The sequence below is a fragment of the Amyelois transitella genome, chromosome 20 (assembly GCF_032362555.1).
Source record: "Amyelois transitella isolate CPQ chromosome 20, ilAmyTran1.1, whole genome shotgun sequence".
NCBI lineage: Eukaryota > Metazoa > Arthropoda > Insecta > Lepidoptera > Pyralidae > Amyelois > Amyelois transitella.
The window spans coordinates 7,316,017-7,545,809 of NC_083523.1; the positions used below are offsets into that span (position 1 = coordinate 7,316,017).

The window sequence follows — 229,793 nt, forward strand, 5'->3', positions numbered from 1 at the left end:
CATTTTAAAATGTTTTAATGCGCAACAACGGGATTTTTTCGAGAATTGTGTGATCTTTCCAGTATATTTTTATCGAGACAATAATGATTCGATGTAGATAAGGCCACGACTCAATGTTTTTGATGGCTTCGGGTTGAATTTTAGTTGAGATAGTTTAAATGCCGTGTGGTTCCCGGCACCAATACAAAAAAGAATAAGACCACTCCATCTCTTTCCCATGGATGTCGTAAAAGGCGACTAAGGGATAGGCTTACAAACTTGGGATTCTTTTTTAGGCGATGGGCTAGCAACCTGTCACTATTTGAATCTCAATTCTATCATTAAGCTAAATAGCTGAACGTGGCCATTCAGTCCTTTCAAGACTGTTTACCCCGCAAGGTATATAGACGTGAACATATGTATGTATGTAGTTTAAATGTATGACGGAGCGTCGTAGGTAGAATCAGTACTTAATGCGTGTGGCGCAACAAGGGCCAGGTTCGAATGCCACATCGGCCATGAGTACAAATGACTATTTTCGAAGTTATGTAAGTACATTAGTTTGAATACTAACCGATGCTCTAACGGTGAGGGAAAACATCCAATACGGGTTAGGTTCCCCTGCAAAGGTTGCGAAGGTCAAACGGGAGTCGCTTCGTATAAATAAATGATACTTGTATATATAAGAGACAAATTACACAGATTGAGTAAGCCTCGAAGTCAGTTCGAAACTTGTGTTATGAGATACTAACTCAACGATACTATATTTTATTATAAATACTTATATAGATAAACATCCAAGACCCAGGCCAATCAGAAAAAGTTCTTTTCTCATCATGCCCTGACCGGGATTCGAACCCGGGACCTCTGGTGTCACAGACCAGCGTACTACCGCTGCGCCACAGAGGCCCTCAAAATATTATAAAAATCTTACTTACCTAAACCAAGGTGACGAAGTTTTAATGCATGATGGTTATGGCCAGTCAACAATTGATGCTCTTACTTTGAGAGAAAACATCGTGAGGAAATCTGCGTACATTCAGGCAACTTGATATGTAACTCTAAATGATCCAGTTTAAGGTAGGTTTCCCTACAACGGTCAGATGGGAGTCGCTTCGTATAAAAACTGGACTTACCCCATCCAGAATTGGTCAAAGACGCATCGCGGGTCGCTTCTCCAGAGAGGTGAGGATGGAACCGGGACTAATGCCAGGAGGAAGAAGATGACGACTAAGCAAAACGTTTGAGATCTATCTATCCCTCATCTCTTTTTTGTATTGGTGCCGTGTGGTTCCCGGCACCAATAGAAAAAAGAATAGGACCACTCCATCTCTTTCTCATGGAGGTCGTAAAAGGCGACTAAGGGATAGGCTTACAAACTTGCAACAAATAGGCTAGCAACCCGTCACTATTTGAATCTCAATTTTATCATTAAGCCAAATAGCTGGACGTGGCCAATGGCCATTCAGTCTTTTTAAGACTGTTGGCTCTGTCTACCCCGCAAGGGATATAGACGTGACCATATAAACTCACAGGCCAACTCAAAGGCCAGCTGAATGGCTTAATGATGGAAGTGAGATTCGAAGATAGAAAAATTAAGTCGGATACTTTAACCACTCGACCACCGATGCGCATTTCTATAGAAATACAACACAATAAATAACGCAAATTGCATTGAAATCAATTTAACAATTCCAAAGAATTCTCGATCGTTTTACTTTTACAGCACTAAATACCTATGGGATTAATTCTAAAGCGTAGTGCACACCGCCGCAAGTTTATTACTAATATTACTAGTAATCCATCCGACCATCATTAAAAAGCGATCGCGTACAATGACATAAATAACGAGGGATTTATTCGTGTATTTATTTATTTATATGTTTCATTTATTTATTACGTCGTTGTGGACGTAGCTTTATGGATTTTTTTATGTCGGCAGGCGGCTGACGAATGGCCACACGGGTTAAGGCTTGCGGTCTTGTTACTTAAATAAAATGTCGTGTTTTAATTATTTTGTGTAACAGCGAAAGGTCAAGAATGAGGATAGGTAAACCATGTTTGCCCAGAGTAGAATGATTTTCTTTTTACTACATGATAATGATGTCGTATCTCTTGCATAGAACCTTCTCGAACACCCAAGAAGAAGAATGCTGGAATCCTCCTAGTGGTGCAATCTATCAGGGAGATTTGCGGAACTTGGACATTGCGCATGAGACAACCCAGATTCGTCCACTCTGGCGCATCTTATCAGGGAGTAACCTTACTCTACGTAGGAGGAGAGAGATGAGAGAGAGGAGAGGACAGAAGACTAGGTAATGTTGTTAGCCTACCCATTTATACGTCAGTGGCTGTTGTTGAATTTAGAACTGAATTATACTCGTACATACATACATAAAATCAGGCCTCTTTCCCGGTGGGGTAGGTAGAACTCAAACTTTCCTAAACTGGATATTGTTTACATATCAAGTTGCCTGAATGTACGCAGATTTTCTCACGATGTTTTCCCTCAAATTTAGAAATGAATTATACAACGTTAATTAAAATGAATTAATTGTAATATTACTGAAGTAGTGATCTGCTGCGGCTTTTCACGTGTTGCCTAATTATTTTCATACACACATACACCCCCATTTTAGTATTTTAGCGGTTGATATTTAAAAAAAACGTGTGTTTTAACAATAAACATACCAAATTTCATTCGAATCGGTCCAGCGGTTTAGCTGTGAAAGCGGAACAGACAGACAGACGTTTGCATTTATAATATTAATATGTAGTATACTCGTACGTACGAGAGATTACCTATCTTTCATTTTAAAAGCGGAGAGGCACAGATAAGGTAAATTTGTAATAGAATGTTGGAAAGCGGACCCCAGTTCCCGAAGCAAAATGGCAAAGAGAAAACTAGGAATACTCAAAGATGAGAAAGAGATTACGATTGGCTGACCTTGGTCATACAAGAAAAGTTGAATGTCCAAATCCATGTTAACGACCTTTGTGGCGCAGTGGTAGTGCGCTTGTCTGTGGCACAGTAGGTTCCAGGTTCAAATCCCGGGCAGGGCATGATGAGAAACGAACTTATTCGGATTGGAATCTTGAATGTTTATTTAGGAGTTATTTATTATAAAATATTGGTATCGTTGAGTCAGCATCTCGTAACAAAAGTTTCGAACTTACTTCGAAGCTAACTCAATCTGTGTAATTTGTCCCGTATAAATATTTATTTATAAATCTGTGCCAACTGCTATTATATTGAAATGTTAACACATGTTCAGTAGTTTTGTAAAACATATTTTAAAATATATTTTTACAATATATTTAATTATTTAAGGGATAAGCCCGCCTTTGTACTGTTTTACTGTTTCATATTTGTAATGTATACTCCTTTTTTGAACAATAAAGCATAAATTTACTTACCTACTTATTTACTTACTTAAGTTATACTATAATCTTAAAAATTACAGTCAGACTTCGCCACATACCAAATTCTCGAAGTTTTACAGTCCTGATTATTATGCCAATAACCTATTATTATACCAACAACACCCTTTTATTCAATTTCGACTTAACTGGGCAGATCATTAAAACACAGGTACTCACATCCGGCCAGTGTCTTATAAAAAAAAACATCACACTAATCATAAATTTAGCCGACTTCGTAACACCAATAAATTTTAAATTAATAACTCCATTCTAGGGACTTTGGTCTTCTTATACAAAATTAAGTTTTCAGTCACTTAGAACCTTAATTGTACGAAGATAAGGAAGATTTTTATATAACTTTTGATGTTTTAGATGGACGTGTTATAATCTCGTATAATAAAAAATCTGGCATTTATACCGGTAGCCGAAAAGGATTACTATAGGCTTTGTACAATGTAGCGCTGACGGATTGAAATTAGGGATGTGCAATACTTTGTTATCGTAAAATCGATATACCTAAATAGAGGGAAAGTTGAAGAAACAATAAATTTATACCTAGTCGTTACCAACTAGATATTTTATTATGTAAATTAACGCCAGGCAAATTTCTTTGTTCTTCAAAAATCCTAACTTTATTTCTTTACTTATTATTATCTTTTTCCAAATGCTAAATATTTTACTACCGTAAATAACATTTAGAAAGAAACTTGTCACCATTAACCCGGTGGTAAACCGCGGTGTCATATTCATGCTGTGCTGTTTTTTATATCTTGATATTTTGTTTTTAATAAAAATTAGGGTTGGACCTGTATTGCTCATAGCAGAAAAAAATTATAAAGGTACGGAAAATATATATATAAAAAGTCAATCTTCCAATGCAAATCATCAGTGTACATTAGAAAGGTCTTACTTTGAACATTAAAAATGTAACTGCAAGATTGCATAAATTGATTATAAAAAATAATAAACACTAATTGCATAATGTTATCGATAAAATTTATATATCGGCTACAACTCTACAAGTAATAAATGATACAAGCATCATTAGCTCCAAGACTTCAACACAAAAGATGTTTTGTCCTGCTCTTGTGTCAGTTATCTCTTTCACTCGATATCTGAGAATGTTTTTGTAACCTGAGAAAGCTAGAAGTCTAATGTTTCCGTCTAATTTTGTTTTGCATATACAGGATGTGTTTTTGTAAATTATTTTTTTTCATGTGATTATTCAATTGGTTAAAATTTTGAGATCTTTGGTTTTGATTTTGTTAAAATATTGGTAATAAACGGAAACAATTTATTCTCCGAAGGCAAGACTTGTTAACTTGGTAGCTATTAATACATTCATATCATCACGTCCATATTCCTTGCGGGGTAGACAGAGCCAGCAGCTTTGAAAGACTGATAGGCCACGTTCAGCTGTTAAGCTCAAGGATAGAATTTAAATAGTGACAGGTTGCTTGCTCATCGCATAAAAGGGGAATTCCAAGTTTATAAGCATATCCCTTAGTCGCCCTTTACGAGAAAGAGATGGAGTGGTCCTATTCTATTTTTATATTGGTGCCGGGAACCACACGGCACATGCATGTATAACCTCAGGAAAAATATATGTTTGTTCATAATTTCATTAAATTCAGACTTTCCAATCTTATTTATAATCGGATAGAAGTTATGGATATGTCTATCAAAACAATTTGGTATATTTTAACGTGCTATAAAATAATAAGTTTTCATTAATATTGTGATATATTTTAAAGGTTCAACCGTGTGGTTCCCGGTACTATAGAATAGAACCACTCGATTTCCCATGGAAGTTGTAAAAGGGCTTATAAACTTGGAATTCTTTTTTAGGCGATGAGCTAGCAACCCATCACTATTTAAAGCTCAATTCCATCTTCAAGCCATGCAGTGGAACGTGGTATTTCCGAGACTGTTGGTTCTGTCTAAGGGATAAAAATGTTACTATGTATATCTATGTATTTTAATAGGTTAAATTACGTATTTTTCTGCCCATAAGTATCACATCACCAAATCACACTGCCTTAAATGTATGTAAAAAATGCATTATAAATTTCCAGAAACTAATTAAATTACTCACAATAAACTACTACTCGAAAGCTGCCACAAGCGTCCCTTAAAAGGCCATTCATATTTTTTTCTACCCTATACCTGCACACTTCCTTCCTACACCTATCCATTACTTGAATGACATTCCTTATTTGACAGTCAAATGGATACCTTGACACCTCCCTGAGTTACATTTTTACAACAAAATAAAATTTAACTTTACTCGGTACCTATAAAGGCCAGAATGGAATGAAATTTGGTAATATTATTTTAAATTCGGAACACAATTTGTTATGCTGCTGTAAAAGTTGATCCATAATCGTATTACTAGTAACAATAAAGGCGGGAATTGGTTGTATTTATTTTTAAGGATGTTATTATTTTTGCTAAGTCTGAGTAAATGACATAAGACGTGCGTTTACGCATTGTGATCGGTGCCACGCTGTCTACGACGGATATTTTTTTTGTTATTTTTTTGTGTTATTTTTTCTCGTCTGGATAGTTTCCCCTAATGATGCTAAGGACGTCGTAATGAATGAAATTTGATGATATTGGTGACAAACATTTAACTATTAACAATTTTTTTGCAGTTTCATATTTTTTAGTCTTTTAACTAAAATATAATAACAAAGAGCGGATCGTAAAGTATCTTATACTAGCATGGGCTTGATTAAAATAAATTAAGAAACAAATGATTTTTATAAGTAGTAAATTAAATTATTAAAACATTGTAAATTAAATTACATATTTGAATACGCATGTACTATGCTACAATTAATAGATTAAGTTAATTTTATTTACGACATTTATTCCTACTGATTTGTTTTAACTATAACAAAACTTTATTTAAAACAACCATTAATAGGTACTTATATTTATCTATATCGTTAAATTGGGCATCATTTGGTAAGTAATATAGACCCTGATAAAATAAAAAAATCTTCCACGCGTACGAATCTAGTAATAAATAAACATACTTTAAAATCTACAAACGCACAATACAAATGACTGCAAATGACACCAATCGCCCTACACGTCTATAAAACCCAAATCTATAACAATTATTCAGTAAAAGTCCAAAAATCTTATTGACTATCCGACAACACACGTCGACTCATTTTATGCGACATTTAATCTTCAATGGACTTCCAAACTATTGAAATTGGATCTGAAAAAAAGGACCAAATATATGACATTTCGATCCATTCAGATTTTATTACTCGGCATATTTCCGGTTCAATTATTTGTACTTTTGTATGGAATTGGAGGAAACGATTTGAGTTGTCCTTTTTTTTCGTCTTTTTTTTGTAAATCATCAATCCATTGTCGGTAAATTAGATTTTGAGGATTAATTTTGAGTGATATAAAACTGACATTGAGAGTAATTGATATTCTTCTTATCTTCTGAAATTGTTGGTTTATCGGAAATAAAGTGTTTACCTAACGTGTTAGTTAGATGTCTAGTCGAATGTATAATCCGTACACATGTGTCACATCATCATCTTTACGGGGTATATGGAGCAAAAAGTTTCAAGACTCGAAGGCCTAGTTTATCTGGGTGGCATAATATATTGAGATCATTTAATTATGATTTCAGCATTGAGATAACAGATTGCTAAGCCAATGCCTAAAAGAATAATCTCATATTTAAATAAGGCTTTCCATAGTGAATCTTAAAAATAAAGTTACATCAATTATCCAGAGTCTGAACTGGTCCAGACTCATATCATTCTCCGACTGGGCAGACAGAGGCAAAACTTACTAGATCCTCCTATGCGCATGTCTTGTAGGTTTTTGAGATAAAATGCGGAAAATATCTGGATTTGTTAATTCAAAATGACGCCATTAAAAATGAGGTTCAAACACAGGACTCTCTTAACTTGTTAGTACTAGCTGCGGCCTGTGACTTCGCTACCGTACGAATTTTAAGTAAAAAGTACCCTTACGTTATTCGACGTTATATTCTACCCGTGTACTATTTCATTATAATCCGTTCATTAGATTATTCGTGAAAAATCTACAAACATTAATACCACCTTACAAACTTTCGCATTTAGTAGCCGCATACTACTAACACCGCCAAAGTGTCAAGCGCTCGTGACAAACCAAAGGTGTTCCGAAAAAAAAAACATAAATTACCTCAAAGTAACGGAAATCGATACCCTCAATGGAGGAGGTGTACAATGGCACCGTGTGTACTATCATAGTACGACAGTCACAAAGGCGGCGCAGCTATGGAGTGGCAAAAAACTTATGATCCTATCCATTGTCGGGCGGTATTATTTACACCGTAGTGTGTTGTATACCTAATCTCATTAAAATACGTTGTGTTTTTTTTGTGTAATTGAATTACGACTGCTATTTTGTTTTCTCTTAAGGTCAATATTAAAAAAAAGTATTTAATTTATTCGTAAACCTAGGATAATTTATTTGTTAAGGATAAAAAATGCAGGATATAAATTCTCATCGCCTGAAATATAATTAAATTGTGTATAATATTATAATAATGATGATAATTGTTTTATGTGGTAATTAAGTAAGTAAGTTATTTTGAAGTAAGTAACTTTGATGCAATTATTTTATAATGAAAATTTTATGCGGTGTGGTGTCCGGCACTTAAGAATAGAACAATTCCATGTCTTTCCCACGAATGTCGTAAAAGGCGACTAAGGAGTAGGCTTATAAACTTGAGATTACTCTTGTACGCAATAGGTTAGCAACCAGTCACTATTTGAAACTCAATTCCATCATGAAGCCGTACAGCTAAACGTGGACTTTCAGTCTTTTCAAGAGTGTTGGCTCTGTCAACCATACAAGCGATATAGACGTGACTATTTGTATGTATGCAACATGTCAAAATCTTACAAACTTTGTGAAAACTATTTTATGTTTTTTTTTATTCTTTATGTTACACTACGGTGTAACACGCAGCCGCAGATATCCGATGAACATAATGGCGGAATCGGAAAGCCAATTTACTGAACATAAACCGATTACGCTACGGAAAAAGGAGAGTGTCGCACGTTTGTTACAACTATTACTTTATATTGAGTAAGTACATTGAGTATATTTTTGAATTAGAATTTCAAACTTGCCTGAAATTCGTTAAAATATACGGGACAAGTTACACAGATTGTGTTAACCTCGAAGTAATTTTGGAACTTGTGTTACGAGATACTATATACCTCAATCATACTTTATCTCTATATTTATTTTTATATATATAAAACTCTTCCGTTACTGAGTGACTGACTGACAGACAACGCACAGTCGAAACTACTGGTCGTAGACAGCTGAAATTTGGAATGTAGGTTCCTTGGGATATGTAGGGGAGCACTAAGAAAGGATTTTTGGAAATTCAACCCCCAAGGGGGGGAAAAGGGGTAAAAACGTTTCTATGAAAAATCTTATTCCTTGGGTTTATAAACTTGAAACTTGGCATGAACACGTACGGTCGCGTTCATAATTGCAGTCATAGTTCGCAAAACTTTATAGCTTGCAGTCACCGCTGTCACTCACACATTCACACAAATAACACAATAAACAACAAGCGGTTAAGCGTTGGGTAACGCGCCATCAAGAAGAGGGTAGTGTAAAAAGTCGACCGCTCAGCGACCGTCGTCCGCTAATCAACACAGCGACACGCCACACAGCGGAGATCCATGGTGGAACAGTACGAAAATAATGGCTTCATACCGACCAGAACATTTGCGGAACAGTTCGACACATCAGTGGTTACTGTTCGTCGAGTTTGCACCGTGAGGGACCATTCCACAGACAGCCAGCAAGAAAGCCGTATTTATCCGAAATAAATAAGCAAAAACATTTAGAATTTGCTCGGCAGTATTTGGATTTTGACTGGAACACGGCGATATTTACGGACAAAAAGTTCGTTTACGTCATCGCAACACGGTAGGCTTCATTTATGGCGAAGAAATGCAACTCGGTATGAAGAAAAAAATATTGTGCCAAATATGGAGTCTGGACGCATATCTGTAAATATGTGGGGCTGGATGAGTGCTGCTGGACCTGGGGAACAGGTGTAGATAGCAGGATGCGCTACAGCTGCTCATTATGTGCAAGTGCTGCAAGAAACCATGTTACCAACTGTGCGGTGTATTTATCCGATTGATGATATGCAATATCATTTGTGCAAGACAACTACCCTGTGTATCGAGTCCATATAGTGCGTGAAAGGTTCTGCCAGTTTATATTAAAACTACTACTTAGATAGTATTTTAAGGACAGCTTCAATATCTTTTCTTTATGAAAACGAATAATTAAGCTGTAACCTTAATAACAGGAGATAGGTAAATTAGTGTAATATGCTGTATGTATACCTTTATATAATCATCAATATGTAAACAAAACTATAGGTAAACTGTTTCAATAAAATTTACTAATTTTAATTATTGAGTGTTTTATTTTGCTCCCTCTTGTTTAATATTTCTTGCTGATTTCCGTGTTTGAAGACACGGGTATCGTAATTCTTAGATATCAGTTAGTTAGTTAGTCAGTCAGTTACTTAGTTCAAATGGCACCTTGAAACATTAAAAATTGTCAGTAACAATATATATTTTTTTTAATAGACAGAAATTCCTTGAATAACTTCGGAATCCGCTAGTAACTAGAACAAGCGAGTGTGAGCAAGCGAGATTATCTAGTATATCTTAGATCTCACTTGCACAAACGAAGTAATAAAATTGCTACCCAATAACTTTCAAAGGAACCACTACCTATGTTAGGGTCGTGTGCAGACAAACTTTTAACTTTATTGAAATGACATAAGTCTGGCAGTCGCAGGCTTCCCTCTATAGGCAAATCTTATGCAAATCATGAGAGACGACGATATCTCGATCGACAATTATCGGGCCCAGTTCGGACATCGTTGATTACCGTCTCTTTCTGTTTTGTTATGTTATATGTCATAGAATAATAAACTGTTTTACTTAGTAATCATTGGTATTAAAGACCGTATTCATTTGAAGGAATATTTATTCTTTTTAAATATGCATGTGTGTGTGTATCTAGTGGAACCACAGTGCACGCTATTTTAACCCGTAAGAATTTTAAAACTATGACTGCAGATATGAACGCGATCGTACATAGGCAAGTAAATATGTTTGACATTATAAGTTTTTTCAAACTACCCTCCAATCGTGATTTAGGGGGTGCGATTGGGTGACTGATTTATTAACGCACAGCCGAAACCGCTCGGTATAGGAGTCTGAGATTTTGAACAGAGGTTCCTTTAGTAACATAAGTGAGCACTAAGAAGGGATTTTTGAAATGTCAACCCCCAAAGGGGGGAAACGGGATAAACTGAGCCGGGGCTGCGGGAAAGTTCTAACGAGATACCGTGGCCCCGGAACGCAAAGGGCAACTAAAGGAACGAGGTGGGTTTTAGTCAGTAAAAGTCTGACACTCCCTTCCGTTCCACCCAGAGCGGGAGAGGTCATTTGATAATTTCCCATCCTTAAAAAAAAGACTTTGTATGACAACTTTCTACTAATATTATAAAGAGGAACAATCTATTTTTTTATATGTTTGTTTGTTTACACATGTAATCGATAAACTCCGAAACTACTGAATCAATTTCAAACATTCACCATTAGAAAGCTACATCATCCCTGAGTAACACAGGCTATATTTAATTCCAGTTGTAACAAGATTTCAGCCTGTGGAAGAAAAAGCCCTGTCGAAATCATTAAAAAACGCTATATATAACCGAATTACACGTGGGCGAAGCCGCGGGCGGAAAGCTAGTTTTATAATAAATACTTACAAAGATAAACATCCAACCCTAGGCCAATCCAAGAAAGTTCGTATCTCACCATTCCCTTGCCGGGACTCGAATCAGGTACCTCCGGTATCACAGATAAGCGTACTACCGCTACGCCACAGAGGCCGTCGAACAGACAATAAAGTCAACCGTTTGCACCACGAAAATTAATAACTAAATAATCTGTCTGATTGATGTCATCGTAGGCGTCGACTAAAGAACGAAGCATACACACGCCGCTTCTTGCTTATGATCCGTATATCGACACGACAAAGTTTAGCCAGACTTGCTTAGTAATGGAAGAAAGATTTCAGAAATATGCCGGTTGCCAGACCTTCACCTACAAGAGAAATCCTAAATTAGGTAAATTACGTAATGTAAATGTTTTGCTTTATTTTTATTTTTTTAAGGTTTATAATTAGGTATAATTACTGTGCCGTGTGGTTCCAGGCACGAATAGAAAAAAGAATAGGACCACTCCAACGCTTTCCTCATTGCTCATTCGATTTCGTTAAAGGCGACTAAGAGATAGGCTTTGATTGGGATTCTTCTTTTAGGCGATGGGCTAGCAACCTGTCACTGTTTGAATCTCAATACTATCTTATAGCCAAATAGCTAAACGTGGCCATTCAGTCTTTTCAAGACTGTGGGCTCGGTCTGCCCCGCAAGGGATATAGACGTGATTTTATGTATATTTACTGTACGCACTTCTTTGAAGCATTTACTTAATAAATATTATAAAATGAATGATAAGTTGTCTATGCAAATCCATACATTGCCTATTAAACAGAAAAAGGAACACGATATTTTTATTTCGTAAAAAAAGGCGGAAATTTTGTCATTCCAAAATCCTATACAAACAAAAATAATAACACGCAACAGGCAATTAGTGGCAATATTAAGGTACAGTGGGCAGCAGAACAAACTCGTCCTTCCAACACATTTTATAATCCACATAGCGTCGATTTTAGGCGTCCCCAATACAAAAATGTCTTTCTTAAATGACAGATATGTCGTCGAAATGTCCTATAATAATACGGATGTAACAAATGACAAGACTGTTTGTCTATCATGGTGCTTATATCTCGGAAAAAAAATGTTATTTGTACACATGATACCTCCTGGAGATTGATGTGGAAATGTTTAATTTTAACATACGTTGTCTATAGAAAGTTGCTTGTTTGGGTAGAGTCGTGATAATATGTATGTAAGTACTTATCCTGCTAATATTATAAATGCGAAAGTTTGTGAGTATGTCAGGATATCAGTATGGATGTATGTTACTCTTTCACGCAAAAACTACTGAACCGATTACGATGAAATTTGGTATGTAGGTAGCTGAAGACCCAGAATAACATATAGACTATTTTTTATTCCGGAGTTACCACGGGATTGATTCTACGCGGACGAAGTCACGGGCGGCCTCTAGTGTAACATTGTTCTACTAAACCTGGCCTCTGTGGCCTATTAGAGAAATTATTTTGGCTACCATTTTTACTTTATCTTGAAATTCAAGCTTTAGTTTTCAACTCTAAATGCAATCGTGCCGTGTGGTTTCCGGCAATTTAGAATAGAACCACTCCATGTCTATGAATGTCGTAAATGACTACTAAGGGATATCTAGGATTCCTCTTGTAGCTCTTGATGGGGTAGCAACCTATCACTATTTGAATCTCAATTCCATCAATAAGCTGAACGTGGCCTTTCAGTTATTCAAGACTGTTGGCTCTGTCTACCCCGCAAGGGATACAGACGTGACTATGTACTGTTATAACTTCAAATCGTACTCATACGTTGTACAACATAAGTTGTTTCAAACTCGACACACCAAAATCTCACCAACTGCCTAATGACGTGATAAAAAACTTTTCATATGGGTGTCAATAAACCTTACATTCAACATTTAATACGGCGGACAAAGGCCACGGTAGCAGAATAAAGTAAGAACAGAAGTGTAATTCTTTGCATTAAAAAAGTAAAATTACAAGGCAAAATTACAAGTTGATCTGGTCTGGATTTCTGCTGGTAATGTTATCGTATAGAATCTTTTACCTAGGTAACTACTTGTCACACTTTTTTTTTGTTCCGTCTATATATTAATATATTTTATTTTTAATTTTAAGTCTGTATAATTTTCACATTTGCATTGAATTCACAAAAAATAATTATGATTATCTATATACATATAATAATTTGTAATCTAATTTAATTTTTTACTCGAATTATCAAGTCGCTTGCTGTGAATTGTAAATTAATTTGCAAAATTTATCTCAAAAACAGATATCAAAAAGATTTCTCTATATTTAAAGCACACTTATATTATATTTTAGACAAAAGTTAAGAATCTCTTAATTAATCCAATGAATGATCGGTCAATATCATTAGAAGAGGTGTTTTATCAATTTTTATATAGGTAGAAATGAATATCTGTACTAACTTTATTTTATAACCAAGCTCCTTTATTTTTCATACCCTCAGGGTCCAGTAGTCATGGGGAAGAAACCTTTGATCATTGTAAAAACATAACCATTGTTGAATGGTTTGAATCAAAGTTTATTTTGATTTGTCTGACGTTATCTTGTAAGATCAAACGAATTTAGGAGCAAAATATTATTGATATGAGAACCTACTTTATGTTTTTTGATATTTACTTTTATAGATAAAAAAGCTTTCGTTGTAAGACTTCCTTGACGTAGTTAACTTTCTTTTTTTTATCTTTATTACATATCATAAAGTACTTACATCAGTTGAATTACATTTACTGCTAATAAGTAGGTATACTGTGAACCCTGTTGGGCATCACAATTTTGACACATAGTAAATATAATCATATCTACTTCTCTTACGGGATAGACAGAGTCAACTGTCTTCAAATGATCGAACTGATATTGAAATAATGGTAGGTTGCCAAAACCATATCGATTAAAAGAATTATACTGATTCTTTTAGTTTATGTATTTTGTTACAAGCTGTTGGTCTTTGGAATATTTATAAAAAAATGATGTTAATTAACTAAAGTAGAAAACTAAAGTAGAAAATTTAGTACTTTTATACAGAACCAAATGCATTGGGAAAGTATATTTCGTCTCGGCTAAGACCGGTAGCTGACAATGGCTACTCATTTATCAGACTCCGGCTTTTGCTTCCTTTGCCGGGTTCGAACCCGCTACCTGTTCGTTAGCCGCCTCAATTTACCCAATAAATTAATGACCAGTCCATATTATGAATAGCGGTTTTAGATGATTATTGTTAGGTATATGAAAATGTTATTGATGATTTTGTTCTGTTATTATTATTTAGGTAAAGGGTCAGGTCAAAAGTACCCGAAACCGCCGAGCTTGCATGAAGAGAGTTATGAATGTGGATGAAGCGAATGAAATATGCAGAGATCGTGGCTAGTGGAAAGAGGTAGTCTCTGCCTGCCCCTCTGGGAAAGAGGCGTGATTTTATGTATGTATGTATGTATTATTATTTAGTTTTGAGGCTTTTATGAGAGTAGATCTAAATTTCTAGACTAGACTAGACTTTTGGTCAGGGCATGTTGTGAAAACAAAAGCGCTGAGCGTCGGTGGTGTAGTCGGTAAGGTGCCCGGTAAAATTGTGTATTGCGCAGAAAGGCACATGTTCGAATCCCACCTCGGCTATAGTACCAATGACTCTTACGGTGAGAGAAAAAATCGTGGCGAAACTTGGCAAATGAATGTGTTACCATGATCGATCCAATACGGGTTAGGTTAACCTGCAAAGGTTACGGAGATCAGATGGGAGACGTTTCTTGTAAAAATCTAACTCACCAACTCACCCAATAGAGGATCCAATGTTCAAAGACATAACCCGGTCTCCTCTCCAAGGTTTATATCTATAAGTGCTACCTGTATAAAGCCGGAGCAGGCAGTTAGTGTATAATATCAATGACGATACTAGAAATCTCTCCATATGTAATGTTGCGAAATATACCCGATAAATAAACATCATTGTATCAAATAAGCCGTTATTTGAAACTCAGGCATACAATCGGTTTCTTGGACCGAGTTTAATCTGCTTGCTGGGTTCACATGCCGCCGCAAGTTTGTAGGTGTACTATATAATAAAATTTATAAAATAAGGCTTACAAACATACATATAGTCACGTCTATATCTTAGTTATACAACATCCATGGGAAAGATATGGAATGATCCTATCCTATACGCGCGAATATAGCGCCACTTACAAAAGAATACAGCTTGTTAGCAAACACCACGGAAACTATGGTTTTTACCGTTATGAAACTACCCTTATATCCTTCTCCAGACTCTTAATTATATATAAGCGAAATTAAAAGAAGATTAGTTCAGTAAATAATGTGAAGAGACAACAAACAAACAAATTAACTTACTTTCGCATTTATAATATTGGTTGGAATTATCAAACTCCAATTATTATTATACATTTTTTATCAAGCGGGCTTACAACCTTTCACTATTTAAATCTCAATTCAACCATTAAATTACGTGAGAACAACTAGTAAATGACGCGATTATAAGTACCTATGTAATTTTAATGTAATTTTTTTTTGTAGAGTAAAGTATTGTTATTTTTTTTTTAATTTTGAATATATTTCTCAACTCCATGTGACCTCATCTAAATCTTAGCGCGCGTCCCGACGGTTGGCGTAAACAAATATATTTATTTAATAAGTTTTTATTGCCATAATCCGGGCATAATTTACGTTGATAAGCAGATCACTGAGATCTAATATATTATCGTTTGATACTCTCCATAGGTATTTGTTTTATTTGAATACTTAATCCTCACATAAGAAATCATTGGTATATTGAGTTGATAAGGTTGTGGGTGTATCGAAAGATGCTTATAGCTATTGGCTTAGGCAACAAGTTGAAGTAAATTTTAGACTTTGTTGATCAAGTAAGTGGAAATATCTTTTATAATGTTTGACATTGCGTTTTATTAATATTCAACTTATCAACTCATATATGTTTAGTATTTTTATAATAATGGTAGTACTCACTAATTTTTGTGGCAAAATATTAAATCTCTTTTTGCATACTTAATAGTCTTTCCGCATGCTTAACATACATAAAAAGTTATGCAAAACGATCCCAATAATTTTTTTCTAACCCAATACCTAAAGACCCGTTAACATCGTAACACCTCCAGCCTCTTTGACATTTGTGACTATCGGCTCTGTCTACCTCGTAAGGAACAATAACGCAATATGTCTATAGTACCAAAGTCAGCAACAACGCAATATAATTTGCTATACAACATCCGCCCGGCCCATTATTATAAATTGTCAGTTTTACGTGCGACTACACCACGGTAATCCTATTCAAAACTCACGTTCAAATAATCCGATTATTCGTAATACATCGCACCACTTTTCACACAATTTTGTCCCTAAATATTCAATATTTGGCAACTAAATTACTTATATTAAAATGTAAGAACCGTATTGCTGATGCAGAGAGGTCAATTTAAAGTTGATTGTGTGCTGTTAATAAGATTGTTTTGTGTTATGGTTAATCTATACAATGTAACTGATACGCATAAACCGATTTTTGGTTCGATTGACGTTCTTTTGACGTAACGAATATCGGTGAGTGACAGATCTTTATTGGCATCATCAGATCATACCGGCCAAATGTTGCTACTAATAAATGGTATTAAAAATACAATCAATTAATAACTAACATTCTTAGACAATGGAAAGTGGCCTTAAGTCTCGTGACTAAACTCTCTACGTACCTGTTAAGGGATATGCGTCAATAATTCGCATTATAGAAATCAATGAACCTTACGAATTGGAAACATTATTACCAATTTCATATTATATTAAATATTGAAATTGGTATACTTATACTAAAATTTTGTACCTAATAAAATGATAAAGTAAAATAACAATATTAGCAAAATCCCCTCTTCGTTTTTTTACAAATGTTTAAATTAGGAAACTGGTATAATAAATATTTTGAAACTCGAGGCCACCCGCGACTTCATCCGCGTGGAATCAATCCCGCGGGAACTCTGGAATAAAAAGTAGTAAATGTGTTATTCTAGGTCAGTGGTTCAGCTTCCTACATACCAAACATCGTAATTGGTTCCGTAGTATTTGCGTGATAGAGTAACAAACATCCATACATATATACTCACAAACTTTGGCATTAGCAGGGTCGAAAAAGGCTATATTTTTGTGAAAAGTGACTTCAAAGGAGATAAATTAGGCAAGAACCTTCTGGTAAAATTAAATCCTTCTCATTTAACAATAATTAATGAAAAATAATTTCCTGTAATTGACATACATATATAATCACGTATTTATCCTTTACGGAGTAAATTGAGCCAACAGTCATGAAAAGACTGAGTAGCTAAGTGTGGCTTTTTGATGGAATTGAGATTCAAATAATGACAAGTTGCTATTCCATAAGAGGAATCCCAAGTTTTCAAGCCTATCTCTTAGTCGCCTTTTACAACATCCATGGGAAAGATATGGAGTAGTTCTATTCTAAAGTATCGTAAACCACACGGTACTGACAGTCACCACACTGCACATCGCGTTATTAAATACATCAACAGCTGTAAATTTACAAAAACTATTAACAAAACAAACTTTTCATAGTTCAAGCGTAAAAGTGACTTTGATGGCAATTTGTCAATCCAAACATCTGCTGGTCGTGGGTTCAATTCCAGGCATCGATCGACAAATTCACTTATAATGAAATGTGCGAAATGATCCATTTAGTAATGTTTAGTGATGTGCATGTAGTGATGAAGATTAGTTTTATTTGAATAGCGATAGCGATAGCGATAACTAGTTACAAGGTAGTGAGGGACTCTTGTTAAAGTAATCTATGGATAATTGGATAATGGAGTTTTTTTTTTAAATTAATTATTATTTTTATTGGTTATAAATGTCACCCTTGACTCCTAGTTGACTGTGAGATCAACATTACTTTTAATCATGTTTTATTTATTAAAATTAATATTTTATATACGGCGTTGTAAACAAAATAACACCACATGAAAGCTTTAAAACGAAATAAAAATAATAATTTAATATATTCTCCTTAATAAAATAAAATAATTAAATTAAGTTATTTTTTTCATTATAATGTTACTTAATAAAAATTAGTTACAAAATTTGTAGGTATTTTGTAACAAACGTTATAACATATTTAGACTTAGCCGCACATCCCATCCCTATTCCCCTTAAGTAACACCATTTATAAATCGCAGTTCATTGTAAAGGTGACAGAATGGCCGGTATTGAAGTTATTAGTTTTATTGCTAACTAAACAGTTTGGTGACAATATGAAGGGTCCGTTGTTATTTATGTTAAACGAAATTAGGTCAAACGTTATAAAGTAAAAAAAAACGAAGTGCTTATACTTGGATGATACTTGGTTGGTAGGTAATTAATTTTCTAATTTATAGTTTCATTTTATGCTAGGGTTTTAGGTCGCTGAACCTAGTTTAGACACAAACAGCTAATAACATACATACATATAATCACGTCTATATCCGTTGCAGGGTAGACAGAGCAAACAGATAATTATTAATTTAATATCACGTTTTGTTCCAAACAGGGTAAGAGAAAATAATAGTAACAAGACGCAATTATTAAATCATCGAGTAAATTAAATTGACTACTTGCCAGCACTTTGCTTATAAAAACAATCCCAAATAATTATAGCCTTTCTCTTGATTGACTGTTGATGAATTTAGTTCTCAGTGACCACAACCTTTAATCACTTTCTACAACATCCTTAGGAAGTTATTAAGTGATCCTTTTCTAAGTTGCTTTATTTAAATACCAACTCGACAAAAATAAAATGAAATGAAATCAATTTCTCTACATTTTCATTGAAATAATCGTGAAATTGAATTTCTAAAAGTAATGAAATGATATTACAAGTCTACGTTTCAATAACGCCAGCGGTAATAACTGTTTAAGAAATGTTAAATAAATATGATGGTGTAGCGTCAGCAAGTGGAATATAATGTTTGTATAAACACGTCTATGTTCCTTGTGGGGTAGACAGAGCCAACAACCTCGGAATTATTGAAAGGCCGCGTTCACCTGTGTGGCTTTATGATGGAATTGAGATTCATATAGTGATAACTTATTTCCAAGAAGAATCCCAAGTTTATAAGCCTTTCCCTTAGTCGCCTTTAACGACATCTATGGGAAAATATGGAGTGGTCCTATCCTTAAATGCCGCGAAACAAAAAGCAATACTTATTTAATAAAACTAATTTAATAAATACCTAGTAACGTTGGATTACAATTACTTATCCCTTAACACAAGTCTCGAACTTATTTTGGAGCTAACGCAATCAATGTTATTTGTAGCTAATTATTTAATATGTTCCATTTTTTTTCAGATTCATAAAAATTATGACTTCAGCGAGAGAAAAGTTCCGTCTATAAATGAAATTCAAAATTGTTTAGTGTGTCAGAGTCGTTATCTTTTTAGTGGTAACGGAAGTTTATATATAACAAAAATAAAGAGGCGTAAAGAAATGATATTATTCTAGATAGAATTAGGAATAAGGCCTATAAACTTGAGATTTTTCTTGGAAGGCGATATGCAAGCAACCTGTCACTATCCGAATCATGTCTCAATATCATCATTACGACATTCAACTAACGTTTATTCCTTACGAGGTAAACAAAGCCTACAGTCTGGAAAAAACTGACAGGCCACGTTCAGCTGTTTGGCTTAATGATAGAATTGATATTCAAATAGTGAGAGGTTGCTAGCACATTGCCTAAAAGAAAAATCCCAAGCCTATCCCTAAGTCGCCTTTTACGACATCCATACTATTAATTTTTTTATTGGTGCCAGGAACCACACGGCACAGGGCAAATTCCAAGTTTATTATTTTTTCCTTGTTAGGTTTTTACCAATCTAAACGAGATGAGAAGCAGCTGTCATCCACTTCCTTTTTACATCGTTACTAGATTAACAACAAAAAAAAATAAAAAAAATTGTAATATTTTTTTCCTACTCCTGCTAACTGTACGAAAACAAAGATTTTTAAAAATTTAACAACCTGTCATTTGCGAAGATTCGCCAAGTCTGCGGGAGTGGGGGGAGCGAGGGAGGAGTGGGGGTTTCAGGCAGGTTGTGAAAGTAATCAACAATTTAAAATTGGGCCTAATCTGAACGGTTGTAATAGCTACGATCACTCTTCAAGTCGCATTTGAATTGTAGGGTGTCCATATTATGGATTGATATTTTTATAACCGAGTACAAAAAAGGAGGAGGTTCGACAAATCGACCGTATTTTTATATTATTATTTGTTTTTCTTTTCTGTGAATTTTTCCTAGCTTTTTTTTTCTTTTGGAAATAAAATACGTCTATGTGGGCTAAGAGATAAAACGAAATGTTTTTAATTATGACATCAATAGTTCAGGTAACATACGCAAAAAGCGGCGTGGTAGGATTTAAACCTGCGTATCTCCTATCCTACCGCGGCCATGACATCTGAACAGTGTGATTGAGACGAGATAAGAGTTACTGACACTTTTCGGAGTTACATACATTAGTTTGATGACTGAACAATGATCTTACGGTAATTAATACATTGTGCGCTTACAGTGTAAGGTTGCCCTGCAAAGGTCGCGCAGGTTACACTGAAGTCGCATCATCACCTCACTCCTGAAACAAAATTAAACCCTATTTACATACATATATACATATGGTCACGTCTATATCCCTTGCGGGGTAGACAAAGCCAACAGTCTTGAAAAGACTGAATGGCCACGCTCATCTATTTGGCTTAATGATAGAATTGAGACTATTTGGCTTAATGATTGAATTTAAACTTGGGATTCTTTTTTAGGCGATGGGCTAGCAACCTGTCACTGTTTGAATCTCAATTCCATCTACCCTATTTACTACAAATAAAAAGGTGGACCTTGGACTCCTCTCTAAAAGGTGAGCATGCAACCAAGGCAAAGGCCTAGTTACCATCAAAGCGGAGAGGAGGGGACCATTGTGGAGGGATCCATTTCCACCGAAACATAGCGGAGAGGTGATGTGGAAATAACGAAATCTCATTGGTTATTCCAAACACGTCTCATCTCGGCACCACTCTCTGCTTTGGTGAAAACAGGCCTAGCGCTAGGTGGATGATAATTTAAAAAGATATAACTTCGGAAACTTTCAAAACACCAAAATCATGGTCACTCTACTCAAGGTGTTTGTTTTTCCGGAAATTGTATAGGACAAATTGACGCGTCAGTGATTTGGCGTCCCCTTCGCACCCACATAAATATCACATCGCCGATACTGCCGTCTCTTTCGTTCTAAATAAGGAATAACAAATGTAATCCGGAGTTGATGTCGATCCTGGCTTATATCATTTGTTTTAAGATGTTTGAATATTTTTGCTAATTGATGCTAAACCCTACTCATAGCTAGATAAATGTAGGAAACATTTGCTAAAGAGACGTGAGGTTTGGGATTGACTATATTTATATCCATGCATTCGATTTTGTGCTATGTGATACCCAGCACATAAGTTAGGAACAATCCATCTCTTTCCCATGGACGTCGTAAAAGACGACAAAAGGATTCGTACATTCATTTAAATTTTGTATATGAGAAAAAAAATTGTAGTTTTCCCTCGTGAATTTTGGTTAAAAGCAAAAGATAACTCGTCATTATAATGTTGAACCGAATTATTTTACCCCACTAGAAAACTGTAAGTTATAGTGAAGAAGAGAGTTTATGTACTTTTGGTAACAAGAAGGCTGTTAAGCTAAAGTAAAATCGAATTGTGACTAATATTCAAAGAAGTTATTAAATTCCTTTCATAGCCAACCTTGAACTGTCGTCATTAGGCAAACAATCAAGATGACTGATCAATCAATCAATCGGATCGTAATCGTTGGGATTCTTGCGACTGAGTCCTCAAGGGCAATGTCGAAGAATTAAATCTGTTATCAATAGAGTTTTCAGTAACATTGAAATAACGAATAGATATAATTATAGCATTTAACAATGGAAAAAATCTCTTCACTGATTTACAGTGCTTTCGTGTTAGGAGCAGAAAACAATTTACCTTTTTTATATTTTATTTTTACTAGAATATAATTTAAAAATATTTCCATATACAAAATATACAGGTACAATGTTACAATCATAGTTAGATAGTGTCTATCATTAGCTGTATCGAGTCATAGGACTCAATGGTCTCTGTCTACCCTGTGATAAATAAAAACCTAATATGTTGTGTCTATAGACAACTTTTCAGCTTTTTGCTTTGAACTCTATACCTAGTTCAAAGTAAAAAGCTGAAAATGCAACTGGGAATGCGACACGTAAGTATCTGTAAGAATCTTGAATAGGTACCATATGTTTTTAATAAAATACTTATACGAATTATTATCATTATAATAGATGTTGAATAGCATAGCTATTATTTATTATCTTTGATAAAAAACAAATAAGAACTATTAATTACCTTGTTAAGTAAATCAATTCAGTAAAATACTCAATTCCTAAGTTAGAAAAAAATCTATCAAAGAATTTCAACGAAAAACATATACACGTACTGCCATCTGTGATACATACTGAAAACGTTTAATCATTCAAACTGGTTCCATCTTTACAATCTCCAGATATTAATGTGTTCATTCATAACATCATAGATGTCAGCATTATACCGAGTATACGTGTAGTACTATTTAGTATACGTGTTGAAACATAGATGGCGGTGTTTCTTATGTTGACTGAATGAATTTAATAGATGGCGTTTTATGTATATTTCTACAATGAACTAATGCAGAAACACGTGACTAATGAAACGATTTTCTCCGCCTACCCCACCGGAAAAGATATACAATAATCCCATTGTATACAAATGTATATAATAGATATCAACAAATATTGTTTTCATTTTATACTTATCAAAGTTTTTTTTAAACTTACTTACGTAAATAGGCAGTGCATGAGTGATTACAAGAGAGAAGAGTATTTATTTAATGTAAGTACCTATAATAAATTTTAAAATATTTTGTATTATAGCGTATTTGTAGATCCAGTCTATGACTTAAAATGTTTATAACTTACTTACGAGCAAGTTTAGTGAATGTTTTTCAAAGAAATTAAACGCCAGCTGGATGGGCTTTCGCCTTTTACATTATCCATGAAATAAAAGTGAAGTAACGTGGCTTTAAATTATATTTACAGGAACCACACGTCTGATATTGCTCTAAACACTTACTTAGGTACCTACCAACAATTTTAGCGTGTCAGATAAGATGACTCCAAAACTTCTTTGCTGGTCCGGTAATGGATATCTTGAATTAAAAATAAGACTATAATTAATGTCACTAAACTTGTCCTTCATGAGTTACAAGAAATTGGCTCTGTTTATGCCGTAAACTGACCATGGCCTTTCTGTCTTTTCGAGAATGTTGGTTCTGTCTACCCCGTAACGAATAAGAACGTGATATATGTTTGTATGTTCGCCGAAAGTGATAAACACGTGGTCTATGTGTGCGTTTAATTTGTAGGAACAGTAATAACATTGTTTCAATACTTTTCTGTTTACATTCAATGAGTTGCTGACATCGCGTTTAAATATAGACAGTACAGAAGTGACACTTCATTGGTTATCTGTTTGTTATATATACTACTAGCCCCGGCTTCGCACGGGTAACATTTTATACATATAAACCATCCTCTTTAATCACTCTATTTATTTAAAAAAACTGCATCAAAATCCGTTGTGAAGTTTTAAAGATCTAAGCATACATACATAGGGACAGACACGGGAAGCGACTTGGCTTTATACTACGTAGCGACACTTTCTTCTTTAGAGAATCGAATCAAAAAACGCAAGCTAACGTATATATTTTATTTCTGTGTAATGTTTGTACTTTATTCTTTTCATTATTGTACGATTTTGTGGATTATGTGTGAATCGAAAAACAAATCAACTCAACTTTATGTTGGTTGGTCCCGACATTAATGTATGGGAGTGAAAGTTGGGTATGGCAAAAGAAGCACGATTGCGAAACTACATAAAATAGCTCACAGCTTTTCGCTCAATATGTATAATTGGACAGTAATTTAAAATTTCACCAGCAGCTTCACCTAACTTATAACTAAGATGAAATAAGTTTAATAATTCGGTTCACAATTTGTAAAGATTAGCCCTTAAACAACCAAAGTTATATCAATATACTAAAGATTAATTTTCACTTTTAAATAAATAAATATAAGTATATGGGACAAACTATACAGATTAAGTTAGCCTCGAAGTAAGTTCGAAACTTGTGTAACGAGGTACTAACTCAACGATACTATAATTTATAATAAATACATTATATAGATAAACATCCAAGACCTAGACCAATCAGAGAAAGTTCCTCATCATGCCCTGACCGGGATTCGAACCCGGGACCTCCGGTGTCACAGACAAGCGTATTTAACCGCTGCGCCACAGAGACCGTTACTTTTGACACTGTGAATCCTGTTCTTTCGTTATTTTCTATCGGTGTCTCATTGCAAACCTTTTCACACGCCTTTACTACCGAGAAATCTTACTTGTGAATGTAAACCGTTAAGAAAATCTCATATAAAGCTTAGTCTAGTACGAATTCATACAAATACTTATGGAACTGTTTTTCAATAAAATAAGCGTTAAAAAAGTCATTCTCCGGTTACATCTGCAGGAGCGATCATTCGGCTCGACCGCCACCAAAGGGAAGACCTTCCGCCAGGCTAAGTGTGATGCCTGGGGAACCGCGGCGCCGACGATGTTGTGTCGGAGGTTGTATATATCCTCCAATCCGTGAAATCTTTGCTTGTGCGATTTAGGTTTTTCGCTGTTTTTGACTGATAGAGTCGTGTGATTTTATTTTTTATTGTTGTGACGTGTTGTCCCTGAAGAGGACTGCTTCCGTAGCATAGATTCCCAGCTAAAATGAAATTAAAAAAAAAAACATTTCTTCCAAAATATCTATTTAATTTATCATATAAATTTTCGAATTCTCACATTATGTTGTAATATAACTTTGGGAGAATTTTGTAAGACAAAAAAACCTTTACATACACATTTCTATATTAAGAAATTATAAATAAAATACTGAGCTATAAAATACTATTCAGGCCTATTTCTTAGGATGATTCATAAAAGCAATATACGTACTTATTTCTATAAGAGTAGAGTCGATTATTGCACAAACTGTAACACATTATCAATAAGCAAACCATAAAAATATTCGATATTATTCAGAAAGTAAAAAATGATCTGAGGCATTAAAGACGGTTATTTATGTAAGACTGATATGTACGTATGTAAAAATTACATATGTAATTTTTTTTAAGAAGAATTTTACAATCAAATTAAAAACGAAATTTTAGAGAAAAGTATTAGTTTTTCATCATATTGTTTTTAAAATAATATAATTATTATATTGAAAACAGAAAGTCACTACATTTTAAACATACGTACCTATAGTTTTATTGATTATTATTACACTATAAACATAATTTTGTTTGACTTTTCGCGTTCTCCTCATAAACTGTTGTAACACCAAATTATTTCTACAAAAAACGGCCTTATATTAGTGGATTTAGAACACAAATGGGCGGCTAATTTACTAAAAAAAAAAGCATATTTGCGAAATCGTACAAAACACATCCACACAAATAATCTAAATACTGAGTCTAATTCTATTACTGTACAATGAGCCAGTGACGCTAACAATTTGTTTAATTATTTTAATCTATATTTGATTTGTACTTTTTGCAGAGCTAAATTACTGGAATATACATTCAGTCAGAAAAGTATCGGGAATGGATTATTTATTTATGGTTCCAAATTCAAATTTTTGTTTTTTTTGTTGTTGTTAGATTGGCACAACTGTTGTCCATTTTGGCGCGGAGTTTGAGTTGCATCTGTTGTTTACATTAAATACAGTGCTATTTTTAGTTATATCATATCTAGTGTGTATTGCTAATTTCATAATGGATAAAAACATCGAACAAAGAGTTTGTCTTAAATTTTGCATTGCCAATGGAATATCGTGTTCGGAGTCACTGAAAATGTTACAGAAGGCTTACGGTGAATCGACTTTATCAAAAACTCGTGCTTATGAGTGGTACAAAGCGTTCAAAAGCGGTCGAGATGTGATGGAAGATTTGCCTCGCTCTGGTAGGCCATCAACGTCTGCAACTGAAGTTAACATCGCAAAAGTGAAGGAAATAGTGACTGAAAATCCTCATTCAACTTTGAGAGAGATAGCCACCGAACTTTCTGTATCTCACGAGTCGATCCGTACCATTTGAACTAATAATTTGGGTATGAAACATGTTGCCGCTCGGCTAGTCCCAAAAGACCTGAATTTTTTTCAAAACCTCAATCGCATGAGAGTCGCTGAGGACATGCTAGAACGAGTCAATTCCGACCCAACATTCATGAAACGCATTGTTACTGGTGACGAGACGTGGGTTTACGAGTTTGACATGCAAACTAGTCAACAAGCTTCGGAGTGGCGCCTTCCAACTGAACCGAAACCGAAAAAACCACGCCAAAGTCGTTCAAAAGTCAAAGTCATGTTAACTGTTTTCTTTGACTATCGCGGTGTTGTGCCCTCGGAATTCTTGCCGGAAGGTCAAACGGTAAATAAGGAATATTATTTGAGTGTTATGCGGCGTTTAAGAGAGCAAATCCGACGAAAAAGGCCAGATTTGTGGAAAGAAAATTCTTGGATTTTGCACCATGATAATGCACCTTCGCACAAGGCCATCATTGTGAACGAATTTTTAACCAAACACTCAACAAATACCATCGAGCAACCACCATATTCACCAGATATGGCTCCAGCCGACTTTTTTCTTTTTCCTAAACTCAAATTACCACTTCGTGGCACCCGTTTTCAATCGGTAGAAGACATAAAAGAGAATTCGCGGCGAGAACTGACCTCAATTCCGGAAACAGCGTTTAAAAAATGTTTTGATGATTGGATTATTCGTTGGCGTAAGTGTATCGTTTCTAAAGGAGCATATTTTGAAGGTGATAAAATAAATTTGGATGAATAACAAACAGTTTGTGTATTATTGATCTTTTCCTGCTACTTTCTTGACAGAGTAGTATAACTACTAACCATTTTTTCCACTTTGCTTTCTCATCCATAAATCAAATACCAATTACTTTTGAGACAAACAAAACCTCAAAACAAATAAATAATGTTAATCGAAACGATATCGAAAATTTTCAAGCAACTGAGATCATGCGTCACCGGCCCATAACCTAATTAACCTCTCACATTTCAACATCTCTACTAAGATTATCAAACTTCATTTCTTTCACTTCTTCAGGACTGAAGCTTTTCACAGAAACCTTCCCCGCTTCCCCCGACAAATCTGCATTTGAAAGTTTATTAGTTATTTTAGTAATTGAAATCCTACTCTCTATATCGTTAGCGTCGCAAATAGCTTCTAAAACTACCCCCTTTTCTACTTTCCTAGGTTTTTGAGTCAAATTTTGAGTTAAAACAGGTTTTGTACTTCTAAGTTTTTCGCTTAAAATTTTGTTACAATTCTTCTTAGACATGTCTAGTGCTAGAGGATCTTCTTTCACGTCTTCTTTCTTCTCCTCTACGGATTTGGTTTGATGCTTCAGTTCTGCTACTTCTGCGTTCGATATGTTGTCTTTTTTCTTCCATTTCGTTCTTCTGTTTTGAAACCATATTTTTACCTGTAACAAAAAAAAACATTTATGTAAATACATACTTTTCCATTATTTGTCACCTTAGTCGATACTGTTAGTAAAATATAACTTATAAAAATTATCTTCATTCTGTCCTGTGTAATGATAATTTCCATGAAAAGTAAATGATAAAAATATCTAATAATAAATTTTCTTTTTTTCTTCACGATTTCAATATATTTTCCATTAAAACACAACTTGTTTCACGGAAACATTTCACCAGCGATTCGGTTTTCAATCCAAATATTATATTTCCGAAAATTCCTGTCAGTTAAAATTGTAATTAAACATTTACACAGAAAACAGACAAAACACGATGAAATTTAATTGCGTCAGTGCAAGGATATCATATTATCGGGAACTATTAGCAACATCGCAGATCAGTTATACAACAGTTAATTACACACGATCAATGCCTAAATAGTGATGGGAATGTCCGATGTTATCGATATTTCACAATTAGAGTTTAAGTGCAATAGTCCTTTATCCGACAATTACTAACACGTCAAAAACTAGAAAGTCTTGATGTAAACATTGACTGGCTTAGTCAATGTTTACATCAAGACTTTCTAGTTTTTTTTCCCGGTTAAAGATTTTACCAGTACTGTTACCGTTACAAAAATGGTATCTAAACTATTACTTTATACAAAAATTTAACCACATCAACAACAACACATCAATACAAAAATTGAACAAGTCTATAGTTTACAGCCCTGAAATTATTTCAAATTCTGCATTTTATTCCATTCCAATAATACTACAATCTTTTTCGATATCGATATCGAGTTATTATAACCGGTATCATAAGAGTAAATTACTAAAATGTTATCTTATATTTCAATAAAATAATTAAAAACATGTATCTTCATAAAAAGTAAGTACCGTATATTATAATTTTTTTTTAGTTTTTTATGCAAAATCTGAAAGTACATATTTAGAAGGAAACTACTTAAAATTGAAATAAATTCAAAAAATCATATTACACATAAGCTTCTTTTCGGCTCTGAAAGCGAATACTTGAGCTATGAATCGCAACAGTGAATTGCGGATCGACTAACAAACAGTTAATTACCGGCTGATCGATGCGGACCCCGGGGAACGCGAGGGATGGGAATGTATCGATAAAAATAAAAGTCGATATTTTTTTACATATAATCACGTCTTTAAAGGAAAAAAATAGGACCACTCCATCTCTTTCCCATGGATGTCGTAAAAGGCGACCAAAGAATTGGCTTATAAACTTAAAATTCTTCTTTTAGGTGATGGGCTAGCAACCTGACACTATTTGGGTCTCAATTCAATCAGCTGAACGTGGCCTTTTTGTCTTTCTGAGACTGTTGGCTCTATTTACCCCACGAGGGATATAAACGTGATTACCTATATGTATATATGTATGTATACGTGTATACGTGTATCCTATTATTTCGTACCTACTTATAAATGAGAGAGTATGTCTTAGCTAAGATTTCGCAACCCAATCACTATTTTATGAAATTTGAAACGATTGAATTCCGAACGTCCAACAAAGACTATTTTTTTCTCAGTAAAGTTTACATAAAATCAAAGTCTGATTTAATGTTTAAGTACCTTATACTCCAGCTTAGAAGCAGTTAAGCCAAGGATACAACCGAGAACACATAAGGCAAGTTCTCACGTAGTTAAAAGCTAATCGAAAGTTAGAAACTTACTAATTAGTTTAATCAAGTTAATTAGCCGTACTGCATTTACTTAGTAAATAAATAAATATAAATATGTATATACGGGACCATAACACTGATTGAGTTAGCTCCGAAGTAAGTGCGAAACTTGTGTTACGAGATACTAACTCAACGATACTATATTTTATAATAAATACTTATACAGATAAACATTCAAGACCCAGGCTAATCAGAAAAAGTTCTTTTCTCATCATTCTTATAATAAATATTTGGGATTCCTCTTCTAGGTGATGAGCTAGCAACCAGCTACTATTTGAATCCCAATTCCATCAAAAAGTCATATAGCTGAACGTGGCGTTTCAGTCTTTTTCAAAGATAGCTCTGTTTACCCGCAAGCGATATAGAAATGTGTGTATGTAGCAAAAGTCAAATATAATAAAATTCAACTCTATTTAGACCAATTTACGTCTGTGAGTTAAGAAAGGAACAATGAAATTCATTAATTCAGCCAAAATGGAAAGCTGATAACACTGATTCATTCCCAGATTCCCAGACCTCCAACTGTAATAGGTCGGCCTAAAACAATACATTTGATATTCAATTATCTATTCTAGAAGAATCATCAAAACCTTTTCGGACTACTTGCATGTTAAGAAATAAAAAATAACTATTAATTTTTTCCTCTTTTTTTCTGTGTCCTTTCTCATTAGAACGTGGCCTATCAGTCTTTTCAAGACCGTTGGTCCTGTCTACCCCGCAAGGGATATAGACGTGATTATATGTACCTACCTATATATGTATGTTCACTGAACTGATTTTGATTCGTTTCGGTTTCGGAAAGTATTCATTACACTTAGGAGAAGTGTTAAGAAATTTGTCCGACTTCAAAAAAAGGAAGATATCAATTGTATGCGACACTCTTTTTAGAAAAGTTATAGTTAGTATTATAAAAAATAATTTAAGGTACCTAGTAGAAAGTGCGTGATAGAATTACCACTTACTCTCGTTATATTTCATAAAAATATTCAAATGAAGTATTTGAATAGGTTTTGTATATGTAAAGAGCTCATTTCTTCTGTACTTTAAAATGTTGCATAATATTAAGTTAAATGATTCTCAATATTGAAGCTTTTAATGTTTGAAATTACCTATTTTCATATCTTCTTTTCATCATACGCAAGTATAGAGAAATAAATACATATTCCGCTATAGACTTGATTTCGGATGCTGAGAACAATCCCTGAAGCCAACATAAATATTATTACAATAACACAAGTAAACTGATACACTACACGGCCTCATTAAATACCTACATACATCACTCCGACAATGCTCTCCAGTGTAATTGCCTCGCAAATTAATCCCGGTAACATGTGACATTTGACCTAAAGTGTACACTACACCTATACAATGCAATCCACTTGCAAACATGACGATAATTATTATTGATTGCGCATTAGTTCTCTAGAGAGGGACGGTTATATCGTTGTCGGTGTGTGGGAGTGGGATGGGTGCATTTTAGGGTTGGCCTGATACGTTGTTGTTATATCGAGGTTGTCAAAGCGCGCTAATTGCCTGCTCGCTCGCATGTCAACTGAGGACTGTAATAACGGCTTGCGATAATATCACTCTCGATTTTGGATCCAAGGGAATTATATACGGTAACAAACGTTTCTGTTTATTTAGTTAGTACATTTTGTTTTAATACCTGTCTTGAAATCGTGGCATGTAAATTAAAGTGGTAACTTAAAATTTAAGCGAAGGAAATGTTGATAAGACACAAAATATTACCACAAAATTGGATTAACAATTTTCGGTTCACAAGTAGTAAGTGCTTATTTTTTCCTTTTGTTACTTTGATATTCATTACACGATTACATACACACATACACATATTACATACATACACATATTAAAATCTGACATAGGTCGCAGAGCAGACTCAAAGGATTTTGCTATGAATATGGCATATAAACGGAGACATTAGACTAGTAAGAATACCCTTGGTCCAATGGTCTTGTAGGAAAATAAAAGAAGTAGGTATACATGCATCATGGTAAATGAATATAGTCTCTGCCGATCCCTAGGGGAAAAGGCATTATTATAATGTATGCAAATCAATTGTGAATCTATATAAAAAGCAATTTTAAAGAAACAATATATAATATCTATATCACAAATAGTCCCCCTAATACTGACAGTTTAACAAAAAATAAAGAGAGAACAGAGTTGAAACTTCACGCAGGCAGATTTACTTAGCTTTATGCAAATCCCTTTTACAATTACTTGTGTTTTTTATATTGAAAGTTCGGAACATTATAATTTCTAATATTAATATCACCTTGAGCGTTTTCTTTTTATGTAATAATTAACTTACATTATTTATAATTCGGTTAAAAAAATATTTACATCAGTCACCAACACCACAGACTATAATTTTATTTTATTATTCTATCTCAGAACTCTACAATGGAAAATTTTGGTTTCTTTGTATATTTACCGAAATTCTGATGGGAACAAAAAAAATTGAGTCTTGTTCTGAATACTTTATTATAATTGTTTACTCCACATTATTAAGTAACAAATGCTGCTTTAAAAAGTAAGATTTATATTATTTTAATAAAATAGTAAAATTATTTATTTTTGCAAGATACAATATTAATTAATAGAAAATAATGTTTTGAATGAGTTACTGTACTTATAATTAAAAATAAATTACTATTTTAAATTGATAGCTAACAAAGAGTTTGGTTTATTTTAACCTTTCCAAATAATTTATATTACAAGTTGTAATTATATACTCTCTATATTCTAGCCCAGCAGTTTATGCTAGATAGACAAACTACGGCGGTACAGGAGGCAATCAATATTACCGTCGCTTTGTTCGCGAGATCACTGTACACGACCCTATTAGTGCCGGCTTTTTGACCAGTGATGGGGCCGGTATCGATAAAACTTATATATCGAAACAATTAAACTTTTCGGTAATATTGCTTACTAGTTTTTTCCGCAGCTTCGCCTGCGTGTTTTTTCGCAAATCCCACAGGAGCTAGATATAAACAGTTATAAGTTGATTATTGGAAACAAGTTTATCCTGACAATATGCTTGAACAATCATTCTTAGATACATATAATCCCAGACGGTATATTGACGTGATACTTAAATATTAGTATCACGTCAATATCCCGTACTTTTCTTATGTAGGTATGTACGTACGTACGTCTTTTAGATCTTTATATCCTGTTTGGGATAAATATATCTAAAAGCCAAAATTCGACTGAGGCCCGTTTAGCTGGATGAAGTGTTGGAATTATGATTCTTAGATAGTAACAACTCGCCTAAAATTAATTTATCTGAAGATTATTTGCTATCAAACTTAAATCTTCTGGAAGAGGCTGCAGTAACTGTATCTTATTGTTAAGTTTGCGTTTGCGATGTTTTTATTATTTCTTCTTGCTAATCAAGTCGTAATTTGTTGATGCAATAAAATAAATTCTACCTTTAAGTTAACGAAAATGAAGCATAATAAGCTCGCTACTTAATACATTTTGTGTTTTATTAGAATATCAAGATTATAATATCGATATAACGTTCCCAACACTACTGCTATCTAAGCCGCCGGCGATCGAGGCCGATGACTAAGCCTGGTTAATCTAACAATTATTCATTGAAGATACTCGCCCTACGAAAAGCTGAATCAATGCCTATCTGTCCCTTTTACTCCCACGCTGATATGTAAGAGATAGAAAGAGATATGGCTTTAGCTTATACAGTGGATATTTGATCTATTGTTATAGTATTTTGTGAGTCATATAAATTGGAGCATTAATAAGTAATCATTAACTGATAATTCATTTATAATCGAAAAGCTTTTCGAGAAAATTACAAACATACATATAGTCACGTCTTTATCCCTTACGGGGTAGTCAGAGCCAACAATCTTGAAATGCCTTATGTACCTTAAAAGGACAGCAAATGACTAATTGACTAAAATACCACTAAACAGACCGCATCTCTGGGTTCAACCAATTGGATCAAAACTCTAGTGATTTAAAATTTGGCGTGTAGGGGTGCACTAAAGGTGGATTTTCTGGGAATTCCCGCAGGAATGGGAATTAAGGGGATTTCTCGCTTTACGCGGATCGAGCCGCGGGCGTACTCTAGTTTTTTTTTTTAAATATCAATAACCAGCTTTTAACCCCAGCTTCGTGCGCGAATTCAGCGCCTACTACGCGAGAGAATTTAGCCCCACCTACAAAAAAATACAGGTTTTTCGCAACTGCTGGGAACATTATTTTTTAACCGGGGTAAAAAGTGTCCTATATCCTTCTCCAGACTCTTAATTATATATATACCAAAAATGTCAAGTAACGCGTAAAGAGAAAACAAAGAAACTTACATTTGCATTTATAATATTAGTTGGAATTATCAATCTGTGTGTACAGACTGTGGATCTTATAAAAGAAAGTACTTAGTTGATGTATCGTGATGGAAAGTAAACGCGAATAGCGGGCTTAGTGATCAATATGTATAATCGATCAATATCGTGATTCGATCAATTAACATCGATTAAATATATGTTTCACTTTTAAGTTTTCAACCTTCAATATTTTTATACTATTGATTTAAATGCATACATAATGCCGTGTGGTTCTCGGCACTTAAAAATAGGACGATTCTCTTTCCAATGGATGTCGCAAAAGGCGACTAAGGGAATGGCTAATAAACTTGGAATTCTCATTGTATAGGCGATGAACCTGCAACCTGTCATTATCTGATTTTCAATTCCATCATTAAACCATAGGTACAGCTGAACGTCGCCAGAGCTTACGAAATTGTTGGCTCTGTTAACCCTGTAAGCGAGAAAAATGTAATAATATGTATGTATATGCATACATTTATAATTATAAATCTGTTGAAAATTTATTAAAATAATCCCAAATTAAGCGATCAAATGAACTATTCAGCCATATTGTGCTTAATGAGTGCAAATTGTAATTAATCCAACAGATAGACATCGCCCGAGTGAGCTTGTAATCAATGTATCGTGTAGGCCCCGTTAAGACTAAATTAAAATATTTTACCTATTTATTTAATAAAATTTTGTCATATCATCACGCCTCTTTCCCGGAGGAAACCCTCCGGACTTACTTAGTGACCGAAAATAAATCATTTTTCAAACTTATAAAATGAAAAATGATTTATTTTCTGCAACATACAATGAAGTACATAGATACATTTTGATAAAACTGTACACATATGTATATTGCAGAGAACACTTACAAACTAAAGAGACATAATGACTTCCTCACTAGGCAAGCCTGTATCGAGGAAGCCTAATTAACAGAAAAGATTATACATACATACATAAATATGGTCACGTCTATATCCCTTGCGGGGTAGACAGAGCCAACAGTCTTGAAAAGACTGCGAATGGCCACGTTCAGCTATTTGGCTTAATGATATAATTGAGATTCAAATAGTGACAGGTTGCTAGCCCATCGCCTAAAAAAGAATCCCAAGTTTGTAAGCCTATCCCTTAGCCGCCTTTTACGACATCCATGGGAAAGAGATGGAGTGGTCCTATTCTTTTTTCTATTGGTGCCGGGAACCACACGGTAGAAAAGATTATAACTAAGATTAAATTTTCATTCGTAGACATTAGTCTCGAATTATTACAAAAAGAGAAAACATCATATCACAATGTCTTAATTACCTAACTTTCTCTCTCTCACATCTCATCAACATCTACGAACGTCACATGCCACCGACCAATCACGGAGAGGTGCATAAATACAACCACAACATTGCGGTTTCCTAGGCACAGTACTAAGCCCGCTGGAAGATCTTACCTTTGTGCCGATCGAGCCCGAAACATCGCTCCCGCTACTACATCAGAAAAAACACTTTTATGCAATGCCAGGTATTACAAGAGAGTACAGGAATTAAGTTTCTCGCTTGTCGTAAAAGTAGTAGATCGCAAAGTAAAAGATCGCAATTAAACTAATAATTATATTATATAATATTATAATATGCATATAAATAATATATTAGCATGCATATTGCATGCTAATATTATAATGCTGCAGTGTAGTTTGTTCCGCCGCTTCTTCTACACATGCGCTTTGGAGGCGGTAGTAGTTATAATTAGATTTAAGTGATGTGACGTCAAAAAGTGATACCTTGTATCCAAATTTGAAAATAAATCTATTCTATTCTAATAGAAACCAGCCTTTGTGCGGATCTTGGCGGTTGTTGGAATTTACACAAAATAAATAGTCCGCCTCTGTGCCAAACATATTCAAAAGCGGTCCAGTAGTTTTGACATTATTCGGTACCAAAAAGAAATTTGATGCTAATTTTAAAGTTTGACCTCAATCGGCCCGTAAAAGCAGTATAACATCTAAGGTGGTGCACACAAGCTCAAATAGGTACCAATGTCTAATTCACTCTTATTTTAATCCGTAAAATTATATAGGTATCGTGGACCAGAGAGAAGTGATAGATAATTTTTAATCAAATATTCTCATATAAAAAAACATAAAAAATGAGGGGGCCAGTGACTATTTCCATTACTAAAAATAAAAGAAATACACTGAATAAGTAAGTACAGAATTGATCTGACATGTTTATCCCTTCACCACGATGTTGAAAATTGTCCTGAAATGCACAATTCATAACACACATACGATGGACAAATAATGTGCCATTTCCGACCTTATGTCTATTAGTATTAAAGTTAAATAATGCAGTACAATAAGGTTTAATTATTACAAATATTAATTAGGCATGAGTCCAACGGTAGCGCTGGATATGATTAAAACTGATTTCGGTGTACGGTTGAATAAATCAATGATTCAGAGCCGCTGACACATACATGTTTGATTATTTGTTGTGCAACTGATCGCGTTATTACTTTCGCAGATTTCACGAATATAGGTATTGTTAAAAGACTCCATCCGCGGAAAGCTAGGAAGAAAATAGGTACATCTTTCGACTAGCTTAGGCAAATCTTGTAGATTTTCAGATAAAGCCCTGAAAATCTATCAAATAACAATAAACATACATTACTAGGTATACCTCGTACTATGGTATATTGCATCGTTGAATTAGTATCTCATAACACAAGTCTCGAACTTACTTTGAGGCTAACTCAATCTGTGTAATTTGTTCCGTATATATTTATTTAAAATATGTCCTTTTCGAGAAAAACTTTCTCTTTTCACATGGGCGAACTAGCCAAAGCATGAAAGAAAGTATTATAAGTGAATGGTGTTATAGTAGAACCGCCTAAATGAGTCCTCGCCCGCGGAGTACAGGGGCGCGGGGGTATGACGACGAAGGGGAACGAAAGAGGTGCGGGCGGCGGTCGAGCGTAGCGTGTAATACAAGGGGCGAAATGTTACTGGACATTTCTTGAGATATGTGACGTCATAGTGGTTAGCGGCAAACAGGTGAAGATTTTTATTAAAAAAATAATAATGGCTATACAAAATTTGAATGAAACAACTGTAAACTATACAACGTGTTCCTTTTGTTATCCCATAACTCCATGGTATCAACGAGACCACGTACATGAATTAAATAGCATAAGCATTTTTCGATTATTGTTATTTTCAAATTTTTATTTTTCATACAAAACAATTCGATAAAAATGTGATTTTATGATATATAGGTATGATATGTAGGTAAAAAAAAGGTAATAAAGTTATGTATGTAATATTTATTTATGCAAAATTTATCAAAATTATAAATCAATCACTTATGTCCATAATATCACTATCACTGGAACTTGATTCTTCACTTTCACAACAGCCATCATCAGAATCATCAGAATCGTCTTGCACATTAATAATAAAATCAACAACTTCATCTAGGACTCCATCATGTTTGCAATATTCGTCTTCGATTTTAATCACGTGTTTAACACAATTCTCCCATTTCTCTTTGGGATATTCAGCAAATAATCTCTCTAATATTTCTTTTTTCTGGTCCAAATTAGAGTCGATACTTTTTTGTGCTAATTGTCCTTTGATATCACCCCAGACCAACTCAATTGGGTTCAGGTCTGGGTGATATGGAGGCAAACGCAATACTTCGTGTCCGTTTCTTTTCAATACCTCGTCAATTTTGTAAATATCTTCTGTGAAATTACTTTTAATTAATTTATATAAGTCATCCTTTCTAAGTTTTTCATCAAAAGGCACGTTATGTCGTCGTAGCCATTCTTGCATAGTTGGCTTGGTAGAAGCCATAGTTGGCTTTTTCTCTTCTCGAACCGAATGATAAGCTGCGTTGTCCATTACTATGACAGAATTTTGCGGTATATTAGGCATGAGCTTTTCATTTATCCATTTACTGAAATTTGCGAAATTCATAGAATCGTGATAATCACCTGTTTTACATTTGGATTTGAATATCACAAGGGCTCCGTCTACAAATCCAATTTGACCTCCACAATGTACGATGATCAAACGGTCCCCTTTACCAATATGAGATAGAACGCCAAGTTCATCCTTTGATTGCCAACATTTTGAAACGTTATGAGACGCGTTTACATAAGTTTCGTCAAGGTATAAAATATGTCTTCCTTCTCTACGATATTTTTTAATAGTATTTAGGTATTTCCACCTCCACGATGTGATATTTGGCTGTTCGATAAGGAGTTTCCTTTTAGATCCGCATTTCTTAAATTTAAAACCTAGATCATGTAATAATAGCCTTAAATATTCCCTGCCGCAGTGTAATATATTCTCTTCTCTAAGTACAGCGTTCAAAGTTTTCAGAGTAGGTATTTTTTTGAAAATTGTGTAAAACTGAGTGACTTTTCTTCTTACCACTCCTTTTGTGAAATCGTCTATTTCCACTCTTTTTCTACGAACCTGTTTTGGTTTTCTCGGTGATTTAAATCTCTCGTTGTCATTTAATGCTTTCCCTTGTTGTACAATTCTAGATACAGTCTTTTCTGATAGTCCAGTAACTTCTGCTACAGTTTTATTTAAAGGTATATCTTGTTTATATTCATCAGAATTTGGGTCGAGTTTCTTTTTTCTAAAATATTCATATACGTTAAACGCCATTTGTTTGCACTGACTATTAATTCTATGTCCGAAAATATTTCGACTCATCTTGAGAATGTAATCTCATGTATAATTTTCACAAGGCGTCCGCAACTGTCAACACGTGTGATCGCTAACCGCGTAGCGAGCGAACTGAGTTTTTACAAGAATGCGCCCGCCGCCCGCACCTCTCTCGGTCCCCTTCGTCGTCATACCCCCGCGCCCCTGTACTCCGCGGGCGAGGACTCATTTAGGCGGTTCTACTATAAAGTCATATGAGACCGATGAGGTGGTAAGGAATTTACGAGGAAGACGGCATGTATGTACGTACATATTTAAAATAACGGCTTTTTGCAAGGCATGAAGTATGTTTTTATCGTCGCAGACTCTTTGGTTATGACTCCATATTATTTATTATACCTACAATGATTATGACAAGTGGAAAACGTGTAGTCCTTGTCTACCCCTGCAGAAAGATACATTACAAAAGTAGGTAATTTTATAAATAAATATGTATTAACAAATGAATTCATTAATATTGGTAATAAACTTGGGATTCATCTGCTGCGGGCTAGCAACCTGTCACTATTTGAATCTTAACTCCATCCATCATCATAGAGGTGACTCTCAACGTGACTTTTCAATCTTTTCGAGACTATACTTATACCTCGTAAGGGGCAAAGATGTTGTTATGTATGTATATAATATGTGTCAGGTCAAAAGTACCCGAAACCGTGGAGCTTGCATGAAGAGAGTTATGAATGTGGATGAAGGAAAGGAAGTATGCAGAGATCGTGGCAAGTGGAAAGAGGTAGTCTCTGCCTACCCCTCCGGGAAAGAGGCGTGATTTTATGTATGTATATGAGCGACGAAGCTGCTGTCAATTCACATGCTAATTAGTTATATCTTTTGAGATTGTATATCAGTAAGATTGTATATATATGAACAACAAACACCGATCAATCAGCTATGCACATTCTGCTGTAATGATATAATCGCAAGCCGCAAACATTTGATTGATGCTGTGGTCTCTGTGTATCGGAATCATATGTGCTATGTCGGTTAACCAATTTGAAGATATGTTTAGTATATGTTTTCATCTAATGCGTGAGTATGTTGATCTTTAGATGTACATAGCTCTCAAAATAAGGATTTATATTTGGTGATAGATATGTCTGTTTATAATGTTTATTTATCTAATGCAGTATATTCTAGTAAATTTTGATAGATTTTCGAGTTACCTTGCCTAAGAGGATGAAATATTGTAGGAAAGCGATGATAAATGTTAAATTAAAAAAAAAAACAACAACTGTGTAATTTGTGCGTAGAAGTGAGCGAAGTCTGGTGGAATACCAAAATTTGCTACGAATAATACTTACAAATAGATTTTCTGAATATGTTTACGAAAAGGAAAAGAGACCAAATAGGATTCAATTAGTTATCTTTAATATAATTTCTAATTTGAAAATTGTTCTAAAGTAGTTCCATCCCGACAGATAATGGTAAGCTTTTGGATCGCTTTATTCAAAAATAGCACCCCAGAAGCGGATGGTAGTTGCAACAGTGAACAATTAAATCGCGAGCATAAAGTGCGCCGGTCTAATTGTCTCAGTCGTCGAGCTACGAGCTAACTCGAGTACAACCGAGTACTTAAGTCATAAATTAAAAGAAAATTGTGACGTAAGAAAACTTTTATACCAGAACCTTTGTTCTCGTGGAAAATCCCTTTGGATTTACTATATTACTAAAGATTCGAACCCTAAACCTTCTGTATCACAAACAAACGTACACCGCTGCGCAACACAGGCCGTAAATATATATTTATATAATATTTTAGTAAGTTAGTGAAACCGCGTGATACGAAAAATCTCGTTAAGTTTTGTTCCAGTCAGATTTTTAGAGCACTCCAAGACTGATCTTGGAAGCATTTGAATTTGGCATGAAGGTTTCATATCTGAATATGAAACCTTCATGCCAAATTATAATCTCGTAATACGTGGTTGTACGTGATATGACAGTCTGTCAAAAAAATAATTTCTTATTTTACAATTGGATCCCTGGCTTATTCTTTCGCTTCATCGACATTCATAACACTATTTATAAGTACAAGATCTTCTTTTTAATAAAATTTTAACCAGACCTGTCGCCATTAAACAGTATACTAGTATTAATTCATTTAACATACGCTCCGCTCCAAAACGCACAGCACTTTTGCTCTCACCTGTACAAAGAGCTTACAATCAATTAAGGCCGTGTCTGCGCATTTTTATGCTAATACCACGCTGGTGGTCTGGTGTAGACTCCGCCTTAAGCTATTTTCGGTTATCTTCGCTTTAATTGAAGCCTTAACTGCTGATATCGAGTTTGACAAACAGCTGAGTGGATTATTTTTATCGTGTATTAGCTTTTGCTCGATTTGAAATCCAAGTAATAAATAAAGCTATGTGATGCTTTTTTCAAAGTTGTGTATTCGGCTAGAAATCCACGAAATAAACTCCATAATCATCATCAGTCGTCATCTAAGTATTTCCCGGTTGTAAACCTACCCGAGTGCTTTAAATTCTATTAACAAGACCAGAACCAAGCTCAAAGAGTTTACTGTCAACCGTGAAAGGTTCACGAGTATACTAGTTTGTGTACTTTTTACCTAGCTCGCCTCCTACGACGTCCACGGTAACGGTACCAAAAACTGGTATGCGAGAGTAGAACAATACTAATAACCTACAATCACATTTGTGATAAAAGTAGGAGAAAGAAGACAGTAGGATATAATAAAAATACCTTGTTTCATTTGGTCACAGTATTTATTAATATTAAATCTGTGACCCATTACGTTGACTTCTAACAATGTCGTTCGCTTTACTGCCTTTCTTTTATCTATAAAGCTTGGAACACACTCGCGCCCGATTAGGCTTAATTAGCACCTTGCCACTGATTATCTTAAACAAGCTATTTAAAGCATCGAGTAATGCGAATCTCTCGTTTCTAAACCTTTTATTTGCGTCGATATAAGGGCAAGGGAATGCCAGTAATTAAAGTGCGAAACTGTGTGTATTTAGCTTTAGCTAATGGATATCTAATTAAAGGAGGCGTTGTATTTATATTAATGTATTTATTTTTATACTATAGGCTTACATAAATTTTGAAAATAAAGCGTAATGTATTAACGAATTAAATTCAAGATATAAAATAATCTTTGATGAATAAAAACCATGAAGATCCAATTAATATTTTAGTGTTTTAGATATGTATTTCCGAAGCTAATTCGAGACTAGGTTAAAAAAATAATAATGAAAGACTCCATCGATTAACAGCCAAATCTTTCTCGTCGTTTACATCGAAAACTGGATTACATTGCGTTGGGTGTCAATTCCAACTGACAATCCTGCCAGTCCGTACTTATGACAGGTCATTTGTTTCAAAATGCGTGTTTTTCATACAAACCACGCCCGCTTGAAATGTTGCCAAATAGTTAATGTGGTGACGTGCGACCAATCAGGGTCGAGATTGCGTTTGGCCTAGATTTGACCGCCCAATCAGAGCGCTGGGATGTTGCCCACGCGCATTTAGTAACTCAATGAGCTAATTATTGTTTTGTTTGGCACAGGTTGGATGTCAAACTAGTTTCATTGAGGTATTGGTGCTATGTTTTTCAATGGCTTCTTTCATGTTTTTATGAGATGTTTCGAAATAATTTAAGATTATGATCGATCAGTAAATAGCTCGGTTAAAGAGTGGAAGTATAATTTATATGCAAAATTCAAAAATTATCATTATTATAGTGAAACGAAGCGACTCCCGTCTGACCTCCCATATTGGATTATGGTTACACCATCCAGTTGCCTGAATGTGCAGGTTTCCTCACGATGTTTTCCCTCACCGCAAGAGCATCGGTTAGTTATCAAACTAATGTACATAACTTCGAAAATAGTCATTGATACATGGCCATAATTCAGTAATATATTATTTTCCTAGTAGCACTAAAAAAATAAACCAACAAATCAACAATTTCGCAAAGCAATGTCCAATATTATCTCGCTTGGAAACCTACAATACATTTTCATTCAATGAGTTACAACAATAGACCTCAGTGAATATAGATCTGACAAACTAGACTGCTAAAATGTCAGTAGAACAAAGATATAAAGTATCTGATATTTATGTACAGTCAACAATAGTTCACAAATAAATAAATTATATTAGCTACGTAATTGTCGTGTGGTTTCCGGCATTTTATAATAGAACCCCTCTATATGTTTTTCATGGATATCGTTAAAGGCGACTTAGGGATCACCTATAAACTTGGGATTTCCTTTGTAGGCGATGGGCTAGTAATCCGTCACTATTTGAATCTCAATTCCATCGTCAAGCCATACAGTGAACGTGGCCTTACAGTCCAGATAATTATATTATATTTCCAGATTATTGGCTGTGCCTACCCCGTAAGTATGTATTAGTTACCCATATGCTAATCCGTGCCATGTAGTGTAGAATATAGGACTCTATATATAGGACTCTCTCCACTCTATCTGTTTCCCAGAATGTCGTAAAAATCGACTAAGAGCACATTCATCTTGTGCAGTTTTTATCATGAATCAATATGGGTATTGCGGAGATCAGATGAGAGTCACTCCAGGTTAAAAACTTGATTTGCCCGAACCAGGAACAATTGTTAACAAGCGCTCATTACCAGAGAGAAATCATTCTTCCCGCTATAAGAGAGATCTTACTTCTATAAGTCCGTATAGATCGTAAATCAATCAAAATATAAGCTTATAATAAACTTGGTATCGTTGAATTAGTATCTCGTAACACAATCCTCGAACTTACTTCGAGGCTAACTCCATCTTATATTTATTTATATGTACTTAAAGCAATAGGCTAGTAACAATCTCCTTGTATGATTACATACATACATATAGTCACGTCTATATCCCTTGCGGGGTAGACAGAACCAACAGTCTTGAAAAGACTGATAAGCCACATTCAGCTGTTATACAGAATTATGATTGAAAAGTGTTATTTTAAATGAGTTAAAATGTATCTATTATCAACTATATGAAATGCTTAAATTTATTTATAAACCTGAGCGTGGCTGCGGCCCATCGCGCCGAATCGTTTAATCATCTCAAAAGCAATTTTATCAAAGTTACAAAGTGCAGTTTTATTAAATAGACCCCGCTTGGTTTGGTGCCAAGTGCCACTTGACGGTGCCGTGCCAAAAACTGCACTACGGCGCATACAGTTGCAGATATTGCGATAGAAGATCACAAGAATGTTACAACATTAGAAGTGGCATTGGTATTTAGAGCGTAGATAATAAATTAATTGCCTACCAATCAACTTGGGGCGTAAATTTATTGTTTGTATGTAAGTATGTTCGTAACGCGATAACTTTCGAATCGATGGTCTGATTTTGATGAAATTTAAACGGTATGTAAGATCTATTAATTTAATCCTTAATTTTGAAATTTGAAAAATACTGGGCACCTTACCGTTTCTACCATTGACGCTTCCAGAACTACCTTTACTCTACGTCTACGTTCAGTTCCCGTCGAAGCCTACATCCGGGCGTTTGTATCACTTAGCGCCGTAGCTCTGAGCTTGAGGAATATCGAACGTAGATCTTTGCTTACAACTGCGTCACTATAAAAGTGTTTTGTAACGTACAACAAAGACTTTTATTATAAACCGAACTTAAAGTGTAATGGTTTTGGCAAAGCAGGCTACTTAGTAAACTTTTATGTTTTTTTAATGTGTATGTGAATATAAAAAAGAGAAGGATATATTTTTGTCTAACATTTACAATCACATTTTTCAGAATCTAGTTATATCTTATAGTCTATTAGTTATGTTATCTAACGATACGTTTGTTACGAGTGACTACTATTAACATACTTATGTAAGTATTTAAAGTTACATATAAAATGACTAAGGGATAGGCTAATAAACTTGAGAATCTTCTTTTAGGCGATGCTGAAAGAAGAAGCCCAATAAGTTTATAAGCAGTTTTAATTGTTTTTATTTTTTTATTCCTTAGCCGCATTTTACGACGTCCATTGGAAAGAAATGGAGTGGGGTTCTATTCTTTTTTTCTATTGGTACCGAAAGCCATACGGCAATTCTCTGTACAACAAAGTCTTATATTGTTCAGATTTCCAGCTCAATCATCTCCTCAAATTTAAACATATCCTAGAAGTATTTGCAATCCGACCAGAAATAGCCGTGGCCACGTCAAAGATGGCAACACTTAGCATTGAGTGCTTTTGAAACTGGCAATCTTTGAAACGGGGAAAGGGATGTGATTCATAGTACCATGTGCGTGGGCAACAATGTATGGATTGGGAGATAATCGTATATTTTAGTAGCATATTAAGAGGAATTTGATAGAAAGAAAAGAGTATTTATTTATAATTCTTTTGTCTCAATTATATCAAACTAGCGGGTCGCCTCGGCTTCCCACGGGTAGTATTTAGACATAAACCTTCCTCTTAGTACGGGTGCACTAAGACCATATAAGAACTCTCTATGCTAAATTTTAAATCTAGACCCAGTAGATTGGCTTTGATAAATGTTAATTAACAATATGAAATGCAAAAAATAGAATTTGAGAATCAGTCAGTCAATGTAATATATGTATAACTACGTATTGATGGTAATATTAAGTAAACTAGTTATCAAAATTGACAAATCTGCTGTACAAATGCAATGCAAAGAATGTCACGTCGACATGACACCGAAGGGTTGGCATCCGTCTGGCTGGGGCGGCCCTTGTTGACTATTTTAATTAATATAATGACGACATCGTTGGAGGGTTAACGATGTCTCAATTATAGATGTTTCCAGAATCGTGGAATGTAAAGTTGATTTAGTCATGTGGGACAAGACAAATTGATAATTATAAAGATTATTATTTTTTTGGTCGAAAAATAAATTTATTTTTAAATTGCTCGGCCTGTTTGGCGTAATGGCTTTTCGCCTCTAAACCACAGGTTGTAGGTTCGAGCCCCGATTAAAACATGATGAAAACGAACTTTTCTTAACATTTAAAAGATCCGACATCCAGGCTAATTAATATTACTATATAAAATACTTTTGTCTATTTATCGTTGACTTAGCATTCCAAAAAATAATATATAAATAAGCATAGTTGGTTTCAAATCCATCATATCTCGTTTACAAAGTCATATACTGAATACAACTCGTTTATCACACCTCTTATTGATAAACATAACATCAAAACACCAAAAAAATGGCAGTAAATAGTCCAAAAAGTCGAGATTTACGGCGGGCAATACCTAGTCCTTCATACGTGTGTTATCACTCCGCCATCAACTGAGCGGATCAATTACGACATAGCATTTAGGGGAGAAATGGCCATTAAAAATTTAGCAACGTCGTCGGTAAAGTGTCGATTTGTCAGCAGTTTAATTGTTTGAATTGTTGCTAAGAGGGCACAGACTCCTCCTGTTGAATCGCCATTGGTTTGTGCCAATTTGTGGAGAACTAATTAATTTCATTCGGCTTTTCTCGCGATGACTCTCGGGTTGGTTCTAAAAATCGGTAATAATAAATTGAATGAACTTGTTTTGTTAGTTCCAAAAGTTTCAAATGTGGGTTACTCAAAAATATATTAGAATTTTTCTTGATACTTATATTTAAATTATATTTTAAATTTTTTTCTGGACCAGCCATTATTCAAGTCAAGTTACCAATCATAAAATAAAAACTATTTCGTAAAGGACTAAAGAGTCCTTCTCGGAACAGGAAAAAACAAGATTTTAGGTTTTTAAGCTAAAATATAAGTAGTAGATTAACAAATCTATCAAATATATGCATACATATAATCACGTCTATTTCCCTTGCGGGGTAGACAGAGCCAACAATCTTGAAAAGACTGATAGGCCACGTTCAACTGAAGACTGATTCAACTGTTTGGTTTAATGATAGAATTGAGATTCATATAGTGACAGTTTGCTAGCTCGTCGCTTAAAAGAATTCCAAGTTTAAAAGCCTACTATCCCCTATTCTTTTTTCTATTGGTGCCAGAAACCACATATCAAAATCAAAACAAAAAAAATATCACTATCCCTGCTTCTGACGCAGTCGAGCGAAAATAATCATTCGTCTAAATAGACATGTCATTTGAAAACGTAACAAATCCCTTACAAGTCGTTTCATCGAAAGCCGCTTTAATATTACGCGGAAAGCAGACTATTAGCGGGCGCTGTCAAATATACTGTTGATAGAATGCGCCGGCGCAGATCATTGTGTGGCCTGAGTTATAAGCGACCAGCGATTCCCCCACTTCTGTAATTATTAAAGCTACTAAATTCTACAAATGGAATGTAGAATTGTGTGATTTAAAAAGAGACAAGTGAACATCCTCAGAACCAATTTCTTTACATCAAGCGATTTGATTGATTGAACTAAAAACGCCATGATTAATGAGGACTTATTTCCACAAATGATCCAAATTCAGCCGAGTTATACTACACTTATACGACTAAAGCAATTCCTCTAACCGCCTGTGTCTTACGCTCCATCTTACGTAAGTCAAATAAAGAAGCGAAAAGAGGCGGGAAATTCTTGTAAAGTAATTTTTCAGCATCTGCCGCGACACGACGATGTCGCTACCGTCAACGCAGCTATCACGGTTCAACGAATTTTGTTTGGATATAAGGAATTTGTTTGGATTAGTCGCTTCTATGAAATATTTTTTAAGTTTTATTTTTAATTTGTAACATACATTGGGGATTATTGTTGTTTTAAATGTATAAATTGATTAAGATTAATACATTCATAGAGCTCGAAATTTCGTAACTATGCGGGCTGTACGGGTTAAGTTAAGGATAAATACAATATACTTATCTGTTCAAAGATTTTTATTAGAAAAGATGTGTCAGGCCATAGGTATAAGATGTATACATGGACGTAAATCAATTAAAAAAATACAGTCGTCTTTTGTTAATCATCATCAACCTTCTCAAGTTTGTCCCTACCTGGGAACGCCTCTTGGTCCCCTTATCACCAACATTTCTTTTTAAATTTATTTTATTTAAAATTATATTGATAAGATCCCTTGCAAAGGTCAGACGGAAGTCACTTCGTGCAAATAACTGACTTGGAAAGGTGCGAACGCAACCAAGACAACCTCTTAAAGTGTGATAATTTTATTAAAAAAACCAACGCCATTATGATGATTTTATAGATCTTTCAGTATGAAGAGCAAAGCGGCCATTCTCAATAAGGAAAATCAATTAAGACTCGAAGCGGATACGCCATATTTAGTTGTAATCTTTTTTTTTCTAAGACGAATACAGACTATATAGCGGCTCACTCATGTCGCGTGTCTGACCACTAATTGTCTTCATCCTGCGATCAGGTTACTAGTTCCATGATGGCGGCGCTTTATTTAGTTATGCGTTTAAGTAGAAATTTATAGATGGCAGGAGACCGCCTGCGACTGAGCCCGCGTAAATATTAACCATTGTAAGACAACTGATATTTCGTCAGTGTTACATACATACATACATATGGTCACGTCAATATCTCTTGCGGGGTAGACAGAGCCAACAGTCTTGAAAAGACTGAATGGCCACGTTCAGCTGCTCGGCTTGATGACAGAATTCAGATTCAAATAGTGATAGGTTGCTAGCCCATCGCCTAAAAAAGACTCCCAAGTTTGTAAGCCTATCCCTTAGTCGCCTTTTACGACTTCCATGGGAAAGAGATGGAGTGGTCCTATTCTTTTTTGTATTGGTGCCGGGAACCACACGGCACTTCAGTGTTACTATTCCCATTTGAGAACTGGGACAGAATCGTCTCAATTATATCACCATATGATAACTCAAGGGGACTTAGAGGAATAGACCGGTTAATTTCGCTTCCTCATAGTGGAAGTTTAGACAATGTATGAAATCTACACGCCAAATTTCTAACCTCTAAACCAAGCGCTTAAGGCTGTGCATTGATACGAGTATATCAGTCAATCAGTTACCTTTTAAAGACTCCTCCTGATTGATTTATGCTACTTTGTGGAGAACTAACTCATTTCATTCGGCTTTTCTAGCGATAACTTTGAGTTTGTTTTAACAATCGGTAATTATCATAAATAAACTTGTTTCATTAGTTCCAAAGTTTTGTTATAATTCATTTATTAAGATGTAGCCATCTTCCAAAAAGTATTTTAGAAATTTACATTAAAATTATTTATTGGAATTTTTCTGGACCAGCCATTATTCAAGTTACCAATCTCAACATAAAAACATTAGTCTTTCGTCCTTCTTGGAACAGGAAAAACGAGATGATATGTTTAGGACTGGAGTTAACTGGATGCAGATAGCTTTATTACTCTTAAAATTTATTCTATCTCATTATGACACATTAGTGCTGGGTTTGGGCCTAAAGTTGGTTAGTCCTATACTTCAGGACTAAACCTAAACCAGAACTTATTATCAATTAATCGTTAACCCAATCACGGAGGTTAGACGGAGTCCGCTCCGCCTTACTAATACCTGGTTAAATATAATATTTAATATAAAACCTTTAACCTATGCTTCCAAATTTTTCAAGTGGCAACCCTAACGGATAAGTTAGCGGGGAATGTAGGTGGGGTCGACTAATTAACCTTTGTGAGCGGAATTAAGGCTCATTCCAAACAAGGTGTTCAGTTACTTAATCATGTTCTATTTTAGAAAAAAATATAATAATTTACCACAAACTAAGGTTAATAGGATTTCAATAAGTTCCTGCCTACTTCATAATTAACACAATCTATGAACCATTTAATATATTATAATTAGATTATAAATTGATTAAACAAAAGCCGAACAACTCTTAGAAATTAGTACGGTTTATTATATTCCCTAAGATTTGATAAAAAAAAAACGGAGAAATATTCTGACGTCAAATCTCTATAATATATAACAAACTAGTGACCCGCCCCGGCTTCGCACGGGTGCAAAATTCGAAAAAAATCATAAAAACCTTCCTCTTGAATCACTCTACCTGTTACAAAAAACCGCATCAAAATCCGTTGCGTAATTTTAAAGATTTAAGCATACAGACAAACAGACTAAAATAGCGACTTTGTTTTATACTATGTAGTGATTAGGAACACATTAAAGGACGTGTATCCACTAAGGACGTAAAACACTTAATAAAACTCTTTCTAATTTCGAATCTTTTGTAGGCTTTTGCTATTAACATTTTGGTGCCATGACCTCACTTGCAAATTGCAATAGAGTGACGATCAGAAATCATTCTGTGGACCAACCAAATTGCTCACTCCGTAACAGCGTTAAATGATCTCCATAAACTGTACGGTAGCCGCTTTGTTAAGGTCAAGAACTGCACACTTAATAATGGAAAAAGTTATTAGTTCTATCTTGCTTCAGAGGCACGAGGTCATGATAAATACAAACTTTATTTTTTCGCTTTGTTTTCGATGTGTATATTTATTTTAATTTTAAATATTCAATATTTTGAATTATAAATACATTATTGATTTGAAATATATCAGCCACCTTTTCCTTTTATTTTTTAACAAAGGTTTTAAAATCGAATTGTTTCAAAAAACTTTATTGAAATGACTATTTAAAAAAAATATTGAAAGATAGACATCAAAAACTTAATAAAATAGCATTAAATTTCTACCATCGAAGACAAAGAGCTTCCCCTTAATTGGCATTTTCGAATATCGCCGTATTACTGTGGCGTTCGTCATATAACGACATACAACACAACACTTTGATCTAACGTGCATAGCATTTACGACTCAATTCACTAGAATTAAAGCTCACAATATAGCGATAACATTAATAGCCCGGTCTATTCCATTTCCATTTCTGTCGATGGTTAACCATGCTATAACAAACTTTCTTGCAATTAAAATAGAGATTGTTTTTGTTTGTTTGCCGTAGACGGACGGGTTAGTACCGTCTGCATTTGACACAAGGTATAATTGGCGAGAAATGGACCGCTTCCTATAAAGTGTATTTGGAACTTTATGGAATATCTTAAGAGTTACAGTCGGGAATAAAACTGGCTACAAAGCGACTGACTTTCAGTGAATTTATACCTACACAAAATCATATTATTGTATAAACATACTTAAAAGACAAGAAAATTTTAAAATAAAAGTTCAACGAAAAGACCATTTACTAATTCATAAACGATAAATATGTACATAAACCACATATTTTATCAATAGCACATTACTGTAAGGTACTTAATAAATTCAAAAATAACATTCCAAATTTAAAATTGTCTCGACTTTATTTAACCTTGCACATAAAGTGTAATGTAACAAATCAAAAAAGTAACCTTCCAAATCCAAAAAAGTCGTAGTGATGTATCGAATGAAAAAAAGTTACGTTCACACAATCTACTCGTAAAATGTTCCCGTTAAAATATATCGATATTATTTGTCATTTGCGCACTCATCGCCGGTAATTACTAGGGCTGACGATCCGGACAGATTTCAAGTCGACGAGAGCGAGGGGTGAAAGATTAGAGGATATTAATGGGCTTTTCTTTCCCTGTTATTACTGATCGCTTCAGGGAACAGAGTTTGTAAATCTAAATTGGGACTTTCGGAGGTTTTCTGACGAACTTCGTATTTGTGTTCAACGTAGTCGTTTAAAATGCTTTGTTTTTTGAGAAAAAAGGTTTTGATTTTAGTATTATGTATTTTTCCTTTAATTAGCTATCAATGAGCATGATAATGATTGTCTTTTTTTGTCTATTAACGATTTTAATGGAAAGGATTTGTAAAGACTTTTAAATACAGTCATCACAGTTGTAAAGGTTGATACGAAGTGATGAAAATTTCAGCTCAATTCTTCAAAATAGAAACCAAATACCAAATACATATAAGAAAACATTATTCCGATTTCTTGTCAACATTCCTTTGAACTTAAGTTATAATTACCTTCATAAAAATAAACTTTTCATTTGATTAATAAAGAAAAGATATTGATTTTGAAAATGTGAGTGTGTAAAAAATATCTACACAACAACTTTAATCTCAATAACAATCTAGAAACGTATGTATGACTAATTACCTCTCAAGACGTCAATATCCTACCTTAAAAAGGTACCTACAAACAAGTAATATATTTAATATCACCAGTTCAGGTTAAAATCATTTTACCATTCAGAACGAACAGTCTCGTAAACAATCGTCTCTCAAGTTGACAGTTTTATTCGAACGCTTTATGACATCAGCCGATGCTTATTAAAGGACCAATTTAACCCATTATAGTGTTCATAAAAGCGTACATCATCCTGTTTTGTTTTTGTCCCGCTCCGACACATCATATCTAGATAAGTTCGTCTCGTTTCGCGCAGCAGAATACGCTGAATATGGTTTACGAGATTCCGAAGTGAAGGGGAGGTGTATTTTCGAAATTGTTAGGGTTGTTAAGAGTGTACGTGCGTTTGTTTGTCGATATTTTAGTTTACTTATTTTTGTTCAATTTGCACCGTTAGAATAAATTATTATAATTGCGAAATATTATTTCATTACATAAATTTTAAATACATATACATTAAAATATGACCCCGCTCTATTCTCGATCAATTAATAAATCTGTGACCTGCGGGGCCAGGGGTCCGCTTTCTTACATTTATCTTTTCACTTTGTCCGGTCTGCGGTGTTTTCAGTTTTCAGACCATTATCATGTCTGAAAACTGAAGACATGCATGCATTTCATTCATAACGACGTCAAGCCAGGTTTTCGTCCGCCTCCCTCTTCTACCCGGGAAAGAAAATGGTATGATTTATTTAAATCTTAACATTTAAAAAGATGAAACCATGGCACCACTAAGAAAAAAATAAAAATAAACCTTAACTTTTAGATACGAAGTGTTAAAGGATTACTCGAATAACATTTATAGCTTAAGCATAATTAGTTTATATGATAACATCAATCACATAAACGATTCAATCAAAGACGCAATCCCAATTAAACCAATAAACGCAGACGAAGGCCAAGAAAATCCGCTAATAGAAATAACGATAGCACAAACATCGATAACGATCATCGTATTAGCCACATCACTAACCGGAATGAGTGCTTAGTGGTCCAAATAACATTTGCAGCTGACAAAGCAATAAACCTTCGACTCAAAACCCTATCTCGTTGATATAAGAGTTACAATTGATTTGTTGAATGCAGAAGCAATATTGTGATCGAATAAGTGCCTGATGAGTGGTTCTTGTGATTTTATTTCATTGTTTATTTGTGTGATTTGTATTCCATTCCCGTTCAAGTATAGGAAATTAAAGCTTATACGGCTTTATTAAGGCGCCCGGTGAAATATTCAAGTAAAGGGAATCGTTTTAATTAGTTTCGATGATTGGTATGTTCTTTATAAGTGTTTGGTGTATTTGTAACAGATTCAATGTATGGTTGTATGATAACACGTTTTAATGGGGCCCATATGAACGCCTCCCGTTAGAATTGGTAGTAGAAATAATTCTTTTCGTCAGTTTTCTTTTTTTATACTAATTAAATTTGGACTATAATTGTGTCAAATTACTAATTAAATCTTTGATTTGAGATTAAAGGTGAATTAATATAAAAATCGTACAAGCAAACATTCCGATAAAATATTTCACCATATATGTAATTCCGTTATCGGAATATTTGCTTGTTTTAACCAACTACCATGAACATAGGCTTTATTTTTTTATCATATTTAATGATATCGTAGGAGGCTAACATACACGAGGTATATGATATTAAGTTCAAACAATAGAAGAATCAGTACCTACTGTTAACATTTTTAATTTACTTTTTTTATGTTTAATTTTATCGATGCAAATTTATAATTTTCCGTTTTAATCTCAAATCTTAGACATAATTAGTTATTTAACACAATTAAAGCCCCAATTGAATTATTGTAATTTCTTATAGTCAAGCTTAAAACGAAATATAACCTAAAAAAATTAAAAAAAAAATATTTGACAATATCCCTTAAGAATAATGTAATGGATAATAAATATTTTTCCAGAATTCATTATCTTGCGGAATGATTCAACATTTCTTACTCATAAAAATAATACTTATTTACAAATGTTTATCTAAATTCTTATTTATGTATGTCTATAAATAAAACAATTGTGTCTTTTTTTGTATCTATCGATCTAAAATTGCCATCTGATTATATTAACTGTTTGTTATTTTCTTAAAGTTGACTTAAAGAGTTCACTTATTGTACCTAAGAAGTCTCAACAAAGTTTTAAATAAATAAATATTATTATTGATATAACAATTTTATGCACATTCATATCAACCGTTTGAAACATACTAAGTGCCACGTAGGCGCCATAAATGCCGGCACTAAGGACTTTAATAGCATTTTTAAATGTCAACGAAGGGCCTTAATGTGATAAGACACGCCTGGCTGACCGTGCTACGTTATAATTACATACATATAATCACGTCTTTATCCCTTACAGCGTAGACAGAGCGAACAGTCTCGTGAAGACTGAAAGGCCACGTTCAGATGTATGGTTTAATGATGGAATTAAGTTTCAATTAGTGATAGGTTGCTAGCCCATCGTCTAAAAAAATAATCTTAAAGTTTTTAGCCTAAGTCGCCTTTAACGACAAATATATGGAGGAGTTCTATTCTAAATTGCCGGAAACCACACGGCACTTAAAGGAGAATCTGGAGTTAATTAGCCTTTCCCTTGATAACATTTACAATCTTCACGACAAGAGAAGCAGGTGGCCCACACTATGTTTTTTCTTGAGTATCACACCAGCGTGGAAGCTGATGATATAGCTACAATTATAAGGCTCAAATCTGTTGATGGCATACAAATATGATGCACTAACTTTTACGCGGGCCGGGTAAATTTCCCACTAGCCCACGTTACTCCTGAAGATTTTGTCTATATTTTTGTCATCATCTAAATTTATGCAGTAATTATAAAATGTCAGCAAAGAGCCTTAATATGATAAGACACGCCTGCCTTTGTTATGTTATAATAACAAGATTATGGTCGAACTGAGTGGATATATTGAAGGATTATTATACGTACTTATCAAACTAGATCAAAATTAACATATGCATAGTAGAAGGTAAATTAAAATTACTATCGTAATATAACACAAATACAATCACGCCTCTTCTCCAAAGAGGTTTGCAACATTACATTTTTACGTCAATAAGTGATACCTTGTTTCCAATTTTGAAAATAAATCATAAAAATTTCTTTTGGTAGACATCATCTATGTATCTTCATGCAAGCTCGTCCTTTTGCCAAAAGATCCTCAATTAAGTCAAAGTACTTTTAAAAATTATTGCAGTACCTATGCCTTAAAGAATATCAATTGGTTTTATAAGATCTTTTAAACTTCCTGATAAACAAAATGTAACTTAATCCAAGGATATTATGTCAACATACATATATACCATTTGGAGACCCAACTAAGTCCTAATAAATTACAACGAAACGCTTATAAACCTCATAATCTTTATGTTTGCTCTATTAAAACATTATTTCTTAATACAGCCCCATAAATACACATCCCGTAGCGTTTAATCTCAAAAATAACAAATCAAAGACTTAAAAAGGTATTTGAGACAATAAAAGACCCAATCCAACCACTAAAATAATAGAGTTTAAATCAAAAAGAATTTATGGAGTCGAAAGAAACAGGATGACTTCAAAAAATTAAAATGTTGCCATGTTTTTTTCGTCGTGGACGATAATTTAAATTAATTATGTTTGGTTAATAGACGTGCGAGGGTCGGGTTAGGACCGAATGGGATGTTTTGGTTGAGTTAAGCGTTAAAAAGGCATACTCTTTTGTTGGTTTTTAAATTAAGAACACAAATAAGGATTCTATTGTATAATGTTAAGATAAGCCATGAATTTGTACCGTTTTAGTGTTCAGCGTTTAATATTTTTTGTATTCACCATCTTTAGTCATCTCTTGTCCATTCTTGGACATAGACGATTTCTCTCTTGTTTTTCCACTACTTTTAAATAAACATAATTCTCTCCCACATTTCTGCTGTCACTATCCTTCCTGTTCTAGGTCTGCTTAAAAAACATAATATTATTTTCAAGTAATCAAGAATTTACTTCCTTCCATTGTTTATAAACACAGATTTATTTTATTTATCAAGTAACTTGCCAATGAGTAGAAAGTATTATACATACAAAAAATACCTTAAAACTACTGAAACCCTGATAGGTAATGTTTTTGTAACCTCCCTATTTTTGTAGGTGAAATAGTAGGCGTAATAAAAAAAAAATCAAATATCGTACACCTAATCGGTACAAACCCTACAGTTGTTTTTGTAGCCTAATGAGCGTCGGTGATCGTTTGATGCGGTAGGGCTGTCTCGACGTGGTTAATGCGCCATCCATCAAAACCCAGCAGTGGACTGGTCGCGGAATTTAAACGCATCCCTAATTTGATAGACGTAGGCCATTATTGAGATTTATGAGGTCGATAATATGGAAGTTCGAATTTTGAATTCAATTACGTTATGTGTTCTTTTATTTAAACCCTCAGATATGTAGACTTTTTTCTAATGAGTGCGTTTTGTTTTAATCGTTTACTGTAATAAAAATAAGGACAGATGCATACCTATTTTATTTTTTGACAGAAGGGCGGTAAATAAGAAATTTAACTAGATATTACAAAAAAATAAAGACAACGAGAGTATGTAAAAAAGTAACGTAATAAGGACTTTCCAACAAACCCTACTTTCAAGTTTATTTTTATGTATAGATTTCACTTCATGTTTGAGAAGCAATCAAGAATTGCCTAGAAACGAGAAACATATCATATTCCGATTTATTTATGAAAATGTTATTATAACTTTTCCGTAAATCCATTTCAAAATCATATTTAAAATGGAAGGAATAAGGTTCAAATTCATTTAACGCGGTTCAATTAAATGCGCTCCGTTTTCGTCACAGATTTTAGTAGGCAATTTTCCGTAACCTGGCAACCCTGAATAGGGCTGTTGTGCTTGGGCGTACCTAGGTAAGGGCAGGGGAGTTATGTGAAATGTGTACACGTAAACTTGAAGTCTACATCTATATAAAACTCTTAACTGAGTCTCTGACTGACTGGTAGGAAAAGCACAGCCAAAACAGGTAGGTCTGGAGACTTCAAATTTGGTATGTAGGTTCATTATGTGGTGAATTGTGGTGTAGGGTGTACCAATAGAGGATTTCTCGAATTAACAGGATAAACAGGACATATATCATGTCTATAGTTATATCTTACGGGGTAGGTACAGACAATAATATCGAAAAGACTCTACGTTTATTAAGAAACATAGTTTAGTGATAGAATTGAGATTCAGATAGTGACAAGTTGCTAGCCTTTCGCCTTAGGGAAGAATATCAAATTCATTAACTCTTCCTTTTATTGACTTTTGCAATATACACGTAATGAGAAGGTGCAGTCTAGATTATTTTCGCAACTAGACAAGCATGGAAGCTTTTTATAACTGAAATCAGATGTATTAACTTAACTGACAAACCCCCCCGATAAACCTTGGTTACGGAGCTCCCTCTCTATATAAAATCCTGGCTACGTCCTCAGTTGTGCCCAGTCAGTCATATTACATTACGAATCCATTTCAATATTCACTGGAGCTTCGTGTTTGTAACATGAGTTTTATGTGTATTCAAATAAGGTTTATTTTCGTGTTTTCTCGCAAAGTTAATGGATATTATTTTCTAAGTGAATCGCTTTGAATCTATTTGTGTGGGGATTATGAACTCATGCCCATTATTATTGTTTTGATGTAACGTATGGTTAAAGGGTTGATACTTTATAAATATCATACATTTCATTCGAAAATTAATTTACCGTACCATCTTATATGTACAATTTTCGTGTCACAATGTTCGTTCCCGTACTCCTCCGAAACGGCTTGAACGATCCTCAATTCATGATATTTTGTGAGCATATTGAGTAGGTCTGAGAATCAGCCAACATCTATTTTTCATACCCATGTGTTACCCTGGTCCAAAAAGGATTTAATTATGCGAAGTAAGATGTGAATCGCTTCGTGTAAAAACCTGACTTATCCACTCCAGGCTTCTCTCCAGAGAGGTGAGGATGTAGCCGGGACTAACTCTAAGAAGATTATGATAATGAAAGCAGGTTGACTAAGCAGATATACAAGGAGAGTGTGGAGGGAAAGGTCGGAGTGGGAAGGCCTAGACGAACGTATCTTGATCAAATTAAGGACGTCCTGGTAAAGGGTCAGGTCAAGAGTACCCGAAACCGTAGGAAGTATGCAGAGATCGTGGCAAAGATGTAGTCTCTGCCTACCCCTCCGGGAAAGAGGCGTGATTTTATGTATGTATGTATATTGACTGGTAGAGAATGCTAAGTTCACCTATTGCTTTAAGGATCAATTAAGTTTCAAATTAATAAATAATAATAATAAAGTGCCGTGTGGTTCCCGGCACCAATAAAAAAAAGAATAGGACCACTCCGCCTCATTCCCATGGCTGTCGTAAAAAGCGACTAAGGGATAGGCTTTTAAATTTGGTATTCTTCTTTTAGGCGATGGACTAGCAATCTGTCACTATTTGAATCTCAATTCTATTACTAAGCCAAGCAGCTAAACGTGGCCTATCAATCTTTTCAAGACTAATGGCTCTGTCAACTCCGCAAGGGATATTCCTTGTCTTATTAACATACATATAATCACGTCTATATAGACGTGATTATATGTATGTTAATAAATATAACACACCAATGCCTGCAACAGCCCGTATGCTCATTAAACGATACATTTGTCATTTAACTTAAGCTATTAATACCCACGTATTGGCCTGCATTCAGTGGCTTTCAGTGACCTTTTATCAATACACGGTGTTTATAAAGGTCGCCAAGCTTTAGATCCATCAAAGAGGGTTTACACGGTTCTAATTACCGTGGTTCAATAAGTAATTAAGTCACTTAAGATGGCCGTTACAGGTTGGTTTTTAGCGGACTTCACTTAAGGGACCCGGTTTTTATAAATTCTTTTTTCATGTACTAGTCAATAGCGAAAATAGCACCGTGTATTTTTTTCCTCTCCACTAGTTGTCTGGAAGTAACGTTATATGGGCCATTATTCATCATGGCATCAGTTTAAAATATGGCCAATGTTATTAAGTGTTACAAGAAGAATTAATTCGTAGTTCCATTTACGAAATTCGAACTGTGCTGAATTCTACACACGGCCGCGCATGAGCATTCCTTAATGGCAGCTGTGAAACATCCAGACATTCCTGTTATCTTAGGAAAACCTGCGGGATCTTCAATATAAATTATGTTTTCTTAAGCTTCATAAGCGGCATTTAACAGGATTATGTTGTGACGTATTTGTATTTCGGCATTTGGGGCGTCGTAGATCTGAGTCATAATGTCCTAGGTTCAAACCGCGATCAAAAAGTCTCTAGACAAAATCAAAAACACATTCAAAATCTGATTACACAGACAACTCAGTATGCTCCTTTTGAAACTGGTTTTATAATAATAATTTACATATAGTCACGTCTATATCCCTTGCAGGGTAGACAGGGCCAACTGTCAAGACAGAAAGGCCACGTTCAACTGTATGATTTTATGATGGAATTGAGATTCAAATAGTAACAGGTTGCTAGCCCATCGCCTAAAGAAGAATTCCAAGTTTTTAAACCTATCATTGAGCCGCCATTTCGAACATTCATGGGGAAGATATAAAGTGGTTCAATTCTAAAGAGCCAAAAACCACACGGCATACAGACAAAAATTCTAAAAATCACATTTTTATCTTCTATTGGTCTTATATAGATAACCCATATAGATTTTTTCCAATTCATGGAGAGACATCGCTTAGTTACTTTTATATATGTAGATTACACGTTCGTCTATGACAGTCAATAGACCACACATGTAATGAGAAAAGCAACAACCGCATTTAATTGTATGTCTAATTAAAATGCATCTATTGTGGGCCTGCATTGAAAGTTATGACATTATCTCCCACATCGAAAAAAAAGCGTAATAAGTATAATAATAATGCACCGCAACGCAGATGCTTTGACGCTTCTGTGTAAAATCGTTTAGGGAGCCAAAGAATATTTTGGTATAGAAGTAAACGACAAAAAGTAAAAAAAAAAATACTTGAAAGTACTGTTATAATGTAGATATCAGTTAAGTATGCATAAATTTTTAAGCTTTTGAAAATCATTTATTGGTTAAAACATATTATTTGACATATCGTGCAACCCTACTTCTTATAGATCGTTTTTTGTTTTCACTTTTTTATAGCTTTTCTAGCCACATTTGCAACAGTTTATAATAAAACCCCAAGCTCCGCTCGGTCGCCCAGGTCTTATGTCAACAATTGAATTGATGAGAGCGATGGGGACAACAAACTTTTTTCTCAGTATATTCTCTTACACACACGTAGAGTAAACTTGGCATATAGTAAGGCTAATAAACTTGGAATGGGAACTTTTTAGGCGATGGGCTAGAAACCTGTCACAATTTGATTCTCAATCCCAACGTGGCCTTTCAGTCTTTCTATCAATCAGTTTCAGAGACTGATGGCGCTGTCAACCCCGTAAATGAGAGAAACGTAATTTTACCTATGTAAGTATATGTATGTAAGTAAGGTACCTACGTACGTAAGTACATATGAAAAAATTATACCCCCTTGAAAACAGTAGCCCTTCTGCGAAATTAATTTAACTTTCATCGCTAGCCAGCATGGTCGGCGGGGGAGTAGAAAAAAGGCCGCACTTAACAAATGACATATGGTGTGAATGAGCCAATACAGGGTGCTCCGCCATTGAATAATAATGTTAAATTAGTATTAATCGGTTCCCAAAAACGTGGTATTGTAACCTAACTTAATAACGATAAATTCTGTATTTAAAAAGCTTAAAGTTGTTTGTAAAAATTAGGTAAATCAATAGTAAGAACTGTTCAGACTGTAACCCTCAAATCTAAAATGATTAAAATGATGAGACTTGATAATTGTTGGAAACTATATTCCAGAGACAAAACTTATGATTATTTAATGAGTAGACGCGGTCCTCTTGACGACCTAATGCGAACTGAATATAAAACAAATATGAAGTAATAAATACTAAGTAAAATGCTGACCCAGTATGATGCTAGCTCGTACAAGGCATATAGTAAGAGTAATAAATGAAAAAAAATCAAGCAACGGATTTCGGTAAAAGATTGCAGAATAATAGTTTGAATACTTATAATAGTTACATAGTGTAAAAAATATTTTTAACTCGCTTTTGCTTTTCATATCTAAATTATACATTAGGTGTCGAAAAAAAAAAAAGTTGTGAAGACATAATTTTACTAAAATCTTTGCTCAGTTTCAATTCAAAGTTTTAAAACAGCCTGTATATATCCAATTCCCAGTGGGTCGCGTGATAGTTGCGTAAACAAAGAGATGAAAATTAACTTTACTACGTTTGTAATAAAACTGAAAATCGTATGTTAAGTGCGTTATTGTGTTTGGATCAATTAGTATCGCATTTTGGTGTCGGGTGTGATGTGTTAGGCTCGAAATAGATCAATATTGTGCTTTTTAAGTTGAACTGTGTAATGTCATTTAAGACCAATCAAGCGCAAGTGGTGACGTTATATTTGTACCGATTACATTCTAATTTGAAATAATCAACTTAGAATAGTGTCGTGTGGTTCCCGGTACTATAGAAAGGACCTCTCCATCTCTTTCACATGGATGTCGTAAAAGTTTACTGACGGATGGTTAATAAACTTGGGATTTTTGTTTTATTCCTAAATCAAGAATTGCTCAATCCATTTCATCTTTACAAATGCAGTTTCTTGCTTAAAAACTAAGAGTCTTCTTCCTCCTGGGGTAGTTCCTGGTTACATCCCCATCTCAATGATCTGATCGGATCCCGTGGTGCCTTTTTAGATCCTGGATAGGGACTCGAACTCTCGACCCATAATAAACTAAAATTATCCCGTTCTGATCTTACTGACTAAAAACAATTAAAACGGTCAACACGTATCTAAATTTAAAAAAAGTATTGGACTCAACTCTTGCAAGTGTGATCTTTACATGTATCTTAAGAAAGATCTGTCACATCGTTAATTTTTTGCCAACACGTTTTAAATAGAAATCTATCTTGACATAAGATCCTTTTAAAGCCATTTCACAAAAACAACATGGCGCTTTTTGTCTTATTTTTTTTCCACACTCGCTAACGACATTCTCTTGGGGATATTGGGGATAATTTGACTTCCTACCGTGGTGGAGAGATTGGGGACACGTGGCCTGCCCATTAACAAGAAGTGTTTGTTAGCGGCAAATTAATTACTTTCCAAAATGGCGCCCGCATTGGGCGTCATATTTTTGGAATTCTTAAAATCCTTTCATGTTCTCGGTGCTAATTTGTGTTTTGATTGTTTGATAAATACCTACTTTTAATTAGATGTTATAATTAGATGAATTTCGAGAAATCAGATTGTAGAAGCCTAAGAGATTTAGATGCACTGTTAGTGACTATGGCTAGTAGGTTGATTAGTAGACGTGCCAATTTAGACACACCATGTTTATGTACGCCACCGCGACCCACACTTATAGTTTTATTTATTTATTTAAAACTTTATGCACGTGAAATGTACTACAGGTGGCCTTAATGCCACAAGGCATTCTCTGCCAGTCGAACCTTTCGACCAAACTAAGATCAATATTGTGCTTTATATGGAATTTACATGGTTAATAGTTTTGCCTGATAATTTCCAAAATCGGCTGGGTATTTCTTGAATTAAGTTTACAAAGATATGCCAATTATTAAGTGATGTTTGAAATGTCCCTTTTTGAATTTGAATGTTTATGTAATTACCTGACGCCTTATCAAGAATCATAGACAAAGTTACTAACACTGAAACTCTGCTTCGGTCTCCGCCTCAGAAACGACGCATCAACCAGATGCACAATGAGTCAACACATGAAAATCCTACAGAGCAATAAACACAGTTGCTCCAGTCCATTTCCCTACACTGTGGCCACGTAACAGTCGTTGGGATAACTATAACTCTTCAAGCAACGTAGTTTTAATTAGTGACGCCATGTGCGACTCTTCACGTTGCGGGGGACCCCTCCCCCTCCCCCCGGCCAGTATGCCACCTTCGTGATAGTATAATTATCTCACTATACCGCGTTTCATGTTTGGCACAAGATATAGGAGGCAAATTATGATTTTTTTGAATATAGAACGAATGGGTCTCGTTAAAAGAGCGGGGGAAATCCACCAATCAGGTTATCGACGCAATTTCTTGATGCGCATCACTTTTACATTACTCCATAAATCATTTTTAAATTTAGATAATTTCATAAACAGCTATTAATTAAATACGTAAGTCTATCTATCACAAATAACTACTTTCGTATTTATTACGATCGTGTTTTAAAATTTGTCAACTCTACAAATAATTTCACTGAATCGGCAAAGAACAATCGGTTTTATGACGTGCGAGAGTTCAATTGACGTATGTTAATTAACAAATAGTACTTTTATAGATCACTTCTGTATGTCTGTTTTTTCCGTGCGTAGGTAATGCATGATTTCAATGTAGTTTGAAAAGTAGCAGATTAATTAAGGTACCTATATGATTTGTTACGTAAACAATTACGGCTCCTGAATTTATAATTTAACTCTAGAAAAATAAACGAATATTTTTAAAATACTAATTCAATATCATCACCATGTTTTACGAGGTATTTACTAGCCATGTCAAAATACTCGTATATTATATGTATTAAAAAAATTCACATCATTTATTGTTACGAATAGAAAGCCTTTTTAAAAAAAAAAATAAAAGCAGCAACCCGGGTATAAGCAAAGACGATAGATATATAGATATACTTATAACAGGAAAAGTAAACCTTGGCTAGTGAATTAATCTTGTATCCTTAACCGCTTACGCCCATGACTTGTGCCATGACATAAGTAAATGAAGAATAACACGGTCGTATGGGTTACAGTTTAAAACGTTTAATTTCGGCGGGTATTTCGGGGAAACAAGAGAGGTAACGCTTTGTCTTAATTATAAGAAGAGCTATTACAGACTTTTTAGATGTTATTGTTGTATAACGTTGTTGATAATTAATTAATAAGTCGTAGTTTAAGATGAGCCAATATGGCTCATTTATTTATGAAAGTACCATTTTTTTTTATATATTTAATTGATATTTGCGTGAACTAATGTACCACCTAAGTTTGGTAAATTTGTGTAGTTAAAAAGGTTAATCTCTGGTAATACGAATCATGAGTTTTGGAATGATAACATTTTCTGTTGTTTGTGTTCTCTACAGCTGTCATCAAATAATAAATCAAAGAGTAAATAAAAGCCCCCTTAAAAATAATGATACTCGAAACACTATGATATTAATATATAAAAGCAGGTAAGAATTGTAGCTATAGCTTAAAGAGTTTCGGTGGCCGAATCGGTAAGGTGCCCGGTTAAAATAAGTGATGCGCAGAAAGGCACAACTTCGGATCCCACCTCGGCTCGGTAATGTACATACATTAGTTTAATTACTAACCAACGCTCTTACCGTGAGGGAAAACGTCGTGAGGAAACCTGCACATTCAGGCAATTGAATGTGTAACCATGATCGACCTAATACGGGTTAGGATTACCTGAAAACGTTACAAAGGTCAGACGGGAGCCGCTCGATGTTAAAACCTGACCCACCCAATCCATCCATGGTCAAAGGCTTGCCCCGGACTCCTCTCCAGAGTGTTGAGGATGCCACCGAGACTAAAGCCAGGAGGAAGAAGAGGTAAGGATTGAGGCTGAAATTATTTTGTAGTGGGAACCAACCCTTATAGGAAGCGGGTTAATATAACATGTTAAACGGGCTTAAAGTATGTATGTATTTATGTGTAAAGTATGTATGTATGTTATAATAAAAAAATAGATTCTCTAACAATTACATACCTGAGTCTCCGTAACATTCAGCAGTTTGGCCATATCAGCTCTCTCGCCGGATGAAAGATACTTCTTCACCTCAAACAGCTTCTCCAGCTCGAAGATCTGTCTGCCAGTGAACGTGGTCCTAGCTTTCTTTCTTCTCCCTACCCCACTTTCCTCTCCCTCTTCGCTAGTAAGGGAACCTTCCCCTCCTAAAGGCGATCTCACGTCTTCAGTCGATTTCTTCCTCTTGATTAACTTAGATGGATCTGGAATGGAGGTGATTGGTTATTTAAAGAAAAATTGCATTTATTTTTGTTTGAAATCAAGTTGCTGAACTTGGGATTCTTATATTTAGTGTTATGCTAGCAACTTGAATCTCAATACATTAAGTTATCCACCTAAACGATGCCTAATCTTGTTGGTTCTGTCTTTTCCGTAAAGGTCAAAAACGTGAAATAAATGTTAGAATGAAAGAAAACGTTAAAAGTAGATAAAAGTATATCAAAGTTATATATAGGTATGTTTTAAATTCATTTAATAGATTTACAAACGAAACTTAATGTTAGCACATGCGCCAAAGATGCGATGAAATTTTGTGTGTAACACATCTTGAATGATAAAATAAATAAAAATTTAATTTTTTTTTCAACAAAATTTAGAAAACCACAAGGGTTTGAGCCAGGAGCAACGGTTAGTAATGATATTAAGCTACAAGTGGTATTAATAGTAATAATTATTTAATCCACAGCAATCAGCTACCAAATTGACAATTTAGATAAAGACACGACTGCGGTAAGATAATTAATCTAGTTTTTGTACTATCTATACTAATATTATAATCTATACTAATATTTTAAAGCTGAAGAGTTTGTTTGTTTAAACGCGCTAATCTCAGGAACTACTGGTTCGAATTGAAAAATTCTTTCTGTATTGAACTATTACACTATACCTATAACATCACGCTGAAACTAAAGAAATAATGGAAAATGTGAAAAAAAACGGGGAAAATTATTCATCCTTGAGGGCTTTAATGATGCCCAAAATAAATATTTCACGCGGACGAAGTCGCAGGCACAGCTAGTAATAGATATGTATAAAGTTCATTAAAAATGGTTATTCTACCGTCCACTAATTACTTTTGATAAAGTATGGATTAAAAACCGTAGTTACTTATATAAAAAATGTGACATTCTGTTTGTATGTTTCAGCTTTTCTCACGCTTAGGTATTAAAGTCAATCTTAAAAAAAACATTCCATTTACGCGTATTTAAGATACTGACAAATAAATAGAGTAACTTTAATCCCAGAATAGAAACTGTAGAAAACTATCTGGTTAAATTTGAATATATTTTTTGTAAATTATTTTAATTATCTTAAAAGACGACTAAGGGACAAGGCTGGGGATTCTTCTTGAGATGGGCTAACAAACTGTCATTATTTGAATTTCAATACCATCAATAGGCCATGTAGCTGAACGTCGCCTTTCTGTTTTTCAAGACTATAGGCCCTGTCTACTCCGCAAGGGATAAAGGCGTGATTTTAATGTATGTATGTTTCCTTTATTGAATTGATAATTACAACAACTACTACTACTTCTAGTACTACTGTTACTAGCTTGGGAATTATTGTACCATAATTTTAAACATTGTATTTTTAAGTTTTTTTATAAATCCACCTTTTTGCATTGTATATGTGTAGTTTGATGGCGGGTTGGCTGAAGGATAGATAATAGAAAGAAAGATAGAACCAACAGTGTAAATGTGTTTGTTTTTTTTTTGTTTTTTTGTTATGGTGTTTTATAAATAAATTATTTTTACTTTACTAAATTTGTTCATTGAAATGACTATAATTTGCAAATTATTTAGGTACCTTATCTTACGGATCTCTGTCGCTAATTCGTCGCCTTGTATAAAATATTAGTGGATCCCTATTTTTTTACATACAAAACAACAATAATGATAGCGCACACCTAAATCCCTAATTATCAGATAAATTGCCTAAAGTTTCTAGAATCAAAATAAATAACGCTAAAATGGGTTTATTATTAAGTTATTAATTAAATGGACATATACCTAAGGACAGATAAAATATTTGATGAATTTGTTATGGATTACCTTTATCGTCAAGGCTTAAAGAATAAAGAATGTGATATGTTTTGATGTTATTGTAAAGTGTATGTCCAAATGCATTAATCAAGGCCCATACACATCAAACGCAGATCAATAGCAGTGCAGTTTAAAAGCGGGCCCGCATCAAGATGTAATACATGAAAATGTTCATAGTCGTCACACTGCGGTGCGGCGGCAGGGCGGTTCAAGCGTGGGTTCGCGTTTCAATTGATGTGCCGTGTGGTCGCCGGCACCAATAGAAAAAAGAATAGGACTACTCCATCTCTTTCCCATGGATGTCGTAAAAGGCGACTTAGGGATTGGCTTATAAACTTGTGATTTTTCTTTTAGGCGCTAATTGAATCTCAATTATATCATTAAGCCAAACAGCTGAACGTGGCCTTTCAGTCTTTTCAAGACTGTTGGCTCTGTCTACCCCGCAAGGGATATAGACGCGATGATATGTATGTACTTTGGTGGGCCCGCTTTGAAACTGCGGGGTTTTTCGAAAAAAGTTCAAAAGGCATGTTTTGTCCTATATCCCGTTACTTTAATATTAATGCCCTTATCTACGTAAATTGCAGATTTAACTATCAAATTTTAACGATCGGCAAGCACTTTAGAATATAACTAATAAAACCATCGTTCTAAATATGAATGCTTAAAGCAAATTAGATCAAACTCCTTCATTTGACAGACATATGACAGCTCCTCGGTGTTGCCATCTCGCCAACTATTTTAATTGCGTGCTTGGTAGCAAATTAATTGCAATCGGGACCTATAACGTGGCCACACTGACTGATATATTAGGTGTTTACAATATAAATGGTATTACATGTTATAGCCGTTTGGTTATTTTTGGAACGGCTCCGTGAATTTCAAAGACGTTCTCGTATGAATGGGGTTTTGTATTGTAGAAAATTGACAATTAATTAATTTAATATGATATTATTTTAGGCGAGACTTTGAATTTAAATTAATTTTTGGTGAGGTTTTTATAGATTACAGCGTCATTCTCTGGTTTAGATAATTCCTGACACTAACTATCTACATAGAAATGGCAATAATATTATTATATAATATATAAGAAAAGAAAAGGACCACTTAATTTTTTCCCCATAGATGTCGTTAAAAGCGACTAAGGGCTTATAAACTTGGGATTCTGCTTTTACGCGATGGGCTAGCAACCTGTCACTATTTGAATATCAATTATATCATTAAGCCAAACAGCTGAAAGTGGCCTATCAGTTTTTTCATGTCTGTTGGCTCTGTATACCTCGCAAGGGATATAGACGTGACTGTATGTATGTACAACTTTTATGAAATGACATTTATGACAAAAGTTAATAACAATTAGTGTGTATAAATCATTAATTAGCGTTCCCAGCAAAAGCGTTTTGCAGTAACATTTTGTGTCTACGTAACTTGAACCATACAATTAACAACGTCAGTAAACCATTATTTAAATTAATTTTCACTAACGTCACCCTATATGAGAAGCGAAGTCGTTCAAATCAAAATCAATGTACTTATTTAAAACTTAGTGCCGTGTGGTTCCCGGCACCAATAGAAAAAAGAATAATACCACTCCATCACTTTCCCACGGATGTCGAAAAGGCGACTAAGGGATAGGCTTATAAACTTGGGATTCTTCTTTAAGGCGGTGGGCTAGCAATCTGTCACTATTTGAATCTCAATTCTATCATTAGGCTGAAACAGCTGAACGTGGCCTATCAGTCTTTTCAAGACTGTTGGCTCTGTCTATCCCGCAATGGATATAAACGTGATGATATATTTAAATAAATAAATAAAATAAAACTTATATACATACATAAAATCACGCCTCTTACCCGGGGGATAGGCATAGACTACATCTTTCCACTTGCCACGATTTCCTCATACATACTTCTTTCGCTTCATTCACATCACAAGTATCTACCTACATACATATATGCAAGCTCGTCAGTTTAGTGTACTCTTTATCTGACTTGATTTTTTAATAATCATGACAATAAAGTTGAATCCCTTGAAAAATCTAACTTTCCAAAATATCACTAAAAAGCCATGATCCAAAATTTTTTTTTTTTCAATTCATTTATTAATATCAGATTACAAAGATCCAGTTTGTTAGTAATACATAAAATTATAAATCTGCAAAATAATATAAAATAACATAAAAGGGTTAGTACTTAATTCTACTAGAAACTTTAAAGTTGACCATGTAGGGCCACCGGCATGGTACCCCGCACAAGATGCCTTATTATAGGCGAGTCGTATCTGTCTGCCACAGTTCTTAGAATGGTATTGCCACTCGACCTTATCCTCCTTATCAAAGACGCCATTTTTTTTCTAATAACAGCGTGAAACCCGTCTGTTCTTGTTTGAGCAAACATTTCAGAGGCGCTACAGAACTTGGGGAGTCGCAATAACATTCTAAAAATATTATTGTACTGGATACGGAGAGCATCCAGCGACCTTTTGGTGCCGCGGACCCACAGACCACCCGTGCAGAAGCCCTGGCAAAAAGCTTTAAATAAGGTTATTTTAACCTGGTCACTACAGCGGGCGAATCTCCGGGCCAGCATGTTACCTCTGACCGCCAACGCTCTCCGCTCCCTTTCTATGTCGTCATCATCTTTAAGGTCGTCGGCAAGTACATGGCCCAGATACTTAAAAGTTTTTACTATTTTTAGTTCCTTTCCAGATAGAAACATAGGAGGTGTATTTCTGGGACACTTTCCAACGACCCCAAAGACCATGCATACACACTTTTCCACATTGTAAACAAGCCCGTGCTCGGCCGCGAAACTTTCACATACCCTCAACATCTCATTTATTGATTTCGTAGTCGGACCCAACAGCACCATGTCGTCGGCATAGCTTATATTATTTATGACGACACCGTCTATACTACAGCCTACCCTCATACTGCTAAGTCCCACTATGAGATCATTTACATACAGGTTGAAGAGCTTGGGAGATGTAATGCCCCCCTGTCTCACCCCGCACTCCAACCTGTACGCTTCTGAAATGCCGTCGAACCATTTTACCACATTTATTTGGTTTTGGTACCAAAACTTAAATATATTACATATCTCAGCCGGCACATTTCTGGCCTCTAGCTTCCTCCACAGTACCTCATACGACACTCGGTCGAAGGCTCTGGAAAAATCCAGAAAACAACCATGTACCGGTGTTTTGCGACTTGTATAGTATTGAATAGTATTCTTGAGCACAGTAATTGCACTCTCCGTTGACAGGTGCGGTCTAAACCCAAATTGCGCGTCATGAAGGTTTAAGTATTGCTCCAATCGCGAGTCAAGAACACCATCCAGTACCTTAGCAATTATAGTTGCAAGGGAAATCGGCCGGTAGTTATTTTTATCAGAGATATCCCCTGTCCTGTTCTTCACGATGGGCACCACAATTGTCTTCATCAAGTCAGGTGGCAAATAAGAGTGACTTATGCACAACGAGAAGAACATGGACAGGACTCTCGGCAGGTGTACACCTGCGTGCCTCAGATGTTCGACACTTAGTCCATCATGGCCGGGCGACTTACCCCCTTTCATTCCCCCAATTGCCTGTTTTACTTCGGCAGCTGAAAAATGTAACTGAAGGATAGACTCCTTTTTACACATATTAAGAGCATGACCAACTGATGACGAGACTCTAAAATGCTCCCTAAACATACTGGCAATCTCGACTGAATCGCTCTTGCCGTCGACACTCGCCGGGCGGCCAGGCCCTACGTTTAACCTAGCTGTAGCCTTCCAGAAGTCCCTAAAATTATTCGAAGCTCTTTGTGAGGCTAAAAGATCCATTTTGATTTTTTCTTGGTTTTTTTGACACCAATTCAATCTACTTTTAAAAATCTTTCGTGCTTCACACATTTGCTCATAAACTGGTCCTAAAGTCGGTCTATTGTGCTGTACCCATACTTCAAACTTGAGCCTTGATCCAAAGCGATCATCCTGAAATCAACAAAAACAGTCATTTCCGTTCCCAAAATCGCCAAAACCAGAATACAGGTGTCGCCTATCCACAAAGTCGTAATCTTGCGCAGATTTATTCTTTCCTCTATGTGTTTGCTTAACCGACATCAACGGATATATAGTGTTATGTTATAGTTTGTGGTTGTACCAGAGTTTTATAGTTTTTTTTTGCGGTGCTATGAACGTTTTTAAACGTTTATAGACTAACTGCGCCCCGGGGCTTCGTTCCCGTGAGAATTTTGGAGTTTAAATGTGTTGTTACAGATTATATTTCACGGTGAAAGAGTAACAAAGAACTTTCGCATTTAATATATTAATAGGTGTTGCGGCCGTACAGCCTCCATGGACAGACATACACTCGACTTGACATTTAGACGAATAATACTGACTCACTAGGAAAAAAAGGACTATCGATTGAACTGGGACGACCAGACAAGACACGCCTTGACCTAAGATCTGAAAACCTGGTGTTTTACTGTGGCCTGACTGACCCACCAGACCTTTCAATAGGATAGGAATTAGGATTTACACATTGTCATGTTTCTCACACAAAAACTATGGACGGATTTTTATAAAATTTAGTACACGGGTAGAATAATCTGAAATAACACATCGGGACTTTTTTTTTCTCTAAATTCCTAGTAACAAGCAAGTTAGCTTGTTAACTTGTTTTACAATATAAAGAACATTATATGTATTTGCCGTGCCGTGTGGCTCCCGGCACCAATACAAAAAAGAAGAGGACCACTCCATCTCTTTCCCATGGATGTCGTAAAAGGCGACTAAGGGATAGGCTTACAAACTTGGGATCCTTTTTTAGGCGATGGGCTAGCAACCTGTCACTATTTGAATCTCAATTCTATTATTAAGCCAAATAGCTGAACGTGGCCATTCAGTCTTTTCAAGACTGTTGGCTCTGCCTACCCCGCAAGGGATATAGACGTGACCATATGTATGTATGTATGTTATATGTATTTCGAGGAGAATTATGGGAATTTAAAAAATTATCTACAAATTATTATCAACAGTTGTAAATCAGCGCTTTCATTCGTTACTCGAAGCACGTACTGTTGGTATGAATGACGTCCGCGATTTAATAATTTTGAAACGACATCTTTAACATAACACGTCTATAATGGCCGATTTAAATAAACATTATTAACACAGGGTTAATCATAAATACAGTATTTACTGTAAACTTGGCCTTCTGGACATTTTCGAGACTATTGGCTTAGTTTGTTAGTCGCTTCATCCGTTTGTGAGCTATGATACCATAGACACACAGACAGACAGACAAGTCATCTATATTATATACTAATTTTGTTGGTTTGTTTGAACGCGCTAATCTCAGGAACTACTGGTTAAAAATGAAAAATTATTTTTGTGTTGAATGGAACTTGGATGATGGATTTATCGAGGAAGGCTATATAATATCACGCTGCTACTAAAACGAACGAAGAAATAATGGATAATGTGAAAAAATGGGGAAAATTATTCATCCTTGAGGGCTTCAATAATGCCCAAAATAAGTATTTCACGCGGACGAAGTCGCGGGCACAACTAGTATACTATAACACCCCTCCTTTTCTATAAGGTTCGGGGGTTTATAAGGAACATAATGCACTAGATAGCGTGCCTAAGCAAATACTCTCTAACAACTAAATTTATTTCAGTCCATCTAATCCCGAAGCATGTATAATGTGATTTATCGCCTCTGTCTGTCCCGCAAGACGTGAAGATGAAAGGCGATCCCCCAGAGACCGCTATTAAGTGCTAGTTTTACTTTCAATTTAGTCATGGATGACGTATTTTTAAAGTCAATTACTGCTTTATTGCTGTTGGCTATGTCATACATAAATGATAATGATTCATAGAAGTATTGAATTTTAACGTTGCATAAAGAGAGATTAGGAACAGAGTTATTAAAGTGTATGAAGCGAAGGGAGTATGCAGGATACGTAGCAAGTCGCATACATACATAATGGTCACGTCTATATCCCTTGCGGGGTAGACAGAGCCAGTCTTGAAAAAACTGACAGGCCACGTTCAGCTGTATGGCTTTATGATCGAATTGAGATTCAAATAGTGACAAAAGTGTTGTCATAATATGTACTATGTTATCGTTCATTGACCGTTTTTTATTACCGTTAATTAACTAGGTGAAAACGTAATGACGTGCCGACAAATTAAGGTGTCATTTTAAAGAACTATCATTAACAGCTAGGTTAAACTATACAAGAGTATACGGCCCCGGTTCCGCCTGCGTAGGAAAAATGCCGTAAATTTCGGTTCCAGCAGGAATTTCGGAAAATCCTCTCCTAGTGCAACCCTAGACCACATTTATAACCTACATGTGAAATTTAAAATCTTTAGAGATAGCGTCAGTCAATCAATCAGTTTGGCTAACGGCTAGCTTTTAAACTTGTGTAAATTTTTCTTAAAAAAATTAACTTTTCAAATGTCAACCAATAACTTTTAAAAGTTAACAACACATTGAAACAAGAATATAAAATTGAAGAATGAGACTTAACAGTACAACACAATATAATAAAAGAACAAGTACAAAGTTCGCCACCCTTATAAAATTATTAAGCCTTATACACATGTGTGCAGCGAATTTAAATTTACAATCAATTGAACTAAATAATACAAAAGGTATCAAAGCAGTTAAAAAAATCGAAATATTATATTAAAAAAATAATAATAAAAATCCATGATCTACATACGTTTGTAGCAATCAACTATAGTCCCTGAGTATTGACTTTAATACTAATATTATAAAAAGGAAAATATGAATTTATTAAATGTAAAGAAGCAATAAAAAAATATATTTAACAACATTTATTTAGCCTAATCTTTAGGAAGAACACCACAGAAATTTTATTTCCGAAAATTTCCACTGCACAAAGCCCCAGGCAAAAGTCTAGAATATATAAAATTCTCAATCTTTAAAAAAACCTGTCAGCATAACTATTCCTTACAATGCAGTTATAACATAAACGCGTTAATAACGATTTGTCGAGCACTTCTCATGAAAGGCTCCACACAGACATAGATCTCGCTAGACCCCGCGAATATATGAAGAAACTACTAGAAATTACTTGGCCAACCAAATCACGTGAAAAACTGTTGTCTTATGGATGTCCTTACGAACTATTTTATTCAATACGCGTTGTCGTAGCCATCAGTCGTCGAAGTATTAAATTGTATAAGATAAAGTGATTGAACACTTTTAGAAAAATCTACCAAACAATTTTGAACGAAAGACTTTGCATTTGCTCCAACATTGGGAAAAAAATATCTAGATAAATTCAGGCACGTGGACTAATGTGAGATAGGTGCCCCTACAAAGGAGGTTAGATGAGAGTCGCGTCGTTTCAAAAACCGACTTATTAAATCCAGGCTCCTCTGGAGAGTTTTGAGTTCGCAACATAGAATAACAAAACAGAATTTTGCGGTATCTAGTCAGATCTATATCTGCGGCCCAACTCTAAATAAACCCATAATGGGCCAATCAAACAAACTCGATTCGTTTTATTTGTAGTTTACGATCCAAGCTAAATGCTGTTCAGAAAAGGATAAGTATTTATGAGTTGTAATTATCGATTAAACCTTCACCATAGCTAAAGCGACGCGAGAAATATACGCTCAATGCTATTTGCATTGCATTATCGTTAATATTACGCTATCTAAATGATTTAGACGTGGCGATATTTTTGAAGCACGAGTTCTTTCTTGAGTTTACAACCAGATTTTTATAGTGGGCAACTAAATAATAATTACCTTTAGTTCAAACACAAAAAGTTTTAGTAGTTAAAAATGTTGCCACTTTGCAAAGATACCAGCCTTTTGGTGTAATCTTTCTTAAACCATGTCCCTAGTTAATACTTTGCTTCTACGGCCTACCCTAGTATGTACTATATGTGTATAATCTAATGTAAGTTCTAAACTATTACTCTCATTTTTTTCTTAAAATGCCGCTTCTCGTCTAAAATTGGCGACCAACATGGTGTAGGCAATACTTAAATAAATATATAAATAAAGTATGTTGCCTACAATGGCCATCTTAATTTTTGAGATTGCTGCACTACAGAGCGTCCAGTTTAACTCTCAAAAATATTATTTTTACATGGCAACTCTACCGAATTTAGCAAATTCTAGACTAACATATCGGCGTCTGCGTCGAATATCATGTGAATACAGATTAAAATGGGAGTTGATTGGCTAAGCCTAGTCTAAACACGGTCCGGCCAGCGCGCAACAAATTAAACCATCCTCCATCGTGTATGTATCCGATCGCAGACAGACGATGCCGACTGCCAGGGTTGCCATTATATGGAATTGAATTACATGAGGGTAGAGAGAGAAAGAGATAGATATGTCTAATGAAGAGAAAGGGGTGAATGGCTATCTTTATGATGTAAAATTAAGAATGATACTTAACAGCCTGTAAGAAAAAACAGGCGCTGTTATCATATCCAGAATGATTGCTAATTCGTAAAAAAATAATGTAAAATTTACCTAGGGCACCACCAATTCAAGACTCAGGAACTCGACCTTAGTGTGTTAGTTGATCATTGGTTAAGTGCTACCTTTTTTTTCAGATATTCGTAACGATGGGAAAAACCGCAGAGAATTGCAAGTCATCAGTAAAAAGTGCTATAAAACAAAACAACTTCTAAAATATCGTATACGCAGACTATATGAGTCATCAAATTCATAAATCGACGCTTAATTATAGTCCATTAGAACGATTAAAGCTATGAATGACCGTCCTTAAATCAAAGAGATACATCCGTCACCGAATGCACGTTCCATTTACAATTGACGCAAGACAGCACATTCGTTTGTAATTAATCCTTATAAATGCAAATCTAAAAATAATTTGGCAACCCTGGGCGACGACGGGCGACACAGCTGCATCGACCAATAGCTTATTGCTTGGACGTTCCACGTTCAAATTACATCTTGCAAATTTATTCATACGTCCATCTCTACACTTTATGACCCCTATTTCTGGTATCATAGCGTTCAAACTGCTATAAAATATGTTTTTGTAGTCGTAACTTATTTATATTTGCGTATTGGTCCCGATTAAAATGCTTCAATACAAAGCAAGTGTATGAATAGAAGGCGTTTTATTAGCAGTTATAGGAATGCTCGTAATGGTGGAACAGTGTGACAAATTTAATGCAAAAGGCGACGATAAGCTTTATTCATTACAGCACAGACTGTAATAATAAAACGATAGCCGTTTATGAATGCTACTTTTGACACGATAAATTCTATAATGAATTTAACGTGTCAAAATTATTAATTCTATTTGTTGAAAGACATGAAGTGATCACACCACATTTAAGCAACTGGATACTAACCATGATCCAGAATGGGTTAGGTACCACTGCAAATGTTCGTGGGTTAGACGAGTCGCTTTGTGTAAAAACCTTGCGCCCTCTATCCAGGATCATAGTAAAAAAGGCGCACCCTGGGCTCCACTCCAAGAGGCATGAATGTAACCGAGAATAACAAGACAACATTATAAAAAAATAAAGCATGTTAAGCGTGTATAATCCTATTCCTATAAAGTATGTCAATATCGCTTAAGCATAAGTCCCTTTTATTGGTAAGTTATTTTTCTTAGTGCAAACCGTGAATTATCTATCTAATGAGGTTTTAAAATTAACTGACAGACCTCAAAGGCACATGATCGGCACTTAAAATGATCTCAACGAGGCACTTCGGTTCCTTTCGACTAATTGAGTCTGATTTAGTGCTGACGCTAGTTAATAGCCTATATCGGCAATTCTTGGAACGGCCAGTTTATTTTGACACGTGTGAGTATGTCGATCATTTTGGGAAAGAACATACGGTTGTATGTATGTCTACATATATAAAATCTCGTCTATTTCCCTTGGGGGGCAAACAGTGTTAATTGCAGTTCCCTTGAGATTTTCGGGAAATCTTCTCTAAAATCTCTTTTATTTCTAGATTACTATAGTCGTCTGTGATATAATTAAGATATCCTTAATAATCTATTTGCGTGTGGACGTCGTAGGAAGCCACCCACCAAGATAAGGTACTCACCAAATAGCACTAAATTAATAAATCTAAGTTTAGATAAATATATACGGGAAACCAACAAAAAGAATTATAGCGAAACCAGAACCTGGTTAACAGACAAGAACAAAACCTTGCATGAAAGTTACTTTATATCTTACTGCTCCAAAAAAACCACATTCTTACTTTATCGAACCCCGAGCTTCAATCCAAAAGCTAAATATGAAATCAACAATACGCCACGAAGTTAGTCTCTAAGGGTTAAGTATTTCATCAATTCTTTCAAGAACGATGCTAATTGACATCCAGTTGGTAAAACAAGATGGAGCTCTTTTCCTAGAACTTTTGTTTATTTTCCCAACTGGTTAAAGCTTTCGGTAACATTTTTGCTACTACTTTTATAGATTTCCAGAATCTTTTGTTATTGTTATGACAACGAGACACACGAGCGACCATAATATTGTGAAGACCTATTTCCGATCATAACAAAGTGAAAAAAGTTAATTTCATGTAAATGAAAACAAATTCTCAAAATGTGAAACAAAAATATCAATTTGGTGCATGCATGTAATTTAAAATTCACTGATTCCAATTTATATTTTGTTAATGTACTAAATAAACGATTTTTCTTTCTTTCTCTCTTTCTTTCAAATATTTCCGAGATCAAATCCTAAAAGTTTTCTTTTGTTTTGTATAGTCTGGTTTCAACTGGACTTTCAGTGATTCTGCCGATGTCTTGGTTTGAGACACGAAGACGAAATTAGTCAATAAATGATTACTCGTATAAGGAGAAGTTTCACAACTGTACAAACATAATAAGACAAACACAACATGCAATCTCAAAAGTTATACCCCACGTCATGACATTGAAATAAATGTTATGTGTGATCGATGATTTAATCACAAAATTAATGTAAAGATTGATATTTTAGTATCATATGCTATCGTCATAAAGGATAAGGAGAGAGCGCTATAAAGGGTAACGAGTATAAGGTTAAAAAACTATTCTTACCTTTCTTTTCATCATCTGCAGCCCAGTCCTTAGATTTTGGCACCGACAAATTCAGCGGCTGCTCCTCACATTTTAAATACGGCACTTTCTCCACTTCACAGTCACTAGTCCTCACTCCACGCTGCAACAACTGTTCCTGCAGCTTATTTTTATGTGCACTTATACTAAACTTCTTATCATCTGTTTGTACTTGAATACTCTTCTCGAAATAAGGCTTTTTCACTTCAAAATTCCGCTTCACGCTCATCAGTTGACTGACCGTCGATCTCTTAGGTTCATTCCTCTCTGTTGTACTCGATAATCCTAGGATATATTCTATTGTATGCGGCGTTGGCTTCTTCGGCGGCTTTCCGTAAACATGTGGATGCCATGACGGCTCATATATTTCCTCTTTTCTATACTCTTCCTTTCTCCCAACCTCCGCTTCTTCACGTTCATCTTGTGCGTTCTGTTGTGTGGTATCACCATTTTGAGATTCTTGCTTCTCTTCATCTTCTTGATGACGTCTTTCATTGACGTCATCAGCTATAACCAATTCTTCCTCCTTATCTTCCTCGTCCACATTTATTTTTTCATCAGTACTATCTTCTCTAAATTGATAATCAAATGAATTATCATTCTGGAAATTATCAATAAGTCCACTATCGGCTTGGTCTATCAAATTGGGTGTCACGTAATTGGAGACTACAGTTTGCATATCTGTCTCAGAATCCTGCCCCTGTTCCGCGCTCATGTGTAAAATTCAATCACGTTTTGTACGGAAATAGTGTGTCATGTTTGTTTTTATGATTGAATTAGCATTTAATAGCCACTCGGGATTGATGTTGGAGAGTTTGTTTGATGTCGGCTGCGGCTTTGAAGTCCCACGGGTTTCAGATGCTTCCTGTAACAAACAGACGCACATTTGAGTCTTATTGAGTGAGTGCGCGCAATAGAGCGAACAACTTTGCCGTCACAAATACACCCGTGTTACTTTCGGATATTTTCATTTATTCGTCTGACATTTATCCCGATAATTTGGTATAGGGAGATTTAATATCTGGCAATTTTTTTACTTCGGTATTGTTACGTATTTAAGTTTCAAACTGACTTATTTGCAATTGTTTTCTTAATCACCCATTATAAGGAAGTCCTCATAATAATATCCTAGAAATAATACTTAGATATAAGTATTACATACCTACACATAATAGTAATTACACATACATACATTGAATCACTTCTACAAAGTGCCCAACACTTCAATAAAATGCTATTAACCTTAAATAGGGTTGTCAATTGCCGGTTTAGATATAATGTTTTTTACCATTAACACATTCATGATCAATTCAATATTTAAAATGCATGTAACATGCATGTATTATCATCGGGTTAATCACAAACAAAAAAAAAGTATAAATATTTTTGAATTCAGACTTTTTATGTAAGAAGAAATTCTTAATATAATAAATATTCTTTTTACTTTTGTTACGTCAAAAGTAAAAATAATATTTATTATATTAAGAAGAAAATTACATAAAAAGTCTCTATAGGTTATTTTTACGTACACTTTTAAACGATTTAAGAACTAAAATACTTCTGTCTTTCTTTGGTTGATGGTATTCTGTTTGAAAATGACAGATTTTACACGCATATCTGTAAGGCCTAACATTCTAAACATCTTTTACAGCACAAAACAAAGGTGCCCAACTGTCTTCCAAGTTCTGGGCTCATTCTGCAGAGTCAACCCTACGCGGAAATGATTTGAAATTTATACTCGTATTTACATGGCACTTTATGTGAGCGAAATGAAAATAGGTTGGTGTGCGGTTTCAAAAGATTGAATTTGGCTTCGGATATAAGCGGATCTGGTGAGAATAAATTAAAATAGTTAAGAGTGGACTTGCAATGAATGCGGAAATTCTCTATGAAACTACTTAGAATAGACACAATATGCAGATGAAGTGTTTTATAATTTAAATAAGAGTCGTGCTAGATTTTTGTTTGCTAAGAGCAATTTTACGATCCAAATATTTGTAAAATTCTAAGACTGCATAAGATACAGAACATTTCCCGGAAGGGATAGGCAGAGATACATACATTCCATAAAGAACAATATCCATAAAGAAAATATTAACGAAGCAATACCAAGTACCAACCACAAATTTCTTCAATAACATCTATGAAAACTATGGTCAACTCATAAATCAATTCTGGATATGAATTAAATTTTCTTTCTCCATCGAATCATTCATACTTTCAGTTTGATATCAGACAAGCCGAACAATATGATAAATCTGTAAACTTCCTCGATTCAAATTTCACTATCAAATGTATAGAATTCTGCAACATCGAATTGAGTGAGTATAAAATAACGTAGAGTACAGAAATAAATACATATATCTCGAGTAAATAAAATTGAAACTCGAAATTAAATTTTATCTTTAAGTTATTTTAGCTCGATACAGCAAAACAACATACATACATATAAATAATCACGTCTACATCCCTTGCGGGGTAGACAGACCCTAAAAATATAAACGTAGCCCAACAGTCTTGAAATGACTGATAGGCCACGTTCAGTTCAGCTATCGCCATAGTAATATAGTAGCTTATATTGCTATAGGCCAACTCTTTTGCCCGTAAAGCTATAAGATGCTGGAATGCCTTTCCGGAAGACATTAGACAGATATCCAACCAATAAGTTTAAGGAAAAGTACATATTTTCTTCTTCAGAAAAGAAACTATCATTTCTTTCTCATGTAAATAATATTTATGTATATTCTTATTTATGTACATATGAAGAAAATATTTGTTTATTTTTTTTCTCTCTCAAATTGACACCGGATTATTTATTTGTTTGCTATTTTCTAAAGGTTGACTGGTAGAAAATGCTATTACTAAGTCCACCTTTTCTACCTTTCAAGGCTCAATATTATATTAAATAAAGAAATATAAAATAAATAACACATCATGCATATTAAGAAGTTATGGAGTATATACTCGTATAGCTAAGTAAGATATTTAGAAACCAACTTAATATCACTTGTAACGATACCCTTTTGTATTGCAACTTTGGGAACTGGATTACTATTATCTAGTATAGATCCGTGTAAACGTTGCGGCGGTTACACTAGAGTCGCTTCTTGTAAAAACCTAACCCAATCAAGGATCTTAGTTGAAGGAGCATACCTGACTCCTCTCCAGAGAAGTAAGCATTTAAGGGACTAACGTCAGAATGATGAATGATATAAACTTACAACTTGAATCCCCACAGGGGTTTAGTTCCCGCCAGTTACACTTCTGTTCACTCTCTTATTTGTGTTGGTGAGTTTGTAACATTTGCGGTGTGCGTGCATCGTACTACAACGTTTGCGTTTTGTTTCAATTTGTACTTAGGGTTGCGAGGTAGTTGAAACTTGTATTGTTGGAAAACCCGTCTGGCTGAAAGATTTTAATTCTATGTAGCAAATCTGTAGTAAAAAGACATTCTACGTTGCGTTAAACAGGACTAAATTAAGGTTATGTAAGTGCTGGAATTGATCATCATGATCGTAAAGGTATATAGGTGTATAAGTAGGTAGGTCATATAAGTAATAGGTTCTTCTATTACTAATTCGATTTTGAAGTGTGGCCCAAATAATTGTAATTTAAAAAATATATTGTTTTTTTTTTATTTAGTCTAATCAATAGTCTTGTATAATAAAAGCAACGAAAAATTTTCATAAAAATATTTTGCACGCCTAATGTTTTGTTCCTTCTTTTCTTCTCAATGGATTGCATAAAAATAGTAGATAATATATGATAATATCATGTAAATATAATAGGAATGTGCACGCATTCCAGCAACCCTGATTCGGAACCCAATAAAAATCAATCAACAGTGACGATGAGAGGAAAACGGTTGTTCCATGAAGGGGCGGCCGGAGGGCGGTTAATGTAGAACTGTGACGGGTTCGATAACCTACTATCGATGCACCAACAATAAAAGAATATATTTTTATTTATTATTTGTATTATATAGGTGCCGTGTGGTACCGATACAAAAAAGAATACGACCACTCCATCACTTTCCCATGGATATCGTAAAAGGCAACTAAGGGATAGGCTTATAAAATTGCGGTCCTTTTTTTAGGCGATGGGCTAGCAACCTGTCACTATTTGGATCTCAATTCCATCATTAAGCCGAGCAACTGAACGTGGCCAATTAGTCTTTTCGGGACTATTAGGTCTGTCTACTCCGTAAGGGATATAGACGTGACTATATGTATGTATGTGTATATGTATCGCCGAGCAAAGAATATAATATATTTATATTATTTTCATTATAACATGCTGTAATGTTATGAGTTAGCAGAGAATTGTTTTTGTTTTAGATATTTTTGAAGTTTTCAATTTATTGACAATTTGAACTATTGGTAATTGAACTGCAGCTATAAAATATATGATACAATTGGGTAAAGACAACAAAAATTGCACCGTATGATATACAAAAATTCAGCATACTTTTTTGGCAGGGCTAACAAAATATTTGATATAACTATTAACAAACAAATTATAAACGCTTCGACTGTGCAACTTATGGTGACCGTTTGTCATTTAGAACTTATGGAAATGACATTTAAAATATCTCATTCTGCTGTCTCAATCCGTTTCGGATTCCATCAAATTTGTCCCAAAAAACATACTCATCTATCGATATCGTCAAAATATGAACTGGTACATCACTAGTGCTTGGGGTTAGGGATTACGTATAACGTTCAGTGCGCATGGACGATAGAGCACGGCTGTATGATGTTGTATATGACTGCGGTGAATATGATGAAAGGTGATATTTTGTTTACTGCCCTGTTAAATTGACCCTTCATTATTAAATAGAGAAGTTTATTCGATAATTTCAAATCGGTCTCTTTTTATAGTTAATAGAATTAGTAACATGTCATAGCAGATACCCATCAACGCTACTCTTTCCTCACAAATATACAAAATCTTAGAAAATTTTCGCCAACTTATATAATATCAGCATTTAAAAAAAACCTATAATGTCAAATAAAAAAGCATCATATACCTACTAGGAGGTGCAGATTCAAATCCTACAGCGACCATTACTGACACTTTTCTGAGTCAACCAATGTTGTTAAACCATACGTTTTGACAATTATTAAGCGATATGAAGTATCCTATAATAATGAATAAAAATTTTGAAAATTTATTTGAATTTGAGTCGTGTACATTATTTTGAATGCTAGCCGATTATCTTACAGTGAGAAAAACATCGTGAGGAAACCAGCACATTCAACTGGATGTATAATCATGATCCTATATGGATTAAGTTCTTCTACAGAAGGTGCGAAGGTCTGACTGAAGTCGCTAAGTGTAAAAACCAGACTTACCTAGAGGAATAGGAGTATTCTAACTTATAAATGCTTTTGGTAGCAAAGAAAAAAGTTTCCACTCTCACTCCTTCTGTATCAACTTAGTAAAGTCTAATTTATTGTAGGGAAATGCTTGTCCTGTCACTATCATAATAAGCTATTCAGTTATACGTAGGGGATTTCAATACCTTACTAATGCCTCCGTCTACTCCATGTAGGATATGTTTAGACAGTCTACTAATCAAACCTTCTACTCTATGTAAGTATAGGTAAGTTACTTAATTTATTTACTTTATCTTCAAAATGTTAAATATCTTATTTCTATATCTTAATTAAAACTTTTTAAGGCTTGCTAAAAAAAATGTGCGTCCGTTATATAAATCCTAATGCGTTCCAATTAAATGTTGTTCGTAACATCTGTAATGATTATTAACATTAAATTAAGCAGTGTAATCAGCTTATAACGATAAATAGATATATATAGGGCGTTTTGTACTGTATTGACGTCAATCGCATAGTGTTTGTAAGCAAAAAGCAGCAATGCGGATTGCATATCTGAATATTGCTGATGTTTTTATCATTAATCGGTTTAATTTACAATTTATTAGTATTACGTTGTTATCGTGTTTTCTGTTTTTTTTTTTTTAATTGCCATTACCTAATTGCGAAGTTCTTTTACATCTTTGTGTGTTTCCGATTGCATCAGCCGTTATGGTTCAGAACCCGGGGTACTCTTACCGATTTTCACGATTTTTTTCGATTATCTAAGAGCACCATTAAACCGTTTATTATAAAAGCTATATTAATAAATGCTTTAACTATACAGACATGCATTTCCTTTGCTTTCTCTCAAATACACTAGCAAATAAATTCTTTAGAAAAGCCGCGCTGTCATCATAAAACTTGCCACCAAAATTTATTCCTGAAGCAAAGATCAAAACAATGTAATTAAGGAAGTGTGACCATTTAACACTTCTATTCATTAAAAAAAATCACGCCGTATTATTTGATACTCTCCAAACTGGCTGTTTCCTACAGAACATTAAAAAGAATATTATGCTGTCATATCATAATGCCATCACATTCGAAATTCAAAATTTCCCTATAGAGATGGGAATATGGTTTATAATTGAATGTGAATCGATATGCAAACGAGTTATCGAGTCGTCGGTTGAATCAAAGGGCCCACACACGTTGCCGTCGGAACTTCCGCGACTTTGTACGTGGTCGGTCCCACATCGTTATCGATTAATGTCATAATCTGTTCAACCAAATTGGTTATAACGGTAATTCAGTTAATTTTACTTCCAGGATGAATCAGTTATGATTAAAGATGAGTTTTCAGCCGTTAAAGTTGTCTTATAGCGTAATTAAAAGGAGTTGTGAAGTACTTTCTAAATAGTTAAATGTTAATTCGCAGACATGAACGGATATCGATTGCTTATTAAATATTCAATAACTTACTTGCAACTTGACTGAAAGGAGCGATGGTTTTCTATATTAGAATTTGATATTACATTGATGTTAAAGTTTTAAAATAAAGGTATCGTTATTTAAAAAATAGTGTAATAGAATTAGAATTAATATTTGACATCAGCCTCAGAATTTATGACCCCGTAGAGTTTACTTGAAGGTGTCAGATCTTCTTCTTAGGATTATCATCCTCATGGAGTTACAGTTATGGCCACACCTCTCTAACAAAGAGCCGAGTCTTTTAGGTAGGTACCACAATCGATTTCGTAAACTTTGGAGACTAATCTTCATAATATTAGATTATGGTTAAATACAGTAGCCATTATTTAATCATGATCCAACATATGAAGTTGCAAATTGAATATGCAGGTTATAATGTTTCAAATCAACCGGAAACAGCATCGGTTAGCAATTAAAACTATATACACAAGTCAGAGAAGAGTCTTCGGTACCTATGGCTTGTAGGATTTGAACTTCCATCACGCTTTCATTATTATACCACCGACGATCAAAACATCTCTGAGAAATAATCTATTAGACAGGTAAATCTTCTAAATCTTTTTATTTATTTATTGGAAAATAAACAGTCTTATTCTTCTTTTAAAGACTGTTGGCTCTGTCTACCCCGCATGGGATATAGACGTGACCATATGTATGTATGTAAACAGTCTTATATAGAAACTAGATAAAAACCCAAGAACCATTAATATGTTTTCACATTTGGGTATCGAAAAAGCTTATCTGTTATTATTATGTATAATAACCACGAAATAATTGTCCGTTCTGTGTACTAAACAACAGATAAACTACATATAATTAGGTATGAGTATATCCTTTAACCAATATGGCCGCTTCAATCAGGACCTATCAGCCGCTATCAATCTCACCGTATCTTCGTTCGGCGATGGCAATCAATTAGTATTACATTATTGGAGACAATTACACATTAATACGATACACTATCGATTATTATATCGATACTGGAACAATAATGGGCATTGCTAAATGTTATAAGGATTTGACATGGATATTTTCAGGCATTTCCCCGCCCTACTAGGCCATATTCAAATTCGAATTTCATAACTTTTGGTTATACAACAATGGTTGACATCAAATAAATTATTTAAAACTCAGTTTACTTCCGCTTCCAAAGTGTCAGTGCAGAAGAAGCGGTAACAAACTGCACTACAGCATTTTTTTTCAATAAAATAACTTGACAATTATCCAAATTTAGAATAGAAATGTGGACGAGAAATTAAATGATTTTATCGAAATTTTAATATTGAAAAATATATTTTTAAATGGAATATCAAATTATATTAAATTGATGTAAGTACAGTGTACTAAATTTTAGTTTAAGTTCAAATCAAACTACAAATCTTTACGAAGTTCCTGTGCCAAGCTCAAGCCAGATGTTTTTGTTATTCAGGTAATCATCAGTCCTACAATAAGTCTTCTCACAAAGTAATTTCTTTACACTCTTTACATTTTTGGTTAGGCATATCAAGAACCGACTCCGAAAACCTATTATAAAATCTTATGCAGTTCCCCATAAATGATTTACTGATTTTGCTAAGCTTATGATACGACATGACTAATTTATGTTTATTACGTAAATTTCAATCAGTTGTGGTGCTAACTTTTTGGCCTACTACCACAAGTGGAATCTAGGAACTGTATTTTTATAAATATTAATTTTGTGTTATGCTTATAGGTTTACATTTCATTTCTGATTTATTCAATTTTAATTACATTATTCGTTCATTTTAATTTGATAATAACACAAGTCTATATATGTATAATTTTGTACTTGCTATTTTAAACAATATTATCTTTTGTTTCCTTGGGTATTTCCGGTGTTAATCCTGTAGGTTTGTAAGTAATACATAAAAAAAACGCTTCTCTCCCGGAAGGGTAGACAGATACTACATCTTTCCGCTTGCCACGATCCCTGCATACTTCCTTAGCTTTATCCACATTCATAACTCTCTTTTGTAAGTATTCCATATCCAATAAAGAAAAAGTAGTGTTCTTTGAAAGTATGAATATTTTTGAATTGGCTTCTGTTGAACTAATCGTAGTCGCATTATTGTTTTTCGAAGCAGTGTATCGAAATATTGATTTCCAAAATTGTGTTTCTGTCGAAAAATAACTTATAGTCTGAACTCTTATTTCTTCAGATCCTGTTTTCACCTTGGGTGTAACTAGGACAAAAGCAAAATAATGAATGGCTAAAAATAACATTTTATAACAAATTTAACAAATATGTATAAATAAATTTCTTCGAATTTTCTGTATCCTCAAACTCTTCGTAGAATTAATCTTAAGGAAAATAAGGGATATAAAAAAATATTATTTTTTTATCTTCGATCAAAAATAAAATCGAAGTTTTTTATAAATCCTCTTTTTCCCCTGTGCCTTTTCCTTACTAAAGAAACATACCTACTTACATGTCAAATTTTAGCTTTCTTTGCCCAAGAGTTTCGGTTGTAGGTATTTTGCCATTATTCAGTCAATTTCCCAAGTTTTATTTAACTGCTAACTTTTACCGGCAGCTTCGCCCGCGCGAATTTAGCACCACCTACTTTTTACCGGGATGAAAAGTACTTTTCCCGACTTTTAATTTATCGCAAAAAATAAAGAAGATTATTATTATAAATAGATAACGCGTGAAGCACAATCAACAAATAAGTAGGCAATAATGGCAATGTCAATTGCCTATAATGGCAATGTCTTTCTTAAGTTATATGTAGGTAGGTGCATTATTTTAATTGTTAACCGATGATTTCTCAGTTAGAAAGAAAATCTGCACATGCAGGTGTAATCATGATACACACAGATAAGGTTCCCCTGCAATGGCGATCATATGGGAGTCGCTTCAGGTTAGTAACCATCAGAAAAACATATCTTACCCAATCCTGGATCATAAGTAGTCAAGAGGCGGAACCAGGGCCTTTATTCAGAGGGACTCACATGGAGATGACTTTGTTGTTGATAATATAGAAACTTATTTACTTACTTGTAGCTCCTTAACCGTGACTTTCCTTCAGGAATTATATCTTAACCTATATTGCCAAAAACTTAATTTTATATTTTTTTTCAGAACTGAAATACTAATATACTCCTGAATAAATAAACTATATAAGTATATCTTATCTTTTATCATATCTAGTTTTTTTTTTCAATTATTCCTTACCTAATGTCAAATCAAAATAAACTTTCAAAATAAAACTCACTTAATTAGAAACTGTCATAAAAACTATCTTAACTAGCTCTATTAATTGGTGACAAGACCAGATTGCCTACTGGTTTTGTTTATGTAATCGCTTGATCTTATCTCGATTCAATAAAAGTTCGATCTCATTAGACTAAATTAACTAGTTCCAAATTAATTTCTCTTGCCACTCACCCAAATCGAGTTTATATCCGGCTGATCACTTGAACAACACTAAACAAATAAAAAAAAAATATCACCAAAAAAATATAAAATGTCTCGTTTAAATTTAGAATGCGTATTAAACACTTCCGAAGCGAATTATCGCATAATGGCGCGAACAAAAGACGCGCGATTCCGATGGAGCAACGAATGCGAGGAACGGAACTTGTTCGCAGTACAAGTGGAGTTGTACTGACGGCCTGATGCTAAAGCTTAATCCGCTGTGTGGGTGCGATGGTGTGCGAGGAGGACAGCAAGCTATAGTTGTTAACGCGGCGATCCTCACAGTTAGACTAACTCACATCCAAATCGCTTAATTTTATGAGTTGTTGCCTTCTCCACCCCCTCACTGTGGACCCATCGTGTGACCTTTGCGTCGCGGCCTTTTCACTTTTTTTGGTAATGTTCTATTTTTACTCAAGTTCAAGACAAAGCTATTTTATTTAATAATTAAAATTTTTCAAGTTATATGTTAAGTGAATGAAAAATTTCCTTATAGATAACTCAATATTAAACAGACTGTGTTTAATGGATATTTAAGTAATTTATTGACTTTTGATATCATGCGCCTTTTTTCAATATCGCCCATTTAATTACCAATATCATGGATTATTAAGACACTAATTCAATTTTTATCAGTTAAAATTACTTATTGATAAAAAGAAACATACTGACAGCTATAAAAGTAAGGGGAAAATTTACATCGGTCTATATCGATTAAAACGATAAAATGTAGTACTCATACCTTATTGCGATAATAAAAAAAACAATTAATTTATTGTAATTGTTCCTTGTACTATCAATCGAAATTTCAATTATCATCCACATATCTCAATTCTAAAAAAAAATCAATCATTGATTATTCGTTTTTTAAAACAAAACCTGAGTTTACCAACCCAAGATCATGGTCAAAAGGTGCATCCTGTCTAGAGAAGTGAAGATTTAACCGAGATTGATAACAGGTTTATTCACTGAACTTGTAAGGCGTATGTCTTATCTATTCTTTCATTCTATATTTTCTTGATTATACAAAATGATAGAACGAGAAGAATTGTAGGACATACCTATGCTTTGTCAACGTTCGTGAATAGGTGGGCAGGAGGAAGAAGACAGCATAATGAAAAAAAATAATAAAAAACCTACTCCCTCAAAAAAAAAAAAAAACAAATGATAATCTCGAATTATCCACTGGAATGACACCTAAATGAGAAATTGCATTTTACGTGACAATATACATAATAATAGAAAGAGAATAAAAATAATCTCGAATTCTTGAATCGAATGCTATAATATGGGCTTCACAACTGAAACTAAATATATACTCATGTTGGAGTGCATTCAAAATAAGTTTACAAGATATTTGTTCATGAAACTTTATGGTGTCTATCCTTTTTATCCTTTTATATACCCTTCCTTATTTGTGCTCGGTATAATAAGATTATAGGATACACAAAGTTACGAGTGCGTAAAGATTTAACCACGTAAAATAACCATAAGCTGAATAGCTGAGACCATTTCTAGATATTTTCTCTTGTTTTGGATAAATAAATAATATTAACACAAGAACATAATACATCAAGTATAAAATCGCGTTAATCATTATATTTATATTTTCCTATGGGTATAACTTTCAGAGTTTAGTAGTGATAACGCACAAATAGACAAACTGCGTTAATAATATGGATAAAAAATAAATAAAAAAAGGACCTCCCGACAAGGCCACATGGCGCGAAACATTTAGCGCCGTTACAGTAGCAATAACTCAGCTCAGGAAATCACGTCATCGCTCTATTACTGTACAATATAGCGAAAGCTCGCACACTCGGGTAGTGTGCGTACTATAGGCGTATTATACGTACGCTCAGTAACGGTGCGCTTTTAAAAAAAAAAATATTTTTTCTTTTTCCCGTTTTTCTTTTATGTTTTTAAGGTACCCATTTAATTTCATGGTCCAAACATGTTGTAAAATTTTTCTTAGCGAATAAAAAATATGCCTGTATAATAAAATTAAATCAATTAGTTTCAATTTGTTTCTTTGTAATATCTTTATAGTACATAAATTAACACAGTAATAAGAAACAGTACATAGTTATACTAAAATAACTTAATCACTTTCCGTGGCGGACTTATCCCATGAAAGTATCTCTTCCAGTCAACCGGCATATAATAAAAGAACTAGATAACTAAGTAAAATTGCGGCAAGTTACTGTGTTATTAACAATAATATAGTAACAGAAATACAAATAATAGTCATATACCTACCCACTAAATATATATGCATAAACTTATTAATAAAGTGTGGTTCCCGGCACCAATACAAAAAAGAATAGGACCACTCCATCTCTTTCCCATGGATGTCGTAAAAGGCGACTAAGGGATAGGCTTACAAGCTTGAGATTCTTTTTTAGGCGATGGGCTAGCAACCTGTCACTATTTGAATCTCAATTCTATCATTAAGCCAAATAGCTGAACGTGGCCATTCAGTCTTTTCAAGGCTGTTGGCTCTGTCTACCCCGCAAGGGATATAGACGTGACCATATGTATGTATGTATTAATAAATTAACATACATAAACTGATATCATTTTCCTGACGTTCAATCTGGGTGCTCAAGTGGAGAGGAACTTAAATACATTATTTTTGATTATATTGATTTCGTGCCTTTTTAGTGTCCAAGGGGAGAGAAATTTACTTGGGATTCTTCTTGTAGTCGATGGGCTAGCAACCTGGTAACAATTTGAATCTGAATTCCATCAATCTTGAGCTTTCACTCTTTTCGAGACTGATGGCTTGGCCTGCTCCGCAAGCGATATCGACACGATTATATGTATAGAAGTATGTAATTAAGTTCTTGTCTTTTATTGTATTGTTCTTTTTTAAATTTAAGTTCGGGTAACAGATTAATTTGGTACTATATATTGTTTTTTTTTTAAATATTATATATAACTTTAGTAACTTAAAAACTAAAGGGAAGAAAGTATTTGAAGTTATACTTTTTTACTGGAAGTATAATTGTATTTGACCTTTTAATCTGCCTAAAGAATGAAAGATTTCTAAAATTATTTTTTTTATTAAAATTCGTGTGGCTTACTGCAACTTCATTAGAGTAAAATAAAAAAAATATCCTACTTAATTTATTGTCACACATGTATTTAACATTAAACATCGCACCCTTCTCACTCGTATAGCCTATGCAGTCTGTCTGTGTGTAATTATTGTATCGTACGAGAACGCAATGGAACTGTAATTAAGCACTGTTTGTGCAACTGACGTTGATATTATAGGCTCTCATTAGATCATATTAGTTTTGAAAGCAATTGCTTTTTTGATGGTATACTTTAAAATGGTTTCTTGGGGATGGAACTAAAGATAGGAGTATATGTATGTACTCATACATAAAATCACGCCTCTCATCAGAAGGGTAGGCAAAGACTACATCTTTCCACTTGCCAGAATCTCTGCATACTTCTTACAACTCTCTTCTTGCAAGCTCGTCGGTTTCTGATACTCTTGACCTGACTTTTTGCCAGAACGTCTGAAAATATAATATACCTACAGACGGCAAAGTCCACTTTAAAACTGCAAAATTATTTTAATTTATTTGCCATTAATAAAAGACGATTTTTATAATGACATCACATTCATAAACACAACAATTAAGTTATAAAGCTGTTAAACGAGTTCATGACGCTAACAAAACGCTAGTTTGTGACGTCATAAACCGAGTACCATTTAATACTTCTAAACTTTTGCGTTGCATGATTATAATTGTATGCAAACGGGAATTAACGGGAACATAGTAGTACCATTTGATTGGCTGCTTGAATGAAGAATCCACCGCGCCGACGGAGCCGTAACACCAGTACGTCAGCCATCTTGTGACCACGGTCAATGCGAATTTTTCTGGATCAAATGCGTGGAGCAAGTAATCGCGAATTTGTAAGTGATTTAATCAGCGCCATCTGTGGTAACGCGATGGCACTAATGCAGTGCTATATAATTTCGTGATAACTTGCTCGACGAGTTTGATCTAGTAAAACTCGCACTAACCCTTCCGGTCGGAACGTCAGGAAAAAACGGTATGTAAGCGTTAAGTACATTTTGGCATCGTTATGGTGCCCGGATTAAGAGTAATGCACATGAAGGCACAGGTTCGAATCCTAAGCGACCATATGACTCTTTTTGGGCTATGTTAGGACATTAGTTTGAGGTCAAATCGATTTTATTACGATGAGGAAAAACATCGTAAGGAGACCTGCACATTCAGGCAAGTGAATGTGTAAACATTGTTAAACACGGGTTAGGTTTTCTGGCAAAAAAAAAATCCTTTCAATATATCTTAATTCCATTATAAAGCCATAGAGCTGAACGTTGCCTTTCAGTCTTTTCAAAACTATTGGCTCTGTCTACCCCGCAAGGGTAAAACGCGATAATATGTTTAGGTTATGTTTTGCAGAGGGCAAACGACAGTCACTTCATGTCAAATCTTGCTTTATCCAGGAACATAGTTTTTATGCAATCCATAAAATATATATATATATTTTTTTTTCTTTTTTCAATATTAAATCTCATAAATATATAAAATTAAACAATGTATTCTCTCGTTCACATTCTATTCTAAGTATAATTTAATATTGTGAAGTTGACGTTGTTGAAGAAAATGCTGCAGTGCAGTTTGTTACCGCTTCTTCTGCACTGACGCCTTGGAAGCGGCAGTAAACTTAGTTTTTAAGTAATTTATTTGACGTCAACCAATGTTGTTTAACCATACGACAATTATTAAGCGATATATAGTATCCTATAATAATGAATAAAAATTTTGAATTTGAATTTGAATAGTATTACATTAGTAGTTTACCTAGTAGTCCATTTTAGTAATTATAACAAGAGGAGCCCGTCCCCTTGTAATAATTACTAAAATTCGTAGCGGTTCGTAGCTCCAGTCGCGTCGTAGACCTCTACGCCGTAGACTGTTGAGCATTTTCTTAATTTTTTTTTATTTCTTGTTTATTGATACTCGATGTACTGAGATGTTTTGAGCTTCAAAATTTTTTAAATATGTTTTTGGGCTAGCTATGTGTTTATTTGTACGTCCGTATTTATGTTTTAATCATCTAGTGAACCTTTTAACCACAAAACCGCAGTTAACCTAAGTGACTGTAACACACTCTCAATAAACCATATCATTCATTTATATTATAGTTCGTTCAAACGGCGACACTTTACACATTTTATTATTATGACTCAATTATTGTTCCCTTGTGTGTGTGTTTGTGTGTGCGCTATCGGAATGTTAAGGTTTATTACTTACTTCATTTTATTGATCGTGAACTTGTTCGCCGGTGCATTTCTCCGAAACTTTATGAACGTGACTTATGTATTTTGTTTGATAAATTTTTATTTCGAAAATTTGTTGTCTAGTATAGAAAATATTCTAACAATCAAATTAAAAGTACATACTTTAAAAAAAAAAAAATTATCTATTGTATAGTATAAATCTACGGGAGTGTGCCTAGAAGGCATGGCAATACTAAACAGATTTCAAAAAGCTGGTGATCCAACATTGTCTAAAATAAAACTCGTATGTACATAAAATATACATAAATTGTATTGTAGTTGTATATACATAATAATATTGTTAATAAATATGTACTACTAAAACAGTGTCTATTTACTTTGTGAACACCTTCGACCATTAAGTTATTATGTTAGCATTTTGTTAAACCTTTCGTCTACACTCCTCGGATTATATGCAATCTCTCTTCTGATTCTGCCAAGGATCAGATGCGTAAGCTAAACTTTGACTATAGATATAGTATTCATTGGAATTAAGTAATAAAAAAAAACTTTAAAACGCCTCATGCTAACATCATTAAATGACAGACAGACAGCGCTATAAAAAACTTATTCTTTTTTCAAACAATTCTGATGGAGCAATTAAAATGGCCATTTAGTTAATACCCTCATCCGAAATTTAAAAAAAAAGTGTATAAAAAAATGATGTCCCGAAGATTTCTTTATCACGTGCACCCTACTTTAGTTTTTTGTGGCCAGCTTATGGATTTAAAATGCCGATTAGCTATAAATTTAAGAAATGTTGCCATGTTTCATATATATGTAGTATTTTTTCTCTACAATAGTGCCCTCTCGATGTCGCTAGAGTAAGTCAGCAGGTTCACTCGCGTAAAATGTAAGATCTAGATTATTCCTTATTCCGCGGGAATTTTGGGAAAACCTGTATTGGTAACCTTAGATGTATGGTCTGTGAATTGATTATATCAATGAAACAGTTAGTGTCCTTTTTATATAGTATAAAGAAGATAATATATTTACGGTACTTTTAGCCATATTACTAACTTAAGAACTACAGATAAATGTTTCATGTCAATATCGGGATAAACACAGGGATTTATGAGGATAATAATGACATTTTCGGCGTGCAAAGCCTATACCGATAAAATAATACACATATGTATGTATGTCATATTAAAAATTCTCTTTTAATTTAAACTCAACAATATAGTTATTAAAATACCACTAAAGATAAATCAAATAAATGTTATTAAATACCTAAACAGGCATTCTAAATTGTTTACAACATCAACAGTTAAGTTCTCCAATATAAGCCGAAATTGGTTGACGAAATATAAATTAATTTCGATCATAAATCCGGGTATTACAGTTACATAAACTGGCAACACAGCCGCGTCGTAGAACAGACAACTGACAAAGTGAAATCTTATGTCAAAGGAATAAAATTCAAAACGGTAGCGAATAATCTTCATCAATTACGCAATCTATGATAGAATTTGTGTCTTATTGTGTAAGTGAGAAAGTTGTAAATTTGGGATGGTAATTCAATAAAGTGTTTTGTAGTAAGTGATCGCTTAAATAGCTTGTTGATCGTTTACGAGGAACGCAGGTAGCGACGCAATAAAAATTAGAACGACCCCACTTAGAAACGGGGGTCTGCGAACCATAGAAAGCCTTTGAACTGAGAGAGAATTGAACAGTTTAAGCGGATTCTTTATGTTTTTAATCGAAACTTATACTAAAATAGGTGTATACCTACCATTGTTTTTTTTTATTCCTTGATAAATATCCGATAATAAAATCCGACCGGTCAACGGTGGGTTTTAATTCCACATGATAGGTACATAACCTACTACTGACTGATTTCGTTCTTTATTACAGTTGTCTAAATGCGTGAGTTTTTTGAAGACGTAGGTACTTACCGTAAGAACACCGATTATCTTTTGAAGTAATGAACGTAACTCAGAAACAATAATGGGACTGCCATTCATCCATTGACACTATACTTATAAATATTAGGAATTGGAAGGAATATATTAGGAATATTAATAACTTAACTACTTAATTTTCTAACCCACTCATATATCAGAATCCAAGCAGAACTCATGATAAACCAGGTTATTTGAAATGTAAATAACTGCTGGCATTTGAACTTAGAAGCATTTGCCGACCCAGGTGGGCTATCGGCAAAACAAAAATAGAATCAAAATCAATACAATTCTTCGCAAGGTATTATAGGGACGTTAGTTAGTTACTTAGGCTTAGTCGATATCGACAAAAATAAATTTTTAATACTTACAAGAAACTACATCTTTCATAAACTAAGTTACATGGAAACGATTAAGTAACTTAATAGTTTTGATAGAACTTTTAAAGATATAACATAAGGAAAATATTACGTAAAGTGCAAAATGCATCAATTAATTGATTTTCCATTCCATACAATCAAGTTATAAAGTACCAATGATACTTATAATTATTAAGATAACGTAAAATAATATTACTTATGTATGTCGAGTTATTCAAAAATTATCAATAACAAAACAGATTATACTTAGCTTTATTCATACCATAATTACCTAAATGAATTAATTTTGAATAGGTAGTATTATTGCCAATATCATCAATGTCCGATATTATATCAATCAATAATACGCACGTTCAAAAATTTTACAATGATTGTCGAAACAGGAAAAGATAGCAAAAAATATGGTTAATTGTATGTGAAACTATCTGCCCATTATTCGTAGGAAGAAAATTTAAACCCCACCCGACCAAATCACTGGAAGCGTTTAACTTTCCTATTTTCTTTATTTAATTTCATTTTAGTATAGGTAACTGTTTGTCTCAAATTAAGAGCGGTCGAATTTTTCTCATGTGTCAAATTTAGGGTTATGTAAATATAAATCTACGTTCTCAATTGCAATTCTTCTTTCTTCAAATTCTTTTGCATTCTAAATATAAGGACCTCTCTAAAAAAAGCTCGCAAATAATACATAGGTGAAAACTATCGACACGATTTTTCCAATCCCTATATTCCCGTAGGGCTGTCGGCTTATTAAGTAATCTGCCATTATCTGTATCGATTCACCCGCCAGTGTCCAACGATTCCCAATTCCACCTACTGTTTATCCCATCACTAACAACGCTTTTTACCCTTTATAATCCATTGCAGCTTCTGTTTCACTAAAAATTATTAGCGATTCCGATAACGCGGTAATGTAATTTGATGTTGGCAAACAAGTCGGGTTTTCATTGAAACTTGGTGAAAACTGGACAGTGATTTTAACAACGCTTAACCTGTAAAAGCAACCTAATGAAGCGATAGTCTACAATTGATTCGGATTTGCCAATTATTCTCAATATATTTTCGTAATTTAGCTGATGTTTTCTGAAAAAATGCTTAGTTTTGGAAAATAAATTACTGTTTAAGACCGTCAAATTATACCTATAATTAAAAATTGGTTTACTTTCAATTTTAATAAATTAACTTATGATAGTATAGCCACGAGTCAATTAGTCACAAGATTCAAAAGCTAGGCCTTTTGGCCTAGATTTAGAAGAGAGACTTGAAATGTGTAGGGGCAATCTATGAGACAATATCTTTCCCCTTGTCACGATCTCTATCAACTTCTCCATCCACATTCTTTACCTCATCATGCAACCAATATTTAAGGGTACACCTGTTAAACGTAAAGGTAAAACGTATTAAAATAATGAGTTATTTTTTTGTTCTTTGGTCATAATAATTACATACTTATTAGCTTATATCATTTTATCTTATAATGCTTTGATCCACCTTGTCAATGATTAATATAGTCAACTTTCGATAAGATTAGAAGCACGTATGGATTTGATTTAAGCTTACGTTAATGTCCATAACATACATATACTATACATCTCACATAAGTTCTAAAAAATAACAGTACATATATAACGTCTTTATCCCCTACGGGGTAGACAGATGCAACGATGTCGAAAAGATTGAAAAGCCGCGATCAACTGGATGACTCTAAAAGATAAATTAATTATTTAGAATATTTATTTAAAAGGTTTTATAAAAGTTACGAGCCAAGTTTTTAATCAGTCGTGAATTTCGCTAAATAAAAATTTTTACTTATCAAATCTATGAACGCTGCATATACCACCAACAGATTTTTACAGCTTGTTTAATATAGTCACAAGTCTCAATGTTTGTTAAGTTACGTAGGTTAAATGATAGAGGTACTAAAGAATCAGACATAGCATTGTTAACCCATTGCCTAAAAGAAGGATTACACACTTCAGCCCACTCTTAGTAAAAATTTACTAAGCATTATAGCTTAGTATAAATTTTGCGCATTTACGCGCTTTTCATTATACGACAGAACAGCGACTGTTCGCTTGTCTGTGTCCCGGGTTCAAATCCCGACCAGGGCATGATGAAAAACGATCTTTCTCTTGGATGGCCTGGGTCTTGGATGTTTATCTATATAAGTATTTATTATTAAATATAGTATTGTTGGGTGAGTATCTCATAACACAAGTCTCGAACTTATTTTGAGGCCAACTCAATTTGTGTCATCTGTCCAGTATATAGATACCTATTATTTATTATTTCAGGCTAATTTCAACACAAAAACATTAATTATCTAAACTAGGAAATGTCTAAGGAATATTGAAAATAGTTTCAAATTCGTATTGCTTTTAATCTAATGATAATAAGCGATTTGTTATTATTTATTGTATCTATTAATTACGGTGAATTACACATCCGTCAAGTCGATTGGATTATTGATGTTTGATGATTATTGGGTAATATGGAATTTTTCCATATTTTTAATTTGTATGATGCAATTTTTATACTTAATTAAAGTTTGGCCTGTTTCACCTCGGCGAACTTTTAGGATACTTCAGGAGTCTTTTATTTTATTTATTTAAACTTTATACGCGTAAAATATACAACAGGTGGACTTAATGCCATGAGGTATTCTCTGCCAGTGGAACGTTTAGACCAAACGGAAAATATCGCAGAGGATTCAAAAACAATTTGTTAAAATGTATCAAGTCTCTGAATCCATAGTCTCTGCCTATGCCCATTTAAAAAAGACTTGATGGTACCTACATATTTCGTTAAGATCACTAGGTACTACAATGTTTCATTCATTCATATAATCACGCCTATATCCCTTGCGGGGTAGATAGAGCCAGCAGTTTTGATAGACTGATGGGCAAGGGAATCAAACAGTGACAGGTTACTAGCCCATTGTCTAAAAGAAGAATCCTCAGTTTATTAGCCTATCTCTTAGTCGTCTTTTACTGCATCCATGGGACATAAATGGAGTGGTCCTATTCTAAAGTGCTGGAAATTTACGGCAAGACTTTAACCCATTTGCGCCCAAACCTAAACTTACTGAAAAAATATAAAATAAAAAGCAATTCTATGTAGAAAAAGCCCTCCTTAATGAAATGTAATAGAAAAAAAATCTAATTTGTTTTATTTTATATAAAAAAAAATGCCGTGCTTAAATGGGGACACTGGGCTCATTCAGTATGAAAAGTTTCAAAACAAAGTTTTTCGATACATAACGTTTTGATACAGTTCTTACACTGCCAACGAGCTTTATTGTGACATACGGTGCATCGCAGTTGTTTATTCAACTTCTGTGGAAAGTGGCCAATCCCATCGAACTGTAGACTAGGAACTATGGAAGCCGTTGGACGTGAACGGCAATCTGTTTCTTGTCGCAAGTAGTGGCGAGCAATGCTTCGTCTAAACTGCAGCTGATCCATCTTTACATCATTACAAAGTGTGTGCAAACGCCAGCAATTGCTAACTGTCAAATCAAGCATGTAGGTAAACAGTACCCACCACCACTTTTTGCCTCGAATAGAAGTACGATATAAAGATATTGATTGATCGGCTTGGTCAACACCACCCATACCTTTATTATAGCTGACGAATACTTGGGGAATGTCTACATCGGTCTTTTTCTTCTCAGCTGAACTCCAACGTTTCACTTTGCCTAACGGTAGCACACTATCATAATTAGTTCCCATTGTGCAGACGCTATTGTCCAGCCAACGAACAAACAATATTTTATTCGTCGTGTCAAATCGGTAGTCATATTCAGCGCGGTTTTTTTTCTTCATTTCCTTGATAGGTATTAGAGGACATTTTCCAGTTCGTCCTTCTCGGACAGTCCCAGTTGCACGATAACCCGTTCCACGTAATTCGCGTAGCAATCCAAAACTTGTAAAAAAGTTATCAAAAAATACAATATGATCTTTAGGATCTGCACCCAGTTTGTTTAGCAAAGTTTTTACTACCCTGGATCCTAATGGTTCATTGTTGACAATATTAGTAGAGGGTGATTTGCCGCAATAAATATCAAAAGCATAACAGTATCCATCCGCGCTAGAAACCATCCAATTTTTATATCCGAAACGTACGGGCTTTCCGCGAATGAACTGTTTTGAAGGATGACGACCGAAGTATTTGATCATTGATTCGTCGATGGACAAGTTTGTGTGAAAGATTCCCTATTGCATATATTTTTTCATGAGTATATCACCAAGAGGTCGTATTTTGAACATTTTATCCGATGTCTCAGCAGCGACTTCATTGTCACAAAAGTGAAGGAACTTTTTTATCTCTAAGAAACAGTTTCTAGTCATTGCTTTAGATACAATGGGTACGTTACAATCCTCATCCAAAGACCAGTAAAGACGCTCCCTAGGTAAAGTGTGATAACCGGTTAGAAGAAGGATGCCTAAAAATGTTTTCAATTGTTCTTCTGTAATATCAAAATCATGCTTATTTTTTTGTGCGGAATACAATTTAGAATTTTGAATGATCATGGAAATTATCTCGTTATCAAACATTTTTTCAAAAATTGCAACAGGATTTAGGTCTTTTAGATCGCTAACCATCTTTTCGCGTCTTTCTTGGACATTATTTTCATCAAATATTATGGAATCATAGGTAGGGTGGCATTTACGCCAACGAGGACCTGGAAGGTTATCGGTTCGTCTTTTCTTTGCTGCAGTCGTCGCTAAAGGTTCTTCATCACTACTATCCCATTCATCATCATTCCTGTTGATAAAAACTTCAACATTTCCCGGTATGTCCTTAGGAAAATCATTGGTCATGATTTTGTCATCGTCGCCTTCCTCTTCATCAGTGAGAACACTAGGTTCCGGAGGCAGAGCAACTAAATCTACCTCTACATCTGAACCATCTTCTCTCATAATAGCCTCGATAGCTTCTTGAAGCCCCTGATAGTTATCGCTCGATGAAAACTTTCCTTTAGACATGTTTGTTCAAAGTCGACTTCTGCAAAAAATAAAAGATTGTCTGATTCGTCTAGTGCCCGTCATCCTCAATTGAGGACGCCTAAGTGTCAATCCACTTTATTTTCAATACAGCCTTATAGTTCACCAAATGTTGTCTTTATTACTTAGTTACAAATATTTTCAACAAATGGATGTGAAAAAATTACTACTGTCGAATGAATAGACCAAAATAATAGTACTTACAGTTATCGCGTAGTGAAGTTCAACAATTTTGTTTATTTGAGACACTATATTATCAAATTTAATCTAGTTTATGTCAAACAACTATTAATAATCCGTGTGCTCATCAATAACGTTTCAATTACTAAAATAAATGTCACATTCGTATAAAAACAAAAAAAGTTGAGGGTAGATTTGTAAGCGTTCCCAATTGGGTACGGTGAGCGCATATGAGTTGTACTTTACTAATAGATTAGATATGACATGCAGGTAAAGTTTCGTGTGATTCCCGGTACCAATAAAAAAAAGAATAGGACTAGGTACTCCATCTCTTTCCCATGGATGTCGTAAAAGGCTATGGGCTAGCAACCTGTCACTATTTAAATTACAATTTTATCATAAAGCCAAACAGCTGAAAGCAGTCTTTCAGTCTTTTCAAGACTTTTGTCTCTGTCTACCCAGCAAGACGTGATTATACTTATATATGTATGATACAGGTAAACTATAATATCTACCTGTTCTCTCTTTATTATAAATCGTGGGTCTTCCACCTCGAATAGAATTCTCAAAACAAAAGGGGAGCTATCCGTACCTCGTTCCCTTTTAATTAATGGCAAGAGTTTTTCTACCTTTTGTTACTGCCGGAAGGGCGGCTAATTGTCCCTAATTAATTGAGGCGTATTTTTAAAACCCCTTTCATTCCCTTTGTGTAGTACCTACTTTCTGTTTAAAGTTTACCCTGATTCGGAGCTCAGTTAATTGGTCTTTTATTGTTTTATCTGGTTTGTTGTGTTTGTCTTTAATGGCAGTGGACACGCCTGTTATGTTAACTTGGTAAGAAGATCGAACAGTTGTTATTGGATGATGACTGTTTGTCAGTATATGTATAATGCCACGGCCGTGATACCCTATACTTGGATCTTAAAGTATTCAGTTAAATTAATTGATTTTGGGGTTTCGCTTAATTTGACAATAACATGACAAGCGCCGAGGTTAAAGAAAAATCGGAAATATAAAAAAAATATATTTAATGTGTCTTTTTAATTTAATGGAAGTAAAAAGAATGTAGTGACTGCTCTATAAACACGCAACCTTTGCAATGTCATGAAGCTGGTAAACAAACTAAAATAGGATATTTTTCGTATCCTTTCTCATTCAGGGTCTCTCCCTTAATGCACGCCTAGACCACATAAGAAACCTTCATGCAATATTTAAATTTTCTAGCCCCAGCGGTTTGGACTGTGTGTTGTCTGTCAGGCAATCAAACAGTTAAAAACGGCAGGGTTTTAGCTCGAAAGTACCCGAAACCGCCGAGCTTGCATGAAGAGAGTTACCTATGAATGTGGATGAAGCGAAGGAAGTATGCAGAGATCATGGCAAGTGGAAAGAGGTCGTCTCTGTCTACCCCTCCGTGATTTTATGTATGTATATAGATAGAAAGACTAGGATGAGAATATCTAGTGTCTTGTGACACGATTAACTTGTCTGTTATTTCCATTTTTATGTAAGAAATTGAAAAAAATACACACTATTAACGTAGAGTACCTACAATGAAAAATTACGTAACCTTAAAGTTTTGAATTGACAAAATTTCATCATTCCTTAGTAGGTACGTCTAATAAAGAATTTCGCTATTCTATAAATTTCTTTACTCTTTGGGGAACAACTTTGGGTACAGAACCTTTAAAATGAATCGTAATAGGTAAAATCCCTTCAGGAATCAATAACAATGCTTTCAGCCCATAGATTAGAAATATAACAGGCATTATCTAAAACATTATCGTCGATAATCCGCGCCCTGTCAACAACCATATAGGGAAACAAGGCAGAGTGCTCGGATAACGTTAAAAAGATTAGAATGTCCATTAAATAAGTAGCTATCAATTACCGTACTTCGAGCTGATAATTTGTAACATATTGATAAAGTATTCGGCAGTGCCAAACAAGCAGTCGATATGTGCGCGTGTCGCCAAAAAAAGTCATCCTTCTTCATAGAAGATATCCTTAAAGATACGACGAAGAAGCCTTATAAAAACCTAAGCAATGAGCCATCTAAACCATTGGTTTGTAACAAACCAGTTGAAGCTATTGATGTTGAAAAAGATGAAGTAGATGACAAAGTGACTAAGATAGAATATTCACGCGAGGTACACGATGAATTGGATTGGAGTAATGCCAAACTGGAACAAAGAAGGAACACGTATCCATTGTATCCTACTCCGATGAAAGCTAACATCCCGTGGCCTCAATATAGAGTAAAGGACCCAATATCGTACCCTGTGGCACCCCGGCATTCTTTTAGTTACTACAGCGACCCATTACTCAATACGGATCAAATTTTGCGAAGCCAGTTAGCTGCGAATAGATTTGTGACGCATCCATTCACGATACGACAACCATATGCTTTCGAGAGAGGTGAGAAAATATTGTCAATTCTATATCATAACTTGTTTCAATTCCGAAGCTTACCTTATCTGCCAGACTCACTGTATTAAAAAAATCAACTCTTGATCCTCAAATTTGCTTCGCCACATGTCTTCCTGACCGATATTATTATCCAATGAGACCTTTATATCAACCTTATCAATTACCACTAAATAAATAAAAAATAACAGATTAAACCCCGATTAGACCTGTATTTGCTGATATTGATTCTACTACATCACGATTGCTTTTTTTTATTTTATCTAATCACTTTTCAAAATTACATACATATAATAACGTCTATATCCCTTGCGGGCGGACAGAGCCAACAGCCTTGAAAAGACTCATAGGCCTTGGTCAGCTGTTTGGCTTAATGATAAAAATTGAGACACATATAGAATACTCTCAAATAATTTTGAAAAAATTCAACTTTGTATTGTCTGTCCAAAACGAAACACTCTTTATTATTCTTGATTCGTCTTACTTCTAGTCAAGGCTTTTTTTAACTTTCAAGTTTCTTAGTAGGTAATCCTTATACTACATAGTCTAATGACTATGACGTATGACAAAGACTGAAAAACACTATCACAGAAAAAAACATAAAGTTTATAATAGGTAGGTATCCATTTCCTATTTGGATAGCAATGAAAATGAAAAATTCTTCTTTTAGGCGATGGGCTAGCAACCTGTCACTACTTGAATCTCAATTCCATCTTTAAGCCATGCTGAACGTGGCCTTTCAATCTTTTCGAGACTATTGACTCGGCCTACTCCGTAAGGGAAAAAAATTGATTATCTACATGTATGTAGCAACCTGTAGTGGAAGCGATGTATCGGCTTGACCGCTACCAAAAAGATCTTCATATCTGAGGACTGAGGGACCTCGGCTCCGACGATGTTGTTTATATGCTGCAATCCGTGGAAACTTTGTTATCACTAAAGCATACTCGCTTGTATTGGCTGATGATATACCTTGATTGGCTGATATTGAGATGACCTCAGACCAATAAATTTGTCCTCTCTCCCTCATCTTGACGTGTTCCCACGTGTGTCTTCAGTCATCAAGGTTCGGGGCCTGGGGGCCGCTTTTCTCTTTCCATGTCATTTGGTCTACAGCGTCTTCAGTTCTAAGATCATTGGCACGCATTACATCGCGACATCTTCCACAGTGCCATCATCATGTTGCAGCCCGTGGTGGGGGGTAGGTGGACGTCGGAAAGGGGGGCAGGTGCGGTTCAGTGCGGCTCAGACAGGCGCATTGGAAAGACGCTTCGGAGCCAGCAAGTATCTAAGTCCTGATGAGAGAAGAGCGCTGGCAGCCTCGCTTAGGCTTAGTGATCGACAGGTAAGATTTCCTACCAAATTTTCTGTTAACTTAACCCGACTTGAGCCCTGCTATCATTGTGTCTGTCAAACGTATTTTGTGCCTTTAAACATAGAAGTGACGTATCTGTACACTGTGTTTAGTTAATTATAATTAGTAGTAGCAAACGACCTGCTAAGCTAATAGTCACCAGGACAGTTAGCCCCTATTAATTATCTTTCTGCGTTATATGAGACTGTTCCGACCACTTCGGAGAGGAGCCAAGGGTCCGCTTGTGACCGCAATCCTGGAAAGGTTAAGTCAACAATATTTTTTCTTTAGTCTGAGAGCGATTACACGTAGTGACTCCCGTATAAGCTCCGCAACCTCGCATTAGAACTTGACTTATATTGGATCATGGTCACATCGTTGCCTATGCTGGTTTCCTCATGATGTTCTTTCGCTTAGTTGTACAACCGTTTAATTTCAGGTGAAAACTTGGTTTCAAAACAGGCGTGCCAAATGGCGACGCACAACTCCAGATTCAGCTGACGCGGGCAGCCCTGACACCGCGGACGAAGTTTCGGACGATGACGTCATCTGACGTTCACCTCGCGACGTCATGTGACGTCAATGAAATGACCGGCCATTAACAGCACAGCGCTGAGGTCTTGGTCTGGATCGAATTAAAATAGACGACTTGGCGATTAAATTACTTACAGCATTATCCCCTTCTTTTACTTTGAGCCCAGTAAGTGTTGGAAAGTGGACAGATTTTACCGTACAGATTTTTTCATATTTTATTTTTTATTATACTTAGATTTATATCCCACCACACAGTATCACTTTGTTAAGACATTGTGCAAAAAATATATTTTGCAAAAGTGACATTTTATGACCACATTTAGCGAAACATGCCTCATTTTGCGAAAGTGAATTATTAGCTAGTAAAAAGTTCAAACATAAAATAATTTTTAAAAAATAATTTTATTTCAAGAAACAGTGTTCGAGGAAAAACTTTCACAACAAAACAAACTTTAACGCCTTTTATAAAATTGGACAGTATACAATAAGTACTTTATTTACATCGCAAAAAACAGTGGTAACAAAAGTGAAGTCTTAAAGATTTATAAAAAAAATAGTAACCTCAATTTTATAAGACAAGTCACTCTACAATATAAATCAGATTCGGCCCCCGTGGCATTTCACGCGCGATGCAGTTTTTATCGCGCGATAAACTATCGCTGTTTCACTTTTTATTATGACGTGACACTACAAGAACATTATTCTATGGATAAACTGTTAAGAAAATACTGAATTTTAAAGTGACTGGATATATTTTATGAAACACCGATTATTATAACTATTTCTTTTCTATGGATTTAAATACATTCAATAAGATAGGATTGTATAATGGTAAAATGTCAGTAATATTACATTTAGTTTAGTTACGATACGAATATGATAAAAATGCTGGATAAAATTTATCTGAGAATATTACTTAAATTCTAATGTAAAATCGGTATAACAACATCTACCAAAAAACTTCAGTCAAAACTCCATAACCCGTTCAATCTTATAAATTAATAATTTCAAAATAATAATTAACAAAAAACAGAATTACTAACGTAAATAGGTAACCACTTTTTTATACAAAATATTAATGTCATTTGTGCTTTAAAATTACACCTATGAGACATCTAAAACACGTATCTAAAATAGTTCAAGTTATGTGTATTAAAACTTACTAGATTTTATAGTCAAAAGAACTCCCAACTTTTAAATTAAATCCCAGATAAAATCATTTAATTTACAACTTAAACTTAATGAAAAGTTATCGTACTTTTGACTAAAAATCAATTAGAAATTATTTACAAAGGTTCAGTTTTTAACTGAACCAGTTTATATTGGGGTTTAATCTGCCAATAGGAATTTGAACTTTACAATAAAATTCTTATTAATTATACCTATTGGCATTCTTAACCATTCTTATAGGGATTAAAATCACTTATAGCCGTTGACAAACAATACTGTAGACAAAAAGTACTCTTTAAAGTTCATAATTTATTTATTTTTTTAATATATTGAGCTGTTTTAATAAAAGGAAAATTACCTTTGTAATTAAATCATTACAAAATACATTATTTTAGTGTATTTAAAAACTATTTTAGAAAAAACATAGGCCTTTTATTGTATTTCGTTACTGAAAAGGTGTTACTATGGTCGTGAAATACATATAAGTATTTGCATAAAACTTTTTCCAGCTCAACTTTCTCACATATTTTGGCAGTAAGCAAGCATACTGTCATTATAATTAAAATTGACATTAGATAAGATCATAAGACTCTTTCTTGGAACAAGCAAAAATAAAAAAAAAAACTGAAAATTTTAGACTAGATTTTTGTTTTTCATCAGTTAATCGAACTAACATGCTACACTGCTAAAATTAAAAAATAAACACCTATGTAGGTGTATAGACAATCTAAACATTACAAATCAAGATATTCACCTGAGTGAAACTTTGAAAACAGCATGTTTCAAACAGTTAAAAAAAAAATATATAAATATTACAACCAATCAAATTCTCAGTTCAATACTCTTACACAAAAGAGCCGAGTCCTCGATCCTCCCAGCCGACAGTACGCTTAGCCGGCAGCGATAAAACTTTGAACATTATTCAATCAGATTTCCTTAAGGCCCCCCGCGCGCGCCAGGCCTTCAGAAGGTTATATGAAAAGTAAAGTTGGAAGAAGTGGACTTGAGACGCGAGGAGGACAAATGCGTACCAAAGGAGACCGTATGGGTAGCCCTGAAATGGAAATAACATATATTTATAACATATATGTAGTTTGGTGTGGTTCCCGGGACTAAGAGAAAAAAGAATAGGACCACTCCATCTCTTTCCCATGGATGTCGTAAAAGGCGACTAAGGGATAGGCTTACAAACTTGGGATTCTTCTTTTAGGCGATGGGCTAGCAACATGTCACTATTTGAATCTCAATTCTATCTTAAAGCAAAATATCTGAATGTGGCCTATCAGTCTTTTCAAGACTATTGGCCTTGTCTACCCCGCAAGGGATATAGACGTGATTATATGTATGTATGTATGTATGCATATATTTAGATACATACATATAGTCGCGTCTATATCCCTTGTGGGCAGAAAGAGCAGTTTTGTAAAGAAGAAGAAACAGTTTTGTAAAGACCACATTCAGGTGTATGGCGTAATGATGGAATTGAGATAAATATATTGTATACCTATACTATTATAACATATATTTTGATAGTAAACAAGGAACACAACATTCATAGGCCTGTTTTTCTGAAGAGTATGTTGATAGTAAATTTTCCGATCCGAAGAAAAAATGTTTGAAGGTTCCTCTGTTTAAAGCACTCATGCTTCATAAAAATTATAAACGACCATACCTACATTTATTCACGCATATACATATTTCCACCTATTATGACATTTTACTCTTTTTTTTGTTTGTTTAATAAACATTATTACACATTCATACTCATTTGTCAGATTTTTCTACGTAGTCCATCCACATTTATCAATCTCATATTCTCATGCAAGCTCATTAACTTGTGGTGCTTTAAACTTGCCTTTTAACTAAAATGACCCAAATTTTATCTCGGTCCATTTTGATCAAAGCCTGTTCAATCTAAACCCAATTTGTAAGGCCCATTTGATCACGATCCTATTCAAGGCCAGATTTGATCGTGACAAGATCGATAAATAAATAAATACCTTAATAGATTTTGGACCCAATTCAATCAAGTCCTGATTTATAAGAAGGTACAATAAATACCATACATGCAAACATACATATGGTCACGTCTATATCCCTTCTGGGGTAGACAGAGCCAACAGTCTTGAAAAGACTGAATGGCCACATTCAGCTATTTGGCTTAATGATAGAATTGAGATTCAAATAATGACAGGTTGCTAGCCCATCGCCTAAAAAGAATCCCAAGTTTGTAAGCCTATCCCTTAGTCGCCTTTTACGACATCCATGGGAAAGAGATGGAGTGATCCTATTCTTTTTTGTATTGGTGCCGGTAACCACACGGCACTAAATACCAACCTGCCACAAATCGATCTCAACCTCGCTGCTGTCATCCTCGTCCTCATCCCTGGAGAGATACCGCCAGACATCACCACAGTAGTACACCACGCAGTACAACAGCGGACCAAAGCCCAGCGCTGAGATACCGTACATGTAGCGGCGGAGATGCTTGATGTTGTTCCGTTTGATCGCAGACAGGCCGAGGAAGGAGAGAAGGAGGGAGAGGCACCAGATGTACTCCCACCAGAGTGGCTGAAATGATAGAAAACAAAATAAGTCTTAAATATTGTAAACAAGGCTAACTCATGCGACTAATAAGAAAAATGTTATTAATTTTCCTAGCCAAGGGAATCATGAGTTGCAAGGAGAGTGTGTTACAAAATTCTTGCACACCTGAGATTTATTTACCATTTCGTAATAAAAGTTAGGGTTATAAACTGTATTTAGTTGACCCTAGAATCTGAATCTGAGTCAACAGCTGAAAAGAGGTTGATGCAAGCCTTTTTACTGTGGAAAAATTTTATGATATTCTTAATTTGATGATACATGATTCTGTATAAAGGGATTGTATGGACCAAAGTAGATTTGACCAAGGTTTTTGGATAAAACCACCCTTACGTCCAGACAAATCATCTTTATTGGTTACGAGATGGAAATTGCTAATACAAGCTTAAACAGCAATGATTAGCTGTATGCCGTATAAATGGAATTGAAATTCAAAGATGCGGACAAAATTACTTACCCATCTTCAAAAACATGCTTTTATAATATTGTTTTAAAAAGGAAATCTTACCGTTGGTATTTGTAACTCTTCAATTTCAAGTATGAATATGTCTAGTTTGTCCAGAATGTCAGCAGACAACTTGGCGAGCATCACCAGGAACAACACATGATGGAAGAACATGCAGTACTTCAGCCGAGATTTGTTGAGGGCACTGAAAAATTAAATGACCTTACAATTTGGTCTGTCCAGGTGGTGATTCTTCTTATCACAGCCCCTAATAACAATATGTTCATCTCTTGATACTACGCTTTCACTGGGATTAGCTGTTGTATCAGATTAAGAGAGAGCTGGTGGAAAATATACTGTTATATTGATCACAAGGATAAAATCACATACATACTTTAGATAAAAGAATTACTTTTTGTCAATTAATTTTCAAATTAAAGGCGCGGAATTGTTCCGCTATCGATTGCTGTCGTCTAAAAATAATTTGACGAAACTTGGTAGAATAATGCCGTCTGTCACAGCACCACATTATAATTAATTTCCATTACCTTCTTTATGTCTTCCCTCACTAATAAATCATATGAGACTTCGTACCTTATTTGATATTGAGCAGCTATTTTCTCCCTATGCTCAAAATCCGCACCGTTCGTTCCAGTAACCATAACACCTCCACGTGAAGCCATTTTATAACAAAATTATACAGAAATATTTCACTAAATATTCTTCACTATTATTTAAAACAACACTATGAATATCATTCAGTTAATCCCTGTAATTATTTTTAATGTTTTATAAATTCATTTTTACACCATCCGCCAAAGTGCCAAATTGAAGAAGCAAAATGCCAACGTTTCAAGGTTTTAGGTAGCATGCTTCGTTCTACGCAGCAATGTTTTGTTTAGTACCAATTTATCTATTTACAATTCATTTTTATTTACAGAAAACAAAGTAGGTATGTAGTTTTCGTAATACCTAACGTTTTTGATTTTTTTGTTAGGAAAAAATTATGAGGTTTCATTTCATTAAAAAGAAATTTACAGAGCCACATAATCTTTATAGTGTGTTGATGTAATGTTTTAAAATCAGTGGTTGATTTGCGTGCAACGAAAGTAACAGTAGTTCAAAAAATAAAATAAAAAAGTACCTAAGTCATGTGTCAAGGAGGTGTCAAATCAATAGGTAGTTTTGGAATTTGGCAACACTCATTGGGGTCTGTCAAATTTCAAATAAAAATTGGCGCCGTAAAACCGAAGCGTAAAATTAAAGGTTGAATTTTTTAATATTATATCTGTGAATTTTACTTCGTCACGACACTTACCACGTCTGACGAGCGGACCGCCATAGCTTCGCCCGTGGTCTACATAACGTATACATAGCCTTTATCACCAAGATATGGAGGGAAGGTATCTGCGTTTATGACTGTAAAGGAATTTATCATGATTGGTTCGGTACCTTTTCCGAAGCTTGGCTCTTAACAACAAACAATCAAAGTTACAATCATGGGTTACAAAGTTAATAATCATGGGTAAAGTTTGTAACTTTACCCCTTTGAATTACCTATATACATGGAAATTCACGAAGTCGATTACATGAAACGGTGACCTATTGTCCATTCTCAATTTGACTGTACTTAACTGTGTTTTTGAAATGATTAGGTACTAGCTTTCACCTGCAGCTTTGTCTGCGCGAATTTAACGCCGTGCGGTAGGTATGGGTATACCCGTGAATTTCGCCATCTGCACGTGCGAATTTAGCGCCATCTGCACGTACGAATTTAGCGCAACCCACAAAAGAATATCTGCAGGTTTTTCACAAATTCCACGGGAACTATTATTTTTAGCCTGGAAGTGGATGGAAAAGTACCCTATGTCCTTATTCAGATTCCTAATATGGGCACTTAATTACGCAAAATTGCAAGAAGAGTGTGTCAGTTTATAACGTAAAGAGGTAAACTTACCTACTGTATTGCATGCATTTCTTATATAAGTAAGTATTATCTGTGAATATTAGTTGGATTAGGATTACGCAATTACTCCGCCAATTATTATGTATTTATAAGGTGGCTAGGTATATAAATTGTTTCTTGTGTTTATCATTCTTAGGTATACCTACCTATGTTTTCAACGTAGGTACCTACATGAATTGGAAAAACTAAATACCTACTTAAAATAATTTTATCTCACACAGGACCTGCCCCTGAACTATAAACTATTCCATGACGTCAGAAAATCTAGTCCAATAAATGGAAAACCGATAACTATGAGCATTGTTCCGAAGCCATGTTTTATAAACATGCTCGTTATACAGTGAAAAACAACGGACATTACGCCAAAACACGCTTATAAATTAAACGGAAGCAATGGAGGAACTTTATTGTCCTTCTAACATTAGTAATGGCGAAAATTGTACTGTTGGTCGCTCTGATCGTGTTTGTGGCTATTCAGGTAAAGTAAAAATATTTGTATAAGTAATAAGGCGTTCTTAGAGAAAGTCAGATACTTTCACTATCTTTACTTTACTTATTCTGCGTAGTACACGTTTGAACCATTAATCTTTGGACTGACCGGACATCACCGAAGGCCTGAGACTTATTTCACACGCTCTGATTAAGTACGCAATAGTTCGCAAAATTGCCGCACCTCTTGAAATATTTACCCAAGCTTGTGTTTTTAATATAAAAGTATCCTTATGCTGGTCTAATAATGAAGAAAATACCATGTAGCGGGCCAAGTGTTGCTCTTCCCGCGCAGATTTAAAAAGGCAACCTACCCGTTTTTATCTGGATCTCGCTTCCATCACTAAGCCATCCAATTTAACGTTGCTTTCGAGACTTGTAGTTAATGGTTCTTCTACCCCATAAAGGATATACCTGTCACAATCTGGATAACAATTGAGTGAATAAAATACCTATTTTGTAGTCAATAAAATACCTAAGGTATCATAGGCATTTAACGCCCACTTAATTTCAATTCAATATATTATTGAATAAAATGATTGGATTAAAAAACTGTTTAGAAAAATAGTTTTATTGTCAAAAAAAGAATACAAAAAAGTAACACATATATGTTATCAGTCATATAAGATTATGAAAACAAAGACTTTCTGAATAGCCTGTCATTGGCGTTACTGAACATACAGTTTTTAGTAACGCCCATATATTTATTTACATAATATCTTAATAAACACATATATTTCGACTTAGAGCCGTACAAAACTTAAAAGTATATTATATTATCTTTTTTTAGATAGCATCATAATTATCATTATATGAACTACAAATACTAAAATATTATAATTTTATAACACTTTCAAACATCTCGTAATTTCTACTTAATCATCTATAACAAAAATATTTCACTTTTAACATGTTCTATAACAATAGAAGATCAATTTTAAAAGGATTTTAATAAAAAATCAGATTATTATTAAAATGCCTATTGGGCGCTATTCACCGTAGGTGGCTAATGACGCCCCAAAACAGTACGTCAATTAACGCCCTGAAATGAAGTAAATTAATATTATAGCTTAAACATAAATGAGATCAGTAATCAACTTATATATCCTACGGACTATTCAGAGTATCAGTAATCAGTCTTACAATCCTTTGAAATTTTAATACTTTTTCTATTTATTCGCAATTTGAACAAATGAAGTCTTTGTCACGTTTTATGAGGCCAACACACTCCTCATGGTACCACTTCTTGCAAAATTTACATTGTCTCATGTCCAATTTTTGATTTGATTTGATTCTGAAAATGTTGTTGAACAATAGGTTTATTCAACTTTTGTGCACGAGCTGGGTTCATTATTTGCGGTTTTCGTTTACTAATGGATGGATTTCTTTTTAAAAAGTATCTTAACCAATCTACGCCGGCAATCCTTTTGGATTTATTGAAATTATTTTTTATGTCATATCTCTCGCAAAATAAGAAAGCTTGTTTTCTTATGAATTTAGGCGTTAGTGGAATCCCAATACTAGCAAATCTTTTTATCCGCGATGCTAAATCTTTTTCTTGTGTATTCGTTAAAATAGGTTTTCTCCCCAAACGTTTAATTTCTTGACCTGTTTTTAAATGGTCTCTTAAAGTTCTTCGCGGAATATTATACCTTGCCGCTGCTGATCGCTGAGTCAAATGACCTCTTTGCACAGGTTTAATGGCAACTTTCATAGTGTCTTCAGACCATGACTCCCCTCTTCTTTTACGTGTGGAATGAGATGGATTCATTTCCCGGATCTGTTAAAAGCAAATCATTATGAAATAAAACACATCGATTTTCGCCTTGTATAAATACGCCCACTTAGGATAATAGCGCCCATACAGGCTATTGACGCCCAAACCTCACGTCACGGGGCGTTATTACCCGAATAGCACCTTGTACCTAGTTCTCATATTTTCACACATAATTACAAACAAATCAATCAAATTGTCAATGAAATATGAATAAAGATATCTAAATAGAACGCTTATCACAAAATTAGACATGTAAATTACAGAAAATGAATTAAAACTTACGGATTTGTCGGAGTATTTTTTATAAGAACAGCGTGCACTGCCGGCGTCCTTCAAGTTCGGTTCACAACTGAGCGACCGATGGCCTGAGCGGCGCCGCGTCGCGTCCGCGCGTTTCTATTGGTTTATTCTATGTGTGCATGAAGTATAACGTAACTCGTGCGGCATTATCTCCGATTTTTAGCATTCGGGCGTTTTTACACATTGGGCGTTAAATGCCATACCTACCTTATTTAGAAATTGAATACATTTTGTGAAGTTTTTTATATAACGATGTCTCTCACTACCCCTATGGGAGACAGTTTCTATATCGTAATCGTGATGATACAGCTTAGCCAAGCAGCACCGAAGCCTGATGATGGCACGCAGTCGCCGACCGCAGAGTCTGCTTCTAAGAAGCCGGGAGACGGCTCATCTACAATAATCTTGGCAATCACGCCCCCTGTCCCCAAAGAAGTGGAGGTAAGAAAGAATTTTGTACTGTGCTCTTCTAAACTGTACTATTCTGCCCCCGTAGCATGGCACGGGGGGCGCCTTTTTTACCGCGCGAAAACCTATCGCTATCTCGCTTTTTATTATGACGTGAAGCGATAATTTTTCGCGAGATGGAAACGGCGTCGCGCGTACTACGTACTACAGGGGCTGATCCGGAAGTTGTACTATCATTGATGTAGCGGGAACAATAGTTCTGGCTTAACCGCCACAAAGGGAAGATTATTCGCCAGGCAAAGGCTCATGCCTAGGGAACCGCGCGACAGACGTTGAGTCGTAGGTTGATTATGCTCCAATTCGTGGGAACTTTACTATAAATTAACGACAAAACATAATATTCGGTAGATCTATAATGTGCTACTTACTAAACTTCTATAAATTTAAATTCCAGGCCAAGAAACACACGGCGGAAGCATCGGAAACGACGCCAGCAGTAGTTACAGCAGTGTAATAAAAATAGTTTAATTTGTACAAAACACCTTTGTTTACATTACAATTGTGTGTCTGTGTTGTAGGTAAATATAACCGGAATTATATGTAAGTACTTGAAACCTTAATAAAAAATAAACATGTATATGTAAGACTTGATGAAATAAATTTTCCATTCCATATGTTCGTTATTAGTAATGTTTTTTCCGAAGAGGGAAAATAAATCTACCTTTTATTTTACGTTACACTGGTTATTAATATTACGAGGGCGACACTGAAACTTTTTAGAACTGGCCATTTGTTATTTATATAATACTAGCTGTCCCGGCAAACGTTGTTTTGCCATATAAATAATGTTTAAGTAATTTCTAGTTAAAAAAAAAAATGTTAAGGGTGGACTGGACATCCCTTAACACTAAATGCTGTTTTGAGGATTTTCCCGGCAATTATTCGAATATTTCTCACCTTTTAAACCTTCCCTAGACCTCCACGAATAATTCAAGACCAAGAAAAATAAATCCGTTCAGCCGTTCTCGAGTTTTAGCGAGACTAACGAACAGCTATTCATTTTTATATATATAGATAGATAGATAATAGATAAAATTAAATCGGATTTCTAAAATTGAACTCTTTAGCAATAATAATGAGTAAAAATTTCATTCAATTGAAAATAATTCATGCCAAAAATATGAATTTAACGCGAGGAAATTTTCGTGCAATGATTTTTTATGACTTTCGGTGTAAGTTAACTCAACAACTTTTACAACTGGTTCAATGAATTTAAGCGTGGTCGGTCTAATCTCACCGATGATCTGCGTGAGGGACGGCCTTCTACGGCGACGACTGAAGAAAACATCAGTGTTGTGCGGCGTATGATAGAGTTGACAAAAGGCTGACAAACTGCAGATTCGGACAAGTCTAGGCATTGGTATGAGCCAAATGCATAAAATCCTCCATGAACATTTAGAGGTCAGGAAGCTTTGTGCCCGGTGGATACCCCATAATTTGACTAAGCCCCAAAAACTCCGTCGTGTTAATTGGTGCCGTGATATGATTGAAAAATTTAACGGAGGTGACTCAAATGCCGTATTCGACATACTTACGGGTGACGAAAGCTGGATTTATTGTTATGATCCAGAAACTAAAAGGCAGTCGGCCCAGTGGGTGTTTCCGTTCGAGGAGTTGCCCACAAAAGTGAAGAGAGGTCGAAGTGTGGGAAAAAAGATGGTGGCTTCGTTCTTCGGAAGGACAGGCCATTACGCAACAATTGTTTTAGAGGATCAAAAAACAGTTAATGCAGAGTGGTACTCCAATATTTGTGTGCCACTTGTCTTTGAAAAAGTTCGGGAAAAACGACCTCGCAGCAGAATCCTCCTTCATCACGACAACGCCTCGGCGCACACCGCCAGGCGAACCATCGACTTTTTGGAGACATCAAATGTGGAATTACTGGGTCACCCGCCATGCAGCCCCGACCTTGCACCTTGTGATTTCTATTTATTCCCCAAAATAAAAGAAAAACTTCGCGATAAACGTTTTGTGAACGCTGAGGAAGCAGTCGCTGCGTTTGAAAGGGCCGTCGAAGAGACACCTAAGGAAGAGTGGGCAAGGTGCTTCTCCCAATGGTTCCATCGGATGCAGCAATGTATTGACGTAAAGGGACACTATTTTGAAAAGATATAATAAAACTAATATTAAAGTAGAATGCTCAGTTTTTGATTTTCTAAAATCATTCAGTTTGACCCTCGTATAAATGCGAAAGTAATTATTTTTTTATTTATATACATCAAGGAAAAAAAAAAATAGAACTTAAACTAAAGAGAAATTCAGTACAAGGGCAATAGTTATTTCTAGAGAAATTGTTTGTTTGTTGTTTCTCCACGCGTTATCTACTGAACCATTTCTGTTTGAAATTTTTCTTAAATATCATTGAAGGACATACGGTACCTTTCATTCTGGTAAAATTTAAAGATCGTGTGCGATTTGCGGAAAACCTTTATTCTTTTGTAGGTGGCGCAAGTTCGCACCTAAATAGTTAATTATACTATAAAAAAATCAGATAACCAAATGAAACCAAAATAATTATGACCAACTGTTATATTGAACTGTAAATATCATAATAAGAAAGAAATGTCCCTGGCAATGGTACTTGAAAATATAAGAATCTACGTCTTTTCAGCGCACGCAGTTTTCCACCAGAACGTAACCACTTCTACAGTCTCATATTATTCCGAAATCTTCATTCAATGTTATCAATGTGCAGAAAAGAATAGTATATCCCTGACGCTCCCTCTAGAAGGCAGATCTACGGACGGTAGCGCGACCGCCCCGGCACTGCCCGCACGGTATCTAGACGTGCATTCTGTGCCTTGTATGTAGAGGGTTACCTGAAAGAATAATTCTTGACCATAAAATCATGCCGTTCCCGGAGAGAATGATTCATACCTATAGAAACGTCTCTAACTGAAAGAGCATCGGTTAGTATGCAAACTAATGTATGATTTTTTTAAACTTCGAAAATTGTCATTGGTACATAGCCGATGTGGGATTTGAAACGGTGTTTTTATTCGGATCACGCATTTAAATGGGCACCTTAACCACCGACACTTTCAACATATGTAACAAACTAATAACGTAATTTCTGTGCAATACAGACACAAAAAAAACAAACAAACGTATAATATGTATTTACCTGTGGTGGTGGAGTATGTCTGCTAGGTTCGCTGGAGAGTGGAACGGAACGTGCTTCCTTCCGTCTCCGCTTGCAGTTGGCGCGACGGTTCTCGTGCCGGCGACCGCCCGATACGCCGGTCGAAGGTTCTAGAACATTTCCTTTTCCATTTTCAATCGGTGAAAATAAGGAGGGTTTTTCAGAACGAATGAAACCGGAGTATTGTTTTTTGTCTTATCATTTAATTAAAGTTGCAGAAACAGGTTGGATTCAGGCCGCTTTTGGCCAGTCAAGGTGAAAATCTTAGGGTATAACTATACCTACGTCTGATAAATGAAGTTCCGAAGTAGTAAGCATTCCAATAAGTTTCGTTCTAACTATAGTTTAAACCCGCGAAGTGGACCTTTCATCGCCGAGCGCTATTAAAATTCTTTGAAGATGAGCTCAGGATTTTGTGAAAATCAAATATATGGTAATGCCGTGTGGTTTCCACCACTTTAGAATAGAACCACTCAATCTTTCATGGATGTTGTTAAAGGCGACTAAGGTATAGGCTTATAAACTTGGGATTCTTCTTTTAGGCGATCATTGAGCCTAACAGCTAAATGCGGCCTATCAGTCTTTCAAGACTGCTGGTTCTGTCTACAAGGGATATAGAAGTCACTTTATGTATGTATGTGGTAACAAGACATTTCACCTTCACTTTCGTCTCTCGGCATGGGCGGTGGTAGCGGCTGCGGCGGCAGCACCACGCGGTTGATACTCACCCGGCGACTGTCTATCAGCCGCACCAAGCATTCTAAAGCCGTCTGCTTGTTCTATATTTAAAAAAATAGCAAATTTTCATAAAAAATGTCGTTCAATTAAATTGATAGTGAATACAGTTTTACAATTTGATTTACTTTTGATTCGAACCTAGGTCAAGCCTGAATTTTTGTCTTGAATTCTGCTTAAGTATATTGAACTTGTCTGTATAGTGACGAACTGTGGCATAAGTTTAGTAAGTATGCTATATCTATAGATGGCGACCATAGCAAGTACGCAGCTTCACCAATTTGATTCAACTATTGTGACGTTATCAATGTCTTTGTAGGAAGCTGAATTATGATATTACAAATTAGGGGACAATTCCAAAATTTCCACATAAATCTGGTGCATAATCAACGTATACGAACCCTGATCTCTGTTAGTAAGGGGTCAAAAGCGGCCGGGTCGGTGGAGTCTTTCAGCGCCTCCCAGGTTTTAAACAGCTTGCGGTCAGAGAGGCGCACTGAGCTTTCCAATTCTCGAATCTCTAGAAATTAATGAATACAATAATTGGAAAACACTCGAAGTGTACACAATCTACTTGCAAGGTTTTATTTCATCTTGACCTGACCGAATTGGTTCTGCCGAAACAACCAGGCTATTTTCTTTTTTTGGTTTTTAGCCCTAGATCTTCGTCTCCTTCTTATTTGTGTAATTAGACAGAGACGCAATTGATTGATCTAATTTGAAAAGAAAAGTCATTTGACGTTATTTTCATAATCCGACATTTTAAAAATTGCTACTCAAATATACTTCCGCGCATTACGACATTATAAAGCCCCACCAGTGTCCCTCAAGCTGGCGAGGTGCGTGGTGAGGTTGAGCCGGCGCGCGCGCACCGCCCGCCGCTGCGCGCGCGTGCGCGTCACCACGTCGCGCGCGTTGCGCACCTCCGCCGCCAGGGCGCACACCTCGCGCGCCTCTTGTTCCAGGCGACGTTCCAGTTCACTAGAAATATATTTTTCTCTGTGTCATATGATTAATTATCTATGAGTGTCAATGTCATTGTCAAGAGAGAGAATTAAACAGTTTGTAACGGACATACAATAAATCAGTTTGTCATGGCGTCATCATCAGACCGAAGCTTGAATTTGTTTTATTTCATAAATTCCTATATGAAACATTCTCTATAAACAAAAGTCTGTGTTTTTACACGATAAGCTCTGGAATTATCGGACGCATTTTGAATATTTTTTGTAAAGCTTTAAATATTGACAATATTGTTCATATTTCTTATAATTAAGCTAAAATATAAACGGTTCTAGCTTAGAAAGTGAATCAACTTGTTAAAAACTTTTTAACTCTGCTATACTAGTTATAAGGAATATGTTATGGCGCCTTGGCACAAGTAATTCAGTATGACAATTTCAGTTGACGTAAAAAATTACATAAAGTTATTATTGGAGCGCATAAAACAATTTTATTGCCAAGATTAAAAATTAGAATGCATAAGACAATGGGTTTACAAATACCTCGGGTATTCCCCTGTAACTCTGGCGTAAGACTGTATGTTACGTATCACCTCGACGAGATGGTGTAGCTGGTCGCAGAACTCCGGCAGTTGTTCCGGGGAGAGGTACTGCCCACCGTACCTTAAAATTTGACTACATATATAATGGAAAAGTTTATGAAGAAGAAACCAGTGGTAAAATAAAAATGCGTGACGACGCGCAAGGAGGTGCATGTTTAAATCCTACCACGGCCATATACTAGTGGATCTTTTCTAAGTTATTTATACATTAGTTTGAGTGCTAACTGATACTCTTACGGCAAGGAAACCTGCATATTCAAGCAACTTAGATGTGTAAGCATGTTCTATGAGTTGGGTTCCCCTGCAAAAGATGAGGCGATCAGAATCACTTCTTGTAAAAACCTGAATGACCTGAGGAGTACGTACGCAACCGGGCCTTAACGCCTGGAGAAACAAGAAGATAAGGACTCTTAACCCATTGTGCCCTGGTATAACTAAAATGCCGTTATCTGCCAAATCCTTGTTTGAGGTAAAACGTCAAAAACTGCGGTAAAAATTTAAACTGATGCCATTCATCAATGAGAACGCCTATTTATGACTTAAAGGTACCAAAAAGTCGTATACAGATCGAAAGAGATTTTTTTTTCTTATTTTACTGGTAAAAAAGGTGTAAATCCTGATGTCAGATAACGGCATTTTAGTTATACCACGGCAGCATTGAGCTCTCACCTCAGATCAATATTGGCGGCAAACTGATTATCATCTATAGGGGCGCTACAGCTGTAACTCGCGCCATCCTGATTGGAGGAGCCGAACATTTGCTCATCCTCGTTCGTGGCGCTTCCGCAGCCCGCGTCTTCGCTTATACTGAAAATAAATGTAAATTTTTAAGATTCTCAGTCCAATTACACACCCTATCAGCTGCGCCGCCGTTCTTTTTAACTTTTCTTATGCTAGCTATAAAAACAACATTTGAGCATTTAATTAGTAGGTACAAGTTAAGAGAAATCTGTACGGATTGTAGCAATAGGGAAGCCATTTTTTGTGCTCCATAGGACAGATCCGCCATAGTGACACGCCAACTCCCTGTAAAAACAGGCGACTAAAGAGTCAAAGAACTTATGATTAATAAGAATTGTCAAAACTGTGCCGTGTGGTTCCCGGCACCAATACAAAAAAGAATAGTACCACTCCATCTCTTTCCTATGGATGTCGTAAAAGGCGACTAAGGGATAGGCTTACAAACTTGGGATTCTTGTTTAGGCGATGGGCTAGCAACCTGTAGCTGCAGCAAAAAACTGTTTGAATCTCAATTCTATCATTGAGTCAAATAGCTGAACGTGGCCATTCAGTCTTTTCAAGACTGTTGGCTCTGTCAACCCCGCAAGGGATATAGACGTGACCGTATGTATGTATGTAGAATTGTCAACACACACTCACACACTGGATGTAAAAGAGAGGTTCTTGTCGAGCGTCGTGTACCGGTGATGTTCCCCGCGTAGTTTACCGAGCAACCGGCCTAAAAGGCGGGATTGTCGACCTCCGCCGTCCATGATGGTAAAATGTTACTGGCTGACTGTGATCATGCAGAAGAGAAGACAAATTAAAAAAAAAGCAGATCGTGATATGCCCGGGTACCTACATCGATAAACCTAACCTAAGCATGCTAGGGTGGACGAACGATATGGCGCGTACATGGACATACGAGTACGTTGCTACTTCATGATCCGGCCATTCTACACCAGCTATATAGTTCGACAATCAACGTTGACAATTTACCCAACCAAACTAGGGAAAATCGTTTGTGTAGGGTGTCCAAGGTATGTGAAATGGAAAAGCCAGGGGTGAAGCGGGGAGGCAGACCCCCGCAGTGAAAAAACTTAATTGTGAGACGGCAGATTTGTTAGGTTCCTACCAATCACAATTCTTTCACACACGTTATGCTTCATAATACTGGAGTCGCCATTATTATGAAGCATAACGTGTGTGGCGATATCTCTTTGTTCAACATCAAAAGCCAAGTAAAGATTCTAAATCGCGCAAGTAAGATTGAATGTAAGTGTGTATTTAGGTACTACGTTTGTTCGCCATTGAAAGTTTGCAGTTATACTTAATACCTAATTGGTAGTTAATCAGATTGTATGTAAACTTTTTAAGTAGCGGGCAACAGCTAGTAATTAAAAAATATTTATAAAAACCTCACTTTTCTGTAGGTTAAGCAGTCCTTGGTGATGCCGGTTTTTGTTTGTAGATGCGCAAATATCCATTTTATTGCGATTAAAACTTTAGCATCGTGATAGTGACCAGTGTAGGACGAGTGGTGTCAGGTCCATAGGTGACGGTGACAAATTTATTCTTTTTAAATTTTATGCCAGTTAATTAAGATGAAAACTATTTGCATTATTTTAAAAATACTTAATTACGGTACATGATCTTTTTATTTTCCCTCCTAACAACTTATTACTGTAGTAATTAATACTAAATGTACAATCTCCAATGTTGACTCAATGGTATTATGTGCAAAATTTTTACTTAGGTAGGTAAGTTATGTACCTACATTATCTTATTATAAAATTCTCGTGTGACAATGTTCGTTTCCGTACTGCTCCGAAACGGCTAGACCGATTCTCTTGAAATTTTGTGAGCATATTGAGTAGGTCTGAGAATCGGCCAACATCTATTTTTCAAACCTCTTAGTGGTAAGGGTTGTCCCTTAACACATCATATAAAAGTAACGTCTAGGTATATCCTAAAACAGCGACAAAGGAAACATTACATACTAAAAATGAAACAATCAATTTTTTTAAGTATTTAATTCATATAAAAATACAATTACCAATATACATAATCGCGTCATTGCCTGCAGGCATACATTAAATGACAATAAAACTAATGCAAAACATTAAATGCTTGAAGACGAACTTTAAGTACGAATAGGCACATGTCAGTCTGTGATACATCGAATGTAAGGTCTTTTTCACACTGGCGATAAACATATGAGAGAGCTTTTGATAGTAAATGACAAAGGAAACTATTCGAAAACTGGTTGTCTCTTTTTCTACTCTAAAATGCATTCACGCTCAGCCTTATAAGGAAATCAGTCTGATGAGGAAATTTTAAGTGAATAAAATCACGATGATCTTAGAGGATGCGATTCTATAAAAGTGTAGCCGTTCGGAGGTGTACAGAAATCCACCAATCAGAAACCGTTCGCAAACAATGGATCGCTGTGATTGGCTGGCATAGTTCTTGTTCTGTAGAATCGCAACCAACGTCATGAAAGTAGAATAACAAGATAGTCCATATAGTTTTCATCGTCTATTTTCAAACCGCCAGTGTAAAAGAGAAATGAATAAATTCATTAACTCTACTCTCTGAGCATCATTTTAAATTACGTGATTAAAAACACCTAAAAATAATGTTTTCACTATAACTAGGACTTTTGAAGATAGTCGGCAAAAAGTTACGCAGCCTGAGTTTTCAAAACCCTTCATTAGTCAGATTTAAAACCATTAAATCAGAGTACAATTGCAAATACGAAATATTAGTTCCACTAGTTTTAGTGAAAACGATTTCAGAGTTAAAGATTAAAAGAATGAGATTAATATTTGGCCGAAAAATTTACAAACTAATCCAATTGTGACGTTTAAAGTCTAGTTTGGCGTTGTCGTTAAGACAAGCAAAGTTAAAAATAAAATATAATCTCCTAGTAAAATAATACCTAATTGGGATACATCTGTTCAGTAAATAGGGGATTGCAAAATGCGAGGAAACAGAAAGATTATACTGAAGCGATTGATAAGAGCCGGCTTGGGACCAGAGTCCATAACAAAATATCTACACACAAATAAACATTTAGCATTCAACAATAAAGGCACAAGAAGAACACCCACCAAATTTGCAGCACTGTCTTTTGACTTAAATGGAAAAGCGTGTAACATTTCTCAATTGAGCTACCGGACTGTAAAGTGGTAAGGAATGACGCTTTTTTTTGAAGAGCTATGGAATTTCTTGTTAAGGGATGCCGTACCTAAACTTTACATAAAGACAAACGTAACAGATTTGCAAGTAGCACTCAAATGAACAAAGAAATGCCGCGATCCAAATCCGTGCAGAGTTTGAGCAATTTAGGACCGCTGTGTGTGGAAAGCCTTTCAATCCAAGTTAGAAGACAGTGCCACTGGTCCCAGCGTATCTTAACAGCGCAAAAGGGATTACCACAGTCCTGATGAGAATCCACCTGGTGGTACGCGGACGCGTTTTGGCGGTTCTACTTTGGGTGGTTCCGCTTTAGGTTCAGCGGCGGTGGGGGAGGACTGGGGTGGGGATGGTTCAGGCTTGCTCTCTGGAGCTGGTTCAGTCTTAGCTGGGCTCTCGGGCTGAGCGGGGCTTGGCTCTGGGGGCGGTGCGACCTCCTGCGGTGGGGTCTCAGCTTGCCCGTTTTGGGTTGGTGATGTGCCGTTCTGTGGCTTCGGGGGCTCGTCGCCTTGTCCTGAAATGGTTAAATTATCATATAAAAGATATTGTTTCTATAAATTGAATGATCTACCACATGTCAAACAAGGTAAAACGTATGTAAGGTGAATGGCATCACTTGACACCGGAAGTACATAATTGGTTGCGAAAATAAGATAATGGTTTGTATGTTACTGGGGTCAAAGACTTAATAAAAAGTTAAATGGCAGACTGTAGAAGAAGCATTTTGAGACATTTTCATTTTAACAAATAATTTCATGCGGAATCATCATAAATTTAAGTATTTGCAAAAAGCATCGGTGAAAATTCATGTGATCATGTTTGATAAGCCACAATTTGTTTCAAAGTTTATTAAACTGTTATGTCACCGCTTCATCTCGTAAGGAGGCATTCACCCGCGTAAATATTTGCCCTGTAAGATAAGAGGTCATTCAAGCTACAATTGGCCTAGTTTTGTATATTAACGTTCTATAGGCCTATGTATGATATAGCTTTTAGTCTTGGTTGCATCCTCATCACTTTGGAGAGGAGCCAGGGGTATGCCTTTGACCATGGATCCTGGATTGGTGAGTCAGTAAACCGTACATGTTTTGGATCGATCATGATAACACACATCCAGTTACCTGAATGTGCAGGTTTCCCCATAATATTTTCCCTTACTGTTACACCGTTCTGGTCATGTTATTAGCAATATTAAATAATATTATTATGTATGACTCAATATCCTTTACCAAAGCAATATTATGGCATTGTTATAAAAACACATAAAGAAGTGTTTTAATGATTAATAGCGATTAATATTATTTTTATATATTCGTGACTAATGCGCGACTGATAAATAACCAGATTCCCAGAATTTGAAAGAGAGCAAGGATCTTTAGCAGTTTAAAAAAACTCCTCATAAGGTAGGTTATTAAACACGTAGTGTCCACTTCCTAGATGAGGACTTTCAAGTTTCATGATAGTGTTACGTATGTAATAATACGTTAAACAGCATGCTTCTCTCAAAGCCTTATTAAGGGAAAGATATGGAGTCATTCTATTCCGAAACGCCGCAACCACACGGCGTTTTAAAATAAAACCACACGGTTAGCATATTCACTGCTAAAATTGCGTAGGTACACCTTCTTAAATGTTTCTACAAACGACGTTGCCCGCGTTCTCAGCAGTAGAGTTCTTAAAGACAAACGATCATCTCCACTTACCGGCATTGGCAACACCCGGGAACTGACGCCTGCCACGCGGGGGCTCCGGATCCCCGCCGAAGATGTCCGTGTGCCCGCCGCCAGGGGGGCGTAGCACCCTGCTGGACATGCGCGGCGCCTCGCCGAGACCAACGTTGAACGATGTCGAAGTCATTTTTGTTTCTGTAACCGATGTAATATTAACATTAGTATAACATACATACATACATATAATGACTTAAAGATATATTTTACGCAGTAAACTGGCCCAACAGTCGCGAATGGGCGGAAAGGTCACGTTCAGCTGTAAGGTTTAATGATGGAATTGAGGTCCAAATAGTGACAGGTTGCTAGTTAGAATAACATTAGTACCCTAAACCCGTAAAACGACAAGCTTGCATGAAGACATTTAATAAATTGAAGTGACAGTTGACAGTGAATGAATGAAGCGAAAGAAGTATGCAGAGATCGTGGCAAGTGGAAAGATGTAATATCTGTTTACCCCGCTGAGATGAACGCAAAGGCGCAAGAAACTACATATAGGAAGGTCTCGATAGATACATATAGTCACGTCTATATAACTCGCGGGTCAGCCGGAGCCAACAATCATCAATCAAGACTGATAGGCCACGTTCAGCTGTTTGTCTTAATGATAGAATTGAGGTATAGAATAGTCTTGACGGGAGATGCTTTTTGGAGATCAAGATGGTACTCTATGGAAAAGGCCTACCTAAAATACTTAGGAGGCCAATTGCGTAGTAAGATGACGATGATAACGCATATCACTACAAAGTATATAAAGCGAAATCGCTTCCCGCGACTATCCCTGATACTCTGAAACTTCATAATAGATTTTGATGCAATTTTTTTAAATAGAATGATTCAGGTATATATACATATTATATGTAGATGCTACAAGTGCGAAGCCGGAGCGGATCGTTATGCCTATACATTATACATCGTCTATGATTTACGATAAAATCTACTGAAATATGAGCGTTATTATAAAAAAAAAAGTGACTCGGTAGGTTAATGTTAGTTTTCGGTAACGATTTAGGTCACCAACGATTGACACCAGTACACTAATGTTATTTGAAGTAGTTCGAAAGTAATAATTGTGATGGTTTAACATCAATACGAAACATTAACAAACATAGGTATATAAAACTAGTTTTGGATACGAGATAATTTCCAGAAAAAAATTATCATACATTTTTAAAAATTACTATGATATTCTAGAGAGTGCCCCCGTCTACGCTAATGTAAAACGAAATAATCCCGTTTACTTCTATTCCCTTGGGAATTTCGGGAAATCTTTTTTTAGACCAGCTGTTCGCGTTGTGCGTTTTCTGTCAGTCAGTCAAAGACTCATTCATGCAGTTTTATATTTAAAGATTTAGTAGATCAATGTAAGTCATACATATACTATATACGTCTATCTATTGCAGTTCCACGGCTAAACCGCTCGACCGATTTCAATAAAATTTTGTTCGAACCCCTTCTTACACAAACATTACTTTTTTTTTAATTCTGAAGGTCACGGAGGTTAAATCCAGGGCATATGTAACAAAATATTTTATATGCGCGCCTACTTAAACCTACTCTAGTATAGACGTAACTAATTAGGTAAAATAGAGAATTTAATTAGCATAATGCCACATTGTCTAAGGCACACGTCCCCGGCCGACTTAATAATGAATGCACATTGTCTCTGAAAACAATACGTCACGATAATAATTTCTAATTGTAAGAACACCATTAAATTAGTCATATACTTAGCGTTCAAAGACTTTCTCACATTGTTACCAGTACATACATTACCGCTTTTCTAGGAAATGTAATGTCGACGGTTTCTGTATTATGAATTATGGAATAAGAGATAGCTCTGTGAGTACTACAGACACATACTCACAATCACATTTTTATCCTTTACGGGGTAAACCGAGCAGGAGTAACGCCACATTCAGTACAATGGCTCATAATGGATTTGAATATGTATCACCATAAAAATAATATATTAAGTTAACAAATTAAAACCATTAATTATTACGATTAATAGAATTTGGTTCACACAATAAATCATATCGCATTAGAACAATCTACATCAAGAATCGTAGTTGGGAATAAAACTATTGTTCTAAATGATTAATCGTTCACTTTAGCACCATTCAGACCATATCACGAACAATAGTACCAACGTCACAAAAATATAATTGTTATACAAATTTGATCATGTAACAAGATTTTGCATACCTATAATACAGAGCCGGATTAACCCTGTCATGGGCCTGTAGGCACTACCATTTTCGGGCCCCTTTTCTTTACCTATTCTGACTGATAGTCATGTGATGTATTTTTTTTTGCCTTCTACTAGGGTTGCCAACATTTTAGTGTCAAAATATAGTATTTTTTAAGAAAAGCTTTTAAAAATATAGTACCTTGCACATAAATATAGTATTTTAGTAGGGAACAATAAAACATTACCTAAGTTACATTTTACTAATTTATTTTTTATTTTTTACTGGCCAAAAACTATATATTTTTGCACTTTTTAACAATTTTTTCTCTCCAATAAAACTGGCAGAAGGTTTATCGCAGTAAATTTTTAAATAACTATAAATCAAAAGCTCATTTTTAGTAGGTATAAAAGATATATGTGCTCTGTTTCTTTCTTCACACCATTTAGAATTCATAATCCTTTCTATGAATGCCGAAATAGCGGGAACACTTTTGTTTTAAATACTTTTGGTTTTGTGTATGTGAAAATCGTAAGTCTTCAAATACGGAGAACACATAAACTTTTAAAATTTACCTTGCAATCGCAGAACTCATATCACATATTGTAATTAAAGATACGTAGGTTATAGGTATTTTGAAAGTTTCGGAACTATTACGCTACAAATTATTATCACCCTACGGAAGCTTACAGAACGCACCCAACAAATCGGGGATTCCCCCAACGTACATGAAGTCCAGTTAGTTGCGATTCGAAGGATTATATTAGTTCTTATATTAGATACTAGATGGTTCTGTATGTATAAAGTGTTACAGGTGTTGAAAAAGAAAGAAAAGTTTTGTTAATTATCATTTTCGTTCAATTTGACGGCCTCTGTGGCGCAGCGGTAGTACGCTTGCCTGTGACACCGGGGGTCCCGGGTTCGAATCCCGGCCAGGGCATGATGAGAAAAGAACTTTTTCTGATTGGCCTAGGTCTTGGATGTTTATCTATATAAGTATTTATTATAAAATATAGTATCGTTGAGTTAGTATCTCGTAACACAAGTGTCGAACTTACTTCGAGGCTAACTCAATCTGTGTAATTTGTCCCGTATATATTTATTTATTAATTTATATTTAATTAAAAAAAAAATATTTTCGGAATGCAGTGCAGTGGGCGGGGCCCCTGTCGATGCTGGGCCCCTAGGCAGTTGCCTACTCTGCCTTAAGGTTAATCCGGCTCTGCTATAATACATATAAAAAAAACATTTGAACCGAAAGTGGAAAAGCTGATTTGAAATCGTGTAATTTTCTTTCTCCCGACGTTAATATCGGTTACATGGTTACCTCTCAGAAGCGGAGTCTGAGATGAGCTTTTTGAAAGTGAATCTATATTGGGTAGGTAGGTCAGGTCACTACACGAAGCGAATACCGTCCGACCTCCGCGAACTTTGTAGGAGAACCTAACTCATATTGGATCCACACTGCTTGAAATCATGTGTCATGAGGAGATCATGAGAAAACTAGTGTTCTGTCACTATTGTCCCCTACTGAAGTTTCTGTTTTAACCGACTTCAAAAAAGGAGGAGGTTCTCAATACGACCGTTTTTATTTGGCAAATATCCGGTTATTGTTCTCAGTTTGACCTGTATGTATGTTTGTCCGCGATTTTGTTACACTTGGAAAAAGGTTTGAGGAATTTAACCGACTTCAAAACTCTTTTTATACAAGTAATTTATCATATTTGTTGGGTGTTTGTTCCGGTCACTCCTTCGTTGAGATTTCGGGATTCGCCTGTGACTACGGTCACGAAATGGAAAGGCATTCACGAAGGGAAATGTGAAACGACACGGGGTGACTCCCGTCTGGAATTCGATATCCTCAACACGGAAGCCCTTGAAGTGGAAATCTAAACCAGATTGGATCACGATTAGTTCATTAAGTTCAGTAACTTGATGTGTAGGTTTTCTCGAGACAAGAGCATCAAGTTAGATTCAGTTCTCTCATTGCCACTAAAATCAGTGCATACCTACCTACTTATGTAATACGCGGTGAAAGTAATCAACTGAAAAGTACCTAACTCATAAAAAAGAGTTCAGGATTGCACCTACGTGGAATATTTGCAAAAGTAATCTACCAAACTTAACCAACAACATAACCAACTATAATAATCGTTAGTTACAATATTATTAGACACCTAATAATAGTGATAAATGTTTGAGTCACGATTTCCACTAACTACATGACTAACCGAAAACAATTTCGCGGTACTAAAACTTCAGATTAGACACAAACCATCATTCAAATCAGATAAAGGTATAATAAAATATCTTTCTTCTTCAAAAAAATTCAGCAATAACAGTTTCTATACACAATTTCGTCTTTATCCCTTACGGGATAGACAGGAACAATAATCTCGTAAGACTAAAAGGCCACGATCAGCTTTATGGCTTGATGATTGAATCGAGATTCAAATACTGACAGGTCCATTGCCAACTAACTTCCCCGCGTAAATCTAAAAACGACCAAAATTCCTATTCCCGCGGGAATTTCGGGAAATCCTCTCTTAATGCACTCCTAAACCACAAAAAACCTACAAGCTAACTTTCTAGGCTGAAGTTATATCAGTCAGTATGTAGGTATATAGATAAGTCAGTCAGTTATTCACTTTTTCTTTTATATGTATAATAAGAAGAATACGATACCTCCTTGAAAAATATTAGGTACCGTCCACTTAAAACGACTCACGAAAGTGCCGGAAGTGTATCATCAAGATGCGCGTATTTTGAGAAACGTATGTTGATACATTGGGCTTTATTTTAATCACAATACCATCGCTCATTTTAAAATTCACAAGGCGGATTAGAGTGGAAATGCCCTTAGTTCCGTTTTTCATAAAGTATTTTAATTATCTTATATTATTTTAATTATCTGCGAAAAAGTGTTCGGCTTTTAATAAATATTTAAAGGATCCTTAGCATAAATATTACAAATATATACACTTAATATACATTATCGTGAATATTTGACATATAAAGTCCCCCTATTTTCTGTCTGTATGTATCTATATGTGGACGGATTTTGTTCCCCTTTGAAATGTTGGAAAGAGGGTTTTCTGAGGGAGTTTTCCTGTGCGAAGCCGGGGCGGGTCGCTAGTAAGGTATAAAGGCGTGACATATATTATACGTGTATATAAACACTGATAGGTATTGATTGGAATGTTATTTTGTTTATTTTTCGTGTACCTATTTTTATCATTCATGTAACATGCTTAATTCTTGGTAATGATAAGATAGGCTATATTACAGGTTGATTATCATTTTATATGAGTATGAATCAAAAAATAAATGATTCATCAACCTATGTTCGTCCTCGTCGGCAGATCAAAGAATGTTTTCCAGTAAAGAAAAGAAGCATTTTATATCGCCTTATAAATAGGACAACACCTTCATGTAACCAAATACCTACTCCCAATATTAGTTGGTTTTCTAATAATTCATTTGAGTTGCAAAAAAAATTGCAATATACATTGTAGGTACATCATTTTCATCCTCTTGAAATTTTTAAGGTCTGGCTATAATACAGGAGAGGGATTAGTAAGTCAAATAGAAAAATTATGCACCATACTTTTAAATATAGTAATATGTATGTAATGTGATTATCAAACTGATGTCCATGAAATTGCATTCATGTGTGGAGTAAATAGGGTAATTTTCAAGTAGACGGAGCCGCGGGCGAAAGCTTGTAATTAAAAATAAGAGACTTCATGAATGATTGTCAATAAGTAAACCTCATCTGCTTGGATCCTGCTTACACAATCAATTGCATCAAAAATTAAAGGTTTGTCGTCTTACATATTTAATGCTATATAGATACCTACATATAAATTGATATAAACAAAGTGTAATCAAAGTACGCACTTCCACCCGACATTCGATCAGGCGGCCATAACTGGAATGTATATGTTGAACTTATATGGACAAGCCTATTTAAACATACCTTGTACAATCGAACACTAATGTGATTTAAGAAAATAACTTAAGTGCAAGAAATAAAAAAAAAATCTTAAAATTAATTATGCGCGTTTTGTTTCTTTTTCACATGAAGCATTAGACTTTATATGTAAACAATATTATAATAAATACAATATAATAGGTTTTATAATAATACTAATCTACTTACATACAAAGCTACTAAAGTTAAAATAAGAAATTCATTTTTAAGATACTTCATAATCCTACTAATGTAGTGTTGGAATAACTAGTAATGATTCACTAAGTAGTTATTCCGACACCCCATGAAAAGAATTTCTTAATTGCAAATAAACTGAGACATGAAAAGATTCCAGAAAATATAAGGAATAAGAACAATGTGCACAGACAGACACCCAACAGATATGGAAAGAATTTCTGAATTGCAAATCAGCTGAGACGTGAAAAGATTCCAGCAGATAATTAATCAGATGGTAAAATTAAAACATCCATACAGCTGAAGGTGTCCTTAGCCTAGACTATTCAGCTCCATCTACCATAACGGATAAACATGTGGTTTGGCAAAAGTAACATTATTGCTTGTGAATAGTTTTCCAAGAGATGAATATATGTATAATACCAAAAGGAGAGACGAGTATAGTGCAAGTAAGGTAGATTTTTAATGATTACAATTTTTTTTATCTAAAGTTACTGCCAGCCCTTATGGCACAGGGCACTTATAACTAATGGTTAGTTATAAGTGCCCTGTGTATTAAAACAAAAAATAAATATATAAAACGAAAAATTCAATACATTTTCTCACATCTTCTTAATAAAAATTATTATAGAAAAAAGTAAGTAATATATTTTTGAGCCTGAGTGTACCACTCCATGCATTGATATGCATGTGCAATACAACCACAATGTAAGGTAATGCATTGAAATAATAAGTCCATCTGTTTGCTAATTATACAATTAGCTTTTGCAGGGCTACTAAAAGTAGCCATATTCCCCTTCCAGGTTTCATCTGTCTCCATCAAATATTATCAATTGTTGTTGAATTTATTTGTTGCAAACACAAAAGCAAAATGAATTATTTTCTTTATAATATAAAGTAGTTTGGAGTTCGAGCTACATAAATTCTTAATTTCAACAAATAGGTCTTGCCTACTTCCATGAGTCTACTTGCATACATTAACTGCTGATTTAGAAAAAAATATAATTCAGACACCTTGAGATATCCACACAAAAGACCAACTATCGATATTCTAGGAATAAATGATTCCAATTCTGTGATAAAATAAGTAGCACCCATGTCATGGTAAGTACAAACTATAATAAATATTTGAAATTGATGTTTCCTGTATATTTTCTATGTGCATATATAATGAAATGGATAACTAAATATGTAATAATGCATGATAGATTGAATTATGAGCTGTGGATTTCAAAGCTCAGGGTCTAATAAGATAGCACTTGTACTGAGGCACCAAACCAACTTGATTAGGATATTTGAGTCAACTCTTCACAAAGTTAAAGACTGTCCTAAGTTTACCCTAACGGGGAGCACACAGCCCTGATATTTTTTATTGTATCATGTTTGTACTCTTGTCTTCAGGGGAAAAGCTTTGGAGCCGCATTAGATAAGAAAATTCACAAAAAGGTTCAAGTTACTATAATTCATATAAGAATTATATGTATGAAGGAAATATAACCAATTAAGTAATATAAGAAACATTGGATGGTTGAAAGGTTATGTTTAAAACAGTACATCATCAACATTAATTCAGTAATCAACAGTTTTAATAATTTTACAACAACCTTTCAAAGGTACGGGGTATGTAACTTCTTTTCTTTCTTAAATTAAAGAGATAACTCTTATTGGTGTAGTCAAGTGAAGAATTCTCCATTCATCTCTCTTCTCTGCAATTTCTTTTTTACTTGTTGGTATTTAACTTTACCAAACTGTTATAACAGTTAGATCATCCAAGTTCATACAGGCAATGGGCATATTAAAAGTGAATTCCATATGTTAAAATTTATCATAAAAAAAATGTTGAAGCAACTTTGACCAAGCAAATTAGGTACCTAGTAGCATGTTATAAAATACTTTAAGCATTGCATGATGTTCCGACTGTAGGGAAATGTAAGAGAATGACTACAAATGCTATCAATGAGGAAACCGGTTTTAACCGGTTAAAAATAGCAATAATACTGTATACAGATGAACGCACTAAGAACTAATTTCAAAGATTAGATGTTATTTAAAAAGGGATAACAGTAAATAAAATTAATTTATCAGAAACATCTAATCGAACGGTCTAATCGTTCATGCGGTTAATAACGGTCGTCCTTTGTCTGCGAAAAACCACGTTACAGCGCCCCATTTTTGTCTCAACAAAATTTATAGCGGTTCTTTTGCGAAATATTTAACTCTCTAATCTCACGCCCATGCCCAAGGAAATACCAAATTTCCTCCTACGGCATCTTAGCACATTGACCTTAGTAAAATATTGAAAAATAACGGCCCTCATTGGTTTTTATGCAGCCGAGATTTTCAGTAAAAATAATGCTAAATTACTTACCTGATTTAAATTAGATTGCACAAGATTTCGATTCAACAAACTAAGTCGGGAATAGCGTTTTACAAATAACAAAATCGTTTGAAAATTAGGTACTCACCTACCTACAGACAGCCAGCTAGCCTCCTTTTTCTTTTTGATTTGACTGACAAGTGTTGCCAACTAGCTCAACGAGCTGCAACTGCGCGTTAACAAAAAGCGACACAACGTGCACTGCGCGTTAACAAAACCGCGACACATAAACAAAATGGTCCTGACTAGGTATGTGATAACAAGAAAAAAGGCCTTCTTTGATTCGGTGTGCACGCAATTATACAAAGAGCTACAATACAAGATTTCGCCAAATCGAATCGATGTTTAATCGATTATGTCATACGGATGGGAACACTATCTAAAAAAAAAATTGATCAAACATCAACTTCAAATCCTAATCCCAAACTCAAAAATTGAAACCAACCAAACGTAACCAAATAACCAAAGCAAAAAATAAGATTTCATTTCACATCATATTTTTAGTGTGTATTTTTCGCCCATTTAATTATTAAAATGGAAGCGGCCGGTGAAACTGGTCCCAAAGAAAATACAGACAATGTTCTACCTGAGAACAATAACGATGTAAGTTTATGTGAAAGATATAAATAGCAACGAACGATCAGGTGTCGGCAAATTAATGTGCCTTTTTCATTTTAACGATGTTCAAAATATAATAGAAACATAAATTGTAGTCATGGACTCATGTAATCTGAATATTTTAATTGATAATAGTACGAAATCATGTTAATTTTCTATTAAAAAAAGATATTTAGCTAACCCTCTACCTCACTTGGCTATCAGCCAAAACTCGGAATGTTTATGATATTTCTGTTCCTTAGCACGTTTCGCATACTTTCTTCTTTTATGGTTGAGAAAGACAACCTGATGCTGAAGGCCATAATATATTGTTACGTCATTTTGTATTTGATACTTTTGTTCATTTGAATTCATGTTAAAAACATTTATTTGAACATTTCATGCAAAATGGTAAAGTATTTTCTAACCTTTGTGTATAGCAAAATCACAATTAATGAAGGTTTATGAAATTATCGTACCAAATTTATATTTTTTTAACATATATTTGCTGTATGTAGGAGAAAACACCAACACCGCCTCTCCAAGTGGCCCCTAAGAAGTCCAAGAAAGAGGACAAGAAAAAGGACGATAAAAACTTAGAGCAGTTGATGAAATCCCTAAATTCACTTCCAACACTAGACGAAAAATTCTCTATGGTATGCAAGAAACACGTCCAGTCAGCGGAGGACTTAAAAAAGATGCAGTTTTATATCAAACAGTCAGATAAACGGTATGCGATACTGTTGAAGGAGAAGGAACAGTTGCAACATGAGTTCAATAAGACAATACTCGTGAAATCAAAGCTTGAAAATCTTTGTCGGGAACTTCAGAAGCAAAATAAGGCTATTAAGGTAAATTCATAACAATATACAACTAGTTGTTCACCTTAGAATGGAACTTAGACCTCACAACACATAAAAAAATTATACATATATCAAAAACTACCTAATTAATCACTTTTGATGTGACGGTATAATAGGATTTGTAAGAATGCATCATGTATTACCTAATGCAACAAAATGATGGTCCTTTCAACACTATTTACACAAATTTATTTGCTAAAATTCAGTCACTTCATAGCGTTTTACATAATGGAATTCTGAAAAAAACTATTTTATTTGATATGTCACTACAATGTGTGCTCTTGAACATACTGATCATGACCTTTCAGTCTTTTATTTGGTTCTGTCTTCCTCACAAGGGATATTGATGTGATAATATACTTTATTTTCATATATTTGGTCTTCCAGGAAGAGTCCCTGCTCAAGATCCGGGAAGAGGAGGAACGCCGCAAGGAAACCCAGGCGAAGTTTCAGAATACGCTGTCGGAGATCACGACTCTTCTACAGCAGAACAATGAGAAGAATGCCAAGTTGAGAGACGATAATATAAGCATGAGCGAGAAGTTCAAGAGTGTAGTGCAGCAGTATCAGTTGAGGGAGCAACAGGTATAATAAAATCAATAATTTCTCTTTTCTAATTTTCAGCACATGACCATTCAGTCTTTTCAAGACTGTCTACCCCGCAAGTCTGTCTATATCCCTTGCATACATACATACATATTTAATTATTATGTATGTAATTTTCAGATAAATAATTAAATTAATAAAATAATAACTAATTTTATTAATTTAATTATGTTACTAAAATTGCTTATTAACAATTTTAGTAACATAAAAGCTTATGATACTCTATATTTGTGGCCATATTTCATCAAAACCTGTCCATTATTATTCAATTCAATTACAAAAATAATAAAAATCTATTATACTATTACATACATATAATCATATCTATATCCCTTGCAACAGTCTCAAAAAGATCAATAAATTGGCCACATTCAGCTGCTTGGCTTAATGATAGATGTCGGCCTCTGTGGCGCAGCGGTAGTACGCTTGTCTGTGACACCGGAGGTCCCGGGTTCGAATCCCGGCCAGGGCATGATGAGAAAAGAACTTTTTCTGATTGCCCTGGGTCTTGGATGTTTATCTATATAAGTATTTATTATAAAAATATAGTATCGTTGAGTTAGTATCTCGTAACACAAGTTTCGAACTTACTTCGAGGCTAACTCAATCAGTGTAATTTGTCCCATATATATTTATATTTATAGAATTGAGATTCAAATAGGTTGCTAGTGTTTGGAAAATGTGCCAAAATTTTATGCAAATTAAAATAATTATTGTGTAGTAATATGGGCAATTAGCCCAATAATTCATTGAATTAACCTGTTTTAATTTATTTAGAATATCTCAGTAACCAATTTCATAGCTTATAATAAATTTCCTATCCCAAATTCCTCAGGTTGACAAAATGGCGAAACAGATGGCTCTAGAATCTCAATTGTCCGAGGCCAAGCTTCAAAAGGCCAGTCTGGAACACCAGGCCGAACGGGAGAGGCTTGTAGCGGAAATGGAACAGCTGAAGGTGACCGTAGCCCAGTACCGGGCTAAGGTCATGGAGCTGCAGGGAACGGAGACAGCGCTGAGAGGCCAACTGGGAGTGTACACAGACAAATATGATGAGTTTCAGAACGCTTTGGTGAAGAGCAACCAGGTGTTTGGAGGTTTTAAGGAGCAGATGGAAAAGGTATTATTGACAAACAAAACATTATTATGTACTTAATTATATTAATGCTTTTTTGCCCATCACCAAACAGGAGAATCCCCAGTTTATATGTTTATGAGGGCCTCGGCCTGATTAAGTATAAGTTGATATGAAGGAGCGTGACGATATTTTAAAAATAGACTTGATATTATTTTGCATTTAAAATAATATTGATAATTTTTTTAATTTTGGTTGGCAGAGAAAACTTCAAGCAACAAAATAGTTTAAAAAATATAAAATAACAAACATTTATTATTTAAACTAATTTTGTAAAGTTTGGCAGAGAGAATTTGAAGCAAATCTCCATAAAGTTAAAAATAATTTAACAAAATACAATTACATTAAACATATATTTTGTTTCAGATGTCAAAAAAAATTAAGAAGCTGGAGAAAGAGTCGCTGTCATGGAAGCAACGATGGGAGACCTCGCAGACGGCTTTACTGGACATGTGCGGGGAGAGGCAGGCCAGCGAAGAGAGGGCTGCGGCTTCAGCAAGACAATTGCAGCATATGCAGAGCTTGTGTCGCACATTGCAGGTACGAATTAGTTATTAAAAGGGTGTTATAGTACATACATACATAAAGTCACGCCTCTCTCCCTGAGGGGTACGCAGGGACCACCTTTCCACTTGCCACGATCTCAGCATACTTCCTTCCTTCATCCACATTCATAATAACTCTCTTCGTGCAAGTTTCGGGTACTCTTGACCTGACCCAGGACATCCTTAAATTGGTCAAGATACGTTCGTCTAGGCATATACATATAGTACATACATACTTATATTAACGTTTTTATCCCTTCCGGGATAGAGAGCCAACAATCTTGAAATGAAAGAAGAAATACTTATTTTTTCATATCACCCCTAAAATACTAAAGTGAAAGTTTTTATAAAAATCTTGTCTCTTCCGCATTCACAGCTAAACCGCTTCGAATGAAATTTGGTTTACTTTTTTTTTCTGGAAATTCCCTCTGGTGCAAAGACCCGCGCGCAAGCTAGTTAAAAATAAATGTATCTGATCTTCAGGGTGAACGCACACTCCTCCTCAACACTCTGAAGGAGCACAACATAGAGCGGCCAGCGTTACCGCCCATGCCTGCCGTCCCCGCGCCCGCCCCGCCGCCAGCGCCCGCCTCCAATACTAAGGTAAGATAGGTCATACATTCAATAAGCAAGGGTATAACTTCAATCTCACTTATTCAGATGTGTAGTACTAACAGATATAAAAGAAAACAAGAGTGACTGATTATTTGACTCAAAAGTTTAAATCGGTTTTCTATTAAATGATTGTTCAATTTTAGAGAACTAAACTTGTTTAATATTACCCAATAATGAATTTTAATTATGTTTTTCATATCACTAGGTCGACGCGATGGCCGCAAACTGTGCACAGTTACGTCAAAGTCTCGCACATCTTCAAAGCCAACTAAACGTTCTCACTAACAATAAAAACGCTAATGCCAATGCAAATGCGACCCCAGAAACCCCAGAGCCGCCCAAACCAGAGAAACAAAAGAAATCTAAATCTAAAAAGAACAAAGCTGAAAAACAGGCACAAAAGGCCGCTCAGGAAAAACCTGAAGCTAAAGACGAAAGCGATGATACTAATGCCAAAGATAGCGAATCAAATGAAGCAACCACCAATGGTAATGAAGAAAATAAAGACAGCCCTGTCGAAAAAATTGATAGTCCTGTTGAAAAAGATAACAGCCCCGTCGAAAAAGTTGATGATCAAACTCTAGAAACATTAATACAAGCCATCAATAGTGCAAATATAAATTTGTGCGATCTGGAAGTTAGCAACGATGAAAATGGCACCATCGACAATTTAGACGAAATAGATATCAAGATTAGAAGTGAAGAAAACGGTCAAGTTGACTCAAGTCCTGAAGTTAATGAAGTCACCAATAAAATTAATGCTGACGTGTCAATTATTGATACAAAATTATCGTCAAATGATGAGGTGCCGCAGATATCTGAAGTAAAGCCTATAGCTGGAGATTGTGCATGAATAAAGCTTATTGTAAATAATGTTTGAACTTGAAATTTTTTGAAGAATTTAGTGTCAATCGATGATGCAATTTTACAAGTGTTTAGTGTTACGGCCATAACATGTGCAAATTTGGTGCCCTGATCCGTAATTAATATGACGCATCTAATGATTTTCTCAATTCAAGCAATTGATTTGTTTGATTAATTATGGTTTATGCGGATTTTTATTTTCTTTTTTTGTGAATGATTTTGAAGAGGGTGCTAAAGTAGCCTAATTTGATATGTTGGTCTCAACTTTGTTGTGTGATTTTTGTTTGTTATTGACTTGAATATATTGGAATTAGAAGTGCCTAAACCTAATGTCTAGTCAGGTATTCTTCATGGTCGGGCCGAAGCGTTAATTTAATGGTTTGGGCATGAAAATAGTTACACTTATTTGAATAAAATTTAATTTTTTTAGAAGAAATTTGTGATTGCTTTGCTCTCTCAGTAATAAATATGAGTTCATGTAACGAGAATGAGTGTTAAAATCTTTTCTAAAACTTCTATTGTTTAATTACATTATTTTTTCCCTTACCAGTGACTCGCCCCAGATTTACAAAGGTAGCATTTATACATATACCTTCATCTTGAATCACTCTATCTATTTAAAAAAAATCCATTGTGTACTTTTAAAGATCTGACCATGCTATATTAAGTAGTGATACAGTGTAAATTTTCAATATTTACAAAATTATTTTCTTTATTATAACTTGTAAATTGCTGTTCTCAATATGACATGGGTTGACTGTTAGAAAGCCATGCATCAAGTTAGGGCCATTGACTTTATACGTTATTTATTGCAATTTTTATCGCTCAATTTACCATCTTTTTTTTTGTTCTCCTCATTACCCTTCTGGCATTCGTCATTTGTGTTTAATAAATATTCAGTGTAATTATTTTTATGCCTATCATTTAACGAATTAAGTGCGTACGCGCCCGTTAATGATTTTTTTTGTGATTGTCAATACAATTTTGTTACATGTAGTAAGGCAGTATTTTATTGACAGTATTTTGCATTAGTTTTTATAAGTTAATTTTTTTGGCCAATTTTGACATGAATTAACAATTTGGGGCCAATCGAATAAAATAACCTGCCATATTTTAATGAAACACTGGCTTGATTTGCTGTTTCTTTGGAATTGTTTTCAAATTTTTTGAGAAAGAGCATTCATGGTAAAAGTATTTTGAGAAGTTTTCAGTAAACACACATTTCTTATACCTACATAATTAAATGTACTACACGACACCCCGAATACTTAAAATAAGCTAAGTTCACATTTCTTTGTTAATGTTTTTCAGAAAGATAAACTGAAACGATTAAATATTATTCTAACAAAAAAAAACGTGGCTGGAAAAAGTGAACTTAGGCAATTGAAGTGATTGTATTTTGTTACCACTAAATTGTAGTGAGAATTTGCCACAAAACAAAGAAGACTGCGTCAGCCATGGCGGGCGTTGGTGTTCTGTGCAGTGTAGTATTTAAAAGAGGTGAAGATTGTGCCCAATCGTTATGTAACTTAAGTTTTCTAAATAAATCTAGATTTTGTAACTGAATCATATGTTTTATTTTAGCAACATTCTAGCTGTCTAGCTATAGTCCTGATCCGTATATAATGATAACTCTTTCCCGCAGCGGCAAGTTGATAAGATAAAATGAAAATGAAAAATATTTTATTTGGAAACAAAAACAAGTACAATTAAAGTAACATAGGATAACGATGACATCTGCAGAAGTTATGAAACTGTGTCGCAGATCTCAACATAGTCAGTTAATCACTCAATTTGACCAATACCTACACGTTGAGCGGGTGTGAGAGCATCGGTAAGGTGCATTCTTAAAATGCGTAATGCGCATAAAGGCACAGGTTCAAATCGCACCCTGGTCATGTATCAATGACTATTTTCGATGTTTTGGTAAGTATATTAGTTGGTATACTAACCGATGATGATAATTAAGAACGTCCTGGCAAACGGTCAGGTTAAGTTACTCTAAAAAATTACTTCTCAAATTCTATAGAAGTATGTAAGCTTAAAACTAAATTGTTACCTACACGTTATAGATATATAGTTTTATTTATTGTGTTAAATTAGTAACTTTAAATGAGACTGACCGTAGTCAACCTGTGAACAGTTTTGCGGAATATTGTTTTAAGTTCATTATGAATATTGTGTAATAAATAAATAAAAAATAATAATAAAAGAGAGCCCGAAACCGCCGAGTCGCCGAACCCGCCCGAAAAGGTCGGAGTGGGAAGACCTAGACGAACGTATCTTGATCAAATTAAGGACGTCCTGGTAAAGTGTCAGGTCAAAAGTACCCGAAACCGCCGAGCTTGTATGAAGAGAGTTATGAATGTGGATGAAGCGAAGGAAGTAAATAGAGATCGTGGCAAGTGGAAAGATGTGTGTGTCTCTGCCTACCCCTCCGGGATAAAGGCGTGGTTTTATGTATGCTCTTACGGTGAGGGAAACATCGTAAGGCAACCTTGACATTCAGGCATCTGGATGTGTAACCATGATCGATCCAATAAGAGTTAGGTTCCCTTGCAAAGGTTGCGGAGGTCAGATGGGAGTCGCTTCGTGTAAAAACCTGACTCGCTCAAACCATGATAATGGTCAAATCATACCCCGGGCTCCTCTCCAGAGTGGTGAGGATGCAACCGGGACTAAAGCCAGGAGAAATAAAGAGAAATGTGCATGTGGTGAAGTCCTCGATATCATACATTATCGCCCTTGATCGTGCTTTACGAATACCTATGTAGATCAACCTAAATTCTGGATACTGAAACCATTAATTGCAATGAAATTAGGAGTATTTCTTACAAAAGATAGACGCACGTATTTATTATTATTTTATTTTTAGTCAGTTCAGATTTACAGTTAAATGGTTTAGGAATTGTCAATTCTAAGTGAACGTCGCTAACTTTCCTGCCAATTACATTCATCATAATCTTATTTCCCAATCAATTTGGCGGATGCAAGAGAAGCAACCTTTCGTGACGGTACACTTATTCAAGCACTGAATTACCTAAAGTCTGAAGTAATGATAAAAATAGACAGTCTAAAGTTTTTTTCCAGCTATTTTTGTGGGACGCATCGCTCGTCTATAAATAGGCGAAATTTAAGTCTTACCACAGAATTGCAAATGGTATATTAACTTACGGAACGGACACTTTACCTCCGCCCTCCTGCTAGATACCTATTTAAAGGAAACTTCCATTACTTTTATACTTGTAATTTAAGACTGCTCATACTTTCATTAGTTGTTCGAGTCTATCATAAACATAATGAACGTGGCCTATTGGTCTTTTCAAGACTGTAGGCTCTGTCTACCCCGCAAGGGATATCGACGCGATTTTAAGTAATCTATGATATGTTTTGTCGTCGTAACGTTGTAGTAAACATCTGATGAAAACTGCACGTTCAGGAAACTAGATGTGTAGCCATGACCCAATACGGGTTAGGTTTACCTGGAAAGGTTGCGGCGGCAGATGGGTGTCGCTTCGTGTAAAAACCTGACTCACCCAATCCAGGGTCTATAATAGGAAAATAGTCATTGATACATAGCCGAGGTGGGATTCGAACCTGTGCCTTTCTGCGCATCACGCATGTTAACTTTACCGATTTCACCACCGACACTATCTCGAACTGTCTACCTCGATAATGGCAAAAATAAACTCATGAAGAAGTTTGATAGAAAAAACGAAGAAAAGAGAAAAGGAGATGCCATATGAATGCGTAATGGTGTTTTAATAATCATTTGCAATGTCACCAACAAATTATTTAAAAGCTACACTTCTAAAGTTTAACATTATTCCTACGTCTACGGCGAAATGTTTAATTAAAGCGAAAAGGCGTAAAAATAGCGTTAATTATCTATTATAAATGTCAGTTAACCCATAATTAAATTCCTTCCGATACATATCCGCTCATCCGACGCCCGGCCATTTTACCAACACGCAGAATTATCTACACCAAGAAACTGCGTGCAACACGTAGGTACTGTTACACAACTGATTATAACTTCATTCACTGTTATCTTTGCCAATATTTGTTCCTGTTATTGCATTGGGAAACGATCGTGATACAATTTACGAAATGTTATTAAGTTGGTCAATTTGAATATTTCATTCGGTAGAACTTTCCACGGTTTGTTAAAATATGTGGCACTTACCGGTTGGGGATTTTAAACTGCATCTATTTTGCAGTATAAATTGGGAGAAACTAAAATACATATACCACATAAAAAGTGGGATAAGACAGCGTAGTATTATATAAGTAGACAACCACGTAGTCCAGTGTAGGTACTTATACTTAAGTCTCTCGTATCTTATCTATTTTACGTAGGTACATTTAAATAACGCCACTTGCCCGAAGAAGTAGAAATAACCTTCTTTCTGTCCTTTGAGTTTCATCTCTCTTTATGCAAGCTCGTCGGTTTAGGGTACTTTTTGACCTAAACTTTCGCCAGAACGTCTCCGATTTGATCAAGCAAGTTACATACAACTATACTTTATGGTATCAATAGTAAGATGGAAAGTAGTTAAAATATAAACAAATGAATAAAACTTACTTACCGTGTCAAAAAGGGATAAGATATATATAAAGATATATAATCATGTCTTGCGCTGCCAACAGTCCTTGGTAAAGAGGTCCTATTAAGTGCCGGAAACTGCACGGCTCAGTACAAAATCTATATCATAATAATTTATCTTTCTTACTAAATAATTAGGTAAGGATGGTATTTGTATCAATGGCAATTCGTCACAAATGAAATTTCATAAAACTGGACGGACAGACGGACAGTTGATCAAGACCACGTGATTGTTGCTAATTCAACAGTAATGCGTGACGGTGTTGCCAAACTTGCAGATCTGTGAAATTAAATTAGGTATTTCGAACCCTAAAATATGCTATGATGTGCTTTATTCATTTTATGAGTTTAAAACAGGGAAGCAAAAGAAGCAAATCTGTGCCTACCCCTCAGCCTAGACGTCAATCACCGACTAATATTGTAAGGATTTTTAAAAGTTTTTTTAAGTTTTGAAGTAAGGATTTCGGAATATTCCAATAGATATCCCTTTGAAGAATGACTAAGCATTATCTAACTTTTTCTTGACGTGTCGATAATCTCTCCAAAGATAGTCAAATTATTAAGTACATAATTAGTTATTTAATTATCTACACAAAATTATATACATTTAATACAGTAATTCTAGTACAAAAGTTTTACTTACTTATTTCGAAAGAAATATCTTCCAGTAGACCCATGAGAGGAGAGATGAATAAGATCTAGTGTTACAATTACCTAAGTAGGTACCTACTTTATTTTTCTGAACCACACATTTTGCTCGTCTCATCGAAAACGAAATCACAATCTTCGTGACTTACTCAACATCAAAGACGTAATCTGTAACTCACTATTTAATAGACAACTAGCTATTACTCGTAGCTTCGCCCGCGTGAATTAGGCGTCAATACTTTTTCGCAAATTCCACGAGAACTTTAGTTTTTAGGTACCGGGTTGAAAAGTACCCTACGTCTGTCTCCAGACTCTTTAGCGTAGTATTTTAAGAAGAATGGTTCAGTAGATAACGCGTGAAGAGAAAACATACAAATTTACTTACGCATTTTAATATTAGTTGAGATACCCTACTTGATATTGTCACAAAAAGCAGAAATTTGCCAGCGTGATCGGAGACATCTTTTATCGATATCCTTTTGTCTCCCCGGCACGTTTCTGAAAGCGAATCATTATTGTCGAAGATTCACAAATTATTTGTGTAGAAATCTAACAAAAACTAGGAACTGATAATAAAACTAGAATGCCAATCGCTTCAGTGGGTCTAAAAATTGTAATAATGTCGTAGCATGACGGTAATGCATTGAAATAGTCATGGTCGTGAAAATTATGTCATTATGTACTTAATTAGATTTAATTTTCTGTGGAGAGAGCGTGTCTGTCGATGAGGCCTACGAATTGATATAACAATTACCGCCTGCTGGGCCGTCTGCGTGGTTGCTATCTGAACCTGCCTCTGCGGTCGGTTAAAATATAAATCGTATAGCCGAAATTTAACGAACAATAAAAATATATACAAACTTAATTATAGGTTTTACAAACTTTACCTGGAAATTCCCCGGCAAATATACCTAGTTGTATCTGTGAATGTATGTTTGTTAGTTTCACGAAAACTCTACCGCACGAAATTTGGTACACAGTTAGAATATAACATGGAATACGTACCTACATAAATCACGCCTCTTTCTCGGAGGGGTAGGCAGATACTACATCATTGCACTTGCCACGATCTGCTAGGTAACTTTTTTCGCTTCATCCACATTAATAACTCTCTTTATGCAAGCTCGTCGGTTTCGGGTACTCTCGATCTGATCTTTTGCTAATAATAAGTTATTGTCCCAAATTTCCCACAGGAGTGAAGCCTCTTGGCGTGGCTAGTATTGAAATAATAATTGTGCCAAGCTCGGGAGGCTGGCGTCAATTATAAACCGCAAGGTTTCAGTTTTTAGTTCTATAGCCTACATTACAAACTTTTTGTTTCGCCTCGACACTTGAAATGAGGATCGAATACACTACAAAAAGATAAAATGTAAAATTGGGCAACAACTTGACAATGCTGATGTTAAAATATTAAATTTTATAAGTTTACTGTTGTCAGAGCAGATATACGAGCAAGATATTATGGAGATATTTATTTTGCCCGTGTTTCTAATTTCAAATTAGGAACACGGGCAGAAAGATACTTATGATGTATGCAACCAACAAAATAAATATCTCCATAATATCTTGCTCGGCCCGGGCCCGGGGTCAGCTTTCTGCTTTCCGACATCTCCTTGGTTTTCCGCCTATGGTTTTAATAAAACCATAGGCTCGTAGTAGTCGAAAATAACGTTTTTATAAATCAGGATAGTTCGTGGAGATCACTTCTGTGTAGGAGGAACAGTTCAGTGGTTATTGAATTTGGTCCATATACTGGAACGTAGATAACTCATCTGCATTTTCGCTGTAGGCTTGTGTAAGTGTATAGACACTTAACGCTGTAAACTTGTTAACTACGAGCTGTAAAAATAATTTAACTCTTGAACACTATCCTCCTGGGAATACTACTGTTCTACGAAAATAAAAATGAATCTTTACCCAACTTACTGAAACACTGCCACCCACAGCCTCCCGATCAGTGCCAGCCAAACCAAATAGTGTTTCTATAAAAACGGTGACTTTCATAAGCGTTAACAAAAAGTAATTTGCATCAACAATGTGGACTGCGTAATAAATAAAACTCTTAAACTCTCTGGGCCAAGGTCTTTCACTTTCCTTTATTTAGGTTTAGGTCACATACCCGGTTTTTTTTGTAAAGCCACGTTTGCAGTTTTTGCCACTTTCGCTACGCACGGTGACTCTTTTTGATAATGATCAATTGTAAGGCGAATGACCTCTGATGTTTGTGATTTTGGTTATTGATAGTGAATCAATTGTTCCTAGTTTGTTGCGAACGTGGACTTAAAGTCTACGTTCGCAACAAACTAGATTGTAGTGCTACATATTTAGATCAAAAAATCTCTACTAAAGTCATATATTTAAACATTTTTATGAATATCTTGAAAAGTACATGAAAATTATGTGCTTAATTGTTTCCTAGATACCTACTTGCCAAATTTCATCAAAAACAAATTATTGGAGTGGAGATTTATCAAAATAGAATTTTATTTTCCAAATCTTATCAATATCCTGTGAGCTTAATTTCTAGTTGAACGCATTATATTTTCTAAAGCTTTCTTTTACATTTCCAAATTATAGACAAGATGCTTGCTCTTATTTCTCATATATAAAAATGTAAAGCTTATACATATACTAGCGACGAGTCCCGGCTTCGCACGGGTAGCATTTAAAGATATGAACCTTCCTCTGGAAACCCTTTTTCAGAGGAAGTTTTACGAGTATATAACCAAAATCTGTCCACAACTTTCCCAGGTTAGCGCATACATACAAACATAAAAAATTTTGTACATAACATGTAGTGATAGTTATAGTAAAGTGATGATTTATTGCTGTATAAAATAAAACAATAAAAGACACCAAACGAAGATTACGTTAATCCTAAGGATTAATACGAACGCACTACGTAATAAAACCTTCTTTTTGCGTCGGGTTTAAAAAAGGTACAAGGCCTACTTAGTTACAAGTACCTTTGTTAATATTAAGGTTCATTTTATTTATATATTTTGCAAGTCATTTTAGTATAGTTCTTTTGTTGTTAACATTATTTATTTTTAGTAATTTGAAAGTCATTTGTGCTTAAAAATAATCCGATTTTAGAATGACATTAAATCAAACTCCTGGTGTTGGGCGCAGTTCTGTTCTTCCTGGGCTGTTTAAATAAATAAAGACAAATTACAAATAAGTATGGTCTGTTTTTCGTTTCAGCGTAAGCTCTTTTTATTTATCTTTCCATTAGGCACTTTTCGAATATTCTAATAGAATGTTTCCATTCAAGTGCTATTTAGATCCAAAAGGATCTTTGCAGAGATAAAAGAAGATTTAATGTCTCCTATTCCCGGTGTCCCAACTAACAATCGTATCAAACAACTGAGAATTAAAAACAGACACAGCATGAGAGCCATTGAGGTGATGATTGCATCACAAAGGTTGAAAATGCAACGCTTGATTTGCGGTTCACTGTACCCTTAAAGTCATGGTTAGCTTATTTTTGCTTCCGGCCAGATCTACGATATCGTGTGCCAAGAAATCTTATTGTAATAATTGTGACAAGTTCAAAGATACTGTCTTCTCTCCTGGGAAAGGAGTTAAGGGACATCAGACCTACAAATATCTGACTTGCGGGCGAAATCACAACTTTTTAATGTAATGTTATGTTGTGTATGGCGAAACGGCCCTGGATTGAAGGCGCGCTTGTGCCAGGCGCGCCCTCCCCTAGCGGGTAGAATTGAAGGCAGACGGTCACCTCGCTGGCCGGTCCGTCGACGCCGCTGTGGTAGCGGCCGCCGCGCCGGGAATGAGTGAGGGTAGCCCACGCTCCCGGCACCAAAGCCGTAGGAGATGGCACCGTGTGGTTTTAGTGGATTCAAGCCCCATATAATCCGTCCGGCTTCTCGTAGCCGGCTGGGAAGAGGAAGGTCTTTCCACACGTTAAAAATGGATTTAGTCACTCGAACCAATTGGATGAGTGGGATGTTTTTAAGTAAGTATGTATGAAATGTGGGAACTAAAAGTTGTTATACACAACCGCTCGTAACCTTTTTTAAAGCTTCTACACAGGTTAAGGCAAATGATATTTTGAATGGAAATTTTCTTGAGGATTTTGAATGAGATTAAATACAGTTTACAAAGTATATTACTTGGTGATCCAACTTAAAAGCTGTTGTATGTTTAACAGTATTCCCCTGCGCATCCGTTCGGGTTGAGAGTACAATACAATACAAATTATCTTTATTGCCCATAAAAAATACATATGTAGTAGAAACAAACATTATGAATATGTTGAAGCAAAGGCAGACTTACCTATCGCAAAGCAATCTCTTCTAGCTAACCTTTAGGTAACCTTTTTGGAAAGTACCTTATAACTTTTTCCGTAGGTAATATAAGCCAAAAGTAGGAAAAAAAAATTAATGGAGAACGGTTCAGTGGTTTAACTGTGTAACGAACAATTAAACTGACTTTCGCATTTACAATAATAGTAAAGATTCTCATTCTTCCGTTCGCAATACTCTTTACAGTACATACCAACTACTTCTATTGGTGCTAGAATTCTCACTTCGTCGGAATAATCACTCGTCGGGATGAAGTTTTAGTGGACCGCCCAGTGGTTTGAAGACACAGGCTCCGCGGTAGACGGCAAGTCACCAATGCGATAGATCGACCAGCCCTTCTAGCCAAACGTCAATCGACAAACCATAGACAAATTTATCACTAGACTGAGTGATACTATACGAACATCTCTTAAAAAAAAATACCATATTTTTATTCAAACAGCAACACAAAATTAAAGTTTGTTTCGTTTTAGTAAACCTGGTACACATAGAATAGACCTTGGAAAATAACTGGCTACTTTTTGGTTATTACTAAAGGTACAACAAGCAGACGTGAAATTTATAAGCGAAAAATATGTTAGTTCTGGTACATTATTTAAAAAAAATACTTAGTACATAAAACATCAACGAGCTTCTAACGTATTCTAGTGGCATTGCGACTCACTATGTTCCCTCACCGTAAGAGCATCGGTTAGTATTCAAACTAATTTACGTAACTTCGAAAATAGTCTTTGGAACATTGCCGAGGTGGGATTTGAACCTGTATGCATACGCATCACACGTTTTAATCGGACACCGTACTTATTTGACTATCGACGCTCACGTGATATGTATGTATGTAAAATACAGGTAAACAATATATCGACACCTTCCTTCGTCTAGAATCAAAATTTGACATCTAAAAGCTTCAAAATGGACGAACAAGACACGCAATTAACTGGATTATAAAAAAAATATACTTAGAAACGATTATTCAGTTCATTCGTATTCGACTAACTAGCCAATTGGCGAAAAGAAATAGAATTTGTCAGTGTTTTTGTGCGTTGATATCTCTTTAATCCGACGCCTAAAAACTCTGAAATTACGTTTTCACTTTCTCTCGAGAGATGAACATTAGACCTTTATTTATTTTAAGATTTTGGAAGGAAATTTGTCATGAATAAACGTAATGAGTCAGGAAATAATTAAAAAAAAACATCTCTCCTTTTTTTTATTTAAGAGCTAACTATTGTCGGTGAAGTTAAGCGGAAAAAAATAAAATATTCTTGATATCTTAATTTTAATTCCATTTCTGCCACCCAGCTGAACGACTATTGGCTCTTTCTATCTCGTAAGGGATCATGACCTACGATTTTTTATACAAATAAAGCGTGTCGGCATGAAGACACACATTTGTTTAAAAGATATTGCAAATCTAAAATTTCATCATTTTATTAAACTTTAAGTATGATTCTGTACCTTAAAAGTTAATTTGCAAAGTATTTTACTTCAGTCTTTTCTACACTGTTCGCTCTGTCTATTGCAAGGGATGTAGACGTGACTATAGAGCTAAATTTGATTAAACTTCATAAATGAAATTCCCACAAGCTCTTATTCTCTTCATAAAGACTGAACATTTCTATGTAAAAAGTTTTGATGATAAGAAATGTAACCGAATAAGAGACAGAAAAAGTAAGCTCTAGGAACTTTTAATAAGTTAAGGAGTCATTTTTGGCCATCTTTTTTAATGTGTTTAAAAATACTTTTCCATTTCTATAATAATTTATTATAAATTGCATATTTTTTTTACCAATTGATATTGTGATGTATATCTTATAATTTCACCTATATTAAAAAAAAAAACATATAATTTAAATTTCTAATGTCTGAGAAATAACCGTTGAAAATATTTTTTTTTAAATAACGTAGTTAAATTGGTTACGACGAATGCAAGTAACGTCTAGCGTTTTTTAACTAGGGCCGTAACTACTTCGTACATTTTTGTAGAAATGTGAAAAATAAGGTGTGGTTACTATTCCTTAGAGGTGTTCATGGTTTTAAATTACGGAAGGCAGAAATTTGAAGACCGATGGTAAAATGTTCTGCGTTATGATTGCAAACATTTTAAACTTTTTCAGAAGTACAAACCAGAATCTGCGTTATTTGTAATGTGAACTTCATCGTAAATTGCGTATCTTCTTTTGTATTCGCTATCATGAGGAAAAGCTTGGCATTCTTCTACGACTAAGATTTTTAGATCTTCATCTTTACTTCTAAGTTAGGCTATTTGTTCTACTCTGTTAGGTATAACTAATAGCAAATTTTAAATTTGGTATAATTATTTACTGATGACAACCCTGACGCGGCACATCTTAAACTATTTTTCTTGAAACATCATCTATTTTCTTTTACTGTTTATATTTTTTGCTGTAGACTCGGTGACTGGATTTTCATAACTGGTCGGTTAAACATTTTTAACCTACTATGGCGAGAAATGGGTACATATTTTTTATGACTTAACTTCATTATAAAAACATGCAATGGCGCTTCCAGTTTGGGAAAATGTGTTATGTTTGTGTGATGGCAATCATTCATATGGATTAGGGGATATACTGTGTAAGAAATATTACAAAGTTTTGTAAAAAATGTGATTCAATATGTTTTTCATTTTCTAAAGGATTGGTGCTGGAAAATATTTAATAACTAAACGTTAAAAAATGTTTTGAATAAATAAATCAGCCTTACTGAAATGAAATGGAGAGATTTCCCGAATTTGGACTTCAAGGCAAACAATGCAATAAAGTTGACTATACATATTTCATTAAATATCATAATATTAAGTTGAAAGATGTGAATAAGATTATGAAAATGCAAAAGGTGGCCTTGTTGATATTTGTTATCACTTTAATGCAATTTTATGTCATATTTTTTGGGCTTTGAGAAAGAACAACTGCTCAATTTTTTAAATACCTTAAAAAATAATTTGGAAAAAGAAAAAATAATCTATTATTAATATCCTATACTGATACTGTACTTTATTTTTTATATATGTTTATATTATATTTATACCGTACTTACTTACTATAAATTCGAAGATCTTTATGGTTCAAGACGACATCTTATAAATTCTTGTTATTTTGCTCAGACGACATCGTGGGGCGAAATATTGTCGTTTTTATGTACATAGTTTTCTTATATTTTTGTTGCTTTACTCTTTATTACTTCTTCCTGGCGAATCCCGGTTGCCTCATCACCCTTCCTGAGAAGAGCCTGTGGTGCGCCTGCGCCTTATTGTATAACCACGATCCTGGGTTAAGAAAATTATGTTTTTACACGAAGCTACTCTTACCTGACCTTTTCAAGGGAACCCAATACATACAGATGCCAGAAAGTGCTAGATTTCTTTCGATATCTTCCCTCACCAAACTTTGGTGAGCTATCAAAAAGAGGTTCGATATTTCTGGCCTAAATATTCCCATAATGTTAACAGAGTTTCAACGCTCTATCGCTAAATACATCTGAAAATGACACGGAGCATATTTTTAACATGATGTTGTAGGTTAATTGATTCTTTAATATTTTATTTGTTTCATGAAAAAAAAACTGAAATTCATCTATAAAATTTTTAATGCATCGTTTTGAAATACAAGACCAACGGTTGCACGAAGCCGTCATATAATTGAACGATCTTTTACAAAAACCTTTTGTGTAATGTAGTAGAATATCTCACAGACACAAGAATTTTACCAAAACGTAACAATAATCTGAAAAAAATGATGTAACGAACGTGACAATTCACGATCCTTTTGATTCTTTGTTTTGCGCCGTCTCTGTACAATTGTTAAGTCTGTGCGGTTGATACTGCTGACCGTTCACTATAAATAGAAGTGGGTACTGACCAATTGGACATTGCCTCACTAACGACCGAACAAGGGGCTCGTACCCCCAAAGGCCTAAACCAAAACTAACTAAGCTTTTGTGAAAGTATTGGAAGGTTAGAAATTTTGTGATCTTGTGAAATGAAATTTATTCGAAAAAAAATTTTTTTTTTCTAAATATTTTTTGAATTTGAATATAAAGTGTTAATTAAGTTTGAATGTGCTTTCAGTTCGACTGAAGACAAAATGAAGAGCTTTAGGACTGTTCTATTATGCATTGGTAAGTTTACGTTCATCTAGGTATTTTCATTTGTCACTTAAACTCGAAAGATTATATAAGGATTTGCCCATTGGACAGTGGGTTCGATCCCCATAGTTATGAATTAATTAAAATATTAAGACAAAAATAAATAAGTGCCTAAAGTCTAAAAAATGGCAGAAAAAAATATATTTGCATATGTACTACCTACATATAGGTAGTTATCCCAGCTTTAAGTAGAACCGATTTTAATGCTGTTTTGTATAGAATTGGTTATTTATTCGATGATTATGAATACAATAGATTTATTTTCAAAATTGGATACAAGGTATCATTTATTGACGTCACATCATTTAAGTATATGTATGTTCTTGGTATATATGAATTTCCAAGGAAAGTATAGCTTTGTATGCTTGTCTGAGTATCGAAAAGGTCTTAAATGATCTATGAAGGTAAAGACTGTGTAACATACAGATCATCAGATACGCTAAGGATGAATTTTGGAAATTCCCACAGGATGGAAACCGTGGAAAAAGCTTACTTAAAAAAATAATACAAGCTTTGCGCGGGGATGAGCTCTCGTGGAAAATTTAGGAAAGAGAAGCATATGTCACTTGAAGATATACTCTATGCTGTGCCTAATTTCGTGTAAATCAGTCCCGTAGTACTTATTTGAGTTTATTCGTTACAAACATAAAAATCTTTTCACTTTATTAGTGTGGATGTGGATTTAAATTAAAGTGTTGATTTTTTTGAAGAAGACAAAACTACTTAAATGTTTCCTTGCGCTTGATTTTCATCTTCACCAATTGATATTTTCTTAGTCAAAAAACAATCCCCAAAAAATAACTGATAAAGTATTTAAGTTATTTCATGATTTTACAAATATATGTACATAAAATCACGCCTCTTTTCCGAAGGGTTAGACAGATACCTACTTACTACATTAGGTTTCGGGTATTTGAAGTGTTGACTTTACCTTTTGCCAGAATTTTTAAACGATATGATTTTATTCGTAGAGAGATGTTAAATTTCTCCACAAGCCTAAGTAACTACTTGTTGGTAATTCTTTGCTAAGAGTAAGTAAGTTATGTAGAAGTTCTAAACATTTTCTATCAAAATACAGATCAAAGTTGTCACAATAAAAACTGTAATAATTTCTTTATAAAATTACTATAGTTGGTTCCTATAACAACGGTAGCGCTTAAAAAAAGATTTTCAATTAACTTGTAACGAAAGTGATAATTAGGTTTCTCGGAACATTTTCCGCTGCTAATTTCAAAGTCATCTATTTTTAGAATAGTTTTCTTATTTTACAACTGATCAGTGCGACCATTTAACTTATTTAGACCGTTATGCAGTAGCTAGTGATCGGATTGGGCAATCGCCTTTGAATACAAATTGCATTCACAAAACAAAAAGAAACTCGAACTGACTTTCTTCTATAGGCCTTTTTATTTTAATTAAGCATGTTGACAGAAAACCTTGTATTATTATGGTACAACTTTTCATTCACCTCATTATTCTTGGATAAAAGTGCATTGTAAAGAATTGTTCAATTGATAAAATTGATTATGAATCTTTAACAAATTTAAAAGTCAGATTTTTTAAATTGTAATTACCATAAGGTACTTAATAGGTATTTTAAAAACTGCATATTTTTTTAAATACCTACAGTAGTACTTATACCAGAATACCTTTACTTTTTGTTTCAGCTCCATCTTTTTCCATCTGTCAAAATTTTAAAAGGTTTTTTAGCACTCAAGTTTACTTATGTAACTAAACATAAGTACTTTATTGGCCAAACAATTTCGCGCCATATAAGTCTATAACTGATGCGTAATATATAATGAGAACAGAAGTACTAATGTAGCGTAAAATACGGCGTAATATTCGGAAGAGCTAGGAATAGTTCCGTTACTGGTGATTAAATAGTTGGATAACAATCTCATCAATCAACGATTGCATGTTAGCTGAAAGAAATTCATTTAAAATTGTAATTATGTTGAGGATGGTAATGGTAACGTTGCGTTACTTACGTGGTCTTTCCAGGATTTAACTTGTAAACACACGTTAAAATTATATAACAGGCAGGCAGGGCAAGAAAGAGTTCTTGTCGCAGTGTATATGGACGATAGTATTCTCTACGGTCGGAATTAAAAACAGAATTTAACAAGTGAGGTCGTACTTAGTATTAGCATGTATATTAACCCAACAAAAATAACTTGTTCCCAGGCACTTTAGCCGTGGTATCTGCCGCCCCCGCCGCACAACGAGACAGCTCTGCACAGGCCTCAGAATATGAATACGATTACGAAAATGCCCCACAGACTGCCCAAGCCCAGGAGCCACAGGAATCAGCCAGCCATTATGACGCTTACATTCAAGACGTCAAAGCCGCTGCTAGCGGAGGAAATGGTGGCAAGAAAGGATACAGTCAAGGCAGTGGTTTGAGGACTATCGCTGTTGGATCCGCCAATCAGGCGAAGACAGCCCTTGGTAATCAAGCGGCTGCCGGTTGGCAAGCGGCTTATCAAGCTAAGAATACGTTGGCCCAGTCAGCGGCACAGGCTAGCGCTACAGCGCAGGCAGCGTTGGCTGGAAAGCAAGTGATCCTGTCTGGATTGGAGCAGCAGGTCAGGGACGCGAAGGTGGCTCTGCAAGGAGAGGAGATGCAGCTGCAACAGGCTAAGAGAGCTGCCCAGGCCGCCGCTCAAGCTGCCCAGCAAGCTATGCACCAGGTATAAATGTTTGGATTATTCAATTCTTTTTTTTTGTTTCGCAACTGTTTGAAAAAATATTTTTGGATTAGAAATGGGCCTTATCGGGATAGCTACTGCGATATAGTCAACGAATTTTTTTTGTAAGAACGAAGTACTACTTTGTGCTTGTTTACAAGGAAAAATGTAACTGACTTACAGTATCGAAGAGAAGACTTTCAGGAATTTAGAAAACTAAATGCATGTGACAGAAAGAAGAACAGCAAGATAATAATTAGGTCTGTCCTGTTTAGCACGAGTTACCTAAAAAAATACATGTACATTTACCTAGTAATTTTATTAAATTTCAATTTCAATTAAGTACAAAATAACGTTAGGACCCTAAAGTTTCTATTCTTCTTTTACTAAATTACAACCTGCCATTAATCGATCATTGAGGCTATTACAACCTTTAATAGTTATGTTACTTGTCACCAACTTTCATGACTATTACAGCCCTATTGTACTTATTTTAGTTTGATTTAGTCACGTTTGACGTTCGAAAATTTTGTTGTACTCATGCTGACTTGACAAAATGGGTTGACTGGCGTAAAATCGATGAAAGGCTCATTTTTTTAATAACAACTTGTTTTAAAATTTGGATTGATTTTCAGTTTATGACTTTTGCATATTAACCTTGTGTTTCTGTTTAATTTATTACAGGCACTAAGTCTTAGTGGCTAATCCGCTGTTATTTTATATTTGTCCGTATTACTTTAAATTATGTAAGAAGACATAAAATAAGTATCCGTATTTGTAAACTATGTTCAACGGACATAGAATTTTAACAATGATCTATAAAGCATTCAAAAAGTTTTCACTTAAGTTCTTTTCTTCTTTTTTTTATGCAATATCTTTAGCTCCAATTTAGTGATCAGAATTTTCGCAAAGTGTCACTTATTGAGTGTTTTACGCAACAACAGTTTTTGTAGTGGTTTGTTTAGACGGTGGAGTTTTTAATATGCTTTTTAGACGTTTCAGCACATTGCAATTGCAACAAAAACTTATTATAATTCACTCTAGACGTCAAATGAGTTCAATGCCGTCGTACTTAAAAGTACTTATAGTCTTGCCTTGAACCTTATTGTGTGTCAGTAAGTTAATAATTGAAACTAAGCAATTGAATGTGATACAACCAAACAATTTAATCAGTTGATTGGTCCAAAATGGTAGAAAATAAAATACTTCAAGAATGACAACAAAGACAGAAACTTCAGGTTACCTATATAAGAGAAGACAAGGCAGAGTGACAGAAGAGAGAGCTTTAGCATGATCTGCCAGATAAAACAACATTATATGCTTTAACGATAACTAAGACCGATGTTAACCAGGATAATGTCAGGTTGTTAAGAAAATCTTACATATCTTATTCGAAGTTGATTTATCATTATTGTGGTAACAGAAACATTATCATCATTATCGGCCCTTTCCAGAGTTTTCAGATGATTTTTTTTTAAGATTAAATGGTGCGATCAATTTAACTTTCGCTTACGTAACAAGTAATTCTCCGTTTTCTTGCCCCCATGGGAATCCCACGAACAGAACGGGGTAAGAAAGAACAAGTTTGCAGTTAATCAAGACTAAATACGAAAATTCCAGGTGCAAGTAATCCAAGCCGCTTTGAACGCTGCGCAAGCGACGTCTGAAAACGCTAACGAGGCAGCATCCCAGGCCGCTGGAGAACTTGGTGCCCAGACTGCCATGGTGGGCGCTGCCAGACAGAGACTCAGTGCCCTGCAGGAGCAGCTCCATGGAGTCAGGATCGACTTCGAGGCTACTCAGGCCGCGGCGAGAAAGGCTCAGGTATGTATTTTGGATCACTTGAAGAAGATACCTATACTTTAGATAGAGATTTAAGGAAGGAGAAAGAGAAGGCCTTTGCCCAGCAGTGGGACAGAAAAAAAGGGTAAAAAGTATAAAAAAGCTTAAGAAAACCGTATCTGTATGGAAACAGTGATGGAAAATGTTGTACCTAGTACTACATTTGGGCAATACATGTTGAACAGATCACTTGAAGGAGAATTATAAATAGATTTCGAGAGTTATAGAGTTAACAAGGATGTGTATAAGCCTACTTGTGACACACGATTCAAAACAGAGGATGATTTGCTTGAATAAACTCAAGCACCATTTTTGTGTCATAACTTAATCAAAATTAATTCAAATGAAAGTTTCCGATCAAAGATTAAAATTACGGTTTCTTTCCATGAACAGGAGGCACAGAGGAACGCGAAGGCGTACGTGTTTGAAGACATAAAGATTTCGATCTTCTATTGAATCGTATTAAATTATAATTGCATTTATTTCTAGTGATAATAATATTAAGAATTCGTGTAATAATTTATTGTTTGATGAAATTCAAAGGATAGAAAGATAATTGTATCACGAAATGTAGAGCTGTTGGCAGTCATCTCGAAACTCATTCGCTTTGCTTCGCAATTATTGCATGACACGGTCCACTGCCTTTAAAAATGTCGCCATCTCATTTTTTCCGTGCACTTCTATTCCGGTTTTGTCATTATTTGTCAAGTGTCTTTTGATCAGTTCAATAAACACTTGAAATTAATTTATCTCTTTCTTTTCTTGACCCTCTACGATTTGTAATTTCAGTTTAACTGTTGCATTACAAACTCTCTATTTATTAGCAACTCTATGTCACTTTAAAATCTTGTGGTTATTTTACACAATATTTCTTATTCAGTAAATCTTTCTTATCTATAGTAGTTATATTTACAGTAGATTTAGTTATTTCCTTTTCTAAAAAAGTATATGATAAGCCATTAACCTGTTTATAAGTGTTTGTTGTTAATTTATTTCTGAAAGTATTTCTGTGAAGGTATTTCTGTTTGATTTTTTTTTCGTCCATTTCTTATTTCCGGACAGTTAAGTGAAACGTTTAATTCTCCTTTCGACATGTCCTATCTAACAAAGTCTATTAAATCTCTAATCATTTGATTTTTATTATTTCACAGTGGTTCAACGGAATATCATTGATAATCTTGTTTGTAAAATTTAATCTCGTTTTGCAGGCGGCGGCACAGCAGGCCCAGGCTAACGCAGCGGCAGCGGCTGCCAAGGCTGCGGCAGCTGGTCTCGGGGGCGGTGGTCACCACCACGACGGTTCCCAAGAAGGTACGGCATACGAGGAGTACAAGGTTGTGCCAACGGCTGAACAGAACGGCCAGGACTACTACACCCTTCAGTCGGACTACCATCACTAGTAACAATAAGGTTTTAGGTGAATTTGTTCTGGAGTTTTAGATATTTTTTAGTTTATTTGTGACTGTTTGATTTGTTTATCTTTTATCGTATCTTTGCCTTATTTCACCTATTTGGTATCTTACACTTTCTTTTCATGATTCAAATTTTAAATTATTTTCTTCTTCTTTTAAGTTTATATGTACATAATTTCCTTTTTCGGTTCTTACTGCTCCTTTTAATTTTATTTTTTCCTCTTCTTTTTTCTTTCACTTCATTATCTTTTTTGATTTAACTTTATCTTTGGTTTAACTTTCACCGGTTTCTTTAATATCGAACGTCAAAATAAGCTAAGAATCATCTAAGTCAGAACTGTAGTTAATTTAATATTAAAATAGGAATGCACAGTCATCCACAGCATCATACACTATTTATTGCATAACATCCTATTTTAATATTAATTAAAAATGTAGTTACTAATAAAATGTAAATAAAAAATGTAATAATATTAATAAGTTTGCGAGTCGTTGTGATATTTTTCTATATTTTTTTAATTTTTTATCATCACGATTTATTTATTACGTTGCGAATCCGTAAGCCTTTGATTCATCGTTTGATTGTATAACTAAACTAGTTACACTATTAAAGAAGGCGAATTAAATACAATCGACTTCAGTAACACCACTAATAATAAAATTAAGTGCGATGTCACACCTGGAGAGGATGCTACTTTTGTATGAAATTGTAATAAAATATGTTTTGTTAATGTCTGTTATTTAATTTACTGTTGATTTATAATTGACTGATTTAATGTTATCTGACATGACTTTAACTTTTTCTGAAACTCTTCTTTCTTTTGACTTGACTCTTGACTTTTTAGACATCTCACTTAATTATAATAGACTGGACTGTACTTATTTAACTTACTAATATGAAGAACCCCTAACACTAAGCCATTAATTTAAGCTAATTAAACCATTTACTCTCTGTAACTAATATAAGACTTATAAAATATCACCTTCATCATTTCATAACACGTAGAAAAATCATATTGATCATCATCATTCTTCTGGCGTCTCTCTAATGCATTTTCCCTGAAAAGGAGCCCAGAGTCTACCTTCTAAATATCATCAAGGACCCTATATAATCATTAGCGTCATGCTGATTTAAACAGGTTGTACGAAATTTAAAAATAAACATTTCTTTCTTGACATATCAACTTCACATCATCAAATCAACAGCTCAAATTCACAGTAGTAGGTGTACTGTAAGTACATGCTCAAAAGGAAATCTCGCCAGAGAAGACTGCTACGAAAAACAATCTGTAAAAATTTTGTACTAATATTTTATGGTCAGATCATTTTTATAGCAAGCTGGCGGAATTGTTTGAAAATTTCATAGTATCGTTCTGCCAATTTAGAAATGCTCATTAAAATAATTGGTATAGGTTGGCCAGGCAGAAATAAGAAGGCCTGAATAGAATATATGTGTGAATTTAATGATATTAATGTCCCTTAACAAACAACGAAATGATTTGTAGAATAGGATCACCTGCATATGTGTTAACAGCCATATAAAATCACTGTAGCGTTCATTATCAAGCACAAATCCTGCCCAAAGGAAGGACCAATTCCTCATTCCAATTCCAGCGATCGATGTTAAGCTAAGTGCAGATAGAAAATACCACTATGTGCTTTTCTCGTACCTGCTTCAAATCCCTTTGCTTTCTCGCATTTTTACGAATCCTATATGGTTCGATAAGCGAGTTGTTTCCATTCTTTCAGAACCGTCCCCTGTAAAACCACGGCCACCTCAAAAGAAAAACGAACAACAAACCCACCATGAACCCGAGGCCGAGCCCGAGCACGAGGCAGAGCCCGAAAATGAGCACGAGCACGAGCACGAAGACTCCTCTGAATCACAAGAGCACGACTATGATTATGACAACTCATCCGATAATAATGCACCAAAACCAATAGTATTAGAACTAGATTCATTTTATAAATCTAACACGAAAGAACCCAAAGATATCCGGATCCAACCGGTTGCATCCGCTTCCGAAGTCCAGACTGAAACAGTCCCGTCGCCCAAGCCAATCAAATTGCTCGATGGTGATTCCTTTGATAAAATCTTCCCTGAAACATATGTAGAGTTAAATAGCCTTTACAAAAACAAGGATCAGAGTTTATGGCAACCTGGATCATCCAACTGGTGATTATTTGATATACGTTGAACAAGGTAGGTAATGTTGTAATAGATTCATTAGCGTTCAAAATGAATCATAATATATTTTAGTAGCTGATCCAGCTAAACACAATATTTAGTAGTAGGTACTTATTATATTTCGTCAAAAATTTTTAAAGTCTTTTGATAAGTTTATGAATGCAAAAGCATTTGTTTGACTGATTATCTTTACGTTAGGAATAGCTCTTACTAACTTGTGGTGTGAGAGAGAGATTTAGATTGGACGTTATTTCAATAGTAAACTTAAAACTTTTTATTTAACCGATATTTATACCTACTTGAAAATCCTTTTCAAAGGTTGGTAAAAAATGTCATAAAATTTTCAGAAGTGGCAAAAGAAGAAGCAGCGGAAGAAGAGGACGACTGTGAAGAAGAAAAATAAAACGTTTTAGAGACCAGCAAATTTTTTTTAACATAAATGCCATTTTATTGTTTTAGTAATTAGAGATAAAACATTTATATTTTAGGAAAACTTTTTATAATACATATTTTTAAGATAATTTCTGTGTTCTATAAATTCCTTGGCCAACCACATTTTTCTGCAGCATACAACATACGCTACATGCGTATGAAGGTAGGTTAAGTAAGTGTTTACTAGTTTACTATACTTGTGCGTTGTGCACAAAAAAAAATTATATATTATGCGAAACACTTACTTGATGGAAATGGCCTGAAGCTGAAGTTTGGATTCCCGCCAATTGCATAGTGCTGTCAAATGTCATTTAAACGCAATCGTGAAGAAAAGTTTTACGCAGTGTATTGATTCATTTTGATTTTGCATGTGGATATTTGCATACAATATTATTAAGGCTTGGTAACCAAATACATGAAATTTGATAGATATATTATATATAACAATAAATTGTGTACCTTTTCGAATATATTAGTGGTGTCAATAAGCATTCTGTGACATTTTTTTTAATGTAAGTATTTGTTCAATGTTTACTCAAATGAAACGTAAACGTCATTTCTTTTCAAAACGTGTGTGTATTGCTCGCGTTGTAATTTTTCAAGTTTAGATTAATTAATTAGAATTATGTCTGTTGTTAAAAAGAAGAAGCATGTGTCAAAAAAGAATAAGAAGGCATGGCGGAAATATTGTGATATCACTGATGTGGAGGCCTTCCTTGAAGACCAGCGTTTGGAAGAAAGACTTGGGTGAGGTTATGTTGATAACATTATATTTTTTTAATTACATGAATCTTATGCACTTTTATCAATATTTGCTTTCAATACTTGTTGAAATTGTATTAATTTATTACTTCTATCGTAGCAGGGTCAATCAAATGTTAAGAAAATATTTTGAAACATAATTAAAATTATATTATTTTAGAAAATTTGATACGAAGCCAGACAGCGAGTTGTTCGTAGTAGATACCCAGGGTGATGGTGATGTCGAGGTGAAAAAAGTGGATGAGAAGCCAGTGGTGCTCACAGCCAAGCAGCGGAAGAGACAGATGCTGAATGAAACGCCAAAGTGTTTTGAAGTTTTATTACCCTCCTCTAAGGTAGGCAGTGATTTCTTGTTTAACTTAATATGAAAGGAAAAACATAAAACTTATATTTTAAAATGAGTAGGAGAGAGAATAATGAATTTGTGTTTAATTGTTACTTTAATTAAGAACTACGACCCAACCCGCGGGGTTAACATTTATATGTTACCTTCCTTTATTTGCATTATACCTTGAATTACTCTATCTACTGAAAAAACTGCATCAAAACCCATTGTGTAGTTTTGAAGATCTAAGCATACATACATAAAGATGCTGGAAGTGACATGTAGTGAAGTATCTTCAGAAGAATAAACCTTAATGCTTTGTGAATGTTGTGAATTCATGTAAATAGGTAAATAAAAACAAAACTAATCTTTTATTTTCTCTTTTTGCCATTATTTTCAGGTAGAAGACCCAAATAAAAAACGCAACCACAAGAATCCTGTGGGATTCAAACCCACTGCCCTTAGTAAGGTCACAGAGAAACGGCGGCTAAAGAGAGGCATATACGAAAAGAAGGCAGTTGATGCTAGAACTAATCGTAAGATCGCACTGGATAAGAAGAAGAAAAATAAGAAAACCAAGGAAAATTTCAACTTGGATTTATGGGGAGAAGATAGTTAGTATATATTTTTTTTTTACGATAACACTAAAACACAATTGCCGTCCAATTTCACATCATTATAAAAAACAATATACTAAAGGACTGGATTTGCTCCATACAAAATGAGAAAATAGCCTTTGTAACACCAGTATGTAACACTTGTCTGTGTCAAATTTCTTCATTATTTGAGTAATATAGGGTTTAAACATAACAATAAAAAAAAGTAATTTTCTCCTAAATTACTTATTATTTTGAAGTATGGAGTGATTTAGAATGGATCTCTGACATTATGATATTTATTATTAAGGTCAGGTCAAGAACACCTTTATCAGATTCATGAATGTTGAAGCAAAAGGTGTATGCGTGGATGATGTTGGAAGTTGTTACAGATGGAAAGATGTAATCTCTGCCAATCCTTTCGGGACAGAGGCGTGATTTTGTGTCATTTAACTTTCAGTACCAGAAGCAAAAGGAATACCATCAACCCTGTGCGATGAGTTTATCCCCCAAGAAGCACAACTCCACAACGTATTGCCGGACAAACGGCTGAGACCCAAGCCTCCGCCACCAAAGACGATAATCACGAGAGCCGCTGTGGAACCACCTCATCCGGGAATCAGCTATAACCCTACTTATCAGGTAAGATATTTAATTAAAGTTATTACCAACATGTGCAATTTCATTGATAGCTTTGATTTGCACATGGCGAGAATAATAAATTCATATGTACATACATATAATCACGTCTTTATCCCTTGCTTGGGGTATAGGCACAGCCAACAGTCTTTAGAAAACTGAAAGGTCAGATAATTTTTTCATCCACACTCAAACATGTGTTAGATGTTAACTTGAATTTTAAAAATTTAATTAATTTTCTTGAACAATTTCAAAATGAGAGTTATTTCTGTATTATAAGAAAAGTTATTTACATTGTATCTTTTTATATTTCAGGAGCATCAACAACTCCTTCAGGATGTGGTGCAGCACGAGGAGAAGATGATGAAGAGGGAAAGGCATTTGCTGAGGGTCACCACCGGCATGTTCAGCAAGGTCACGCAACAAGAGAAAGAGGTGAGTAATTTTATTGGTGTGATGAAGAAAAAAAAGGCTAGTTTAAAAAAAGTCATTAAAATATAACATTCTAAAAATATTTGAGTCTTTTTGTTATTACTGGAAGAAATTTTCGTTTTTAAAGAAAAAAATTGTGAAATGTTTTTAGAATAAATTTTGGTCTGGGCGACAAAATAGGATTTTTCTTTATTGGGATATACGTGAGGCGTTTCAATGAAATGAAGTATATCATTATCCCAACTAGGTAAAGTTTCCATGTATTGCGCGAAAAACTATCGCTGTCCCATTTTGAATCGAAACAGCGATAGTTTTTCGCGCGATAAAAACGCCGTCGCGCATTCTATACTACCGGAAGAAGTATCAATTCATTTATTTTCTTGACTACAGTGTTGAACATGGTAATATGTGGAACTTGTGCTATTCACTAGGAATGCAACTGGGACAAGCGGAATGAGGATTTTTACGTCCTTATCACTTACAGGGTAAACAGAGCCAACATATAGTCATCAGACCCTAAGTCCCATGAAAAGTGAGAAAAAAGTGATTTATATTTGTTATTGTCAATTTCCAGAACCAATGGCGCGAAGAAATGAGCGCAGGTCTGCCTAAGCCGCACAATCCAGCCAACGATAGTTCTGACTCGGACACAGATAACGAATACAAAGCCGTGAACCCGCCGGTGAAGAACAAGAAGAAGGACCACAAGGCCAGGAGGAAACAGAAGGAGAGGCTCGCCGAGAGGGAGCGGCTGAAGAGGGAGAAGGTTGATAAGAAGAAGATCACCGATATATACCGGTGAGGTCCTGTTCGAAAACGGGAATTAACGGGATTTTTCCTTTTACGTGAGCGAAGCTGCGGGCGTAATCTTTTTTTATCCGGTTAAGGTTAATAAATTATTAACCTAAACCGGATGACCTCTGTGGCGTGGTGGTAGTCCCGGGTTCGTATCCCGGTCAGGGCATGATGAGAAACGAAACGAACAAAATGAACTGTTGGAACCGAGGGCGACAGGTAGGACCCAATGAAAAATAATCTAGTCCATTTTTCTAGAAATTTCGTAGGTACGAAATGTCTTGAAGACGGCTTGAGAACAGCTTTTATTAAAGCACTGTTAGTAATTGCCATTAAGATGATAATATTTTTTTTTCCAGACTTCGGAAACTGGAATCATCCATCACCAAAAGGGAAAAAATTCAAATCGAAGAGCGTTCGAAACGCGCTGAGAAACGCGCTGAAATCGCGGCGACCGCAGTACCAGCGCTCAACAAGAACAAAGTGGCCAAGAAGGAGCCGGAGTTCGTTGACCCTGAACAGCTGACTGGTGATTTGAGGCATATCAATGCTAAAAGTGAGTATCTGTTTCAACTTATAAATCAAGTGTAATTTAATTATACAAATCTCTATATAGAATGAGCAACAGAAAGTAGCTCATGATGCTGAGTGTACTGTTTTATCGACTGAGGCATATCAATGTTATCCTTTCAGTCCCCACCAGATATTTGCCATTAAGAGTGACTTTTTATTATTGTTTTACAGTTCGTAATTTATTGATGTCATTAAATGCTTAAAAGTTGCTTACGAATACTGCATGTACTGTTTTACCGATCGATCTTGCTTGAGTGAAGACAACATTCTGGTTAATGTTTCGTTTTAGACTTATTACTAGAGTAGTAACTTTGAACATATTTTATCGAAATGCAATGCGTCATTGGATAATGAAAGTATGTTTGTAAGAGCGCTCGAAATGCGCTGAGAAAAAGCTTTTTTTTTCCATATAAAGTTTAAAAATAGGAAAAAGGCCGTTAAGGAGTTCGTTAACTATGAAAAATATTTCGACAGGCAAATTGTTTTCTTCGTTTTACGGCGGGTGGGCGTAATTAAGTAGTAATTCACACAAATAATTTTTTTATTTAAGGTAATCTTCTCCGAGATCGCTACGAGTCGTTGCAACGTCGCGGCGCCTTAGCCGGAGCTAAGCTCATGATGAAGAAGAGGAAGAAGGCCAAGAGCTACTTCAAACCAGGACATAAGGTCACTGACCAGGACGTGGAAAGATTCCTCGCCAGAGCTGCGGGGAACAAGTAATGGTGTTGATAATAAATCTATTTTACCTAGTATATTAGACCTTTTTATTTCGTGTCGTGTAGTTCTCAGCGTCTTAGTAATGACCACCCCATCTGTTTCCCATGGATGTCGTTGAAAGTGACTAAGGGAACAGGAGCTTTACCCATGAAACAATACGGATTGGGTTCCTGTCCGCAGATGGAAGTCAACTTCGTGTAAAAACCTGGCTTAGCTAATGCAGGAACATAGTCAAAAGGCGCAGGAGTCTGGGGGCTCCTCTCCAGAGACCCACGGAGGCAGGACTTTCCAAGATAAGTGGCTTATCTTAAACGCCATGGAATTTAAAATACGGCATGTCGCTGATTTTGACCTTTATAGCTTTAAGTTGGAATGTTACCATCAGACCGATTCCTTTAATTAAAAGACAGAATAAAAAATAAAATAGACAATTATTTTGTAAAAATTTACTAAACTGTCCTTAAATTAAAACTAAAGTAGTACTTACAAATATTTTACAATAAAGTGGCAGTTTAACAGTACTATACAACTAGGATACATTCGATGTAGGTAACTCAGTAGGTCGGTTACTGGCACGATATAAAACGTAAAATAACCGTTGTAAGAAGAGAATCGCCTCCAATCTATATCAGACTTTTTTGAAGTTGGTTAAATTTCTAAAACCTTCTCCTAAATTAAAAAAAAAAGAACACTTTCCTGAAAACCGCATCAAAATCGGTTAAGTGAAATGTGGACATACACACATATAAACATACATAGAGGTCGAACTTAGAACCACCTTTAAAAGGTAAAAAAAATACAAATTTCTGGATTTAGTATGCATAAAAAATGAATAGTTTACTCAATGAAAATGAAGCAAAACTTGAAAATAAACTGTGATCTGACTGACCTTGCATCAGATAACATAATCTTTTTAATTTTTTGCTTTGAACGTACCTAAAAGGAAAATTTTATTTAATTACATATTCTTTCATATTTTTTTTAAATAACGTGCCAACCTTAACCGACTTGTGTTTAAGCTAGGTTTCCTTAAAAATAGGAAAATACAAATTAATCTAATACATATTTATAGTAACAAAACATAATAAGTTAACTATATTATGCATAAAAAGCTCGTATCATACGAACCTTCATATAATTTTAACAATTTTTATATATTTTGTTCGCTTATTAATTTCAGCCACAATGACTAATCGTTAATTCTAGTTTATTTCTAATTATAAACCAAAATATAAAAAATGAGTGAATAAAGACCAACCTCTTTTTGATTGCAATTTTACATCCAGCCAATTTACTAGGTGTCGATTGAAATATTTTTAACATTTCGTTCAAATTGACATTTTTAAGCAAAAATATACAATCAGTTCAAATTTTGCGACGAAAACCAAATACTATTTACAAAGATCACATTAACATAAAACATATATTTATATTTAGGGCTTTTAGATTGATCGATGAGTATTTTAGACTTAATTACATTTTGTAGGCACTTTCATTTCCCCTAAATATAAACTCAAAAGTCCAATAATTTACACGATCATAAATTTCAACCCCATCTTGCCGCGATTGTGTACAGGGATCTTAATAATTCTAAGGCTCTTGTGTCTGATGCACCCTTTAGTTCGGGTCCGTTTGGGGCAACCCTAGCTTCTGCCTTAGGTATATCAATAAAAGGAGCTTTTGATGTAACTCGTGTATCCGAGTAAGGCGATTTTGTTTGAAACTTCTTGGCCCCTCTTCTAAAAGGACTTCTTGTTGTACTCAGTGTGACTGCTACAGTCTCTGTAGGAGCCTCAGTTGTAGTAACTGTCGTTTTTATATATTCAGTCGTTGTAGGATTTGACAGGGAATTGATTGCACTAGCATCGAAATTCAGGCTTTTAGCTCTCCGCCTATCAGTTCTCCTTTCGTCTGTTGTAACAGATTCATAATCAACAGTTGTGATTGGGATTTCCTCAAGTTCTTCCTTTGCTATTTCGTCCATATCTTTTTGTGAAACTGCCATCAATGCTTCGAGTAATGCTCTCTTTGATGCTTCCGCAGTCGTATTGTGATCATCATCACATGTTTGGACCAATAGAAGAATTAATCTTTTTACGGTCTTTGATTTAGTTTTCTTCATTACGTTCATAAGCTTCTCAGTCGTTGTCGCGTTCATTCCTCCCATTATTTCTTTCGCTTTTTCTACTACCGTATCAGCTATTGTTGATATATCGTGAGCTGACTCAGTAGACGTTTGTTCTCTTAAAAATCTACCAAATCGATCGTCAGTTTGGCTTGGTGGTGTTGTAAATTCAATGTTTCCAGATGGTGATACGCTTTGTTCATATGGTCCTGTATATACAGGCGCTGATGTAGTAGTAACAGTATTGATTTCCCAATTTGTAGTTTGCCGTGTACCTGGAACTGCTTCTTCTGCTGTCGTTTGGCTCAATCCATCGTTCACAGTTATAGGATCAACAACAGTACTATGCCAAGTACCGTAAGTGCTCGTCCAAGGGAAATGATTGGTTGTTTTTTCACTGTCTGGTGATGTAAAAGAATTATCAATTACCGGAGATACTGTGGTGGCGATTTCCGAATTGTCAATTTTGATTGTTGTTGGAGGAGGCTGGGTTGTAGTTTGAAACGTGGTGGCCACGCTATCAGGTAGAGTTGGTGCTTCTAATTCTTCAGAAGGCTTTTTCGGTTTACCTTCTTCAATATGAAGATTTTTACCGTGACGATTATTAATAGTATTGTCTTGTGGGCTTACAAAAGATTGACTATGGGCTCTCTGTAGTTCTTCTTCATTTTCCAATTCGACACTATCCGTCTCAGTGAAATAAACAGGTGTGGTTGTAGGTGTGTATGTTGTAGCCTTTATTTTCTTGCTTTCGAACGCATTTGCATGTGCATTAGTGATTGGGTTAACTGTTGTTTCTGATGCATCAATTCCCCATGCAGAAGGTAAATTGGTTGCTTCAATGTAGTCATTTATTGGTTTGGAATCAACTGGATTTACACCTTGCCCATAAGGTGAGTCGTTTATATTATTACGATTTCCAATATAACTTGGTGCTGAATATGAGTTTTCAGTGGAGGTAACAGTGTCTTTGTTATCATTACTTCTAAATCCATAATTTCTAGCAGTAACAGTGTTAGTGAAACTGATTGGTGTAGTTGAAGTAGCAGATGGCGTAGTGTATGAAGCTGAAATTCTACCGCAGCATTTGAAAGGACTTCTGGGTGTTGTCTGGTAAGTGGCAGGAATCGTTTCAGTACTTGAAAATCTCTGTGAAGTTTCAGTTGTATATTTGTCAGAAGTTACTGGATGTGGCGTAGAAAGTTTCAGGGATTTAGAATCCCTAAGCGAAACTAGAGGTCTCGATATTCTATTATCATCTGAGAATCCTAAAATTTCATCATCGTCTTCATTCACGGTCGTAGTTGGCTCTGTGTTATAGGATTCCTCAGTGGTCAACATATCTCCAAATGTAGGATGAGTAGGTCTTATTTCAGACAAAGCTTTTCTGAACTGAACAGGATCTTGAAGATATGCTGATAGTGCGTGTGTGAATACTTGGGCTAATTCTCTTATTTGAGGTGATGTTGCCAAAGGATTTTGACTTTGTTGAACAGACAAGTCATCGACTAATTCGTTGTACGTTCCATTAGGGTCAGCTTTTATTTCTTCTAATAATTCTGCGTTACTTTTTCCTTTATTGAAAAGGTTACTGTATTTGTTAATAGTTTGTCGACTAAATAATGCCGGTAATGAATCATCAATAGTATGATCTCCATATTCATCGAAAGGTGGTGATGTTGTTTGAGTTTCTTCTTCAGGTGATGTTGTTGTTGACAAATTATCCAATGCTGTGGCATAATAAATTGCTAGACTGTGAAGGGTTTTTGGAGTTAAAGATGGTGGAACCACAAGCCCTGGTCGGTTCGGTTGATCTCCATAGAATTTTTCGGTATTGAGTATTGGCGGTGTAGCAGTAGTTCCATAGACAGAAGTTTCAAAATTTAATTTTCTTATTAGCCTATCTCTGCGTTCTTGATACGCCTCAGTCGTACCTTGTGGTAAATATGTGTGTAATGCATCGGATCGGCTTGTAGCAATAGATGGTTCACTAGAACTTAAATATTCGTATCTGGTTGTCTCAGGTATTTTAGTCGCGGATTCAAAAGTATTTTTAGATTCAATTGTAATTTTGTTATCGGTAGCGTTTATTTGGAAACTTCTTTCAGTGGCTTGCTTGATTTCTTCTGTTGCTGTTGCGATTGTTTCGTTTCTTTTTTTATTTAAGAAATCTTTCAGTAGAGAAACTCCAGGTCTTGTGTAAGGATCTCTTTTATCATAGATGTTGGTTGTGTAACTTTTAGTGTAAGGCATTAGTGTTGGTCTTTTGGTAGTAAAATCGTGGAACCACACTGGTTTTCTAGTTGTTGTCGTTTCAGCTTGTAATTTGTCTAAATTCTTGTCTCGAATGTCGTATAAAGATGTCAAATTTGGATTGTTTTTGGCTTTAGGCTGTCTGGTTGTTAAATTCGGAGTATAAACAGGGTAAGGTCTAAAGTTTTTGTTGTTGTAGTCTTGTAAGAATTGTCTATTATTATTGTTTGTGAACGAAGCCGTTTCGGCAGCTACCTGCATTTCCCTAATATTATTATGGTCTAATGCAACTGGTGAAGATCTATACGATGGAGCTTCTGTGTACGTCGGCTGCGTGCTCCTTTCAGGCCCATTGCCAAAGCCATTAGTAATAAGTTGTACTAAATTCTTTCTCCTCTTTTCGAAAGCGGTTGAAGCTTGAGTTCTTTGGGTCGGGTTGAAATCAAAGAAAGCTTGGTAGCTTCGCGAGGTGGGTTTAGTATTCTGGACTGGTGTTTCACCTTGAAGTCTTTGCCTGTGTCGCAGTAAGCGTTCGGTTGCTGTGGGGATATTGACGGAAGTGCGTCTTGACTCTGCTCTTACATTGGTGTCGCTGCCGATTTGTTGGAGATCAGCGTTTTTGCTCAGGCTTTGCGTGATCTTCTGCGATTTCTTCTGTTCGTTGGAGTAATACTCTGCGCTGGACTCGTAGAGCGCGGGTGCGGAGGCGCAGTCCACCTTGAACCACCAGTCACAGATGAGGTGCGACTGGCTGAAGATGGTCCCGTTTGGACATAAGAACGAGATCTTGCGTGACGTGTCACAGATGTGGAAAACCTGATAAAGAAACATATGACAATTGAATCGTGATTACTTGTAAATTAAAAATAAGTTGTGATACACGAAGAAAAATGGTGTCGTTAGCCTGAGCATATTGTGATATCGAATTCCCTATTTAAAGAAAATATGGCTCATTATCTAGTTAGATAATAAAGTGTAATGATTTTGAAAGTAATAATGTAAATAAATAAGTACCTACTTTGACTTTTCATACAATATCATTAAATTTAATTTTCGATTATGATTCGCGAGTTTGCTCAAATTACATTTCGTTCATCCCAAGAAGGTACTAATTTATGATGAAATTCAGATAAAAGTTTATGAAGTTTAAGACTCTGACCTGGCAGTCAGTTTCCAAGTCGGCGTAGTATCCAGTGGGCACGTTCTTGCAGTTGAACCCCGTGCTGGGGATGTTGGGGTAGGCCGGGAAATCCACGCCCGCCTTGCCGATCACTCCTGAAAATTATAAAATACTAGAGGCCGCCCGCGACTTCGTCCGCATGGAAACCCTATCAATCCCGCGGGAACTCTGGGATAAAAAGTAGCCTATGTGTTATTCTGGGTCTTCAGCTACCTACATACCAAATTTCATGGTAATCGGTTCAGTAGTTTTTGCGTGAAAGAGTAACAAACATCCATACATCCATACAAACTTTCGCCTTTATAATAGTAGTAGGATAAGGCGATTTAGAATCTGTTAAATATAAAATATTGTATTGTTTTTCCATTATGAATCATTTATTACTAATATGTACAATGCAACTGTAACCATGGTGTAAATCACAAAGAGTAAGTATGACTACATCATGGAGTGTGTTATCAAAGAGTATAAAAAGTAGTAAAGTATATGACAGAATTGAAATGTAGACTCTTATTAATATACGAAACACAATGATATTACCTTAATAAGAAACTTGAAGTAATTTTTCGACATTTTTGTTTCATGAATTCGTGGTAGTCCTAGGTATTTAACAGAGCCGTACCTCGGAGGTGTAACAAATGTCATATATGGTACATCACTTCGAATTAGATCGCGATAGCGTGTTTGTTCCAATGTGTGGCCCTCAACGAACCACTCAAGCGAGTGCCAACATACATATATACATACATATGGTCACGTCTATCGCCCTTGCGGGGTAGACAGAGCCAACAGGCTTGAAAAGACTGAATGGCCACGTTCAGCTATTTGGCTTATCGATAGAATAAAGATTCAACTAGTGACAGGTGGCTAGCCCATCGCCTAAAAAAGAATCCCAAGTTTGGAAGCCTATCCCTTAGTCGCCTTTTACGACATCCATGGGAAAGAGATGGAGTGGTCCTATTCTTTTTTGTATTGGTGCCGGGAACCACACGGCACTGCCGGGAGTGCCTTGAATGCCAATCAACAAAATATTCCAAGGATATTTTTTTATAATGAATTAGGCTCCGGAAGGCGCCTTGGCTTTAGTACCGGTTTCATCCTCACCACTCTGGATAGAAGCCTGTAGTAAGCCTTTGACAATGGATCGTGGATTGGATGAGTCAGGATTTTACACAAAACTACTCCCATCTGACCTCCGCAACCTTTGCAGGGTAACCTAACCCGTATTGGATCATATGGTTACACATCCAGTTGCCTGAGTGTGCACGTTTCGTCACGATGTTTTCCCTCACCGTACGAGCATCGGTTAGTATTCAAACTAATGTACCACATAACTTTAAAAAATGTCATTGGTACATGGCCGAGGTATGATTCGAATGGCGGGTGGCTATAGTATACCAAGATATTTATACCTAATTCTTGATCAAATTAAGGACGTCCTGGTAAAGGGTCAGGTCAAAAGTACCCGAAACCGCCGAGCTTGCATGAAGAGTTATAAATGTGGATGAAGAGAAGGTACATACATACATACATATGTTCACGTCTATATCGTATATCCCTTGCGGGGTAGACAGAGCCCACAGTCTTGAAAGGACTGAATGGCCACGTTCAGCTATTTGGCTTAATGATAGAATTGAGATTCAAATAGTTACAGGTTGCTAGCCCATCGCCCAAAAAAAGAATACATACATACATACATATTGTCACGTCTATATCCCTTGCGGGGTAGACAGAGCCAACAGTCTTGAAAAGACTGCCGATTGAATATTATATTTAATATTGACTCGGCATTCTTTTCAAAAAAAGAATGCCGAGTTTATAAGCCTATCCCTTAGTCGCCTTTTACGACATCCATGGGAAAGAGATGGAGTGGTCCTATTCTTTTTTTTATTGGTGCCGGGAACCACACGGCACAGTATATTATATTATAGTATAGCAAGATATTTATACCTTGATATTCCACGACGTCCAAGTCGGGTTGGCTATCCGCGGGTATCAGCCGCTTCACTAAAGCTTTTCCCTCGGTAATGTGTTCAAATCCAGCGGCCCCCATGGCCTCGGCTATTGCTTGAAGACTTTCAGCACTTGGCGCTGGTAGGTACAGGTCCGAAGATCGAGCTGTGTCCTGGAAAAGAGAAGACTAAATGTGAGATATGTTAAATTTCGATAAGGCTTACTTATAGTAAATGGATGACTCTATTTTTAATTTCGACAGTAAAGATGTACCTACTAATAATTAAAATACTAGTAGTAAGTACCTAGTTATAACAGAAGTATCTAAGAGATAAACCAATGTAAATGGATGTCATATAAGGCGACTAAGGAAAAGGCTCTCGCGCTTTGCATTGGTTTACATACTTAAATACATATAATCACGTCTATATCTCTTGCGGGGTAGACAGAACCTGTGGGCTCTGTCCACCCTGCAAGTCTTGAAAAGGCTGAAAGGCTACGTTCAGCTGTGTGGTTTAGTGATGGAATTGATATTCAAATATTGACAGGTTGCTAGCCTATCGCCTACAAGAGGAATCCCAAGTTTATAAGCCTATCAGAAATGGGAAAGATATGGAGTGGTTCTATTCAAAAGTGCCAGAAACCACACGGCACTTATATATTATAACTTATATTTAAGAGCAGTAAAATAATACATCAACTTTTACGTTTCAATAATTTCTGTTCCGCGTGATACAGTTAGTACCTACGAGTACATTCATCTATTTTACACCGCTTCATTAGATGATCATGATGCGATCTGGATGCTTTCCCTTTCATTCCAAATGATGTATCGTCTGAAGGTTCTTTTGTGAGGTAGACAATAGTTGAAATCATATGCTGTTTGAGATCTCACGAAGATAGAATGGTAAGATGACTTGCTTTAGTAAATTCACATGTAAATTATTTTACGGGCTAGGTACGTTACATACATACATACATATAGTCACGTCTATATCCCTTACGAGGTAGACAGAGCCAATAGTCCAGAAAAGCTTGAATGGCCACGTTCAGCTGCTCGGCTTAATGATGGAATTGAGATCCAAATAGTGACGGTCTATGTTTTTTACGCGAATAGGCGTACATTTATCAAGTTCAACCTTACATGCTGAAATGAAACGGAATTCACGTGTAAAATAGGTTTGCTAGTCTGGTAGTGTTGAAAAAATATAGCGCGTGCCAGCTGCTTCTTTTTACGGATTGTAAAAGTCTATCAAGGGAGAGGGTAATAAAATTGGAATTCCTTTAGGCAACATTTACATACATCTTTCCACTAGCCACGATTTCTCCATACTACATTTGCTTCATCCACATTCATGCACTCTTTATGCAAGCTCGACGGTTTCGGGTACCCTTGACCTGACCTTTTGCCAGGACGTCCTTAATTTGATCAAGATTGATTATCAATTCCATCATTAAGTCAAACAGCACGACACTGTTGGCTCTGTCTACCCCGTAAGGGACAAAGACGTACTTAAATTGATGTATGTGATTTTATTCTCACCTTTCGTCGCTGCGCCTGTCTTCGAGCTCCATCGCAACTACCTGAAAACAAAATGATAAAACATCATCAATTAAATTTGAAGAAAATTACATGAAAATCGGAATAGTGCGCGCTGTGGATCCAGCGTAGACCCGCAATCATCATAAGGTCTACGGTCTTATATCATTTGGTCTTTCTGATTTGGTCAAGATCACTCTAAGCCTTAGAGTAATCTTGACCAGATCAGAAATATTAGAGTTCAAGGAAACTGATATAGAAAGTTCAAGATTGAGAAGAATGGTGTCCGATGCTAGAGGCCTGCGTTCTAGCATTCGATAAAAAAAGAGAACTGATTTTTTTTGTCGGGGTTAATAATACCTTTGTACTTTATTATTGCAAAATTCACATGAAATCGCAGTGAATGAATTTAAAAAATAAATTGATCGTGACCCTCCACCTATAAACGCCAATTACAAACAAAATGGACATAAAGATTTAATTGTTGGTTTTGTATCGTACTAATGTCAATGTGTATGAAGAAATTCTTAAGAAATTTAACGTTTCTATTGGCAATTCGTTTTGTTAATTTAGTCATGTAAATGTGCCTACGTACATATTATACAAAGTCTTGAAAAGACTGTTCAACTGTTTGGTTTAATGATAGACAGGTATACTAGGTTTGGCTTAGTAAAGGTATATTAAGGTTCTGTCTTCCCCGCAAGGGGTATAGACGTGATTATACCTATGTATGTAAAAATCTTTAACAACTAATCTCTCTATCATACTTATTGCATTTATTATTATTCTTATAATATTTTATAATGTTTGGGATTTTTGGTTAATTTATTGGAAAGGAAAAAAAAAGAAAGAAAATTTATTTCCCAAAACAAAACTGTAATTATTTTGAGGTGGAAATGTCATAATTTTATATCAACATTTCACAGTATTTATTTTTTTCTTATAATGTCAACCCTACCGAACACGTGCGTGGGTATATCTAGAAATGATAACACCGGTCCACTTTTTCCAACCCGGAACAATAGCCTTGTTCACAATCTGATCCTAATATCGTTCAACAAAACAAATTCTATTGACAATGAATTCTATGAATAATTCGCAACAGAGATACCTGTGCTTTCTAGTCTGTATTCATAATTTATGCGTTAGATAACCTCACTAGTGACTTGCTGTTATAGATTGGTACAGTCGGAATCATAATTAGATCAATACGTTTATACTAAGTACGGGGTAAGATTTAAACTATAGGTATATGTTGTTGCAATATCCTACAATATGCGGGTGTGGTTCCCGGGTCATCACTCCAGGACCAATCTGTCTCTTCCTCATGGATGTCGTTAAAGGCGATCAAGGTATAGAGGCTAATAAACTTGGGATTCTTCTTTTAGAGGATGGTTTAACAACCTGTCTCTATTTGAATCTAAATTCCACCATTAAGCCATACAGTTGAAGGTGGTCTTCCAGTCTTTGCGATACTGTCGACTCTGCTTACCCCGTACGTGATTATATGATGTATGTTTTTACTTATATTAGGAATGCGAAAGTTTGTAAGGATGCGTGTGTGTTTGTTTGTTACTATGTCACGCAAAAACTTACTGAACGGAGTTTATGAAATTTTGCATTAATACAGCTTTTACAGCTCAAATTTTAATAATGTTACTCCAATTATATTAAGGCGGACGAAGTTGCGGGTAACAGCTAGTAATAAAATAACACGAGAAGGTACAACCGGAGAGGGTACAAAAATGGAAATTAACAAACAACGGAATTATCCATCTCTTTGAAAGGTTGAGCAGTATTTGGTAATTAATCAATCACTTTGCAAACATACTTTTAGCGTAACGCTTACCTACTTGCTTAAACCTTTTTTTTCTTCTAATAATCATATCATCACGATCTCACAAATATGTCTGATTACAACATTATTACGTATATTTGTTTTATCTTGCAATATAACGGCATGTTTTTTAATTGAGTAAAGCGATGTTTAAAACTGCCAAATCGTCATTTCCATTGTACGTAAAGTATCACCCCGTATATTTTACTTTGGATCGGCATACCCCGAGCGTAAATATATGTATATGTCAGATGTAGGTCGCCTCCAACAGTAATCTTTTGCATGTGCCCTTTTTAAAATAAATAAATAAAAACAAATACCTATCGAAATGAGCGAACCGTTTAAAAAAAATAATTCACTGGTAAACAAAGAAATCACAGTTTTGCTGTTAAAATAATTGCAATTGTTTTTATTTTCCACAGATAAAATAACCAAGGTTTCGTCCACTGTAATTTGGCAATAAAGTAGCGTAATCCAACAATCGATGAATTCCTCATCTCTATTCAAATTCGTGAGAAGCCGCGACCCGTTTTATTGGATAATAGTTAAAGGTGAGCGCGCGTTATTGTGGCGAAAAGTCATACCTACGTTTACTTTGATGTTTTAGGTTTCTCAAAATACTATAAGTAATTATCTAAGTTTAGCCTGATTGTTTACATCCAACGTTCTAAAAGTATTACTTTACGCATTTATGGAAATGCGAAGTACCTAAGTATATTTGTTTGTTGTTGTCCGTCACGTGTTATCTACTGACTGAACTAATCTTAATGAAATTTTGCGTATATATAATTAAGAAAGTGGAATAGCACATACAATTCTTGTAGATTTTCATTTAGATTAGCACATTTTATAAAATCTATCCAATTAGATTAAAAAAAAAAAACAACTGACTCTTTTTGATTTTCCCGCGACAAGAACGAACACCAACTTAACGCCTTAGTCGATTGTTTAAACATGTTTTCAACAATAAGATGGTATCGGCTGCCGAGGATTTTAATGGGAGTTGTTTGGTTCAGATAATTGAGGTTAGACGGGTATTCCTCAGAAGATTTATGAACAAAGTACAGTAATTATAGACGATAAGTCCTTGATAACATTTAAGAAACCTCAACTATATGAGTATCTCAAACTTTTTTAAAAGTTTTGGTGCCGTGTGGTTCCGGGCACCGTTAGAAAAAATAATAGGACCACTCCATCTCTTTCTCATGGATGTCGTAAAAGGCGACTAAGGGATAGGCTTATAAACTTGGGATTCTTTTTTAGCCGACAGTTTAGCAACCTGCCACTATTTGAATCTCAATTCTATCATTAAGCCAAACAGTTGAACGTGGCCTATCAGTTTTTTTAAGACTGTTGGCTCTGTCTACCCCGCAAGGCATATAGACGTGATTATATGTATGTATAGGTGCCGTGTGTATTTAGGCACTTTAGAATAGGAGCACTGCATATCTTTCCCATGAATATTGTAAAAGGCAACTAAGGGAGAGGCTTATAAACTTGGGATTCCTCTTGCAGGCGATGGGCTAGCAACTTGTCACTATTCGAATCTCAAGTCCATCATAAAGTCATACAGATGAACGTAGCCTTTCAGACTAGCGCCGGAAACCACAGGACTTGTACAAAATTGAGGTACAACTATAACGAAAGACTTATCTAAGAGATTTTAATAATCTCGTAATATAACAATGTAATGACACAACGGGCATTTGCGATGTAGGAACCAATGTGGTTTGCGGTAAACGTTTGTCGGCATCGCAGACTATAAGGAACTGTTCTTGTATTAGTGCTCAGATATTTTTAAAGAGAACATTCGTTTATTAATATCGTGTATGATGACGAAATAAGTAGGTATGCAGGGATAGTGACAAGTGGAAAGATGTAGTCAATTTGTATTCCTCCGGAGAGGCGTGATTTTATGCTTATACGAGTACTAGTATTAGTGCCGTGTGGTTCCCGGAGCTAAAAGGATAGGACTACTCCATCTCTTTCCCAAGGATGTCGAAATAGGCGACTAAGGGATAAGCTTACAAACTTGAGATTCTTTTTTAGGCGATGGGCTAGCAACCTGTCACTTCATTCAGATTCAAATAATCTCAATTCTATCATCAAACCAAAAAGCTGAACGTGGCCTATCAGTCTTTTCAAGACTGTTGGCTCTGTCTACCCCGCAAGGGATATAGACGTGATTATATATATGTATGTATGTATGTACTAGTACTTACAGCCCTGGGTTTTGCTTACGTGGGAATTTCGCACAAGCTATATACAATTAGTAGGTAAGAGCCTGTGTCGCTCCTGAGAATCTACTCTAATCAAAGAGCTATGGCAGCTTCCCATACATCATTTTAGGTCATGTCTAAAGTTAGCGTCTACGAATGAAATATATCTTGCCTAATAGAGCTTATTTTCTGGATCTTGGTGAAAAAAACTATATAGCCGTATGACTTCAGGTTTTTGAAATATACTGTTTTGAAGTTTTGTAGGTTATGTCACCATCAACCTTAATATTAGTTTATGTTGTATCAAATACTTTACTACGGAAACTGAGTAAGGCATATTATTCACAATTACGCATGTTAAGCTACAGCACTTATAATAATAAATAATAAATAAATAAAGTCTTTATTTAGCCATTATGACATAGAACACATTACATAGTACACAAAGGGAGTAAGTACATGTTTATATAATTGTATTATAAAGTCCCCTGCCCCAACCAGACACAATCAATCTCTGAACTAGACGTTAGTCTGTATCTCAGAGACCGTTGAACTTATGGTTAGGTACCATTCGTATCAGTGACTACAAATGATATTATAGCGATAATCTATATATATAAAACTCTTCCGTTACTGAGTGACTGACTGACAGACAACGCACAGTCGAAACTACTGGTCGTAGACAGCTGAAATTTGGAATGTAGGTTCCTTGGGATATGTAGGGGAGCACTAAGAAAGGATTTTTGGAAATTCAACCCCCAAGGGGGGGAAAAGGGGTAAAAACGTTTCTATGAAAAATCTTATTCCTTGGGTTTATAAACTTGAAACTTGGCATGAACACGTACATAGGCAAGTAAATATGTTTGACATTATAAGTTTTTTCAAACTACCCTCCAATCATGATTTAGGGGGTGCGATTGGGTGACTGATTTATTAACGCACAGCCGAAACCGCTCGGTATAGGAGTCTGAGATTTTGAACAGAGGTTCCTTTAGTAACATAAGTGAGCACTAAGAAGGTATTTTTGAAATGTCAACCCCCAAGGGGGGGAAACGGGATAAACTGAGCCGGGGCTGCGGAAAAGTTCTAACGAGATACCGTGGCCCCGGAACGCAAAGGGCAACTGAAGGAACGAGGTGGGTTTTAGTCAGTAAAAGTCTGACACTCCCTTCCGTTCCACCCAGAGCGGGAGAGGTCATTTGATGATTTCCCATCCTTAAAAAAAAAGATTTTGTATGACAACTTTCAGTCGTCTCTTTAACATACATAATAACATACATAATTATGTACATACATGCATAACATTAATAACATCACGCCTTTAAATCCCTATTTTGTGTTAACACTACCCATACAAACAGCTAAAAGGAAACAAGTGAAGAGACGAAATTTGTCCGCATCCATTTTCACCTAAATTCTTAACGTTAATGAGATTTACTTTTTATTATCAGGTCAACCTAATAGCCTCACATGTACGTATAACTTCGTAAGAATTTTTTTTCAACTCCTAACCGTTGAGGAGTTGTACCTTCCATCATCAGCTCATTCACATGGGATGATGACTATCAGACGCAAATACTTAAACAGATCTATGAAATTGTCAAAAACGTAATTGCCTGTAAATTTGAGGTTTGCCCTTAATTTCCCTGGAATACCATCATCAGATCCTGACTAGGTAACAACGGGACCAACTTGAAAGTATACTCTACCGAACAAAAAAAGAATCACGTAAATCGGTCCATAAATCTCGGCGTAATCGGTATGCATAAATAAAACACCCGAATTTTATTTTCTTGTTGAGTTGTCTCGATGCTCGATAGATGGCGTTGGCATCGAGATAGATCGCGCTATGATTTTGTCTCGCTTTACTTTTTCTATATAGATTTGTATGTATACTAATATTATAAAGAGGAACAATCTATTTTTTTATATGTTTGTTTGTTTACACATGTAATCGATAAACTTCGAAACTACTGAATCGATTTCAAACATTCACCATTAGAAAGCTACATCATCCCTGAGTAACACAGGCTATATTTAATTCCAGTTGTAACAAGATTTCAGCCTGTGGAAGAAAAAGCCCTGTCGAGATCATTAAAAAACGCTATATATAACCGAATTACACGTGGGCGAAGCCGCGGGCGGAAAGCTAGTATTATTATATAGCGAGTGAGATGTGTGAAATGAAAACTCAAATCGGAAAGAATGAAAAGAAATGTAATTTTTTTTGACAGCTCTGATTGGCAGCCTTTTAGCTAGCTTCCTGTCCATCAACGGTCAAGGAGGCTTTATTATGGCTGCATTTCATTGCAAAGCTATCTAATATGAATATATAAAAAGCAAAAACAATAGACTTGTTTATATTGAAAATCTGTTAAATCATTCAATCAAGAAAAATAATATTGATGTATTGTAATACACACAAAAAACATTTTTAAGGCTGTCAACACTGTGACAACAACAAATGGCGAGTTCTATAGAAAATCAAATAGGTATCATAATAGCTATTTTTAATTATCACTCTTTTATCTAGCTAGTTGTGAAATGGTATTGATATTTTGATAATTTATTGAAAAATATTTTATGATTTTTGGTATAGCCGACATATATAGACGCTTTTAAAACCTTGACCTAAAAATCTGCCATAGCTCTTTCATTTAAATCCAAACACTTTTACAGAGAAGTATAATGCAGACATGGATACTACGTAAATAATCAAATCTTTTTACAGTATGAATATTCTGAAGTTATGATGCCCACAAAATGACAAGAAGGTCGCACGGAGGGATTTTAGTGGGCAGGCTGGCACATTAGGTAGGTGCCAGGAGTCCCACACTCTCCCGGGAGCCAGGGGGTTGTCCTTCAAAAGGATTTCCCCTTCGATACCAAAAAAAAATTAGGTGTAAGTAAATACATGTGGTTTTTAAGTCTACATCGGGTTTCGAAGCCAACATAAAAGTCATCAGAATAACAACAAAAAGATAACCTCCTTCTCTTTTTGAAGTCGGTAAAAAAAACAAAGACATATTTAATGATATAAGCTTAAGCATAACCTTGCAACTCACTTATACAGAGGTTACACATATCTTTAGCAATATCTTTAAAAATAATCTGCAAAAATTCATTGATATTCATTCTGCAATGTTGAGAGCACAAAAGGTGCATTGGAAATCAATTTTGCTTTCGTCCATCGCCAATGTTGTGTAATCAAAGTGCTAATTAACTTCCACTATCATCGTGTCAACGCTTCTTTAACATGTATTTACACATGTTATAGCGTTGCTGTTAAACATTGGTTTAGTTGTTGGGTTAAGCCAGTACTTTAGGTCAGCGCGGCTTTTGTACTGGCAGGGTTAAAATAAAAATTTGATAAAATAATAAGTAAAGAAATGAAACGATTTTACATTTATAAGAAAAATAAACATTTTATTAATTTTCCGTTAATAATTCTAATACCGGTACTTAATACCTATCATTGGCGTAACATTGAAAAAGTGTGAGTACATATTCGAAACATGCTTTATTTCATTAATTCTTGTAGATATTAAATATTGTATAGAGTCGGTGGTGGAATCGAAACGTTAATAAATTGAGTGATTCGGCTATATTAATATGTAAAACATCAATAATAATGTAAGCCACAGGCAAGTTATGTATATTCGGTCACAATAGCGATATTATTTGTAACTAGATATGATTTTGGGCTGGCCCAGCGCTGGCGCAATGTAAACATCGACCACACAATACTGTTGACAGTATGATAAATACTTTATTGACAGAGCCTAAATGACCATGCGTTCGCGCCATTCCAAATTCGAATGGGCCTGCGGGTCAAACGTCAAACATCATTCATGGTGTTGATTGATAAAAAAATTGCTTATAATGTGTTAATTTGTGGCAACACTGCAATTGTGTTTTTTTTTTAATTTAAGGCCAAGGAAATGGATTGCGACAAAACATCTTTTTTTCTACGTAATTGGGTTTCGTATTGATAAATAAATTCAAATATCATTCTTGATATTATTAAACTCAGATTTAACTACATGTTACTATGTTTGTAGTATTACAGACTAAACAAAAGTCTTCCACCTTATGTTTGTATAAAAGTATATTCTCGGTTTCGTCCAGAGCCTGAGATCTATAATTTAAATAACATTTTAAATATTTCCGAACGTGTTTGGTTTTTACAGAAAAAGAAAAAAATAAATCCAGACAACTATACAACATTCATCTACTTTCTCATAAAACAAAGTTCCGTTGACACATCAGATGGTTTAGTTGACAGCTCGTCATTTTACGTATTTCGGCATTATCTTAATACGTCACATTATTATCTCGTCTCTTGACTTAACTAGGCAGCATCTCCTACTTGTCCGTCTTCAAAAATTATTAAGGAGATACGATACCCACATGAAAAATTGCCAAACCCTAACCATTACAGCGCTCAGCGTTTAGAAACCAACGATTCAATACGTATCGTAAGATCTGCTAAAAGAATGCACCCCACGATTCCGGTTGTGCAACGCGGATGCACAGGCCGCATCCTTGCATTCTTATTGTGTACGGCATAGAGACCAAATTACGTTGCGACACTGCTCTAATTGGTCGGTGTAGATGAATGAGACGTTGAGTGGTTTGTAGGCTTCAATTGTGGTGGTGTTGCCTGATAGGAAATAAAAAAAACGACATACATACATATCGTCACGTCTATATCCCTTGTGGGGTAGACAGAGCCAACAGTCTTGAAAAGACTGATAGGCCACGTTCAGCCACGTTAATGATAACATTGAGGTTGAAATAGTGACAGGTTGCTAGCCCATCGCCTAAAAAAAGAATCCGAAATTTGTAAACATATCCCTTAGTCGCCTTTTACGACATCCATGGGAACGAGATGGAGTGGTCCTATTCTTTTTTATATTGATGCCGAAAACCACACGGCACTAATACAATAATTTTATAAATTACAGTAATTTTACAAAAACCATTGAACATCCATTATTCAGTGAATGTTTTATGACAAAGTGCCAACTGCCCTCGAGCCATTACGACATCTCTTAGTTTAAATACTGAGGGTACGGAGATAAAGCTATTCATAATATGAAACTGGAACATGTAAAATAAATAAGTATTTTATAAGAATATCGCTGTATAACAACAACGACAATTAGGTATTTACCATACCGTAACAATTTTCATTTATTTTACTTTATAACAATACATGTAACTCTAGGGCATCGTCTATCAGGCAAGCTAATGTTAAATATTTTACCTACTTTCAAATATATTATCGAAAATTATTTCAATTATTTCGAAAATAAGTATTTTATGGATAGATACTATAAAAACTACTATTTTAATTACTCCAATTAAGAACTGGACCACCTTAGTATAAAGAGTAATTTTTTTTTAACTGTATCTATATTTTATTCATACGCGTATAATATATAATCTATAGGAGACGCATTGTTATAAAGTACTGAGTTTTGTCCATAGTGCTGATGTAAACGATATAAATTAATTTACTTCTAGACTCACATTATTTTATACCTAGGACGTCTAATTCGACATAATTATAATCCTAACCTCTTCGATCGCAGGTTTTGTAAGGCTTGATTTTAAATATTGAGCAACTTGTAGGATGTTATCTCTAAAACTGTAGGTTTTGTAATAATAGAGAGCTTTGTTTCATGTTTATCTAAAATTCATTAATACGAAGATTTATGATAAGTGTTGTTTGACATTTCACACATTTGACTGTGTCATGAACAAAATAGTGGAAAGATAAAGACTGGCAGATAAGGACCGATGTAAATACGAATGAGCTTTCGTTAGAACTTTCGCAAGACACGTTTGTTTGTTTGTAATATCTTTATTGCATAGAAATTTACACAGAATCAAGAAAATAGTAAGTACATAGTTATAAAAGAAACAAATCACTTGCAATGACGGACTTATCCCATGAAGGGATCTCTTCCAGTCAACCGGCAAACAATAAAAGAACTAGATAATTCAGTAAAAAGCGACAAGTCACTGTGTTTTTAGCAACAATATAATAATATACTAACGGAAATACAGATAATAGACATATAGGTACCTATCCACTAAATATACACAATACTGAACTATACATAAACTAAGATAAATTGCCTGACGTTCGATCTAGGTGCTCACCGTATTAATTGGCCCGAGTATTTTTGTGCTAATATGTATATGATAATAATTCAACTCACCGATAGCCATAATTAGGAAGCATAGTAAAAGTCTCGATATCATTTTGGTTCCTGACTCTTCTCCCTTCCACCGCATGTCAAATCTGAAACAAAAGAATTTTTTATTGTTATTTTCTTTTCTCTCTTCATTGCATATGCATTCTACAAGATAACATGATGTACCTACCTACATAAGATTAACAAATTAGAAAAATCGTTAATATTCCAATCTTAAAAATTCACATAACCAATTATTTATTCTCTGTTTGCATCTTGTTTTTATGAGAGCAAATTTTCTTTAAACCAAACATAAAAATGATTGCTTAATGAAAGTAAATGTTTCGTTGTGAACAAGTTTTACATTTGATTTACTTTAATTTACAATAAATTAGTTTGATTACCTTCGCTTATTTCAAAAACTGCGTCCATTTGAACAAATTACAACAACATCTATTAGCCAGTCGTGAGCCGCAAGTTAATGTAATTTTCTATGAATTTCTTAACAATTCTATTCAATAATTTTGATTTCAATACAGCTTTTGAATTGTTACAGCAATTTTGCTTAAGCTGTGAGTGAAGATTTAGCTAAAAATGCTTGTTATTTTCAAGCGTTTGCATGCATTTACCGATAAGTTTCAATTGTAGAACTAAACGATACTCCAAAAGTCCTACCTTCACTAAGAAACCTTGTACATTTCCAGAATTATTTAATTTTTTGAAAATTTTAATACGACGTTTGATTCCAGACAGCATGAACTATATTTTAAGTACAATTTTTGCGAATCATAAATATGAACTTTATTTTATTTCCAGGCTATTATAACACATTGTACGTTTCCTTATAAAACTAAAATAAATCTGAATAAATATGAACTGAACATAAATTTTATTTATTGTCAGGCTTTCTCCCGCATTGCATACATATGTACATGTATTTCACAGTCAGATATATCATGTAAATAATATTCACTCGGGCATGAAGCCAAAGAGGAATTAAAGAGTATGTGGGTATCCAACTCTTCGAACCCCTACCGCCTGGTAAAGATTCGTACATACTTACATACATATAAGGTCACGTCTATATCCCTTGCGGGGTAGACAGAGCCAACAGTCTTGAAAAGAATGAATGGCCACGTTCAGCTATTTGGCTTAATGATAGAATTGAGATTCAAATAGTGACAGGTTGCTAGCTCATCGCCTCAAAAAGAGTCCCAAGTTTGTAAGCCTATCCCTTAGTCTCCTTTTACGACATCCATGGGAAAGAGATGGAGTAGTATTATCTACTCTTTTTTGTATTGGCGCCGGGAACTACACGGCACGGTAAAGATTCATGTAATGAAAATTTGTTGAACAGTAAAGGATTAATTGTACCTTAGACAGCATGCCTTGAGAATATTTGATGCATTCGCTGTTCCAAATATGCAACAAGATAGGGTAGTAAGTACAACATTCATTCTGTTTTTCTAAAACCATACGGTAATCAACTAACTCGTTTACCATCATTGCAATGACTTGTAGCTATAACTTGATTGTGTCGTCACCAAAAAGGAGATCGGCGTCCGCCTATCACCACAATAGGGGAGCGTGGGGCTAGATGTAACAGGGGTAAGTAGTAACATGGATTTTTTACCTACATAATGAAAGAATATACGCTTGATTTCTAACTTTACCTCCTATTTAATACCCATTCTATCATAAAAGTGCAATCAGTATCCCACCAGACGGCGCAGGAAGCGGTGCTGTGCAGGCGCTCCGATGAAGCCTGGTAATGTATTTTTTTTTGTTTGTACAATATTGATTATCGTAGACATACAATTGTTTAGCAGTTGTTGATTTATACAGATACATTTATCATTTGTTTAGTGTGATCATAGTAATTGTAATTACATTTCAAGTAAGCGACATTTTTTTAAATAGATTTTATTTCAAAAAACCTTGCCGTGGGGTATGTTGTAACCCTTTTACGGGGCAAGTTGTAACAAGTTATTATTTTCATGTTTTGAATACTTTTTTGTTGAACTTCATTGGTTCTATCTATTTCAGGATGAGAAACAACAAAAGAAAAACTGAAGGTGCTTCCCAAAGCCAAGATGTTTACGAATTGGCTTCTGCTGGAGTATTGAAAAATAAAACCAGTGTACGAAAAGCTGCAAAACGTTTAAATTTATGTCATGTATCGCTATATAGATATGTGAAAAAGAAGAAGAGTAACCAATCTTTATCGGTCGGCTATATCAAACCCAGATTGGTTTTAAAGAGGAAGAAGAAGCTAAAATAGCTGAGTACTTGCTTACATGTTCTCCCCATCTAAAATAAGACCATAGATTTCATATTTTACCTACGTCAATCAAAAGGCTGATTACTTACTTAAGAAAGAACATGTTTTTGTAATTTTTTTAATATTTTCTATTAGATTAAGAATAAAGCTAAGCAGTTTAAGTTTGTTATAACATGCCGAAGATTTATAATGCTAAATACGCTAAATGAATCAAAATTCAGATTACTGAAGTAGTTAAGATTATTATGGTTGTAGTAAGAAATCATTTTTGGAATATTTTTCTGTTGAAATAATAATTTAACTTAAAAGTCTGAACCAAATAGGTTTAGAGAAGTGTGGGTTATGTTTTTATGCCAATATAAATCGTTATAAAATATGAAACTAGTTTTTAATTCCTAACGTTACAATTTACCCCAAGCCTGTTACAACTAGCCCCTATCGCGGGGTAAGTTGTAACACTCGTCAGTTTTTTTTTAAAGCCGTTTCTACAAGAAGTCTTTACAGGATTGATTAAAATTTTACTTGGAATCATTAGTTGAATAGTTTTTCATTAGAATAGTACTGTTAGATTTCCTAAATACCAAACAAGTAAGCGTTTATAGCCAAAAAACAAAAAATTGTTACAACTAGCCCCCCGCTCCCTGAAGGGATCTACATACATACACATAATCACGTCTATATCCCTTGCGGGGTAGACAGAGCCAACAGTCTTGAAAAGACTGATAGGCCACGTTCAGCTATTTGGCTTTAAGATAGAATTGAGATCAAATAGTGATAGGTTGCTAGCCTATCGCCTAAAAGAAGAATCCCAAGTTTATAAGCCTACCCCTTAGTGGCCTTTTACGACATCCATGGGAGAGAGATTGTCCCGTATATATTTATTATTTATATTATTATGTATTTATTTATAGTATTTCTGGAAAAACCGCGTGAGTGTATGGATGATATTAATAAAAAAATGTCACCCTTCTATCTTCTCATTATTTTGCAACTCAGAAATGTTGTGTCGGACACAACATTCCATATAAGGGAGTAACAATGATATTCATCCGAACATAAATCTGGGATCTTGTTACTTTCCACAGAATACAGAAGACGGCGAAAGGTCCGCCGGCTCAGTGCTCTGTGGTGCTTTCGGACTCAGGAAATCGTGACTCCGTCGTTTCCGTATAGACTTTTTATAATATATGTACGCCATATTTTTCTGGAAGCCATCTTACTAAAGTCTACATGATCATTATGATAAATAACTTTATGAAAGACAATAAAATAAATACAGATTATATCTTTAGGACCTTAAACGATTTTCACATATCCGAGTCATCTGATAAATATCTATATTTTTGCCAATCTTTTTAAAAAAAAGTCTAAAATTACGTACAATTTAAGAGCTTAACTGAAACTTAAATCCACGAATATTTTTTTTATGCGACTATATCTCATGACATTACGCAACCTGACCAACCAGACCCATTATAATAGACTAATTCAACAAAACCCGTCTTTATTAGATCCATAAATTATCATACAAAGTCAATTGTAAATAAACTAATGAATAGCCGATTAACTGCAGCGATTGAATGGGCGTATACCCCAATCGGAGTCGGGTTACACGACTAGTTAACAATGATCGTAGGAGGTACTTTCGCCAGACGACTTTTGAACTTGGAAGTTTTAGAGAGAGAGTGGTTCGTGCTTTAATATCTAATCGTTAATGTGAAGATATGTACATATAGTATAAAGTCAGGCACCTTTCTATTTCTGTGTGTGATTACAAACGTTGCGGATTTCTCCCAGGATTTAACACGGAACTGACACACCCTGGTATCTGGCGTTTCATGTGGAAGAGCCCTTAGTCAGTCGAAAATAATGATCAAACTCTGACCTCCGCGACCTGAAAGTGCCACTGCGAAGGGCGCTAATAGACCAAAATAATTTTCATTGGTTTCGTTCATATACTTATTTATTCAATTTAAATTCTTTATGGATAAAAGGTAAATAAGGTCTAACAACAATGTCCGCCAGTCAACCTATATATAAATTAATCAAACAGATAATCTTCATCTAGTTCATTTTACTCTTTAATTGATACATACATACATACATATGGTCACGTCCATCCTTTGCGGTTAGACAGAGCCAACAGTCTTGAAAAGACTGAATGGCCACGTTCAGCTATTTGGCTTAATGATAGAATTGAGATTCAAATAGTGACAGGTTGCTAGTCCATCGCCTAAAAAAGAATCCCAAGTTTGTAAGACTATCCCTTAGTCGCATTTTACGATATCCATAGGAAAAGAGATGGAGTGGTCCTATTCTTTCTTGTATTGGTGCCGGGAACCACACGGCCCACTCTTTAATTGATGCTTGTCAAATTATCTTGTTCATGTCGCATTGCTCAAAGTCCATTACGCGTTACATCCTCAAACATCACGGCTATATGCAACAGCGTCGTAAAAAGGTAAATGGTGAAATGGATATCAAATTATGCAGGTAAGAAACGTGCATCGTAAACGGCTACCGAACAATTATATGGTAATGCGATGCTGTAACAAATTGTTAGTTCAGTTGAACCTGTGATGTTACGTTAAAAAATGTAAAGATGAAATAACGAGCTTTTTAGGGTAAGATCAATTTTGTTACGAAGTGAGGCACGTTATGTAGATAGATATCGTTGAAATCTTGGAAACTATTTCATGATTAAAAAGTTTGACATTAAACTCTAGTATGTTTTTTACAAATACATACATACGAGTATAATCTCGTCTCCATCCCTTGCGGGGTAGACAGAGCCAACATTCCTGAAGTAATTTGGTTATTTTATACGCATCTAAATGCCATTCTGAACCTACTTATGCCTTGTAGTGTATCAATAAAAGTTGTCTTAGTTTCAATATTAATATAATTTTCTATTAATTGCTTCAAGAAATTTGACTCGGTAAAATTTTTCAAACTATGACGGAACCTATTTTCAAGAAGGGTTCAATCTGCAGTTTTAATGCGAATAAAGTTACATACCTACACTTACGAGTATGATCACGTCTATATCTGTTACAGGGCAGACAAAGCCTTTGAGACTGATGGAATTGAGTTTCAAATAGTGACAGGTTGCTAGCCAATCGTGTTTTAATTAGTGAGATGATGACGTCAGCGGGTCAAATGACGTCACGCATCGCTGACAGGTGACTTCCTAGTGGCGTATCTACCATCGGTTGCGAAACGTTTTCGTCTCTTCCCAAGCATTAGACGACTTTCGTTGCTCACGAACGAGATCCGAAACGGTAGTAGATCGCGATGATAGGACGCCGCTCTGTGATTGGTTAATTGGGGGTCGGAGGACTTTTGTAGTTCCTTGATCGTGTTTTTTTTTTGCTAGCAATCGATAGTTCCTTATTCGTGTTTTCTCACTGGCAATCGAGTTGGGGAGAAAATATTGTTTTTGTATGTAGGTATGTTTGCAACGCGATAACTTCGAACCGTTGGTCTGATTGGGTTGTAATTAAAAAAATCTGTAAAGGGTCTGTTAATAAATTTTTTTAGTTCGTACACCGGTTAAAATTGTCGTATTTTTAGGATAATCACAATTTTGAATGATAAAGTTTTTGCGGGGTCTCGACTTTGTGACGAGACTTGTTAATTATTTTTAATTTTTATTGTAGCAATTTGTAAAGCACAATAGGCGGACTTAATGCTAATAGCATTATCTACCATTGGGTTACTTGGACATTATCAGTCTACCATTGGGTTAAGGAGAGAACCTTTGTGTGGGTGATAATAAATAATGTATAATAAACATACTAAGGTACTACACTATAAACCTATACATACCTATATGCTATACTATATATATACAGTATAGTATATATCTACCTTAGGTGGTTTAATGGTTTTCAATCAACCTTAGTTTGAGTACCAACAGTACAGGGAGTAAAACATCATGACGAAACTTGCACATTCAAGAATTATGACTATAGAGCTGTTTGCACAAAAAAATGTATGACTCGTGTCCCTCATAAATTAATTTACATGTTGATAATGTCATGTGATTTACGGAAAATCGCTAATAGCCCTATATCCCTTCCAGATTTGAGTCTAATCATCTCTAAATAACCATCATTAACCTTTAAGACTAAAATACACCTACAGCTTTTTGGGTAATTAACAAAATTAGCCGGTTGGGCATAGATAAACTAAGGATTCCTTTCTTAGGCTAGCAACCTGTCACTATTTGAATCTCAATTTCAGTCTATTCGTTACTGTTTTGTCTGTTCTTCTCTGTCAACCCCGTATGGGATAAAAACGTAATTTTATGTTTGTATACATTTTTCAGCGTTGGCTTAATCCTAATAATTTATATATATTTTATTTATGTATTTTTATCATTTATTAGTTATTATAACGCATCCTCAATGCTTTTTTTAAGAGCGCTGCCTTTTTAATTACGGATTTTCCTTTATATTTTGTTTGACTGGAGGAAATCCCAATTCGGATAAGTTCGCCAATGTACATATTCTTCTAAATCCAATAACTGTTTTGTAATTTGTTATATAATTTTTTATATGCAATAAAGAATTTACAAACAAAAAGGAAAAGTTTAAGATTTATACTTGTACTAGCTGTTACCCGAAGGTTCGCCCGCGCGAAAATAGCGCCACCTACAAAAATACAGGTTTTTCGCAAATCCCACGGGTACTATAATTATAACCTAGATTTTAAGTACCCTAGGTCCTTCTCCTTAATAAAAACTTAATTATTTAACGCAAAATTTCAAGAAATTCAAGAAGATTGGTTCATTAGATGACGCGGTAAGGTACCACAAACAAATGAACAAATAAACTTACTTTTGCATTTACATATAAGTTGGGATTACGAAATGTGCTGAATAGCCATTGATTTGTGTAAACATGTCAGACAAGCTATGTTAACACATTTTTAATTTGTGAAGTGTCATCAGCATTGGGTGTGGAAATCGCTAATGCCAAGAAAACAAACTAATAGACGTCTTATCAGATAATTAGTATTTTTTAAGTAACAATAATAATGTTTCCTTTCTTAATTTATGTTTCTACTACCCTATTTGCGCCGTGTGGTTCCCGGCACTAATAGAAAAATAATAGGACGACTCCATCTCTTTCCCAGGGATATCGTTAAAGGTGACTAAGTGATAGAGTTATAAACTTGAGATTCTTCTTTTAGGCGATGGGCTAGCAACCTGTTACTATTTGAATCTCAATTCTATCATTAAGCCAAACAGCTTAACGTGGCCTATCAGTCTTTCAAAGACTCTTGGCTCTGTCTACTCTGCAAGGGATATAGACGTTATTGTATGTCTTTTCTATAATCATAAGTGGTTATTCTCAACCTTTTTTTCTTAAAACAAAAGACATCAACGCGTCTTAAATTTCAATAAATTTGTGATAAGTAAAAAAATCACAATATTAAAAGTAACCAAATACTTAACTCCCCGAAGGGGTAGGCGAAGACTACAACTTCTCATTTACCATGAAGTTATATTTTTGGGTATTCTCGATCTGACTTTTCACCCAGACGTTCCCGTTTTGATCAAGGTACGTTAGTCTCTGCCTAATTTTTTTTTACCAAATAAATTGTATATAAAAAATTATAATTGTATTTTCTAGATACGTTTTTCCACTGTGTATTTTATTTCTACATTTCTTTAATTATATTTGATTAAAGTCCCCAATACGCAAATCAACTGTAATTAACTATTAACATACATAGGTTTAACAAAACCTTTTTTTGCAATTATATGTTCTGGAAATTGCAAACATCTTCAAGGTCGTCTCCCACACACAGTTTCGAAATGCTAATCAAAACACAATTACTGGCAATCAAAGAGGCAGTACGGATCGTCTTCTGTTTTAATGGAGAGTGCGCATTTGGTTCCCGGCAGTGCCGTGTGGTTCCCGGCACCATTACTAGAAAGAATAGGACCACTCCATCTCTTTCCCATGGATGCCGTAAAAGGCGACTAAGGGATAGGCTTACAAACTTGGGATTCTTTTTAGGCGATGGGCTAGCAACCTGTCACTATTTGAATCTCAATTCTATCATTAAGCCAAATAGCAGAACGTGGCCATTCAGTCTTTTCAAGACTATTGGCTCTGTCTACCCCGCAAGTGATATAGATGTGTTGACCATATGTATGTATGCGCATTTTTTGACAAACGCTAGTGTTTTTTTGTGTGTGTCCTTGTTATGTCATCACGTTTATATGGAGGAGCCCAGGGTGCGCCTAAGACTATGACTTTGGAATGGGTAGATACGTCAGGTTAATTTATTTATTTGTGTACATAAAATTAAATATACATTTAATACAGTAATAGTTGTAAAAAGGTGCTTCTTATTTTTAATAGAAATAGGTTTTTACACGAAGCGCATTTTTTGCAGGTGATCCTTACCCATCTTAGACCTTGGTAATACACATCCAGTTGAATAAATGTGCAGGTTTCATAATGTAATGTTTCCTTACCGTAAAAGCATCGGTTAGGACTCAAAATCTACTTAATTCAGAAAAAGGTCGTTAATAAAATATCGAAGAAAGGGTTAAAACCTCACTACGCATAACGCTTTTAAGTCCATTCCTATTTAATTATTTTTAAAAGTTAATTGACAATCGCAACACATAATAGCTGACACCCCAAGTAACATTAGGCTCTATAATTTAGGCATTTTGCCACCAAACGGTAATTTACTGAATTAAACTTCTTATATATTTTACAACTTTCATCCCGGTAAAAATTATGATTCCCGTGGGATTTGCATAAAACCTATATTCTTTTGTACGTGGTATTAACTTCGTTACATTTTCGTAGATGGCGTTTAATTCGACGTTTTTTTTTTAGATTGCGCTAAATTCACGCGGGCGAAGCAGCAGGTAAAACCTAGTACCTACCTATATAAACCCTTGTTCTCACTCGTGTCCAAGCAATGCGCACTCTATACGCGCCGGTGACTCTATGGTACAGACAATTCATCACGTTGTCTCTGGTACGATAGGGCGGGAAGCGTGAAATGACCGCTTACAACGATGTTAGCAATCGCACGAATTGTTTCCGAAAATGAATGATAAATAATGATTTTGCGCGATTGTTGGGAGTTTTATGGATTTTTAATGTAGGTTTTTTAATCTATTATTATTCGTGGTTTTAACGATATTTAACTTTTAAGTTACTGAGTAAAAGATTGACAGACAGCGCACCGCCCAAATCACTGGGTCTAGAAGGGCCGTGGTGAACAACACGGCACCAATGTAAGGATAGGCTTATAAACTTGGGATTCTTCTTTTAGGCGATGGGCTAGCAACTTGTTACTATTTGAATCTCAATTCTATCATTGAGCCTAACAGCTGAATGTGGCCTAAGTATCAGTATTTCAAGACTGCTGGCTCTGTCTGCCCCGGAAGGGACACAGACGTGAATATATGTACTCGTATGTATAAATAAAAAGACAATTATTTTGTAAAAATTAACTAAACTGTCCTTATGTCTATAAAATCTAAAGTTTTTATATAGACGTGATTATATGTATGAATCTAAACAAAAAAAGCCAAAATGAGAACTTCTCTTCTTTTGAAGAAGGTTAAAAGCATGGAAATAGGTATATGATTATTCCACACTATATGTTTATAAGCATCCACAACACGATCAATCAAAAGAAAAACTCGAGTAAATCTAATTATCATGCTTGTCAAATTTATATTGCTTCCATTTGACCTTACTTATAGGGTTATTCAACTTTATTAATCCATATTAATAATGTCAATGTGAAAGTGTATTTATTTGTCCGTCTTTCACATTAAAAGCGCTGAACCGAACCATTAAATTTTATGGTACATAAGATACTTATCACGCGAGTGGAGTCGCGAGCAAAAGTTGTTTAGACATATATCTTCCATCCTCTTAAAGGTTCCGTGCTGACCTGATAGCGAAAAAAATTGTGTGCGGAAGCTGCTTCTCAGAAGTCAATAAAAGGAAAAGCTTATAAACAAGGCTACCGATCTTTCTTTTCTCTGAGGTCAAACATTTGCCTTTTATTTGGCAGAATATACATTTAATTACGTCTTTATTTGTCATTATTTGAATCTCAATCTTATCATTAAGCTATACAGCTGAATGTGGCTTTTCGCATAAGGGATAAAAACATAAACATAAAATATAATCACGTCTACATCCTGTGCGGGGCAGACACAGGCAACAGTCACCAAAAGACTGAAGGGCCACGTTTAGCTGTTTAGCTTAATGATAAGATTGAGTTTCAAATAGTGACAATAAAGACGTAATTAAATGTATATTCTGCTAAAAATAAGAGTAATATTTGACCTCAGAGAAAGGTCGTCGGTAACCCATCGGAAGTGGCCATAGGATACTCATATCAACATCCATCGGAGAGGCGTAGCAATTTGATAGTCATATTGTTTTTGGCAATGGCCCTGAATAGCGGATAAGCGTCTTCAATAGCGACCTTCGGCTTGTTCTATAATCTATGATAGGTTAAAACAATTGGCAATTTATTTGAGAGATGATGTTTTATTGTATGATACACACATAATGATAATAGACAATTTGGAAAACCGAGGGAACTTTTCGGAATTTTATAATGCATTGTACTAGAGTAAGTTGTATAAATGTATAGAGTTGTAGGAAAGCTGACCCCGGGCCCGAAGCACTATGGTGCAGACAACTGGGAATTCACAAAGATGAGAGAGATAGTACTAAAGAAATCCTGTTAATTGCGCTGGAAATTTCGGGAATTTGGGGAAAACCTGTTTGCAACAAAGAGAGGGTTTCCCCAAATTTGCAAAAACGCCCCAAATTTGCAAAAAACCCCAAACGCGGGACTTAGTAAGAAATCGGGAAAGTAATAAGGAATATTCATGTCATGTTTAAAATTTCTTAACCTAGCAGTTTGGATTGTGTGTTGTTTGTAAGTCAGCCAGTTCCAATAACAATAAATAAACTAACGTTAAGGTAATGCACAAAAGGCGACCTTATCGCATTATGCAATTTCTTCCATTCTACCACCAGATATATTTATTTTGTGTAATTTATAATATTTTTTTTCTCCTGGCGTTCGTCCCTATTACATCCTCACGTTTCAGGGAAGAGCCCGGGATGTGCCTTTTTACCATGATCTTGGATTGGGTGAGATACGAAGCGACTCGTATTGGCTCTGTCTACCCCTCGGAGATGACAGACGTAGATAATTTTAAACGTATAAACGTGCAATGAAAATAAATAAATACCAAAATGATATCTATTAGAAGACTAGACGAGACCTAGGCAGTGAATAGTGAAAACGAAAGTGACTCCTTGGACCGTCGGCAGAAGAAAGTCGACCTTTCGGGTCAAACGGCTTTTACTGAAATGTCGCATTGTACCTAAGCCATACCTGGTATGACTAAGCATTTGTACTTACCGTGTGTACTAGCTACTTAGCGCAAAACGAAAATCGCAATCTCGTCATATCATAAATGCGAAATTAAGTTTGTTTGTTTGTTTGTTACCTCTCCACGGGTTATCTACTGAATTAATTTTCTTGAAATATCACGTTTATATGATTAAGAGTTTGGACGACATAGGGTACCTTTCATCCCGGTAAAAACTATAGTTCTCGTGTGATTTGACAAAATCTTGTATTTTTTAGGTGGCGCTAAATTCGTCGCTTTTCGTAGGTGGCGTTTAATTCATTGCTTTTTGTAACTGGTTCTTATTTCATCGGGTTTATGTAGATGGCGGTATTAATTTGTCGTTTAAAATTCAAGTGCGGGCAAAGCTGCGGTAAGGTAAGCGGTAAAAGCTAGTATCTAAGTTAAGGGACATATCATATCAATTGAGCTAGCCCTAAAGTAACTTCGAGACTTGTGTTACGCGATACTAACTCTCTATACGATTACTATCTTCTTATTCCTCTTACTGTAAGTCCCGTTACACTCTCACCTCTCTCGAGAGAGGCTGGGGTGCGCCTTTTTTGACCGCGAAGATTCATGGTCAAATATCCTGACTGACCGAACCCACTGGGTCAGTCAGGTTTTAACAGAATTCCTATCGATCCTCCGCAACCTTTGGGAACCCTTATTGGATCATGATTACATACCCAGTTGCCTAAATGTGAAGATGTCTTCAAGATGTTTTCTATTACCGTAACAGCACCAGTTAGCACTCAAATTAATGTACATATATTAAAAGGCATTTTGACATGGCTAAAGTAGGATTTGAACCTGTACCCCCATTTTATTCTAGCACGTTATCTATTCGACCGACGAGGCTCTTTTCTTATGTGCTATAAAGAGAATTTTGTTTGTTTGTTTGTAAACTCTTTATTGCACATAAAAAGAAATATAACATAACAAACATATAGTCACGTCTATATCCCATAAGGGGGAGACAGAGCTAACAGTCTTGAATAGACTGAAAGGCCATGTTCAGCTGTATGGCTTTATGATGTTACTAGAGGCCGCCCGCGACTTCGTCCGCATGGAAACCCTATCAATCCCGCGGGAACTCTGGGATAAAAAGTAGCCTATGTGTTATTCTGGGTCTTCAGCTACCTACATACCAAATTTCATGGTAATCGGTTCAGTAGTTTTTGCGTGAAAGAGTAACAAACATCCATACATCCATACAAACTTTCGCCTTTATAATAGTAGTAGGATTGAGATTCAAATAGTGACAGGTAGCTAGCCCATCGCCTAAAAGAAGAATCCCAAGTTTATAAGCCTTTAACAAAATATAAAATAGTCATTGAATTTATAAGAATATGTATAATGAATTATTTTAATCGGGATTTTTTCCAGTCAACCAAAATAAAAAGGAAAATCAAGAATCAAGGAGGCAGCGCACATTCAAAGCGTAGAGGATGCGTTACAAAAATATTTTTTTTTCATTTATTCATTCATGTTATATTGACGCTTTGTCTTATCACGTAAATAATGCTCAGATGCTTCGCTAACGAGACGCAATTATATGATTTCTGAATTGATTTCTCGGTCAGTATACTCCTGCGCATCCCTGCTAGTGAAAGTGGTGTGTGGCCCAAATGAAAAGATTTTACGGGTGAAATCATTAAAAAAAATGTGCTATTATATCTTAGGTTTGTTGTAATTTAAAAAAATAATTCTTTAAGGCGATTTACTAGTAACCTGTTAATACTTGAATCTTAGATCTATCAATATCAGAAGTATAGCTGAGCTGACCGTGATCTTACATAGTCTTTTCACGACTGTTGGCTCTGTCTACGCATAGAGGGATAAAACGTCATCGTATGTTTTTATGTATGTACAAAATCTAGGGTTTTATTATATATAACATAGCTAATCTCACAAATATTAAAATGCAAGAGTAACTTTATTTTGTTGTCTCTTTATGCGTTATCTATTGTATTAATCTTCGAATATATATAATTATGAGTCTGGTGAAGGAAATAATGGTACTTTTCATCTCGGTAAAAACTATAGTTCCAGCGAGATTTTCGGAAAACCTTTATTATTTTGTAGGTGACGCAAATTTCGTCACTTTTTTGTAGATGGAGCTAAATTAGTAACTTTTTATCGGTGGCGCTAAATTCGCGCGGGCGAAGCTGTGGATAAACGCTAGTATCTAATGACTAAGACTAAACACTCAGATCGCCGTAAATCGCGCCGCATGCCACCAGGTAACCGCACTCTGTGGCATGCGAACTATGTTATAACGATTATCGATAACTTAGTGATGCGATTGATCGATATTACGCATCGATTGTCGCGATCGGGAGCTGATGAGGTGATGTAATGCTGATTGTTTCATTAGAATTACATCTGTGCAGATGAAGACAGAGATTTCTGTTTTGCTGATAATTTGATGGTTGCAGAGGGGAATCTGTATAGAAGATAAATATACTTACATATAATTAGGGCTTGGGTAGGAAACTTATTTTCCAAGCTTTAAATTATTATGAAGGGAAAATATATGTTCTTTATTTCTTTGCTTTCTTCTTGGTTATTGGTAACTAAATTATTTTTTACGTGCAATAAAGAGTTTACAAACAAACAAACAAAACATTATGAACGGGACTGCTCTTGTATTTGATAAATGTAAATGAGGGCTGGAGTATTGTATATTTACTTTATATACTTTATTATTATTTGAAAAGAACTGTATTAATGGCCTGACATAATGTGCGACAAATTCCGATGCAATTTGATAATTTAGAACCAGCTTGCACACATTATAATCATACTTTACAACATCCATGACTTTTTGTAGCTCGATCTGTAAACACTTATCGAGAGCACTCTCAGAATGACACAACAAAATACATACACGGTTCACGTCTTTATCCCTTACGGGGTTGACAGAACCGAAAGTTTAGAAAATTTTGTCCATGATCAGTTAGATGACGGAATGATAGAATTTAGATTCAGACAGTGACATTTTGCTAGCTCTTCGCCCAAAAGAATAATCACATGTTTCTTTTACGACAGCCGTGCGAAAAAGATAGAGTGGTATTAAATGGAAATTCTCTTGCAATTTTGACAAAATATGTCTAATGATACAACTCGTTTTATAACAGCAAGGAAAATGTGTCGGAAACATTTCTTAAGATACAATACATACTCGACTTTATAGCTAGCAAAACAGCCTTCGTTGGAAAACCTAAATTCAAGAGCCTTTATTGGAATTGCGCGTGCGCAGAGCCAACGTTCGTCGGGCTTCGTTAGCCCAGTGTGCACGCATCTTTTCCTATACAATAAAACGTCACGGGTCGAGTAATTCGGATGTGCGTTACCGCATATACAAACGTAACCGATGTTATCTGAATTTTATGTGTCGTTCAAGCATCTTATTCTTGGCAATGTGGTACTGCTTCCTAGGAAGTCATTGAGGGCAGGAGGCATATATAAAGTGGCTGTAAATGATTACTCACTTTTAAGTTATAATAATCTATACACATAAATATTTAAGTACCTTAATAGCTTATCTACTGCTGGACTAAGGCCTCCCCAGAAATGGGAATGAAATTTTACAATTCCAAGTATATAAGCCTATCCATTAGTCGCCTTTTACGACATCAATGACGACAGGGGGACAGGGGGCAACAGGGGGATGGAATAGTTATTTTGGGTACCCTCAAGGATGAATAATATTACATACATACATACATATAATCACGCCTCTTTCTCGGAGGGGTAGGCAGAGACTACCTCTTTCCACTTGCCAGTTCTCTGCATACTTCCTTCGCTTCATCAACATTCAAAACTCTCTAAAAAATATTATTAATTTATTTTCTCTTCTTTCTATGAATAATATTCCCCAATAATATTCCCCGTTTTTTTTTACATTTTCCATTATTTTTTCGCTCCTAATAGTTGTAGCATGTTGTTATATAGTCTAAAGCCTTCCTCGATTAATGGTGTACTCAATACAAAAATAATTTTTCCATTCGGACCAATAGTTACTGAGATTAGCGCGTTCAAACAAACACTCTTCAGCTGTATAATATTAGTATATATTAGATATTCTAATATATAGCTCTACTATATATTCACTACTTTACATCAGAAAAATAGAAATGACACGTGCAAATAAGAATCGCGGGAAATTAAATAGAAATGTGAAAAAGTTAATTATCTGGCATATTTAGTAGGTACTCGTAAGGTTAATAAGAAGAGTATTAGTTCGGGCATGCATGTAGGAAGGCTGGGGGGCTAAAAACTGATCGTGTGAATGGCATAATCGCGATGTTCGACTTGTTTGGCGTGAGTCATGAGCGGAGAGCGGAAAGTACTTACTTAGTGAACTAGATTTCTACTTAATGGAGCTGCGCTTCGTGTACTTTGTTAATTTTCTGTATAATAAAGAAATAAGGTCACCGACCTCCTATTTATTTACAACCTAACGTAGCGGACCTAACTTGATAGGTAAACCGTTCCTTATACGTTTTGGTAAGTTCAATTTTTATGTAAGTTTTTAAATGACGTCTAGTCGAGAACCACTGGCTTTGTAATTAACTGGGAATGAAACAATCGGGTTATGGTTTAACAGTGAGCTCTAAGCCTTGAAGCAGAGACATGGCCTCATGTCCTAAAAGGGTGAGAGGAAAGAGAGAAGGGAGAGAGAGAAGAAAGCTGGACAATTAACAATTCCACAGATAGTGTATGATTTCTGTTGCCGCTAAAACAACAAATAATAAAATCAAGAATTATTTGTATATAATTTTTTTTCGCCGTGTGGTTTCCGGCACCAATAGAAAAAATAATAGGACCACTGCTTCTCTTACCCATGGATGTCGTAAAAGTCGACTAAGGGGTGGGCTTGAATACTTGGGATTCATCTTTTAGGCGATTGACTAGCAACCTGTCACTATTTGAATCTCAATTCTATCTTTAAGCCAAATAGCTGAAAGCGGCCTATGAGTCTTTTCAAGACTGTTGGCTCTGTCTACCCCGCAAGGGATATAGGCGTGATTATATTTATGTATGTAGGTATTTTTTCTTGCTTATTTTTGCTCGATATTGATAACCCTTCGTGTGCTTATTGTTTGAATCGCAGTTAGCCAGTTTTTAATGAATACCTCTGAAACTTATCACTTGGACCATAAACACATAACATCACACAAATACAAGATAAAGTATTCGGCTCGTGTGAACCAGATGAAAGCAAGACGAGATGATCTGATGCTAGGATCTCTATGTGTATGTATAGCGATGACATAACCTATCGTAAACTCGTAATATGTAGTGAACTGTAGCACAATTCTTGTATAGAAATAGGTCAGATGATATTCGCCGAGTAATGTATTCGATTAATGAAAAAGAAATCATAAAAAGTAATAAGGATAAAGCAAAGAAAGTATGCACAGCGGCCAGTGGTGACTTTTAGTCTCTGCCTACCCCTGAGGGAAAGGGGCTTGATGTATCTTTGTGTGTACAGTGGGTTTTGAATGAAAATGTAGTGACAGGAATAGATAACTTTTGTAAAAAGAGAACCGCCACAAAATGATATTCTCCTTTTTTGAAGTTAATTTTCTGAAACTATTTTCTAAATGTAAGAAACATTTTTCTGAAAACCGCATCAAAATCAGTTCAGCGAAACGGGAGATAAATGCAGACAAACATACATACATACAGGTCAAACTGAGAATCACCTTTGTTTTCTAAAGGCGTTAAAAATGGAATGCTTGGATGGCTTAGTATCATTGCTCTGCTGATGAGTCATAATAAGTTGGAAGTCTTCTCTTTTTAGGTACGATGGGAATTGGTTAGGCATACGTTAACTTCAAAATTAATACAACATATCAAAATACCACTAAGATCGTTTCAGAAGATATAAAACATATGACTTTTTAAAACATCCACATTAAATTTCCTATTTCATATATACGGCCACTAATAACTTGTACATTACTACTACATGCGGTGTGATGAGAATACCAGTTAGTCAAGTAGATACGAGTAAGTTAATGCCACGTGTCACCGCAAGAAATTAATTAAACTTTCCTTTCCTTATTTATAATTAATTCCTTGAAAACATTAAATTTTGCGATGTAAGTGTTGAAATGTGAAGGTAGATTTGGAATAGCTCCAAGTTAATTACCAAGTTAATATAGTGTTAAGTAGCTGTGCCTGTGACTTCGTCCGCGTGGAATAGAAGGGCATCAATGAAGCCCTCAAGGATGAATTATTTTTCCCGTTTTTTTTCATATATTCGATTATTTCTTTGCTCCTTATGGTTGCAGCCTAAAGCCTTCCTCGATAAATGGTCTATTCAACACAAAAATATTTTTTCTATTCGAACCAGTAGTTCCTGAGATTAGCGCGTGCAAATAAACCAACTCTTCAGCTTAATAATATTAGTATAGATATGGTTGCAAACATAGCTCTTTCTGTACATTCGCATGTAATGAACATAGGGCGTTGTTTATACGCCAAACGTACAAAAAATATATTTAAATTAACTTCAAATCTATCGATACTAATTCACTTTATAGCAATATTTCCTACTGCATCATAGTGAAAGGCAATAAACTTAAATTGGAAGTATTGAAAAAAGATAATATGTGAGCCATGATTACCGTACTTATGTGTGACCTTCAATAGTGAGCGAAACAGATTGACCGTCTTGTAAGGTCAGACGACCAGTAGCAGATATTCAAGATAGCCTTAAACAAGCTTACACGAAGAGAGTATAATGAATGAAATTAAATTAGAGGATGAAGCGATAAAGATATTATATATCTTTCTACTGCTTACGAACTTGGGATTCTTCTTTTAGGCGATGGGCTGGCAACCTGTGACTATTGGACTGCATATCTTTGTATCTTATAGCTATCACTACTCGCCCGGCCCATCAGGCGCATAGCGAGTTACAATACAATGAAAGGCCTTTAGTTTTCGTTTTCATCTCGTTTCACGCTCGTTGCTCGGAGATACAAATCAACACAGCATCCTCCGAACGCTCTCAGCCGTGAATAAATGGACTGTAAATTTGATGGTTTAACTTGTAATTCTGTTTTGGAAATGATGACCTGATTAATTAGGATACTAAGAAAGACTAAGTACTTGAATGAACCAAATATACATATATGTAATCATTAAGTTCTTTATTTAGTAACTAGCTGTTCCCGCGACTCCGTAAGCGTGGAATAGTTATTTTTGGGCATCATTTTCAGCACAGCCCCCAAGGATGAATAATTTTCCCCGTTTTTTTTTCACATATTCCATTATTTCTTTGCTCTTTATAGTTGCAGCGTAATGTTATATAGCCTAAAGCCTTCCTCGATAAATGGTCTAGTAAACACAAAAATAATTTTTCAATTCGAACCAGAAGTTCCTGAGATTAGCGCGTTCAAACAAACAAACAAACTCTTCAACTTTATAATATTAGTATAGACTAGCTGTGCCCGCGATTTCGTCCGCGTGAAATAGTTATTTTGGGCATCATTGAAGCCCTCAAGGATGAATAATTTTCCCCGTTTTTTTCCTGAGATGTGTGCTCGTGTAAACAAACAAACTCTTCAGCTTTATAATATTAGTATAGATAGAGTAATCGAGGTCAAGTTCGCGTTTACGGAGTAGTATTCATTAACCGACTTCAAAAAGGAGGAGGTTATTTATCCGAATAGCGGCCTTGCTTTCGTTCTTCTTTCGCAACTCCCACCAAGATACTGATAACATCGGAAGGTCGATTCTGAGCCGGAAACACCCTGTTTCGTGGGAATACACCGCCAATTATCACGGCTTATTAGGTTAATAATATAATTTAATTACGTGAAAATGTGAAACGATTGTTTGGACATGATTTATTGAGAATGAGACACATTAGAATCATGAGACAACTTGTAATTTTGTACAATTCTAATGCATAGTTTTATGAAAGACTAGCTGCGCCCCGAGGTTACGCTCCCGTGGGAATTTCGGGTAAGTTACATACCTACATGTAGTAATGGTGATAGGTAGCTAGCCTATCGCTTAAATGAAAGAAATAATAATCGCCTTAAAGAAGAATCCTAACTTAAGGTTGAAATTGAAAACATGCAATTGCAATTGATGCAGATCGTTTTTCCAATTCCATTTATAAATTTAAAATTGCAGTACTCATTATTTTTCTATATTTTTTCGTTGCTAGTATCGATATAATTGCAGTGAAAACAGTTTCAAATTGGATAATGATTGCGGTTCATTATTGTGATTCAGAAAGATGGCACGATGCGTCTTTTCTTGTCTGTGGTACAAGTCATGAGATTAACTTACTTAAAAAAAACGGAGTTACAAGTTTTTTATAGAAATATCTCAGCAAAAAACTTAAGTATTTTAAAAATATATGTTTGAATTTCACATATATTATAATGTTCTCTATTTATAATCTTATATCGTCCTGACTAACAAACATCAGGCAACCAAAATTAAAGAGACACTACCCTTTCTGATTTTTCTTTTAGGCAATAAATTAGCTATCTGTCATTAATTTAATGTAAATTTGATCATTATACCATACAACTGATCGTGGCCTTTCACTCGTTCAAATACTGTTGGCTCTGTCTACCCCATCGGGATAAAGATGTGATCATATCTATACTAATATTTAATATTATAAAGCTGAAGAGTTTCTTTGTTTGTTTGAACACGCTAATCTCAGCAACACCTGGTTCGAATTCAAAAATTGTTTTTGTGTTGAATAGACCATTTATCGAGGAAGGCGCTATAAAACATCACGTTGCAACTATAAGGAGCTAAGAAATAATGGAATATGTGAAAACAAAAGGCGGGGGAAATTAATCATTCTTGAGGGCTTCAACGATGCCCAAAATAACTATTCCACGCGGACGAAGTCGCGGGCACAGCTAATAAATAAATTCTAATAACTCTAATAAATTCATTTCAAAAGTCATTTCAAGATATCATTTGTATAATTAGAGCAATGAGCCGATAAACCACGTAATTTATGTGAGTTCGCCTTCAGTTCTCATTCCAAATCGTGGCTACATTGATACCTATTATCCTTTCAATGTGAAAGTCTTTATATAACTCAGATCAGTCTCGCTTGTAAGAACTAATAAAAATGGCAGACGAATGGCTTGTGGACGTGATCCAATTTCGACTATTCTCTTATGAATTCGTATTTTTAAAAGTCATTCCAAAGAGCAATGATGTATGTTTAAAGTTCGACTCATCAATGAATCAATACTTTTAGATGCGATTGTGTTACCGTGTGGTTCTCGGCACCAATAGAAAAAATAATAGGACCACTACATCTCACTTCCATGGATGTCGTAAAAGGCGACTAACGGGTAGGCTTATAAACTTGGGATCCTTTTTTAGGCAACGGTCTAGCAACCTGTCACTATATGAATTCAATTCTTTCATTAAGCCAAACAGCTAAACGTGGCATAAAAGTCTTTTTAAGACGTGACTATATGTATATAGGTTGAGTAAACTTTTGTTGGCAAACAAGGGAGTTTTACGTGTAGTGATTTAGTTTTACAGTTATTGGCTTTTGTGTATTGTTATGAAGAACGACAGGTGACTTAAAATGACAATGTTTTGTGCGATTGTTAGTAGCGATTCATATAAGGATTCAGTAGGTCAATGGTTGAAGGTAGGTAGGTATAATATAATTGCGATGCCCCGATTCATATTGTACCTATTTATAAGCAGTAACTGTAATTCAACTGATGTAATTTATACATACATACATACATACATAAAATCACGCCTCTTTCCCGGCGGGGTAGGCAAAGACTACCTCTTTCCACTTGCCACGATCTCTGCATACTTCCATATAATATATGCAATAAAGATTTTGATTTTGAATTTATGTTTGAAACTCGTATCGTCTTCAAACAACTTACTTTGGGGCTAGCTCTATATATCTATATCTTGAAATGACTTTTGAAATTAATTTATTTATTTATTATATATAACTATATATATATATATATATGTTTATATTTGTCTACTTTTTATGTATGGTTGGTTGGGTAAATTAAATCACTTGGCTCTAAAAATGGCCCATCTCTGCACATCCATTATCAACAGTCCTTGACATAATGTTTTGTCCGTTGCCGAGTCACACGATCTCGACATTTATGAAGTCAAAGAATTCGATTGTTTAAAAGAAGTACATGATTTTCTAGTCTCATCCCGTCCCGATATCGTAGCTAATAGTAGGTAAGTATTATGAAAAATAAAATTTGTAGGTAGGTATTAAGTTTTTACATAGCGAAAGAAATAAATATGGAAATGATTTTTTTTTATTTAAGCCATACGTCAGATATCATTCTTTGTAGTTTGCAAAACCTTAGTATAAAACACTGCAAAGAATACTTAATATCTATTTTTTTTTTTCAAGCTGTTGGCTATGTCTACCCCGCAAGTGATATTGACGTTATCATAAGCATGTAAGTATGTATCACTACATAGAATAAAACAAAGTCGCTATTTTAGTCTGTTTGTCTGTATGCTTAAATCTTTAAAATTACGCAACGGATTTTGATGCGGTTTTTTGTAACAGGTAGAGTGATTCAAGAGGAAGGTTTTTATGTATAATTTTTTCCGAATTTTGCACCCGTGCGAAGCCGGGGCGGGTCGCTAGTATTTAATAATCAGACAAAACAAGCGCCATTAAGTCTAATTATCTGGAAAAACTATTGTCTTGACCCCCCTCTGCGACCGAGCTCTGTGGGAACATATAACTATGTTGCTGATGTTAAACCGTGCTACATTCAACGAATGTCAAACGGCGGGGTGCTATTATTGTGTAGCTATAGTAACAAATCATGCACGTTTGGCGTCGTTGTCCGATTCTCGCATTTGAACCAGAAGGTTTCGAGTTCGATTCCAGGTCCGGTCATGATGGAACAACAACTGTTTCTATTGGCTTGGGTTGTTTGGTTGTTTTTGTTTAATTAAATATTTTTGTTATTAAGTATTGTATCGTTAGTATATTGTTACACAAGTTTCGAACTTCTCTCGTGCCTAAGTAAATCTGTGTATTTATTAATTTCCTATTATAAATATGGAAGTGATTTTTTTTTAAATAGTGCCTGAGAAGGCAGAGATTGACTTGTGAGATGGCAAATAACAGAATTAGAAAAAATAGGAAATATACTTGTTTTTATCAACTTTTCCTAAGTTTTGAGTGTCACCTAAGCAGCATTAAGGGTGTCCCTTAGTAAAAGTGCCTTTTCACCTAACAAGGCGTAACACAAGTTTTCACGTAAAAGACGACTAAGGGATGGGCTTGGGATTTTTCCTTTGGGCGATGGGCTTCCCCGCAAGGGATATAGACGTGATAATTATACATATATATGCTTGTATAAGGTGAGCCTTTAAATTCTGTTATGAAAATTTATTTTCGCCATTTTGGAAGATAAAGCTGTTTACAACGTTAAAGGTCAGTGAGTTAGCTAACAGGAAACACCTAGCGTGATGAAAATTAAGTTAGGAGTAGGTATCTGATTTTAAGGGGGCCCTTAGCTAAGGTAATACATAGGGCTGAATTTGGGACTTGTTAATGAAAAAGGGCATTAGAAAAAGGATAAGTTAAAAAAAGTGCCGTGCGGTTCCCGGCACAAATACTAAAAATAATAGGACCACTCTATCTCTTGCCCATGGATGTCGTAAAAGGCGACTAAGGGATAGGCTTACAAACTTGGGATTCTTTTTTAGGCGATGGGTTAGCAACCTGTCACTATTTGAATCTCAGTTCTATCATTAAGCCAAATAGCTGAACGTGGCATTCAGACTTTTCAAGACTTTTGGCTCTGTCTACCCCGCAAGGGATATAGACGCGACCATATGTATGTATGTACGTTAAAGTTAAAAACAACGTACATCAACAGTTCATGTCACAACCCGTTCACAAATTAGAACAAGCCAAGTCTAGAAATCAGTAGGCTTCCCAATTATCGGATGTTACGTGGTTGAGCCGATGTAATGGCAATAAAAAGTATAGACTTAAATGTCAGCGGAGCCATTAATCTCAATGAAACATGTTATATTTTGTTTGTCGACTTGTTTTGGTAACTAATGCATATATATATCACCCTTAAGGGGTATACCTACAGAGCTAATAGTGACAAGACTTAAATGTCACGTTTAATTATACATACATATAATCACGTTTATATCATATCCCTTGCGGGTTAGACAGAGCCAACAGTCTTGAAAATACTGATACGCTACGTTCAGCTGTTTGGCTTAATCATAGAATTTTAAATAGTGACAGGTTGCTAGCCCATCGCCTAAAAGATGAATCCCAACTTTATAAGCCTATCCCTTAATCGTCTTTTAAGATATCCATGGGAACGAGATGTAGTGGTTTTAGTCTTTTTTATAAGTGCCGGGAACCACACGGCACAATTAATTATAAGGTTTAATCAATGTATGTATCATAAAATTAAATTCTTGCGTTACTTAGGTACACTTTACAGCAGAAGTAACTAGGTACAGGAAGTTTAAAATTGGTCACTTGGGTATGTTTTTTCTTGGGAAGTGAAAGGAAGTACCACCTCGCCTTGATGCGAGTGTATAGAAGTTGACCCAGGTATATCCTGAGCCGTGTGTACTAAGATAGGATACAATATAAACATGCAATACATAAAATCACGACTTTATCCCTTTCGGGGTAGACAGAGCCAGCAGTCCTTAAAGTAATGAAAGCTTCAGAAAATAAAAGTAGTCTATTCGAGTAGAGCATAACCGGATTTGTATTTTAAAATATATTTTCATGGTAAGTGGCTATCCACTTGCCATGAAAATATATTTAAAAATAAAAATTACTTACATTCTACATCTATATGTACATCTATATGTAGAATGTAAGTAATTTTTATTTTTTTCACTTAACATACCTAGGTATAGCGAACATCAAGGTATATTTTAAGCTATTCGATAATGTAAAGAGATTTGAATAAAATTATAGAGTAGGAACCTACGTTACAAATTTAAAGTCTTTATCAAAGATATCAAGAAAACACTTTCCCAATTAATAATATTTAACTTTATTTTGTAAATACGACGAACACTGACATTGACAGTGACAATTAGAAACATTCTTTGCTACTTTTGAAAAGGGTAATGGATACAACCGATTAAAGAACTTTCCCAATTATACTAACTAGTTACTACTATTATACTAACTACGAGTAATACTGGAATGAATTCTTTTCTATTTGATCTGATGCAACGTAGGTCGCGATAATCATCATACATTCTAAAGTGCGCGTGCGCAGTTCTGTCGCAAACTATCGCATCATTGCCATCAGAGATCAATACTTCAATATATATAACAATGCTGTACCATTTTTGGAGCGAAAGCCAAAAATATTTGGACTTGTAATCGATATCTTTTGTGTATCTTGAGCGATTTAATTTTTAATCAGATTGGTTTTGGGAAAGTATTATAATATAATTGAACTTTGGAATTGAACCGAGCGCATTTTTATGTAATAACTCAATATAAATGTAAAGACATGATGAAATGTATAGTTCGCCGCACTAAATCATAGATCTCGGATTCGATTCCCGGTCACGTTGAAAAATGAACTTTGACTGATGGAATCTTGGATATTTGTCTATATAAATGAGTATTTGGCGTTCTTAAAGAAAACATTGTGTACAATCCTCATTACGCCGTATCAGAATATTTTAATACTCGCAGTTAATGTTAGTCTACCTCTCTCTCGCCCATTGCAATGGCTGAGAAGGTGATATGTTTCTTTCTTTCTTCTTTATTTTGAAGCATGTATGAAATGCAATGAAATTATGAATAAATAAATAATTATAACAATAATAGTTTTTTGAGAAATATCAGAAAAATATATAAACAGATATGGAGATTAGAAATAATTCTGCTTAATAGGGTGCACTAATAATAGGAAGGATTTCCCGATATCCATGGGAACAGAAATGTGCCGGATTGTTCTCAAGTAGTAAAAAAGTCTTGAACTTTTTTTAGAAACAAAACGTGTCGTGTAATATAATTTAAATCCAATGGAAGAGAATACATTTTTACATAAACCTATATGTTTTAGAATAACATAGAATAAGTAGTCTTTTAGTAGATGGAATATTAGGAGAATTAAACACTTTTTAAACAGCAGCGGTAGCGTCTTGTAAAACCTAAATAGTATATCAATGTGATTTAGCTTTACCTATGTACATCAGGCTAACATATTTTTCCGTGACCTGAAAACGAAGTTATCTTTATAACATCAAAGCGAAGTCTAAGACATCGCACGCATCACGCAGACTTATATAACTAACAATTATACGCTGCCGTGAGAAAACCTATTGTTGTAGTGTTCATATTGGGACATGAGTCTGCAAATAGTAAATCTTAACTCGCAAAGTTTATTATTTGATACTAGCAGTGCCCGCGACTTCGTCCGCCTGAAATAGTTACGAGTACTAACTTTAGGCATCATTGAAGCCATCAAAGATGAATAATTTCCCCGTTTTTTTTTTCACATATTCTATTATTTCTTTGCTCCTTATAGTTGCAGCGTGATGTTATATAGCTTAAAGCTTTCCTCGATAAATGATCTATTCAACGCAATAATAATTTTTCAATACGAACTAGTAGTTCCTGAGATTAGCGCGTTCAAACAAACAAACAAACTCTTCAGCTTTATAATATTAGTATAGATTTGTTATTTTATGATAATATGTTTTAGGTTTATTAATATTAATATCAGTAACATACATACATACATATAGTTACGTCTATATCCCTTGCGGGGTAGACAGGGCCAACAGTCCTGAAGAGACTGATAGGCCACTTTCAGCTGTTTGGCTTTATGATAGAATTGAGATTCTAATAGTGACAGGTTGCTAGCCCATCGCCTAAAAGAAGAATCCCAAGTTTATAAGCCTATCCTATGGTGTGGTCCTATTCTTTTTTTTATTGGTGCCGGGAACCACACGGAACGTCTTGCCTTAAATGTATATTTATTAACCGTAACATTTACCTTCTTTTTACGGACGGGATAAGGAAAAGTCACGCGATACTGGGATATTGTACCTATTCCGTGTACTATCGGATGGCCCACAGATGGTCAGCATTGAGTCCTTGACATTACCGGTAATGCCAACCGGTAACCGGCTAACAACTGGTTCGTTACCGGTACATTACGCTTTAACTGTTATAATTTTTTTTAATCGTGTTTTAAGAGCGTATTGGCTGTTGATATAAATCTTTATGCGGGAGAGGTCTTAATGTCTATAGCATATGGAAACCAATTTCAGGAACTAGGTATATAGGTAGGCTCTTCATAAATTACTTAAGCAAGTATTATCTTGTAGACACCTTATAGCTTTCTATCTGTTTAGCCCGCGCGATTTTGCGCCACAAATAAATTAATATGTTGTTTTCGCAAATATAAGGTACCCTATGCTCTTCTCCAGACTTATAAAATATACGCGAAATTTTAAGAAGTTTAATATAATATTCAATCTTTTTATGTAGGTTGATAACAACATATAAATGTTGCACCAGGTGAAAGTGCATATTTTCAAAGTACCTAGCTGACAAAAGATGATTCATGATTATCTAACAACGTAAAATCCCAAAACAACAAAACAGAATTTTCCCTAATTTAGCCAATAGGTTGAGGGTAATCGTTATACTGATTTTCGAAAATTCTTACAGGTGCGAAGTTTATTTTGTGCAATACATATTGACCTGGATTTGATGTTATACGCAATTTTCTGCGCAGTTGTAAAGCTGTCAAATAAATATTAGAATAAAGATGTTAGATGAAAACAAAACGTGCCATGATGGTGTCACAACTTGTGACGTCACATTCAGCAGTATTTACCACATATCTGAATAGCAGCAGATCTCAGGCCAAGAGGCTTAATGGCAGAGGGTGCAACTGGGATCACGTCAAGATGAGAGAGAGAGACTTAATAGCTTTTGCCTGCGACTCCTTCCCAAAAGAACCATACGCTTTTCTTTGTACTCCACATTATATGTATGCGAAAGTTTATGGAGATCGGTTCAGTAGTTGTAGATAACGTAAAAAACGTAACAAACAAGATACATTATTTATTGCACAAAAATTAATAAAAAAAAAATACTATATGCTAAGATGATACAAAAGGCGGCCTTATCGCATTAAGCAATCTTTTCCAGGCAACCACAAGAACTTGGCATTAAGTCTGCCTTTAGTACATTTCATTTTGTACGATCAAGTTAAAAGAAAATAAAAAAATAAGTAAAGTATGGATATTATTCAGAATTCTACGGTTTCATCGATTTAAATGAGGTTTGAGATGATGATATTTTGCGTATTCTAAACTGTCACTTAGATCTCCGAATTAAGTTTATGAGCCTAATAAATGTTGCGTGTGTGTTACATCAAGCGATGGGAAGGCGGCCTTTGCAGGCCTCGATCAAGCGAATCGCGGCTACCGCAGGAGTTGGTAGCGTCAACAGAAAAAAGAATAACCTAATAAAGATAAAAAGGAAAATATTTTGATTAATTGAAAGATTAATGTACAGTGAACGACATAGTTAGTATAGTATCTTCGTATCGTAGCTGTATCGAAGGTAGTATACCGTTTTTATGTGGCCCAATGTTCGTATTATAACCATTTTATTTGTGTTACTGTGCACATTGTCGTTATTCTGTAATGACAGAACGAACTTTTTTTTTTAGTAGGTAGGTACTCTTGATGGCTTTAGGAAAGCTTTATATAGCTTTTGCCTGCGACTTTGTACTTAATAAAAACCATTTTCCTGTTCCGTGAAAATTCCCGGTAATCCTTAACACTGCCAATATTATCTAAGGAAAAAAAAATATGCGAAATAATATTTATAAATTTTCAAATAGCATTTTCCCGTGGTTTCGTCCCACGTGGACAGTTTTTGTTTTTTAAGTAAGTATAACACATAGAAGCTAAGGTGTAATGGTAGGTACCCTCCCGAAAGAGATAAAACTGAAACATGTACATATAATGTAGGTAAGTTTTAAACAAATAATACCTAATAAAGTTTAAATAACTTTGCCGACGCTACCTCTCAAAGTAACCGCTACTCGGCCTTGAACTTTCGCCATTGGGTAACGTGTGGACAAACAGACAACAATCGCGATGATGTATGTCCTATTATCGTGCTATATGGCGCTATTGTATGACTCCTACCGGCTATTTATGAAGACGACGGAATTGCCACACTTCCAGTAACATATGTTACATTAATTGTAAATTATGTTGCTCACTTGCATGTTATGAGTCATTGCATGTTATTTGAATGTGTAGTTTATTTCATAGTAGTATTATAAATAGAAATTTGTACTAATATTTTCCTGAGCTAGCTTTTGCACGCGACTTCGTTTAACTTATGTTATTCCTTGTTTATAAGCTAAATTACTCCAACGTTTCATGAGAATTCGTTATATAGTTTTTGAGCAAAAGAGTAACAAATACACACACACATCGACCATTCTTACAAACTGTCGCAATTAAAATATTAGATAGTAGCAACGTAGGAAGTTGGATGCGATAAGTCAAGTTTTGCATGTCAGTTGGTCCACGTGGAAAACGTGAAGTTATGCTATTGTGGATTTTCTTTGGAAAAACGTGTTTATCTTTTTATAGAAAAGCAATAATGCTGCCCATGCAAAGCCGGGGAGTGTGGCTAGTTAAAAAGAAACTAACGTGTTTATTTATCTAACCGCAAACCGTTATAATTAAATCGTAAAGTATACATACACGTCTATCGCAATAAGTGATAGTTATTACTACAAAGTACTTTATAACATAAAGTACCATTAATAATTCGTGTGAATCCGATCTGATATTAAATACTGCAATGATTGCAATGCAAGATGATTCATTATTCGTTTAATAACTGGCTTAGTGTTGATAGTTTTATTTCGGAGGCGTCTGAGGTGTATCATATTTAATTACAGTACATTCGACCAAATTTGTAACTTCTTCGTCATAATCTTTTTCCTCTCTTTCCGCTGTCTTGACGTCCGTTCGTCCGTCTGTATGTCACTATCTCATAAATACATACATACATATGGTCACGTCTATATCCCTTGCGGGGTAGACAGAGCCACCAGTCTTGAAAAGACTGAATGGCCACGCTCAGCTATTTGGCTCAATGATATAATTGAGATTCTAATAGTGACAGGTTGCTAGCCCATCGCCAAAAAAAGAATCCCAAGTTTGAAAGCCTATCCCTTAGTCGCCTTTTACAACATCCACGGGAAAGAGATGAAGTGGTCCTATTCTTTTTGGTATTGGTGTCGGGAACCACACGGCACACATCTCATAAATCTTAAAAAAAAAAAGACAAATTTCGTATTTCTAAACTTACATTCCGCCTTAACCGTCATACGTATTTAATTACACATCATTGAACCATGCGACCATGAAAAACTAAACGGTAATTGCAACTCAGAAAAATAGTCTATGTTTTCGTCACGACTTTGCTTGGATTCTCACGGTGTGCCGGTCAGTTTAACAACTTTTTGAATGAAACCACAGATGTACGCAATTTTTTTTGACTTGAAATCGTACTATTATACTCGTTCACGCAAATCTATTATTTTGATGATTTTTGATACAAGGGTAAAATATAACCCTTCTAGCATGACACGAGCGATGCCGTTTTTATCATACTTATTACTTGCATACATATAATCACGTCTATATCTCTTGCGCGATAGACAGAGCCCGCAGTCTTGAAAAGACTGATAGGCGACGTTCAGCTGTTTGGCTTAATGATAGAATTGAGATTCAAATAGTGGAAGGTTGCTAGCCCTTCGCCTAAAAAAATAATCCCAAGTTGATAAACCTTTTCCTTAGTCACCTTTTACGACATCCATTGGAACGATATGGAGTGATCATATTCTTTTTTCTTTTATTAGTGCTGGGAACCACACGGCAATGCCGGTAACTAAACCTGTCTTCCTTGATAGGGATTATATATGTAATGTAATAAGTTTACTCACTATATAAAATAATCATCATCTTCAGTTGGTACAAAAAGTCAAATATTTTGTCATTAATTGCACAAAAATAGCAGTGTTCTCTTCATAACAGCTGTTGCAATTCGGAAGCGGGTCGTGGGAATCGGCCTAGTGTAGAACAAGCCTTGTTTTAACTAGATTACCCTATATTTCTAAGTCTACAGGTGTTTATTAACAGTTATATTTATTGGGATATTGTTATTAAGTTTGCGCTGAGAATACTAGCCATTTTGAAAATAAACATGGACGGCGAACCCGCGCTCCTTTTATTTTTATCTTCTTAACTTTACCTATGTTCAAGAAATTGCTTGGCTTTTATTCAGACTGATTAGTGCTATGTGGTTTCCGTTTCTCTCTCATAGATATGAGACAGAGATATGATATACTCCTATTCGCTCTGCGTTCAAACATGCTGTGAATCTTCGATCAACTATAAACAATAATAGTAACAATAATTAATAATCAACTATAAACAATAATATAATGTTTATAGTACGTCAATGCTGTGAATGGGTTCTTTCTTCGGCAGATCAGTAATGGGTCATCCTAATTTGATATTTTACGTATGTACGAGTATATATATTTATAATATATATTATGTATCTTGTATGTTTTTATGTATTTTTCAGTATGCATGTGCACTTTATCGCACCACCAACTTAACGGTTTTTCTGTTTGGTCAGCTGGTTGACTGGTAGAGAATGCCAAACGGCATTAAGTCCGCCTTTTGTAGATTTTTTAGTTGTGCAATATAGTTTTAAATAAATATGACATACATATGCGTGTTCCCGTTTGCACCCTACACAGAAGAATTCAAATTTTTTTTGCTCATGAAGAATTCCCATGTTTCAGGACCCGGGGTCCAACATAAACATGTCATATCATACGGAAAAATTGCAAGCCCATCTTTGTAACACCGAATCATTGCACAATGTGCGAGCCATCATTAATCGTCATTATTTACATAAGCATTAACAATGGCATCATGGGAAGATGTGGACGAAAAAAATTGTTATTATTTCATTGATGTTACTAATAAGTCAGTGGATTTATCATGAATCTTAAACCACTGTTCGACGTTCGACGGCCTCTGTGGCGCAGCGGTTATATGCTTGTCTGTGACACCGGAGTACCCGGGTTCGAATCCCGGTCAGGGCATGATGAGAAACGAACTTTCTCTGATTGGTCTCTGTCTACCCTGCACGGTAAATAGACGTGACTATATGTATGTACTATATTATTCCAGGTTTTATTCTACCCATGTACTAAATTTCATCAGAATCCGTTCAGTAGAATTCCAGTGAGAGAGTAGCAGACCCACGCATATCCTTACAAACATAGAAACAAATTATATTAGTAGGATAGAAACATGACACGCGCTCTTCAAAATAGAAATCAACTTGAACTCCATGATGACAGCTCAATTTGTAGCCAACGTAAAGTGGGCACGTATGAACAGTTTCAAATTCCAATAAGACAATCACTTCACGCCTTTGTTATGTACAAGTTGCATCATCAGTTGTCAAGTGTAGTACTTATTATGATCATCTTTGCTGATGAAAAAACAATAAGGAATTACTTATGTATTTTTTCTTTTTATGATGAGATGTGAATTTCGTATACGTACACGGACGAGAATTATTATTGTATATTTTATTACAAGGAAGAAACTTGATGAGAATTGTGAAAAAACACCTATGTTCCCGATGTAAGTATTATTCAGAAAATAAAACGTCTTTTTTCTTTGCTGTGAGAAAACAGATTATAACTGGCTAGTTGTAAAAAAAGAAAGAAAATTGAGGAAGCAAGGCGCTAAGATAGCGCTAGAGGTAAGGCTAAGATATTGAATAACTACAATATTTTAATAATAATGAGATTTCGAAGATCGTTTGACCTATCCGTAAACATTTGATATAGACGATTATGTCAAACAATTATTTTATTGTTTTAGATCAGTATAAATAAATTACCATTTACTTTAAAAGAAAAAGTTTTTCAAAATAGTTATTTTGTATAATTTGCTAAAGCGTGAAAATATTGCCAATGAATATATTTTATGTATTTTTAAATAACTTACAGTAAATAATCCCTGTTATTCTCCTCCGTGTGGCAGTATTGACGTCTGTGAACAATAAAAAGAAAAAGATTATTTCCTTAGCATTTTAGTGAATAAAAAAATTACATTTGTGTTGTAGTGTTTGCCTGCTGCTTTCCCTCGCCTCGCCTTGATTGATATATGAGTCGTGGCGGCTCATGCCGAGCTCCTGAGCCGTTTGCACCTAACTATATCAGATGTTTATTTATTTATATATTTGAAACTTTATTGCACAAAACAAAAATGTACAAAAGACGGACCTAATACCGTTTGGCATTCTCTACCAGTCAGAGTAAAAAGTAAATCGTGGACGAATGCACATTGTCTTCATTAAAAAACATGAATGATAGTAAAACTAATGATTTCAATACGAATATTTCGTCAAATACGTCATGAAGGTATAGTCTTTTATAGGTTTCGATAATTATAGTTTCCACAGGTTACGCGTAAACAACAGCGGGCAACAGCTAGTATATACATACATACATAACATCACGCCTCTTTCCCGGAGGGGTAGGCAGAGACTACCTCTTTCCACTTGCCATAGTATATAGCTAGTATATACTTAAATAAATAAACACTAACACCAAACACCTATCAGTCTTTTCAAGGCTGTTAGCTCTGTCTACCCCGCAGGGGATATAGACGTGATTATATGTATGTATGTACCAAATAACGCACAATATCGTGATGCACACCCCTGTGTAAAGTTTCCTCACCAACGGGATTGCACAAACGTAGGAAACCTTTACGGCGACCTTTCCTAGATGTACGATAGCGGTTGACATGGGAGAAATGGTTCTACTCGTGTGAGGTGTTGCAATGCCTTTTTATGGCTAAGTGGCAAAGGCAGCCGTTAGGCTGATGTGGACTACAGATAGCATACCTATTTTTTTGGATTATTTTGATTTATATTAGTTAATTTTGTGCCGTTTTTTTACCTCTAAGTATATAAGTCAATAAGAGACAACATGCGTCTTATTTTTGAAAAGTTTTCAAATATATTTCCAACTACGTTCGCACATACATAGGGTAAACCAGGGGACCAACCACAAGCTTTTGTAAAACAATCTTATTTCAAGGAAGTCTTATTATAAGCTTGTAATAACATTACTCATATTCGTACCATGACCTCTATCACGCAATCTTATTTTATTCCTGCTTAGTGTTGCGAAAGAATGAATGATTTATTGACTTTGTCTATTCCCTGCTAAAGGATAAAAAGAAACAGCGCTATATATAATACATAACGCCATCCCCTTCAATCGCTTTCAATTGTCGTTCCGTATAACGCATTAAGTACGATGATAAAAATTTATAATAATATAAGTATAAAAGTTGCTGTAAATTATTTAAAAGTGTTTATTTACAAAAACATTAGGATATTTACGTAACTTATTATGTAATATAAACTAATATCTCAAACATATGATTTAAAATGTTGATAAATAAGTATGAAACCTAATCTTTATGACGAGGTGAATCGTGAACGGAACGCAAGGTCGCATGCTGTCATAGGCGAAAAACAATTTGAAATGTAAACAAACCCAACTCAAGTGTTTCAAACTTTAAATAAGATTTATGTTAGTTTTAAATGGTGAATAAAAAACTTTCTTCGACTGAGCCATAATAGGTGAGGCCTATTTTAATCTTATGGCTCATTTTCATATTCGTCTCTTCAGCGTCACCATTGAAATAAAGTGAGTTTTGTTCAAAACCAATTTCAAGAATAAAACTTTAGTTATGTGGTTTAAAATAATTTTACTAAATAAGACGACGACGACATACGACGGCGTTTTCTTGATCTAACCTCTTCGGAGTTAGCGGCTTCGTCGGCTTCCAAGAAATCGAAAATTTCGAAGTTCAAATCCATTGCTAAACAATTGCAGTCACTACCTATAATATTGACGTTCACTTTCTAATAAGCTTTTTTCCGAAACTATGTAGATTTACTCACTTATTTCAGCAAATAATAGTAAATAATGTTGTATCCGTTGCGAAAGAGGAACTTTTTTAAGATTGCTAAATTTGACATTAAAACAATAATGCTATAGGCGTAAAGTCACGTCATGGTACCAATTTGAATGAACGAAATAGAGGTGACGTCACCAAAACTATCTGAAAAAGTAATATTGTTTTAAGCTTGTTTTAAAGACCTCGTGGTGCAAAAAATCAATGTAATATTAAACTAATACTGCTATAAGACGTTGTGGTTGGCCCCCAGAGAGTAATTGCCCACAGACAATGAATGCCCGTTTTTAGAAAAAAAATCTGAATTGAAGGTTGTGTTCTCACTTGTTTCGAATATTATTTACTAGGTTACTCTATGGTCAATTTATAGTAGATTTTAAAATTGTCAAGTGTCCACACTAAAGTAAAAAAAAAAAAACAGTAATTAATGGTAGATTATGTCAAGACGGGTGAACGTGTAACTCAAACATTTTTAGCAATTTTCTTAAGGAATTACTTGCTTGGAGGTTCATTTTTTTGCACTTTATTTGAAATTTCATTATTGGTGTATGGTTATAACGAAATCATAAGTGGTAGGTAGGTTGAGAACTATGTATGTTCAGAACTCTTTTCCGTAGGGAAGGCATAAATGTCTTTCTTGTTGCTAAGAAACTTTTGCTTCATTCACATTCATTAATCTTTTCATAAAACTTGTCAGTTCAGGGGATTTTTGACCTGACCTTTTACCATTGATATTAGCTAATGATACAAAGAAGAGTTTTGTGTGGTTCAGCTGCATTTAAGAATAGGACCACTCCATATCTTTCACTTCTCAGATGTCGAAAAAGGTAACTTACGGATACGCTAATAAACTTGGGATTCCTCTTGAAGGCGATGGGCTAGTTATCTGTCACTATTTGAATCTTAATTAAATTCTTATGCCATACAGCTGAACGTGTTTTTTCAGTATTCTCAAGACTGTTGTCTCTGTCGACCCCGCAAGGCATATAGACGTGATAATATGTATGTAGGTTGAGTAAACTTTTGTTGGCAAACAAGGAAGTTTTACGTGTAGTGATTTAGTTTTACAGTTATTGGCTTTTGTGTATTGTTGTAACGTACCACAGGTGACTTAAAATGACAATGTTTTGTGCGATTGTTAGAAGCGATTCATATTAGGATTCACTAGGTCAATGGTTATGAAAACGTTAGTTGCAATTATTGTTTTGCAAGCTTTTAACCCTGGTCTTATCCGTGTGAGTTATAAATTTGTTTTAAATTTAGTATATTCTATCATTAAGCTATACAGCTGAACGTGGTATATCAGTCTTTTCGAGACAGTTGGCTCTGGCTACCCGCAAGGGATAAAGCCGTGATTATATGTATGTATGTACAGTCTACTAGCTTTAACCCGCAGCTTCGTCCGCGTGTATTTTGCTACATCTGCAATAATCGAGAAAATTAACGCCATATTAAAGAAAAAGACAAAAGTGAACTATAAAATGCAGTTAAACCTTTTACCTCTCAAACTTTCACTTGCAAAGGATAGGCCATGGGAATCATCCCACGGTAGAACTGTGTCATAAATCTAGATAAGTACGCTAAGGATCCTACGTGTAAGATTAATGAGTTTGTCTGCTTGAGGCGTGCGCGCGCGCAGCGTAACAGCACGCATGGCTTTCACCCTCGGTTTCAACGTCTTAGACCTTTCTTCTTGAATTTACGGGTTTGTCACGCTAACATAATAGTTAAATTTTATTTAATAGATAAATATTAATAGATATCGTAGGAGACAGATTACACAGATTGAGTTAACCTCGAAGTAAGTTCTAGACTTGTATTACGAAATACCTACTAACTCAACGATACTATATTTTATATTAAATAGATAAACATCCAACCCCTAGGACAGTCAAAGAAAGTTCGTTTCTCATCATGCCCTGATTTGATATTGGTGTTTTTAATTAGTAATGCGTGTGTAAGATTTCACATATACGCTTTTTCGTAAAAAAGGCTACGCGCTTCCATTTACCAAGATATCGAAATAATTCATTGGCTTCAACAACATTTATTGTCATAATAACTTGCTTCCACATTTTTCAGAAAATATCGTGATGCACGATATTATAATAAGGTACAGGATGTGACTCTGTAACACCCACACAAACAAAGAACCGTGCATCACGACATACGACCAACAAATGAGGAAGCTTCCTTTTAATTATACTATTTCCGACTGGCTGTGTATGTAAATTGATAATGAATGTAGTGACACAAGAAGTTATCCATCATTTATGCCGAACTTACATCATCCGCGATTTCGCCCCCGTGATAATAAGCCTATATCTTTTTCTTTGCTCCACAGTATAAGTATGTATTTATGTAAAATTTTGTCATTGGTTTTGACGTGAAAGACAAACATATTTATAATATTGAAAAATATTGGTAAATTTAATTAGAATTAAATTTGTCGCTTGTTTGTTGTAATTACTCGTAAGTGGAGCGTCTTCTATCCACATCTTTTGCCTGTTAAGAATTTAATTTATTGTACAAAAAAAAACAGCAAATTATAATATTGAAAAATATAAATTGGGAATTGTCTTTTATGTGATGAACTAAACATGATAACCCATTAAGTTAAAAACGTGCTCTCCAAGACAGACTATTGTCTCTGTCTACCACAGAATAAAGACGTGATGAGTTTATGTGACGATTTTTCTCTTTCAACATAAACTAGACGAACTCCTTTGTAATTAGAATTGAAATTGTATGCGTATTTAAGAAACAACTTGCAAACAATTTTATCTATACATGCTCTTATTTGTACTCGTATTATGATGACCATGTCGCTCATTATAAAACTAATTGCTGCGAATTAACATCATACCATCATCTCAACCATCCAGATCTTAAGAAATATGATATTACGAGAATTCTAAAATCTTAATTGACGTCATTTGGCAAGATGCTTGACTTGTGGTTTAAAGGCACGACATTGATGTAACAGCAGCGTTTTAGAAAAGTAATTCTTAGAAGGAATGAAATGTGTCATAAATATATCTAAACGAATATTGTTTTAGCAATTGTTCTCGTAATTTTGCTCTCGGTGTAGGTACCTACTTACAGAAAACATCCGATTAAATTCCTGCATACATTAACAAAGACTTTATTATGTATTTTATCCTTGACTAGCTGTGCCCGCGACTTCGTCCGCGTGGAAAAGTTATTTTGGGCATCACTGAAGCCCTCAAGGATGAATAATTTTCTCCGTTTTATTCACATATTCTATTATTTCTTTGCTCCTTATAGTTGCAGCGTGATGTTATATAGCCTAAAGCCTTCCTCGATAAATGGTCTATTCAACCCAAAAATAATTTTTCAATTCGAACCAGTAGTTCCTGAGATTAGCGCGTTCAAACAAACAAACTCTTCAGCTTTATAATATTAGTATAGATTAGCGACTTTATATATATATATATATATATATATATATATATATATATATATATATGTTCCTCTTGATAACTCTATCTTTTAAATTAATATATTAATAAAAATATTGCATTTAAATCCAACGGGTAGTTTTAAATATCTAGCCATAGGTACATACAAACACAGGGAAAGACGCGGGGAAAGACTTTGCTTTATACTATGTACTTAGTGACACGTCTTGAATAATAGATTAATAAAAAAGGCCATTATACCACAAAAAAGTAGTTTTAAATCAGCAGTCGCTGTGAAATGCAATAATTCCTAGATTACTATCCTATAGACTAAAACATAGATGTACTCTTAACAAGCTGTCTTTAAAGAAATATATAAAAAAGACCTTAAAATTCATTTCCTTTACATCTGAACCAGATAAATGAAATAGGCTATTACACTCTTTTTTGAAAACTGTTTTAAATCAATCCTGAGACTGTGTTATACCTATAGAATTTTTATTAAAAATTTTTGAAGCCGAAAAGTGCTCTAAAAACGATTTATTATTTATGATTTTGTATTTTCGCGCGAAAACGCCATCCGCCATGCTGTTTTGACTCGTGACGTCATACTTTTAGTAAACAAATCGCCAATGATTTACTCATCTACAAGTTAAATGTCATACTGTCTATCTCGTATGATATAAAGACGTGATATATTTATGACGGGTCAAACATTCAAAACTATATGACATCCGAATTCCAATAATAATATAACAATTACATCAAATTTATGAAACAAAATCAAACTTTAAAAATTATTCCTTTCCTTCCTTTCTCTTTCTCGTTTATTAGGAAAATAAAATATTTTACAGACACAGATAGTTTTGTAGAAAAGTTTTTTGCGGGATTCCACTTTCCTTTTAAAGAAGCTTTACATTTGGTTATAAAAACTATTGTGGCATAAGTATCTAATTTGACACATCCATTTAAGAATTCGGGCACAGACAATTACCAACTTATATCCTTAGTAATACGAAGCATATTTGAAACGCGATAAACACAGATAAACGCTATTGTGCTCAGTCTTTTAAATCATAATGCACTACAAATTGTAACATCCAAATAACAAGGTTACCTTTAATGTTCTAAGAATAAGTTTTCACACGGTCCAATCGCGAATGGCGGTCAATCGTTAATACAATTTGTGACTTATTATAAGTGTTGTGTGGTCCAAATTCGAGTAAGATTTCAAAGAGCCGATGGACACGACATAACATTGCGAAAATTAAGAACACATTCTAGGCTAATGATACCAAATTAAGAAGTTCCAGGGACTGAATGGGATGACTGTAAAGTGATGCTTTTCGATGTGGCGGATTAGATTAAGACCTTTTTGCGATGTCTTCTACAATGTTGCTGTGACAAGTGATGGCTATTTCGTGTTAAAAAGAAATAAACCTATTTCGTGATATCAAAGTGAATAGAAATATTCTATGGTGTGAACACAAAGTACACTTTATTTCATTTATTTCATGACTAGTATTGCGCGGAGCTAAGTGGGGAGATACAGTTATAAAATTGGTTTGAATCTTTATGTGTAAGATTTTGTCTGTTTCTTGTGGCAAGTATAATCAAAATCGATGCAGTAGTTTTTGAATTTAATCGTTACAAAGCAAAAACAAGTCGTCTATTCTTAGTATGTTACTATGGAAAAAATAATAACAGTAAAACTTTATAAACATTTAAGTACCTACCTATCATTTTTTCAGTTTAAGTTGGCGTTTATCGCGGCTGTGAACCACTAAAATTAAGATTATAGAAATAATGAATTACTATTAATTTTATAAAACACCATAAAATTGCCATAACAGCCATACAGCTGAACGTAGTCTTACAATCTTTGAGACGGTTGGCTCTGTCTACCCCGCAAGGGATATAGACATGACTATATGTATGTATGTTTATGGAACTGGTCCACCGTTAAGAACGATGTAGAGGAAGAGCCAACCCCTGGTGCCATGTAAGTACCTACCTATGTACCTATACATGGAGCGATCTGAGGATCTATTCACGGCAAATCTTCCTTATTTGTTTTATCTTGTTTATTAACCTCAGAGTGAGAAAGAGGGAAGATACATATGCCATGTCAACCCGTAAAAGACCTTGTGCACTTTTGCTAAATGTGCTCTCTATACAACAGACGAACAATCCTGAGGCAAATCATTAACAAAAAAAGTCATTTAGTACAATTCAATATCTACGTTAATCACATTCATTCATCAAATTAAAAAAAAAAAGAAAGTGACCGATGACATATAATGAAAGATCTCGACTCACATAACAAGACTATTGTTACGACACAGTTACCAAATTACCTTATAGAAGTGTTATGTTTAACCGAAATCATTTGTACGAGTAACATGACGCCTCTAGCCACTGAGAAAGGTCAAAGAAAATTGAACAATTCCAACATTTCAAAAGAAACCCTATTACGATTGAATAAGAGTAATTTTCTTTTGATTCATCGGTTGAATAATTATTTTCTGTAATTTTTGATACAAAATGATGAGATAAAAATAATGACATCGGTCTTTCATATTTGTGTTTATTTTAATTTAATTACTTGATCTATATTTAGATACAAAGTGAACATCAATCATTTTGAGTAGGTCGCGTTGGTAGATTATTTTTAGTTTCATAATTTTTGCTGCCTTAGGTATTAAATTGTAACCGGATTCAATTTTTATTGTTTCTTAGCGTATGAGTTCATTCATTAATCGATTCTAATGACACATAGGTGTGCACTATCGATTGTATCGAAATTACTGATTGCTACTTTTAAAGTTTCGGCTAAACTAAGTTAACTAAGCTAAATTAAAGTTCTTTATAATATTTAATTTGATGAAGTAATTGTAATTTTTAATTTGATGAAGAAGTTAAGTCTATGGTAAACATCTCTAGAATCTAGGCTAGGCTAGGCCGGAAGTCTCACAAATTAAATCTTTTAAAACATCTCTCTCATCTTTGCGTATTTCCGGTTGCAACATCCACACAGAAATGCTTCGAGGCCGGGCTCCGCTTTCCGACTTTTCTCTCTCCATTTTGAGTATTTAGTTTAAATCTTACAAAACATATTAACACTTGGTTTATAAACTTGGGATTCTTCTTTTAGGCGATGGGCTAGCAACCGGTCACTATTTGAATCCCAATTCTATCAATAAGCCAAAAAGCTGAATGTGGCCATTCAGTGTTTTCAAGACTGTTGGCTCTGTCTACCCCGCAAGGAATATAGACGTGTCCATATTTATGTATGTGTATGCATATTAACACAAATTTAATGTCCAATTGGCCTCAGATTACAGTGATATTTACAAATAACCGCATATAAATTGATCCACGTACATAAATTACCATAATTGGCTGCCGCGTCTACGCGTTCGCTGCTCTACTTCGCATCCTTTCTGTCGTACGAATAACACTACATTCACTGTAGAATCCCATAGCTTATGTAAAGGTCGAGGATTCAAATCGATGCGGTTTGAGGTCGATTCAATTTTGTCCATTTTCAATATACTTATAGGTATTAATACGTTGTGTCTAGCATTCAGAATTATTTAACTATATTATCCATACTAATACTTTCATGGGTAATACTCGTTATATCAGAAAGTAATAAGTATAGTATGATTGTTTTTACACGTTTTTTATGCGTAATCCCTCTTAAATAAAGACCTTAAATGTTACGTTTGATGGAAGTGAGATTTAGTACGAAACACTAAACTGAAAAAAAAGACTGAACTGATTTGATTGAAATTACCTAAGACACAGAAATTTTCTAAACCATGACTTTTTTATTATATCTTGTCTAGACTAGCTAGTAAATCTATCTTATACTAAATTCCGCAACGAACATCGTAAAATCAGTCCGAATCATAATAAAACCATTAAGCAGTCACAAAAACACAAATTTATGCAAAGAATTGCAGACAAAATTATGTTACACATTACATGAGCGTCTCTATGAAGAACGCTGACCTCACATGACCTCAGTCATCGTACTATACTAATCGATTTTAAATAACAAAATTCATTCGATGGTTCCTCCAATCCGATGCACTATGTTAGACTGTGATGCAATACGATTATAAAGCTCTATTTACACTGGGGTAGATGTGTAGATGTATCTTGATCAAATTAAGGACGTCCTGGTAAAAGGTCAGGTCAAGAGTACCCGAAACCGCCGAGCTTGCATGAAGAGAGTTATGAATGTGGATATAGCGAAGGAAGTATGTAGAGATCGTGGCAACTGGAAAGAGGTAGTCTCTGCCTACCCCTCCGGGAAAGAGGCGTGATTTTATGTATGTATGTAGATGTGAAACCAGGGGATTTATTGACGAATGTTGACAAAGGAAGCCCTTATCGTGCTAAGTCACTGCGTCGGGGTAAAAGAGGCAGTTCGAAGAAATCCTGGCTTGATTTCACGAAATAATAATGCGTGCCAAAAGTCTTAGAACTAAAGACGTGGTAAACCAGAAGAAATGAAAAGAGTAGGAGAGCGGACCCCAGGAAACGAAGCTTAAAAGCAGAGGGTGCAACTGGGAACACGTAATGATTAGAGGTGTGTATATCTTCTCCCTCTTTCTTACTTTTTGGTATACCTCAGAGTATTAAAGAGAGCGTACATTAACTCGTAATTTAAAAATGCATTCTATTTTTAAAGAGTGTCGTTGTTGGTCTAATAAAAGATGAACAGTTTCAAAACTTACCGCGGGCAGTGATCCTTTTTTATGTTACGTACATTAGTTTGATTGCTAACCGGTGCTATTACGGCGAAGGAAAACATCGGCCAACGCCCCGGCCCGTGTGCACAGCAGTTAACATGAACTGTGACCCACACGCTAAAACCGAGTGCGTGTTTCTAATTGCTCACTTTACCGCAATTTTGAAATAATAAAGTTTGCAATATTGGTTTAATTGAGAAAAGGACTTAATAACAATGTTGCAATTTATTGTTTTTCGTCCGTCGGTTTCCGTGACACAAATGGCCCTGTCGACCTTGGTGATGAAATGCGGAAAGAAATGGTGATGATGTTAAAAATTATAATACAAGGTTGAATAGTATTTCGATTGAGTTAATTTGTGAATATAAGTAGATTGAGGTAAATTTTATTTATAAAAAGTTAGTTTATAGATAACAACATAAAACATGTTTCAAACATATTTTTTATTTTCTCACGTCTTTCGCATGCATGAAACTTGGTTACATACATACACATACATAATCACGTCTATATCCCTTGCGGGGTAGGCAGAGCCAACAGTCTTGAAAATAATGTTAGGCCACGTTCAAATAGTGACAGGGTGCTAGCCCATCGCTTAAAATAAAAATGCCAAGTTTTTAACCCTATCCTTTAGAAACTTGAAACTTGGTTATTTTTATTAATATCTCTAATTTTGTCTAAATATGAGTGAAAATGATATGAGACCAGAAATAAATTACTAATACCTTCTTTCGAATTACATAAAACATAATAATTCTCTACTTCTAAAGATATAAATTTTTTTATCACCTCTATATAATTTTTGCGTGACTTTAATGAATTCGCAATTACGGTCCAATCTGGAGTTATA

The 229,793-nt window shown here is 35.0% G+C and overlaps 10 protein-coding genes and 1 long non-coding RNA gene across 14 annotated transcripts; 5 read left to right on the forward strand and 6 right to left on the reverse strand.

Moving 5' to 3' along the window:
* Positions 1-25,212: 25,212 nt before the first annotated feature.
* Positions 25,213-103,498, reverse strand: LOC106131697 (uncharacterized). Of its 2 annotated transcripts, none has more exons than XM_060949835.1 (4): positions 103,358-103,498; positions 77,821-78,703; positions 64,673-64,914; positions 25,213-27,969 (listed from the first exon to the last, which is right to left on the reverse strand). In XM_060949835.1, exons 2-4 carry the CDS (start codon positions 78,551-78,553, stop codon positions 27,535-27,537), a joined length of 1,410 nt encoding a protein of 469 aa, XP_060805818.1. In that variant the 5' UTR covers positions 78,554-78,703; positions 103,358-103,498; the 3' UTR covers positions 25,213-27,534. The 2 variants fall into 2 exon arrangements, with proteins under 2 accessions (XP_060805818.1, XP_013186323.1); XM_013330869.2 differs by lacking the exon at positions 103,358-103,498 and adding an exon at positions 88,057-88,572.
* Positions 99,541-100,690, reverse strand: LOC106131451 (piggyBac transposable element-derived protein 2-like). Its single transcript, XM_060950152.1, has 2 exons — positions 99,949-100,690; positions 99,541-99,626 (listed from the first exon to the last, which is right to left on the reverse strand). The coding sequence occupies exons 1-2, from the start codon at positions 100,688-100,690 to the stop codon at positions 99,541-99,543; spliced, it is 828 nt and encodes a 275-aa protein (XP_060806135.1).
* Positions 102,793-105,342, forward strand: LOC106131659 (homeobox protein Hox-A7). Its single transcript, XM_013330828.2, has 3 exons — positions 102,793-103,303; positions 104,482-104,657; positions 105,106-105,342. Exons 1-3 carry the CDS (start codon positions 102,844-102,846, stop codon positions 105,217-105,219), a joined length of 750 nt encoding a protein of 249 aa, XP_013186282.1. The 5' UTR covers positions 102,793-102,843; the 3' UTR covers positions 105,220-105,342.
* Positions 105,343-105,583: 241 nt separating this feature from the next.
* LOC106131660 (protein jagunal) lies at positions 105,584-110,270 on the reverse strand. The gene is made up of 4 exons (XM_013330829.2): positions 110,014-110,270; positions 109,483-109,624; positions 108,708-108,941; positions 105,584-107,424 (listed from the first exon to the last, which is right to left on the reverse strand). The coding sequence occupies exons 1-4, from the start codon at positions 110,100-110,102 to the stop codon at positions 107,293-107,295; spliced, it is 597 nt and encodes a 198-aa protein (XP_013186283.1). The 5' UTR covers positions 110,103-110,270; the 3' UTR covers positions 105,584-107,292.
* A 1,546-nt stretch (positions 110,271-111,816) lies between these two features.
* Positions 111,817-115,031, forward strand: LOC106131515 (uncharacterized). Its single transcript, XR_001228516.2, has 3 exons — positions 111,817-111,863; positions 114,261-114,392; positions 114,814-115,031. It is a non-coding gene; the product is annotated as an uncharacterized LOC106131515 (long non-coding RNA).
* A 1,920-nt stretch (positions 115,032-116,951) lies between these two features.
* LOC106131538 (uncharacterized) lies at positions 116,952-122,133 on the reverse strand. The gene is made up of 9 exons (XM_060949997.1): positions 122,004-122,133; positions 121,241-121,376; positions 120,530-120,667; positions 119,802-119,921; positions 119,114-119,277; positions 118,698-118,816; positions 118,220-118,340; positions 117,544-117,671; positions 116,952-117,238 (listed from the first exon to the last, which is right to left on the reverse strand). Exons 2-9 carry the CDS (start codon positions 121,351-121,353, stop codon positions 117,104-117,106), a joined length of 1,038 nt encoding a protein of 345 aa, XP_060805980.1. The 5' UTR covers positions 121,354-121,376; positions 122,004-122,133; the 3' UTR covers positions 116,952-117,103.
* Positions 122,134-122,612: 479 nt separating this feature from the next.
* Positions 122,613-134,482, reverse strand: LOC106131642 (proline-rich protein 2). Of its 3 annotated transcripts, none has more exons than XM_060949858.1 (3): positions 134,335-134,466; positions 125,482-125,643; positions 122,613-124,292 (listed from the first exon to the last, which is right to left on the reverse strand). In XM_060949858.1, exons 2-3 carry the CDS (start codon positions 125,633-125,635, stop codon positions 124,015-124,017), a joined length of 432 nt encoding a protein of 143 aa, XP_060805841.1. In that variant the 5' UTR covers positions 125,636-125,643; positions 134,335-134,466; the 3' UTR covers positions 122,613-124,014. The 3 variants fall into 3 exon arrangements, with proteins under 3 accessions (XP_060805841.1, XP_013186256.1, XP_013186255.1); XM_013330802.2 differs by having other exon boundaries at positions 134,234-134,342; XM_013330801.2 differs by having other exon boundaries at positions 122,614-124,292; positions 134,331-134,482.
* A 168-nt stretch (positions 134,483-134,650) lies between these two features.
* LOC106131708 (gamma-taxilin) lies at positions 134,651-141,027 on the forward strand. Its single transcript, XM_013330884.2, has 7 exons — positions 134,651-134,845; positions 135,358-135,690; positions 136,090-136,287; positions 137,144-137,428; positions 137,810-137,983; positions 138,472-138,591; positions 138,809-141,027. Exons 1-7 carry the CDS (start codon positions 134,777-134,779, stop codon positions 139,454-139,456), a joined length of 1,827 nt encoding a protein of 608 aa, XP_013186338.1. The 5' UTR covers positions 134,651-134,776; the 3' UTR covers positions 139,457-141,027.
* An 11,918-nt stretch (positions 141,028-152,945) lies between these two features.
* Positions 152,946-159,864, forward strand: LOC106131452 (uncharacterized abhydrolase domain-containing protein DDB_G0269086-like). Its single transcript, XM_013330563.2, has 5 exons — positions 152,946-153,022; positions 153,137-153,186; positions 155,401-155,906; positions 157,524-157,727; positions 158,954-159,864. Exons 2-5 carry the CDS (start codon positions 153,153-153,155, stop codon positions 159,143-159,145), a joined length of 936 nt encoding a protein of 311 aa, XP_013186017.1. The 5' UTR covers positions 152,946-153,022; positions 153,137-153,152; the 3' UTR covers positions 159,146-159,864.
* A 2,467-nt stretch (positions 159,865-162,331) lies between these two features.
* LOC106131519 (ribosome biogenesis protein NOP53) lies at positions 162,332-166,651 on the forward strand. Its single transcript, XM_013330634.2, has 8 exons — positions 162,332-162,524; positions 162,700-162,874; positions 163,265-163,478; positions 163,921-164,102; positions 164,415-164,534; positions 165,106-165,329; positions 165,686-165,882; positions 166,450-166,651. The coding sequence occupies exons 1-8, from the start codon at positions 162,403-162,405 to the stop codon at positions 166,617-166,619; spliced, it is 1,404 nt and encodes a 467-aa protein (XP_013186088.1). The 5' UTR covers positions 162,332-162,402; the 3' UTR covers positions 166,620-166,651.
* Positions 166,652-168,122: 1,471 nt separating this feature from the next.
* On the reverse strand, positions 168,123-186,030 carry LOC106131453 (mucin-3B). The gene is made up of 5 exons (XM_013330564.2): positions 185,954-186,030; positions 175,671-175,711; positions 174,125-174,299; positions 172,154-172,269; positions 168,123-171,810 (listed from the first exon to the last, which is right to left on the reverse strand). Exons 1-5 carry the CDS (start codon positions 186,027-186,029, stop codon positions 168,163-168,165), a joined length of 4,056 nt encoding a protein of 1,351 aa, XP_013186018.2. The 5' UTR covers position 186,030; the 3' UTR covers positions 168,123-168,162.
* Between the last annotated feature and the right edge of the window lie 43,763 nt (positions 186,031-229,793).

What these genes read in the sequence shown, in the direction of transcription:
- LOC106131697 (XM_060949835.1), bottom strand. Translation starts at nt 78,553, where the DNA reads ATGAGCGCGGAACAGGGGCAGGATTCTGAGACAGATATGCAAACTGTA. An exon ending in TGCAGATGATGAAAAGAAAG is followed by an intron (nt 64,915 to 77,820) that starts GTAAGAATAGTT and finishes CCTCCATTCCAG; the next exon opens with ATCCATCTAAGTTAATCAAG. An exon ending in TGAATGTTACGGAGACTCAG is followed by an intron (nt 27,970 to 64,672) that starts GTATGTAATTGT and finishes TTTTTGTTACAG; the next exon opens with GTAAAAATATGGTTTCAAAA.
- LOC106131451 (XM_060950152.1), bottom strand. Translation starts at nt 100,690, where the DNA reads ATGTCTAAAGGAAAGTTTTCATCGAGCGATAACTATCAGGGGCTTCAA. An exon ending in GTTCAAAATACGACCTCTTG is followed by an intron (nt 99,627 to 99,948) that starts GTGATATACTCA and finishes CTTTTTTACAAG; the next exon opens with TTTTGGATTGCTACGCGAAT.
- LOC106131659 (XM_013330828.2), top strand. Translation starts at nt 102,844, where the DNA reads ATGTGCGCGTGTCGCCAAAAAAAGTCATCCTTCTTCATAGAAGATATC. An exon ending in ACCATATGCTTTCGAGAGAG is followed by an intron (nt 103,304 to 104,481) that starts GTGAGAAAATAT and finishes CATCTTCCACAG; the next exon opens with TGCCATCATCATGTTGCAGC. An exon ending in TTAGGCTTAGTGATCGACAG is followed by an intron (nt 104,658 to 105,105) that starts GTAAGATTTCCT and finishes GTTTAATTTCAG; the next exon opens with GTGAAAACTTGGTTTCAAAA.
- LOC106131660 (XM_013330829.2), bottom strand. Translation starts at nt 110,102, where the DNA reads ATGGCTTCACGTGGAGGTGTTATGGTTACTGGAACGAACGGTGCGGAT. An exon ending in GCTGCTCAATATCAAATAAG is followed by an intron (nt 109,625 to 110,013) that starts GTACGAAGTCTC and finishes TTAATTTTTCAG; the next exon opens with TGCCCTCAACAAATCTCGGC. An exon ending in AAGAGTTACAAATACCAACG is followed by an intron (nt 108,942 to 109,482) that starts GTAAGATTTCCT and finishes CTATCATTTCAG; the next exon opens with CCACTCTGGTGGGAGTACAT.
- LOC106131538 (XM_060949997.1), bottom strand. Translation starts at nt 121,353, where the DNA reads ATGGACGGCGGAGGTCGACAATCCCGCCTTTTAGGCCGGTTGCTCGGT. An exon ending in CTCTCTTTTACATCCAGTGT is followed by an intron (nt 120,668 to 121,240) that starts GTGAGTGTGTGT and finishes ATTTATTTTCAG; the next exon opens with TATAAGCGAAGACGCGGGCT. An exon ending in CCTTACTAACAGAGATCAGG is followed by an intron (nt 118,341 to 118,697) that starts GTTCGTATACGT and finishes TTTTAAATATAG; the next exon opens with AACAAGCAGACGGCTTTAGA.
- LOC106131642 (XM_060949858.1), bottom strand. Translation starts at nt 125,635, where the DNA reads ATGACTTCGACATCGTTCAACGTTGGTCTCGGCGAGGCGCCGCGCATG. An exon ending in CCCGGGTGTTGCCAATGCCG is followed by an intron (nt 124,293 to 125,481) that starts GTAAGTGGAGAT and finishes TAACCATTTCAG; the next exon opens with GACAAGGCGACGAGCCCCCG.
- LOC106131708 (XM_013330884.2), top strand. Translation starts at nt 134,777, where the DNA reads ATGGAAGCGGCCGGTGAAACTGGTCCCAAAGAAAATACAGACAATGTT. An exon ending in TTAAGGAGCAGATGGAAAAG is followed by an intron (nt 137,429 to 137,809) that starts GTATTATTGACA and finishes ATTTTGTTTCAG; the next exon opens with ATGTCAAAAAAAATTAAGAA. An exon ending in GCTTGTGTCGCACATTGCAG is followed by an intron (nt 137,984 to 138,471) that starts GTACGAATTAGT and finishes TCTGATCTTCAG; the next exon opens with GGTGAACGCACACTCCTCCT.
- LOC106131452 (XM_013330563.2), top strand. Translation starts at nt 153,153, where the DNA reads ATGAAGAGCTTTAGGACTGTTCTATTATGCATTG. An exon ending in CCCAGCAAGCTATGCACCAG is followed by an intron (nt 155,907 to 157,523) that starts GTATAAATGTTT and finishes CGAAAATTCCAG; the next exon opens with GTGCAAGTAATCCAAGCCGC. An exon ending in CCGCGGCGAGAAAGGCTCAG is followed by an intron (nt 157,728 to 158,953) that starts GTATGTATTTTG and finishes CTCGTTTTGCAG; the next exon opens with GCGGCGGCACAGCAGGCCCA.
- LOC106131519 (XM_013330634.2), top strand. Translation starts at nt 162,403, where the DNA reads ATGTCTGTTGTTAAAAAGAAGAAGCATGTGTCAAAAAAGAATAAGAAG. An exon ending in CGTTTGGAAGAAAGACTTGG is followed by an intron (nt 162,525 to 162,699) that starts GTGAGGTTATGT and finishes ATATTATTTTAG; the next exon opens with AAAATTTGATACGAAGCCAG. An exon ending in GGATTTATGGGGAGAAGATA is followed by an intron (nt 163,479 to 163,920) that starts GTTAGTATATAT and finishes TTTAACTTTCAG; the next exon opens with TACCAGAAGCAAAAGGAATA.
- LOC106131453 (XM_013330564.2), bottom strand. Translation starts at nt 186,029, where the DNA reads ATGCGGTGGAAGGGAGAAGAGTCAGGAACCAAAATGATATCGAGACTT. An exon ending in CTTCCTAATTATGGCTATCG is followed by an intron (nt 175,712 to 185,953) that starts GTGAGTTGAATT and finishes TTTTGTTTTCAG; the next exon opens with GTAGTTGCGATGGAGCTCGA. An exon ending in GGACGTCGTGGAATATCAAG is followed by an intron (nt 172,270 to 174,124) that starts GTATAAATATCT and finishes TATAATTTTCAG; the next exon opens with GAGTGATCGGCAAGGCGGGC.